Consider the following 248,932-nt stretch of genomic DNA (forward strand, 5'->3'; position numbering starts at 1 on the left):
TGACTCGAAATATTCTTAATAAATAGTTTTTTTAAGTGAAATAAAATGTTGGCGAGAAATAGTTAACGAGCTCGTGTATGCTGATAAGATAATAAAAATACATTCGAGCTTTACCATTTTGAGACAGTTGACGTTGAGATTAATCAATCCGGTGATCCATCAATCTGCCTGAAAATTAATCAAGTCGCGTTAAAGTTAATTAATCTTTTATATTTTTAACATATTCTGGCAGTGTGACGAAACTTCCTCATCAGAATTTCTCTCCCGTTCATTTTCGCTCCTTTTCAACGTCCGTTCCACCCGACGTTGTTGTTACTCTTGTTCCCCATTCATGTATTCGTCTCGAGTCTCCTGTTGGACTCCTAAATTCTTCCTGAAAGTTTCAGCGTTGGTTCGAGAGGGCAGAGGAGAGCGAGAGCGAGAGCAAGAGAGAGTCCCTTTTAATACGATTACAGGCCGATGCGAGTTCGCGTCGCGTTTTACTCGGTGTTTCAGACGAAATTCATTTGGTTATGGAGCAGTTCAACGAATCGCCAGCAATTTACGGAAACTTGCAAGACCCTTCGAGAGGGATCTGAGAAAAAACCGAGCGAAAACATTCGTACGAGCGCAAGCACTTCCTGCGAATTGCTTGCTGGCGCCTCATTTACATGCGTGCACAAAATTTAGAGGGTGTGCAAAGAAACGAGAATACTCCTTCGCTCCGACTATACGAAACTTGAAACTACTTATAGAGGACCAGTCGGAAAGGGAGTGAAATATTAGAATGATTCTTTTTACATATTTATTCCCCTGCTTATATATATATATATATATATAAGAACATCGGAAATTCTTTCATTTTTGACACGTGCTGAAACAATTAGATTCTACGAGATTCATTAAGATTTAAAAATCGAATGTTAGAACAAATATTCCTTCGATTCTCGATATCGACCCAGCATTATTCTTTCCACTCGACGATGATGCGTCGTTTCTCAAAGCGTTAAATTCCGTCGCATCGCATCGCGACTTTATTCTTCCGCGGATAAGTTTGATTGGCGCTAGTCGCAATTTGCGAGGAGCGTCACCGGCGCAACAAGCGGGACGCGTAAACGCATTGGACTGGCGTGGAAAGTTGACGGGAAACTTTTTATATCCCTCGACTGCTGCGAAGCTGGATGGAACGGAGTGAGTTTCTTCCCTCGCTCTTTTTCCCTCCTGTCTCTCGCCTTGGCCTTCGCGATGACGCGAACCTCGTAAAACAATGTTGACGCTCCCGAATCGCTCAAACGGATTGCCCATCCTGATACACGTGGCCAGCTGACTTCTTATCTGTTTACGACCCAATCCCATCTGATCTCTCCGCGAATTTTTACGTACACCACGCGCGCGCTAAACAACCATAACCTCTTGCGTAAGAGATACGAGAGACGTGCGAACAAACTTTTATATCACTCGTTTCTTACGTCGGCTAGAATTTCCAAGAAAAACCAGCGATAGATCGAGTCGATACAGGATGTTTTCTATAGAGGGGAAAAAATAAACGCGTTATTGTCGTAGAGATGAATGAACACAGCATTAAATATTCCACAATTGCCAGAATAGACTACGATGCTGGTGTACACGGTGTACGATATACATATACAAGTTGACTAATTTCTGCTCTTTACGACCTATTTAAGCCAATCTAATCGCATCCATATATTTAGCATCCTGCGCAAAAACGAGCGCGTGTAGAAACGCCGAAGAGTGCAGAAAACTTTTTTCAAAGAGACGCCGAAGTATTTTTTTCATAAATCTGTTTTAGATATGCATGACCCTTTGCATTCGACGATTTCGCCCGTGGGATCGATATACTTAATTTATTCACGGACTTATAAATACAGTTCCTGAAAAGGTGAATATTAATGTAACGTCCGAAATCTACTTTGCTTATGCATATTTCAGGCGAGAGCAGGTTGCATATTTTCAATTTCTGCAGAAACTGGTTTGCTCGGGTGAAAGTGGCGGGGAAGAGGAGATGCTTAATTAATTATAGATCTGTCGATACCTATTACAACTAGAAAATTTTGATGGATTGTAAAATAATCCGCAATTATACACCGCACAGTCAATTTTTATTTAAATCACCGTGTAAGGTTCACCAAAAATTTCACACATATACCCATATATATATATATATATATATATGGGTTTTACAGATGGGATAATTCGAGCAAATGGATAATTAGCACGGTTTCTGAAGAATAGCAGTGCGCTTGCGTAAGCATAATGCGTCATTCTAAACGCTTCGCATAATTCCTGCTAATATATCCTTCCGAATGAGAGAAAGGGGATATAGTCGCCTTTGGCCCACTATCTAGATCGAAGCTGTACTACTAGAAGCCAGAAGAGGATCCTCCTCGACGATTGCTACGTAGAACGGATTACCTCTGATCTCTGACATTAGCTCCCACCCTGTCTTGACGTACTTTGCACATTCTACCCAGCAGATACAGATATCATGATTTACTCTTTGCCCCCTTCCTACCCTTTTTTTTCTTCTTCTTTCGCAGAAATCCCTACGCGACTATCCAAGCGCACTAACGACGCCGAATAAATCCCAGCTACGTTTGATAATGAAATTTCGCCAGACTGTTGGACCATTTATACCCAGCGAGAGGCTACCGAACTTTAATTTAAACCTGTTAATTAGTCGATAATAAAAGTGGCGAAAAGAATTATTATTCGTTCACGATCGAGTTCGTTCCTTTGTCAGCGCTGCATGGCTTTTCTGAACTTCCTACGGCTCTTCGGTTAGTGTACGCGTGTGTGTTTGTGTGTGTAAGAGGGGACACGGGCCTCGTAGGTGTGATTTTATCGTGAGAATCCTGCTTGTATGGTTTGTCAGACACTATCGGCCATGGTTGTCGCGATGCGATGGAAAAAAGGAGAACGTCGATATCTCGATGTGATTTTGCAAGAGAGAGAGAGAGAGAGAGAGAGAGAGAGAGAGAGAAGCAGAGAGACAAAGGGATCACTGCAAAGTGGACTGGAACGGAATTACCCGTCTGAAAAGATCGGAAGCCCCTATGTTCCGACGCGAAATAAGGCTTTCAGTCCTCGTATATAGACGCAATATAGATATATTATATACCTTGCAGAGGGAATTTTCGACGGATTTATTCATCTTCATGCGTGGATCTTTATCGTTTCTAATTGGCCAATGTCGCACTCAAATAGCGAATCATGCTTCTAATTAAGGCATTTTCTCCATTCTTGTATTATTTACCTTAATACGAGTTTATGTAACGTACTTCTCGTCCTCGGTGTAACGTGTGATGTAACTATTCGTACGAAATGAAGTATTAAGATCAAGATACCCATCGGGAGGTATAGAGGTAGTTTATGGTAGTAAAGGACGTAAAGTTATGTGATAAGATGTAAGCATTTATGATGACTAAAGCTAAAAGGCCTCCTAACTAACTTTTAAGTAAGGCACAGCTTCTACGGTAGAGCATAATGTATGGCCGAGTACTTTGGGAATTTTTCTCTTTACATCAGCGCCAGAAAATTACTCTAATTGGCAAAAACCCTCTAAGACCGTCTGGCATGACTTTACGAGAAAATATAACGCAACGAAAGACATTATCCTTCAACTTTAAGCTACCTTGTACTCGAGGTTAGACCATATCGGAGTCAGAAACCTCATTAAACCTCGTACCATAAATCTCGCTCTGCAAGTATTTTATAAAGTTATAAATAAATGACAAAAAAAATCTGGGATTCGATAAGATTCTCATTGTAGACGATCGATCGAATCGTATTACGAGGTATTATTCATTTACAGTCACTGTGTTAAATATCTCACTGTTATAAACGTATAAATTTGATCCTGAAGAATTATTAAATTATAAAATTGTAATTAAACATTTTCTCACGTAGATCGGCTCGATTGCTCCTCGTGCCTATTCGCATCGTCCGCCCATTTACGTAATTGTAGAATTTTGGGGATTTAGAATGGATTCGTGCAGATCAGAGGGCGTTCGGTATCAAGCTTACAGTGAAAGTAGTCGTAGCCCGGTCAGTTTGTATAAAAACGCTGAGAAGTCAGCTATCAGCCACATTCAGGAGTCACCACTCACACTAAGCACACCATGAAGACATTCATCGTGAGTAGACGATCCTCAAACTCATTCCAATCTTTCTTTCACCAAACTGTTAATTATACTCGCACAAGCTTCTGCTTCTTACAAAAATAATAGCATCAAAGATCCACAAGATCATTATTATAATCCAATTAGATAGAAGTTGCTCCATAAGGTTAAAAATTCTATATCATCATCAGGTTGCCTTGTTGGTCATCTCGGCTGTAGCTGCAGACGTAGCCAAGAAACACGAGAAACGAGGCTTGGCATCGTACGGTCCACCAGCAGTACCCAGCTATGCAGGTGGATTCAGCCACGGAGGATTCGCCGGAGTGGCACCAGTGAAAACCGGAGGATTCGGAGGTTACGTTTATGGACCACCAGCGGTGAATCGAGTACCCGTGCACGTGGAACAGCCAACACCTTTCGCTCTTCCTCACCCGGGACCAGCTTTGGAGTTCAGGCGTCCAGTGATATCTCACGTGCAGCCATCAGCTCCCGTATTCCTGAGTCAACGTTACGGAGTGCCGGTGCACCGTGCACCATTGCCCGCAGTCTTCCCATCGGTACACACTCACCAATCCTACGCAGTGCCACACTCGGTTCCATTCCAGCCGGTGCCTCAAACCACCTTCCACGTGTCCCAACCCGTGCCAGCGACTCAGGTAGCCGAGCACCACTCGGTCCAAGTTGCCCAACCTCTGCCAGTTACTCACTCTTACAGCCAATCTTTGCCAGTAGCCCACTCTTACCCTCAACATTTCCCAGTCGCTCACTCCTTCCCCCAATCTTTCCCAGTTTCCCACCCCGTTCATGTTCCGGAGCCCCTGCCAATTGCTCAATCCTACCCCGAACCTTTGCCAGTGGAGCACCACCACTCGGTTCCCCTCTCCCTTCCGGTCCATCAGACCTTCAACGTTGCACCGGTGCACCACCAGCACTCCGCTCCAGTTCACGTGGCTCATCACGAGGTAGCTCAACCAGCTCTTCCTGCTCCGAGCTTCAGCGTACCATCCTCGAGCTACGGTACCCCGATAGTCAGCAACACGGTCTCATCCGGTCCCGAAGTTTCCATCAGCTCCTTGCCCAGCAATTCCTACGGACCACCTCCGAGCACCGTTGTACACACAAGTGCTCCCGTAGAAGTCAACGAAGGATACTCCTATCCCGTTCCCACGAAGAAGCTCCTCGTCTGAGTTTAATTACAAATTCGCGCTGCTCCGCTGCAAACTTTTCTAGCCATTTGCAGAGATAGCTTTATTTACCTCGAGTACTACCAAGTATTTTTATTTGTCGAATATCATTGTAGCCCTGGACAGTGCACTGTGTGTTTAACTCTGCGAGTTTGCTCTCGAGCCTGATGGTTACTTCCGTTGGGAAATGACTTTAGCCGTGTCCGAGTTGCGAAATTGCAACAACTACCACCACTGAGATATCGTAGGAAATCATATATTTTTATCACTCTTTTAGCATAATCCTGGGAGAGAAATCGCCAGAGTTTTGGTACGGTGTGAAAGCAACGAAATACCACATTATATATATAGTGTCTTACAACCTACGCTCCGCAAGATCGAATCATGACCCGAAGAAGACATAACGGTAACGAAACACATCAGATTCGTCTGCACTGTCATCACTCGTACATGTATTTACGAATAAGAACCGCCGCTCACGAGAGACTGTTAATATGTTAATCAAAACCGATTCGCACAGCGGAAGAAATATGCGAAAACCTATATATATATATATATATATATATATACGCGCAGCGTTCGCATTTCTACAAAAAATACCTGAATGTCAAAACCTGATGTATTTTTAACGACAATAATATATCCGAAGTTTTTGTATAAATGCCAAGTTGTTTAATTACCAATTTTGTTTCGCCAACCCAAATCTCGATAATGGGAGCTAGCCTATATATATACCCGAGGCATTAATTCGTGAAAGATCGAACGCCTTTGGCTATATGCAGGGCTCCGTATGGAAGAATAGAATTTGGACATTTCAGAGAAAATTTCTATCCTCGGATGATCGCAGCGTGATATCTATACTTTGGATAGACGGTGTCTCGAAATTACCCAAAGTTTCGAACTGCGTTTAGCAGACTCGACAGCCTCATAACCATTTCGCAGCGCCTTAGGCAATGAACCTGCTTGTACACTGGCGTGTTTGATCCCGTCCTTGTTTTATGCCATTATCTTTAAGTAGGTATACGCTCGAAAAATGTCACGAAAAAGTTTAATAATTGGCGTAAAATATTGCCCACGTAGGCATTTCACTTTCTCGCTTCTTCGTCTCCTCGTGCACCGACTATTATCGTCTCGCGTCGTATTCCATATAGACGAGCGTAAAGTTTTAATTTGATTTCGGCTTTAGGCATATCGGCTCTTATATGCATACACTCACCTACAGTACTATATATATATGTATACATATATGTATAGAAAATAGAGGACCGAGATACGACAGACGTTACGTACGTATACGTATAGCTCATCGACCCTCATCCCGAGGATAACCCGGAGCTTGTGTACTTTTTCAGTTGGGAAGCGCCATCCTCTTAATGGTATCTGTACTCGTAGAAGACGTACGTGCTTCCCAGCGAGCTCGTAGGTAGCCCCGGGTTCGATGCTACATCCCCTTACTCTTTTAGCGAGAGAAACTCGCGTGTACCTGGGGAGTCACGTGTAGTACACACACCCTGGCCAAAACTTGCACGTTCTCCACTCCGTGCAGTTAAATCGTGTTGGTTCCCACCGACACAAGAGCGCGTTCCGTGTGCGACTGGCTGAGCGGCTACGCCGCAAAACCGGCAGTCACGCACTATTTTACGACTTTCACCGGGGCCTGGAAATTAACCCGAGCTTTTCCAGCTACAAGGACCGTCCCTTATGCAACCCTTCAGAAATGAAGTGCATTCCTCGTATCCGCCGTGCCCGGAAGATTATGGTGTCGTTAAAACGACGTTGGGCCCTTGATATCACTCGGTGCCTCTGTACTTCCCCGGACAAGAAGGTTCGCGACGGCAAAATGAAGAAACTGTCGGTGGAAGAGGCGAAAGTTTATCCATAAAAGCCTCGGAGCTTCTCTCAGCCATGCACGCTCCCTCCCCTAAGTGCAGCCAAGTTATTCATAGCTAAGACGTTTGTCTTTACGCGTTAATAATGCACGCGTGTACGTTAATAATTTGCGGGCCTCGCTAAATGTACGCGTTTGTACGTTAGTGGGGGATAAACGAATAGCCCCCCACTACCTCGTTTCGCGTAATTATACCGGCGCCAATGCGCTATTTAATTTCGAAAGAGAGCAAAAGCTTTTCAAATTCAGAAGCAAGAACAACAGCGCGGCCTGGCCCTGGCTAATTGTGCGCATTTATCTAACGTGAAGGATTTACAGACGATGTAAATTTATTCGTTCAGCCCTCCGCTTAATTACGCGGATTCCAAGGCGTCCTACATCGACTTTCTCGAGGATCCCCGTTTAGCCAAGACGAAACTAACGTTTAATATGAAATTATATATACAGGATATAGTACTGCTTTGCAAGTGGTTATTTCACACGAATGCATTCATGCCCACTTTTTCCCCAAGATTTATCAATGGTCCTGATAAAAACGCCTCGGGATAATCCTGCAGGATCGTCTTTTTGCTCAAAAATAAATTAGCATTAGTTATTTCTTGCCTCTCTATATAAAGAAACTTTAAAAAAGTGTAGGATTGCAACGGTAAATGCTGCAACGATTAATTTCTTTCTCATGCTGAAAATATCGATCCGGGAAAAATTAGTGGCTTATTTGTGGTTGGTACCACCGACAACAAAGGCTCCCGACATTATGGAAGCGCTGCTTGCTTCACCATTAGCATTGATAATTCTAAATCACTCGTGTGCTTGCACGGTACACACATAATGGTAAATTGTATGTGTTTTAATGCACGGCCTACGGTGCATAATTTTCGAGAAAAACATTTACCTATGATGACGGGGCATACGCAGAAGGCCCCGTGGGTAAACCGTAGCGTAAAATTTGCTTGATGACGAAAATGGGAGAAACTGTTTAACGCAGGAGCTTTCAGCTAGTAACATAAATTTCGTAATTGGAGCAAAGTGTTTTCCGCTGGTTTATAGTGCGTAATATATATCTGATGAACAGAGGAGAAGAATATTTTTGCCATGTTACCATTGACAGGGGTCTCTCGTATCCTGGTCGCATCCGCTGTTCCAGAGCAAATTACTCGAGCGAGGCGAGAAAATAGCGAGGGTAGCATTGAAGTGGTCCTTCGTGTCGTCAACACACGCGATGTTATATCGTGTTATTGAGAGCCACTTGTCACTCTCCGCAATTCGGCGATATGATGGAACAGCAACCTACGTCCATCTGGATCGCTGGATTAAATTTTACCTTTCCGAATTTCATCTGAACGAAAATCGAGAAACTCGCACACACGTACAACCGCAATTTTACAAGTACTTTATTGATCCTGATATACACCCTATTGTACGTATATATAACTGTCAAGCGAATTTCCAGCTGGAGAACAGAATTTAATTTGCTCGTAGATTATATTGTAAATATTGTATGATTTTTAAGTTATAAATTTAAGAAAAAACTGCGAAACGTTATAGTATTATAGTTGAGTGTACAAGTTGTTTAAATCAATAACAGTTTTCGCATCCATTTGTATCCGTAATTAATTGGTATTTCAAGATTCTGTTTATGTGGTGAACACACGCCGACAGTTTTCCCACAAAAAAAGTTACCTTGCAAGGACGAGGCAATTTTTGCCCTCCTTGTTTACGTTACTTACGCTCGAGTCTCGCTTGTTTTGATCCGCGATCGCTTTTCCACCGGCGTAAATATTTTGAGAAATCACGTTACGCTGCAGAAAATTAGAAGCCATTGACCCTTACGTGCAAGGAGTGAATTAGCGCTTTTATCGATTTATCTCTGCAATATCGTACACGTGGCTCAATTTCATTGAGCGTGATACAATATAATTTACGCTGGAGTGCGGATAATTTGAGTGACACCGCGTTACAGATTATTACTCTGGTGGCTCATACAATTTACGCTAATCGAGTTTCACGTTCGTTTATGAATACAGCAAATTGTTGATTGCCATCAATTCAGGCTCGACTAAAATAAATAGACTTAATGCTTCGAAAAAAATGAAAATACTTTCCAGTGGTATCGCATCGACCGCTCCTGCGCCAAATTCAACCATCTCAAAAATAAAACCATCGCTCTGCTTGAACTTTACTACAATAGCGACAAAGGATTCGACTAAGAGCGACTAATTGGTATTTCGTGGAAAATGGCGAGAAAAGAAGGTCCATCGGAGCGATAGGAATTGGATGGTTCAGTGAGGAGCGCAATGTAGCACTCGGCCACCGAATTTGGCTCGAGTGCGAGACAGAATCGGACAAAAAGGAGTCATTGAGGGGGGGGGGGGGAGGAGGAGGGTCAGGATACCCTTTGGGAGATCGGGTTGTTGCGTCCCGTGCACCAACGATGCATTTTTTTCTTCCTTCTTCCAACGGAATCCTTCGCAGGAGGACTGTGCGGCGTATAGGTCCGTGGTGGTGGGGGTGTCGCCGCCAAGAGTGGGGGAGAGCCGGGGCGCCTGGAGGGGGAAGGCAGGAAGACGGGGGGCGCGAGGCGAGGGGCTCCCTCTGGCGAGTGTCTCGTGTCAGTCGAGCCGTGCGCCGCGCTCCGTTTGTGTCGTGCGTGTCGTGTCTCGTGCTTCTCTCGCTGTGTGCCGGTACTCGTGTCCTTCCTGCGATGCCTTCGTCCTGGTGATTATGATAGGTGCTATACTTCCCCTAGCCCCTACCTACGTCGACCGACTCAAGGACGAGCTGGTTCAAACCTGTCCGCGAAAAAAAGACCTCGATCCTATCCCTCGCTCTTCCGTTTCGTCGTCCTTTCGCCTTCCCTCGTGAGCCGCTGTCCCGAGGCTCGCGGAGAAAAAACTGAGAGAGCCGAACGAAGGAGAGTCCGAGAGGAATAAAATTGTCGCTGGCACTGGGAATTTTCGGGCCAGGACTCGTGGGAGCCGGCGAACCAGTTCCAGTCTCCCGAGTCCTTTAAATCGACAATCACCTGATATTATAGGCTGCTTTGTAAGGTCCTCCGGTAATAAGACCCGCGGCGGCCTTTTTTCCTCCCGAGGATAACACTTTGTGCAATAGCGACGACGATCCTCGTGGGACCGGCGTTAGTCATATCAATAACAATCTTCGGAGGAGTATCTTTGGCGCGAGGAAACGAGAGTTTGGAGAAGAGTGGTCGTTCAGTGGATTTCCGCGTGACAAACGGAATGAAATCTGTGCGTGGTGTACGCGTCGCGGTCAAGGTCCTCTCGGTTTAAATCGATGGGAAAATATTGAAAGTGGAAGAAGAAGAAGAAGAAGAGGAGGAGGAGGAGGAAGAGGAAGATATACAGAGCGCGTGGATAGAGAGGATCTTCAAGGTTGCGAGGAAATAAACAAAACTCGAGTACCTGCGAAATCGAAGCCGGCTCGAGAGCGCGGCGTTGCCAAGTTTAGCGAAAGATGCGAAGGATTTTCGAGTCCTTCGGAAGTGCTGTCGAAACGTGCCGATGTGTTTTCTCCTCTACTCCCCCCTCCCCGTCGCTTCTTCCCCTTGGCAAGAAAGAGAGCGTCGAGTCGCCGTAATCTTCGCGTAATTCCAATCTCTACGCAGCGTTCGGAGGGAAGAAATGGAATAGCGGAGGAGGTCCGAGGGAAAAGGAGAAGATTCGCCTTCGGGGATCTCCTTCCATCAGTCCTTTGGCGCGTTAAATACAAGGATACGTCACTCTCCCCCTCTCTTTATAATTCCCTATATATATATATATATGTCCAACTATCTGTCTCTCTCTCTCCCGTGCTTGTTTACCTTTTATTCCCCTCCATTTTCGAGCGTGGTTAAAGCTACTCGCTTGATCCTCGCATGCACGCGTATTTTTTCATCCATAAAATATACGCAACTATCCTCGCGCGTAAAGCCAGTGCCACGAGAGGTGAAAGATTAATTTCAGCGCGGCTACAGTCGCGTCAATCTCACGCGAAACAACGACAAAAATTGCGCGTCTACCCCCGCCCAAAAGTGAAGTCAGCGTTAAAATTTGTCTATTCGGGATTTACATAGGGGAAACGTGGTAGGATTTAGGATCCTACGTGTACCGAGGTGGATCCAATGAATTTCTAACGAGGTTTTCACCGTTGGATTCTCTATATATACGCACATATATATATATATATATATATATATATATGTACGTTATAGCAGGGAATATCGAACAAGTCGGAAAAGAGTGCGCGACAGCTGTGTGTGCCAGTGTGTGTGGTTCAGTGCGGAAGGGTGGCTGTTGGACACCTAGAAAAGGGAAGAAATAAATATATAAATCGCGGTGGAGAGAGCGATCGTATCCGAGGCGAGATCTGGCCGATCCGGAGAGGCGAGCAGCGAGTTCGGTAATGAGCCGGAACAGCACATGGGAGTACGTGGCTCGAACGTGACTGGTATAAGATACTCCGCATGGTTCAGCGGCAGGAGGACAAAGGCTCGGTATCAAGGTGACGACGCTCGGTAGGGGATCCAACGACGCGACAAGTTTATTCGCCCTCCACCTCCACTCCTCCACCCTTCGACCCCACCCTACCTCCTCCCCCCTCCCCCCCCCCCCTAAACCAACCGCAAAAACCGTCGCAACTATGCTGATCGCCGTCCTTGCTTCGGAACCAATCGTGCGACAGGACTCCTGGACGCTGCGTTTCGGCTAGTCGACGGCGCCAGTACCCCGAGGTCAAGGTCGTTGGAGGAGGTTCAAGGACGCGCGGAAGTCCCCGCGGCGAAGAAGCCGCGACTCCAGTGAAGAGAGAGGAAGCCAGGATGACCATAGCCAGCAATATCGTGGTCGAGTGGCTGAGGTCCCTCCACCTGGGCCAGTACTCCGAGTCCTTCATCGACAATGGCTACGACGACCTTGAGATCTGCAAGCAGATCGGCGATCCGGACCTCGACGCCATCGGAGTCTTCAATCAGAGTCACCGAGGTCGTTTGCTGCAATCGGTGAAGACACTCAGGGAGGAGGGGGCGGCGAGCGTTTATTTCACGCTCGAGGAGACCAACGATTGTCTCTGCGACAACGTCAGCTCCAAGTCCTCGAGAACGTCCTCCGACAGACCGTCCAGCGACAAGGAGGCTCAGAGAGCGTCCCCCACCGCCAGTTCCTCCAGCGGTGGCCAGGAATTGAGCAAGTTTGCCGATGAGTACGAGGAGGGCAAGGCGGAGCTCGTGAGGATCCCCAGGATGCAGCTCAGGATGCTTATTCAGGAGAAACTCAGGCACGATGGCATCAGGCTCGCTTGCCAACCTTACACAACACCGGTAAGTTTTGTCATCTCTTGCATTCGTCATTTTTTTTTTTAGCATGCGAATGAGATTGCTTTTAATCAAATCACACGACTATGTGTATACCTATATATTTTTCTGACGATTCGTATCTCGTCCCCTCGAAAAGCATCCTGTGTACACACGCTAAATTTACGCGTGCGTGCTATCGAGGATGCGATAATTGGGATATAGTTGGATGGCTGTGGCAAAGAAACACCCTCCATAGGCGTTATTCCACTGCGGGAAAAATGAGGATAATGCAAAATACGAGCGAACCACTCCCTGTGACTTCGGATGATAGCCGCCTTGATTCATTATTTCGTTACATTAATTCCTGCTAAAGATAAGATACGCGTATAGAGCCGACTCCTTCGTGTCCCACAGCTTTACCAACGAAGCTGGTGTTTGCGAAAAAAGTTTACACTTTTCCGCATCACGACAGTCCGGTTATAACGTTCGCGTGTTGTTCTTTTAATCGCGTCGATTCGTAACCAAGTCTTTTAATTAAGCTTTATTCGAAAAATATCACTGGTTGATTAACAGTAAGATCGTAAAGCGGATAAAAGCTTTATCTAGTTTTATCCGCGTTATCCGACATCGCGAGATACCGGGACGTGATTTTTAAACAAATGACTCTTTCGTGTTAGGCTGGCGTTAATCGATGGTACTTCTGGCATGGAAAAATCCACAACTCGAGAAATTCAGCTAATGATAATTAATTTCAAAGCGGATTAGTCACGAGCTTTTGTTATCGGAGCCATAAGTCTGTACGCTTTTTCGCTCCCCCGAGCTTAAAAGTCCATTTTATCACTAATGACTCAGAAAAGCTCGCGATGTCCCCGACTGTCCACGAGCGATAATTAAGCACCACGCGACGATGTGAACGCGGATGGAAAGATGAACGCTTGATATTGAAAACGTGGGTGGTTTTTATCGCGCTAGTCAACTTGGCTTTATGCGCCCTTATGTCTATATATAGCACATATATGTAGCGTGCCGAGGTATAGCGCACGACGTACGTACATACACACGGATATAATACGTGCATGTACTCGTAGACTCGTCGCGACGTTATAACTTGACGTTTACGTCGCATATACCCCGAGAAGCTGCCTCTTATTTCACGACTTTATTACTCCGCGACGTCAGCCTCTTCCAGGCCGAGGTGTCACGTAAACAAATCGTACTGCACCGAATTTCAATGATAAAAATCTCTCGCGATTTTTATTCTCTGCAGTCGCGAGCGACATTACTGATCCAAATCTTTGTCAATTTTCGCGCCGTTTCCTCGCACGATTCTTTTATTTCTGAAAAAAATGAGAGAGAGAGAGAGAGAGAGAGAGAGAGGAGAGATCTCCAAAGTCTGCAGATATTCCTGCATCCATGTTGATATTCGAATATTTAATACGCGTTGGAAACAGAGAGGGTTGGAATTAAATTGCAGAGTGTATGCAGATGTTACGTCGCGACGAGCGGAAAACAGAGTGGAAAGTAATTGTGTACTATGCACGAACGTCAATTAATTTATGAGTTTTCGCGTAGGCACACAATCAGATCAATGAGGATACATTCGAGTGGAGAGCGAGGCTAATCAGGCATTACCAGAGGAATCCACTCTCTCTCTCTCTCTCTCTCTCTCTTTCTCGCATTTCGAGAGTCTAAATTTTTCACAAATATAGCGAATTTCGCAACTGCTTAATTTTTTATCAAAAATACCAATTTTTTTTTCGAAATTTCCCCGAATTTCGTCACTCTCTGATACTTTTTAATTTCAACCTATAGTATAACCATGCAGGAATAAGCGTTCGGCTTTATTTTAAAGCTTGGTGTATTCGAACCGTAATCCCAACCACTGGCAAATCAAACATGACAGATGTTTCCTAATTCATGTTTCGCCGGGCTTTCCACGCCCGTAAATAGTGCTTTTAGCGAAACGAGCTCAAGAGCGATGCTCGACTATATAGTTGCGATAACTCAGGAAAATTTCCATGTTTCGGCTTCCGGTTTGGTACCGGGCTAACTCGAAATACGTAATCGATACGATGGTGCCGAGGGTATATATAGAGGGGAGGGGGGGGGGGGGGGTGTTGAAAGATGGAAATATCGAAAGACCACGAGTGTGTGTATTCGTGTGAACGAGAGAGAGAGAAGCATCATGGTTGGATTTATTTTTCGACGATTCGTAAGAGCATATTTGGTTGACTTTTTGCAGCTAGAGGGATATGCGTACAGCCGCGCAAATAAAAGTCGAGTTTCTCTCACAGCCCGGTGGTCCGGTCGTCACCTGTTCTTTCCTCACGGGGTATTCGGCTCGACTCTCCGCATCCACCACGCACCTCGTGCACTCCGCAACTCCGTGTTCTCGCGCGTGTATACAGATATATACACTCCGAGGCTTTTCTTGGTGTGCGTGCGTGTGTGTGCGGAGGAGGAGGAAGGAGCTGGCGCATCGGCCGTGATCCAAACAGACGTACCAAGTATTTGCCACCTCCGGTGGGCGTATAATGCTTCGGTATTTATTGGTTCAATCCCAGCATGTGCGCGGAAGATCCGATTTGTTCGGCGCCTCGACTCCAGCGTAACTCGCCAATCAACATTCCAAGCATCGGCCTATACGTAGCCAATTATCGTTCGTCAGATACAATCGCCACCAATGCTCGCCTATTTATTTGCACTCGCGCCTCGTGCTGGTGACGCAACCAGGCCGTTCCAACTATATTTCGCCGGCGTTCGACAAACCCTGAAAATTCGTTGGACAAAAATGCATTGGAACATTTTTATCCAGCCACCTACACCGTTACAGCCTAGAAATAAAACCCTCCTGGAGAATCCAACGCGATGATGGCAAATGGACTCGTCGTTATCGACATCCGCAGGATATTCGGTTACATCGTGCTTTCGACCTTTATCCAAGAAAATTTTAATCGTCTTCGATCAATATGGATATATTGTAACGAACCAGACAGTTTAGAATTAGATATATATAGAAGGGATTTTTCATTGTTTCACGTTATTTTGAGTTAAGGACGGGTGTACTCGAAGACCTTTTGATATCATTGCTATATATAACGTAGAATTATACTTTGCATTGGGATTATCGGAGGTACGCGAGATATCGTGTACTAATGGATTAACATATTTATTATTCTTCATTGTCGATGTTGCCAGGTTTTTATTCCCAGTAGAGGGAGCGGATAGGTAATGCGTATACGCAGGAATAAAGGAGAGCGCAGGTCGGGGTGGCTGGTATTTCAAGACAGACGGGAGCAAATCGTGCTCTCGCGATCCCTATACGATATAACTATATACGAGAGGCAGAGGTAATAGCGTTTAAATATTTGAGCAAATGTTCAATCGATATACCTATTCCCCACCGATCCCTTTTCCAGACTTTTCCAAGCACTCCTTTCCTAACCCGTTCAACCCCATCGTGTCTACCACCCCAACGTATATATCCATGAAATATCAAACGCATCGAATGAGATTTTCGTATTCCAAACCACGCAAACACGTACACGGCTAAACTGCCCGCAAAATGTCCAACTAATTTACGAGCGTCCCTTTTATTATTATTATTATATATATATATATATATATATATCTTTTCCCAAATATCCCACGTTCAATCGCCAAGGAAAAATCATTAATTAGACACAAATCTGTCTGGAGTCTGACGAAACTCTTAACAACGTGTTTTTTCAAGAGCCCGTGTGACGTGTGCCTGTTCACCGACGAATTTCGTGCAAATTAAACCTCGAAGGTGAAGGGTTTTACTCGCGCGAAACATCGAGGCTTTCCCAGGATCCTCCGAGGTGTCCCGACAATAAGACGACCTTGGGAAAGAGGATACGGTATTGCGATCGGCACGAAGGAAAAACCGGAGCATCTTGTGGCCCAAGCATCGACCGTACAAAGGCTCCAGAAGAGAAAATTTATGACTCCGACTAGAGGACTCCATTAATAATCCCCCATCAGCGTCCCTTTTTCGCGACTCCGTGATAAGATTTCTTCCAACGCGTACGTGCGCGGCTCCTCTTCCGTTTTCGAGTCCCTCGTACGGGCCAACCGTGTAGAGCCATCGCTATCTCGGCTAGCAAGTTGGCCGAAACATTAATGAAGCGGTTCCATCACGAAGCGTAGCGATAAAGCGATGAGTCGTTAGAGTCACTTTTAATTAACCCGCTCGACCGACCGTGTTAATTAGCTTCGAGAGAGAAATAATTTATATACATTGTGTCCAGATACCCGGCCTTATCAGACTTTCCCGAAGAAACTAATACACCGGGCTGATTTAACACCTTGCAGCACCGATTCCCCGCGTGTATGACACGAGAACCTCTTTATCTTTCCTACGATATTACTTATTCCCGTATTCTCTCCCCTCTTTTATCTCCCGTGCATGTGTTTATCCTCGCGAAATATATATATATATAGCTGAAGAATATTTAACGATGTCCCGTCGCTTATACGAATATTACCATGCAAAGCGGTGCATGTACCATGCAGGTACAAGGTATATGTATATACACAACGCTGGTGGCAGGAGAAGTCTTACAGGCAGTGTTGAATTACAACAAGTTCATGTAGGTACTCGGGATACGGGCAAAACGTTCATGACAGCCGTCCGAAGGTGGTCTTCCTTCGTTCCACCTCCCCCCCCCCCCCCCCCCCCCCCATTCCTCCTCGCCTCATCCCAATGATTACTGGGAGCACCTACACTGTTCGCTCTCCTTCAATTCAATTTGTGTTTACGCCTTTCGCCACCTACATCGATTCCAACACGCACGCAAGCGCGCCTCTTACCGGATATATACAACACACACACACACACAGCTATTGCTACTCATCGGTCCATGCGAAATTCGTGTCTCGTGAGCGGACCGTGCTTCTATTAACGAGAAGGAACGAGCCTCGCCGATTCAAATTGGATCGGTGTTGACCTTCGGCAAGATAAATTGAAGACACTTGAGCTGCCGGGCTCTCGCTCCACTCGTGTTTGAAGTTATAAGAGCGTGAGAGGGTATAATGAATTTCAATCCTCTCTTCTTTATCTTATGCACACGCACGTGTAAACACTAGCTTCCTCTCTCTCGCGCACACACGTGCAAGAGCGTCGCGCTGTGTCAAATTTATAGCGTTATCCAGCGAGCGATTATAAATCTAGAAACTTTGCTTTCTCCGTACGAGCTTGTCGGGTCCTCAAGCAGTGTCTATTTGGTGGAAAATTGTGAAAAGACATAACCGTACGAAGGTGTGTGTGTGTGTCGTAAACGGAGCTCCAATTTTCTTAAGAGGCTGTTTATCGAGCCCTGCTGCTATTAATTAGCAAGCCTTATCATTATATGTCGTAATCCGTTGCAAGCAAATTACACGCTAGCTCGTACGCAACGATGGCATTAATAACAGTGCAGTTGATTCGAGAACGCCATTAGTCCTCGTGGCGGACCACTAAGCCAGCAGATTCGAGCACCGATACACGCTAAAGGATTTTCCTTTTCCAAGAATCTCAGGATAATGTCCCTGGATGAGCAACAACGTTTCTCCTCTGCAGTCCCTCCCCAACTTTTCACCTTCCTGTTCCCATTAATGTCACGTCCAAAGACGTTATCCTCCTACCAAACCATCCCTTCCCTCGAACTTCCCCAAGGATCCTTTTGGATAAATTATATATATATATATATATATACAGGGTGTTTTTCTAATGGCGGCATATAGGAGATTCGTGTTAGTTGACTATAGCGCTCAGGATGATGGTTTCTGAGAGCGCTGATTGGTCAATATCATGTAGTGCCAACGGTCCGTTATCAATAGATGAATAAGAAAAATGAGACCCTACCGTCATTTTGGAGTGGAGAAGTGTTTACATGCTAGTTGTAGCAGAAAGAGGTGTGAAATGGAAAAATGTCAAATAGCGAGGTTACTAAAGTAAAAATGGAAAGTTCGAACATTTTTCCATTTCACACCTCTTTCTGCTACAACTAGCATGTAAACACTTCTCCACTCCAAAATGGCGGTAGGGTCTCATATTTCTTATTCATCTATTGATAACGGACCATTGGCACTACATGATATTGACCAATCAGCGCTCTCAGAAACCATCATCCTGAGCGCTATAGTCAATTAACACGAATCTCCTATATGCCGCCGTTAGAAAAACACCCTGTATATAACATTGACCCCTTACACACGAATATTTCCATGAATATATAACGCGAAACCTGTGCGATACTCGTCTAATATTCTCCATATAATATTATCAGAGTTTCGAACAAGACATCTGCAGGAATTTAGGGAATAAAATAAAGAGACGGATAATACGTTTTATATTTCCGAGTAAATTTGCAAGAATTTGTATAATCTCTGCCATTGTTTGGAGAAAGTGCGTAGGATATAGCTTATATATCGCGGTCGGAGCAGAGCAAGCTCGAAAGGGATAGGCAGGAAGCTGGCAGAGGTAGGCCGATGGAGCGTTTATTTACCAGACACTATCTACCCAGTACTTAAGGCGAGTTATTCGCGTTGCTTGCGTTTCCATTCGCGTGGGTGTAAATGACTAATGAAGTGGAGTTCATTGTTCCTTTCGGAGATCCTCGCTGTTCGCACGCGTCGAGAGGTTATTTTGTATTTTTAACGCGAGAGCAACGGGTGACGCACACCTCGTCGCCAAGCAGGCAAATTTCAACACTGGCTAAATCTCGATTGGTGCATGCGAGTGCACTAGTCGGTGCGTGGTTAAATAGACGCGTTACAGGAGCACTTTGGCTAGACCGAGTTTGCCACGCGACGCTATCCGAGCAGCATTAAGGAGTCGCCGGGGCCGTATTACGCCTACCGAGCAATAAACATGTTTAATTGCAACGCTAATGGTGCACGAGAGCTGCGCGGACCTCGATTCTACCTTGGAGAACAGTGCGTCCTTCTTTGGTGCACGTCTCTCTCCTGCGTTTGCTCGCATTATTGAGGATTATCCCGGACCACGCGCACCACCTCTCTCCATTCCTGACACAGGAACGTCTAACCCTACCATAATCGTCCTGCGCGAGTCCTTTCTGGGATTACCCAATCCCTCCCGAACGATTTTCCTGCTCGCTCAGCCAAATTCGAAACTCTACTCTGGATCTTTTGGCCCTCCGACTATTTATATATATATATTGCACCGTTCCTCACCACGCACTCCTTTTTTTACCGGTGAAACACGAAACACAAAAGTGTCATTCGCTTTTTACTTCTGAATATTACGAGCGGTATCACTTTTCAAATGTTTGTCCCTTTCAAATATTAATCTCCTCGCGACTGAATATGATGCTGCTGTTGTAGAATTTGACAATGTATACTCTCCTGGTACATGTGGACGGAATACAGGATTTATTATATTCTGTTTTATTTTTGTTTCCTCCACTTTCAATGGGCAAATATTGAATAATCTTGCGCAATATCGACTAATAAATTTACACTATGTGCAATTTTTTTCGCGATTCACCGTTAAGCCCCGCAAACTCCGTATAGTGTGTACTAGTCTTTACAGATTTTAATAGGATAGGAAAAAAAGAGGTAAATAAAAAATTGACGGGATGCAAAATCGATTGGCTACAGCTGAGGGTGAATGAGAATGCTATCGACGTGATTGTGGGAGGTAAAAAGCGTAAGTTGCGAATTGGTAGAAGAAAGGTTAGGGTGTGGAGGGGAGGAGAGGGGGAGGGGGGGATCGTTAATCTTCATATCTGTATAGCAGCTTAGGAGTGTGGGGGGGGGGGGGGGGAGAAAAGGAGAGAATAGCCCTGCTGGATATTCAGGTGGCTTAAACTCGACCAGTCGGTGGGAGTTTACGTATTACAAGAGCGATTGCTGTATCGGTCGAGTGCAACTACAATAAATGCGAGCTACGCTTGTTGGTTTTGCTCGGCACCGGTCGTGCACGTTATCAAGCGGAGTATATCGGTCGGTGCTGTCACACGGAGGAGATAGATAAAATCGTCGACTGGTCCGACGGTCTTATCGGTCCCGGCGATCGATCGTCCGAGGGTGGCGAGAGCCACTCGAAAGCTCGGACTCGACGTGAAACAAAAGCGTAGTCTTGTTGGCGGGGATTAAGCGAGTCGGCAAAAAGCTTCGTGTACCATTGCGAGATTGGATAATGGAAGGGGGTGGGGGGGGGGGGGGGGGGGAGCGTCACGCAGCGAGGGGTGCAATTCTTTGGAGCAACGAGGAATCGCGCGCGCGATTCTAGTTGGGGTGAGATCGCTCGTCGGCCAACTTTAACGGCAAGATGAGAAGGGACCCTCGAACCCTTCTCCCTTTTAATCACAACTTACGCGAGAAGGGCTCGGTTTGATGGGCTAAAATTAAGAAAGGATCAACTGGAAGTTATACAGGACTCTCCGTCCGTAACACTACCTCGTCTTGTCATCGGATTTTAAAGTTTTACAATTTAACAAAGCCGCAGTGTCCCTTTGGTCCAGAATCTTCCGTAGGACCACGAGAACGTTTCGTAATTTTCCAACGTTCTAATCGTTCCAACTAATATTAATAGCCGTATTAGAATTAATGGTGTGCTACGCCAACGCAGTTGATGAATAATGAAACAGCGTCACGTGATCATTTAACAGCTGTAAGTTGGACGGGGAATGATGTAAATATCATTTGGCCGGTGTCTGGAGCGAGTGTGTAGACGAGTCTTGGTGAATAGTTGCGGAAATTCTAGCAGGTCGAATGATATAACCGGCATATTATACGCTGAAAGCGAGTTGGCAGGTGCCCGGTTGAGAGCGCGGGCCGCGGGGATGCAGTAAGTCAGGAATCTTTAATGCCGTCCCGTTAACCGTACGAGTACCTACCATGAGTTATCACCGTTTCCGGGTTACCGAGTAAGAGCAGTGCTATATATCAAGCGTTTGTAACTCCGCTTTACCGCGAATCCAGCAAAGAATCGTCGAAAAACTCGCTTGCTACCAAACACCTTGGTCCGGTCCGGTCCACTCTGGTCCCAGCCCTGTGCCTCGATCCGTACTCCGAGCTTAAACCTAACCGACCAGATTTCAACCGGCTCTGCTCGCGAACCAGCCAGTTTTACCCTCGACCAAAGAAATTCCACGGATTTCCTGTAAAAATCGCTGCTGCCACGACAAATTCCCACTCGTTTCGTCTTATCATATATATATATATATATATATATATATATATGGACAGTAAGAAGTTCTACGGGAAAGAAGAATCAATATTTTCACTTTTTTAAAAACTCACACTACTGTCACACTAACACTTGCATCAGAGTCTTCGTTTTTATGGATCCTGAGAAATGTCCTCTTGTTCCTTCCATCGATAATAATCTCCCATCTAAATTTTACAAGCTCCAGCTTGTATATATAGTGTATAAAGTCATCCGTCATGGCTAAACATGTTTGATAAAGTGGTGGTGTGGTAATGAAACATCAATGAGGTGGAATATTATTAATAAATCAGGGTATATCCTACCGGGTATCTTTATTACCTTCGATATCCTTTCGAAGGGGTGAGGGAGAGATTATTGACCAAACACGAGAAGCACAGGAAACATCGATTATATATACTTGCTACGTACAAAACGAGGCGACAAATTGATGGCTGAGTCGCGTGATGTAGGTGGCTTGGACTGTTGCTAAAATAGTACGCTGTATATATATAGGTATATGTATATAATAGTTGGGGGGGGGGGGGGGGGGTAATGCACAAGATACGAAATAGTTGATGCAGCTTTAACCTAGCAGTCGAATCCCGAATGTCATTTTCCGAACGCAACAAGCCTTCCAGACATTATCCAACCTGCGTGCCTATTCTTCGAGGCTACGAAGCAGAGAGAGGGAGCACATCGAAAATCACAATTATTTCTCTCACAATGCTCCTGCATTTCCTGCCCCGGATTGGAAAGGACTGCGCGCGAGGCGCTTAGCTACTGCAGCGTCGCTCTGTAACGGGAATAAGCAATTATCTGGCAAAGGGTCGATAGGTCAATTTCGGGCTTGGAAAGCTGCTGGTTGAAAATAGAGGACTCTTTTTCCAGGTGGTTTTCTCCTCGCGGCAGAGTCGGTGCGAGAGAGCAAGAAACCGCATAAAGCAATAATAACGAGACATCGAGTGAAGAAAAAGGTATAGTTTTATATCAGGATTGCTCGTAAATATAGCACACTCTCATTAGCTATAATCTATAGTTGAAAAATAGTTACTTGACCTAATTAATCTTGGCTAATCCGAAAGCTCGAGTGGGAAGCGATGTAGCGGAGTATAATCGTAAGGAGGGATAAGCTTTGGACTAAGCAATTATGGCAGATTCGATGGATCAATTGGGTGTATCGAGGAAGGACTTTTCCGGGAAAGTTGGCGTTGCTCGAGGTGGGTGGAGGGGCAGTGCGGGTGGTGGTGTGTAGCTGTAGCGAGAGAGAGAGAGAGAGAGAGAGGGAGTTAAGCGAGGACGGCAGGTGTTGATTGCGAACGGCACAATGCGCCGTCGACAGTGCCGCAAGGAGACGGTAATGGCCCTTTAACCTGTAACCCCAAGTAATTACGGAGTTAACCGATGCAAATTACAATAATTTGCAGCGAGGAAGCACCGCACACCCCCACCTCACCCCACCACACCCCATCTTACCACTCTTCTCATTTTCCCATTTGTTTGGGCGCTAGTCGTTAGCCGGTCCGCTTCCGCCAAGTCTGAAACGTTATCTGCATTTTTTATGCTACCTAAGCCGCTTATGTCCATCGCCACCAGCATCGAAACATTAGTTGGGCTTAAACCACACACCGCTTCCCACGCTTCGACTCTTACTTTCCCTCGCGCTGTAATTCTCCCAAGATTATTCCATCAGCATACGTCAGAAATCCTCAAAGGAAATATTTCGATCTCGGCTTAATCACCGCTTTCCAGCGAATACACAGCCCGTCGTCTCTCTCCGTTCTTATATACTTCCTCCGGACTCGCGTTTTCGCCGGATCATTTGCACCGGACGCGAAGCTGCGAGCACCGCGTCAGAGACCACGAAGCGATATACCTCGGTACTCGACGAAAATCTTGATAAAGAGCCCGCGAACTGCCACTTATCCCTTTCAACCCGTTGGATTTATCGTCTCTATCCTCCATTTATTTTTCCTCCACAGTTTTTTCCACTTTATTCCAACGACAGGGGCGAATCGCGTCTCGTCATTGGCGAGTGCGAATCGCACAGATGCTATCGGGGCCGATAAGGCGCTTTATGACCGATAACTTGTCAACGAGACTCTTAGAATCGACAATGAAATCATAGCGTGCTGACGATATCCGCTGGAGGGAACAATGGACTCGCACGTAGCACCAGTCACTTTTCTACCTTTTGCACAACAATGCTCTCTCGGATTCAACGTGTATCGTGGCACATTTTGTTGTCCATGCAACGTAATAAATTCAACTTGATAGCCTCGAGCGACCAGCCACGTGTATACAGGAGAAACGTTAGCTGGCACACTGAGAATCCTATCAATTATAATGTTTCACCGTGATAACTCACTCGAGATTGCGTAACCCTTAAACACACGGTTATGCACACTTATGCATTCACATGCTTATCCTTGAGATTCAGCAATTTTTCATTTTTATCCAGTCAACGCGATATACGAGCGAGAGTGTTGATTAGTTTCTCGTGACTAAATGCAAAGATGAAAATTGTGCGATCAGGGTGCTTTCTCGATGATCCTCCATCATTTTTCATTCTTCTTGGTTAACGATCCTCCGGTGTACTCGCTGTAGCGTGGAGCTGATATTGGTCTTAATGCAGGTTGGCTCGGAGTGCTTTCGGGTCGTAAAACGAATGCGTCGGGAAATATATGCGTCTCGTAGTGGAGTTTTCGAGCGAGGAGGCTATATAGTCAACCCCAGGAGCTTAGGCGGAAGGGTCGCCGAGGGCGAAGGGACCCGGCGTGGCGCGTTCCCCGCTCGTGACTGATGACAAATGACAAACCTGTCACGAGTAGTGGTAGGAGGAGGACGAGGGGAGGGGGGAGGAGGGGAAAAGTTTAAAAATCGGCGTACTTATCACCCGAACTTGCCATTATACCCATCAGCTGACGGAAATAGAAAAACTCGCCCCGAAAATTCCAGGAAATCCTATATCCACGGGATATAACTTCCAACGACACATACACACTTTTTTCATAGGACTTTATAAGAAACTTCGCTACTGCAATTTCGATGCAAATTTAATTAGAGATTCTTGGTAATACTTAGTGTGAACGTAGCCGCAGCAAGTTCAAGGAAAGCGAAAGTTTGCGGATGGATTTTTGGGAGTCGTGGATATCTCTGGTAGTGTGGGTACGAAGACAGGGGGGGGGGGGGGCTTGTAAATAAAAGAAAATTGGACGAATCTCCTTAACCGCGTGTAATAACGTCTGGTCCGAGAAGCTGCGCTTGGTAGTTCGAACTGAGTGACGAAGTTTGCGGGTTTCGCAGTTGCTCTGCAGGAGAAGAGGATGTGCTCGGCGGACCGGCATTGGCAATTAGAGCAGACGAGACGTATATAAATCATCCACGGGGGGTAACAAGGCTCCCGCAAACCGTTCATTAATTTGTAATTGCGAGCTCGATGTAGTTTCCGAAAATTGCCGGCCTGTCGAGACTCATTGCTACTATGGAGATTTAGTGCTAACTAGCTACTTTCTTCCGGTCAGTCGACCAATCCGCGCCCGCTTCTGTACTATGTATAGGTACATACTACCGGGGTGAATAAATATATATCCATACTCGGCAACCTGCTTCGTTCGTGCTTTCGCACGACTGGCCTTTGTGTGTACAAATATATATATATATATATATATATGTATACCTGTCGATCCAGTTTCCTGCTGCAAGCGTGCGCATCAACAATCCGCGGCTACCTACATCACGCGGTCCGTTGTGATTAACCGAGGCATCGAAACGGGAAGACTTTTACATTTCCTAATTGTTAAACCTCAGGATCGATCCTGAAAGAACTAAGGCTAACTCTCACAACTTTTATTTCCAAGCATCGAAACATTATGACCAACGCCGAGCCATAAATATATCCTGCTGCTTAAACAGGATATCACGACCAGTATTTACCCACCATTCCATATCCCATTTTCAAGCTCGCCTCGATTGCACCACTATATTTGTATATATACACAAACGCACGTACACGTATATCGATTTAATCACCCAGCGCCCATTCGCGTAATCCCATTTTTCACGAATTTCACACAAAGGAATTCCTGGAATTCCTTTGATCACAGCCGACAGACTCGCGCGAGATTGTTAAGTGAACATTTTGATAAGATCCTATCAGGCTGACAAGACGACAGTTACAAGCTTATTGCTTTTAGCATCGATATAGAAATTTGCGAAAGAATCCGTCTTTACTGTCATTTTTAATGCAACTGCCATTTGCGTTGGCAAAGGGGAAAGAATTGAATTTTCATAAAAAGTCCTAGATATATATATATATATATAGAGATGTAAGTTGAAACGAGTTTTAGATGAATCGAAAGGTTTGAGGGGAATGCCTTAAAGATAGATATTAATTTTCTTGGTATTGGCGAATGGTGGGAAGGAGATTCAAGAGAGAGAGAGAGAGAGAGAGCTATAGATGGTCTTTATCATTCCTTTATCGTGGCGAACCATTCGGTGAAACGAGGGTCCGCAATGAGTTTTGGAAAGGAGGTCGAGTCGGAGGGAACGCCATTAGCCCATCTGTCTTTCTCGCTAATGATTACACGACCACGTGACGCTGCCAGGTTCGAAGGAGGCGATCGTGCGAGCAGCGAATTTGGCATCGACCTTCCGCGAGATCGCTTCCATGGACTCCAATCGGTTAAGTTTGATAGTTAAACTCGACTGGCAGTTCCTCCAGCGCTGCATAATTTATTCGCTCGCGAAATAAGCCTAACCTATATATATATATATAGCTATCCCGCGGACCGAGTCGATGGAATAAAAAAGCTCGATTCCTTGGCCTCCCCGAAGAATTTATCGGTTCGCACGACCGACGTGCCACCATCCTCCCGCAAAATCCATCCGTTACCATACAAGGGAGACCTGGAGCGCGCGGTGCAGCACACTCCGCTACCTTATCAGTTTTATCAAGATATAAGAGAAATCTCTTATACCTTCTTTTTTCAAATTCTCTTCCCCCATTGGCCTCGCTGCACGAGAAAGTTGCCGCTATCAATCTAGACCGACTAGCTCCTCGCGCCAAGCGTTTTCAGCGCAAGTTTTACGCCGATGGTTCCTAATAATAAGTTGCTCGCTCGTCGAGTAATACATAGTTTTTCCATTCGATTCATCCCTCTTCTCCGCGAAATCCGCTCGAATCATTTTATATCGAGGGATAAAAGTCGGCAGGCCTTGGTAACAGATGCCCTCGAACATTCGTTATTAACTTATCGCATGTTCGCAGATATCTCTCTATTAAATCGAGGGCTCGCCGTATAAGCCCCAATTATTACCGTTATTAAAATTATTAAGCCGGGTTCATGGGCGAAGGAGCGATAAATAATGCTGCGTGGAGCGGCGGGGGGGGGGGGGGGGGAAGGCGAATAAAAAAAGTGCAGTTGTCCATCTTCTTTAATATACGTGGAGGAGAGCGTGGGTACACTATATATATACCTACATGGATATCTCGCTTTCAACGTTTCGTCATCGAGAAGCCACGTGGACGTCATTATTCGGACGCCAGCTATTAAAATCACACTTTGACATTGTAATTTTAGGCTGGTCGCGCGCGCAGTGGTTATATATATCCTTACTGGCGTCAATACGCAGTAATTATCGAGGGTACTCGTGACGATGGTAAACGACGGTGATTGCCGAGTGCCCTGACCAACATTTATGCCTTTAACGACAGTTTGAGCGCTGTAGCACCTCCCAATAGTGGATATAATACCGTGAAATCGAGAAATTTAATCGACGAAATGCTTAATTCCCTCGTGAATCATCTCGTTTAATGACTTTCCCCACTTTCATCCTTCGTCCGATGAAAATTAGCAGCTCTCTCTCTCTCTCTCTTGTAAATTGTTTTTTATCATCAGTTTCGTCGCTACCTTCCTTCCAACGACGAGAGAATGGTCCAGGATTATCAAGGGTCAGCCGAGATTAATGAATTCGTGCGAAGAAATGGCTTATCGCGCTACTCGCTTCCAGACAACAAAACAGTTGGAATGGAAACTAGATACAAGCGAGAGGAAACTGATATCGTTTCATTCATGCTGTTATTCTTGGTAATAATGAACTCGTAATTTATTCCTGCGATTCCCCACTTTGCAATCAATGCCTGATAATTGAGATATCGAGTTTCGTGTAATTACCTCTTTTTAATATATATACGTTGATAATATTTTTTCCGTACAACTAATATATAGTTTACAGCGTGGATGAAAAGACATTTTTTTTTGGTAGCATTCGTAAAATTGTTCAGGAAGCATCAACGTTGAATAAATGATAGAATAAGGCCACGTGTATAGATGTACTGCACCGAGAACAATAGGATTCATAATGAATCACATTGCTTTGATTTCGTGGTATCGCAAATGCGATATTGCGATAATACCGAACTTGGAAATATTTCTCGTTATCCTGCAGGTTCAATTAAGATAGGTAAATGAAACAAATGCGGTATATATATAACCATTGAAATCTCTCATCGCGTTCCTCCTAATTTTTCAAAAAAACAAACTCAATCACTCTCCCCTTTTGATCACGATACTATACACGATATAATCCAAATCACAATAGAAAATTAAACGAGACAAAAATTGTCAAAGAAAATACAACCAACACAAATCCACGTACCCCAATAAAACAAAGACGAAACATGAAAAATATGCCAGAAAATTGTCCAGCAAAAGCAATAAAAGCTCCAAGGAAGATTCCAAGACACACTTTGGACGAAAATAACTTTCAACAGTCGTTAAAAAAGCAATTGCATTTTATCTGCTACGAGGAGTTTAGCAGACAAGCCAATTACTCCCATGAAAACAGCGAAACCTAGGATAGGTCATCTGGAGGGTTCTCAAGCTTCGAATAAGACTTTCAATTTCAATTTGCTCGTGACGCGGATGATTGAGTGATCGCTAAAGGTTACTTAGAGTCCAGTCCGGGATCTCGCAGTGTTCTGGAAGAAGAATCCTTCGCGCGGGAGGCAGCAGTTGATTTACGATCACGCGCGCGACCTTTAAGGCGTGACGCGGCGCGGTTAGAAGAAAGTTGTTTCGTTCCGTGATCGAAGGTGCAGCGCGCGTACCGCGAACGTACAGTGTGCAACGTGGCAGCTAGGCACCAGGCAGCCAACAGCCAGCAACATTGTGCCCACTGTGGCAGCAGGGGCAACGCGCGGGTATGGCAATGCAGGTGCGCAGGATAACAGCTTGCTCCTTGGCTGCAGCAGACAGATGCTGCGGGCGCCTCGCCGCCGCTGTCTCGTCAAAGCCGTCCGAGTACATCGATGCACGAGCCTCGAGAGCTCGTCTTACGAGGGCCGCAAACCAGCAACACGCGAGACTCGCCTCGTCCTCCGCTGCTAAGCTCTTCAACGTCGCAATTCCCTCGGACTGAAAAATCCATGGCTCATCGTACATACGCGAGAATATTTCCACGATCAATCCCTGGATTATACACACACATATGCGAGTTTGAGGAACGTCATTCCGGAGGAATTCGATCTTCTCGAGAATCGACGGTGAGTTCTTCGTCGTCATTAGCGAAGGACGACGCAAGAGGACTTTAACGAAGGGAGGATCGTGGGTTGATGTACAGGAAGAGGTATTGGTGTGCATTGTCCCGAAGCTTGGTGGCTTTTTCTCCAGTTGGAAGGGTGAGGGGGGGGGGGGGGTCCTATATATACGCGTGTGCTCGTTACGTACGGCGTGCGCGGCTTGTCAATGCTGTGGCTACGCGCACATCCGCCGTTCTTCGTGATGTCGCGACATGGCGAACCCTGAGGAGAGCGTGGCCTTGCTCCTACGCAGTGCGGCTACAGCGTCACCTCCGGCGGTCCGTCATTAGCGCCTGACCTATTCACGTGCCGAGCACTTTTTATCAAGCAACATTTTATTGTAAAGTATATATATATATATAGAATAACATAAACAGAGTCTATATTGCTAATAATTACTTCGTCTCGTATTTCCGCTGATGCGGTTGGGATCCCGAAGCTTAATGGCAAAGTTCTGGACGTTGTTTCGATGATAAATCAACGGTTTAATTCCTCTTTTCCTTAAAACACATACTTTCTCAATTTCATTCCCTTTCGAAGCAAACTCGCTCGAATATTCCGTTATAATTATTAATAGCTTCGCAACCTTTATACCCGTGAAATCACTGGGCGATATTCGACCCTTCGTAATATCTCATTGTTCCGTTCATATTTTTCTCTTCCTTCCTCATTATTGCTGCACTGTATACTTCTATATTGCACCAACTTATAACTCGATTGATCTGGCTTTGATTAAAGTATCTGGAAAATGATCGCGTTGCTGCAAGTTGTTTGCCAATGAGTCTCGAAAACATTTTCCTTTCATTAAATCGTAACGATCATGGTAATAGTTTGTAAATGTTTGCCAAATATGTTAATTAGTATAGACAGAGATCGAGATGAGCAGTGGAATAAGATTAATTTGAAATCCTTTACAAGGTATAGCTTCGGGCTCTATATACAGTAAACAGCTAATTTAATCAATATTCGGTGTGAATGGTTTCATTAGACTCTCAACCTTACCAAAAAGTATTAATTAACGTTTTCTTTTTTAACAGCGAATTACATAAATTCGTGTGTTTCGGTGTATTCCACGATTCGACGTGATAAAGCGAGAGCAATCTACTCAGCGATTGAACGCACACTTTTGCGTAATTTACGGCTTAATTAGACCATTTTACAATGGCCATTAACTATATCGATTACTATTATATCGACAAATGTCGAATTCTTGTATAGAAATGTTTCTATTATTGTGGTATGTCGAGGATTATGTCATTAGCGATAGTGAAAGGTAAATCCCGTTGTCAGCGCGTACGACAAATGCTATATAGGAGCGAAGGCTGATGGTAGCAGCAGGCTTCGCTTTGGCTGGTCTCGTCGGACGGGTCGACGCGAGAGAGACGGGACAGGACAGAAATTAGTTCTGTCCTTGTTCAGCTTCGGCGCGCAGGGCCAAGTCCTGTAGTCTGCTGTATACACGGTCAGTCGTTCGATGCCACAGTCGAGACTCACTTCCAGAACGTGCGTGCTGGGACCTTGTTTCGAAAGCGCGTCGACCTTCCGTAGAGTCGTTCAAGGTCGCGTGTGAAAATAGCTTCGAGCCGGTCGAAGACCGTGGCCTCCAGCCACCGATAGCAGTCTGCTTCTTCACCTACCAGGCTACTGCGGAAAAAGAAATCATAATAATACTTTGATAAACATTATCGCACATCATATAGTGCAGTTGGTAATTACAGGCACAAAGTACGAAAAATAATTTAACCTTTGTAAATTGGAAGGGAAGCCTGTGGAAAATTGCCATAATTCAATATTAATTCGACTCGTGTGTCGAGAACTATTTCTCGTTGCGTTAAGATTTAATTAAATTCATTTGATGTTGCTAGAATGTACTATATATATATATAGCGTTAGATTTGTATTATTAATAATAGATTTTCGAAGCCAATTAAACGAAATTATTATACATACAATTGTTTAGCAATAAACCGTTGCAAAGGCCTTTGAAGATTTCTGATATTCGAACACGACAGTTCTAATTCTCCATTGTATTAATTCAGAAATGCCTGAAATTAGGGAAATCCGATATCGGAGCACGACGGGATTATCTCTAAAGCGGTCACGTGATACTCGAATTCGAACTAATCTCGATCGGTATTGATGGAGCGATTTGTGTTCAGGGAATTAAAATGGACGTTTTGGTATATAAATATTGCTAAGATAACCGTGGGATGTTTCGTGGAATGGGAGATTTCAGTTAGGAATATGGGTGGAGTACAATATGAGCACGGTTAAAGTAAAGCGAAATGGAGTCGGGTGTGTGGGTACGGGTATGCAAGAAGGTTGAAACCGGTGCATCCCGAATCGTTGGAGCTCTCGTATCGGCTTGTCGAGGCATTTGCAGTTGTGGGATTACGCGCCACTACCAGCTGGCGGACGATCAAAACCGCGGGAGATGTAAAGGGATGGTATTAAGTGGGAAAGAGATAGATGGATAGATGAAGGTGGGAGAGAGAGAGAGAGAGAGAAAGAATTAACCGTGCAAGAGAGCAGGTGGATGAGGGCTGGAGGATAGCCGCACGTGCGTAAATGGACAGCATGCACCATGCTACACCACACCATGCTATGGGATGCCAACGTAGCATTTCACCGCACGCTACTTGGAAACACCTGAAACGTCAGCCGTGGCCCATTATTTACGCTCGGAGGAACTGAGAACCACTGCGGCCCGAACGTTTCCTTTGTCTCCTGCCGTCTATGCACGCTTTGTCTGGAATTATCAAAGTGGCATGATTTCGACACAATATGCGCTACGAGCATCTGATTTTCTTCGCGCGAATTCCACTCCCCCCCCCCCCCCCTCTTATCCCTTCTCCCTTGCATCTCTCTCTTTCTTGGTTTAACTCAGCATAAAAAGGTTACAACAATTTTAGTCGATCCTCGCGATATTACGGTATATATATATATACATTGTGTGTCTTGTCGATATTAAAATATTCTCTCTACGGTAGCTATGTATATGTTTGAATAGCTAATTAAAAGCGAAATATATATATACGTATAGTATTATAGACATAGCACAGGAAGCTTAATGGATATTACGCGAGTACTTTTTTCGAAATAGGAAATAGCAAAGTTTTCGGAGCAATAGACAGTGGGAGTCTAATTAAAAAGAAAATGGGAAATGTGGAGTTTTTGCTTTGGCAAAATGTTGTGCCAAAAGTCCTGTTAAACTCTGCGCTGGAAAATAGAAAAACAGACAGGTCGTGGTACTACACGGTGGGAGCGAATCATCCGAGCATAGGAAGTTCCGGTTAAGAGCGCAGTTCTTTAATAAAGAATTTTCGACGCGATAGTGCTCTCAGAAGGAAAGTGTTCACGCGTTTCCTCGGAACTCGACTCTGCCTCGCGCAAACTTTTTTCCTACTCCATTTTCTTTCCTGCCTTCCAACCCCCCCCCCCCCCCCCTATCCTCTCTTTACCCCGCGCGGGCGTCTCTGCAAAAACCAGAAAGACCGAACATTTCCCACTTTTTCACAGAGACTTTATCAAGATAAAGGGCTATATATACACTCGTGCAAGATGCAATGTTTTTAAGGTGTGCAATAAATATTTTCCGCTCGAGGAAATATTTTTCCGTTTTGAAAATCTCGGAATTTGCAGGGAGCAAATATACTCGGGCGGAATGAATTCTTGCGCGTGCATCCGCTTCTTCTTTTTTCACTGTGAAACGCGTAGTTAGAAGCTTGTAGTGACACATCCGAGCGTTATTGTGTATTCTACTGCGCTTAAAATCTTTTATACATGGGAGGAGCACCGGTGCGGCGTGCGGAATGCGTTTTTGCTATATGGGCTAAGCATGATTTATTTTCGCGAAGTACACGGAGAGAGGAGAGCATAGATACCAGTGGGAAGGGCGGGGGGGGGGGGGGGGGGTTGCAGGCATCTTGAGTAACCGGTATTCACCGACGGTTAATTAAATCATACTCCTTTAGCACGTTGATCCATTAAATAATTTCACTTCATCCAGTAAAGTCGCAAACAACTATTTATTTGCCTCGAGAAAATGTTCAAAATTAAATTCTACTTTTTTGTAATACACTCGAGATCATTTTAATAGAACTACGGCGTGAAAAGGACACGACACTTTTTCATTCGCCATAAATCATTATCTATGTACGACATTGGGGAGAAAATTATTAGAAGAGGGGGGAGAATTGGAGTTATCGATAAAACGAGCTATAGGTGGCTCGCGCACATAGACCTACGCATATGCTATAGTTGTACACGCGAACTCCGACTTTTTTAATTAAAACGTCGGTATGGATAACGCTGCAGCTAGCATACAGAGAGAGAGAGAGAGAGAGAGAGAGAGAGGAAAAGAGAGAGGAAAAGAGAGCTCGTATCACCTTTTTTCGACTCTGTTCGAGTAAAGTCGAATAAGCTGAATTGATTAGTTTTAATAATTCATGAATGGGTTTGAATCGAAAGGCAACTGCCGTGCTGCTGACGAAATAAAAGTGGAGGGTGTGGTTGAGCTAGAAGACGATAACGTTGGTTATCGTCGAGTAAATTCATTTCTGTGATAATTGCTCATTCGCTTACGACGGAGCCAACCGTTTCTCAAAAGCCTCGTTTGGAAAGAATGGACCACGCGTGGACCGATCGAGAATTTTTAATGGATGAAATATCTGTCGCGTATAGCTCTGACAGTGCTGGGAAAACTAATCCTCGCATATCCGTTGATGATTGGTCCGTACCGCGCACGAAAATTACTGGACTAGCCTGGCTCTATTCAAGGCCGGTGCAGCAAAATTGCTGAAAAAAATTGCTCGTGACAAATAGCAGGACTTGGAAAAATCCGCGAACGCTGGTAAAATAACGACTCGTTGAATTTGCTCACTCTCTCTCTTGCACACTTTTTCCCACTGGTGCATACGTGTCAAAAACACACTGGATTCTTTTGGTCCGTGAGTGAACCGCAATTTCATCTCATGGATATGCATCGCACGTGCTGACCAGAATTAAACTTTTTATAGTTGCAATACAAGAGCCATTTTTTTCTCTTTCTCCCTCTTTTTTCGAGAAGCACCCAAAAATACACTCTCGCGTAAATATCAACTTATCCTGCGATTGGAAAACAGTTGCTGTATACAGAAATTCGATAGAATGAATCCTTCAGGAAGTTCCTAGGAGAATTCATACCAAAAAAATCGCAATAAATTCCTCGTCGATTCTATAATTAATTCACAAAACTACACAGAAACCTATATATATATATATATATATATATATACCAAATCCACTAAACTTTATCACAAAGCACTGTGATACCATCGAGGTTTGCTCAAAGAAACACGAAGAAAATCGAGCACAGACGAGTGTCTATACATACAGCATTAGCTGGTTTGGGGAAAAGTATGAACGAGTTGTGCACGAGGTTTGGACGTGTCAGGAATCAGGACGGGAGAGTGTGTGTGCGTGCACGTGAGCGAAGAATGTCGAAGGGAGGAGAAGGTGGGTAGCGGTAGCGGGTGCGGAGACTCGGTGGCCTGGTGAAATGTCTGCCGTCAGCGACGTGCGCACGGAATGTGCGACAAAACACAACGGCATGGCAGCATCAGCATCAGCAGCAGCGGTAAAAGGATGGACGGAGGGTGCGGAACCTCGTAGCGGGAGGGTGGCGAGCGCGAGGGATACTGAGAAGCCGAAAGAAGAAGGGAGTCGCGGTGTATCTCGTATATATGTATATATATATATATATATATCCCGTAGCTAGCCTAGTCCCTCCACCATCGACCCAGACTCATCTTTAATCTTCCAATACCTCGCCGTCCTCCTTCCGCACTGGAATGCACGTCTAATCGGCCGATTAAGGCACAATCATGCTTCTTTCCACACGTTAATTTCTTGCATGATGAAGCAACGCCTGATTCATTCCAATAGGCAAAATATATTTCTAGTACTCGGTCTCTCTTTATATGTATATGTGTATTCTATATATATTTTTCATCAGAGCTTTTGTCATTGATAACAGGTATCGATAAAGTTAAACAGTCGTGAAATTTTCTTCTCGTGTATTAGACTCTTCGTGTAGTGGCAAATGGCATTTGCACGGACTTTACTTTGATCACCGCAAATTTTCCTATTTTTCTTCTCATACTTATACACCCTTAAACCCTCTCCATTTCTCTTTTAATCCTCCATCATACTTCTTAGATTTTATCTCCTATACTTTTACCACACAAAAGCCATTCGATCCATCCTCTTTAAGGCACGGTAAATATTTCCAATTCCAATCTGATTTGCATTGCTCGCTTCAAATGCGATGGAACTGCGCTAAAAAGATCTAATTCGCGATATTTTCTTACAGTAGCTATATATATATATATATATATATATATAGTTTCTAGAGAGCGGCTTGTGTCGAGATGGCAGATTAAACCTAATACCGCGAGTCGAACGTGAATTTCTTACGGTTCTTTTATTGCTAATCTCTGTTTTTTAAATTTTTTGCTCTTTCTTCATTTATGTAACCTGGTTTAGTTGCGTTGGAACGCGTGATTGATCATTTGCTTTGTGTTTCCTCCGAGTTGCTCCTCGCCAGGTGTCTTCAGTGTTGAATGGCTGGTTTAATTGGTTGGATGTGGATCTCATTGTCCTGTTACGCGGCGAGGAATACGCGCGAGATGCCTCGAAGAAAGAGCCGCTGGCTCGTTATTCCGCTTCTTTACGCCAGAGTCGAGCGTCCAGCTGTTTTGGCCCGCGCGGTTTTTCACTCGGAATCGTTCGAAGCCTCCGTATGCGCGAGGAGGCGACGTGAGAACGCGTTATTTCACGACAAGAACTGCGCAGATTTAACGAACGAACCAGGAAACCCACCAACTAACCTCGTGATGCCACATTATTGATCTTTAACGTCCCTTGACTCTCGACAACCTTCGCTGTACTCTGCTTCTATACATATATATATATATATATATATATTTCCTCTAAAAGAGATCTTGCTTCAGTTATATATATACACAAGTATATATTACCTTATCACGAATTTCCACCTTGCGATAAATTATTTAAAAAGTATGTTCTTCGATATATCAATTATTAATTGAATTAATTATCTTATCAGAATAGGTTACATAATGGAGTTCCCATGACAAATAGAATTTCTCGTGAAGTAGAGAGAGAGCTTATCTATACGCAAGGCAGTGTGGTATTTATGGTTCTCAAAAGAGGAATGAATTTAGTCTTTATAAATAAGTGAGTTGCTCGCAGATTGAATTTGGAATATCGCAAAGTATCGTGCAATATTTCCCGCAGGTGTCTCTCCTACTACGCTTCGGGACCAGGAAACTCTCATCGAAATAGGAAATTTGTTTGAGGGTATCGTATTTTCTCGGTGAGGCGAGTCCTATTAATTTACTATTATATGCTACCGGGCTGGCCTGACATTTCCGCTGATTCATCGCGCTCAGGGATACCGCGTTCTCCTCTAAAAGACGGTATATGGATATACATGTATACATATATCTCTTGGCCGTACCTATATATATATATATATATAGGAGGTACACGCTCGATTCACGAAAGCACCGAGCAGAGTCACGCACCGTGGCAAGGTGTCACGCCACGTTTCGCGTGCCTCCTGCTAAACCCGGCTCGTACGATTTTTTGTTCTCTCATTTCTTCTCTACGGATGAGTCGCGACCACGATTCCGAGCCCCCTGATTGGTCCTCCTCGCGCGGACGGCCATGTACAGTTTCCTGCAAGCCAAACTCCACCCCCCCCCCCCTTCAATAAATCACAAAATCCGCGAAATCTTGCTCGAACCATCTCCCAACGATGCGGTCTATATACTCGCTCAATTTCTCCCACCATTCTCCTCTCTGTACCTACTTCTCTCTCTCTCTCTCTCTCTTTCTCTCTGTCTCTCTGTCTCTCTGTCTCTATCCGCTACAATTCCAATTATTTCAATATAACTACCAGGGAAGGAAACGAGCACTAAAACGCTTACCAATTGTTCAAGAAGACTCGGTGTTTGATATATATATATATATAGTATAAAATGGAGTGGAACGTTTGAAACGTTTAGGAAGTTGAGCCAAGGTATATTTACCCACACAAACTGCATGAACCTGTCGCAATAATCGTATATATTCGTCCAATTGACATATAATCCTAACAGCGAAGAAGAGAATGCTGGATTTTTTTGTATAAAATATATCGGTACAATTTTCTCGTTAAAAGGGCTCCGGCGACTAGTTTCTCACGCTTACGATGCACTATCAGCATCGAAAGGCCAATTCCGTGGTCCGATCGTCGCCGAACCTACTCGTATTTCGATCTACTTTGCCAAGGGAGAGCCGGACTTAAGCCCGTTAAATGGAATTAATAAGCTTTACTATGCATGCACCGGCCCGTGAAATACGATACCGGCTGGTAGGCTCGTTAGGACGTCGGGGGAAGGCTTTGTCCCTTCAAGGCTAACCCTCTCTCTCGATATATGTATATATATATATATATACATATACAGGAGCCGCGACACACCGCCTAGCAATTTCGCTGATCGCCCTCGGGACCAGCCCAAGCACTTGACTTCCGCTTGCTAATCCCGCTTTTTCCACTGCTATATCAGCCCCGTATAATGCTCATGAACTATTAATACAGCAGATATCTTCGACGATGATGAGCATTGGGCAATTTGGATCAAGGGGATTACGACCACCAGCTGGAACTTGTAGAACCTTGCCTGAAAAACCTTCAACTTCTTCCTCGGGCTATAAACTATTTTCTGATTTCCATTCGTGGGAATACTCGCGGCTCTCGGTGTATATATATATATATATATATATATAAGCTATATAGTCTTATTTAAGATTGGATAAAGAAAGGTGCATCGAAAACTTGAATTATAAGAAGAGATTACGGTAAAAGCGACATACCGGAGGCTTTTAATACAACACACGTAGAAACTTTTCTCATTTCGTAGTACCGATGTATCCTCGCTTCTCCTATACATGTATATATGCATGCCAATCCCATTCACGATTCGCTTTGCGTTTTCGACTGTATTTTGACCGAGCTTACTGCTATATAGGACTAGCTGTTAGCTATTGCCACGCGAATCTCGGCTCGTCCGATACTACAAGCTTTATGAACTCGAATTTCAAAGGGTATGTATCTAGCGAATATAAACTATTTAATCTTAATAAACTAAAATTTATCAGTGTCGATAATAATTTAGAAATTTCTCTCGATATTCAGGGAATATTAAATGAGCCGTCTCTATCGAACTTTACAAAATTAGATAGATCTATAAAATATTATCTCGGTGTAGATATACTTTTTTTTTTATAGAGTGACTGTAATATATCGACTTTGCTAATGCAATGACGTGGCAATGCGGAAGCTAATATATCGCAGCGAACTATGTTTCCGTCCGGATCGATTTTCGATGAACGGTTAAATAGCCAGTTTTTTGCCCGCGCTAATTCAATGTAACTTATGATTCGTCTCGTTTCTCCGTAACACAATTTTCTAAGCCTCGCGGGCAGATGAAAAAGTCTTTCAACGATTGCGCGATAACGGAAGAGGATTAACGAAACGTCAAGCGGAATTAAAGGATAACAGCGGCGAATCCTGCAGGCTGGATAAACTTTTCTCATTGTAGAGATGTGGGAAGGGGGTATATAAAGAGGAAGAGGAAGAAGAAGAAGAAGAGCGTTGGCAGGATTCACCGTGCCAGGCGCCTCCCGTATATTTCGCGTACAGTCGAAGCTTCGGGGCGAAACAAGGCGGCGATTGGTGGACGAATAACGAATACAAGGACGCTGGGGGGTCTGGTACCGAGCTAGGAACTTGGTCCCCGTAGACCCGGGAGCCGCGAAGCGAAGGAAGCGGCTCAAGTTCATTCGATACAGCAGCGATTCCAAGTCACGTCGCGATTCTATCTCGCCGAGTCGGGAGATGAATCGTTTTCAAGGGTTTTTGCTGGTCCTGGGCCGGCCTCGGACGTCCATCCCCCTTTTCGTTAAACTCGTACCGCCGGATTCTCCAAGTTTTTCTGTGATCCCGCGATCCCCCGAGTCGACGCATCCGGACCCCAGACTCTATATACCACGCCTCGCCTCACTCAACGGGCGAAATATGAAAGTGCAAGGAATAAGGCGCTCGCTTCGGCTGGAAAAATACTTCCGGGATATACGAAAGAGGAAAAGCCGCAGGATAGCTCGCATATTTACCGAGAGATTTATCTGCCGGCGAGTGGCAAGAGCGTTTAATCTGATGGATTAAAACTTTTTTCGAGCGTGGAACGCACCAAGAGCCCGGGCAAGATCGAAAGAGAAACAAGAGTCGGGGGAATGAGGGGGGTGAGGGGAATGAGCTTGCGCTAACTCTGCAAAAATATCCCAAGAGATTCCTCCTTGCACCGCTACAACCTTACGCTCGGTGTAGCTATACCTGCTATCGATTCCGATTCTCATCTACCGCCCTCGCGTCAATTCTATATTTTACATTTCCAGACGCGCGAGCGCACAACTATACTACCCTCCCCCTTTACCGTAAGGGAGAATTATTTCTTTCGCTGCCTCGTGTATCGCGTATTGCTCGCACCGCGCATCAGGGATCGGAAATAATCGGAAACGTTCGCGAAAAACTTCTTCCGAATCTAAATTCACTCGGAATCCCCCCCCCCCCTCTCCCGCTCTATCACCCAATCCGTACAAAATTTCCTCTCTGATTTATGTCAGGAGCAAATCTTCACCTGACCGAATTAACTCGCCTGATATACATATATATATATACACATACGTGAATTATATTCATTTATTATAATTAAAGTATATCACTCGTTATATAAAACGCCATTTATCCACACCTATATGTATATAAGCTCTCATATAAAACTAGCCAATCGAACTATGCAAATGGAGCCTAGCACCACTCTGTTTATACTCGTTCGTTTATTTTTACCCGCGAAATTGCTGCAATTATTTTCGCAGCGGGTAAACATTTTCACGAACTTGCAGAAATTTTAATCCTCTCGTAATCCTTCCTTATAAAGCCGCGTTCTTTGTATATCGCGCGCGACACAAAGGAACGAATCAGACGCTTCAATATATCGCAAGGGTTTATCGTCCTCGACTTGTCACGAGTCGGACGAGAGTTTTCGGGGAGAGGAATCAAAGGCTCGATCACTCGTTTCGCCAGGTGACACGATGGATTACCAGAGTCTCCCGCGAGTCCAAAGTGTTTTGGCAAAACAAAGGGGACGGGGTGGCCCAGACGAGTGAAATATGCCGTTTGAACCGAATCGACTGCGTGTGGAGGGGAGCGAACAATAACCTGACACGAGCTTCGGTTATTTTGCATAGCCGAATAATCGTGTACCGGTTTCCCAAGCATAGCGATCATTCCCCCCCCCCCCCCCCTCCTCCTCCTCCATCGTATGCACGCCTGCAGTTACCTTCGCGTCGCCGTTCTACCGGGGCAACGTACGAGCCTGGCACGTTGCCAGAAATTTATTTGCTCGCCGGCGAGCTTCGCGTCCAAGTTCATTCATTCTTCTCCTCAACGAACGAACCCGAAGAGAAGTTTCGCGAAGCTCCTATCTAGCTCCTGTTAGTCACAGAAATTCGTCCCTCGCCTCTAGCCTATCGAATCGTCCGAACGATCCGCCGGGCCCGACAGAAAAAATCTTAGCGCCCACCTTTTAAACCGGTTCTCCAGCAGCGTGAAATTTAAACGACGGATTTTTAACGTCGATTCTTACCGTGAGTTATTTTAGAGAGTCGGATTCATGGAGCTGAAAATCGTTGTCGACGAGTCGTAAACGTATCGGGATGGCTCCTATAACACCGGGGATATACGGCGATGCTTAGCCAATAAAGTTATTGCCTTAGTCGCGCGCGAAGATCTTTATGAAAATTTTCAAATGAAATAATCCAGAGGTGTGCGACGTCGAGAGTATATATATATATATATATATATAGTGGCGCTCGCGCGCGACGAACCCTCGACACTGGGATGCAGGCGATGCCTGCCAGTGCCACCATGGCCCAGCTGTAAAATGATATTTGCCTCCCGTTTCTCCCGGCCTCCGCTCCTCAATAATCATTTCATTCGTCCGTAGAAGCTGAGATATACAGGGTTTACGATCTTACTACGTGATTTAATTATTAAGAGAATCTATCTTTGAAGGAAGATTGTTCCTCTGGCCTTTGCCAAAGGGATTGCAAGACGAATAATAAATTACGCCGCGCTGAACTGGAACGAGGTACTAAAAAAAGTACTATTTCGTTCTTCCAGGACACTCGCTGTCATAAAACCTTTCAATCTGGCCTAATAAAATTAGTTAATAACGTTCACAGTGCTTCTCGCACCGGCCTTGCTCCTCGTCAAGAACGCAGCTCCTTCCTTATCGACTATACGCTATTCCCAAGTAATTCCAATAAATAGTTCGATAAGAGTCGAGAGAGTCTATATAGTTTCAGCACCGGAGAGTTTAACACTGACAAGGACTATACTTCTTAATTGCAGGATTTTTCTGTATCGCTAGAAAATTGACGGAGAGGGGATCCATGGTGATGTTAAGCTCTCCCTATATCACTTTTGCTCGTCCCCTATGATCGGGGAGTACCTACGTGGAAGCGTGCTCATCCGTTTGCGATCATATTTCAATAAACCGCTTATTACGGCCCTCTGGCCAAGAATCGATGCTCAGCTCGACGACCTGCAAATTCTCTCTCCACGTTTTTTAACCCAGCGTGACTGCCGGCCGGCTATAAAGACGTCTCGTACTATGAACGTTACTCGACCACCATGCGAAACTATGCAATATCGACTTATACCTTCGGTGATGACGCTATAAACTCATTGCGGATCGATATATCGACTACGAGTGCTCTCTATACTGCACTGATTCAGCAGCTATAATACTATATAGTCATTTTTCGATACGTTTCTTCCGCATGCTTGACACGTAACTTGTATCATCGTACACAGCTATTACGCAAACTGCTATTTCAGGAAATTCCTGCCATGTGGAAAAGTGTATATATATATATGCGGAATGAACTCGTTTCGTCACTGTATAGCATTATTTCTGCAGAAATTGGTGAACGAGAGCTCGTTGTATTATTAAATGTTTGAATCTCTTGAGAGAGAAATGGGAAAGCTCTGAATAGTCGACCCTTGGAAAGTTTTTTAAGCAGATATTATAAGGAATAGAAAGCAGGGGGATGGGGAGGGGGTATTAGAACATCGAGGCATTGAAAATGTGTCAAAACACAAACTATCGCCTCGGAGTGGAGGCACTGCTCGTAATGAGATTAACGTTTCCGCACACGCAGGATTTGGCGCAGGAGCTTTTGAAAAGGAGCTGGGAGGGTGACCGGGTACTTTTTGACAACGATAAATAATCGGATTACGGGCGATCGGAGAGTTTCTGAGTCACTCCTTGCCGGCTGGCAAAGCGGGGACAATCAGTGCTGCAGGCTTTCATTGTGCGTCGTTGCTGCGTGTTGGTCTTTCTTCGCCATAGTTCCCTGTGCCCAATGTCCCATTCGATCCTGCGCCGCACCCCAAGAAACACAACGAATACCAGCCACGCGCCCGAAATATCTCACTTCTCTCCCAATTTCAAACCACCCAACGAAATTCACAATTCCTCGTGATCCTCCAAACGAGACTTTGTCCTTGAAGTCGAAAGGTTGCAATAAAAATCCAACGAAACACTTTTCCTACGAGACTACCTCGCGATAAAGAGGAAAGATTTTCGGAATACCGAACGAGGTCTGATTTACTCCGGTAGATTGAAGCGTTGTTGCGCAGTTGAATATTGCAGATAGTAGCTACCTTGCAAGAATTACAACCCTGCTGAGAGTGCAGTATAACAGAGTACAAGCATTCGTCTGGTAAAGCGCATTATCCGAAGGCTCGTTTGTTCACGGGCGCAGAGTTAGCGAGTAGGAATCTCGCGAAGAAATATTAACTGAATAAAGTGAATTAAGTGGCGAAGAAACGGCGTTATTAATTGGCGCGATATATCCGATCGGGAATTAATTAATCGACGCGGTTAAGAGTCTGGAATCGCGGAGGATTTTTAGCGGCTCGTATACACCGCGCAGCCATATTGGACTAGGTTATCCCGTGTGCCGCAGACTCGATATCGCTTCTTATCTCACCGGTAATTCTAGTATTAAGCACTTAACGGATGCTTTCCTTGCATCGTAACGATTTACGCCGTTATTGGCGAAAGCCATTCCGCGCGACCCGCTTCAATTAATCGCTGCGATCACGCAACCTGGTTTTACTGCTGCTGCTGCGCCAATAGTTGAGCCGGGGTGCACGCTGAATGCTCGTAAAGGACCCTACTTTCTTTATGGACAATAGTGGGGAGACCAACAAGCAAATTAATTAAATCCACTGCTGTATTCGACATCTTTCCCGTCCATAAACTCAAACGTCTTGCGTATCCCGCATACGCAGCATTTCTTCGCGTAATCCTGCGGTGCGTATAATGGCTGTCGTTATATACTCGATGAAAATCGAAGGGATAAAATTAAGCGAGACATACCGCAACGTTTCTCTCGGGCTAACGGTGCCTCGTGTAACCTCCAACTTTACATGGCACGAGCTAGAGGGCAGTTTCTTTTTTTTAGCTGATTTATCATAGCCTAACACTATACTACAGTGCCTCGAGGAAAAAATTGCACACGCTGACTCTGAAAATTTGCATATATTACACGTTGGAGTGACGCGGTAGGAGACGAATCTAGCCGTTTGCGGGTGGGAGATGGAAGAAGTGGCGGGGAATGGGGATGGTTGCGGGTTAAAGGAGGTTGGGGGGTTACACGGGGGTGTCGTCGAATCGTCGCGTGCTGCGTGTTTTAATTTGACGTCACTCAGCACGTCAGTTCCATCTGGTGTTGGGTGGTCTCTCCTCGCTCTCGTCTCGTCCCGGACACGCCAGTCACCAGGATTTAATATCAAACCACCCTGGCTATCCTCCCTCTCCTCCCCCCCCCCTCCATTTTCCTTTTTCACATGCCGAAACAGCTCGCCCCCCTCCCTCCGACTCGACCGATTTTTTCCACCACAGCGCGTCCCGATGCAATGCGTTATTCCCACTGGACCATTTCCTACCACTTTTGTCATTTGCTACTGCATAATCATTCACTTCCCCGTCGCATCCCCTTCTCACCGAATATCCAACTGCATTACCCAGCTTCCTACTTTTTTCCACCCCCCCCCCCCCCCCATTCCCTTCCCAACCCTGCTTTACTTTTCAACGAAAATACGTTATTACTCGGAGCTTGGCAAAGCTACCTTGCATTTTTCATCTTGGATTTTCTTCATCCGCGTAGAGTAGAATTTTCGTGGTAGCCTCGTTTATTTTTATCCCCTAATTCCACCTCAACGTTTATTCTATAATGTATATCCGCATTTTTTCATCATTCTCTTCAGCATCGTTCGACAAAAAGCGACTACATGGTCGACGTTTCTTGCGTTAAAATCGAGGTTGAAATTGTTGAACGAGCGTGGAGCAGCGCAGCTATGACGCGTTACGAAAAGGGACATTCACGGGGGATTTTGTTTCGCGTTAACAAATGAAACGTCGGTGGTCCGAAACGAGCGAAAAAGTCGCCTTCCTCTCGCTCGATGCAGCGCGCGATCATTATTCGCCTCGTGTACACTACCTACCGTGCTCCACCTCGCTTATATCGACCTTTCTATTTTTGTTGACACAGGAATGAACGTAGCCACGGAAGTTCGAGTCCTGGCCTTCCCTTTTTTCCCGGCCGTGCAGCCCCGCCAAAATTATAGCGCAACGGTTTTACCGGTGTAACGTGTCGGTGGTAAAACATAAACAAAGTGGAAGAAGCGGAATGGGGGTCGAGCGGTAAAAGATTATTACCGCTGACTCGTTGATGCCAAACTCGCTCCCTCGTTGAACCTCCGTGGCTAAATTTAGGCCACGCACGCCCCTATTTTTTCCTTTCGTCGGCTTGTCCAAATTCTTCCCTAAACACGTCCCCTTTGTCAAATAAAACTGTCGTAAGTCGTTAAATTAATCAGTAACCTATCGGACTGCACCGTCGTAAATTTTATTTTCGTCCATTGAAATTTAGCCCGAATGAGGGACCAGCGTTAATTTATTCAGCATGCAGTCTAGCCTTAAGTAACGAACTCGCTCTCGAACTACACGAACAAAATATTCTCGACTACTCCACTTTTGTGTCCGTAACGAGTGTAACTGTTTATTATTTATCATCTACTCGATATTAAATTAACACGCTTATTTTAAGAGTTTTTGGTCGTTGAATTTATACACTTGTACGAGTCTGAAACTTTATTCGTTTTTCACGAGCGAGGGCCGTACACAACCACGATGACCCGTAATGCGAACCTTCCGGTAAAATCGAGTGTCCTGCAGTAGGTTTATCCCCATCCCTCTTACCCCCTCCACACACTCGCTCATTTTTCGGCTACGAGGATGCACCGCGGCTGGTTCCACAGTCTCGAATATCACGCTGGCCAATTTTTTCTTTATCCTCCACCGTAAGTCAAGGTTCCTGCAAGCCCCAGTGTTATATATGTATATATATAGTCTGGATCGTGCAGCTCAGTTTTCTCGCTCCGATAGATCTTACAAACTCGCGTATAGACGCCAACGACCGTTACACGAATCACAGAGCCAGTGCACATCTCCCCTTACAAAGCGCCGAGAATCGAATAGTGCGCGTGGAGTTCCCTAGGATAACGCGAGATCTTACGGATACGCTTCGGGAACTTTCGAGTCCTCGAACAGTCCGGCCCCTGGCGCTTCCACCGATTACACCTGGCATAAACAGTTTACCGGGTAAAACGAGATGCAAATTCGATTCCCTATAGACTCGCGTTAATAATTTATCGATATAACTCGACTTGTTGCGTCACGCAACAATCTCCAGCTCATCGATTCGCTTCTTCCGAGTAAGCAACTTTGATATTCGAGAAAATGTTGCCGGATCGTCTATATATATATATATATATATATATATATGATTCCCTGCAACGATAATAATACCGATGGTTGGTATTTCGAGTGGAAACACTGTGGCGAGACAAATATTAGTGGAACGAGAGAGAGAGAGAGAGAGAGAGAGAAAGTATAGGAAGGACGAGAGTAAAGGAATCGAATGGCACCTTGGAATTCGCGGCTTAGCGTCTCTTGGAGAACGAACGAGGACCCATATGCAACGTGCAAGCGTCCATAAAACGTGGGTGGCGGCGGACCGGCCGTAACGATTGAAGTGCGCCGCTGTAAAAATGTGGTTTTATAGAAGCAACTTCACATAATGTCCGAGTAACCGAGACGATGGACCGTCCATGGGACGAGAAGATGGAGAGAAGGACCGGGACACTTTTGTGTGGGTTAGCCCGTAAAAAGGAACATCATGCACGCGTTTCGACGTAATATTTGACGATCCAGTTTCTGCTCCGTCCTTCTCTTCGACATTCGAGTGTCTCTGTCCTTATTTATTTCTTCTGCCTCCCCCCCCCCCCCCCCTCCTCTTCTTCAACCAACGAACCGACTCTCCCCCGCGCGTCCTCCTCCATACGTCTTTCCCACCATCCTCATCTTTTTGCTACATCTTGACTCCGTAAACCCACCATAAACCCTCGACGACAGCTCGGAATTCCCACCGTCACGATTTCTTCCGAATTTCTTCCTTTGCGGTATCGATCACGATCTTCCCTCCGCTGAGAGACTCCTGACAACCCTGGCTGCTCCCACTGACCCACAAACTTCGAGTCGACTTTGACTACATTTTTATCACTTTTTTTGCCTTCAACGCGTAAATCCTTCGCGCCACTCCCTGATTTTCTCTATTACCGTAATATCTTCCAACCAAGTCGAGCAACGCATATTCGGACGGTCGGTCATTTTTCTTTATTTTCAGAGACGCTCGCTCGAGCCCGATAGTAGTTCGAGACAGGAAATTATAAATATTTTTTGGAATCGCGGCTGCAGGCTGCGTTTTAGCAGACATGGGAAGAGCCTTGATTTACAAAGCAAAAAACTGTTAATGCGTCAAATACCATTAGAACCTTTCCAAGGAACGTTCAGACTCGTCGTTGGTGTGCATAGCAGTAAATGACTTTTTATTCAGTTATTAGTAGGTAATTGCGGTAAGGAATTCCTATAATTTTTTTTAATAAACAAACAGAAACAGTTTCGAGGCATAGGTTAATGGAGAATTTAATGGCTGAAGCTCGAATGGACAATCATAAATTTCCGCTTATCGTTATGGATTAGGGTATGAAATCTTGAGATTGCAGCATTAACGAGTGTTTATTATAACGATGATGCATTAATAAATATAGCGAAAGAATTCGCAGTATAAATTGAAGTTGGATCTCGATGAAAAAATGTGGAAAATATGTGAGAGAATAATTTTATCCCCCATATGCCTATCGAATGGTCGGTTCGTTGGGGTAAAATCGGAATTTCTTACGAGCAATGAGAAATTGATTATCGGATTTTACGATGAAGGTGGAATAGTACGAATGGTTGGTCATAATTTCGCACGCGTATTACAGGCAGGATATTGCTGTAGATAATCGCGTGTAAATAGAAAATCTTGGGATTGACCGAGTAAACGTTGGTAATTGCTTTGTATACTACTGTCCGCCTACGAGCTACAATGTTATTAACCCTTTAATCGCTATTGGAACGCTGAGCGCGTAACCCTGTAAAATAGCAAGCGCCGCGTGTATATCGTACGTGTTACGCGACGGCACACACGTGACGGACCGTAGTAATTGAGCGTGTAACGATAATGCGCCAGCGGGGCAGCAGAGTCGTCGAAACTCTCCATTTTATCCTGTTCAACGGCCCATATACTTTTCTTCCATGATCTATCATAAACTTTTTCATCCTCATTGAACGTTTTATCGTCTCGCTCGGAGGACGTTTTATCGCCATGGCCAAGATATTAATTACCCTCCATTATTCCTGCGCACGCTCTGCACAATTTACATCCATAAATTACGAGTAATTAGAAAGCTCAAAGGAATCGATGTATAATTAGCGAAAAATTAACTTCTCTCGGCTCACTTGTGCAATTACGTTTCTTTTTTCATTCCTTCTTCTTCGTGTATAAAGCTGATGCACTTTTGACGAGAATCCTTTAAGAGGGACTTCGATCCATCGTCACATTGGATATAGCGAGGAATTGGGCGAAATCTCACGGAACAGGGGATATCCTGCGGGTTATGCTGATCGAGGGATCGCAATAATGGTGAACCAGTGATGGCGCTGATCTGTACAGGCGTAACGATGTCGTTTCCATCTACGTGAAATGTGCACCCTCTCGTATTATTCGCCCGATACGCGCGGCTGATTATACCGGAATTCTCGTCGATCGGGGAAGAGCCGAAGGATCCCGGGAATGCGCCGAGGATAATGACATTTGCCCGATAAAGCGTCAGTATTCGCGACCAGACCGTGGCCACCCCCCACCCCCTTCCACCGAAACCACCAGCTTCTTCAAAATAGAGGAAAGATCGTCCGGGAAATTTTTATTGCGTTGATTCTTATTCGGGCTAAAGTCTCGTTGATCATCAACAGCCAGATATTTTAATTTACTTGGTTCGCCGCTCGCTCGATGAATCAATTAACAGAAAAAGGCGATGGCTCATCCGCGTTATCCTCATCCCTTTCGTCCTTTTGTTCCGCCTCTCCATCATCCGGTGCCGCGTCCCCTCGCCCCATTTATTTATTAAATTTTTCCAACTCTTCCCTCACACACCTCCCTTAACTTCGTCTGACCGAACGATATTCAACAATAACTCTTCGGCATTCCTAATATCCTGACGAAATTATATCGCCAAATCGCCAATGTATGATATTGAAATTTAATTACTGTAAATAACAACGATCGATTCGAGCCAAATAGATATATACCGCTATCGTTGATGATTTAATCCAGTAATCACTTGGTAATTTGGTCGAAGGATTATTCTTAATTATGGACAAATTTATTGCGTATTTTAATAGCTTGGAATATAATTAACGGAGAATATAATATAATTGCGGGTGCAGTATTGCCGGTGCACTTGCACTTGTATCAGTGCATGTGCATTTGTATCCACGAGCGCTCGTACGCAACTATATATATAGTTTTGAAATGCAGGGCCCAATATGCAGTCGCTATTAAACCGATCCAGGATTAACCTATATAAGCTGCTAAGCAAGTGTACTGTAAATGGATATAGCACAAGTTGGTGGAATTTCGAATTCTGCTTTCAAGTTCTCACCGAATTTTTTGTTTCTTTACCAATCTGTATAATTATATGTCCAAAAAATGGTGTACCAGAAAATTCGTAAAAAGTGTATCCGTACAAAGACTCGTGACAATTTACCGAGATGGAAAATCTCGGTGGGTAGTACTTTACACGAGGAACTAGGATTCTACATGTAACGTGTCTCGGTAGGAATTTTATATTTCATCCGAGCGATCATGGATGTGTTCGAGAGAAAGGTGGTTTACGACTCTTAAAATCCGCCCACTTTAACGAATAAATTTTCTCCAGTGAGATCGGTCGCATGTCTAGGAACGGAAAGCTGATTGGCTCTTTCCCCGCATCAGAAAGTGCAGAGGTTCACTCCAGTCGAGCTCGCTAAAACCCGAGCGTAATAGTAAAACCGACGTTAATGAAGTTGCACGACTCTCTTTATACGAACACGTGCACGCCGCACCTTTCAGCCTAGCTGAGAAAGGATCAGGCGTGCTTGTGCGGTTTTCTTCTGTCCAGCAGCCATCCCCCATACCCTTAACCAAAGACTACTTTTTCTCACTTTGCCTCGAAATACTATTTAAAAGAGGTCTCTGAACGTCCAAACACCTTTATTTACTCATTCATAACACTCCGAACAAATAATGTTCTTGCTAATTAAAAACTTATCTCTCTTTATTTCTGTTCCAGGTGAGTACGCCGAACTCCGGATTTCTAAAATTAAGCCATAAACGACGGTGAGTGAGTGTGTGGACGCGAGTTATACGCATTGCTCGAAACCAGAAAGAACAGTTTTCTTAGGCTAAAACAGGTTTTGTTGGCTAAACGAATGTGAAACGTGCTTGGCAAGAATCGATCCAGATTTCTTTGTCGTTCGACCGTGCATATTTGCGGATACTCTTTAAAATCGCCATTCTTCGGGGACAAAATAATGTCGACTGTTGCAATAGCGAAGCTGCTGTGCGATTTAAGGCTTCTTTCCCGTATTATTCTTTGATGCACGCGATCCTTTTTCGTCGAGGAGGACGGAAGCCTTATCGGTTATGGATCATTCATGACTCACTCTGGAAGGCCATTGCGGTTAAAGTTATATGTTTGATTGGGAGTACTCTTCAAGGCTGACCAGCTACGGTTTTTCCACAAGGATATGGGCGTATTACCGTAAGGATGTCTGCCCTCCTCGGAATATCGCATGAATTATGTATCTCTGGTGGATATACACTGGTGCTTACGGGACTGCGCGTGGTAACGTCTCTCGTACCGCGTTGAGCCACTTAACCTTTTTAAACGATATCGAACTCCATAGGCTCCAAGAAGAATGTACCGGGGAGTCGCGTTTCGATTGGTAAAAACTGACGAGTGCTCGAGGCTGATGACGAGGATGGAACGGGTGGACCAGCACCTCTTTAGCAGTAGGACCAATTAAAGGCACTAAAGCCGACTAACCGCACGAGAGTACTACGTCTTTTCTACGTGCCACAGGATTATCGCGGCTAATTCGATTAGTATACTCTCGCGGACACGCGATATTATCCTTCTCAGCCACTCTCGGTCCATATTCCGGAATCCTTTTGAGGCGGCCCATCGCAGCCATGCAGTCTCGCTCGTTATGCTTCAACTGCACAAACTAAATCGCCAACTACGTACACTCGTGTCTCCCGTCCCATTTGTAACTTCAAAACGATCTCTCCCGCTGAAATTCTAACGCGAACCATCCGTCCCCATTTTTCATTCGCGGATTAGTTCTGATGGAGCGCCACAATTAATCGGGAGAGCGAAATTGCGCGTGACTATTGAACGATCGTTTATCGGGTGTCGTGCAATTCGAGCATGTTGACGGGATAATTGCGGGATGCCGAGGCTCGCGAGCACGAGCACAGGGTCGTATAGAGTCGGGAAATAAGAGGAAGAAGGGTAATCTTTGGGAGAAATTTCTTCGGAGGTGTGGGATGAAAGGTCAACTTGCAGTATGAGAAGCGAACGGATACCGTCATCTCCGCCCACGACGTGTTTGACACGTGTCTTGGGTGAGATTATTCCCTGTACCGTGCTTCCCGCAGCTTCTGATCAACGCGAGCCGATATTATCCGGTTTTTATCCACCGATCGTTATACGTGTGATATATACGTATACATGCTTCGATACCCACCACATCGATCCGACCCACCATACAACCTCGCACGACCATACGTTACACTGCGCTGTATCTATGTAGCATCTACCAAATTAACGAAACCTTTTCCAGTCACATAAATTCTCAAGGCCAATAAACAAAAGTGACGTCACGTCCCGCTCGATAATCGAGATCCAAAATCTAAAAATGTGGAATTTCATATTTATACACATACTTTTCCTTCGAGAGAGATACTCGTGTCTGTACTTGGCGTGGGCTTTGGATTTTTCAACTCTCTCTCTCTCTCTCTCTCTCTCTCTCTCTCTCTCTCTCTCTAATATAGTTTCCTTTTTAACGGTACTTGACGGGACGATTATATTTGTCGTGCATTCGGTCAATGAAAGTAATACGCGTCTGACGAGCAGATAGCCGAGTTATAAAAATAATTATACTGGCCAACTTTGATCTGCCGCATGAATAACGTCCGGGTCATTAAGAACATCTGCTGCTTTTTGTAAGTGACGAAGTCACAAAGTTACGACAATGTCGACGGACAAAGAAGAGAGCAGTGTTCATTTATTGTGTAGCCCAAAGCAAGTTTCTTCGGGCATCCGACAAGCACATAATTGCATCCATAAAGTGCAACAGCCAATTACCTTTAACTATCCAGTCGCGTAAAAAATCTGAGAGAAAAAGAAAGCAAAGAGGGTTCCGGAAGATGAGAAGCACCGCCGCGTTCGCCAAGCGTGATTGTCCAGGCCAACTTTGGTATTACGACGGCGTTTGACGTACGCGTCGATTGCACGACCGAACGGAAGAAGAATCGACCAGATTCGGCTGCTCTTCGGCATCTCATTCCCACAATATAACGTCTGCCGGAAACTGCGGCCCGAATCTGTGCCACACGCTCCTTCCTCGTCCCGTCCCTGTGATTTGCGGAGGCGTTTAGGACCGTTCTTCCGCTGGATGATCTCGGACCAAACCGATTTCTTACGGACGTCCTTCGATACGCTCGATTTTACACGCCTCGATAGGAGACACAAAAGAGCCAAGGTGAAAGCCACGCAGAGCTTTCGAGGAGTATCGTGTCGCGACGCTCAATTTTCTCAACGCCGCAACTTTCCCACGCGATTTCCAACACGGCGGATCGTAATCTCCGGACAAAAAATATTCACCCTTTCGCGCGTGTTCGCGTCGCGAGGATATAGATTTCAGGAAGCTGGACTCGTATGTTTGTACGGGACAAAGTTCTCCAAGGAGATGCTATGTGTACAGTCGCTTTTTTTCCTCCGTCATTAGAGTAATCGCGGTCCGCCTATATCGAACCGGGGATTCTCCTCGAGATATATATATATATATAGGACATGCGTTTTATCAAATAGATCTTCCTGCCTTTCACGCAATCATCATTCGCTTTTTACCGAGCTTGATGGTCCACTGGAAATCCCATAAATCCAACATGCTTATCGAAATAGGAGGAAGCTGAGAGACGTCACTCCCATCAACGTGAAATTCTTCCAGGATAAAAACCTGTTTCTAGGATATATATATATATATATATATGTTCGATTTTTCCGAGGAGGAAACTGGCGGAAAAGCGAGACCGGTTAGGATTATTGCGAGGATGTATCACGATTGTTGGGTGTATCGTCGACGTAGCCTTTTGTAGGTTACACACAGGCAGTTCTTCCTTATTCCTTTAATTTGTACGTCATGCATCAATGTCAGCCAGTCATACCACCCAGCTGCTACCACCACGCGTTAGCCCCGTTAAGCAACTTCTCCAGCCTCGCCAAACCGGCATCCCGGCAAAACTGCGTTCCATTCTAATAACGGGATCCTCCTGGATCGCGTTACCGTATCCATCAAACCTACGTCCTCTTCTTCGTCTCGGAGAACGGATCATTATCAGCTTAACTTTCACCATCGATCCCGAATCAAGTTTACTCTACTCACCCTCGTCGTAAAACCGTCTTACCTCATCGTAAAATTTACGTTACCGCAGGTAATATCTGAATGAAGAGTCGAAAAATAGGGGTGAAAATAGTTTTTTTCAGCAACAGGAGATAAGGAGATCCGTCGGCTGGAGTTTTTAGTGTCTCAGGGTGTGGGAACTCTATCTCTACGATATTTCTCTCGTAACACCAGGCGACGGCTCTCGCGTTTCCTACGGGGGAAAGTTGACCGTAACAAAGTAGCCCTGATCGTACCGACCTTGAATCGAGCTTCTTATAAATTATCATCAAGTGTTGCTCCAATTTATTGTCACCATAATCCTATCGAAGACTTTTCAAATATTTCCACCAGTGTTTAATCTTTTACCTATTGTTGCGAAAGAAGAGTATGAGATTGTTTGGCCGGATCATTACATGCGCCGGCTCGTCAGCAGCCGGTGATGGTTCTCCAAGATGGCCTCCTTTTAGCGCTTCATCACCCGCGCACCGTATCCCCGTCCAATGCTTCCGACTCGAAAGCGAGATCAGTTGCAACGACTGGCGCGAGACTCATCTATCACGCATTGTTCGGAGTACAGATGGTGCTTTTCGGAGTTTCCGGAACGAACGGTTGTACCTTTTAATTAGCAGACTTTCCATCTCGATATTGCAATTAAAGGCGCGAATAATCGCGGACAGCGACTAATATAATTTCACGCTGGTACTTTGCTAGTTGTATAATTGGTTAATTAGAACGCGTGATTAGCTTTGAGTAAAGGAAGCGCGAACGTGCGAATGAAGTTAGAGGGGGTGGGGCGGAGCGGAATAAATCTCAGATAATACCCTTTCTGGGAAGTAGCTGCGTTATTGGCCATGAGGGAACTGTCGAGAAACTCATCAGACGTATCACGCTCCATGGATGCTGAAAATAATGACGTGGCACTACCGATGCTTTTTCTCCACTCTCCTCGCCGCTTAAATAATGGCAAATAAAACTACAATGCGGTTTGCGCACGGCACATAAAACACGCCGGTCGTCCAGGCCTTCCATCTTTTTTCTTCCCACCACCGACGAATACTTCTCTCTCTCTCTCTCTCTCTCTCTCCCTTTTTTGCATTTCGCGTATCGTATAGTATCACAATTGTCTTTCGAAATTGGAATTTTTCCACGATTCTTCTCCGATTCAAGTTTGAATTTGTGCACTTATAAATATAAGGTGATGAGTCTATATAGAAGGAAAATCATATATATATATATACATATACATTGTGGCAAATAACGTATCCGACATATGGCAATAACTCGTGTCAGAATGGATGAACTCGTTTTCCAAAGTGCTTAATTTCCTTCCCCGTGCTTTCTCCACGGTAATGCCCATTTTCTTGGAGCAGCGTGATTGTAGCCACGTAATGGGCGCCGGGTCCACTATATACATTCTCGAGCTCCTCGCTTCTCGCTGTCCGAGAGTCCGGACTCGCTCGCCCGTGTCAAATGGCGGTTGTTTATTCTCCTCCGGTAATTTAGCGCGAGCCCATAGAAGTATGAGAGCACGTCCGCTCGACTGACGCACGTTACCACCATAATGAGACGTTTTGCAAGGAAGCGAACGGACCACCGCGACTGCATCCTCCTGGAATTTCGATCCGAACGTGCTCGGCCATCATCGGCCATGGGGAACACGAGGAATCGACCCGAGAGCCAATAAACTTAAAACACGACCCTCCCTTTCACCTGTTACATATATATATATATATATATATAGCCAAACGCATCAATCCCCTGTTTTCTCCTACACACTGCATCTTTATATCGGACTATGAGAATTGTTTGCCAGGACGGAGAAGTGGGATCCGGTTTGCTCGATGATTAATCAAATATGAGTGCATGGAAATTCGTGAAATCGAGGGAGATGGCACAGGGTGTACATACCGTATCGCCGCAAGGGGTTTGCGTTTCGATAAAAGCAATAAACGACTGGTCGCCACTCGGACGCAAAATCCGTTCCACAGTGTGGACTTGTTCGCATGGAGTAATTACGACGCGAGAGTATACAATTCCTTATTGTGTATGATATACGTATGTGTGTTCCTTGGTGTTGCTCCCCTGTTTTTTTCTTTTTTTTAGTGCAAATGGCCTTTACACTCCTATAATCATAGCCGACGAGCCGATGGAGGCAAGGGACCCATAATAACAATAGCTTTGTCGCAAAGAGAGGGGGAACTAGGCGAAGACCCTTTCATTGAAGAACAAGCGGAACTCTTCTTTTTTTGACCTGCTATTTCGTTCACGCAAGAAGGTGCCCTGCTGTCGTTCCCCCTCCCCTTTCCTCTCGATCTCTTTCTCTCACCCTGACCATCGGTTTATCGCGGAAGAAATTGAAGCTTCTCCGCCTCATCGCCGGCAGCCTGCTGAAAAGGACCCACTTGGATCCTGCCGGGTCCGGCCGCCTCCTCCTCCTCCTCTCATTCCTATACCAATGCGATCAGGAACCGGATATGCCGCTGCGAAGAAAGTAAAGTAATTAGTAGCGGATGCTAGAGGAAATAGCGTAATGAGAACCATCATCGAAAGCCTGTAATTATTTTAAGCGTCTACACAGGAAATTACGCGAATTCGTGTATGACCCCAACGTCAAGTTTTTCTCACAGGAAACTCTAATGGCCTTTTAGCACGTACACTTTGTCTTCGTAATTTTAGATTCGTCATTATACACGTATATTTCAATGTTTTCTTCCTTCCCAAAGCTGTTTTCCTACACTAATTATACGTTTTGTCGATTGAAATATCATTGTGAGAAACGATATTCCATTTTGGTTGTTATGGATATCGTTCGGGTGTCGGAAGTTGGAGAGAAAAATATTGCTTACAAATCTTATTTGGCGCGATTACTTTTGCCTTTTATCAATGCTCATTCATTGATTCTTGTGGTCAGCAGTTCTCCCGGGAGCGAAGGGATTCGTGAAAAAGCCCTTTTTCCGATAACTATTCCAATCGAAGTGCTACGTCGGATTCCCGTGGGATAAGGTTCGTGAAGTATTGGAGCGAAACTGCGCGAGGTAAGCCAGCGGGTCCCGGAGGTTTTAAGGGAGACTCCGTGGTTGCGTTGGGGAATCGAGTCGGCGCCTGCCCTCGGAGATCTAAACATCCGCAGAGCGTAGTCCAACGAGAGTAATCGTTCGTACGGAACATGTTTATTTTAAGGGTGGGTTTACGAGTGCCACGTAATGGCGTGGCCGACCATTTTTTTTTTTATAGTTTTCTTCATGGCGCCGAGGTCAACGTATTATTCGCGACTCGACTAAAATTCGCTGATTCCAATTTTGTCATCGTGCAGCGCGCGCAGACTGAACCAATTTTACTGATAGCTTCCAGTTGTATCTATAAACTTATCGATACGAGGACCGATAGATTTTACTTTTTTACATTTTCCACACGTGTCTCGAAGCGGACGAAAAAGTCTTCGTTAAACGCTGGTATTTCCACTGCCACTTTAAACCTCTTCCCTCAATAATATCATTCGATTTACCAACAATAACTTGCGAATCTCCAATCACCGACTGCTATACAATTACCACGATTAATCTTGAGTCAGACCGTACAAAAATACTCGGCAATTGTTGTCCGGAGGTTTCGAGGCGAGGTAAAAAAATAACATTTGTAAAGTGTAGAGGAAATGGTTTGTTAGTTTGATTTTCCATCCAAGGATACGTCGGAGTTGCATAATTTATCGGTGGTGGAGCGTGACGTAGCTTCTGGATAGGCATAAAGAAATTTGTCTAGCTGTTACACCGATACTCGAGGAGGTTTCTCTCAGGGACGAGGGCCACCTGCCTACACAAGGAGGGCATCCAGAGTCGTTTGGCACAGCCGAGCCTCTATTATGTATAATAGGGATACTCGAGCTCCTCGCAGACACTGTTTGTCGTTTACCTGTCTGTCGTTTTGGAATTTGTCCTTGCACTTGCCCCTCCACCCCCTGGCCTCCCCACATCCTTCAGCGAAGGACGCACCCTCGCGTTCCCGAGGTGTGGCGTAGTGTGTAGCGCGAATACGTCAAGCGAGCGTTTTATTGTCCGCCCTGTTTGCTCTCCCCCTCCTCCTCCTCCTCCTCCTCATCCTCATCCTCTTCTCGCCGCTTTAGTCGCGTTTGCTACTCGCCGAAACGCGATCGAGTCCGGATCCTCCTACTTTGCTCCTTCTTCCTCTTGTACCACCACTACTATTGCAACGTCGCTACCTCTTCCGTCTCCCTTCCACCTCGACCTCCTCGCCTCGCTCGCTCATTCTCCCACCTCCTTCCTATATCTCTGCTCTACCTGCAATGCGACCTCATCCATTTTTTAAAATCTCGGATTCTTAACCCCGAGCTGTCTTATCCGACCGGACGAGCAACTCTCGACTACCCAGCCAAGGGCTTCTTCCTTCTTACAAACAGATTTCCTGTTTTCCTAATAACGCTTTTAAAAATCCTCATTCTCTCGGTATATACTTCCTCCAAAATTGTCTCGGTGATTCTTGAGACGAGAATTCTCATATATATATATATATATATATATATATCCTCCACACAGAATTTTAATATATAGAATTTGACTATGAATTTACCAGACTCAACGCGATTCGTCTTTCATTTCGGAGATTGGTCCTACGTTATTCGTGTGTTACCGGGCAAGATTAATGACCACTGTGATGTTAGCACCCCAATTTTGAAAACTGGGAAAAACCCAAAGAGTTCTGGTAGCACCCGGAAAAGTTCTACAGTTCCTTGCTATTTTCAAAAAAATTCCGCAGATTTTGGGGTGCCAACTTCACATCCTCTAATATTCAAACGCTTATATCCTTTCGACTAAAAGTCCTATCGATAAAAACTAATAGACATAATTATAGAACTCTTTGGGATACCATCAGAACTCTAGTTAAAAATCAAAAATTTTTTTTTTAATTTTCAATTTTTAACTAGAGTTCTGATGGCACCCCAGAGAGTTCTACAATTACGTCTATTAGTTTTTATCGATAGAACTTTTAGTTTAAAAGATAGATATAAGCGTTGGAATATTAGTGAAAGTGACGTTGGCACCCCAAATCATCTTTTCACAGTTTTTCGAGTTCAGTCTACAAAACTTTTTTGAAAAATAGCAAGGAACTGTAGAACTTTTCCAAGTGCTACTAGAACTCTTTGATTTTTTCCCAGTTTTAAAAATTGGGGTGCTAACTTCGCACTGTAAGATTAATGCTCGCTGCGAGAAATACGACCGGGACGCTCGAAGACTTTCATTCTGTTGTGGCAATATTTGTCGGTGGAGTGGTTCGAGAGGACGACGCCGACGACGACACCGAGGCTCGTCGGCGTGCAGTCACGCGACTCGCATAAGCTGCGCCAATAAGCGTGCGCGTTCACGTATCACGCCCGGCACGTTATAGCACGGATATCAAGCCGATTAGAGCATCGCACCCGGCGCTATTGTACGAAACAGCTGATTCTCCCGGGTCGATTTTCCCTTCGGATTCCACGCAGCCCCACCACTATTATCACCGCAGCACCAACGCCCCTCTCTCTCTCTCTCTCTCTCTCTCTCTTGCTCGCTGTCTCGTCTCTCGTCCCCGAGTTCACTCGCACTAGCGTATAGACTACGCTATAGTTTCTTTCTACCCTAACTCCGACGACTCCGCTCCCTCGAAACGGAATGATTCGCACCAGCGGAGAGAAGCCCCGTAGTATACGTAGAACCTTCCACAGAAATCAATAGTTACTGTACTACACAAGGACGAGCTTGGTCGAATGGTCCTTGCCTGATGCGCTATATATAACACGATGCCTGCGCTTCCTTGGACCATGCACCGATAGAATAACGGCCATACGGAAAATCCATTGGAATTCCGGAAACTTTTCCTTTCTCCACACAACGAACGAATGTATTATAGGGATCCATCGATTTCCCGTAAAATCCTCCAAATTTCAGGTACAAAGCCCGTGGTAAAGAAGCCGTTTGCCTGCCAATTATTCAAAAGGCTAAACTAGTATATCATTTTTCTTTTTTTTCATATTCCTTGTGGCTCCTACATTCGGATATTTTCCAAGGCTAATCGTTCTTTGAGTAATCCATCCGGTAGGTGGAAAATAGTAATAAGATGTACATGGGAAAAGTGGGAAAGAAAAATCTGCAGCCAGTATCTTAAATTAAAAATAAAGTAGTTCCTAAGAGCGTACCTGACGTACAGAATTTACAGAAAGATTTATTCCGTTAAGAGATTAGTGTACTTTCTCGTTTCGGCGCTGATCCCTTTTGGATAAGATACAGTTAATGATGTTTAAACTTTTCTAACTGCCGTAGAAACTTTATCTGTAAGAAAAAACCCTGATGGAACTTTAATTAAAGTTCCACAAACGACGAAACACTTTCAATTAAAATGTGTTAAAGTATAGAGAAGTCAGTTAACTAATTAAATATCGTTTGATTTGTTAAAGCAACATGGTTTATGGTCGCTACCGTCTCGGTGTTGCGCGTTAGCCTCGCTCTTGGAAAGAAATCAAACGTTCCATCTTTCCGTCCGTCCAGCCGGACATCCGGTTATGGTCTATCGTCCCGGCGTTATTAGTATCCACACGCGAGACATCACAATGGCTCCTGCAAACACACATTCGTGCGCGCGATTCAGAAGAAACCAAACCGCAAAATCTTCCTCTTTTCATCGGATAGACCAAGGAATTGCGTGGTAAGCCCAACGTGCATCTCTACACGTTCCCTTGGACATCTGAATACAATATCGCAGACTCATAAATTTATAAGTTTCTCATTTTTTTCTCCCTCATTATGGTACTTTATCAGAATGACTATAGAGCTATATATTTCCTCTCCTCTGCGAGAGTGCTTTTCCCTCGTATAATAATGCAGTTTTTTTTTCTTTTAAATGACGCAGAGTGCGTCAAAGTGAATTTTTATCGCAGTTGTTCTAAATTTCGATTCCTTTGTTGCACAAAGCAGCTTCCTGCAGAGTCGACGCCACGTGCCTTGAATCCAAAGTGCATTGTTGCTTAGACAGTCAAAGAGTGGCGTGCACTAGGCTGGGTGCTTCCAAGAATTTTACGCCAAATTTAAGAAAGACAGGCCCAAGGGAGGGAGGGAGAGAGAGAGAGAGAGAGAGAGAGAGAGAGAGAGGAATTTGCATTCTTTGACGTGTCGTCGAAATACTCCGTGAAATTCCAGAAAGGCTTGAAGAGTTTTTTCGCTTTTCTCTGCCCGGCGACCGCGAGAACGCTCCACTTTACCGAATTCTGCGTTTCCATGCAGCTGTCGCTGTGCATGCAACGCGCGCGATATCATGCTTCGCGCGCGATAAAACTTACCAGCATCGTTGCGGTAATAACCGGAACGAAAATTTAAAACGTAAAGAACTACCTGTGCATACACAGAAGGAACGAAATTCCCCGCGTAAAAATCCAGCAATATCCGCTTATTGCCAAAAGTTTATGCAGCTTTATAAATTATTAGCCGACAACACGTGACGCCAAGCCTTTTCTCTGGATTTTTCCGAAATTCCTTGAGAACACACCCCTCAATTCCAGTCTCCGGCATTCCCTGCCTCCATCGCTGAAACAAACAACAGCAGAATCGCACGTTGAATCGCACAATTGTTTACGCAACTCACTTCGCACTGAACGCAACTTCCCGACCACTGTATTATAGCCGATAATTTTACAATCGTCCGAAATATATGTCGCCACTTCTTCTCTCGAGTATATATATAAAAAAATAAGCCAAGCAGGTATTTGGGGTAAAATTGAATCTTGGTGAAATTTATTATTGAATCGAATCGGCATGATAAACACGCGGCTTTTCGTTCGGGTTTTGATACAACGGTGAAAAGCTTTTATTTATCCTTTCGTCTGTTGTTTGGCTAGGAGAGTACAGTGTGGAGGGAAAACATCGGCAAGTATAAAGTTTACACAGCGAAGCGTGGGACAAAGTGGTACGGCTGGAAATCGGGACAGTTGTTCCCGTGCGAAAGCATGTTTTGCGGAGCCTTTGGTAGGATTTCAATAAACGTTTCATAAACAGCTCGCGGGATTTTGGGGTCCCGTAAACTCGCACGCTGCTCCTTCGTCCTTCAGAATTCTCCTCCATCGTGTCGTGCATTTTCCTGCACGTTCCATTTTGGCAGTGCGCCCATGTAAATGAAAACAAATACTTTCCCTCGCGCGCCCACCGCTTTTATTGCCTCCTTGACGCATGCCTTTATAAGCGGAACGAATGGTTATTACTCAGCCAACTAAATCCATACATACACGTGTCTATATATATATATACAGAGGAGTATATAGGTGGTAACTCGATTCTCCATCCACGCGAACTCGCCTCCTATATTCCAAATATTTACGCTTCAGCGTTCCTGTCCCTCCCTCGGGACTTTGATTTGGGGGATCCGCGAATAAAATTTTATTGGAAAGTGGCCGCGGAATGACAAGAAATATGAGAACGCGCAGAGCTACTTTCCACTCTCCCTATACGCGTCTCCACCCTCAGTCAGTCAGCCCTTTAAGGCCTTTTCGCTACATTAGACCTGATGACTTTCCTGAATCCGAGTACACAGATTAGATTTACTATCCGCAATTAGGTAAAACACGAGCAACTTTTATAATAAATTTGCCTTTATTGCTCGCCTTAATGTTTTTTCATTTCCTCCAGCAAATCGGAACACGTAGTATAAGGATCTTTGAGAATCCATTGTTTTTACTCAATGTTTTATGCTAATGTCAGGGAAGCCGAGCACCTTTAACTGCCTCGCTTCGTTTTTATGCCCAAGGCAGAATTTTTCATAAGATTTTATCCCCTTTAACCGTTAATTATTGTATCGTTTGATTATAAATACGTGTACCTCGTTCAATCATTATTCCAATCTTTGATTCGATCGTTGGAGCAATCGGATTTTCCGCAGAGTGTCTTTTCCATTCTTTTCGTCGAACATTCTTCGCAAAGATTTGCTTATGTCGGTGCCACGTGCTAATGTCATGTGGAAAATTTCCCTTTTTACTTCCCTGTAGAGCCGGTGTCGAGACAGATCTGTCAATAGTCGCGTTTGCTTTGCTTCTTCTCCGGAATAAACGTCCCTCCTCGACAGAGACGCCTCTCATAAAATTTTCTATCGTAGAAACGTCGATGAAAGCTTTCTATATCTATATCCAAGATAAGCAAATGGTGTTCTCTATTTTTAATCTTCGATTTCGCATGGATAAATATTTCTGACACACCTAACTATATATATATATAATCTTGCCTTTATACACATAGTCTTCTCATTAAGACGTCGAAGCTCTCATCGTACGAGAGCATTCTTTCAAGTATTCCTCGCAAATACGATATTGGGAAATCATATTGAATCATTTCCTTGTAGCCCGCGGCGGTCGGCATCTAGGAGATCAAAGAGGGTAATAGAACGTAAGAGGAGCTACGCGGTAGAACTCGCATTTTCATTACATTTCACCCTATATACTTTACATCAATCGCGTTACATTTCACATGCGAGCTTGACTTTTGATGATCCCGATAATAAATAAGCCGAGGGACCGGGGCCGAGGAGCAGGAAAATTCTGCGGGATTCGCGCAAAAGGCCAATTAAAAAATACTAAAAAAAATTGCTTTTTACAGGATTGGAGAATTTACGAATGATAAGCGCACTCGGTGCAACGAGTGAATTTTTCGTGGTTTCCGGTATGTCGTTGAGTCAGACGAGCTCGGCATACACGCGTTATTTGTATCCAGCGAGGAAAACGAAGGTCGAGCATATTTAGTGCACTGTCCTATTTCACAAAGCCCCCTCCGTCGTAATGTAATGTTATAGGGAGCGTTGCGGGGGGCTCCCGTAACTTACGACCATGTACATTATATCTTCTCCAGCGTGGTTTCGAGCAGCAAAGATGCCGGGGGTCTATCAGAGTTACTACATACCATTGCATTGCTCGGGGTCGCGCTCGAGGAGATGCACCTTGTTAACTGCTTACTCCAGAAACTATACACTCGCCCGTTTCTATGTTCCGTTTTAAGATCGAACCAACGAAATCGTTCCTTATGGAACATTCGTCCGATACACAGAATCTTATCCATCGGTTTTCAGGGTGCACGTGTACTTGCTTTGATCGATTACTCATCGTACGTACGTCAAATATGGTTGCAAAATATATAGAGAAATTATATATGGTTGCCTATTTTCATGTTCCGTTTTAAGATTAATTCAACCAAATTTTTCCTTCGGACATTCGTCCGATACGCAGGATTTTATTGATCAGTTTTCAGCGTGTGCGTGTACTTGCTTTAATCGATTGCTTCTTGTTTCTCATTGTACGCCAAATATCGTTACAAACTATTCGAAAATGCAGCGAGGAATAAAACTGATCCGTATACGAAGTTAGTTTCTTTAACAGCTGAGTTTTAATGGAGTTTAAGCTTTAATGGAACTCAGTAGTTTCGTAGAGGGTTTCTGTAGGGCAACTGAGATGCTAGGTTAAGTCTAGACTAGGGATTGCTAGCATTGCGGTTGTTGCGGTTTAGGAACTGTACATTGGTTGACCCCGAAAGAGAAGCAAGTGGACCAATCGTACGTCTCGTCGTTGGATCGAATCAGCTCATGCAAATTAACGTTTATTTATTTAGGAGCGAGTGCGACGTACATTTATAACACATCTATATATGTCAATTTACCCATTCTCCCTTGGATATTCCACAAAAAACTAAACTCGATCTAACAAATTGAAGGAGACTCAAAAATTACGATCTATCCTCTCATTTACTTTTCTATATAAAAAAAAAAAAAAAAACTGCACTCGAGATTGCATTTGGAAAATAAAATGTATGAGAGTCAATTTTGAGGTTGGGAGAGGCAAAGTTTAAAAAGAAAAGCAACTCGCGAAAAGATTCGATTATGGTCAATAGCCAATCAAGCGAAGAACTGTCGAGGAGGTATATATATTCTAAGGTCTGGAGTGGAATGAAAAGAGAATCGAGAGATATAAAGTGACGGTAAATTGAAAGTAACAACTGTTACGCTTTGTTGGCCGCGGGATGCAATAAGGAGGGTCGTCTCTCTTCTTCAAAGCCTTCGAGGTTTCCCTCTTTGCGTCGATCGTGTGGATTCATCAATATTAATAACGCGAGGGTGCGACTAAACAGTTTCATCTTTGCATCGAGGATCCAATCCGCAGAAGCCACAACTGCTGCTAGCCTAAGGTCTTCTTTTCGTTTTACTTTCCTTCGACTCGTTTTTAATATTGCCTCTTCCGAACTTGCTTTATACATATGCATGAAGAGATTTTAATGTACCTCCGGTGGAGACACGCCGGTATTATTACACCTAGTCTACCACGGTTCGACGCACGTGGTGTTCGCGTCTGTTCCCTCGCTCGAACTTTGCTCTCCTCGCCGATAGCAGCATTAAAAATTAATCCAACTTTTGAATATCAAAATCAAAAGCAGCTTAAGCTCTGCCCTAACGACAAACGACTTCTTTGCAATGCTCGTTGCGCTAAACAAATACAAGGCGTGAGACAGAAAAGTGGGTAAGTATCGCACACTCTTTTGTTACTTGTACCAAATTCACATTTTATTCTGAATATAAATCGTATAATGTCGATCGTTATTGAAATACAGATTAAAATCAATTCTACGCTGAATATGATATCGTTGATAAGAGCAGAAATTTGGCAATTCGTTTAATGTTCGTTTGGAACAGTTATATATAGGAGATACTGGTATATCTTTATTAAATAAACTACCTATAGTCTGTATAGTAATAATAAGCTTTGGGGCAAAGGAGGCTGCAATAGTTTCGCTAATTAGCGTAACGTTAGTCAATTCTGCTGTAGGAATATATCTAACATATATATATATATATATATATATATATATATAAGACGTATATTGTGTTCTCCTGCACCCTCGTCCACATCAGCTTCACCCTTATACCCTCTAAATTCCTGTATACCTTGTTCCAAGCTATAAAGGTTTTTATGTTCCACGTTCCACTGAGTTCATTAATATTATTTCTCCCGATGAAATTAGACGTTTGCTAATTTTCCTACCTCTTCAAGGCTTACGCGAACGAGTTATCAGATTCTCATTGATCAAACGTGGTTCCCTTGGACGAAAATTCATTGGACTAATCGAATTTGATTAATAACACTAGAAGATTGTTTTCTCTCCCTTAGATTTTCAAACGAAAAGAATTTTGACTGTATATACACATGTAACATAGTGCTCTGCTATTCATGAATATGGGAGTAAGGGCTCAGTAGGCCAGACCTGTGAGATTTCACAGATATAATAGAAGTAGTAACAAGTCACCTTAGTCACCTCTCGTCTCATCCTAATGATATAGGACTTAATTGGTGCAGCACTCAACGCTCTCGAATTAACACAGACCCCGTTGGCAGTATCGTCATTAATATGATGCATTACCCAGTCTGCTCCGGCTCAGACTTCTCCACTTCACTCGGCTCGACTCCACTTCGTTCCACTCCACGTTGTACGCGCTACACGCCAAGACCACCCTGCTGCTTTGCTGCTCGCCATCGACCCTTGTCTACGGGATGTATGGCTGCCTCTTCCGAAAGGTGTCTCCCCCCCCTCTCTCTTTCTCTCTCTCTGTTTTTCTACCAATGTCCGTTCACCTCTCCCCCTGTCGTCACTCACTCTTTCTTCCCTCTCCTCACCATCATCCTTCTCAAGCTACTCCTCTCTCTCTCTCTCTCTCTCTCCCACCCACCGTTTTATCAATGCTACCCGAATCATCTTTTCCCAGGCAGCTCGTAATCTCGCGTTTCACGATGAGTCGGCCAACGCCACGCATGAATGAACTTTTCAATGGACCAAGCAAAGTCCGCTCACATGACATCCCACTTTGGACTGGGAATCAAGACCTCTGACGAAAAGACTTCTTTTCATTACGACCAAAACTTTTACCATATATATACCTACACGCTTCACCGACGTCACACTATCCCCCTATATTTCAGTAGATTCGACATTTTATTCCGACCAGTGCCCAGCGTAAAATCGAGTTCGTCATTCCGGGACATGCGATATTGCTCTTCATCGATTCAAGCGAGGTGTGCAGCGGTACCAGATTTGCGGTGCACCGCGAAGACCACAGTTCTATCAGTATTTTTACCCTGACAATTGCCACGGTCCACGGTGTTTAATTACGCATGCTTTAAAGCGAGCTTTAATCGCAGCTCTGCGGTGTGATGGACTATCTCGATTCACAGCACCGCAGTGCCATGCCCGAAAATGCTGCAGAGTTCCTTCGGATTGCGATATTAATTAATTTACGCAACGCGTAACATTATTCTCGCGTTTATTCAGAAGAGAGATAACTTGATTCCTCCATTGTAGATTTTTAGAAAGAGCGCAATTAACGATAATAAGATTAGGCCGCGAGATGGTTGTTAAAAAGTGGAGGGACTCTCGTTAATAATCCGTACCCCGCAGCGAACGCGACTTCGCCCAACGTGGTAACTTTGATGAGGGACAGTTTCAGTGGAATTGAATTTAGACAAATTACGAGTGTGCGTTACACCTTTAATAATATCACAGCGAGCAGCGTCGGATTGGATTAAAGCGTTGGAATTGCGGAGTGTTTATCTGACGCGTAACAGCGTAATTCGATAATGCAAATTTGCTCGTCGAACCGTCCGAGTTTTCGTCGACTGTAGTATCGCGCGCCACAGCTCAGATTTTAACGAGTTGCAGTCGCACGAAGAATCACTTTTGCAACGAGCCCCGGCTTAACGACCAGCCAATTTCCGCATACTTGAGCTACATTGCGATTGAACGTTATTCGTATCAGCTAAAACTTTGCGATGCGCGCTTGAACGAGCCTCGAAGGTGGATGCTGTGTATACATATATATATATATATATATGTAGGTGTTGCAGGTGGATGGAGTGGGAGAATTACGCGTGTCCCAAAACCACAGAACGCTCGGTTGAGTATCAGATCGAAAGTTCGCGTCTCTCCTATTTTCTGCGAGAATTTTCGGCATCCCCCCCCCCCCCCCCCCCAACCAAACAGCCACGACGAAATCCTCCGAGACTGCTAAGGGCCACAGAGTCGGATTCCTCGAGCGGAAAATTCGACACGGTTGCTCGATCAAGCGCGCCATTGGCGGCCCGATTAGGAAAAGCCTCTCCAGACGAACTCCGTGGCAATTAAGTACAGTGCAAAGTGCCCATAAGCCATCCAGACTTTGCGGAAAACTCGAAATTATCGAATGAATCGACTTTGCCGAATTTCTCATCGATCTTGTATATGTATATATATATGTTGGTTGGAAAATTTTCGTGCTAATATTTTTTGTATAACTTTCCAAGGTCGGGCATCCTGCAGAACTTTGTAGCTCGCGATATTGGTATCTCGTCAATTTACACTGGACTGTAAAAAGAATACTTTGAAAATTATTATATACGAGAAAAATAGTCGTTGCGAAATTAAAACTGAAAATTCCCAGTGCAATCCTGCAGATTTCGCAAAGTTTACCACGATTGTCGGAATTTTAGAAAAATATCTGCAGCATGGATCCGCGAAAGAAGACTTTTCCTCGAGCAAAGCACTGGTCGTGCCGTTTATATTATTTGGCCATTGGCAGCGAGACTCGCGAAGGACTGGGCAAGGGATTTCTAGCGGAAGATTTCTCGAGAAAATGGAGCAGGAATCAACGAAGTAAGAAATGACCGTGCCCGAGGCGCCGTTGCTCGGTTCTCGACTGTGGCCGAGAATTAGGCGAGTTTATTACCAGGAAGGAAACTTGTGCCGAGATAGCAGTAGCGAGTTTCGTTATCGCGGATTTGTGCAACGAGGCGACACATCCCCCCTACGAATACACAGAGAAAGCCTGCAACAATTGCCGAGAGACTTTGCTCGGCGAGTCTCTCTCTCTCTCGCACTCTCTCCGTACGCTGCGAATATTTTTGTTTCCCCTCGACTCGAGTCGAGAGTGTCCGCGCGGCTCGAAATAAGTAGGGTGGGCGTCGGACGGCAAAGGATGGCCGAGCCATGCAGCAGGAGGAGTCAAGGTGGATAACGTTACGAGCGGCACCGGCCATAAAACTATTCAAGACTCATTGCTGTCGAGTTCCTGTCTCCGAACTCTGGAACTGCGCCTCGGCTGCCTCCTCGCGCTCCACCTACTGGAAGGAAACATTTACGCACGCACTTTCGAGATACCTCAACCTGATGGATTAACGCACACCCGAGTTTGCCCGAGTCCATTCGAGCAACTCCCGCCTTTTTTCTTCTCCCCCCCCCCCCTTCACCCCCAGTCCAACGCAATTTCTCTTCTCTCCCAACCGTTTCGTTTCGCCCGAAATAGGAATTCTGCCTGAGTACGTTAAATTTATTACTGCCGATTTGTATAATGTATTATAATAGGTCCCTCTTCGTACTTTATTACATTGTTACGCCCTACATCGACACGCGAGGATAATTTTTGCAGACTCCGCACTTTTTATGCACAATTTGCCATTTTCGCGAGAAGCCTTATTTTGCAAATTTCCATTCCTTCTTTTTCTTTTACATAAGTCCACCGTGAGCGGATATTTCGTACCACGTGCTGACGCTGGACGAGTGATAATTGTTCTCCCTCTTCAACGAGTGTAACCTAATCTTCGTTATTTTCCTCGATCATTTCCCAAACACTATAAATATATAGCCAAGCGCGATAAACATCTCTCGGAAGAGAAGCAAATATATTTAAACGAATTGGCCAAAGATGTTTTGTCAAGTTCGGAGAGCAGAGAGCGATGGTCGGTCGCAGCGAATCAGAATTAGGTATTCGCAGGTCGAGGACTCGATAAGGGGTTGAAGGGTGGAGAACAATGCTTATGAAGTAAATCGTGCCTGACGCGAATGTCCTGACCTCTCGAGTGTGGAGCGCCTCCAACTAATTAGCGTGGCGAGGGGATGAACGGGGGGGGGGGGGGGTGCAGACCCTTCTGGGATCGGATAGGGGCCAAGGGGTTCGTTCGACGATGATCGAGAGGCGGACAAACTGCAACGGACAGCAGCGTCCAGGCGACCCTTCATGCATACGTATATATATATATATATATATAGGTGTATGCGCGCGCGATCAGCCACCTATTTCCCATGTGATCGCTGAATGCATTCCGTTGGCCAACGGCGAATCTCGCGCAGATATTGCGAATCGCGCAAACCACGAAATTCCCAGTCACGAGCATTATCTTTGATCGCCATTGTCGAATACCGCAGCTTCCCAATCTTCGCTCTTCTGCCTCCACACCCCCATTATCCATACACCCTGCAGTCTCACCGCACCTTTCGTTTATCCATTTCCGCGTTTAATAAACACCGCGGTGATCCTCGTCACGTTTAGCCACATATCCAAACAAGCGATTCGATCAGCGATCAAATTATATATGTATTATAGGAAAATATTTGTGCGAATCAGGGACGCAGCAGTGGAAGGGGATTCTCGTGTACCGTTTTATCGCTAATTCGTAGAAAACAAGCTTTTGGCGAAAATTACGAAGGGATTAGCTCTGGGTGTAATGAATACCCGGCAAATTGACAGGGGAAGGAGCCAGCTCTACGTGTACATCCATGCAGGCCCTGACAGCCACTATAATTCCTGATCGATAATTATTATCAGCTGCCTCCTCTCTCCAACACTACTCTCGCCTTCTTGCTTTCCATTATATTTTGCTGTCGCGACTCTATGCAAGTTTAACGATAGCAAATTACTCCCCCCCCCCCTCTCTCTCTCTCTCTTGCTCTAGCAAGCTGTGTTAACTTTGAAGCTCCAGGCATTTTTTTATCCATGAAAATGAGTAATTGGAGCATTGAAAAAGTGCGAACGAACGGTTTTCGTTTCGATGATTTTCACCCCATCCATCACTCTCGTTTCCTTTTTCCTTTGACCCCCTTTGAACGGTGGACCCTGCAGCCCGTTGCTCGCCAAACGATTCGGCAAACATCGACGAAAATCAATTACGGTTCCTCTGATAAGTTTCCTACGCTTAGATACACGCGCTATAATTTTTACCATTCGTCTTCAAAGTTTCCATTTTGCGTCACAGGGTTTAATCGAGAAACCGCGCCGTCTTTCATTTATCGAGAGGCAAAGAGAAAAATGGTGGAGATCGAATCGAAGCTCGCATGTAAATAAAGTTTATTTTCCTTGATCTAACGTGTGGGAGTAAAGTTTCGTCGAGTTTCCTATTGTTGAGTTTTTCTAATAAATGGTAGTTTTGGATCGTGACTGCATCGATCGAAAAATTTAATCTAAAACTTTGAAGAAGCTATATATATATATATATATATATATAAGGGCTCGTTTTTCGGGGACGAAACGTAAAGCTCGACCTTATTATTTCAACGCTACTATCGCATTGTTGAAAATTTGATAGGAATAGCGAGAGCTTGATCGGTTTTATGATATACTATATCTCGTCGAGCCATTTCACATGCGGCTGGCAGACAGCTAATTGTTCGCATGCGAATCCTGTTATTACAACGCTCGTTGGAAACGGCAGGTTCGAATTTGGCCGAAACATGTCGCTAGTATCGAGCGCAAATTTGCATTTTGTCGAGCTGGCCCTGATCAATATTGCGCTAAATGTGGGTCACTTTTGCGCTTCAAGCGTCCACCGGTATGGGAATTTCGCGGTATCCCCTCAGCATCCCCAATGTCGTTAAATAACTAGCGCATTTTGCGTTTGAGCGATCCGTTTCCGATCCTACCTACCGTTTGGCCGGAGCCCTGAAAAGTCACAACAATTTACACGTACATGAATTTCCATTTAGCGAGTGTTCAAGACTGTTAAGGATTTTCCGGAGCCAAATGGCCTTGCTCTCTTCAAACTCTTTATAAATTGTTTTGTACTTTTTTTTTTGAAGATCCAGTCAGTGAAGTTATTAACACCGGAAGTAACAAAAATTGTGGGGAAATATCGCTTGTACACACGTGGCTTACCATAGAAGGGGACCATTCGACATCGTTTTTGTTTCGAGCAGCACGTGGATTCACCCAGCTGCGATCTATAGATATAGCAAAATGATAGAGTCATCAGTCTATCCAACAACTCCTATCACGCTGCACAGGTGCATTTACTCACGGTTGCGTTTAATTGAATAAACAAGAAAATTTCCTTCTTATCTTATGCAAATATTGATACTCGATCAGGAAACTTTGATTTATCATCCTGTTTCGTGGGTTTTTTTCGGTATGGGAAAAGCCTCGATATAACGGAGTTTCTCGTCACGTTTTCCCTGCGGCAATAACTAATCTTTATTTAGCGAGGTGCTTCCGCTTGATTTGAAATAAGTTTCATTGCGCACACTCTTCGGTGAAGATGAGCAGAGAGGAGGATAATCTGGTTGAGCCAAGTTCTCATTCGGAACGGTGCTGACAAATGACTCGTCGACCTGATTACTGTTGGGATTTTAACGCGGGCTTAATTAGACGCTGTAGCCCCATGACTGATCGACCGAGGCTCCAATTGTGCGCACTTTCCCTCCTCTCCTTCTGGCTCCTGGTGCTTGCTGCCAATGTATCTACATTAGTCCGTAACGATTCGCTCGAAACTGCAAAGCTTCTCTGCTAGTAAAATTTCTTTTGCAGATTCGAGGCATTTTTTGTGTAACAGATTTTTTAGAGAAGATGACAGAAGGATTGCGAGTAAAATGGTTATAGTTGAGACCGGTGTTTCTATGTGTGTGTGTGTGTCTGTGTATGTGTGTATGGGGTTTAAATTAACTAATTTGAATAGCTTATTAATTACTTTAGAGTTGGATTTGAGATAAATCTATCTTAATTGGTTCTCGACATATTTAAAACTTTGATCGAGAATGTTTAAAAAAGTTTAAAAATTATTATTGAAACATTTTTGCAGGTATGCAACGGATTGAAAGTTTAGCATGGAATTTAATAGTTACCGTTATTAAATTTTCGACGGCTTGTGTCAAGAATTTCTTTCCTTAGGGGGGCAACTTAATATTAAACTTTTATCCTTCGTACAGATTTACTAGCCACTCAACAATTCAACAGTTTGGGTGAATTTTTCCGAGCTCAACGCCCAAGTGAAATTTTTTCACAACAATTTCAGTTTCGTTGCCCGATGAATTTACCTCCGTCGATACTTTCACTTACTTTACGAGTTTCCCAACTGCATTCGATTCCAGCATTCCAATTATTCCAGGTGGAGCTTTTGCAAGAAATTTTCATACCCGGTTGTAAGAAAGTTAATTTCTGCTGCTCGTTGAACCGCAGTGATTTAATTATTTAATAAACCGCAGTGGTTTTACGTTACACTACCCAGACTCGCGTCGAAATAAAATATATATCGAGAGTGAAACATCCTGGAAAGCGAAATAAAGAGGAAGACACGACAGAGTCCGAGTGTGAAAATCTTTATTTTAATTGCAGGAAGTTTAAAAGAAACCCTGTTAGTCGAGAAGTTACATCTTCTGTTTTATTTGAAACATTAACAACTATAGATTTTATTGTAGATATCGAGGGGGTAAGGAGTTGTGAGTAATTTCACCATTTGTCCCGTCTCACGGGATCTTATTTTACAAGGTTTGCGAGGAAAGGCCAACTTTCATCCTTAACTCGTTAATTAAGGGCGAAGACGAGCGTTGAACGAAGTTCTAATAACATTAGCGTAATAATACCGTCGTCCATAGCTCGCAGCAACGTGGTCCAAATTATATCAAAGAGTCTACCGTGTCTGGTTGCCCCTTTTTGTATCCTCTTCCCGTCTCTTCCGGTCCCTTTCTCGCGCAACGTGCGGCGATCCCCTTCGCAAAGCCGCTCTTTATTCCTTTCTTCCACCCTTCCATCGATTTCACGAAACGCTAACTACGGCCGCGCAGGTATAATATTAACCACACCCTGTAACAGACTCACGCACACGGCGATGACCGAAAGCCGTCGGAAAACTTGGAAATTTCATCAATTGCTCCAAAACTCAAGATATTTGACTTACAGAGAAATACCAGTATTGCTCTTATAGCGTCCACTTATCCTCTGCGAGCTATATCTACTGATTGAAATATTTCTCAGCACAGCGACACTGTTATGCGACCAGATTTTAGAGATAAAAAACAAGTATATAATTGCTGGAATAATATGTCAATTATTGTAATCAGTGCAAAACACAATTTGCTGCGATATTAACAAAAACATAGTGAAAGTAAGTGCATAGTTACGTTTCAATAGCCTCGTAGTTGTGAGTTTTGGAGCAACATAAATACAACCAGTCTTTAATTAGTCAAAGTCGAGTATTAGGTTGTATCAACAGGTTAGTATACTACAGCGTAGCCTGTTGCTATAATAAAATAAATACATGACATTGCAATATTTATCCCGTTTGAGTAAGACAAAACTTCCATACGACAGCTTGGCGTAAGAGAGATGTTTGCTCTTGTTTTATGCGAAACTGATAAAAATTATGCAGCAAGATGACAGAGAGTGTTATTCTTATCCTTTGGTAATCATCCTGCAGCTCCATTTGGCGAGAAATCTTCTTAAAACTACGACGTCTCGAATTTCGACACAAGTTTGTTTCCCTAAGACTGTTTTATAGGCAGAGGAGCAATGACTGTTTCCTGGCCTTATTAGCGTCTGGTGTGCAGCGTGTGTTTGCGTACCTTTTCACGCGCAAGACAGAAAAGCCCGCAATAATCGTAAAAAGACACATCGCGAAACGGTCCTTGGCTTCAGTTTCATTTTACTTGACCCGAATGCCTCTGGGTTTATTTTTAATTTTACCCGGGATATTAAGTTTGATGGCTGGCCAGTAAACCGTGTGACATAAAGCAGAGCTTATTGAAGAGAATAATCCTGAAAAAAACTCTACAGATGAGACTTTGCTGTTTTATAAATCGTCCAAATTTCTCGGTCAACGAGATTAAGTTTATCAAACAATACTCTCGTCTCGACTTAAATTGTAATGTAATTTACGTTAGGTGCACTCGAGCTTGGCAATCGTAGGTGGGGAAGATGTATAATGGAATTTTTTATCATTTTCCGGAATAAATGCTCGTGTGTGCAAAACACAGCTCCGTTCGCCATATTCGCCACGAGTCACCGACGTATAAGAACTGGACTGGCACATGGTCGAGGATTTAGATAAGTCGATAGGTGCACGTTCGTTGATAGCTGAGTGTGATGAACTGATGGAACGAGATCTAGAGGGAGCTTTTCGTATCAGAAAGTTTTTATACAGATGCTTGCAGCGCTATCTGGGAGCTGAACGATAATCGTAAAGGGTATCTGGAGGAGATTGTCGCGGAGTGCAGCTGCGAGACAGCTGCAATTGGACAGGTGACACGAAGCCTTCCAGCAGAGACCTCATTGTTCTACCTTCGTAATTAGCAATAACTCGCTGTACACGATTACACGGGACTATTAACCGAAACATTTTCATTTTTATCGCTAAAATATTCCTCGAGACGCATTCCTCGCATCTCTTTCCACATAGCAATGTTATTGCGAATTGTGCGAGTGACGCTTTTGCTGCACAAAGAGATAGTGGCAAGCTGTGCAAAAGTCTAACAAAGTTTTCGCAAATGAAGAACCGGTAACATTCCTGTTTGCTGGGAACGCACCTGCAACGTGTGTATACTTCCAAGCCGCTTAAGCTTTTAGTTCGGCGTTGTCGCGTCGTTTATCAAGTCCAACGAAGCTCGAGCGAATTGTACTGCATAAACTCCAAATCAACGCTTAGAAATTGATTCAAAGACTTTCCAACGGACGAAAATTAATTTATTTCGCAATACACGTAAATCGTATTAATTTGTTCAACAATTGCAAATTGTTTAATTGATTAAATTTCCGCCCAGCGAATTATTCTTCGATAAAACTCAAATGAAATCACTGGAATTAATTAAAACGTAATTTAAATGGATCAAAGTAGATTTGATTGTGTAATTTAATCAATAATACACATTTATTCGAGGCTCGATGAGTAATTTTCCGTGAACTGATTCCGGCTGGAAAAAAGTCCTTTTTATTGCAGTAATTCCTTTCATAGTTATGGTCATTGCTAATGTAGGATGTCAAGTGCAGATTTGGCTCGCAGCCCTTACGAACCCTACTAATTTGTTGGAATATCTGTCAGAGGGAGCCATTCTTGCCAGATTACACGAAGCTTTAGCCGCGCGAATGCAAATTGTTCAAAAGTAACCCTTTATGGTTCCGTTAATACAGCAATAACAGATTTGTTTGATTTTCCACTGGGATGCTTATCGAAGAAAAATCATTCTTCCTGATCAATGCATCGGAGAAATTATTAGAGGAAATTTGCGCGTAGAGAGAGCGAAATATTAAACCCACATATTTCAAAGGAAGCACGAGCAAAACGAATCGAGTAGATCTTTTCGGACCAAGTACGAATAATTTTGCTTGTTAATTCGATTTTGTTACTATTTTCTCTCTCTCAAGAAAATAGGAATACGAAGAAATTGTATTATATAGCTGTTAATGGATTATTCGAGACTCGGCCAATGTATTCCTTTGCTTTATGAACGATAATGAAGCCTCTTGGATATTCTAAGAGATAAGAATGTGGCGTAGTGCTAAATGGAGCTATACGGTGGATCTAGACAGTGACCGACCGTTTCTCTTTTAGTAGGAGGCAACGCAGCAGCGGAATTGAATTCAAATTTTCAAGTGGGTCGTGTTTACTCTGTAAACGCTGTCGAGCCGCGTAACAGTCGGTATGTCGCAGGACAGGGGCCGTGCTAGAATGGAGTTGATAATTGTCTGATGATTCGAGAGACTTTTTCAAGATTTTTCCACTGACAAGCCCAACATAATAAAGATAAATAACCCTATGGCAGCGCAGTTTGGTAACATCAATATTTCATTACTTAAAAATCCTCCTCTTTCTATACAAATAAACTCCGTTTGCATCATTTTTCAATCACGATTAATTACTCCAAACTAGCAGACCTCGAAATGCAGTTGACTGTACTCGCGCGATCGTCGTACCTCAATTTTTCCTTTTTACTTTTTTCAATATTTATTCTAGAATCTCGCATCTCAAAGATCAGCTTCGAGAATGTGTGGTACATTTCGATACACGGTCACATTGCAAACTATTACGAAACACACGGTTTCCCGCAATTTTATCATAGTTTTCATCGCGATACTTCTTAGATATTTTCTGATGAAAACCGCCTTTAAGCCGGTGCTCGGTTGAAAAAAGAGGGACGCGCTAGAATGGAGTTGATAATTGTGGGACGATATAGGAAGGGCTACCCCAAGTATTTGGCTGCCGGCAATTCGGGTATAATAAAGATAAACAGGATCGTGCGAGGCCAGTAATGGCCACTCTCCGTTCTGAAAGATACCGCTGCAGAAAGAAATCCTTTCCGCAAGAAGAATTATGCCACTCGAGCGAATGTTTTCTCAAAGCAGATTACATTTACACTTCCATCATAGCTTCATTTATTGCTCCTAATGCAATCTCTCGCCACGTTCTATATTTTAATAATTCGAATAAAGCAACGAGGTACAGCTGCTGTAATTCTTTTACCCTCAACAGCTTCATTCTCCAATCGTCGTAAATAAATCTGGCGAGTAAATAGGAGACCGGGGGAGAAAAGTTTACGTAAAACCAAATTGAATTGGACGGGATTAAGCAATGACCGCGAGGTGAGGGGGAAAAATTTAAAGTACAAGGGAGGGGGGGGGGGATGATAGAAGCAAGAATGACGGGACGAGTCGCTTTCGACGGACTCCCAGGAGTATCGCAGACACTTTATCGCTTCTCGGTGAAATCAAGAGGATCGACTGGTATAGAGTGGTTCGCGATACTCGCTCGATAACGTCGCTTTACGATGTTCACTCCCTTCGATCGCACGAGCTACCTCGCTCGACGAGCTCCTACCGATGCTCCACGAACTTATCGTACGCTCTACCGGTACCTAATCGTCGAATTATTAACGAGGATTTATCTTAGCATCGAGCTGGAAACCACTCTGATTTCTAATGGATCATCCGATCCTCCGCCTTTCCAAATTTTCCGCATTGACACAGTCCAACCGCAAGTTTTTATGATATCCGGAAGAAAAATAGCCACGGGGGCTTCGTCGAAATCTCTGCTCAATTGCTTTCAGTCTCCCTGTCAAGGCAAATCACTTTCCAGTGCTTTATATCGAGTCTCTCTTCTTCTTCGATCTTCATCTATATATATATATATATATAGTAATAGCCTTCGTCGGTTGTTCCCTTCCTGATAGGCCAATATTTATTCGAGTGTCTTGTCCAATTTTGATAATCGAGAATCGCATCCATCCTTTGGAGCTGCGACTTTATCCGAAGGGTCTTTAATTGAAAAATTGCAAAGAATCCGTTATTAGGAGTACGGAGATGCGTCCGGATGAAATAGAAAGGACTGCAAAGCACTTGTAAGCTAATGAAGTTTGCTTTTAATTAGGTTGAGAAATTGATGGGGTCTTATCGCTATCTACTTTTTGCACCAATATAGATTTCAGTGCTTGCTTAATTTTAATTATACCAAATTTCTCCACTGGCAAAACTAGCACAAATCTGGTCTCCCCCGCCGCGCGCGTCTTTTAATTAGAGACCAGATAGCGCTCGATGGTTGTCGGGGGACTCGTATAATAAATGTTAAGATTATTGCCAAAGCGCATAATTTTCCTACTGAATAATCAGCTGGATGATTCGCGCAATATCAACGAGCCGATAAACTATCATTCGTAACTAGGCGTATCGCGATTAAGCTGATCCTTCGCGAGACTGTTTGCGATATCGCTTTTAGTTATATTGATATTAATTTAAACTTCCAAACCGTTAATTTCGGTGTATGTAACGAGGCGAGGCGTATGTATGAAGTTGGCTGAAATTTAAATCAGAAGCAATTAGTTTACTAATAATAAGCCTCGAGCAATGTTTGCGGTGAAAAGTGCGCGGAGGGCCTTTGGAAATGCACGCATGCCACGCTGCACGCTCAAGGGGATATACCTGCAGCAAATTTGCGTTATTCTTGGCGATGACCACGGTTAGCTGACCAGGAGCTGGTGATTTATTACGGAGCGCGCAACGGTCCAGGGTGTGAGAACGGAAGGAAGCGTCAGCTCTGTTTATCTTCTCCGATAAAAGTGATTAACGCCGGTACAACATTAAATTTAACTCGATACACGTTTGCCATTATTGGTGATAAATTGCCATCGACCTCGTTTGGAAAGGTCCTCTCTACCATGGTAGTCCGAAACCTATCACACCTACCTCTCTTGGTCTCCCTCGTGCGCTTAAAATTAATCTCCTATTATTATTACGTGCAAAGTTATTCTTTTCGTTATTAAATCGAGCTCCACTTTTCACAGCATTACCGATAAATTGCCAAAGATCCTGTTTAATATATATATATATAGTGTTCGCCATATATAAACCATTGTCAAGAGTCAACTGGTAGCGTGTGTATATCTATATATCGATATAAGGGCAGAGACCTGACCCTGCCTCTATCAGCTTCAATCTGGCTCCCTTTTCCGAAGCCATAGAAAACGAGGCTCATCCTCGTCCTTCTTTTTAGCCATTGGCTCGAAACGGGGAATAAATGAGGTGGAGCTTGCGACAGGACAAGCCGCATACCTCTTTGAGGTTATAAAACACTTTGTTGCGTGTTAACACCTAACCTCCGTGCCATTAATCGTTCCTTCGCCGGCAACGTTCCATGTAAAGCCAGTCAGCCTGTCTCTTCTTCGGATATAATAGAAGCCACGCTATCTAGAAACACCGTTATGTACGCTGCTGGACCATTCGATTTTCAAGCGAAACTCTACTTTCCCAGCTCCTTATACTTGCTCGCCTCTTTACACCCTTTAACCAATATCCATCCAGTTAACCTTTGCACCACGAGATAACTTTAAATTAATTTCTCATTTTTCCTATAACTAAACAATTTAACCAGCATCGGTCTGTCTCAACTTTCGACTTTCCACAATTATTTTGGTGTATTCAAATGTGGAGAATATATATATATAAGCGTCGTCGTGCTAATACTGAAATCTGTTTAATGCAAACGCGAATGACGTAGCTCGTTACTGCATTTTTTGTTTTTGTGTAGCCTAGAATTTCTCCAGATTGAAAATAAAGTACCTACGAGCCATGGAATTTATTCGGACTTTTGGTAGGTCTTATCGGTGCTTATATATACGTATATATATATATATATATATATATACAGCGAGTGCCTTTTTTCCCCTACTCTCCGCTTTAACCGCACGAGCCACGGGACGTTAACGAAAGTAAAAACCTGCCGCTCGTATAGAAATTAACGCAAGGGTAAATTTGCCGTAAAAGGAAAACTTCTTAGAAAATTGAAATACTATGATTCTCGTAAAAAGTGTCACGAGCACAAAAGCAACCTCTTGATCGCTGTCAGATATTTTTCGACTCTCTCGCGAAATTTTCCATCAAAACGTGTAACGCCAAGAAAATAATATTTATCGAACAACCAGAGCATTTTTTTACTAGTTCTCTCTCGGTGAATACTCAATAGTTTGTCCAAACAGTGAAAGCATCCCGAAAGAATCTCGACTCTGCCAATATTTTTCTGCCCGTTGAAGCCACGTCTTCCAAAAAATACAGCTCCGCTCATTTACATTCCTTCCTAACGAATTATGGCGTCTATAAAAATTCTTTGTCGTAAAAAAGGTTTCGAATATTCGCGACAACAAGCTGAATCACCAATTAGCCAATGATATATTTCATTAGAGAGAGCTGTGTTTTAAAGAGCATATATATATATATATATTTATTCGAGACTCATGGGTGAAACTTTACGAAGCAAGCGAGCAATTCAGTCTTTACTCCTTACAGATTTTCTTTACGCCAATGGTATTACGAGATTTTTGTCCGAGTCCTCGGACATTCGGTTGGCGGAAATTAATCACCGTGAAGTTTGATCCAGATAACGACTGATCTTGGGGCGATGCACTCCGGATGATTATGCGCATAATTATCGAATGCATTTGCGGAGGCGAATCGACTATCCGGCTGGGCCACGAGCTGTAATCCCGCATCAGAAACGCATTAACAAATGTCAAGCTGGTGAATTTCGAGTGGTAATCCTGGCAAAGCACGCGCTTTCCAAGCAACAAATCAAGTTCCCAGCTTGCCCATGGGCGATCCGCCTTTTTCGCGCCACGTTGGCTATCCCCTAGTTTACGAACCCTCAGGACTCCGCCAAATCGCTGCGAGTGCTCGCATTTCGTTTTTTTCCCCCATCAAACTGTACAATCGAATCCTCTACACTCTCGCTTCATATATATATATATATATTTTTTTTTCTTCTACTAATTTACCGCTCTAGATTTATTTCAGATTACACATTCAAAGGTACTGAGAGGATTTAATAAAAAGTATCGAATGTACTTTTGTAATTTTTACTTTATCCAATCTGCATATATTTGCCTGCCGTTTTCCCTCTCTCTTTGAATATATATATATATATATACATTGTATATCCTTGCTGGGGGTCCGCACACGTGACACAGGATCCTCCGGTTCAGCTTCTCTTTGAAAAGTCAACCTTTTCCGGGAAGCATTATTCGGATTTAAGGTGACTCCTAGAATTCTCGACGAATTTACGTGCTCGCCTATCCCTTGGTTACTCGGCGTGTCCGAAAGAGGAACATCCTGCAGTCTCGGTTACTCGCGTCTTGTGCGACCTCTCATCGAAATTCAGAAAATAAACAAACGCTCTTGTTACTCCGTTAAATTGCGAAACTGCATTATCAAGCAACAGTTTTGCTCGGTTTACAAATTAATAATAACGATGCACAGTTTCTGCCTCGAATCGATATCAGTCACGGCATCAATTTCATAGATTTAGTGGTCCGAGCTTATAACTAAGGGCTGTAACAAACTAATGATATGCTTGTTCTAAAATATTCATGAACATGTGCACGGGAGACCAATCGCGAGGTTGAAGCTGCACGAACGTATTCTCCGATCCACGTGTATTATCTAGTACGCTTTTCCGTCAAAATTGCATTAATTATGCATGGATTAATACGAACCCTCGGCTCGAGTTTCACTATTTATGTAATTGCGGACGAAAAATGACCAAGTTATTTGGTTTCGGCTTAGAGGAGCGAATGACCCTGCAGACTGTACAGAGAGAAAGGGCAGCGAGTAGGGGCAAAGCAGAGAAGAGGGAGGGCTCTGGAAATAAATCATAATGAAAAGTATAGTAATAAGAAGGGAAAAGGGAGAAACTAATGAAGAGAATTGATTATTGCATATATTAGTATCGATGGGTAACCATCCGTGTTTAGAGATCCCATCAAAGTATAGCCTGTGTATATAATCCATGTATACGAATCATAGACTATCTTGGGTGAAGAGATTACCATAATAACCAAATTGGTAATTACCGCGGGGCCCCGAGTTCCTCTTGGAACTTTCCTCCCGCACCCACCTCCCCCTCCCCCTCTCTTTCGCCCTTCGGCTTCACTGGTCTCGTTCCGCGCTTGGCCCGAGGTACCCCGGAAGATTATATAGCGTTATAAGACGAATACCGTGCAGCTTCGAACTTGCTCATCCTGGCTAAATGCCAGCAGTTATATCTATATGTTCGCGTACACTTATTTAGATAGACGCTTAAATCAATCCCATCGACCAACTACGATGCGCCCTTGATCCATCCACACCTGCAAACTCTCCCCGAGAATAATTGTCCTGTACCGATGACGCTCGCGCTCGGATTCCTATGTGAAATTTTACGCTCTCGTAAACCGTACGTACATACCACGCATCACTCGCTCTTACACTCGCTCCCCTTTGTCAATTTAAATCCCAACCATCCAACGATCTCTACTCGCTCGCGTCTCCCAATGAACGTGCCAAGGTCGTAAAAAGTCAGCAAGAAGACGCATCAGCAGCTTATGATCAGTACTCGGACGCTCGCTCGACGCCTGCTCAATTTAGCTTCTTTTATTGTACCACCGCTAGTTTTCAGCCACGTTACTACAGGTTACATTTAAATGACCATTACGCACGTGAAATATGACCCTGTTGTTTTAAGGTAGCCAATGGATATGAAAAATATAGCGTTTTAATCGTAAAACATTTTAGTAGCGAGCAACACGGAGACGTTTAACAATTTTATTAACACGAGAGCGTAAAAGGTATGGGAGTTTCGAGCGACCCAACGACGTGAAAAATATTTTCTGCCAATTTTCAGCAATGTTGCACGGGCAGCGAAGGTGGATCGGGATGAAGACGAGCGCAGGACGCGTTTCGATCAATTTCAAAGTTTCGCGCGTTCTCGCTTTACGTGAGGCGTAGGGTCCAGTAGTGTCATTATGGGGAGGGTGAGGGAAAGAAAAACGGCCAATGAGGGAAGACGGAGGTAAAATCGGAGAAGAAAGCGACTCTTTATTTCCACCCTCTGGCTGCGGTCCCTCGCGCGCGGACGCATAATGGAAACAAATCGTTCGAGTCGCAAACTGTTACTTTCTATTTGATCTCGCCTGAATTGGAGAAACAGAGGAATGCGGGCGGGCACTTTCAGAAGCTACCACCATCATCTCCCGGAATATCCCTGAAAGATCCTGCGAACGCTTTATGAAGATGCTATCTCGCAGAGCTCTCTCCATCTCTCTCTCTCTCTCTCTATCTGTACTAATAGTTATTGAATTAGTGCCAAGTTTCGTTTGATCTCACCCACTCACTTAGTCACGTAGAAGATGATGGTAACGCAAACCCGCTTTCCTCAAATTTTCTAGCTTAATGAAATTTTACACCCAGCCTACGTTTATTATAGAAAATCAACCCGGGGAAAAGCTCCGCTACCTCAGTTGTAAATTTTCGATTCGAAAAGTTTAATCTATTAAGGAAGAGGAGAGGCTCGTAGTAAAAGATTTTAGCGAGAAAATCAAAAGAGGTGGATGGGTGGGAAAGTTTTGACGAGCGTAGCTCTTTAGTCCACTGAATTCGTGTAGTTGCATGGTCCGTCTTCGAGTGGGACATTTACGAGCTACACTGGCAGGTCCATCGTAACTACGATAGTTACTCCTAAGTCGCTAGCCGCTTTTCGTTACCGAGCCTGACACTCTCCAGCTCGGACTCCCTCGTCAAGTCGTTGTTAGTTTTCTAATCCTCTAATGTACTTTTCAGTGATAAGGCTCAATGCCTATATATATATATATATATATATATACACGTTTAAAAGCATAGAATTACGATCGAAGGGAAATCACTCGTTCGCGATAGATTTTTACCTATATATATATATATATATATATATCGAGAGAAAGACTTTGCACAATTAAATTCACTCCACGCTGAAGAATTCCTCGAGATAAGATTGAAAGTTGGCAAAAAATAACGATTCTCAGATTTCTAAGGCAATTTGGTAGATATTTATGAAAACCGGAGTCCCCCATAAGTCTCCATGGGGAAATTTGTGCTCCCAGACATACTTAGCGTTTTATCCCAGACCTACACCCTTCCTTGATGCTCACCATTTATCACGTACCAATGTCTCCCTGGACCAGAAGGATTCTCCTCGTATTTTATGATCTTTCCCGAGCATTCGCCTCACTCCATCAACTCCTCTTCCATTTCAATGTATCACCAGCGAAATTTTCCCACTAACGAATCATTCGAGAGAATTAGCAAACTCTTGAAACAATTCGACTATTCGGTGAAATATAGCGGAACCGAGATTCAATGACATCCTTGTTCATCGAGATGAATTCATTATTCCACGAGATCAAAAATTTTGCATAATTCAAAAATGGCGTATATATAGATATATTCTTCGTATATTTACCCACAGCAACGAATCCAATTTATAGTTATAAAATATTTACAGCGATGTTTTTCGAAGGGTATAATCATTAAGGCTATAGATATCGGAATGAGATTTGCCTCGGTAATTCCGGTGGAGTCTATTTGTGCTAATTGTTTGAAAAGCATGCCGATAATGCACATTCGTGTGGTTAACACACAGAGAGTCAGCCATTCGTAAGTGCCCAGCGTCGGTACACACCTGACGAAGAGAAATCACCAAACACACCAAGCCATAAATCCCGCGTGGCGGATTAATCGAGCCAACGATGGCCTTCCCCGCCAACGCCGTAGCGCAGCGTTTCCCAGGGAAACTTGTTGCAAACTAAACTAAACTAATCTAAACTCGTCCAGAAGTGGCGCTAAGATGTGCGGCAAATCTAAAGCTGCGCACGTTTCGATATGCATGGCCTTCGCATTCAACCTTAAACTGCCAACAATTCGCGTAATTCTCGAACAATCCCCTTCTGGTTTTGCCCAGTCTCACATTTCCGATAAACGACGCAACTCTTCAGGATTCTGTACAGTTAAATTCTGGAAGAGACCTTGAAGAATTCTAGCTCGGATCCGGACAAATAGACCGAGCAACCGTAAAAAGAGAGGATATAGGCATTAAAGTTGAGAAACTGAATAACAGAGATAGTCATTTCGCGACTCTTGTAATATGGATGACGTGCAAACTCCCTCGGGACTTTATTACACTCCACTTATATGATGAATACATTTTCTATGCTAATATATACAACGTTAATGTAATGCGCTACAGAGCTTCATTTGTATCCAAAAGCTTGCAAATTCTATCAGCGTAATCATTATTTTTATGGGAAGAAACGAGCTCTTGCACCACACACACACACACACACACTCATTCATTTCTATAATTAGGTGCATACAACTTGATTATATTCAATATTCGCTGTCTTTTGTATCATTAAGCTTTTATTCCCATTAATCTAAATACGTATAGCAGTGATATTGTCGAGTGTCCAGAGATTTTACAGTGAATCATGGCTATTGTACTCGCTTTGTTTGTTAGAGTTACATGTACTGGAAGTGTCTTTGCTGTTAGTAATCATAGAGGGGTCCGGCGAACTGTAATCATTTGGCTTTTATGGAACTTTTTTTCCCCGCATGATGTACTTGTTTTTTCTTTGAGCCGCTAAATGGGTGCTGCGAATATACCAATCGTTTATCAGGGAACACTCTGCACGTTGCTTCATGGAAAGCTTTTAGCCATTACATCCAAACCTGTGTATGAGAGAAGGCACGAGGGTAGAGTTTGCCGCAGGCCCTTCGGAATTGCTAAAACCATTTAATACCGAAATACGCGTTGACCATTCTTACTTGAACGCCTCGTATGAAAACACAACGCGCGCCGAGATCGGTTAAAATTGTACAATTTTTATAAAAAAAAAAAAAACTAATTTCGTCTTAACGCCATTGGAGAGAATATTCTTAGTTCCTCCCCCAATGACGTTAAACATTCGTTCGAAACGAATTTCAGCAAAGTTGGGAGAAGGAATTTTGAGGAAAAAGAGATTAAAAGCAAGCGAATGGGCAAGCTTGCAATCCGGTGGACTGGGACACACCCTCGAAAACCGAAGGGCGGAAGGGTCGCTTCTATTTACTTCAATGTTGCACGAATGCTTTAATTGAATTCCAGAACTAACCCTGCTTGCAGTAGACCCAACTGTGAAACTGATTTCTTCGCGCGATACTGTACAATTCGTGGACGCCGAAGAAATTATCCTGCACGTGCTGTAATTTTTCAAAAATTTTCTTTTATCGCGAAGCAACTATTGTTGCAAATTTGGCCTGTGGAAGAAATGATAAAAGGAGCTGCTGGGAAAGCTAATAAAGGCACATTATCCCAGCTCTTCGTGGAATCTCCATCATTAAAAGAGGAAGGAAGAAGAAAGGGCAATATCATAGTGTATATAAGCGAGCCAAAGTCGAATGGAGTCGAGTCGAGAGTCGTGAATGAGGCAGTCGTTGTTAAGGTCAGAGTAGAATCGGATAGCTGGTGAAAATAGTTGTGCCGAGCCACGGAAGCGAGTAACAAGTCCTGGCCGTTAACTTTATTCCCAACACGTGAGATTAACCGAGCTACGGGCTCGCTGCTGCCTTGCACTTACTTCCAGCCCTTAACCTTATTAAGCCTCGAACTGAACTGAGCTATCCTTTGGAAAACCGCTGGAGAAATTGGGACGGCGGTGGTGAGTCCGCTTCCGGGGGTTCGTTAAGCTGAAACCATTGGGAGAGCAGCATCAGCTACGAGCTAGCACACGCGAGATATAATCTGGTCCGGGGCCCCTTCTGCCTCGAATTTTCCCTCTCTTTATCACCCCTCTAGCTCCTCTTCATGGCTACATATAGCACACTCTTCATCCGACCCCTTCGATCGCCAGCAGACACCTAGACCAACTTATCTATCCGGAAACAACCAAATCCACGTGGCTCTCCAACAATCAATTTCCTATAAACGAGGACAAGTAGATTAAGCCAGCCAGCCAGCCAGCCAGCCAGCCAGGAACCGGCGTCCGACAATCAAGCCTCCTCGATCTAAGCGGGATCGAGCTAGCTTTTCGTTTAACGAGGAATGCTCGCATTATTAGAATCGTTCTCCGGCAGAATTGCCTCGTCCGATTCTTCCCTCGATTTTCAGCTGCAGTTCCCCCCTCCTTTCTCCTCGCGAGTACTCGTTACGAACCACAGTCGAGGATTTACACACTTCCGCTGGTACCGCTACGTGGGTGGTTTAGCTCTTCCTCCTCTTTCCTTGTTGGCGAGATCTCGGCAGGAAGTAGCAAATGCAGGTCGTTAGTCCTCGTCGGAGGAGCTGCCAGATCCACATCCCATCCATCGACAATCGCGCCTCTCCTAATCGTTATCATTAAAGATTCGCGATAACGCAATTAAGTGGCCGGTCCCAGTGGAAGGTGATTCTCGTTCCAGTCGTTCCTCGGATTTAAATAAAATCAATTTACGCGAGCGTAGGCAAATGTTGACTCAAGGCATTTCAATGTGGCTGGCTGCACCAGAGAGGGCGAGTGCTCTCCTGCCGCGAAATGGAGGGAAATTGTAGGTAGAAACGGCTCTGCCTGGCGTTTCGAGCCATTTGCAAACCAAATTGCCATTATTGATGGTAATAACCATACAGTCGAGACCACCCCCTCCCACCACTCCCCTCTCCAACCAACCAACGATTCCCTCGGTCCATGACCAATCCCACGTGCACTCGACTCATCGGATATATCGACAACTCCAATGTTAACAATATTCTTTTCTGTCAACACAGCCTTTTTACCAAGCCCCCCTCCCCCCTCCTATACCCAGTTTCAATAATACCCTCGCTCTTCCCATTTCCCTAAACATTTTTTCCAAACTCCATCAGATACCATTGCAATGTGAAATTTTCCTAATGTAAATTTGCCTAATGGAATATCTTCCCAAACGACCAGTCCCCATTTTATTTCAAAATGCCTTTATGAAACTTGTCGCTCTCCAGAAGCAGGATAAATCTCGCGAGGGCTTCTTCCATATATATATATATACATATATATATATATATATATATACATATATATATATATATATATATATATAATTCTGTCAGATTCAACCGTGATCCTAATTTTTCACTCTTCGTTTAAACGCCTTTCCAATAAGGGAGGCTTTCCCTTGCAAGAATTTTTCGAGTATCCAGGAACATGGCAGATAGGTTCAGGGGGAAGAGGTGGATGTCACAGGTACAGAAGTAGGAGGAAAGAACAATCTGTCGAGCAAATTGGACAATTATTTAGGCTTCTACTTGGATATCGGAGGTACGCATGGTCCCCGAAGCAGCCTCGGAGTGCCGAGCCTGACGAATCGATGGAAGCTCTAATGGCAACGATTTGCTCAAATGGCATAATAAAACCTATTCGATTGGAGGATGAGCTCGCAGTATACCAGTTTAAGCCGGACCTACCGGCGCCCTGGGTCTACAGCGGGGAATATAAGTCTTTGCCTGTCGCTCGCAACGCTTATTCCACTACCTGAATCGCACCGATATATTGGTGAACGCAGGAACCTGCGCAAACATCGCGTCATGGATCCCCCTGCTGCATAAAGCTGAAATCGAGTTTGCACGGGGGAGATCCGATCCATATTTTACGAGCGCAAATAGGCAGCGTTCAGTCGGCGCGCGCGCGTACTGGAAAGTTGATCCGAAACTCGAGATCTCGAGATATTTTCACATACACCCCCCCACCCTCTCTTCAACATTCCGCATTTGCATGATCGAACCAACCAAGAATCCCCATAGCGCATAACGTCATATTCCATAGTACAGTGCGATATTTAATTCCAGTCTCATCAGCATCTACCTCGATTACCAGCAAAGCCCCTATATCCGATTCTTATCGAGTTTACAGTCGAATCGCTAGGCTCCAGAAATCTCTTACTTAATACGAATCACTTTATATACTATATATGTACGTATATCCTCTTCGTGATTTGGTTTTGGCGATCTTCGAGTTGGAAAGAGAATCGTCGCAAAAGTTGAAGAATCGGACCGGTATCGCACAATCACTATCGGATTGTCTCGCGTTGCGTTCATCGTCGATAGGCTTTTCAAGCGACGCGATAGCTTTGTCAAGCTTCATCGGGCGTGCTTGTATTCGGATATCAGCCGCGATAATACGGATAATCTATACTTTCGCGGAAGATCGCACGGGACGGAGATATCAAAACCTCGGAGATACATCTTGATCTTCGATTTGTATACTTTGGGAAGGATCAGTTTCCTGACACTGAAGAACCGCTTCACTCTCGAATGCGCAGCAACCGAAGCCTTCCGACCGACGATCGGCTAGAAAATAACCCAGTCGATTCCTCTTACTGATCTTCCATCTTCCCCCTTGCCAGCTCGTCCCTTCAGGGCCGAGCCTTGGAAAAGCTTCCATCTTCTTAACTTTCGCAGACTCCCCTGCTTTCCGGGGCAGTGAGCCTCGGTGAAAGTGACTGAATGCCAAAAACGTGCCCTGCCTCGTATATTGTAATCGTCCAATCGAAATCCATCGGAACTAAGTTCACGCTCTGCTTTCACCCTCTTCAGACCTTCGTAGCTCGTTCGCTCGCTCCTGGCCCCCGCACACACACACACACACACACACACAGCACAGTTCGCTGTTTTGTTCTAATTAAACTCTCCTCGCTGCCTCCACTCGATCCAGTAATTTGTTTACCATCGGTGGATACCCTGTTTTTTATGGCCTTTGTACTCTTCTTTATTTTTCGCCATAAATTTCTCCCTGTTATATCCACCGTAAATTTTCACCAATTATGTCCACCATAAATTTCTCCTCCTCCCCTCCTTTTTTTCGCTCATTCTCAAACGCGAAAACAACTTTAGTGATTTATATATTAGCGAATTAACAGTTAAACAACTCGGACCAGTTATCCTCATCAATCAGGTATCCTCGTGGCCAGTTTTTAAAGGCCCAGGAAATTCTTTGCTGATGTTCTCCAACGCATTGGGAAGGGAACGAGTATATTACCCGAATTCTCTGCTCATAATGCTCTTCCGATGGATTCAGTCGTGTGGTGCATGGATCAGGAATTTTATTTGACGAAAGTTATGGGTGGTGTGCGGTGGGGTTAAGCGATAAAATATTCGCTGGGAGTTGCAAGGCGGGAGAACAAGTATGGTCGCAATCCGAAAGGTAAGTTATTATGGAGATGTAGCAAAGCGAGTGGCGAGGCAGGAACATGGCTGGCATGTAGTAGACGCGCGACGAGAGCACAAAGTGGACCATACGTTGGCTCGACGATCCGACTCTCTGATTGCGAAAACGGAATCGATTGGCCAGCTGGCTATACGATTGGCTCATTCGTTGTAACGTCCGATGGAAATCGTTTCCTCTGTAGGGCGGAAACTTCGCTTGCCAATCTTCGACGCTCCGCAGATCCCGTTGAATCCACTGAGAGATTTGTCCCGCGTTTGCGATCCCAAACGGACCTTCGTTTTCAGCGTAATGAGTAGCGTTCCCACCCTTTGCCAACTCCATCCCACTAGCATCACGCTATTTCCAGCTCAGATGCAACCTCATCCAATCGCAATTCGATTCTCCTCCTGGCAAATGGTTAAAGAACCACTTTCTCGCTAATCCATTTGTATTATACTTCTAATCACGGATAGAAGCCCTGCTAAATAATTCAACATCATTTTCGACTCGATAGAAATAACACTGATGAAATTTCATATAATCGACGTTAAATTTACTACATATTTTATAATTATAAACAATAGCTCATTGGTCTGATAATAATGTGTTTGAATAGAAACATGATATGTTTCATTGATTACTTCTCGTTGCTCGTCTTGCTTATTATGTAAATTTTGTTACACGTAGCATTGTTCGAAAATTGTTACGAAACAAATGTCAATGAAAAAAGCATATTAATTATAGAATTCGATATACAAGGTTGTGTACTTTGGTAAAGCAACAGAGATATTTTCCAGAAGCATGTACAATTTGTTAAACACCATTTTGCTTGTATTGCAGCCAAAGTTCCATTTTTTTAGCATTCGATCATTACAGATTTAAATTAGAAAAAAATAATCTACTTTTTAGTTTTAGGGGTGGTGGTGGAAAGAAATTTTATTTCCAACTTAATTACTCGACCAATCAGATGAATTTTGTCAAAACTATTTGTGTGCTTCATCTTCAGAATTCGCCTATTACCTTTTCGGTGGTCACACCCTGCACGTTACAAATACAGTGAATAAATCATCCACTTGGCTCGGGGAGGGATTCTAGTGGGACGCGAGCAACGTTGTAAAGGTGTACGAATGAAAAATTCCATTTACCGGTTAGAAATTTCAGAAATGTTCCGGTTTACAGTCGAAAAGACGTTACATCAGAGACAATGGGGCAAACTGAATTTCCTCCTGAGCTCTTTCGCCACCTGCGCCGCACACAACTCTACCTACATGAGCGGTCACACACACACACACACACACACACACACACACACTCCTCTTCCCCAAATACGAACGTGACATAATACAATCTCCAACAAAGATTCTCCCCCTTTTCTCAAATTCATAACAGTGGCTGGAAAAATCTCTCCTGCAATCTGTATCAACACATGTGCCTTTTTTGATTTTCCTTTTTAATAACGACCAATCGCGAAAGATTCTCGTTTTACGAGAAGCTTTAAAACGCATAACGTTCGAGTTTAGTGGAACGCATAATTATATATGCGTATAATATTAATTTTATCCGGCGGAGACCTATAATAATGAGAATAAAGGAAACGACATTAGTACAATGAAAAAGGAGGGAAAATGGGGAAAAAGTAGATTTCCGCAAAATCGCTCGTTAGATACATCTACGCGTTTAACGTTTCCTTTTATTTACGCTTGACGTAATAACGTTGACCGTGCATCGTAAACCAAAGCTGTATAAAACATGAAATATAGATGTTTCCTAGCTCCGCACGGCTTTTTAATGCGATGCCCGCCTCGTTTCGCAAATTGCTACTATCCTACTATAATTATACTGTAATTCCAAAAGAATTGGTAATTGGATTAAGCCTATCCAAAACTCATAATCCATGCATGCTTCAAATAATTACCTTTAATTACTCAGCTGGTTCTTACAAAAAAGGGAATCGAGTCTCTCGGTCTACGGTATACATAATACACTACGTATTATAGAAACTGACACATACACAGCAATGCAAATCCGTAATTTACCGGTCGTTCATCCGCCAGTAATTCTCTCACTAGCTTCTTTTTGAGAGTGGAGGAAAAATGGTGAGTCGAAATCAATGGCAAATTGGTTTCTCTTGTAGCAAATAGAAATTAAGTTGTCGGCTTGTCGAGGATGCTTCGAAGAAGTACACGTTGTGAATCTTAACTGACAGCCAATTGAATCGATTTACTTTACTTTAAAGTGTAGGACGTAGTGAAACATAAGTTGCACATATTCAAATACTCCTATATATACGTATCTGTGTGCTTCGATGTACTCGCGCGTGTGTTATCGTTGCGACGCAGCTTGCTCTATTCCACGACATACGAATGCCTAGTATCTGCTATGCAAATTTATCGCCGAAGCTGCATAAATTTAGCATACATTTCTTGTTTTCGGCTGAGGGACGAGTGGCCTAGTATATAGGAAACTCGACCGAGTGACAAAGAGAGATAGCGAGGGAGTAACTTAAAGCGAAGACGGAACAACTATTGGCATTACAGAGGAAAAACGATAGTTGCGTTGGAGAAAAGACCAAGGTGACATTGTTATTCAAAAACGTTTGGTCCACGTCGATGCAACATTGATACCTGAGGAGGAGGAAGGAACTCGCGGGAATTCCAAGACATGGTATATGCTTGAAGTAAATAGAGGGGGGAAAATGGTAAATAAGAGGAGCAAGGAGGAAAGAGCCAAGGTCGTGAGAGGAAAGGACAGCAGGGTGGTAGATTGGGTGGTCCAGTGGAAACAAAGGGCAAGATGAGGAAGAGGAACGGAGAGGAAAAGGGGAAGAATCGGTAAAATTAAAGACAGAAGTATCGAAGGAGGCTGAAGAGGAAGGAGGCGAGACGGACGGGGGTGAGAGAAGACGCATTGGTTCATGTAGTACGTACAAGTGTCTCGAAGTTTCTCCCTTAGGAACGAGGAGAGGGAGAGACGAGCAGAGCGAGTAACAGGCGGAAGGAAAAGGTTTTAGCGGAGAGTCTCATTTGCAGTTTTGTATATTGTGCGGTCTACACCGGGGTGGTCCACTTGAACCAAGACATTCCAGGCACACAAAGCTACCGCCCCATCTTCTCCCTTTTTACCAACGAAACGTCTCTAAAACTTTCCGCATGTGATCTTTCTTAACCTCTGCAAATTCCTATTGTAAATATAATAATAATCGAGCATTATATTCATTGGCTTATGCTATTTTGTACAACAGATGTTAGACGACATTTTCCGGATATAATAATTGATTGCCCGGAATCGATAGGGGTGCAGATTGGAGGAGAGTAGCTATAGAGGGTTAAAGTGTGCGTATATATATATATGTATATGGCAGTAGTGCGACTTGAATGTTTAATTATTATTAGCGTAGCTGCTTTCTCTGGGAATGCGATGCATCATTGGCAGTAATACCAACGTCACAGCACGCGGCATGTGTTCATCGGACCGCGCTCGTCCGCGATTTGTTGCATGCTCGCTGATCGTAAATCTCATGGGCGATTAAAGCCCGGCGCGTACCAAATGATAATCGGCCGATTAAAACGGCCGGTGGAATTTTTATAACCATGGAGAAATTCGCCATCCTCTTTTCCGTCTGAATCCGCATATCCGTGCTCGTACAAGTATCAAAGTATAAATAAACCCCGAAAACCTGGCACCACTCGCGTCTGCCAGGATCTTCCTTCGTTGAAATTTATGACGCTTGATTTTCGAGTTATCGCGCTAGCTCCCAGCTAATTATTCCTCCAGCCTACCTGATTGGACGACTCGAATAAACTCATCGATCATCGACAATCCCAGGGATTTTCCCGGAAAAATACATTGCACGCTTTCCGCGACACGCTACAATTTTCCCGATGCGCAATTCTCGGCCGAAAACAAAGTGAAACGAATGCTTGTTGACATGTTTGATACTGGCGACTCGGCGCGAATTTAGTTTTGATCAATTTTATCCGATACAAAGCTCCCCGTAATTCGAACAACAAACTATTGCTGAAATAACTCGCTGTAGGCTCTATATCGATGCTGATGAAGAAGAAGTTGCTACGAACCAATAAATCATCGACGAACGCGATATTGCGACTTTGTATCTTTCGCTGCAGTATAAATTGTTCCAAATCAAAGATACATTTTTTTCACAGAGGCTATATGATAAGCCTAGATCCGTTTTTCATCGTGGAGCTATAGGGGAAAACGAGGCTGATCGATGCAATAAGATAAGAAAGCAAAACGATCGCCATCAATTAATGTTTTCTCGGGATGATTTGTACGGTGTCCGAGGTACATACGCAATAATTTCAAGAGAGAGCATTCCGAGGTGGTTTTTAGTGCTGGAAACATGACACCGCAAAACGGTGAGTTTATATACACCTGCTGCCTGGACATACAAACAGGAGTTGATTATTTTCGTCCACCCTCGGTCGTTGCATCTGTCTGGCTGTCCTTACCTCCCCTCTTCCATCCCACACATTCGTCCCTATCCCTTTTTCTTCTTTATTATATCTACCAGCTCGTTTCGCACACAGCCAACGCTCCTCTCTTTTCCCGCTACGGTTGCGCGCGCCCACGCATAGGCTTTTGGAAAATATGAATAATTGTAAGTAGCAAGCTCGCCTACCACATACGAACCCGCACGTGAAATACATTTGCTTTTGTATAATTTAAATTAAGCCTCCTCTGGCAACTGCACTATCCTCCTAATTATATTAGTTCTGTCGTCTCTTTTGTTTAAAGTTATACTACTTCTTGCATGAAATAATTTATAATGAAAAAAGTTGGAATTAATCATTCTTGCATGATTAACGATGGGACCATTCACAGGAGGCTATAAATTTATATTAAGAGTTTCGTTCCTTTGTCACACATTTTTCTTTTTCATAAGTTCGAAGCTCGGCTCTTGTTCATTTTTTTCACCAAAGCTTCGGCGATAAGTTTCTTAAATATTTGCTTATAAACTGGCACTCGTGGAATAGGGCACACGTGTAGTGGATGGTGGCAAGTTGGAAAGTTGGAAGAAAATGTGGGCTGTGCGATCAAAGCGGTATCGGAGTTGCGCCTTGGTGAATAGAGGTGTGTAGTCGGGCTACACGGTGTGCTCTCCTTCAGGAAAAGCCCTTCCGGTGTAACGATGAAGCACGGTAATATTTATAGCTTTTCGGATATGCGGCGTCTGTAAACAAAACGAGACACACTGGCCAAACTTTACCAAACACAAATTAAAACCGTATATGCTGCAGTAATGAGCAGTAGCAGAGGAGCTTTTTGCATCGTTCAAAGAATATGTTAAAGCAGTTTCGTAAAAGGTCAAAGGGCGAGTGCAGATTTTTTCAGTCGTTGGTGCACGATGGATTTCTAGAGCACGATCAAAGGGGCTGAGGAAACGTCGAGTGTCACACGCGGCTAGCTGTATCGAAGCTGACGCGGCGCGGTGAGACACACATGCACATATTGTATATATACATATGACAACAGTACTCGTGCAGGAAAGCACTTCCGGTATTGTCGTAAGGTACGACTGGTCGCATAAAGCTGGAGATTTAGATTGACGCGTGGTTGTTGTACGTGCATTAAAACAAATGTCGGTATAGCGTCGTCGTCGCGCGCGCGAGCTGACAAAACGACGCGTGGCGACACTATGCAGGAACGTTCCTGAAACGGAATCGACGATCGACGCCGGAGAGTAGAGACGCAAATGCAACTGGCGAATATGCGTCGATATTTCATTCGATAAACGTGCTCCGGGGATAAAGCGGCTCGAGTACCAAGGGGCTGGGTACGTCAGCAGATCGGATTCGCCTGTTAGTGCTACTTTCAATCGAAATGTCTCAACATTCTTCCTCTCCTCTCTTTCTCGGGAAATTTCCTCTTTTCTCACCTCTCGTCTCGCTCCTTTTACTTTCTCACACAACAATATTTAATTTTTCTCTCCATTCACCTCTATAGTCGGAAGCACTTGATTTTTTTTTCTCCAGCCTCTCCCACGCGCATTAAAAATTCCTCCATAGTCTCGCATTTCGCTCGTCTTTTTCACTCTTCTCGTTTTTCTGCCTAGCTTCATAAATTCTGTATTTTCGTCCCTTATTGCCATTGCAGTGGCTGCAAAAAAAAAAAAAAAAGAGAGAAAAAGAGGAGAAAAGGGGGAAAAATTGTATCCTTCTACCTCTCCTTCATTATAATATCACTCTCATAATGTTTGAAATGTTCAAGCAGTGTCTTTCATCGAATCTCGTATTTTAGTACTTTCCTTTAATGGATTTCTTCATTCACTTACGCTTCCTTTATTATTCACCGCTCTCCTCCTCTTTGATCTGCTCGCTCGCTGAGATTCGTCGTTCCATTCTACGCGGCTCCTCGTTTCGAAAGTAGCGTTTCTCACTTCTTTTCTGTTCTCGAGTGGCACCGCGCTCTTCCACATGGTTGGCCGCGGAGGAAACTGAAGCGATGCCTGTAAATCTAGAAGCGAATGCGTCTCTGTCCGGATTACAAATCGAAAGCGGTTTAGCCACTTGCCTTTTATAAAGAAGAGCCACCACGTACACATTGCGACGCACACGACTCTCTTTTCCCTCCCTCCCTCCCGTCCTTTTCTCTCTACAACCTCATCCTTCCTCGTCTCTGCTTTTCATGCCCTCCGCGAGAGCAAAGCTCGATTATATGCGAGAAATAACTCGACTTCTACGTGAACCGCGTTGAAAATCCTCGGGAAAATTCTTTCCTTTCCTCCCTGGAAAATCATATAACAGACTCTGTACGTTTCGCTGCCTTGAAAAATATTACTCCTGATTTGTCCGGGAGTTAAATAATTTATTAAAAAAAGAAATAACGGCCGGTGGAGAAATAATAATAATAATTCTCCCTCGTCTTCCACTCGCAAAGTTTAAAAGGCTGGAGATTCGAATAAGTAGCCGAAGAGGAAGTGTGTCCGGAGTAAAAATCTGTATATATACGCTCGGGATTATTACAGCATTCGTAAGGAATTTATACGATTGGATAGTTAAAAATATAACGAGGAAATCGAATATCTTTGGCAGAGGCTAGCTTTAACGAACTGATTATGCTCTCCGTCAGCAGCGGCTAACGCATAAAACAGGTATTCGGACGTGATATAGCGGCAATTTATGAGCACGCCATATATCCCCAGCGGAGAAAAACTCTCATTTAATATCGCTACTTGGCGTTGTCATTGGTCCGCGGCTAGCTCGGCTGTAGAATAAAAGAAAGTATTCCCCTTAAAGCATATCTCGGATCACGTTTTGCCGATAACGGCCGGGACAGGGAGGACAAATGAAATATCTCGGCCCGATAGACCGCGGTATAAAAGAGCCAAGAATCTTGACCAGCTTCGTGGTTACGCGTGTAAGGTCCCTTCTCCCTCTGTAATCAAAAGACAGATAGAAACTGTATAGAAAATAAATCAATCAAAGTTTAATTCGATCTCTCGAAAATTGGATGAAAATGCGAAAGAAAAGCATAGGAAAAATGTAAGAGGGATGAGAAACGGTGATGCTGTAGGACGTAACGGGCGGGAAAGGGGAGGGAAAAAATGCACAGTGATTCGAGAAATTGTCGGAGGAGGAAAACGGATTCTATTTAGGAAGACAAGATGCGTTTCCGCAGAAGAGATGCGGCAGTTGAACCGGATAAGTCCTTCGGGGCACGAGCCGTCCGGCCGGTGGAACAAAGCCGCGCGTTTCCGGAAGCACCTGCTAACGCGACTCGGATGCTCCGGAGAAACCATAATATTATCCAATGCTCTTCATCTTCTCATTTGCAACCTGGTAGTTACCTTCCACAGAAGAAGCAAAACGCTGTCAAATATGTGGTACCGGGGAAACAGAATATTCTCTCATGCAGGAAGCTTATAACTTGGATAATAACCAGACTAAGTGGATACATAAACGATATTATACAGCTTTGCTTTATCCATCAAACATTTTTCCCTAATCCGCTTGAATCGGTTTACCTATCCAAAACCTGTGCACTTTTCTATTCGTCAGTCGCGAGGAGCGTTTTATTCGTTGATTTATCTTCTTAAAAATATCTAATATGGTATACGTATATATATATATATTATTATATAGACAAGCAATAGACGTAAAGACCATACCAAACGAGCCATTTTTCCTCTATTGGTCAATTTTCTCGGACCGTTCTTCCAAGAAGGATTCGAACGATCATTGCAACGGACAAAACACGTGCTTGGCACGAAGAGGTGTAAAGATAGGAAATTGTAACTCCAGAAAGGTATAGAGAGAGAGAGAGAGAGAGAGAGAGAGAGAGGGAATCGGATCGCGGATAAATCCTTGAGGGTGCAATCTGGCCAAGTGGTGGAACAAAGCGGCGCGCACCTGCGGACTAGGAAGCACCTAGTAACGTGACTCGGGTACTTCAATGAAACCATAATATTATCCAGCGCTCTTCATCTTACCGCTAGCAGCACCGCCATCAGCCTAGTCACTTCCATCCTCCTCCACGCGAATGCTACCCGACACAGCTAGTAAATATCCAGTCCCACCACTTATACAACAAATTACCCCCTGCCAAATAAATTATCCATCGCAACGATCAAATTTCCACTTTTCACGCAAACTCTGCATCAACGCAACGTTCTCCAAAATCCAGATTCCTCCTAACCCATCTAATCCCACATCGTTATCCTCCTGCGATGAGATGTAATGACTATATATAAATCTTCGACAGAAACATCGAAGATATCGTAACTTTCAAACTCGAATATCCAATGGCAGGAAAAGATGAGCGTCGAAAGGGAAATGGTAGATATAGGAAGATCGGAAAACCGTATCGGGAAAGGATAAGCTGGTAGGAGTACAATCCGTTTGACATTATGGTGACAGCGAGTGGTGATTTCCGGGCTTACTAACACTTGCTGGCATTGGTCGATGGCTCGATAAAATCGCTACGTAATACCTGCGCTGCGGCTCCTCCTACGTCGAGGACTCTATCGGTTAACTTTGCGAACAATGCATCGGGAATCACAAATCAAGACGATGAATAAAATATAACGCATTGTTACGAGATAAACGCGAAAAATATGCAAGGTCCACGGGAACGACTTACGTATACATATATATATATCCAATCGTAACGAGATTAAACTCTTCTTTTCTTGTTTTGGAGAATTTACTCGAAATCTTGTTACCGAGGCTGATGCGACCGATGATCAAGATTTATGTCGTTCGATCGATCGTAAAGGATAGTTCCTTTTGTAAAAGAAGAGAATAAATAAAAAATAGTACATTGTGTTTGGTCCTCTGGACTCTCCATAAGGACGATACAGACTGGTTTTATTCTAGCGAGAGTAAACGCGTATTAGATACTCCGGGCACGTGGAAAGGTAGAAGTAAGAGGGCATAGCGAGTATAAGGAATACGGAATTATAGTTGACTGGGTAAATCTGAAATAGAGATCTCTGATTCCGAGTAGGTAGATATAGGAGGGGGGGGGGGGGGGGGAGAGAAAGGGAAAGGGTCGGGGGAGAATGTTGAGTTGGTAGCAGCGCAAAGTATAACGTGACTCAGGTGCTTCGATAGCACCATAACATTATCCCACGCTCTTCATCTTGGCTCGCTGTGGGCGAGGGCGCACGCGCACGCGCACTGGCCCGGCGAAAAGAGTTACGGACCGGTCCGCAAAGTGGCACGTTCAACGCTCCTAAAGCAGAAACTGATCCGGATCGAGACACGGATGCGGAATTTCCGGGCCGAGGACTCTGAACAGCTGTCTGCAATATTGCCACCGACTAAAGCCTCGGAAAATTGGCTCGTTTATCTCGCTCGCGGGGAAAGCAAGTTGGTATCACGCTCGGAAAAACATTTGCCCCGAAAGAAACCCTATAGTCTCGAAAGGAACAACAGCCCTTTTTTTCTATCCCGAGACCCCCACCCCTTTAGTCTCTTCTTCTTCTTCTCCTACTACCCCCCCCCCCCCTCCCCCCTCCTCCCTTATCTCGTCTGTCCCTGGCATTCTCTTCCTCTTCTATTTTTTTTATCCTCCCCCTCACGCTCGAGGCACCTCGAAATCATCTTAGCTGGAATTGACGATTACGGTTATTCCAAAGGATAGAGGGTTCGATTACCCGGCAGGTTCCCCCTCGCAAGGACCAACCTCGATGCAGCTCTCTTTATCTTTGCGTTGGATATATCGAGATCGGAGGGACTCGCAGGAGGGTCCAAATCGTGAAATTATTCTTAATAACCGTTTTTCCTCCGCTGCTGCATGCATTTTAACTGCTCTCTTTCTGATATTCCACTTGGACCCGGATTATGCAGAATCTCGATAGGAACCGGTAAACGTAAAGCATCTAGATTGAAGATCGCGAGTGACGATCAATTACCAGCCGCTGAATCAGGAAAATCTTTCTGGAAATTGTCGAGGAGTCCGGGGAAAATTGATAGAACGAGCGAATAGAGCTGGATCATGATGCGAGAAAGAAGTTTTCTCACCAAGTTTTTTTATGCTCCCGAGGATAAAGTGTAAAGATAGCGTTTGTTGGGAAACTAGAAAAGACTGGTAGTTTGACAGTTGAATGAAATCTTGGGGTGTAGCATTTTGAAGTACGTGTCAAGTTCGGAAGGAATGGTTAAGAACAGAGACGAATGAGGAGGGGGAGGGGGAGGGAAAAGACGAAATGAGATGACTTGGTCTCATCCTCCGCCTGCACCTACCCTTCCTTAAACCGCCCCTTCGCTCGGGCCTCCCCGCAATTTTCTTTCCACGATGTAAAACTTTTTACAAGGTTTTCATTTCGACCCTTTCCTCCAAAGTTAGATACCAAACGTATTTTACCTTCCGGCAGTCTGTCTGCACTCCGAGTCTCGGGACCCTTGAAAATTTCGTGTTTCTTCCACGTATACTATACGTCGAGGGCTTAGCCAGTGAATGTATGCACATAGAATTCAAATAATCGAGAGAACCTATGTTATACAGTCGAAGAGCCAAAATTCTATCGAATATGCTTGCTGGAGAAAATAAAACGAGAGCTATATACACTACTTTGGTAATACAGTGAGATATCGCTACAGGGTATATAATCGTAAAATGTATATATACTGACTAACGCATAATTGAAAAATTATTTTTTTTTTCAATCCAACATCGAGGGAGACATCTGGAAATCATATAAGCCCACCCAATATCTTACTTATCCTTTCTCTTGCAGGTTCAACACTCTTAAAATAGCATTCTCTCACTAATCACTATAATTCAGTGCGAAAAACAAGATTCGAAGAATGCAGCGGAGCTTTTTGGTGGTAATTTTTGGCTGCATCCGGTTGGTTCCTGTCGTTTCAGCAAATTTTCGCGGCTGAGCGATCCATTTTAATTAAAATTCTTGGAAAAGGAGGGAGACAAAATTGAAGTCCGACCAGAGGAAAAAGAGGCAAACAGAGAGAGAGAGAGAGAGAGAGAGAGAGAGAGAGAGAGGTGGTTGGTAGATCGGTTAGACCGATTATTCGTTTCCGATTGTGTTGCTGACCGTAGGTATAGGAGCCAGCAATAAAGTAATTCCGGTCGAAGGTAATCCTCGCCAAGGGCTCCTTCCGTAGCCACTATCGCTCGAAACGTTATTAGTGGCCAACGGGTTAGTTGCTTGCTTCACAGAAATCCAGATATTTTCAATTTTTAAAGCTGCCTACAAAATCCATTATTATTATTATTCCCATCCACTATAATATTTTTCTCCCTCGTTTATTTATACCGTTCACCCTACATTACAGTCCGAGCAATAACCAACAAGCTCCTCAAATTTGATCTTCATGAAATTCAATCGACCCTGTTTCACACTATTCTTGATGATCAATTAACCCACCTTCGATGCTGTACAACGCTCGGCCAATTGAATAATTCTGCATTTACAGTATCATTGGTGCAATCAAGTCGCGTTTTATTTAATTACACGTGACATCTGATCGGAATAAATAGACTTAACGTCGCCAGTTTTATAGGCAATTAATTTAAAGCCAGTACGCTTAATTCGCGGCTATTAATAAACATTACACACACGCCAAACGAAGAGTCAGAGGGAAATATTTCGTGCTTTAAATCGGGATATTTTCTGCTGGATGAAAAAGATCAAAGATTTTGCTGGAGAAGTCACGATGATATACGAGGAGAAAAAGAAGGAGTGGTTCTATTTTCGGCATAGTCGGTATCGGTGAAAAGGGTTCGGAGAGTGGGGGGGGGGGGGGGGGTAGAGGGTTACACGTCGAGATTCCCGAGGGAGTCGCACGAGAGCAGATTTATCAGCGATCCGTCAAACGTTGCGCCGGCCAGATATTCGAGCCGATAGCTTTGCGCTCGGCGACTCAAATATTTTAATTAACCGAAACTGCAGCTTAATTAGCGAATAGCCACTTTGTACCTTTTCGCAGGAAGCGCGCATAATCGCAACTGCGACACTCGAAATATCTTCCAAACGACTCGAATTTTACCGGGCTATATATTTTTCAAGACTTTTGTATAAATCGGAGGATCGTGAACTCTTGCCCCGTGCCAGTGGCAATTAACGTTGATTACCATCGGTTCCAAATGCGTTTATAATATGCCCATCACGCCCGGCTCTCGCGTGGACCGCGCGAAATTATACAGGCCAGCGACCCTTTTTTTCCCCCGCGTTTCTAATACTTTAATTTTTGCTCCTTCTTCCCTTTTCTCCGTCCCTCTTTTTTCCCTTTCATCCATGCATTTTCCTCCCACTCTGTCCCACCATCAATACCCCCGGCTCTCGTCACTCTCTCATCGATCCGTTCGCAAAAAGACTCGCAAACATTGCTGCGTCACGATAAATTTATCAAATTGTCGGCCATGGAAACAAATTGCAATAATCAACTCATTAAATTTTACATAACTGCTTTGACGGGATTAGATTGAATAATCGATTTAACTTGTATGCACAAGGATGGCGTAATATGAATATTCCAATTATTCGATACTGGTTTACATATTAATTCACTCGCAGCTCCTATTGACGTTTTGATTGTATCTAAGGCTAACGAAATGCTCGTGGACGCTGAATTTTTACTCGTCAGGCTCGTTCACCGAGCAGAGGGGTAGGATGATGAAAAGCTTTATCGAGGGAAGAAGAAGAAAGGGGGCGTACGTGTGGGTACAGGGGGAGAAAAAATTGCACGTGTTGCATTTTGCAAGATGTCATACGATTTTGCGTGTAATTGCGTGCTCGAATGCGGATTTTCGGCGAATCTCGCGTATCGGGATGGCTCTCTCTGTTGTTTTATAATGACGCTCCTCGTGCCATATACCACTCAACGACTGAAATGCTCAGTTCTGCCGGTGCATATTCCATCTTGCATCCTCCTCCATTCTTCCTCCTTCATCCCCCACTTCCACACCCCTGGACACATTAATCCTTCGACATTTGTTACGCAAACATTTACTCGCAATTGTACCATTGACCGTACCAACTGCACTCCTCTTTTATTTTAGCACTGCGAATGTTTTAATTTGCACGTTCGGATTAATATGGGTGTCCGCCAGATCTTTTAATAGCGTTTTTATTTTTCAGGACGCTTCTCGTTTATTTTCCATGAACGTAAACTTTTCAATAATTGAAACCGTAAATCCTTGTTGGTAGCATAGTTTTATCGCTTGACGATCGGTAAAGTATAAAATCGGTGCAACGCTTTATTCGGCCATATTGCGCAACGTATCCGTCTATCGTCGGAGAAAATTAACAGGTGCGACTCGGCGAAAAACTTTCCAAACAAGACATTCGCTAAAATAACTTGTCATTGCCTTGCTTTAAAAATTACAGCAAATTTTTCAATGAAAATAAAAACTAAATGCTTCTCAAAGTTGCATTCAGAATGTTAAACTTTCGGTTTATTAATAAAGCATAATTTCTTCGACTCTGCTCTTCGAGGGGTATATCTGAGATTATTCAGGAAAATACGTGCAAGTATAAAAGGGGTGGGAAAATTCGCTATATATATATATATATATATAGGAATCGACGAGACTTCTCACGAGGTCGCATTGTAGCTGAAATTGATTTGGGAATAGGTTGTCGACTACATTTGCACTAGTGATACCACCACGATGCGCGGAGCTTGGAAGTCTTGCGATGCTCCTGTTAAACCTTGTGCTTTTCAGTTCTAGCTCCCAAACCTTTTCTCTTCGATACTCGAGGAATTTATTAAAAGCCACATCTGTGACTGCGATAGATACTCATCCAAGCAAGCCTGACAATATTGCAGGCGATAAATCTTCATTACAAACATTTTTCTCGCGATGCTTTTGTATTAACACAGCTCGAACAATAGAGATAAAGATCCGGGTATTTCATGTACTGATTAATGCGTGCTTGTAGTATTCGCGCCATGACGCGCGATAAATCCACGTCCTACGCCAGATACGAAACAAAAGAATACGTAATAGTGAATTAAATGCGATCCTGCAGATTATCTTCTCGCTCCATTATCGCTCGTCCGGCTCCTTATCAATTTTATATAAGACAGCGCTCGATCCTGCGCTGGTTTACTACGCTCGAAACACAATAGTTGTCCATTCGAGATATTTTTATCTTGCGTCTCTAGATTTCGAGCTTGTCAGACCGTAACGCGTTAATTGTATACGCTTTTCAAAATTATTTTCGAAAGCCTGGCTTGTTTCAGCGATTTATTTACTCCGGAGGTTTTTCAATAAAAAAGAAAAAGGAGCCCGTCGATTTCTTCCACAAAGCCATTCTTAACCTCGCATCGTAAAACGAGATAGGGAAAACGCCAGGGACGGAATTAATTTCAAACGACATATCAAATGTCTACTAGCGTATATGGAATAAATTTGAATTTCAACCGCGCCTTGCACAAGTTGCGTTTTTGAGCTCATAACATGCAGCGGGGATTATACAAAAAATTCACTGATCAAAATTTATCGCTTCCTGCGTTAGCCAATTCTTACGGAGAGTAACGCGTACACCGATATAACAAATAGCTTTTATTACGAGTGTAACTCGCTTTATTTTCGGTGAATTATTGGTATCGATGGAAAAAGATACGTTAAAGGATATTTTTAGCGAATGAGCCGCATGTATTATTAATATTATATCGTTTGCTTTTAGTCCAAGTGGCTTGTGACTGGAATGTTTAATTTGATCGATCGAGTAATTCTGACTTTGCAGTAACATCGTACGATCTCCATCTTCAGTCCTACCCAACCTAATTTTTATCATTTCTTACAACGAGCAAGTACAGTTTTTTCCTCTGTGTGCAAAGAAACAATAAATAAATTTAAAGCGACGAAAAATTTGCAGGGACAAAAATCAGTTTTCATGATGGATGATCGAGACAATTTTCTACACATGCAACGTATAGAGACAGCTGTCATACGTTGTTCGTTAAAGCCGAACAGCGTTTGGACAGGATCACGGAGTATTTTGTGGAATGAAACCAACAGCTAGCTGCAGTTTAGATAACCAGAAAGGGAGGGGTGAGAGCGAAATGTGTATATGTCTTTTAGCTTTTATCGCGAGTACTTTTCACGTACGAAATAACGTTTTGTACGAAAGACGTGCCAGAAAGTCGGCTGTACAGTATCAACGACCCAATTCTCCCTTGGATAGAAGATTGGTGTCCTCGTACGATAGTAATCTTTCAGCTATTTCAACCCTGACACGTTCATCTAACCTATACACTGGGGTTTCATCGAATATATTTTTCCTCTCGCAAAACACTTGGTTCCCAGGAACTCGTACTCACTCTCCTCTTCACCCCCCCCCCTCTCTCTCTCTCACTCTCTCACTCTTACTCCTATCACCAGAACCTAGCACACTTATTCGCCCTCTCACCACAAATAATTTAATCACCATCAACGCAGCGACCGTCCAAAGGACTGTCTCTTTGTAGGAGGAAAAAATAAATAAATTACAGCGAGGTGTGTCCGGCAGATAAATTCAAGCCGCACCTTTGATCGCGTTCCTTATTTTCTTCGAACGATTCTAAACTATCCAAACTACATAGCTGTGATAAAAAATAGAGGGGAGAGATTCAAGGTAAAAGTGTCATTGGATATTTTCATTGGCTCAGCTCCTGACTCATAGCTTGACAGTAATTTCCATTGGAATAAATCAATGGGGGGGATTCATTCGGACAGTTTTGGCTCTTCCGACGAAATTTCCAAGTGAAATATGAAAATCGCGGCAGTCGCAATATCTCGGTGAGATCGATGGAAGATCGGGCGGACCGGGCTCTGCAGGGTATCGATGAATAACGAAGAGCAACGAACGGCGAGAGGCGCGTTCGATGAAAGGGAGAGACAGAGATCGATATATATATATATAAAGTATGTGTATGTGTGTGTGAGGCAGGGGGTGTAGAGCCAATCGTCGATACGATACGCCTACCTTCGGATACGTTCCAGCATCCATCGATGCTGCCTGCGATATTAGGCCATATTTCCTCGATCCAGGTGGCGTTTGGCCAGAGTCAATTTAACCGGAGCGCCATGCGTGCTGCTTCGTTCGTGTGCGTGTGTGATTCCTACAGTCGGCACATCACCCCTATCGCCGGAATGGACCAGACTCCGCCAAATTTCACCAGCAAACTCGAGCGAGCAACAATCGATTAGCGCCTGACAATCGTTACCCTTCGCACTTACCCTCGCAAAACTGTATTTACAGACTCGGTCCTCGTTGCTCCGACGGTTCTTCTTCCAGCACCCAACGCGTGGCAATTTTTAACGCGTTTCCGCGAGAATCGAGATCCGCAAAAATTGACGCTGTTCATCGATCTCCTCGTTAAGGGAAGATTTGCGCGCTGTTGGGTGGAGCAGACGAGACTCGGGGTATATATATATCTCTCTCTGGAGGTATCTAAATAGGCACGATATGTTTGAGCAAATGTATTTTTGCTCGACTCGCGTGAGATTTCGCGAGATCGCATTGTCGACACGCGAGCGAATCTGGCTGGCAATGCGATCGTAAACGCGATTACTGGAGTATCTGCGAGCAGCTGATAGCGCGATTAGATGGTAATTACCTCGTTATAATCGTGTTATTACTCGATGAAGTCCCTGCCATCCCGTCGCTCGACCTACCAGCCGTCGCAATTAGAAATTTTCGCTAATTAGAAATTTGCATTTTACATTTCTCATCCAGCGCCTTTCGTCTGTCGCGATATTCACGGTTAAGCTTGAATTATGAATGATTAAAGCGTGACTGAGGTTGAAAATATAAAGTGATACCGAGGTAATATATTTGGTAGGAAGATATATATTGAAATTAATTTAATGGAGCTCCTGAAGGACGTGCTTCGGTGTGTAATACATATACATATACACAGCGTAGATTCGACAATAAAGGAGGAGCTGCTTATATTCAGTGGTACGTATAATTTCTCCGGTGGGTCTCTGACATGGTTTGGAATTCAACGATGTCGCCGCAGCCTCGTTACATATTGGCGCGTTGGAGTTGGAGCGGGAGTAGCAGTGTGGTTTCCGGCCTTGCCTGTGTGGGACTTGTACACGAGAGAGCCCAGGACACACACGCGGCGCGCGCCCTGTACGCCATTGTGGGTAATCGCGGCTCATTAAGCCGAGTATCAGCTCATTAAGCAATAAACCTACCTAGTCGGCTAATTGGCGACAGTCCCACTTGCTTCCGGTTTGCTCGTTGCGAGAGTCAAGAGGGCTGGTTGTGGTGGGAGAGGAACGAAGCGAGGATGAGGAAACATGGGGCCCCTGGGCCCGGATCTCTGGACCGTATCGAGTCCGGCCCAGCGGGCTCCTCGTTAAATTTTCTCCTCTTTCTTTTCTCCTCTCGTCGCTTGCTGCATCTTCACCCCCTCCCCCATTTATTCCAAATTTTTTCTCGCCACTCGCGCAATCTCTGCTGTCGACTATAGCTGGTACAACGTCCTGGCGAGTCCCAAGGATGCAAATTGGACGCACCTAACGTGCTTATCCGCTCCCATTGCTATAATCCTTCGCTTCTTACCAGCAATTACGTTCCAGCGAGATATCGCATGGCTCGTGACGCGAAATCGCCAAGATCCTTTCAAACAATCCCGAACAATCCCTTTCTTGCAGTCTAAGTTTCAAGCGGAGCTTCAACTTTTTCCTCGGGTGGACGATCGGATTAATTCTTTACCAAACCCACTGTTAGATTCGTTCTCCAAACAAGAAAAGGTTTGCAATGTAATAGGTCGAAACGAATGGTATTTTATGAATTTATTTGTTAGTTTAGTTGCACATTGTCAGTTGAATATTTAAGGAAAGTTTCTTTTCTCTGGGTAAATCCTACTTGGGTAAAAGTAATGCTTGTCGTGATGTATCGGTACTCGTTAACAACATTCGTGTTTTTCTTTGAGACTTATAGATTTAAAGGAGGGAGAGAGAGAGAGAGTCGGAAGACACGAAAACAGAGTTAGATATCGCGTGTTTCGTTCGTTAGTATATCAGCTGTGCTCACGTCTAGTGGAGATTGTATTGAAGATTGATCATTCAGCTTTGAGGAATGGAATGTTTTATTTATCTTTCGGGCAGACCTATAAACTCCCTATAGAGATCCTTGATTATGATAGGTCTCGAATTCGTGCGGTTGTTCGTGAGTTTTGTTTGACGAGTGGCCGCGGAAAGATTCGAGTCACGCGTAAAACGATAGGTCAAACTGGCGTTTTTAAGCGAACCATGAGGAAGAGCACGAAAGTTTAAGAAGAGAAGGATTTATAAGTAGAAAAAGGTGGAAAAGAGGGAAAAAGGAGTGAAACAGCTTTCGAAGGAAATCACTCAGCTTTATACATGCCATTTATTGAAGCTGATATTTCTCTTACCCCTGGCCTCCCTCCCATGTCGAATTGTTCCTGATAAAAGTAACATTTTTCACTCGCGCAGTTATTAAAATAGTTAAGAACTATGTAACGCATTGGACGCAGACTGCAGTCCATAAACATGGCCACACGAGCATAAAAGCAACGTTCGAATGTTTTTAACATGTTGCATACACGGTGCACGTATCGCAGGTGTCTCTATACTCGTCTCATACTTCATTTATACTTCCTGCAATATGCCCCTGTCCTCATTTTTTACCCTCCAAAAGTTGTCTCGACAGTTCGAGATATATTACCTTTCACGCTGATAAAAGCGAATGTGGTGAGGCGACCGAATTGGCAAAAACTTTTATTACTTTTGACCGAAAAAGGACCGTAACAAATTTTTAACGCTACGCTGCGAAACTTTTAATTATTCCAACTTCTGAAATATCTACCATTAACAGGTCTCTGGTATTAAGTTTTTATACTATCCATAATCCCACAAATTAACGCGCTAATTTAAAATGTATATAACAAAACCAGCGAAGCTTATTATTTTTCCAGTTGATTAAAATATTATTTCAAGCCCCACCCCCTCCCTCGCTCTCCACATAACAATTTATCCAAGATTCGTTAAGTATTACAAATGCGTTTGATTAAATTTTGATACGATATTTCCTTATGAAATTGAGTTCGGAAGGGTTCGCTCTTAATCGAAAGTCACTTCGATAAGGCACGCGTCTCGTGTGGTTAAATTATCTCGCCTTGCCAAGAAATCGATAAAAACAAATAGTTTTCCCTTGTCGAAAGGAAGTAGCCTCATCGAAATACTCTCCACGATGATGAATTATTTGCTATGGATATATTCTTAAACTTTGGTAGAATCGATAAATACAAAAAGTTCTATATATATATATATATATATATATATATAGGAGAAGAAATATTTGGTTATGAATTAGTAAATGTCTTTTTTATTCGTTGGCCGAGAACAGTGACACGTATATACACACGCTTGATTTAGCGCGGCGGAAAGAGGAGGTCGAGATCCATCGTAAAAACTGGATTAATTAGCCCGAGAAGTCTGCCACCTTTCTTCTTCCTTCGCTTACTTAGCACGATCCTCATCTCGCCTCACGCTCTCAGTTCCTTCGCTTTCTTATACCGTCATACCAACCGCTTTTTACGCCAAACTCTTTATCTTCTGGAAAAGTAAGCTTTAGCCGCGTTCTCACGACCGATCAAGGGTCATAATTTTACCAGGATGAAATATAAAGACTTCCTTCCTGCACCAATTATCCCCTTCTTGTCAAATCGAAATAGACGATTATCTCCTAAATTAATTTTTCCACGTAAACATTCCCTAATTAATAACGTCGTCAATTATCCAACTTTATTATTCATCGGCTAAAATAACAAGCTTATTATAAAGATATACCTTCGCAGCCAGTAATTATAACCAGTGGTACATAATTGGAAGGTAATTTATTTGATAATAAAACTTCATCCCGTTTTCGTTGCTCAATAGACGATTTCTGGTAAATTTATGTCGAAATTCTGCCATCGCTTGATATTAATTTTCATGTGGTAAAGGGATATGCACACGAGTGCCTTTAAATTTACTATACACCGATCATCTGTAATTTGAGCTTTGTCCAGATGCGCACAGTCTAGTATGCTAATTTTATCGATAAGCAGTCGGCTCATTATTTTTGATTAACAGTAATGACAGACGAGAAAAATCGGATTGCCTTTAAAATATCGACTTTCAAAGCAATTTGCATTATAACATTGTCATCGGGTGAAATCACGTGCTTCGTTGCACTCTGATTAAATCCATTGAATAATCCAGAAACTTTCCTTTCAAATTTCTGCCAGTTTCATTAAATTTCACACCTATTAAAATTTCTTTAAATATAACTCTGCACGATTTCTCGAGAGATAGAACCGTGCACGTGCACGTGTGTGTGTGTTTTATTAAGGATCGCAGAGGTAACGAAAGTTGAAGTAGAGAAAGAGAGAGGGAGGGAGGGAGGGGGGGGGGGGGGAGGGTGAAAATAAGATAAAACTTGGTTCCTGTTTGGCGAAATCTGGCTACGGAACAATGGCAGTATCGGACGAGCACGTGGAGAAGTTGAAAACAAACGAGGACCATCCGGGATGTTTACAGTTGTTGGGGGCAAAAGCTCGGTGCACGGAGGCGTTCCGCAAGCTCCGATGTCGACCCGCGGAAGCTCTCGGGAGGCTCGCGATGGACGGACGGAGAAGCGGGCGCGCGAGTCATCGGGCAAAAGTATTTCCATGGTCTGCACACAGCCAAGACGTATACCTTGCCTGCCTGGAAAGATATCTGCAAACTTTTTGATTTCGTCGCGCCACCGCGGCGCGGGATTAACTCTCGTAAAACTGCAATTTGTATTCCCCCTGAGAAATACCTCTGGCCCCCTCTCTCCAACCCTTTCGACCCTCGTAGATCGCTACATTTCGCGTCCCGAGCACGTTTTTCAAAGCGAAGGAAGCAAACAGTTTCCAACTCCAGTCGACTTTACTACTGACTTTCCCAAGTGCTATTACACTTTTCCAAAAACGACAGCGGATAAATCCGTCGATGCCTATATATTTGTTTATCTTTATCGAATGAATAAACAAAATAGAACTCTTTGATTATCCAAAAACACAGTAAACTGTCTCTTCGTTATTTAATTCTTTCCCTTACGAATATAAACTTGGATTTTTTTTTTCAAAATCTGGCGATTTTTTCTTGACGTTTCGCGTTGAATACATTCGAACAGCGAGCGATGAAGAGTGTGTACGTTCGAAGGGGGTTAAATAGGAGAAGCGAAAGTGATTTGACAGTTGACCATATATATATATATATATATATATATATATATAGTTCGGGTGCAGTTGTCGCATTGGTTTATCGGGAAAGAGCTGCTCGCATGACGGTAATGGTTGTCAAACGTGCGCGGAATGAAATTTTACCGCGCTTATGGATGTCGGGCCGAGCGATGAGGAATAAAAAAGCGCAACAACAAATTTTCAAATGTTATCGCCACCGTTTCCCCTGGGCTTTCGCTTACCAACACCATCCAGCAGAGCCGTCGCTTGACAGAATCCTCCGCAAATGGAGCTTTCACCATTTAATTAAGACCTCCGTGCAATAATTCATTCAAATCGAAAATAAACTTCGCTGTAACAGCTTTTGCCAATTAATTACACGAGGAATCATTATCGATGCCTGTCCGATAAGTTAAATTCGATAGAATTCAGGGCGAATCTGTTAATATTTTAGTTATCGAAATGCTTTGTTCAGACTGCGCAAAATCACATGCATAAAACCTCGAAATTTTGCTTCGCATCATAAAATTAAAAGATTCGCCAGGCTAATTTTCGTCAGACGCTTCTTTCAACGAAGCGCTTAATTTTATCGTTGTTTTAAATATTAAAACTCGCACTGGTACGCGACGAAGAATTTCTGGTGTTCTTGAAAATTCAGTAGGATAAAATGGAACGAATTCAATCGTTATAAGCCCTCACGTGTGTTATCGAAATCTGGCATAATATGGTGTACACGAGTTAAATGGAACTTTCCATTTAATCTGCCAATAAATTCTCGCTTATCGCGAAACGGGAGTCGGTCCGCGAATTAGATTGTACAGTATTGACACAGCTATGCATAACGCTTATGCCATACGCCGGATAATAATTGAAATGCAGCGTCGATTTCTTTCAGTACAGCATGGTTATAAATTAATAGCATGCGCTATGGCAAATAACGTCGGAAAAACAGAGAGTCTTTCCTCTTCCCAGTCAAGCCATTAATGTATCGAGCTGTTACACAGCCACACGCTTCGATTTACAGTGAATAATTGAATCAATAAACTACGTAGAAATTTAATGTCACAGCCAAGATTCGGTTTTACTGGTTCGGATTAACTCGCACATTGACTTAAAATTCAGAGTCTGAAGCAAAGAACCGACGAGTATTCCCTTCAAGGCTGAACCGTATACTCCTACAGCCCTCCTGAATATATTGGCCATGGTATTGCTGCTTTAATTAAATCGCGACCGATTACGTTTCATCTCTCGAGTATAGTATTGCGTGGCGACGCGTCTCGAGTGACAATTTTCTCTCGACGAGGCATCCCCCCCTCCCCTTTTTTTTCTTCCCGATCATTTTCTACCATTTTTTTTTTTGTTGGTTGCTGCACCCAGACGAAATTCCATCAATTTTTAGCCTATCGCAATTTTCCAAGCCAACAGACGGTTTACATAAATCCCCTTGCAGTCGACGCGCATTCGTAGGGTCGTGGCAGCACTCGATGAAAAAAGAATGTCTCGTTCGATAACTCCGCAATTTGCTCCCATCGTGTTATAAATATTCTGTAGTTTTAAAAGGCTGCTAAACGAACAGCAGCATCCCATATTTCTGCCGGGCAAATCCTCCTCCCCCCTCGCTATAAACTCTTCATTTATCTCGAACATTGATTCACACTCGGCTTGATAATTTGTTTTCATTAATTTATGAAAAAGCTCATTAACGAATAATCACGATAAAGTATTTTCGAGGTTTCGCAACAAGAGAGGCAATAAATTATCAATAAAAACGTATCATTATTTTTCCCAGCATTTTATTCCTATTACTTACACCAATCAGGTTTTGCTGCAGCTGGCAAATGATGAGAAATGCGTCTGCTCAGTCTCCGTGAGTGTATCCGTGTTCACGATGCCAATACATTCAGCGAATGCCCAATGGAAGTGCGTTATACGATCCGACATTCGATAAACAGTTCTTATTACCTCGATATCGTCAGTGGAATGTTTGATGCGGTCAGGTCGAGTGTGGGTAACGTGATAATAAAATAAATTCCCAACGTCAAACGCCTCGCACTCTTCTTATAGAGAGAGAGAGGGGGGGGGAGGAAAAAGAAACGTGTGTGTCTCGTTCGAAAAGAAAACTGTGCGAAATAAAAGCATATACAAGATTCTTGCACGAAGAGTCGATTATTATTTCAGGACTAAGGGAATAGTGAGGTGCCAACAGGATAAACTAAAATTTAGAGTTAGTCCTCCGAGCGATAAATGGCAAACGATCCGAATGCAAACAGCGCCTGATTTATAGGTCAGATCATAGTTGGTGCGAGAAGGAAAAGCAATTAAAGCTTTGGAGCGGAGAGAGGTGTTAGCGGAGCGGAGACTAATTAATTGCCAGGACGGAGGTGAAAAATGCACAATTTCTCTATCTCTCTTCACCTAGCTCTCTTTTCCCACTCCTAGACACGATTCTCTCCAACGCGAGCCACCATCGCGCTTGACTCTGAAAATTTAACTACCCGCATGAGAAACATACATATGTGCGTGTAATGGACATTTTTCGGGACGAGTAGAAACCGATTATTCGTTACGGTATCGCAATAGTGCGGGTTAAATCCAGGTGATAATAAAGTCGAGGTAAAAGGGCTGTTGAGCGACATGTTGAAATTGGGATCCTTCATGGTAAAAGTCGACGCGTGAAAGGCTCTCGTTGTTGGTAGTGCTGGTTAATTTTGCTACTTGGGTGTTTCAGTGGTACACATTAGATTATCAGTAACGTGATAATTACTCGAGAGAGAGAGAGAGAGAGAGAGAGAGAGAGAGAGAGAGAGAGAGAGAAGCAAAGGAAAAGGGCGGTGGCGAGCGAAAAGGTGCAGCTTGCATGCACGGGCCTCCCAAGTTGTTAAGAAATCGCGTGAGTCTCATTTGCATCGTGACTGCCTCGTATCTATCATCTGAAATTAACACTGTCAGCCGTGCTTTCCAGGATCGACTCGCTTTCGTGCGGCCCACAACTTACGATTAAGTCACTAGGCCTGATGTACTCACCTGCCGAGACCGAGCACCCTCTCTCTCTCTCTCTCTCTCACCCCTGAAAACATAACTATACTCTCATCAACGGCAGAAGACTGCAATAATTAACCGTAATAGGGAAATTCAATTATTTTCCTCTTGCTCCTCTTGAAATAATAAACAAATATTCCAACTGGCAATAACGACAAAGCACTGCGTATATAACATCAATTAGCAAAATGTCAGAGTCATCCCAATGGAAAATGGCGCATGGCTATTTTTGGATGACGAACCCTCGGTGATTATGATGATGACGACCTTGGCTGATGCCTCATCGTTTAGCGGCATTGTAGGGACTGGATAATTGCTTCCATACACGCCGCGTGCAAGAAACGCGTCCTTAAAGAAATGGCCGTGAATCCCCTCTTTCATACAAGTGCAATGGCTCGTGAATGCTGCCTTTATGTGTCTCTGAATCGTTTCTAACGAACGGGTGCCGTCTGTCAACGCGACGGTCACCGGTATTCCAGTCCATGCGTCAGGTTCAGCCACGTGTCAAGGAATTGGGTATGCACGATCGGAATCCGGAACGTCCCAGCCAAAAGTTACCCACACACCCCGATGCTCGCCACCACGGTATTTCGATCTAAATTTACACGAGCTCTCGCACTTGGAATGGAACAGCCTAACCTCTCTCTCTCTCTCTCTCTCTCTCTATATATATATATATATACCTAAATTGATTATTATTCTTAACGAATCATTCCTCGATTAATTATTACACTATTAATTAAAGAAATAATAAAAGTCTATATATTCCTTCAGCCTTTTATTATTTAATACAAAAAAAATTTAAACGATTATTAACTGGAGGAAAATATTGGAGTATCTGCGAGGAAGTTTCCGGTTCCTGAATCGAGCCACGGAGCATCGAAAGATACACGGTAATCGAAGTTCTCGCGACGACTCTGGTAGTTTAGGGAAGTCGTGTTAAGTAATCGTAGCGCGGTCCTCTCGGGAAAATAAGATTTCACCGCATTTTCAGCGAAATCGTATACTCGCGAGCTGCGCCAGACCACAACGGGCCCCTCCACCTCGTTCTCCACAAAATGAAGCCATAACGAGTTACGCTGTTACGGCCTTGCCAAGCCGGGGTACCCACTAACACGGGGCACGTACCTCGCGGAATCAAATCCCGTGAGGTAATAACCTTGGTAGAGCACGTTCGCCCTCCGGCTGGAACAAGATAGCGTTCTTAGTATATATATATATATGTACGTGTGCAAGCACGTGGAGGAAAGAGAGAAATAAGAATAGATATAAAGATAGGTGTGTGGGAGGAGAAAATAAGAAAAGAGAGCTCAAAGTTAAGCAAGTCTCTAATGGTCATCAAGCTACCTGTAATGCCAAGTATGTATACGTGTGAGTATTTAACATACGTTATCGATTTACGAGTTTCCTTTGATAAAATATATAGATAATATCATATTGCAATTGAATCGTATGGAGAGAGGTTTGAGGATAATAAAAAATGATAGAGTGTATAATTATCGTTACGTTTCACTGTGGGCACAATGTTCATAAACAATGATTAGAATCGTTAATAACTCGGTTAAACATTTCCACGAACATATTTCATGACTTTTTCTTTTTTTGGGAATTGAAACGACTGTGGATGCTGCAATCATCCAGCTCGTTACAGTGGCCAGGCATTTATACAGGAAATTGGTAACAGTCCTTCCGCCACTTTCCTTCGGTTTCTATTAAAGATCTGGGCATGTTCAGCAAGATTGGTTCGCAGCCCCCATCCACCTTTTTATAGGTATCCAAAAAATAAACCGCAAAAATGTTTATTTCCAATTTCGGGTTGCATTGGCTTAACCATGGGAATGCTATCCGATCAGCAGAATCTTCGTTCTCTCTCCTCGTTGGAGATATACTATATTTATACAGGAGAATGAGTTTAGACCACTCGATGCCGAGGATAATTTTATCTTGGATATAAAATGACCCAGCACCTTTTGCTTATTATTATTACTGGGCAGAGGACATAGCAGTACCTTTGCCTCAACCGTAAGGTTGTGGGTAATCGTTAAAGTTTCTAACACTTCAATGGAGTTCATTTATACAAAGTCATTCTGTACAGAGAGTAAATGCGATGGACGGTTTATGGATACGTTAATTTTAGCTTTAACGCCAACGGTTAACGTTGCATCGCATAGCATGGCTAATGCTTCCTATCCCATTAGGTAGACGCTGTAATATCCGCCATTTAATCACGTTTTCTCCAAAAATGCTCACGAGAATCTGTAGGATAAGGCGTTAAATTAGCTGGTCGTTAAAGCAACGCATCAACTGTATTCTGTTATTCATGGACAATTGATTTAACTTTGCGATATACCATTATAGATATTCCGCATCGTTCGTTAGCTCTTGCACACTTGAAATATTCACATTCGTGCAGCCAGTCGAAAAAGTTTGGAAATACCTGATCGTGATCGCATCGAACGAGATATTTTGGTTTTGTCGGTGCGAGCGAGACTCTGCACGACGCTTCGTTTTAAGGAATCACGAAGATACATATATAATCATTTTAAGAACGATTCTCAACTTGATTGTATGAATTATACGGTTGCTCAACGGTGTAATATAATTGAAAAGAATTATTTTCGTAATTATATAAACGTATATAGGCATAGGAGAAGATTATAGCTCTCTTCAGTGTTAGTATTGCTATTATATTGTAAATAAAAATGGAGGGCATTGAGAAGAAAATGGAAAAAGGATCCACTGATTTGAAAAGTTAAAAAGCTTTCGGGGACCGAGACTCTCAGGAGGGTTTTACTATTGCGATCGCTTTATCGGATATAGAGACTCCTGATTTTCACCGAAGTAGGTACTCCTTACAGCCCGTTAGGAGACTCGTTTACTTGACATAAGTCGATTTTCGATCGAACCTCGCTACTTCCGAACTTTTCTCGGTATACCGAACTTGACGCACTTAATTCACATGCGATAGTACAGATAACTTGTAAACTTTACTCGAGTTATTATTTATTATACTCTGTATACACACGCACACACACACGTATTACCCGAAACGCGATTTATAATGGATAAAATATCCTCGAGGAATTTATTCGCGGCACTAAAAATGTCAAAAAGCGTTATTGTGTCGACGTGTAACTCGCGGAATGTTCCAGGCAGCTGGGATACTCTTCCCTTATAATTCAATTAGATAGCGATGCGTGCATTATGTATGTCTTCCCAGAAGACGCGACTTCATTTAAAATTTAAATAAACAAGGGAGAATTCAGTCAAGATGTATCAGACGATTCGGCTTGCACGAAAAATTGATGGGAAATCGTGAAGAGGGGGGATTTTGATGCTGGAGGTCGAAGATGGAAAGTGCAGAAATATTCTCGCGGTGGTTGTCTTTGAGGAGAATATATAATTGGGGCAATTTCATAGGTTGACTGCTGGCTGGCTTGTTGAGCGTCGGATCTCTTTTCAAGATATAACGACTGAGCCTAGGCGGAGTAATCGATCTCTGTCAGTCCGTCTTCGCGTTGACGTCGCTCGTCGGTCTATTCCGAACCCCTTTGTCGAATACGTTAAAAGTATCACGACAGCTTTCCATTTTCAGCAACGCGTATCTCTAAATATGAAACAATTGGCGACTCGAATTCGCCAACTTTTCACTTTTTCTCACTGTTTTTAACCTTGCGAATACAGGGATCTTTTTTTTTTTTCATAATAATTGCTTTATGGTATTAAAATAAACATAGAAATTTATGGGATTTTTCGTGGGATATGCATCAGTGAACATTGCGGTTGGTACACGAGCTTTCTATCGGATATATAATAATCCTATTAATTGGTTTTGGTGGGGGGAACGTGGGAAGAACGTATACGATAAATCAAATTAATAAAGATGGTCCGATAACAAGTGGATATTTCCACTGGCTCGTTGGTAGCGGTCAAGGCGGTAACCATTGATAGGACAGAATGGAGGAATAAATAGGAACAGATCGATAGTGCATTTGGCCGAATAATTCCCGATAAATTTTAATTAAATGTACCATACGTCTGTACTTTGAACTAATGAAATTCGTCCGGAATGAGCGGATTCGATGGAATCCGCCTATAAAGCGAAAGAGATGTAGCCACGCTAATAAAATAATTCGTTTATTTTTCTTGCAATTTAGCGTTAAACGTTAAATTGGCTAAAGTTGGTTGATTTAAAAGCGAAATTTCGGCGGTTGACGTTGAGGCACGGCGTACACGCGTCTCGGCCGGATCCGGTTAGTGATTTCTGCGGATTCGAGTGGCTCGAAGGTAGCTTCTGCCGTTATTAATCTTGAGCCAGCCTCGACTGGGGCTTGGTGCGCCGGTGTTGGTGCGCCGCTACCACTGATGAATTGCATCGGCCGATTTACACGGTTCTGCACTTTGACTGGAAGTTCGCGACATCCACGCCATACGAGTGCACGCTACTCGCTGGCAAATCTTAACGGTCCGCGTATAGGCTCTTCGCGAAATTTACTCGCCGCGAACCTTGCGCATACTCGGCCATTACCCCACCCCTTCACCACCATTATCATCTTTCCCAATCAGCCTTATACGGTTTGCTAAACTTTCCAAGCTTTTCCCACCGAACGCTCTCGAGTCGAGCGAAGAAAATTCACTCGAACGTTTATCATTTTACTTATTGTATAAGTATAAGAAATGCCATTTTCACTTTGTCGTGAATTTATATAATATATAGTATATATATATATATATATATATATATATGATATTTTTCTCGTTTTACAGGTGAGTACGAGGAATCCATTTCCAAGCATTATTACCATAGGCAGTATTACACAGTTACACGGAGCAATCGGTAAGTACCGCAGATATTTTCATCGAAATCCTATTTCATACCTTCGGACTTTGTTCGAGCAGGGTTGTTCCAACGATATAAATCGGGAAAGATATTCTACTCCAATGGCGCATTATCCAGATTTTAATTGACATTTCCTGCCCGTGGCTCGTAAATGCATTGAAATAATTTAAACGAGCATACCGAAGCTCGTAAAATTGACAGACGATCGGTATATCCCATTTAGTCGCGGGCGTTCAAGTTCAGCGACCCCGATTGTCCTTCCGCGCGAAGCAAACGTCGAACGAGCATCTTTATGCCAATATCCAGACTGAAAAACAACACAGGCTGTCTGCTGGTCTTGGCAACAGCGATTGACGTCGTTCCTCGTCGTAATAAGGCGGAAGTGCGGGCTCGGCGACATCTGTGCCAGAATAGGAAGAGGAGGAGGAGTAGGCTTAAGGAGGAGGGTGGGGGGGGGGGGGGTGGCGGAGAAGAGCAAAAGAAATAAGAATCGTGCGAGCATTGGGAGAGATAAAGCCGAAAGGAAACATAGATTCTAGAAAGAATGATTCAGACTGTACCATCCACTAGTGCAGCACTATAGAACGGATGGATGATAAAGGCCAGTGGTGAAAGATAGGCTTAATGCGGAAGAGAAAATAACGTACACTGGAAGGGGGACACAATGCGGGATACGACCTTCGTTGCGTCGGTATATAAGAAGAAGAGGACCGCGTCTCGAAAGTTGCAGGGAGTATAGGCGCAGTTGGCTTCGAGCAAGGAACTATTAATCCTTTCTGGCTGGTATCAGCGCTGTACCAGCTGCTGCCAAGTACGGAAATAATCCAGCCGGTATTATCATTGTCGCTTTCGCTGTGTTATTGTTTTTAGCGTGCGCACCCACGCAAACACGCGTGCGTCCCATTATCGAGGAACGAATTTCGCCGTGCAGTCGCGTCCCGTAAAACTGGACTAACTGTTATTTCAATTATTACGTTTGCTTTAATTAGACCTTAACGGCGGAAGTCCCTTCTCTCACCCCCCCTCCCTCGTTTTCCGCACTGTGTACCATCCCCCAGCCCTCCCTCCCCACGTCGATAACGCGCAGCTCTAAACCTGCGAGCGCGCCTACGCCATTGGCTGGAAATTCAATAGCCCGGAAACTTTCGGAGTAACGTAAACTTTGAGCATTTCTTTCGAGCCCGCTTTCCATGCTTATCGCGGCTTAGCCGAGCAAGCAATCATATTCGCCAGCTCGCATTTCATACATGCGCGCAAATCGAGGTGAACTGTTTCCGGGGAAACAATAGGTAATCTCGCGTTTCGATATCGTTGCACGTGTCGATAAAGCAAAGATGCCTCGCGCTTCGCAGGGTTTTCTACTCGTAAAAATAGTATTAGTGTATTCGTATCGGTTTGTGTGCGTGAGTATAGGTATTTACCTCGAATTACACGCGAAAGATATATTTTAATGACTTTTGTATATCGTTCGCGTGAATGTCAACTATATATATGTATATATAGGTACGATATGGTATATGTGGGTAATATATAGAGTTGTACGAAGATCGTACCGAGTGTTGTTCTAATGGAAATTATTATTTTTCGCATTGCATATTCTTTCAGCTCGTTTCAAGAGTTTTCCAAATCGCCAGACGAATGTATCATATTCTTTCTCCAAGTGAATGAATTAAATATTTAGGTATGAAATCGGAGATTTGCGAACGAATACACGTGAGAAGTGACGAGCAACGATCCTATAAAAAATACTTTAGCCAAGCTCAAGCCCAAATGCAATTTTTTTCCATGAAAGATAATTCTCAGCAAATATTTTAAGTCGTTATTTAAAATGGGACACCCTGTATATATAGTACGTATAAGAGTTTGGACTATCTGTCTCAAGCAGCCACTCCGCCTCTTTCGCTTTTCCGAGAAGCGGCAACAGAGTGCAGAGAAGAAAGTGGTGGGTTGGAGAAGGTTGGGAGAGGTGGTGGAGGTGGCGGAGGTGGCGGCATCTCTCGAGGAAGGGCATTGTTTTATTCCGACCGCGTAGCAGACACTCCTCAATCACCCCACTACCCCGTAGCCTTCGTTCCCTGACTGCTACTCTCGACAATTTAGCCTCGTCTCGACCCCCTCGTCCTAAACCCTGTCACGGCCTCCTTCCATCTCTCTCTCTCTCTCTCTCTCTCTCTCTCTCTCTCTCTCTCTCTCTCTCTCTCTCTCTCTCTCTCTCTCTCTCGCATCAACCCTGGACCTCCTACACCCCCGATAACGCCATGGCTTAATGACGCTGCACACCGCCGCCTCGATATCGTATTGCGCATACGTCTGTGCAGTCCGAACTCACTTCCATTCGATTCCTTCATTTTTGTTCCGACTCTACCTATCCTTTCCCCTCCACCCACACCATACCATTCCCCAGGCTTTTTCTCCATTCTATCCTGCTCGCTGAAGTCCCTCGTTAATGCATTGCCGTACAAAAAGCCTTCTCTTCCGTATATCACCACCGAGCTCGGCCTTTTTTCCCGATAGACCGAAAATAAATTATTTTTTGACTTGATCGCATCCGTCGCTACTATTTTTATACGTAAAACACACGGAACATTGGATATTTAACGAAACGCGGTCGCGTCCCTTCGACGGTGAGAGAAAAGGGATGAAAATATTAATAAAATTCTCCGAGTGGCGGTGAACGGTGGAAAATGGAGAAAGTATAGAAATTCATTTTTTTCCTCGTGCTTGGGTAGTATCGAGGGAGGAAATTCTTTTGTTTCGTTCGTTTTTATTATTCAATCGTACGAGACGCAGCGTTTCGCAATTCCACGATACGAAATGGCGCGCCCTCTTTCGCGAATCGACTCCTTCGCTCGGCTTCTCCCTTTCATTATTCCTATCTCCGTTTCATCCCGCGAGTCAACCTACGCCTCCCCGTAAACCTTACGCGTGTACGCTCGATCGTTTTTTGTTTCCTCGACCCCGGCGAACATATTTCGGCTTATACACTCCCGGGCTCGATGCGTGGAAAAAAGCCTGTAGCCTACCATCGGCTTATTGCCGCTTGTTATTTTCGGGATACGGTCGCGTCCCGAATGGATGGACGGACACGAATATAGTGGCAAATGAATAAAGCGAGAGAGGAGAAAAGAGCTAACCGCGATAACGCTATTAGTAGATTTTATTTCGTCACTGTACCAGCCGAAGCTTCGAAGCAATATTTTGCGTTTGCAAAAAAGGGAGGAAAAACTGTTGAAACGCTGGGAAAGCAGAGATTTGCCGAGCTGCCGCGTGTTCCTGGATATTATTTTTCAAAGGCAGCCACGTGGAACGCGTGACTCGAGGTCGGCTAGATGCAACACGGGACTTCGTGGAAGCGCGATAAACCGATTTTGATGCTAACTGATTGAATTCTCCGTGGCATTTCAGAGGTAGTCACAGCGTGTAACCACCAGCCTTATATAACTGCCGGTCCATTGAAAATAGAAGGTGGATAAAAGGTTGCGAATTAAAGTCATTCTTTCTTTCAACGCGCGAGAGTGTAAAATATTTGGCGAGAGGGGATGAAGGTTAAAGAGGTGCAGGGTAGGGATTAATTGGCGAATGCTTTTCACGCGAGTAGATCTCCTAGCGCGCGGAGCGGGTGTTAAATCGGAGAGGATGAAAACATCGGTGCTCGTTTGTTTTAACGCTGGGATACAAATACCCGTTTTGTTAATTCCTGCATGCCTCGGCGGCGGCGCGGGCCTCCCAGCTCGAAGACTCGCAAACCCTAGCGCGATGCCGCGAGTATAACGAATACGATTGGATTGGCCCCCACTCGCAAATTAAGCACGTACCGGGGAGACGTCTCTCGACCGGGCTATGGAGAAAAAGAGTAGATGCCGGCTGTAGAAGCAAAAACTTGCAGCTTCCAGCCAATCCGAACGTGCTTTTCCCCGTATAACGAATAGCCCGGCTCGTTCGATCTCTCCGGTGCCCGTATATTACTCGGATAAACTCCCACGATGCCCTCTCTCACCCTTCCTTCCTCCACAACCCCGAAGAAACGCCATTTAACACACTCGAATTACGATCATTTCACGCTGCACTCCGCACGAGGACTCCTGCTTCTCTCCTAAACCATAAGATTCTATTACCAGCGTGGAGTGGAGAAAGATGGTTTCAATTGTCCTTGGGAGATAAGGGACGGTGAATATCGCGAAGAGCAACGGAATCAGCATATTATCGGATAGAGTATAGTATATTTTTAATTTTTTGTCCAAGACCGGATTCCTAGTGGGAGAAGCGCAAGGAGGGCTCTTGCTAATTAAAATACAAAAGATAAGAAATTCGTTCAGCGAAAGATTCGGAATTTGCATATCAGCGTCGAGCAATATTCCCGCTGCTTCGCGATACATAATACGAGTGATTTCGCGAAGCAGAGAGAAAGGAGTATCAATTATATCTTATGAAACGGTTGGACGGTGCACTTTACATACTTGTACGTTTTAATTGAAAATTTATCAGATCCTTGGAAGAAAACGTCCGACGATTCGAATGTATACGAGGCAGAGAGAACTTTGTTTCGGTCAGAGTCCACCATTGTTCCTGATTAATTTTCTATTTTTTAATGGCCCCCTCGATTCGCAGTTCGAGTGCTCCTCGATGAGCCTTTCAAAGGTTGCTGATAGCGTAGGCTGCACTTGAGAATTTCGCCTGGAAATCCGGCGTATCGCGCGTTCGTGTACGTTCGACCGCAGACATTCGATATGGATGGAAGGAATGCATACGCTACTGCTGCTAAATATGAGAGAAAAAAGTTGAAGGAGAGTTTGTTGCATCAAACGTTCGATAACCGTTCGGAGTAACAAATCGTTCGTTTCCATTATCGAGAACGCAACAATTTCCCTGGAAATTTTCAACCCTCCATAATGAATTCTCATGACGAGCGCTTTAAACACCTTGCGTAAATGCATTACCCCCATGAAACGATTCGTGTTCCTGGCATCTGCGATAAACGGACAAACCGTTACGAGGAATAATCGCCGATAATCGCCAATGGCGAAAAACTCGCTCGAAAGGAAGCGTGCGAAACTGCCTTGCCTGTGTAATGGACTTTTTGTAATTGCAACGGAAAACGCGAAGAAGATCGTAAAAAACATTCGATTCGTTCTGGGGAGCACAGCTGACCTTTGCCTTATATTAATTAGTGGAAACAATCGTTGAAATTTCTTCTTCGATTGGTAAGAGGGGGGAATTAAATCTTGACGTGCCAAATCGGGGGATGTGTCTCTATATCTTGCAGCTGAAGGATGTAATTGGAAGAAGGGTTGATTATCCCCCTTCACTCGAATAATCACAACCGATTTCTTTACCGTAAAGCATAGGGCAAACAGGTTGACTGAGAAAGAAGCTTTAAAATCTTCCTGACTGTGGAGGCTGTAATTAATCTTTTAATTAGAACCCGATGGCTCCGCTATCCAAAGAACATGAAGAAATCAAGAATGCACTGTGTATATCTTTTAGATTTTCCGAGAGCGCTGTTTTTAAGCCCCTTGAACTTTCCAGGGAAATAAGTCTTGTAAATTATTATTGACCAAACTTTCTAAGACCAACGTTGTACGATATAAATACTTGCCATATATTGTCCTTTGTCGCCTATGGGTCGAGAATTTTTGCTAAAGGAATATTATTAATATTGTATCTGACCGGAAACTGTTTCCAACGTGTTTCCTTTAATGTATATATATACATACGGTTCCAGCAACATTAACGTAGCTTTTACCAAACCATCGTAGCATAGAAAAATTCATTTCTTCGTAAATTATTCGTTGGTCATACACGTTTAGGAAATGGACGCATTAGTTCGATATATTGGTGTGTGAAATTTTCCACAAATATTCCATAAATATTAACGTTTGCATAACTGAAATTTGCTGCTACATGAATTAACGTTGGTTCGCGACCCATTTCGCGCGATCAACAGTTTCGTATGGCATCCAACAATAGCTTTCAGCTTTTTCCACCCATACGCGACATTAAATTGATTTTGCTCGTAAAGAGATGCATTTCCGGTGGATATAATAAATGATAAATTTTTACGAGAGAAGCACAGCTTTTTGGGTTTCTCGCATTCTTATCGCGTTCCAATTCCCGACGTGGCTAAGATCTACCTTGCCTTTTCCCATCGTTGTGTGTACACTTGGTCCAGGCGATGGACTGAAATGAGCCTCATTCGAAATCTCGGCAGAGAGTTAAGTGAGTACATACACCCCTGCTGCCGGCAAAAACCTTTTACTCCACGATGCTGCTCGACCACCACCGCGATTTTCCTCCCCCGACAGCTCTCTCATCCCGTTCAGAGAGTTGCTATTATTGTTGCTAATAACAAGCCTGGCCAATGGACCGTAAGAAAACGACCTACCTCGAGATTTTAACCTAAGAGACTCCAACATTAGCACCCTAGGGATATGTACTTTTAATTATTCTTATAAAAACAATTGTACCGTTCGCTTATAATTCGTCACTCTGACTACTCGCAAAAATTCCTCCCTATATATATATTTACTCTGCGCAGTTTCTCTCCGAGCAACGTGCCACTGGTAAAAATTGTTCAATTCATACAGCTCGAAATGATCGATGGACTTTTCCATTTTAAAGTCGAGAATTAAATATATGGAAAATTGTGTTTGGTGCGAAAAGTTCGATGAGCGTGCGAGCGAGAGGCGACGATATAATCATGTTCTAAGCAGGTTTACAGGGATACAAAAAGTAGAGAGAATGGAGTGCAGTTGGGCATTCTATTTACTACGTGCTATGGTCTATATATATACATATATAGTACTACTATATGTATATATATCTATATATGGTACAAAGCTGCTGGCCAGCTAGCTGCAGCGAAAAGTTAGCTGGCTCTCGCCATTTTTCCATGCCATTAACGACCGACTCGAACGACCTCTATCAATGGCTTTATGACGGTTGGCTTTTATTCCCTGTTCTCTTCATGCCGTAGCCAAGCTGCCGACGTGTGTACAGCATCCCTGTCCCTGTCCCTCTCCCTTTTTCCCTATACTCGAATGCTTCTTTCCCCCCTCCCACCACACTCTGCTCCACTAACACTTTCGACGAATAATCAACTCAGATACCAAGCGGAAATTGAATTACTAGCTTTCAAGAGGTATCAATTAAGCAACCCAATTCGGAAATAAACTGCTGTACACGCTACAAACATAAATATACCAAGTCTCTATTACCCATCATCGAAATGTAATATCGCTGTTCTGCTTAAATCCATTTCGTACGATCAATCGAAATAGCCTCGAGCACCATGAAATATTTACATTTACAAGAGGATGTGGGTTTTAATGCGATATCCTATTTGGCCCGATCGTGGCGTGCAACGAAACGAATTGGTTTACGACATTTTCGCTAATTAAGCCTGGGGAAGGTGGGAGGTCTCCGGTGGGTCATCGATGCGGAGGAAGGAGGAGGTGTGGACTCTCGCGAAGACCAAAGATTTATTTGCGTAGTAATGATAGGTGGCCGGCTAATAACGGGGGAGCTTGAAGAGCAGTAACTGCGCAGGGATATGAAGGAAAGTAAGGCGGTCCACTTTCGTTGGGAGAGAACGAGCGAGCACTTATCGGTCCTGGGGAAAGGAACGGTCCTTTAACGAGCGTCGGTGGCTCGATTTACGAGCAGTCGCGTTTCAGTCACGACATCCGCGCATAATACGTGCGCCAGCCGCGAAAAAAAATGGCGCCACGGGATAGAGCAGCATGCGTTCCAGCGATTATTCCATTCCGGGAGCGAGTCATTCGGCCTCGCGACGATCGTATCTTCGGCGACTCCTGCAGCAGGTATCGACGTTGCAGGCTCGCGAGCTTTCGTCTTGGACGTGATTCCAGGCACGCCTGCAGCTTTTCCCCTCCAAAGCCGCGATAAAATTCGTATAATTTACCTCGAACCGGAAACCACGCCGATTAGATGTATATATGACGCGTCACGTTAACCCACTACACCTATAAGCATCGATCTCGAATATATTTTCATATAGAAACAAAACTTTGGCTCGAATTCTTTCATCGCACATTCTTAAATGTTTACAATTACGATGGAGAGTAATATTTATAGAGAGAATTCTCCGATAAATATTATCGAAGACGAGGGTTTTTCTATATACCGTAAATGCCTGATTTCCCTCGAAATTACTCCTTTCATTATTATTGGTGTAACGCAAGGAGCAATAGAGTTTCGTAATTGGTGGTAGTGATTTGCGATAGAAATTTCGAGGCAGCGAAGCACAACGAGCGGAGTGAATATTGACGGGTCTCCGATCTGTGCATATATAGTGCATGGTATACAACCGATGCTAACAGCAGGGGTTTGGGTGCCGGGCTACTGAATCGGTTCGTCGTACAGACACCTACGTCACGCTCCACGGAATCTTGCGAGGTTGCACCTGTGTTCTCTCGAACTGTGACCACCGACACGTGTTGGTTCACGTACGACCAATCTCCCTTTACGATCGATTAGACTCGATAGATACGCGCAAATGCGATTGATATAAGAGTCCTCCGAATATAAGTTTGCAACGTTCAATATCTGCTGTTTCGTCGATACAAATAAAACTGCTTCTTTTTACTGATAGAGAGAGAGAGAGAGAGAGAGAGAGAGATTGAAAGACAAGGAATTAGAGACAGAGTGGGTGAGATTGTACGAACGCGTGTGGGTGAGGAGGGGGGAGGAAACGTAATCTGTTTTCAGAGCTGAAACAGCTGCGTCGACCTTCGGAAGGTCCAAGTTTCTAATCCCAGACGGGCCTGGCAAAAGTGTATGCATAATGCGGCACGAGCGAGGCAAACTCGTTGGACCTCATCACATATTCCCTTTACGTTTGCCTCTACTTGATCGCGTTCGCGCGACCCTTTCTCTGCCATTGCGATTTCTCTGAGAAATGCCCGGGCCAACAGGCGCTACTGCCTGCCATTTCCGCGCTCGTAATCCCATCTGCCCGTTGGATCACACGGCTTCGGGCTTACGACTTCATCCTGGAGTTACCGTCTCCGATTCCACCTTGAATCATCTCTCGCAACATGCTACCCCAAGGTCCCGAAGACCACCTTGTTATAGCCAAGTGCCAAGGTCGTATCTTGCAAAAATCTTGTATAAATAATTTTCGTCCTTTTCTCCTGGATATGACGATAAAGTGTATTGTTTCGTCAGGGTGATCTGCGTAGTTTTGATAAGAAGGGATGTACGGTGGGGGTATAGTTTTATCGGAACGCGTCGGAGGAAAGTTGGTCGGGGGCGTGGTGCACGCTACCGGGGCGAGGGGGGAGGGGGGTGTAACGAGGCTCGAATCGGTCTTAATTTCGGAAAGGATGGCTGGCAAAGGCGAGGTGACGTCAATAATCATGGTCGGGACGTGAGAAGTCGGCCGCACATCTCGTGGAGACGTAGACGAGGTAACAAATGTAGTAATTTAGCAGGTTGAACGCGTCCGCGCAGGGTCGTTAAAGGGGAACCACGCTAAGGGACGCTCATGCAAACGAGCAGTCGCGTTTTCTCCCTCGCGTATATTCGCGAATGTCCTACGGGAGAGACTCGACGCTACCTTCCGGTCCAACCCGCACCTCCCACACTTACTTACCTCCATTTACATTTTTTTCTCCTTGTTTAATCCGTCTCTTTACCGTCCACTTGCCTCCTCTCCTACATTTATAACTCGGTCCATTAACCTCCCGCTACTCGCGTAATTATAAATATGTCCCTTTTTGCACTGATTTACTCCTTAATGCGGATGCATCCATTACTCGCGCGAGTATTTTCTTCGTCTATATTTTTACAAATCTCCCCGACGCCAGGAGAATTATTTATCGCGAGATCCCCGTAACAGTAATCGTCCTTGAAGCAAAAATTCTTTGATTTATCGAGCCTAGGTTTTGCCTCCATTTTCCTCCCACGATATAGCGAATTATTGCGCGCGGATATTACACGCCACGCGTACGTACAAAGGTAGCCACGATTCTCTCCGGCGAAGAAACGATAGGGATTTGCAAAATTACCATGGGAATGCCACTTTTCGCAATGTTTGATTCGGCTTTTCTCCTTGCGGTTGCATTCGATAAATTCTCGTGCAAGGTGTATATAAGGCCACTTTGAGTCTGGTCTCGGTGGCTGGGACTCCGGAGATGATGCGCTAAATAAGAAAGAAATTGGTTCTCAGTCTCGATGGTGGCGTCCACTTTGTCTGGACGGCCGGCAGCAGACCCTTCCGGTCTTGCGCGTAATATAGTTTGATTTATTTCAGCTTTTTCCTTAGCGTCAGATAGCGAATTTTTTTTTGCCCGCTTGAGCAAGGGGGTAGCATTTTATCGTGGACATTGCCGCTCCAGCAATATTTCACAATTACGCGGTTTTATGGGCCACCATAAAGATACGCGGTGCGTGTCGGTCGCATGATGGCCGACCAGCCTGAATTTTTATAGGCGCGAGAGCCGTCGCGCTATATCCACGTGTAAGACTTATCCTTTCTCCACGTTGCCTCAGCCACCAACGAGTCTTTGCTCTTCCTCTCCACACACTCTCCACCTGCAGTGTGCAATCAACGTGTAGCAATCCTCTTGCCCACTCTCCAAACTTAGTAGTGCTACGCGATCGTCTCTCTCTCTCTCTCTCTCTCTCTCTCTCTCTCTCTGAATTTACAAGCAAAAAACTCATCTCAATTAAGATGGCTCCAAGCAAATCTCGCTAAATTATCATGTTCTTAATTAAAGAGATTGCGGTAGAAATAAAACCACGTGCAACTATTGAAAATTGTAGCTGAAATAGCTTGATTATTATGGATGATTATCGTTGGTCGAATATATAAGCTTTGTGAAATTAATTTAAAATTTGTCTTTTAGAGGATAAACTTCATTTTTCACGTATACGAACGTCTTTTATCATTTTTCTTGCTTTTTTTTCCTTGTTGTGAATCACCCAGTAGATTGCTTTCTCTCTCTCTCTCTCTCTCCCTCTCCCTCTCTCTCTCCCTCCCTCTCCCTCTCCCTCTCCCTCTCCGAGTATGTATTATACGTGTGTTGGAGCTTAGAGTATACACGGAGACTGGTGGCTGGCGCTGTACATCTCAACATGAGAAATTTAGATTACCAGCTCGGCCCACTCCATTACCTTCATTCAGAGCCTGCTGAGCTTAACGAACTAGCGGGTATCTACCGACCCATGCTGAGAAAGAACGGGTTCGACTCTCTTTTGCCTTCAAAGAGCCCCGCACGAACGAAAAATCCTCAGAAAAGTCCTACTTTCCCCTTTGGAAAGATAAAACTCGAACGCCTAAACGCAGCTCTTTCCAGTTCGTCTCATAGTTGAATTTGCACGTTAGAACTTATTTCCCCTACGGATAATCCCACCAAGTCACTGCCTCGCTCCATCCTCATCGCTACTTTGACATTCTACGAGGCGTCGTGGGTGTAATGGTTAACGACGTGCTTTATTATTCCGCGGATGCAACCACTTTCTTAAATTCGCAATAACCAGACGTATCGATATACATGTACCTAGACAAGCCTCTGCTTTCTATTTACACCAACAATTTCTTACACAACGATCAGAGAATAATTTATATCGATCGAATTCTGCCCAAGTTTATCCTTAAACTGTGACATTCCCGTTTGTTTTCTTTTTTACAAAGCTAGCTATAATTTTCAAGTTAAAGGCTAGGAAAGTTTGTAGAGTGCAGTGGGGAACAAGAATACAGAGAGCGTATAGGAACGATATTTTTCGATCATTATTGCAGGGTCGCACTTCTCGCGGTCTTTATCGCTTAAATATTGCCCTCCCGATAACGCGTGTCGACGAAATCCAAAAGTGTCGTAGCGCTCGAGCATTGAATTGCTCGGTGGTTGCAGTCGCTATGCTATGAAACGATACTCGTTATAAAAATGTATAGTAGCGCAACGCCGAAGTCTCAGATAAACTTTGTACAATACACAGCACCCTCCTTTAAAAGAGAATTTCAAAGCTAAAATGAAAACCTTACATTTCGCACTTCTCCAATCCACTGTGACGTTACGTAGCACGTATCAGTCCACCAAATGTCACACATCCAACTATTATCTATAACCCATTAGACAGAAATGAACCTTTCATTCCGTGAATTGGACTTGATTTTTATCTAAAAAAAATACTTTAATTTCACACGAGAAACTTGGTCAGACTAATTTAAGTTGGAAATTATATAACGTTTCACAGAACAGCCATAAGTTTATGCACAGGTGAGATAAAAGAATTATAATTAATCTCTTCGTGGCACGTATTTAAAAAGTTGGAAAAGAGCTGGTCGATTACAATTTTAGGTTAGATGTATCGGCCTCTCCATTGACCAAGCGATTGAATAAAAGTAGCCCTCGATGTTTGATAACGCTTACGCTAATGCACAGTGTTAAAGGACGCATCGCACCCTTTTTCGGATTAATTAATCGAGTTTGCAGTTAATTTCCAGCCGAGCCATCGTCGCGCATAAACGCCGCAAAGCCACATATTCCCCGGGCTTGTAGATATACGTATACTCTCCCTCTCTCTCTCTCTCTCTTTCCCCATTTTCCTTTTCCTTTTATTCCCAATCTCTTTTTCAACGCAACCATCTAGCTCCATCGTGCCGTTCACACACGATATAGCCGAGACTATGCACGTTGCCACATTAAGCGTTAATTGTGTCATTATGCGACGAAAATTTCATTGCACGCTCGCCAGCGCGATAGAATCGGTCGTGCTCCCTTAAAATTTATGGCAACTTCCAACGACGTCCAAAGTTTTACTTCGCTCCATCCATCTGACAGCTCGTGAAAATCTCCTAAAATTATTAAGCAACTTTCTTCCAGCGTTTTCATGCTAAATTGTTGTTTATTATTCATACACATATATACTAATCCGGTTCATCGAATACATGCCCTTCGCCAGACGTCGAGACAATTTTCCTGATTCACATACAGATCACATAGGCGAATTGTCACTGATAGTAATAAGCCTCGTTGGTAGGAGGAATCAAGTGCAGTGTGACGCTTGTTATGGGAACAGTGGAGCGTGAAATCAAAGCAGGTCGTCAAATGCGTTTGACGTTTGCGAGCCGGTAATGTGTAGCTGGCTTAAAGGGGGGGAGGGGGTCGAGAGGAAGGAGTTTATTTATCGCCTTGTCTTATCGTCTCCGGTGAAAGTGACGTCACAAACGGATGGGAATTCTGTAATCGGACAGTGGAGAACCTCCATCGAGGTGCCTCTTCCCCTCGTTCCCCTCCCCCTCCTTCAACTTCCCGTTAGTCTTCGCACCCTTGGCCGTCCATTCCGCCGTATAATCCTCGCCTCTCCCTCCGTACCACACCCTCTTCCCACCACTCTGTTTTCTCACCGGCCGCGATCTTTTAGGGGTTCTTGTCAGAGCGAACACTCGTTACGGCGCCCGATAGTAGCTGCCGCTTGAAAAGCTCCGACTAAGCCCATATTTATAGAATGGCATATTCCCGCTCTTGTACCGCTTCTCATTACTATATCCAACATTCATTTTTCTCTCCTCTCTCCCATAACCCAAGTTTTACACTACCTCTCGTCCCTCTGCACTGTGGCAATAGCCTCTCCGGTGCTGCTGAACAAACAATACTTGTTTCATGACCCGACTTCTCCCGTATCCCCGGTCTCAACCCAGCATCGTCAAAAGGAAATTTTCCTGCTTCGATATCACCGGTGAATTATCAAAATACTCGGTTATTTCCATCAGGTACAGTGTCTATTTTTTAAAATGATATTTCTATAAAAAGTTGGCAAAAAAGTGCAAATTCACGGATTTGCCCATCTCGTCCCATGCATTCGAGTAGGTTTATCCAGTGACCACTGGTGCAGGGGGGGGGGGGGGGTGGGAAGTCGTATTCGTCGTAACATCGGTTTGCGCGTCACTGGTGTGAATTATCACCGAGGAAGCAGGCGAGCATCGGTGTACGGTGTGCGTGCTGGCTTTGTAAAATCCAGAGAGAGGATGCAGAAGAAGAACGGAAGCTCGGTCGAATGAAAAGGCGGGTGGAAGTCGCTGATCCGTGGTGGTACTGGTCTCTTCCTTCCATTCTCGTCGAGACGCGACGAAAAACGCAATTATCAACGGACCGTGCACGCAACTGTCGGTTCAACAACGGCGTATTTTCTCGCCACTTCTTCGCTCGTTCCTCAGCCTCGTTTCCCCAAACAGGTGCAAAGATAAAAGTTTAACCGAAAGTTTGGCGCGAAGAGAGTGGCGAACGCGTCGGGCTAGAATAATTATTATTCATCTAGGAGTGAAGAGGGAAAATATGGGACAAGTGTCGTAATAGCTCGCAGAATTTTAATTAAGACCGTAAAGATTTATAGCGGCCCGAAACGTTCTTGTTGCCTCTGGTGTAAGATTTAACGCCGGCGCATTACTTTAAATGTACAACGCGAAACAAAATTATTTCACGGGACATTCATTTATTTCGCAAAGCCCAAGAACAGCATTTTAATTTCGCATTTTCCCCCGCTGTTAAATTTATTAAAAAGCAACCGAGTAATTTTCTTGCCCACTCGAAACCGATTGTTCCTCGTGTCGAATTTGGATTGTGACGAATCACCGAACGATCTCGAGAGAGAGAGAGAGGAATGGATTTATCACACGAGGGAAGGAATAATAAATGCCGACTGTAATCCGAGGAGGACTCGAGTCCTTGGACGCATTATACATCGGTAAATTCATAGGATCGTAAAATGGCGGTTGGATGGTGCAGTCGCGTGCTTATAAATCCGAGTTACCCGTCGATGAAGCTGGAGACGTCGGCGTGGTTGAAAATATCACGTTTGGCAAGGTTCGGAGGTTCACCGAGTCGATGGAGAGGGATGGCAAGTGTGTAGGATCAGAATGATTCGGTGCGGTGGAGAGTATATCCTCTCGAATTCGGTCACTGCTCTCTTTTTGGTGCAAAAGGAGGAAGGAAGGAAGGAAAGAGCAGGCCACTCGTAAACCTAATAATCTTGCAGACCACTCTTGACAAACGATGCCGTCAAAATGTAATTCCGACGTCTTCTCTCTCTCTCTCTCTCTCTCTCTCTCTCTCTCCTGGACCACCGATCCCAAACCCCTTGCACCTTTTGGTCGCACCGAGACTCGATCGTCGTCTTAAACCTTCTTAGACCTTTCGAGTAGTGGCAATTCGCGGGCGACGAGCCGCCTATATATATATATATATAAAGAGAAAGAGGCGGAACGCGAGACGGTGCTGGAGGAGGCTCGTATTTTCTCACCGTTTGCAGTTTTCGATCCACTCGACATCTCGCAGGGCCACCCGCCATTCCCGTCCGAGATTTGACAAGAGAACGTGACTCTGCTTACGAAGGCCGGAAAATCAATAGCAATTTTCCCGTACGTCTCACCAGTCGATTCGACCACCGAGGCGAAAGCCTCTCGAAAGACGTGTGTTTGTTCCTGATAAATCCGTCGGAGAGCCAATATACCGATATAGAGGTGCTAAACCCTATTCAATTATTTTCTACCTTCTATTTTCTATTATATCGCTCGATTCTCTGCTTTCGTAAAACATCGCTCGGCTCTCGCTCCGATCCAATCTTTATCACTCATTAATATATATACGACGCGTGTAAATTTCGTAGCACGCGATACACCCGCGGAAGCACAATTATATCCTCGATACTTCTGAAAATTGGCCGGAGAAAGAATGAAATATTCAACGCGTTCGTATCGAGTTTCGGGAGGAAGGTGGCAATTGAAAAGAGGACACTGGATGCTAAATGAAAAATTCTGCGATGTTTCACTGTTTAAAGGGAGATTCGTAATTTTTCTCCCGGGGAGACGCGGTGCTGGAAAAATCTGTATGACACGCATTAAAGGGGGAGAGACAGGAATAAATCTGGCCGAAACACGAAAGCGGCAAACGTGAGGTGGCGTGTCGGGCTCGGGCGAAAAGTCGTCGAGGCAGTCACGTCGCTACGGGGCGGAAGAAGAAGGTGGAGGAGGAAGAAGGATTCCGTTGGCGTACGAATGCCAACCACCGAAATTATAATGATTCTCCGCTTTTCTCTGTTCCACCGCGACGCTACCCGGATTCTTCCCTGAATAATGCAGAGTCGGTCTCTTTATGAATTTTTATGTATTCCGCGGAATGGAATACATTCACGAGTTTGTAGCGTGGTTGCACCTACGCGGGCCACACGCTTTCCCTAGGCACCAGACTCTCTCCGCACGGCAACTGCAATATACAACGCTCTCCCATGCAGAGAGTCCTACATCCCTCACGGAGCAGACTATATATATATATATATATATAGCTAAATAAATAAATGGAGCAACAGTCTGCGAGTCGTGGACTAAAATTCGATAATTTCGTGCTTCTTGAATATTATGAGAAAAAATATATGTAATTGATAAAAAGTGCTGGTGCTGCTTTAATCGTTCGAAATTGCCTCCTCCTCTTTTATCGTTAATTAGCAACGACTGGGATGAGAATAAATAAAAGAGAGACTCGGCGCGTTTCTCGAGGCAATGAATCCCAGATATTTCTGCTTGACCCGCCACTGAAATATCTGCCCTTTTTTTCGCCGAGTAGTATTAGCCAGCGAGCACGACCAGCGTTACACAATGCTGCGCGGCATTCTTGCGTTAATTACAAGCACAATTCCTTGAGCTCGAATAATTAACGCGGCGTCTTAAAGACCGTGAGACGGCCGACTTTAAACTTTCCGTGAAATCGATTTTTCTACCCTGCCAGATGCGCTACTATAGTCCAAAAGTACCGTTATACTTAAAATTATCCTGGTGTCTTTCTCACAAAGCCATAACCTTTTCCTACTATATATATGTGTATACTATAGCAATAGCGTCGGTTAACAGATTATATTCTTAAATCGTGGAATAAAAAATACGATTAAATTCCGAGAATAACAAATCGATGCTTATAGGAGAATTAGAATAACTTAATAACGTTGATTAAAATAATCCTACGACCACTGGATAAACACCGCGACAAAGTGGTAAAGGATCGCGTGACAAAACAACGTTTCTCTTGCAAATTGCATTTTCTCCGGTGTGAAAATAACAAAAGACGACCGTAAATTTATATAAATTGGATGCAGCAGCGAGCACTTTATTTAATCATAGAAACCGAAGACAATTATACCGTCGACACTGTTATCCAATCCAAAAGCTGAAATCACTCGAATTATCCAGCATAAGCATAAAAATTAAATGTTTATAATCTTTCGTGTTTTTTCTTTTTTGTTTTTCAAGTACAATGTTATACGAAACTTTACGACTCCTACAACGTTATACAGATTTCCAGAAAATACTACGACACACGATATAGGATTGTCAGAAACGCGCGAGCTTGTATATATAGTTGAAAGGCTGGATATAGCTCAGCCCAGGGTGTCGCCGATAGGTGACAATTCTTTTTCGCTGCGTCGTATCGCAGGATTGCGTTTCTACCGGGGCATATCGCCAGGAAAGTTTAACAGCGTCCTTTGCACGAAGTTGGCGATAGCAGGTTCGCTGCAGAGTTCTCATGGCGAAACGGACGACTTGGAAAATGTTGGCCGAGCGAGTGCTTATCAGTGGGAATAAGACGTGGTCCTCCACATACACCATCTTGCCTATCTATGGGCTCCTCTCGCGCGGCACTCGCCTTCCTCGGCTATCCTGATAACCATTTGCATAAGGGATCCCGAATTCGCGAGCGGCGCTCACCGCGCTAGACGACATAAGCCGTGGAACACTGAAGGAGCAGCACAACCGGCGCTTTCCAACGGATGAGCTGCAGAATCCGAGAGCGTAAAGGCAAAGAGAACGAAGACGTTTCGCTGCACGAGTATCACCTCGAGCGGTTTCGCTCCCAGAGTCCCGGATCCCAAAGGAATCTCCTTAGACGGCACGGTGTACAAGTCGGGATCCCTTTTAGCCGGGACAAAATCCTCTTAGCGCGATCTTAATGAGGTCGTGACCCGGATTTAAGCTAATTGAATCATTTCAGTTTTGAGCCGTACCGACCGAGGCGTGTATTGTGCTATGATTGAGTCCGGGACCAGCCGTTCTGTTATGGCATGTAAATGCGATTGCCGCAGGAATGATAAGAGAACCGCTGGCCTGGAAGCGACGAGATCCACCTAAACTGTATAAGCACCACGTCGCACGAGGATCATAGTTCAGGCTAATCGAGTCCGAGATATACCAATTTCTCCAGTCTACCTGCACCATTCTGAAAAGATTTATACACGCGTTAAAAGTTATAGTTTTATTACTTCCAAGGTCTATGCATTTTTGAGGAGATTAGATGTGATACGAGGGAAGATTGCGTTCGCGGATGATCATAATAGTACGGAGTAAGATGTATACATTTTTTCTATAACACGAGGAGTCCTTTCGGTTTAATTCTAGTAGCTTCGATAGTGGTGGGGTTCGACGCTGGTTGACAGCGTGCAAAGGGAAGGTGCGTGCGAGAACAGCAGCGGAAGAGGGGAGAGGGGAGCGAGGAGAAATATGGGGAAGCCTTGGGGTGCGTTTACTTCGCAACAGGATAAGAATCTTCGAGTACTTAGCATATTGGCGTTTAGAGCAAGAGGTAATAATAGCGTATTATATGTACACCGCCGCGGTACTTGAGAGAAAACCGATAGTTTTCTTAGATTACGCGAGTTTTTTGGGACGCGAAAAAGTAGCCGAGCAGCACGCGGATAGGAATTAAGTTATTACCATGGATCCGCGTCGAGGGCCGGTGGAGAACCGTCGAGGATCGGCCGTTATCCTCCTGCGCGAGGGATTCCGGCGGTGTTCGATGGCCAAAACGGTTCGCGTTGTCAGAAGCCGCGCCGATCGTTAAAAACGCCCCGCACACACCTGCCTCGTATAAATAATCGAGATAAGCATCATCCTCCACCGAGGCTGCCGAGCGCGAAAGCATCCTGCGTGGAAATTCCCGTTCGCGGTTCGTAATAGTTGGAACGAATAACGAAAAACGAGAAAGGTGTGCATGGGCTATCGAAGATGTTTATTAGGTAGCCGTATCCACTGATGGAATGAGAAATACGACGGGCTCCCGGGCGGCACGGTTTTATTTCTACCAAACACGCGAATCGACATCCCGATCTTACACGGAGACTCGTATTAAAAATCCAAACGAGTTTCATCCCTGCGACAAAAACTCGCGCTTTGCGAAATAAACTTCTCCCTTTGGCTGATTATTTATCGCACTCTCTTGACAAAAATTCTGCCTCTCGTATCGTGTGTGTATATATATAGTATAGCTTGGAAGGGAATTTTGAAAAATAGAGATTTTAGTCGCGAGAGAGTTGCAGAGTTCGTTAACCGGTCTTATTGAACGTGATGAAAGAGACGAGAGTGTCAAAGGAGGATGGTGCGTGAGCGAATGGAAAGCGCGTTGGGTTGAATTAGATATGCGTTGGACGTGGGAATAAGGGGGGGGGGGGTGTGGAGGGATGAAGAGGAAAAGCTGACGAATTCGTTGGTCCTTTCCCGTAGCATAAGCATCGGAAACACTTTCCAACAACGTCCCGTGCCAGGACTCATCCGCAGTGATTGCGTTCTCTTCCTCCGCTGTGCATCCCCCCTCCTCATCCTCGAACCTGTCAGTTTAGTCAATGTTTATTTAGCTACCCCTGTTTACGAGCCGAGGGCTACAAATTAGAAGCAACGCCGCTGATGATTCAGACGAGTCTCCCTAATATATAGCACAGCAGAGACCCTCTCTCGTTCTCTCATTGCCTTCTACCCCCCCCCCCCCCCCCGCCACTCCCCACTTCTCCACCCTCGCACACACTCAATCTTTCTATCCCTGACCACGCGTTCCCATATCCATCCAATCGCTCGCAGTCCCCGCATTTTACGGATTCCATTGTTTCCCATAATAATACCAATCGTGTCACCAATCCCAGTGGACCAGTTTGATCCGAGCCTTAATATGAATTACAATATACTCACGCACATATATACAAACGTGCGTATGCTTTATTCATCGCCCACACTCTGTTATTCTCGCGCGATAACAGCAATCGTTTAACAAATCTCCTCGGATGTTCCTCGACTAATTGTTATTAACGTTTTATCGTATTTCGCTATTCAGCAACGATTTTCGATAAACTTTCAAGCTACAACCACAAAAAGTATATGTATAGTCGATATAGCGGACGGTCGGCAATTTACTTTAATTTGCACGACTTGTTTATTGGATCCGGCTTAATGCTTTGCACGCGTCGAGTGGCCGTTGGTTTATAGACTTTCCTCGTTCAATTCCAGTGCGGAGCGCGTCCCGATGCGACGCGCAACGATTCGATCTGCATTTTCCCCGTCGGCCTGCTGGCTCTCGACGCTGTGGTGTGCATATATATGCGTAGGCGATCGAGAAATAAGAGGAACACCGTGCACCAATCCGGTTCCGTACATGCGATACACGTGACGTCGCTTTGCTGCAAGAACTCGACTCTGGCGAACCTGACTTTAGATTAGATTATCTTTGTCGGTGCAGTCAGCCATTCGCTGCCAGATTACTACTTTCAATTAATATATCGCTTATGCACCCCGTCTTCGTACCGATTACAGTCCCGTGCACTGTGTAATAACGTACGTTTCGCATCCTCCTCAATTTTATTCTTTTCATATACATATATATATATATATTCCTGGAACTCGCGATTACGACCACGAGCGAATCAGCTGCTCGACAACGTGTCATTTATCAGCTAGGGGAGGCCGGGGTAAAATAGGGTACCGGGGTAAAACAAGGACCCATTAATATAACATAAACTACATTTCTAATTCAGTCATTAATGAAGGTATGTAATGGTGCCACTTGAAGATATTTGTCAGCAAAAATTTGTAAACATTGGCGCTTGATTACTTTCCAAACGCTTTATTTTTCATTTTTGCACATAATTCTTAAAAGTTTCCGATAATTTCGAAGTGTTCAGTACAAAATCTGGCCTAATAGAGTAAATTTTCACTTAAGTCACTTAATTTGTAATATTTTTAACTATAATTTCGTTAGTCGTATTTTTAATTTACATACGACATATGTCTGTATAATATTTAAATACACTTTGTATGGTTAAGGGGCAAAACCGTACGGGGTAAAATCGGACTTCATACCTTCATTAATGACTGAATCAGGAATATAATTTTTGTTATATTAATGGGTTTTTGTTTTACCCTGGTACCCTATTTTACCTGGGTTTCCCCTAATAAATGTATTTATTGTAAAGAAATATGCGCATTAACAAAATTACAAGAAGGATGAGTACAATGCATAAAAAATTTAAAATGGGCTTATGAAGGATGAACTGACTAGAAAATTGAAGATTTACATAATTTCTCATGTAATACATGCTAAGTTTGTATCAATTTTTTGTATCCAATTTCAATCCGTGGAGTACCCTTTTACCCATGGGTCGGGGTAAAATCATAAATTGTTATGTTTTGTTTAAATTAAGATTTGATTGATCAAAAATAAAAATAATTATTTAATTTTGTGTCACCACTTTAAAGAAGGTTTATATTAAATCAAAGTGGTTTTATTTTCAATGTTTTAAAAATAATAACCTAAATATAAGCCTTTATCCTTAAGGGTACCGTTTTACCCCGATCTCCCCTATATATAATTCTGTTTATCTTTATTATTAAGAAAAGTTTTTATCGAGATCCTCTGGATATTAGGGAACGCTTGGCTGGAACAAGTGTTCAAGGTGTGTGTAGTTACGCTATCATAACTCGTCGGATGACGTCGTATCCGTTTGCTTGTCGGGGTTCGGAAGTGCAAGCTCGCAAGCCGGTGGTGGTCTTGGTGGGTGGGTGGTCCCCGGTTACGATGAAGTTTCCGCTTTCCGTATAAACAGACTGTGGTGCGTCCTCGCAGCATCCACGATCCTGCAGTAACATGGGAACGGTGAAGGCGTTAAAGCGGTATCAGTAATTACCAGCATGTTGGTAAACATAGACCCAACGTGCTGGAGAACGGACCTCTGCCCCGTGCTTACCTCGCTCTTTCACTTCTACCTGTCTCTTTGGCCCAAAATTACGTCGAGCTACTGTAGCTACTCCACACACTTCGCTAACCTACCAACCTCTCGTATACCAGCTCCACTCCGGAGCCCAAGATGTCCAATCAACTTGAACCTCTGCTACAAGATCGATTTACCCTCCACCCTTTTAACGATAGTCAACGCAAACTCTCGCTGTCCTAATATAGACGGCGAAACTTTTTAACCTTGTGTATATAGATCATTTAGGTAGATTTGTGTATTTAGAGATGCAGCATATTTTTTGGATCTACTTATTCTTTAGCAACTGTTATAAATCTCCATTGAATCATGTAGTTGTTACTGGTAATTTATATTTTTCAAGAATTTTTCTTTAATAGCTCTCGTTGAAATATAATTTTCGTTCATCTTATAACGACACTTGGACTTGACCAGTTTCCATTCTTTCGTTTGTACATGCATATCCGTCGGAGATCGCAACCTGAAGTTACTTGCTTTTAGAGGGTAGACGTGTAAATTGAGAAACAAACGATTCAAACTGGGAAAACGTTTCGATCGTATATGTGTATAGGAAATAGAGTCGCGTGTTTCTCTCTCTCATCACTGCGAAGAATATTTAATTGGCTCTTGAAGCGTGCAACAAAGACTCGAGTATTGAAACGCCAACGGATTTAATGATGGATGAAAGTTGATGGCGCCCTTGATCAGCTTTCGGATTCGTTGTGAATTCTTAAAGAGCGTAGCGCGAAGCTTACAGTATTTTCTAAATTGCGTGCAAGAAGATGACGCGAGGACACAATAAGCTACGTGCATCGGGAGGGACCATATAGGGTGGCTTAGTCTTTGTGTCCTTGAAAAGCCCGCCGGAGGCTTTTTCCAGGAGGAGCCGTGATCCCCATATCGTATTCATCGCTACGGCGACCTCTGCTCCTTCCGCAGTAAAGAATGAAAGGGCCGAGAGGACCTTCGACCCTTGCAAAAAAGATGACTCGACAGCAAATACGATCGATCGTCAAGTTTTCAATCATGAAAAACCGCACTGCTCCACTTTTATGGATTCACTGATCCTACATGCTCTAAAGTTTTCTTATTTAAACCACGTCATCCGTGACGAAAATACTTTCACTATATCAGAGCTAATTAACGAGAAATTATCCTTACGCTCGTCGAACAATCTAACATTAATTATAATACATAGAAAGTCAGTTATTTTTAGGACTAGAAACGTTCGACGAATCCAGGATAAAAATATCCTAGCTCGCGAGTAGTAACGCACATGTTCAGGAGAGTGGCGAGGTATATTCAGCAAGGTTCGAAAAACAAGAATACCGTTATCGGACTTTTCGAATTGAAATCGCTTCGCGTCAAACGCAAACTATCATGTTCTCGTTATCGAAGCGTTTCAACCAGCTTCTGTTTCTACATTTTGGTCGAATATTTCACGACGAATTTTCCCCTAGTGGACATATCAATCTGGATAGAGCAGGAATCGAGAATTAATCGCGTTTCGCCAGATGCCTGCAGGAGAGCCGCGACCACTCCTCCTCGCCTCTTCATTCACCTTTTCACTCAATTTACCGCAAACTGTATATATATACATATATATAATAGACGGGTGACTCGTAGACGAAAAGTAGAGCGCTCATTTCGGACACGGACACTCTCTCACAGCTGCAATCTCACAGACGAGTTTTCTCGACGAGCCAGACGAAAGACTAATCGCCGTGAGTCGAGTTTAATTCAATTCGGAAGATTTGCACGTTCAATTAAAAATTTCTCACAGCATCGGTGCGCAACAATTAAAATTAATTACCGCGATAATTATCAGCGAGCTTCGTTTCCCTTATCGCGCGGGGTCTCCGGCAATGATCTGCATCGAATAGAATTTTTATGGTCAGTGAAATTCTTCGATTCGAACGTTAGAAATATTTCCTGCCTTCACGACTGCGCGCTCCCCAGCAATTCGCCGAAACAATTCGTGCGTTAGCCCCTCGTTCCCTCAAGAAAATGGAAGAAGCATCGTGACCCGGTGATCCGTGAAAATCTTTCTCCGACCAGAGTGTGTATACACGTACATATATGCACCGTGGAACTTCCCTATATCTCGGAGATTACGCTCGATTCGAAGTCGAGAGTTCCGAAACCCTGCGGTCATCGAAGTTGACGAAGCGTGGCCAGCGAGCTTCGAGCGGATTCCGAGGAGGAATGATCGATTATGGAATTAATTGCGTTTCGATCGAATTAGCCTGTGTTGGTCCATTAAGAAATGAATCTCGAAGAGGAGGGTCTCGGCCGTGGTGGAGGAATATAAGGGACCGAGACGAAGAATCGTTGGCAGAGGTACAGGAGATACGAATAGGTGGGGGGGGGGGGGGGGGGGTAAAAGAGGGAGGAAGAGAGAGAGTTCGCTAGTGGCATGCTGCCAGCTAGCAAACCAGGCATCTAGCAGACCCAATCTTTTTTAAACGGCCCGCTCATTCATCGCTACCAGACAGTCTCACGATTATAAAGCGCAAATCCTTTTATTCCGCCATTCCGTTCCGCCTTCGCTTTTATTTTTTGCCACCGCTTTCGCCACCTCCCCCTCCCCCTCCCATCTCGCTCACCTCCTTTGCTCGTTCCACCCCTCTTTCTCCAACTTGGCCCGATATTGTTCCCAGCCTCGCCGGCTATTTTATTATCCAATTACTCTCGTTCGCTTGGCAAAGCTGCCGTCGTCTGCGAGCATGCCTGGAAACGTTACCTACTTAATTAGTAGTCCGTCGACGGATTCCCCGGCCGAGGCCTCCTGCAACGGAAGCCGCCAATGACCAAAGACGAGTCGCTGGAAAAAAACCAATAAGCTTCGTGCAACCTTGCAACAGACTTTGCTATGATGCACCATGGAGAGATCGAGACAAAATCTCTCGTGCCGAGGCTGAAAAATTTAACGAAAATAACGCTCGGCACGATTCTACTCGTGTTGGTGAAAGTATATATATATATATATATATATATATATATATAGAAGGGTGGGACGGAGCGATAGAAAGTGATAAGCCAATGAATAAAGTTGATTGCGAAGAATCGTAATTATTTTCCGCATTGGGACGAAGGAGAGTGGCGTAAAACGTCTGTTGATACTCATTTGGTTTTTGCGATTCTTGCGGAGGAGGAAAAGGAGGATCGAAACTGGGAGGGTTGTCTAAACACAGTCGGAGACTCAGCATATTTCGTCTATCCATTATTCATTGTGGGTAGCCTTCCCTTGTTCTTTTGTCGCATACTTCCTGTACCGAAATATGCAGGGCACCGACTGCTTTTTGCGCAACTCCGAAGCCTATATAATACCTACATATGTATACATGCTCCGTGCCAAGAGGGTATCGTTTATTGAATTAAGCCCGTACGTCTGCGACTTTTTCCTCCGACAAAAAATCCCCTCCTGTGTCCCTTTCGCAATCCAAGCAGAAGCCACGAATATTCCCGTTCGGTGATTAGGGATATCCGGTAATGCTCCGCTGATTTATCTCTCCAAAATAATTATCAATATTTCATTTCACCTGCGGTCATTATTCTTGATTTATTAGCATCCCAGTGTTATAATATTTCTTTCATTCTTTTTTATTCACTGCTTTAATTAATTTTTTTCCCTGTATCAATCTTTTAATGTAACTGTTCTCTTTTCGTTTCCTGCAATATGTGTGTGTGTGTGTGTGTGTGTGATTAATCACTGGCAGTTAACCGGTTTGGTTTCGGAATAAGAATATATTCGTTTCCGGATTTCATGGAAGAATTTCTCGAGAAATTATCTCGTCTCGGATCGCAACAAGCCGCAAATATTTAAAGCGAGTCCTTCGGGGCGCATCCCTATGGGGTAGCGGAGAGTCAAAGACACACAGATTGATTTTTCAATAATCGAGGAAACGAAAAGAAATCTCTTTTCTCTCGTCCTTTGATTTCCGATTCCGCTGCTTCTCACCGTCTGTTTCGTACGATTCCGCACAGCTCGCGGATCGCGAACTATATATACGTGGGTTCCTCTACCGCCCCTCCCCCCCCCCCCCCCCAACCTTCAACTCTTTTCAACCGCCCTCAGATTGCGGCGAAAATTTAAAGTCGAGCACTCAAAGAAGATTCGAGGACTATTTTCCCTCGCCGGTGAAATTGGTTTGAATCAGATTCGTCGATGTATATATATATACCATAATACGAGCACGTATGTGTGCGTTTCTCCTCTGTCGGTATGTACACTCCGAATCTGCGTGCGTACGCGAGTCTCACCCGAAATAGCGAAAGAACGAAATGAGTTTCTCGCGGATCTAAAAGATTTTCACCCTTTGCTTACTTTCCGATCCCATGAATTTTGCGGATCGTATTAATCGAGCATCGAGTGTATATAGGTTTCATTCGAGGTTTTATCCGATAAAATTACAGTCGGGACTGATTTATTCGCTTTTTCATTGTTTCGCGTGGTAATTGCCCGGACCGAGGTAAATAATTGTACAACGAGAAGTTTATTAGCTTCGCTATGATTCTTTATAGATTATATCCCTGCATAGGACCTTGGAAAAATAGATCGAGCAAAAGGGGACTTGCGGACCCCTTGGCAATCAATACTCGATGAAGCAGACGTTAATCCTCCGTACCCCCATTTCCAATCCATTTATATACCAACAGATTTATGGCTTCCATTGCATACCATTCTTCTCTTTCCTCATTAATTCTCTATTAGTGCTAAAAATTCCATTATTTATATTAAAATCGTCTTACAATATTATCATTTTTCCAAAGCATCCACTTGCGTCAAGTTTGCATCGTTCGAAGATTCTCCGTAAAGTTTGAATGAATTTACGTAAAACTACTATATATATATTATATAGTATACTAAATTCGCATTTGCCTATATACATACCTATAGATACACAGCTGGCCGTTCCGCTGCTGAAACGGACTGTGGACGCGCGAGTTCATTTACTCGATTTCAAATGGCAGCCAGCGCACCAACGCAGTTTATACGTGGTATTATCGTTACTCGCACCTCGCATCGACTTCCATGGATCATGGTTACACGCTAGACATAGCTCGTTTGTTATTCGCCAGCCGTGGATTCGCGGCGAATCGCACCGCTGTGACTAACATGATCCACGCGGAACAATGCCGGAGCTGGACGCGACCATCGACTGCAATCCTCTGTAATTACCGCTCTTCCTCTCCAACTATCCGATAAATGTCGCCAGAAGTTGCTCCTTTCATGCTGCTGGTACTCCTAAAAAATTCATTTCCTTCGGTATTCGATGCACCCCCTTAAAAATGCGCGCAGCAGTCACGTTTGCTCCTACAGATTTCTCAAAACAAAACAAATAAAACCTCGTGCAAATTAAATTTCATGTTAGAGACCGTGCTTCATTTGTTTCGATGCAATGTTCCTATACCAAATACCACGATGAATCTTCGTGTATTATTTCCAAGGTGCACGAGCGAAATCCTGCAGAGAAAATGAGCATCGAGCACGTGGCGTAAATTTGGCGAGTCGACGAGTTAATGTATTGAACCAATATATATACGCGAAGGAGAAGGCGTATATATGGGGCAAAAGCGAGGCAGCACACACGGATAATAATAATGGTGGGTGGAGATTAGCGGCTGGTTCATCGAGTATTAATTGCATGGGGTTATTGACCCCCTAGGGGGGTGCAAGGGTCGACGAGTAGGACGCCCGAAATGTGCGGGATGCGAGCAGTTGTCGTGGGGTGGTTTTCTTTGAAGCTCGATTTTGCCACGGGGTGGACTGCACCCCCGCGAGATGGACGCGACTGAAAAAGGGGCGCCAAATTCAGCGCCTGCGGTTGCTACGCCGTTAATGACCGGATGCCTCAAAGGGTATTCCTGGATAAATTCAGACAGCCGTGTAACGAGGGTGTCGCCTACGCTCCTCCTAGTCTCAGTCACACTATGTATTATTAATGCATTCCTCGCAAGCCGAAACTTTTCGACTTTTCCTTCTTCCTCTCCACTCTCATAATTTGTATCTTCTCCCTTTCAAACTTCAGCTTCCTCATCCTCATCCACTTTCTCGACCCATTCGCATCTTCGCTCAAATACCTTTCTATGCTCGTCTCAACTTTCCTCTCGCCAGTTTAAGAAACTCGCAAATTGCTTTCTTCGTAATGACGATACTCCGTCGATGGATCTTCGAGTTTCCCTGACGAAACTCAAAGCTCGCTAAAATTCCAACGCGATCCTGTCATTTCACGGACGAGCCAAGCTCTGATTAAGCTAAGTGTCGATAGGAAGATACTGCTGGAATATTCTTGCAGCAGTTGATTGAATATTAGCTGGATCTTTCGAGCGGATCATCTTTGGAATTGATGAGTGTAATATATAAATAATATGGAGGAATAAATTGCGTAGATCGTACACGTGTGCACAGACCCGAAGATCGTTCGTAATGATCGGATTCTGACGAGGATGTCAATGGGTAGGGATCTCTGAGCAAATTTATAAGGTCCGACAAAGGTTTTTGGGAGAAAGGGAGAGAAATGCCTATACAACGAGTCGATCGAGGCGCCTCTCGTCGACAGGTGAATGTCAAAGGAATGAAATGTAGCGTGCAACGTGGGATAAAATACGCCATACACTGGTGAAAAGATCGTTAACACGACCGGACATTTTATTAGCACTTGGCGCACTTGGCGCTCGCATTAAATCCGTTAATGGATGCCCATCGATTTAGTGGTCTCTGGCGTCGATCGACCGGAAGCAAGCGCGACGTTGAAAAGCGCGTTAAATTGCAGTTGATAAAGCGGGAACAAAATGATTACTTTCTATTCATCGAGAGAGGGAGGGTGGGGGAGGTCGTTCACGGTGTCCCAAACAAATATTTATTTGTTTGCAAATAGACCACATCTCGCCACTCTTCGCTGGACGATATAATGGAAAAAGAAAACATTGCGCCAATGGAAAGAGCCACCGATCGGTAATCGCAAAGCAATTAAACAAAATCATCATGCAAGACTCGTACAAAAATTACCCACTTCTCTTTTACTTAAAAAAAAAAAGACACGTGTGCCATAAAAATAAACGATCAGACTTTTTATCTTACCATAGTTTGACTCGATAATCGTCTTTGAAAGAAATTTTAGCAAGGTATTATTGGCAGCGGGACGCGAGAGGATAGAAAAGTTGGGGCGCGACGAGAGTCTCGGGAGATAAAGGCTGGTGTTAGAGCTTTCTCGAGGCAGGGATTGGCCGGACGCGTAATGGAGCTCGGGTATTTTTGGTCCGGGATCCATAAGCAACCTTGGACCGGTTATTTACGACGGTGCGTATAAGCACAATGGGCCCGATGATTTCTGACGCTTTATCAGCCGCCGACACTCCGTCCCAGCTCTCCCATTCTCTCAGCGTTCGCCAAGACGCTTTTTTACTCGTGATAAATAGCTGTAGCGACTCCTCGCGCAGAGATTCGAACACACCGAGAGAGCCAGAGATTTTTCATTTTCAAATTGACGAGTTCATTTCGCCCGGATTTTTACACCGGGTCCGATGGTCGTCCGAATGGCAAAGTGCGCCAAATCACAATTAGGCGTTACAAGGGGGGGGGGGGGGGTTGCAAGCTGTGGGACATTTTGGCGTATGGAAGGGAGATCGGGTGAATAAAGATAACCGGGGGCCAAGTCCGTGGAGCTCGAAGCGGCGGGGCCATAATTCTACATTAAGATAATTAAATGAATTAGGAGGCCCTATATGGTTGCAACCCTAGAGTCTCTCCGAAGCAGCGCGCCATTTCGTGCCGTTACGTGCCAGGACGAGCTTCCTCCTGCCGACTGTTCGCGTGTATGTGTATGCGTGTGCGCGCACGAGCCTAAATTCGCAGCCCTATAACACGCAGTACCACCGCAACTCCGCTTCTCGAAAGCTCGAGCGAGTGACGCGAACCAAACCTCCGCGATTAAAAGCTGCAACAACGACAAGTGCCACGCTGTGCAAAATCCAATGTAACAAGCAATGAACAACGCTTTAAATTTAAATCAATATATTATATAGCGGTGTGGAGAGATGAGAGCTTTCGCACCTCTCTCTCCTCGTCAGAATTGCTCGACTAATTAGCAGCAATAGCGATAAATTTGTATGAAGCAGACTTGGCCCTAATTGATGCTAACTTTCCGCGCGAGAAATTACTCCGCCGCGAAAAGTGCATTATTCAGTTGCATTACGGAGCAACAATTAGGAAGGATAATTAATCGCAAAGTTATTTAGTCGTCGGAAGTCGCGAAAGTAACAAGATTGACGTCTATCGATTTATAATAATGTGATTGGATATAACTCAACCGCGACGGGCCGAACGGTTTTTCGTCTACCAATCACCGCAAACGTATACGTTTTTATATCCATGACGGACGATATACTCGAAGAGAAACTTTGACAACCCTTCCGAAAGCTTTCTATAATAATAACAATCGCACTCTTTGGCTCGAGAATCCCTTAAAAATTCATGCAGGACGAGGCGAGGTTGTTGAAGGATGATTAGAGAGGATCGTACGGATGAACCGTAACGAGATTATAGTTTTTTGCAACGAAGCCTCGTTGAAAATTGCACATAGCATATATTACACGCGAAACGAGTTTGGAGTAATGGGAATAGGAAATTCTCAGACTGATTCGGTTCGGATGGGTGTATAGATGTGTGCGATTCGGATTGGACGATGATTGGAAGTTTTTAATGATCGCACGTGCGAGGATATCATCGATCATGCGAGATTAATCGAGGTGTCCTATGAAGTTTGCCGGGCAAACAACAGACGGCAAACAACGGAGACAGATGTAAACGGAGCGGCGAGAGGGCGAACATTATTCATCGTCCGTTGAACACGTCCAAGCGTATCCCGTTGGTTCGCTCGCTCGCTCGCTCGCTCGTAAATTCGTCCTGCAGGATGGATTTAACCCGAACGCGCCTCGCCCGCACCGCGCAGATTTCCTAGACTTCGCAGCTCGTAATTGAAGCTCTACGGAAATCTAATCGGCTCCACGAACCGTGCGGGATCTCGCCCAGAAACGCGACTGGACGAAAGCTCGGCTTAGCGCTTTTCTCGCAAATGGCAAACAAGACCATGCACTTTCCGCCAAAAGGTACAAACCCGCAAAGCTCCAAAACAGAAGCTTAACGTTTAACGCCATCGTCTCTCTCGTTAGATTTTTTTTTTTTTTTTTTCAAAGCCCAATCGGCTTATAGTTTTACCATTAACGGGTTTTGTATTATGTTTTCCTTATCGAAATATTTTTGTTAACATCGATACGAGGTAATGTGAGGTACTTCCGGTTACGTGACACGTTTTCTTTCCTGCAGCGATTCTTATGATTTTGTCGAAGGTTATTCGCATTGTTTCTCGTGTGATCGTTAAATTTGCGTAATTTTTTTCCAGCGTTTCTAGAGAATCGAGCAGTGCTCGTGTATTAATCGCGTCATTGGGAAACATATACACTGCCGGTCAAAAGTTTAAGACCACTTGAGAAATTTGGCTGCAAAACAGTTGCTTCTTTAAACGCGCATAGCTTGATAATGAAGAAAGATAAAAGAAAATTCGAAACACCATTGGAAAGGTGATGAAATTCTGCATACGATGGAATTAGATTCATTTCCTAGAAGCTGATAATTACAGAATTGCAATTAAATAAAAATGCTGCTAAATTAAAAAATTTTAATTTTTCGTTATGTCAATTCAACCTGCTGCAGCACTTGTAATAATTATGGTAACTATGTGAAACTTTGGTGAGATAAAGCTCAAAGTTTTAGCTTTAATTGGAGCCATCAAACGTAACGATATTCATCGTATTTCCTTATTTTCATAACGTTTTTCTGAGTAATGTCGAGAAAAATATTAGACCGAAAAACAACTGCCCAAGCATTTAAGACAATTTCAGATCGAAGAATCCGTCGGTATATTAACGACTTATTCTACTTATTCCATATTGCACTTTTATTCAATTAAAAGAAATATGATAATTGTAAAGCTTCGAATTAATAAAATAGATTTGGTTAATTATTACTCTACATTTTTTGATTTAATTTAAAATTGAATAGTGCTTTGTGTTATTTGAATAAAAGTGCAATATGGAATAAGCAGAATAAGTCGTTAATATATACCGACGGATTATTCGATCTGAAATTGTCTTAAATGCTTGGGCAGTTGTTTTTCGGTCTAAAATTTTTCTCGACATTACTCAGAAAAACGTTATGAAAATAAGGAAATACGATGAATATCGTTACGTTTGATGGCTCAAATTAAAGCTAAAACTTTGAGCTTTATCTCACCAAAGTTTCGCATAGTTACCATAATTATTACAAGTGCTGCAGCAGGTTGAATTGACATAACGAAAAATTAAAATTTTTTAATTTAGCAGCATTTTTATTTAATTGCAATTCTGTAATTATCAGCTTGTAGGAAATGAATCTAATTCCATCGTATGCAGAATTTCATCACCTTTCCAATGGTGTTTCGAATTTTCTTTTATCTTTCTTCATTATCAAGCTATGCGCGTTTAAAGAAGCAACTGTTTTGCAGCCAAATTTCTCAAGTGGTCTTAAACTTTTGACCGGCAGTGTATATATATATAAATGTTTGAAAATCCGAACAAGAATTCGAATAGTAAAATTGTTCCATCGAGCTTTTCTATTCGCAAGCGAAATGCGTTTTGGTGATGCGCGGGTGATTTTGCAAAAATGTCGACGAGCATGGTGGAAGGGTCAGGATGAAATCGGAGCGGTGCAAGAGTTCATGCAGATGCAGTTAGCGATGCAGAAAGGCTCATGCCGCGAAAATAGGGTGGCTCACCCCGAATTACAACAGTTATTTTTTCCAGTGACGAGGCGATTTGCATTTAAACTAGCCGAGGGAGTTTCCCTCGGGAGAGAGGTGGCCGTCTGTCGACATCTCCAACCCGAAGCAGGCGCATCAATTTGCCAACTATCGGTTTTATTATCCTGTTATTATCCCGCGATTACCACCACCCCTCCCCCCTCCTCGCGAGCTCCTTACACCTCTCCGAATCCACGATTTTCCAGCAGCAACGAGCCTCAAACCAGATTCAACCACTCGCGCATTTTTATCGAGACTGCGAGACAACCAATAAATTAACCGATCCTCCGAAATATTCCACGCTCTAATTGGACCAAATCAGATGCGATCCGTCGTTGGATCAAGCAACGAGTGATTTTTAAATCAATGCGAGAATTGTCTCGTTAAACTTTCACGAATTTCTCCATTTCCTCTCGATTTGGGAAAGTGACTAGCGAACTGCCTTATCGACCGAGCGACAAAAGGGATTTAAGCTACTTTATTAGCTTATTCGCAAAGTGATTTTTATATGCCAGATGCGGAGCCGGAGCTCGCTCGCTACGGGGATGAAAATAAAGTGGCACTGTTCGAGTATTAATTGGGAAAAATTTTAATTGACGCGACCAATTGGGGAAACACTTGCTCGTTTGGCGAATCAATGGGAAATGTAGCTATATATGTAGCGAGTAAATTAGTATCGGCCACCTTCCGGTGTTCGCGTTTAATGAATGGTCTACCAACTTCTGAGGTGGTTATGCAAATCAGTAGCGAGAAGTTGCAAAGCTGCGGGGGAGTCTGGCGACCACGAGTCCTCTTCTCGCACATCCGTTAATTGTTACCAATGACGGATACATCGTTTTTCCTGCTTGGCTCATCCGATCTCCGTGTTTTTATTTTAATCATTCGCAAATTGCTTCGAACCATTGCTGCACCATTAGCAAAACATTGCACCGAATTCATCACAAATATATCAAATTGAAAACCCATGCCTCATTTGTTCTCTTTACTTTCAATCCCAGCAATTATTTATACGTTTCGTTGCAATAATCGCAATAATTAACGATCCAATTAATATTTCCTAATTACCACAAAACTTATTAACAAACCATCGATAAAGGATGCTCGAATAAATCGGTGGAAAATATTCGAGAACGGAGAGAGAACAGCGTTTTTAAGAAACGTTAAAAATCACGAAGATAATGAAAATGAGGTAAAGGTATTGAATGAAATCCTTATCCAATAACAATAATGAAATTGAAATGGAGATCCCGAGCCGGGAAATGGGGTTTATTTAACCAAGTCCTTCGCGAATCGGTAAATCGATTTCGGTCTGAGACGAGTTGTGGGGGAAACGATCAGGTTAACCGCTCTCGCGTTTACAGTAACGTTTCGCCATTTGCATTATCGCATTAAGTCTTATGCGTGTTTGCTTTTTCTACAGGGAATCGTTGAATAAATTATTGGTCCGAATCTCCAAGGTACATAACTACTCGACTCGCTTGCGATACTCGTCGAATTTTCCCAAGGCCAGCCATTCGCTAATTAAATGCTTTGTTACGTGGTGTGGCTGGCTATTAAAGTTCACGCAGGCTTTAATGAATAATCTAACGAGTGGCCTCTTGCGGGGGGGGGGGGGGGGGGTGAAGAGCATCCCGTCCGGCATGCCAGACGCTAGAAGTCGCCTAGATAATCTCCTTTGCATATTTCGAGGTGACCAACGCGTTAGACTCGCGTACCCCACAGCCCCATGTAAATGTATCCGCTCCTAGAGCCGTCAAACGTTACAAGATCCCTCGAAATTCACGGGCCGAGCGTTAATTAAGGCGAAATACTCCGCTGTTTCGATGCAGCTGCGCGACTGACCGGCTCAATTTAATGACGATGCTGCGCCATGCAAACGAGACCAGCGCATGAGAAATGTAAGTGGTAGAAAACCAGAGAAAGCTGCTTGCAAATCAGCCCCGTGCTTATATACCACTCAAATATATATATATATATATATATATATATATAGTATAGTGCAATCTAACAACGAACGTCTGGCATTCCGACGAGGAACTCGCCGAACCTTTAACGGGAATTATATCGCTTCGCACCTGTTTTTCTCGAATTTTTCTGAAATTTCATCGCGAGCTATATATATATAACCCGTGCACTAAATATATGCGCAATATTAATAGACAAATGTATGCGCGACGTAGCGCACCGAATAATTAATGAATTCCACAGCAGACACAGGAGAGTGCTCGATGAGATACGAGAGTAACGAGGTCTAATTAAAGTCGGAAGCTTTTTCGCTACGAGGATTTTTCAGGAATTTTCGAAAAACGAGCAACGGGAAATTGTTGCGAGGTTTTTTACGGTCACTCGTGAAACGTCGAGGAGTCGCGAGGTTAAATCGGAAGAAGAAGAAGAAGAGGAAGAAGGTTTTGAGTTTTTAGTGCATGGGTGAGAAGCACAGGGTCTTTTTTCACGGGGACCAAATCGATCGTGCCGGAGCGCCCTCCGGTTTCCGTCTTTGACGGCGGGTTTGCACTCCCCTTTGAAAAGCTGGTCGATCTAGAATGTCTAAAAAGCGGCGTGTCATCGAGTTCGCCACGACCATACAGCCACAGGCAATTTATGCCGCTCCGCGAGACAACGAGAGCACTCGAGTTAGGATGCGATCTTGCCAAAGGAGCACCTTTCGCTTTTCTTCATTTATTTCTACATAAATACACCAGAGTCCTTTAATTTTTCTACAATCCTTCGACTACCGTCGAAGTTTCTCGAAAATAGTTTTTGTGCCAAACTCCACACGTTATATCGTACACCAATAAATAGTCCTCGTGGATGAGATTGCAGCTGCTGTTATTTAATACTGCATCTATATATATATAGTTCTCTCCATTATTTTGCATCAAGCAGGTGTAACGGTGGTGCACGCCTATAGTAAAAGGCAAATAATAGGCAGACGAGAAACTTTGGCAAAATGCAATGAAATTTATCGACGATTAGAAATTTTATACCACGGCTCTGGTTGGTTTATACGTTCTCGGTTGTTACACTGTGCTTACTGCCAGTTATTTACGTATTTGAGTACCCAGGCGTGCTTGTCCCGTAACAATTACTACTATATATGATGTAATATATATTTTAGATATCTATGAAGTATATATATATATATAGTTGCAGGCGAAAGTCAGCGTTCCGAAACTACTCGCTAAGTAGCATCGACTTCAAAGAATGGATAAATTGCTCGTTCCGACAAGGAAATTTGCATCTTGATAGTGAATTAAAAAGTTTCACTTCAGGTGGTTGCGAGTGTAAGAGGAGCGGCGTGCCTGGCTATATCTACGGCGAGGAATCGGCCCAAGAACTGCTCGAGATCCTTTAGCCGGTGCGACGTCGCATTTATCAACGGACCTTCCTCGAATATCGCTTCTCCCTTTCGCAAAGTCCACGATGAATTTCCTGCCAGAATATTTCCTCGCGGACTCGCCCCTTCCGAAAGCCCGGCTTAATCACGACAGCAAATTCTGCACTCGGGCTCCTTCGGAGAATATAGTTGGCACATCCCACGGGAAGGCCTCGCAATGAATTCAAGGAATTGCGCGTAATACTATTTGACCCCCTGGAAATGAACCTTTTCCTCTTGACTAATAACAGTTTTTCCCATTATGGCTGTACGAGTACGCGATTTAAAAAAAAAACACAGACACTGTTCTGCCTTATATTATATGTAATTTTGGCGAACCTGTACCGCGTATATCCTTATTGCTATCATCCGTGCGCGAAGCGGGACGAATTCAGAGGAGAAAAAACAATGTCGTGATTGCACGAGAGTGGCACGTGCTGAAAATGGAATGTGTCGAGGAAGAGGAAGGTATCGAGGTGGAGCACGCAAATTCTTTATTTGGCCGGTGTGTTTTTTTTTTATATCCGATCTACAAGAGGGTCCTCTTTTACCCATAATTTCCTTTCGAGTATAACACCTCCGAGTGAATATCGGATTTCCTTTTTCGCAGTCGCAGAAAGGAAGTTTGGTTGGAAAGTTCCTTCATCGAAACGACTGCTCCCACTTCTTTAGGCAGATTTCGTTGTACGGCATCGATGGCGTTCCTTTGTGGAAACCTCTTTGGCTCTTAAAAAGAGGGAGGAGTACCCCGAGAAGGGGCGGAGGTTGTTTCGTTTTGCTTATAGCAATGGGATCCAAATGGCTGCTTCTTCCACCCACCCTCGGAAAATCAAAAGAAATAACGAGACCCTTCAGACCCCATTATTCCACTGAATTTTTACTGTCTCATTGAATTATTTATTGTCTGGAAAGTTTTAATCTCTCTGGTCAGTTACTATCCCCATGTAAAACATCCGGTCTCTCGAAAGATTCCAAGCTGCGAAAAACTTTTGACCCCGTTGTGTTCACCGGGTCACCAGAAACACCGGTTTATACGTAGCAATTTTAATTCTTAATATAGATAGAAATATACTCGAATGGCAGGAAACTCGAAGGATAAAGAGTTTTACCGGAAGTCGGTAACGCTGCTAGGAAAATGATTGGACTGCTCTCGAGGAGGAGATCCTTACTACACTCGAGCGTCTCCATGGATTTTTCTCTCCTCCACTCTACTGAACTTGTTCAGCCAAAGGATCTCACTTTTTGCTCCAGAGAGTTATCGTTTCGCTAAATAGCTCTATTTCTCGTTCAGCTACGCGCAGACCGTTAAAGCCACCTTTTTTCTCGCTTTATAAATAATTGCAAACCTCTTTTTATCGAGCTTTTCGTTATTTCGATAAAAGAATTCCTGTCTCTTTGGTCAATCAAGGGAATTTATAAAACACCAGTGAGCTGTACCACCGTGTTTAAGGAAAGGAGAAAATAAAACCCACACACACACACACACACACACACACACAGAACCAACAATGATACACTGTATATACACGAATCCTACCGTAACCATCCATTGTACTATTATTCTTCGAGTTTTTTAAGCATCTCGTTTGGGAAAAACCATACAGCTATCTTTTCCAACGAAAGAAACTTTCTTTCGAGTTTAATATCTTGACGGAAAATCTAGCCCGAGGATGTGTACTCGATTGACAGCGGGTTGTTACATCGTTCTGGAAGCTCATCCCTCCGCAGTTCTCATGCCACTTTTACAAACAGATTTGATACGAGTCGAATCAGTGTGTTTGACGCTTCGGCCGTACCTCGTGGGAGTCGACATAGTTATACACCTACATCACTACGTATCCACTGGGGAAATTCTGCCGCCCATCCCAGCGGAATGGGGTACGTAAACTTTTGCGAAGGTAGCCCCCATTCGACGAGCCAACAGCCTACGGAGGGTGGAAGAGCTTCCGAGAGAGCGTGCACGATACCAGCTAAGAGATAGGGGTGGAAAAAGCTATAACTTTCGAATAAATTCTCGGCTGGTGGTCCTCGTCAAATCCAAAGTAACGCGAACTATTCCGGATGTCCGATCTTTCAGAGTTCTCTTCATTTTCACCCTAAACTCCATTCTCCTCATCACGCCTCGTACAGCTTCTTCTTTTATACTTATTCCTTCGACTCTAATCGAGTCACACTCGTTCGCTGTTTTCTCTCTTCGCTCGATTCGAGGTTTTCCATTCTCTTGCTTGTCCACACTTTTTTTCCCATACTTTCAATTTTCCACGATACAGGCGGACAAACTGTATTTCGTTTCAAAGAGAAGGAGGAATGCTATATACGCGAGAGTAAGTATATTGGGAAAGGCAGATAAAACGGAGCATCTGCGTTTTGAGAATAAATCAACATGCAACAGTGGGAAAGGATATTTTTACGTATCGATAAATCCCTTGTGGATACAGGGCGGAAAGGCTGGGGTATCGTAGCTTAATAAAAGCTGGTTTTTTGCCTGGTGAATTGAACTTTCGTTGAAATCAGCATAGTTACACACCTACGTCCCTTCTCGAATTCGCTAGGGAAATTTCAGCGTCCATCTCGTTGCAAGGGCTGCGTAAACTTTCACGAAGGAGCCTTAAACGAGTGGAATGTTAAAATTGGGTCTGATAGGCCTCCGCAGCCCGGTGAAACGGGGAACGATGGAGGTTTTTCGGAGTATAAATATATCTTTCGAGGGAAATGTGTAATTTGTTAAACAAAAATAAAAGTTCGCGGAGGGAAAGGGGTGGGGATTAAAATTGAGATATTAAGATTTTATGACAATCAGTGCGAACGTTGCACAACAACTGACTTTATGAGGGGATGCGCTTAATGCTGCTCTGCGAAAAATAGGGAACAGCTGGTGAGCGAAATATCAGTCTGGGCGAATAAAAGGAGGGGGGGGGGGGGGGGGAGCATGGAAGAGAGTCTCCAGTGGCATGGCATCAAGCCAATGTTCGCGCTTTCGAATGTTCGAGTGCGCGATGAGCGGCGAACAGCTCGCTTGCATACGCCAGTAAATTTCGTTAAATTCGTTTGCCTTTTCTCCGCGTTAATGCTAAGCAAAGCGAATTCTTGAAATCTGCTACGGCAATACGAACTCCCCGTAGCTTCGCTCAGATTTAATTAGCGAGGGGAGAAATGTTTTGTCAGCGAAATTGAGTTTAGCAAAAAATATAAATTCAATCGAGTGTCTATAAAAATCAATGTTCATCACGCTCGTAAAATATTCGATTTGAAATTGTAAATATTTCCTGTTGTACGAAATATAATCTACGCTGCTCGAGTAATCCTTGATCGAATACCAAATGAAACGTTTAACGGAAATGGCAGTGTAATTATTAATCAAGTTGTATCAGCAGATTAATGTATCGTCGATCGCAAGTTCCTCGAAGCTCTTATATATATAGAACAATTAATTATAATAACACAAGGAAAGCTCCTGCACTCCGCATCAGTTTGCCGAAGAGAGGTTAGGGATACTTTGCATGCTCCACCTTCCTTCTTCCACATAGCATCATTGTATTTGAGAAATTTGCTTTTCTATGGTGCTTAGTTAGCCTGAAACATTTTGGGAATTCGACGGGTATGAGATACTCGGGAGAGAGCGGAGCTCATGATCCTCGCTGGAGACGAGGGTCCCTATTGGTGTCTGCTAACCAAATTTACTATATAGAGCAAACTCTGCGACGATTTCCCTAGAAAAGTAACGTCGGGACGCGCGCCATAGGATTCACCCAGCCACGATTCCTGCCCCAACACTAGGCAAAGCCCGAGCATCTTTGTCTCTCCGCCGCACTCGGCTTATTTTTTCGATTTGAAGGAGTCTGTGTTTGGAAAAGAAGGCATCGATCTATGTACGCTGGCGGATTAGGGAACACGTCGAGTGGAACAACGCTAAAGTTAACTCGCCTCTATCCCACCTTGCAACTGCGACAGCTGTCCGTAATCTCGTTAATCTCTTCGGTGATATTTGACAGATTAGAAATCTGCTACTTTCCACCTATGTATATGTGTATGTGTGTGTGTGTGTGTGTGTGTAAGAGTTCCAAAGTGTCCTTGCACACTTCTCCAGCAGCCTCTTTGCCCGATCGGCTCTGCTATTTATAATCCGGACCCACGAATCGCGAGAATCCTCTTCTTCGTCGAGAGAGAGAGAGAGAGAGAGAGAGAGAGCAGTTCAAAAGGGTGTAGAAGAAATTGAAAGAGGAAAATTCCAGCCATTCGACGATCAAACGAAATTGGTAAATAATTCCACTGGTTTTCTCAGTGCTAATTTCATTGGAAGCAGACTTTACACGCGTATTATACACTTCGAGTTGAACGTTAGGAGGAGGAATTACACTCGTACCTAAAAGTAGATAGAATTACACTTTTCTTGCTCGCGAGATTAAAGACAATCTGGCAGTCGGCGATTAAACAGCGCCATTAGCAGATTCGTATTAGTCGCGAGAATAAAGGGATGAAATGAAAGCAGCCGGTGGTATAATTCAAATGATATTACGCCAGCCGGGGAAATATTAAGGGGAGTCATTATACGGTGTTTTATCGCGTTGGGCTCTCGCCGCTTGTATTGGAATAAAAGGGGGGGGGGGGGGGGGGAGGAGGATGAAAAATATTGCGAGCGAACGCGAAACTCGAGCGATTCCATTCGAGGGCCATTAATCGATCGCGCGCGCGACTTGGCGGAGTCGCTTAAAGTCATCAAAACTCGTCGCGCAGTTAGTCCTCGGAGAGGTACGAGTCGGGTATCGCGAGATGTCCAGGAGGACTCTCACCGATCGCTCTTAATTACTTTCAAAGAAAAAAGGCACGGTAGCTCGTTAAAATAAAGTCCGAGTCTTGAAGAAAATCGCAGCCGGGGGGGGGGGGGGGGGGAGCAACGTGAGAAACGTGAAACGTGGCTGGGGTGGCTGGAGGGTGTGTGACCCGAGCTTATTGGGGATGATTAAATACCGCGATAACTCACTGTGCCACGCTGGCTGGCCGCGGGGTGATATTTTAAGATTGTTGCCTTCGGAATACTTCTTGTCGGGACTGTGCAGGGTAAAGGGGGTGGGTGCTACGGAGTCAGCTAAAAGAGAGAGAGAGAGAGAGAGAGAAGAGAGAAGCCAGACAGTATAACAGAGAGAAAAAAGGCGAGAGTTAAAATAGAAAAAGCTGGGGTGAGAGACGGAGGAACGATGAAAAGGAATAAGAGAAAGAGGAAAAAGCGGGGGGAAGGTAAAGGGTGTGGAAAAAGAAGGAAGAGAGGGGGGGGGAGTGCGCGTTTAGCCAGGGAGTCGAATCTCCGAGGAGCTGAAAATTCTAAAGCTATTCCACGCACGTATCATCGCTCCCTGTGAGTTGGCTGCTTGCAGGGAGGGGGGGGGGGGGTGAGTCGCCCTTGGCAATTCGACTTTCCAACCCCTTCTCTCGAGCAACGCGTGCATGATGGTCCTCCTCTCCGGCAGCTCTCGTATTCCGATCTATTGCTCCCGATTCCTACCTTGCCCCCTCCCCACCCTCCATCGAGGAACCCTCGTCGCGTCTCAGACGCGAAAACGGTCCGGGGCGCGTTGAACCTGCCTGGGCTCCTCGCTGGCTTCCTAAAAAATGCACTTGCCGACGCCTCTCCAGGGAAAGTGTTTCAGACCTTGAAACGCGAGATATATCCGCCGCAGCCGCAAGAACAAATCGATATCCGCAGCCACCGAGCCATGCCAAGCGAAATCCACGCAGCCACAACTCTCTACGGCCTCGAGTACCACAGGCGTAGTGCTGGCGTAGTGGCTCGCGACTGGGCGGCGTGACTCAACCGATATATATATATATATATATATATGCCCCGTCAAATCTTATTCTCATCACGCTCTCCGCCACTCGTTAATTTTCTTTTGATCGCCTTTCACTCACTTTCTTACCAGAGATTGATGGAACACCCACCTCTGTCTCTCTGAAAAATATCCACAGACTCTCGTACTGGATAATTCACTCCCTTCTGTCTGTTTCTCTCTCTCTCTCTCTCTCGTCCTATACACTCCTCTAATTAATTTTTAACTCCCCTGCTAATTACTCCTCGCTCCCTCTTAATTGTATCACCCCACGCACGTTACATCTGCATTTTACAATTTCGAATGCGATCGCTATCTTGTAAAGCAATTATCAAAATTGTTTTTTGTTCCATTTGTCGTGAACGTATATATATGGCGTGGAACTCGAGTGAAAATTCGAAATTATACATCGAGCTCATGCAGCTGACGGATAATTTTTGTTTTCCTAGTCTATTTGCGATAGGTTTTAATTAAAATACGCCTGGCGCTTTAGAAATCAGAACGTTTGCTCGGTTCGAGTAATTTAGTTTTACAACTGTCCATCTTGAATATGCGGGTGAGGCGAGTTTTGCATCGGTGCGGCGGGGATGACGCTCGAGTTGTTTTACTGCAGCGTTGCATCCTACTGGCGCGGGGGTGGCATTCACCGGCTGCAGATATATAGGATTACCAGCAGCGAATTGTGATTTAGTTTATGGTTGCCTCCAGTATTTTTACGAGCTTTCGAGGCGCCTGGACGAATGACGAAGTGAGTTCAAGGATGGCTCTAGGAGGAACTAGCCGGATATGATTCCAGCTCCCAGCACCGCGCGATATCCAACAATACCCTGCAGCTTCGCCTCCTCTCTCTACCGACCTAACCTAACCAAATCTAGTCGCTGTTTCATATAGAATTCGCCCGATAGTAAAATTCTATGGACAAACCTTCCGTGCTCCAGCGTGCGCGTAGAATTCATCCCCAACAGTGTCCAACATCCCAATGTTACGTTGCTGCCACGTTCCGAAGCGAATATGGACGAAGAATCGAGAATCTCTCGATTAGTCAGACCCCCTCACGCTGGGAATAGCCCATCATTAACTTGAAAATCGTCGAGATTCTACGCGGGGTCAATGTCGTCGAGCCGGTCATATATGTTCTTACAAATTCGATGGAGAAGATTCTCCAACGTTTCATTCTTTTCGAGCGTTTCGTTCGGTGATGTTCATTTTTTTTTTAATGCGTTGTTACGTAATTGTTTGTTTTTTCTTCGTTTTTGAGGAAACAATTGTTCGCTCTGACGCAAGTAAAAAGAAAGAGGAAATGTTCTTGCGAATTGAAAACTTACATAACGAACCTATCTTGAAATGGTTAAGCAACGTCGTCGACCTTAGTTCTTGGAAATAAATGAAAAGTATATTACTCTGTTCAGTTTTTAAAGATTTCAGATTTTTTATTTTGTCACTCGAACGGAATTGTATGGAAACTTTGACTTTCACAGGTTATAACCATGTAAGTTTATCATCCAGTCAGACAAGGGACCATTACTTCGAATTTCGAACTATACCTATCACGGTTGCGTAAGTATATATCTATCTTTACGGTCGGGCTGTAACCACAAATAATGACAAATGAAGCTGGGAGATACGAGATGATTTATTACCGAATCCTGAGTTTGGGTTAATTTCCAACTCGAAAATTCAGCACGTGGATGACAATTCTATGGCTCTTAACGTTTCAATAATATTTCAGTACAATAATTAAAGCACGATCATCGTAATTTGGACAAAAGTTTCGATTCACCGATGAGCGGGAGATATTATTAAAAGATTCGATAAAGCTGGAATTCGGTTGATAAGACAAAGGAATACTTTTCCATTTTATTTCATTTCGAATAAAAGGAACTTGGAAGATTGAAAAGTTATTTCTTTTATATAAAATCCGTAATTCACGACGAGTACATAAAACAAACAGACCTTTACCTTTTCATTTACGATAAAACTCAAATAATTGAGATCTGCTCTATAGATTTATCGAAGATACCGATGGTCATTGAAAACTTTCATCTGGAAACAATGGAAACTAACCATGACGCAGAAAAATGTTTTGTTTTTAACAAGGAGAACAACGAGGATCAGAGTGATTGAAATAATAATCGTTTATCGACAAACAAATTTGGCACTGGAAATCCTACACAAAATTTCACGCAGAGTCAATTATCTTCATCGAATATTACACACCACATTTATTACTGCAGCTTCGAGTTTATCAAAGAATGCAATATCAGAAGTGACTATTGGTAGAAACCGGCGAAATACGGTATCCCTGATACAAAAAAAAAAGAGAAAAAAAACTTGAGACACTCGCTGGTCAAAAACGAGCGTTCTAGAGGCTTCGAGCTTTCGTCTTAAGTCTCAAAGGGTGCTGCGTCACTTTTTCGGCGTTTCTCAACCGCACGGTTGGACCCGAGGAGCAATAACGATTCCTATATCGATCCAGACGCGTTTGACAGGTAGATTAATTCGCGAGGAAAGTTTCGGGGAGCATTGCGAGAAAAGCTGAAAGAAAACTCGAACGCTAATTGGCGAGGATCGGTAAATCTTGGAAAATCTCTGAGCTCCCCCAGGGCCGCGTGTCCGTGAGGATTGGAGAACTGCTGGAGGGGTGGTAGGAGAGGGGGTAGTAACCCTTAAGGTGATTCGACCGTTAGTTGGCGCGGAAGGCCAGCATCGGCTTTTACCCGAACAAAGTTGGCCAAAAATTAGTGTCGCATAATTAACTCCGGGGAATAAATTCGCATTAAAGTGGCTGCGCAGGGTGGGGGCGGTGGTACGGGGGAAGAAGAAGAGGGGGGGGGGGGAGCGAAGTACCGAAAAGAGACTGAGAATCGTGGGCGCAAAAATTAACCATTTAAACGTCCCAGCGAGTAACGAATGAACCTTCAGGCGCACTCGTTCCTCTCCGAAAGTAGCGGAAAGTGCTTGCTTGCTAACTCACCCCTACCCCCACCCCTTGACTCGTCTCAGTATATATATATATATAAGCGCCATTCGTCTGGCCGCTTCAGCTCTGCTCGTGTTTAGTTCGGAGAATGGCGTTTCAAGGAGAGAATCGCGAGTACTTTGCGAACAAAATTGCTAAACAGATTCCATGCTCAATGGCTTCTCACCCACCCCCATCCGCCACCCCCGTGTCTGTGGTTACCGGTCGTCGCCATTCCGGCCTTCAAATCACATCGCGCAACGTCATTATGCGAGCTCGTGGAAAGGAAATTCTCTGTTCCAACTATATATACTACCTAACACCCCCCCCCCTCCCTCCTACAACCCTCCCTCTCTTAGTCAGGAAAATCGAGAAATTAATGCTTCGATAAACTCGCTCCGCTCTTCTCCACATCTACAGAAATCGCGTCTCCCAGTTTGACGTTGCGATAACGATCCCGCAGCTCGATCCACGAACGAAACTCGTAGCTAATAATTTATAATGCTGCGGTCTGTGCGTTCAACCTACTCCACCCCCGCACAGTCGCATGCCAAATTTCTCGAGGATTCCTCCGGCGCTCTGATGATTGCTTTAGCCTCGGTCAATGTTTGCGAATGAAGCACGGGGTTGGATCCTCGCGTGTACTTGACCACAGGCTACCTGCGTAACGTTTCTATCGACGGTGTTTTTATTACCGACGCGACAGCTTGCATTTTAGAACTAGTCGTAAAGATAAGGCTTTTTTATAGCTGGCATGGAGGAGGCTATTTTCCAATATCGAATGCCTCATTGCATAATGCACGGTTCAAAAGGGCCGCTTTCACTTAGCAGTCGGTTTCCAAGTATCGAGGGAAGATTGATGGAGAAGCTGATGTTAATTAATCGATTCATCAACTTTTCAGCTTACCGTCGACTCGATGTTTTCAAAGCTCCGAGAAAATGCCCTGCTTTTTGTTTTAATAACACACCAGGAGTCGTTCCTCACGGTGAGCTGGCTCTCGAACGGCAATTTAAACTCGAGCAGTAAAGAAGAGAAGAAGAGAGATAGGAATCTTTTCGCGTTATACAGTTTATTCCTGTATGATTGCATATATATACGTAAGGAAGTTTGCGGTTGCAAGGTGTGATTATAAGATAATAATTGAATTTTCCTGAGGAAATTACGACAAGGTGTTCCCGTGGCAAGGATCGAAGTAAAACTTACGCTACTATTGGTCATTAGTATTCCATTCCGTAATTCACGTCCTTAGCACGTAGGAGACAAGGATCTTGACGTTACATCGGCACTGTTGTCGGTTTGCCTCAATCACGTTCGCGCAAGAGCCACTGTAAATTCCCCCTCCGGCAACGGAGCTTCCGATTGGCGTGAGTGTAAATACATTGTCTCGAAGACTCCGGTGCTTCCTGGGAGAACGGATTCCTGGCGGAGCTAGGTGGCGGTTCCGTGGTAATGGCATTAGGTGCACAATCAACAGGACCCACCTGCAAATTGAATAACGGCGTTGGCCTGATATGTATCGCGTCTACGGCCGAGCCCCAAATCTCACCCCTGGCTCTTTGCAACCCCAACTCTTCCCCTCCGACAACCATTCGCCTCGTCCCGGCTGACATCGGCGGCCACGACCCGAAGAGAGGAGCTCCTTCGCCTTGTTCCCATTCCTCCACCCCCCCCCCCTCTCCTATACGAGAATCCTGCCGAGACGTGGCGCGGAATACCTATATACGTGGCAACAAAACTGATTCGCTGCAACTTTACCGCAGCACTCCTCCACAGCTCGCTAATCGGATTGCCCGGATTTCCTCCCAGCTATATCCCTTTTTCATCCCTCGTTCGCTCTTTTCGCGAAAAAAAACTCGATTAGCATCATTGGCATCAAGTGGGTCGACCCTCTAATTGCCATTCCTCTCCCAATTCTTAATTCTCTTTCCTTCTCCGTAAACGACCTTTTCCCACGAGGGGGAAACCAAGATTTTCCTACTCGACGTATGTATCACGCGTCTTTGATCCAGGATGGACAGGCTACTCGCGAAGATCCAGTGTAGGTTTGTTTACTCGTTGCGAGGGAGGATATCCAGGGTGTACATTGTTCGAAAGAATTACAAACGAAATACGATATGGACGTTTGAATGGAAACACGTGGGAAGCGATAGCAGGATTCCCCACTGGGAGTGGAAAATGACGAGTGGAGGGAAGAAGAGAGTGGCGATCCGAAAGTCAAGGTAATTAAAGCGTTTCGAAGCTTTCGAGAGGTCGACTCTCGAGCCCCGGCTCGGTGCAAGCTGCGCTCTTGTCGAAAGGGAGGAAAAGCGGAGGCGTGAAAAGAGGTAGGGAGCCGCGACGCGGAATTGGTTTTTTTCTACTAATTAAAATTTCAAACTTGACAGCTGAATGTGTCGTCTTTAATGAGACGGCGTCTGGGCGCCGCCGGTTTCCCTCATTATTCCCACGGGAGATAGTTACAAAGGATCCCGGCTCAAGAAGACTTTACGCTCGCGCTCCGTGTTAAATCTTATTACCGAGTGCTTTTTTTCAATCCCGAAAGAAAGAATAGCGAATTACGCGCGAGGCTCTCGAGCTCTGATAAATGTGCCACTGAATGCCACGTCGACGAGTGTCACGCGCCAAAACGAATGCGTCTCACGACCCCTACCTTCCAATTTTTCCTTATCCTTGGATTATATACGTACGCGTGTGTGTGTGTGTGTGTGTTGTATGAATGGTTGAACGCTCGCACAATCCCCTCCCCCTATACACCCACCGTCGTGCTATTCCGTGAGTTAATTAATGTTTGCGTTAGTCACGTCCAAGGCTAATTATCTAACCGTGCACTCATCGTTAAGTTTTCCGTCTTATTAAGCTGATGGGTCTTTAGGTTTAAGCGCCTTCCTCGTCCTCGCCAATCCCCTCCTGATGACTCCGGAGTTTCCTTCCTTCCACGTTACCTCGTGCAGTTAAATATACGTTGCGGAACAGGCCGTTACTGATATACGACCAGATCCCTCGCAGTATTCGACAAATCCTCTCATATAGTACAGCTATTTGACTCTCAAATCAGTCGAACGTCTTGTCATTCCTGTAATCAACCTTTGATCTTTGGACGATCAAACTTTTGTAATATTTTAATCACTGCACGCAAGTTTAAATATATAATAAAAAGTAAAACTCTATCCACACTACACAGTCGCTCTGATATTTCAGGGACAATAGTTTTGTTTGCACTACGTTTCTTGCTTCGGACTTTTGGACGGACGATGAGCTCGTTTGAAAGAGTCGTTGAGAAAAGATAAAATTTATAAATGAAGCGATGAGAAGTTGGAGTGGAGGAGGAAAGCACGGAGAGCTCTCTGTATTTACCATGAGAAAAAGGAAGGTATAAGAAAGAGGGTGGGGGGGGGGGGGGTAATAGATAGATGTAGACAGATAGAGAAAGGAGGGTGCACTGTGGGTGGAGGAGCAAATCACTTTGACCAGTAGCGAAGTGTTTGTCGATACATTTAACGGTACGAAGCGAATCCGTTGGCGCTTGGCGGTGGCGAAAGGGTTGATGGAGCGAATAAAAGCGAGCGAGCCAGCGAGCAATGTAAGAGAGGTTAGGTAGCATATAGGATACACGCTGTCGTCCATTGCCGGTCGCATTGTGCGTAGGTCCGCCTTTGATGCTGCCGGCATCACCGGTTTCTCCATTGTGGTTGCTTTCGCCGCACAATTCGCAATGCCCTATACATACATATACTTACGGCAACCCTTTAATTCTTGTTTTATAATGCTCCACCCCCCACGATCCATTGTTTCAAATGCCTCGGCTCGCTCCAATTTTCACCGCTAATGAATAAACGTAATAACAAAAACGTAATGCAAACCATCCATGCGTGGCACAGTTTCATGTACTCTGTCCATTAAAAATGAAATACGAACCACTTGGCTCTCGATGGACCTCGTTTAAAAACGCCATTGACAATTGTTCCTAATTTTTAACCAGCTCTTTGTTATCTTTGGACGTTGCAATAACGATTCTTTGTTCGCTGCTGCGAATCGTAATCAATTATCTGTAAATTCGTTAAGCAAGCAATTCGTTTAGTCGTTCGGTATATATATAGGTGCTTTCAACAAGTTTTTACGACGAAGGTGAAAGTTATTATAAACTTTTCCAAGAGGGAAATCTCTCTCTGAATGGAGTTGCCATGAAAATAATTAATTAAAGGAATTCCTGGTTTTTAAGGATCGTGCGGTTAAAAATATGCCATTGACGGTATAAAAATTGTAATAAAGTATAGAAAACAGAAGGTACGGGGTACTCGCGCTGCAAAAAGACGACCTTTCGAAACGACGTATACGAGTAACCATGCATTTTGAATCTTGACAAGGGTCCGACGCTTACTTCGGTGATTTCAGGCAGAAATGAACGAGCTGACACGAGAATTTCTCTCGAATTTTCTTCTAAATATTAGCAAACGTATAGATATATGCAACATTCATTAATTGTTACCTGCAAAACCATACAACGAATATAATTAAAATAATTGCAAGAATTATAAGCGAATAAAACGCAAAATTGCCAAACAAGTGTTTTTCCGCAGTCTCGCTCAAGACATCGGAAACAAAGTACAATGTCTGTCACACTCCAGCTAGCTCCATCTTCGTTCCCCGCTCATCGTGATCGATGCGCGATTACGCCTTATGAATCTTTTAGCTGCCGCAGTAGCTAAAAAAAAGAAAACAAGAGGAAAAGGAGCTTTTTAATCCGAGAAAAGCGAGAGAAGTCCGGGTGTACCTGGAAATTTCGAAACTTTTCGGCAACGTGCCATTATGCCTCCGACGCGGGGGCTTTCAGTCGAAAGGACAGCGTGCAGCTTTCAATGAGAGCATCAGCGCTTGCCAGGACTGCGATCTTTGTGCGCGAGTAATATCGGTAAGTGTCTACGACGGTCAAGTATTCCCCGAACGCGAAAAAAGATTCCCCATTCGCTCTTCAACGTCCATCATTTTTCCCTGCGAAAGGGAGCCTCGCGATAAACAAACGCTCCATCGCACGTCTGCCACGGAATCTTTCGGCGCGAAAGCGAATCAAATCCCAGAGTTAAAATATAAAAGTCCGTGCGGAAAAAGTGTTCTCCTCCGTTGCAGTAGAAGAGTTTTTTCACCTATAACTGTCTGACTTTGTCGGCGCTTGTTCTTTGCGATTAAAAGGCTCGTCGGACTCGTTTGCGATCAAGGTATAAAGGGAGGAGAGGGGGGAGGGTGAGATTGAAGAAAAGGAGGAAGATGGTGGGACTGGAATAGACAAAGGAGAAAACGCCACTGCTTTCGGCTCGCTTTAATATTCCTGAACGCCGCGTAGGGTCCGGATAGCATTGGGTATTGTGCGAGGCGTCATAAACGTTCCGGAGGAGAGCTGACAATGCATATATAGAGTTCCGTGCTTTGTAAAAGAGCGAAAAGAAAGAGAAGGCTGAACGCGGGCTAAGAAAGTGATAGCGACCTGCTACAAGCTCTTTTCGGCCTGGATAGGAGAAATTTTCCACCTACGTATATGGTCCCGTCCATGCTCGGAACTGACGATAAAGCGACAATGTCACTTTTCTCAGCGTTGCATTCGCACACTTAACAAAGCTACCATTCGTTCCTCTGTCTTCAGCATCTCTCTCTATCTCTCTCTCTCTTGGTTCCTAGACCAGAAGCCTCTCACTCGCACACTAACTGCAACATCCAGCCACTGGCACAATGAGCAATGCATTTTTCTGATTAAAATTTAGCAACACCATGAACACTGCCACTCAGTGGTATATATAACATGATCATTTCTTTAATTTTCATCTTCAGGGTGTGTATCAAGGTGATCTAACAATCTCGTACGTGTGTATGATAAAACAGAGGTTGTATTGGTGCAGGACGACAAATGATCTAGCCAAGTCCAGCCAGGAGAAATTCACAGATAATTTTTCCTCGGTGGAAAGCTACATCGACGGTTTTACGACCCTACTCGATGCTTTCACGGAAAAGCCGCCTATTTCTTCAGAAAGCGAGTTGGTGTTTAGCCTCGAAACATGATTAAGCGTCTTTCTATATGCATTATCGTTAAACGAACAGCGATACCCTCACATTCTTCTGACTCACTCCTTAACGAGCTTGTCAATTCATCGATAACAGTTTCTATGTGAAAAAAGTGCTCTTCTCCACTTCGATAAGAGGCTTTATCTCGTGGCGTAATCGAAAGAGACGCGTAACCATTGAAATTTCAAATAAGGCGTTTCCGCGTTCAATAAAAGATCAAGAATTTGCGTATGATTTATTTGAATAGCAGCTGCGAGGGGGTGATAACGCGCTGAAACTCCAAGATTGTATGATAAATCGTTTGCCATGGCCAAGAGTGATGGCGTTGAATAAACATTCATTGGTCTGGTATAAGCATTTGGAAGAATAGACGGCCAAGCGAGGTTTTGGAGTTTGTCCTGGAAAAAAGGTTGTGAGGAATCATTCCATACTTCTATTTCTTCTTTTCCCTCTCGATCTTTTCGAAGGCTAAATGAAAACAAGAAGATTGATGAGGAGACGACGGATTAAGGCGACGACGATACGACTGTTTCCAGACCTGCCGAAATTCAGAGGAAAGCCTCGCAAGCTCCGAAACGGATGCTTATATACGTTAGTTTTTCTCTGGCTGAACAGTCCGCTGCACCTCACAGCGTGCTTTTCAATCTTTGTCCAGGAACGATCCAACAATCCTCTTCTCGCCCCTCTTTCGCTAAACATTACTTTCCACCTTGTGCCCCTCGCCACAATCACCCTCTTCGCGCAGCCTTCGATCCTCGGCCTGTTCCACGCAAATACCAACGTAATACAACTTCCTCTTCAAAGTTTCACCGGAATCCTCTTAATCCCAAGCCTGATAGCCCGAATCATGGAGGATTATCATATTATCGCTTCAAAAATCTCGAGCATCCTCTTCGAATACCCAACACTCTTCTCTCCACCTCTTCGTGTATTTAATGCATGAAATTTTAATAATCTTCATGGTCTTAACGCAGTGCGATATAACCTTCACGATGAAGTTCCTTGCGTTAGAGTGTAGAAAATAAGAGAGTGGCAGAGGCTACGTTCGTTAAATTCTCAGGGAGCGAGGATGGCAAAGAAGTTTCGTGGTTTCCGTAATGGTCAGACGGGGGGGGGGGGGGGTTCTTGCCACACACCGGACGATTGATCCTGAATAAGAGAGAATGAAAAGAAAGGAAAAGGTAATTAAGGGAAAGCCAAGGCAGATTTTCCGCAGGGTGGCTGCTGCCATTGAGGAATTACTTTTTGGTCATGGCAAACGGATCTGGAGTGGGGATGACGAGGAAATGAAGTATATGTAAATAATGAGGGTAGAAGAATGAATACGGTGGGGTTGAAGCCTTCATTACTGGTGGGTGCAACGCCCGTTGAAGGGCCCAGCCGAAAATAATCCCGTCTCCTGTGCGAAGGAAGAGAGTGCAAGCCGGCCAGACCAATTATTGCGAAACGCCTACCTCTGCCTCGCGCGAATTTTTGGCTCTGCCAAACAAAGACCGACGATAAATCCATCTACCCCTGACAATCGATGATTGTTCGTGCGAGTCTTTATACGTTTCTTCTGGTTTTTTTTTTCCGACGAAACACCAAAAGTCCGCTTCAAGTAGTCCGTTATGAGTGAATTTATATTATATATTTTTTTTTATATTTATTTTTTCGCGACGCTACATGTATGCTTCTTTGCAAATTATCTGCATTTGTAATATTATAATGGATACAAAACGATTGCATTGATCAATAATCGATAGTAAACGCAATTACGTGGACTAGTAATATGTAACGCTGCAATTTCTCGTTTAGTGGTGCGAATATGCAACCGGCCACGCAAAATTATGGAAAACGAAGCGAATTTGCGAATAATTTTAGATTTACGAATATTATATCAATGTTTATATTTGCACGCTTCTCGAAAATTGTTTTCCGTCATTTTATTTGCAATGGTATATACGAGTTTAAGTGATGGGGCAAGTTGTTTTTTGTTTTTTTTTTTTTTTATTAAACTTTGAAAAGTGGATCGACAGGCGATGGGTGTGCCAGTGACGGGCCATCGTGATCGTGAGGAACAAGAACCAATAAAAAGGCAAAAGTTTATAAAGACAGAAATCAGGAAGTTTCGTGGTTGAATTTGGCTGAGCTTCTCTGCACTTTTCCATTCTTCTTTTTCCTCTCTCCGATGCTCGTTTTTCCAAAGCCTCCACCGTCTCAGAGTCTGGCAAGGGAAATTATTTTCCAGGAAATTGTACTAGTCGCTTAATAGCTCAAACGCTTACAGATAGATACGAGAGGGAACTAGCTGTGTGTGTGTATATAGGGAACTTTTGATTTTCTAGTTAACCACTATTAATTATTTGATAAAGGAGGAAAATGCAAAGCTTTCAATAATGCCACAGCGAGACTTATTGTTTAAACAAATTAGTATTCAACGGAATACTTATGATTGGCACGAGGAGGAGACTCTCCTGTACAAACACAACTTTGATTAACTGTTTAATTAATATCAGAAACAGTTGGGAAGAAAGTTTCATCGCGCAGTTTTGAATTTACAATGAATAACCTCCGAATGGCTACAATCAGAGTTTTGTCGATAAACGAAGGATGGGACGAAGGTCCTCGGCTAAAATAATAGCGATATTCTTGGTGGAGGATCCTGGGAAAAGTCCGGATGCGTCAAAAGTTGCGCGAGTCCCGCGGCGCTGCATTAATATTAAACAGAAAAGGAACAGGTTTCCGGTGGATAGACAGGTTTTCGCGCTGCAGTCGTTAGCCCGGTAAGCTCGATAAATCGAAAGCTTTAATCACTCCTCGATTATTCGTTCATGGATGAAATTTTAATTTGTGACGCTGTAAGCTCCGGAGAGTCGCGTCCCTCGTAAAATCCACTTTCGCGGGGCCAAAACTTTTGGTTTGACCATTGAGACTTTTGAGAAAAGGAGAAAGGTCAGAGACAGGGTCTCTTCGTGTATTAAAGGGGATGGGATCGGAGCTCTAATTAATGCTGCGGGATTATCGACAATGGAAGTGCAAGAGAGAGAGAGAGAGAGAGAGAGATAACTAGTTTTACCATAGCTCATTTATCTGTCGTAAGAATAGATTAAATCGTAATGAGAATCTTGACGTTTAACAACGAACACACGGGTAATCGATGATTCCATTCCATTGGAGAGAGGTGTGTACCTACCCTTTTACTATCGGAATCCTTTCCCGAAAACGCGTACAGGCAATAAAGTTTCTCGATACTGTTACGATTTATCAAAGAGCTTATAATAACCAATGATATAGCAGAGGGGTGCTTTTTGCAAGGGGTGCAAGAAATGCAGGGAGACACATCTATCTCGGCTATAATTCCGATGTAATTCACTCAAGTAGGCGAGATGGAATATTTACAAATGGGATTTAAATCCGCGGGACATCCATGGTATTCGCGAAATATCGTTTGCCTGGCCGTAGCGATGCCGCGGATGGATGGAGGCGCTTAAAGTGTAAATGGGTGGCGAATCGTGCCAGACAAAACCACCCTCGCCGACCCCCTCCCCCGACCACCCCCGACCGCCACCGCCACGCCCTCCCCATGGAGTCATAAAGGAAAAGGACGCAGCCGTTTCACGAATACTACAGCGAGCACCACGAACGAATCGAGAAGCAACGGAAGTGGAATCGTGAAATATTAATGTTGCCTCTGCTACTGTGCCTCTCCGTACACACCGACCTGTACTTCCTCCTTTCTCTCTCTCTCTCTCTCTCTCTCCTTCTCATTTTAACTTTCTCCATCTGTCCACCCTCCATCCGCTCTCTGCCACCCTTGATTCCAGTCTTACTCCTTTTCCATACTAACGCAATCTCACCCTCCCCCCCCCCCCCCCCCTCCTCTACGACACCCCATCGAAATAATGATTACCTCGATATCTCTCGACTCATGCACCACTGCCAATAATGCTCGGCACGTGTCGTGGGAAATCCTTATTGAAATGAATTTTAACCAAGTCCCATAGGCTGGATTTTAAACTCGCTATTCCTCTATATAGCTTATTTAGTATATAAACAATTCTGCAACCGTTCTGGTAATTTTTTGCTCGAGGGAAGAAAGTCCACTTTGTCCCATAAAGGAGCAGAAATTTCTCGGCCGTCCTCTTCATTCCCGTTGGAAAAGTTAATTCGGATCACCGTATGGCTGGACGAGCAAGGTGCATTTATATGGTAATATCCAGTGGCACCTCTTTACGCATTATTCATCATAGGGCGATGAGGGAAGCTTACACTTACACTATGTTGAAACACTTGTAGTGGCAGTTTGCATGCGCGGAATACGCCGTGAGAAGTCTCTCTGACGTTTTGCCTTTTTCGTTTCAGGAAGGCGAGAGGGGTTACTTGGAGGGACTGGCTTCAAGGTATGCAGACCTCTTCAAAACGCATTACGGAGATGTCCTGGAGCCTCTGGAGGAGCTACGCCGCCGTGAAACAAATGCTTCCCCCAGAATGCCCAACACTCAGCTTACCACCAGTCATTCACAGCCCATTTACGTGCCCGGAAAATACTCGGTGAGCAAATCTCTCTCCCCCCCCCCCCCCCCCCACCCCCAACCTATTCTACCTCTCCAACTCTCACCTGCACTGCTCGCAAACCTTTCCCACTGTCACCGTCAAATTACGTCAAACTACCCACGTAGCTACCTTCGTTTGTCGGCCTGCCTAATATCCATCGCCTATATATATAGCTCTTGGATAATCTTCCATCTCGGACAGTCTTCTCTTTAGGAGGTAAAGAGGGGAGGGGGGCTTCTCTCCTGTTTTTCGCTCAAGATACCATTAATCAGTCACTTTTCAAACAATTCCTCGTGCTTAACGACGAGGCAATGAATATAATTATACAAATATTCTCCTACGGATTTGTGCCAATCGAGACGCTCGTCGAGATAACTCGAGTTCCATTTGAATATTATATTTTCCAACTTTCCAATCACTTCCAATTTCCTGCCTCACGTAGGCTCGGTTTGCCTGATTATTAAGGATCAAATTTCCTGAATTGTAAATCCGGGAGTCTTCGGAGAGCAACTTGGAGAAGTGGTTTAAGGCGATTAGTCGTGTAGACCCTTATCGGTCCTGCTTAAATCGCTTATTGTTCGGCCCCGGGAAGATCATCCACAGGACTAATCGATTGTGGATTAAGGTCAACAATACCGAAGATCCATCGAGCTTCCATTCGGAAAATTAATAAAACGTACCCCCCGCTTCTTCAACTTACTTATTCGTTTACTGGAAGATTTTCTTAGCTGATTAAATCCGAAAGAAAATTCCAAGCTCCATGTCGATATAAAGTCTTATTTTATTACTTTCTTCAATAACTTTGCGTAAATTTGGTTCGAGTCTTTTTCCTCCCATTGCCGCGGACAAAATTGCGAGAGGTAAAAATCGATTTATCGAGAATCTATGATTAAACGAATGGTTTGTTTGCATTTTGTCTTAGCCATCGAGTTGCCTCAGCGACAAGGAGGAAGATGAAATTTACGGCTTTGGCTACGGAGTCTTCAGCAGGCAAATGCTTCAACAGCGCCAACAAAAACTCGCTCTAGCTACGCAAAACACCGTCATGACTCCTGGTGCACACCAACAAACGTATCAAAGGTAAGAGCATTGTCGTGTTAACTATACTATTTATATTCTTAATATCTCCTAGCTGTGTGTGTGTGTGTGTGTGTGTGTGTGTGTACATCAGCACGACTACCTCGTCTCAATCTGAAACGTTTAAAAAGAAGAAACAAATTCATTGATAAAGATAACAATCAGTCGCTGTACATCGAGTTTATTTATCGAACGAACAAAACTCTAGGCCGAATTATTTTCCTCGTTGACGTGTGCTAACGGGCGAAAAGCCACGAGAGAATGGTGGAGGGGAGGGGGGGGGGGAGTTTATATTTGAGAAAGTTAGAGGGTAGCACCTGCTCGTGTTGCGGGAGTAAAGTGTCGGTAGTTGGATGAGATACGAGTCGCAGGTATATACCTAGTGGAAGCGTAGAAAGCTTCCAGGGTTTGGGATGCTCGGTTCAGTGGAAGATGGTCCACAGTCGGTTTATTATCCTTAATTAGCCATTGCTAACTACTCTAACCGATCTGAAATACCATCTGTGTTCTGCCCTTGCTGGCTGCTTAATATTTAATAGCTAATTAAGCGACGAATGTGCTTGCAACTCGCGAGTTGCCCGGTGCAGAAGGACCTGCATACGAGGAGGGAATCCTAAAATGAAAACAAAGAAAACTGCATCGTTATTATGCATATATACACGATTTTCATTACAACTCTGGTACCACTAACTGTTTTCGTGCACACATCTATAACCACTTTCAGACGTGTGTTATAATTCATAATAATAGAACAAACAATTTGTAATATAGATTGAACGTATACAAAGAGGCAAACTGATGTTTTCCTGAAGAAAGAACGAATCGCTCATTACGAAGAGAATATTCTTTGCTGATTTATCTCCAGTCGTGATGGTTTATGATCGAACAAGAAAGGATTCATCATCAGCCTACGATACATCGGAGCACCAACCTGAATACATAGACGATGCTTGCGAAATTCATTATCATGAAGATGAATATCGCCACTGACGATAGACGAATGTATCACGCGCATTAATTATATACAGCTATACACATGCGAGAATGCTGCTCGGTCATTTGTCACTGGTCCAGCGGTGCATTTACCTATTGACAGTCAATAATGCAATACCAGTCACATTCTTCAACTAAATTCGCCTTTCACTATTGTTGCACTCGAGCACGGAAAATATTTGCTCGTATCCGACAACCACCAGCAATTTTAACCACCCTGTACGTTCTCCATAAAAAACACACACACACACAAATGCAATTATTCCATTTTATAATATTTTATTATCGTTTATACTGTCCATTTTTCCATGGACAAAGCTGTGAATATAAATGTCCTTGGATATATATATATATAAATATATTTAATTCTCGAAAGAATGCATGACTGATGATTGCGCACGAGATGCGTTATCGACCAAAGATCCAGAAACTGTCCTTTCAACGCGAGAGGCATGGAAATTATTTATAATAGAATTAACTGGACGCTGAACGCAATATAGGCCGATCGGCTTAACGAGCAGCTTCGCCTACCCAGCCTGTCCACCAGGCGCCCCGGATTGTCATATTATTTCCTCGATAAACGATTCAAAGGCTCATCGTCGCTAATTATTAATAAACGCGTTGTAACTTTCGCTAGTTCAGACGTGTACTCGCATAACGCGACCATTTAATTATGTACATTATTTTCACTATGCGGAGTATCATCCATTTTCAGTTGCATCATTAATTTCCTATACAATTTTTTATCCACGAATTACCACCCCCTTCTTGCTACACTCATTCATATACATCTATTCTTCTCATCGATACACTCGCTATAAACGTGTAATTCTATCCAGCAGAGTTATTCTGTCATTTTCCCAATATCTGACCTACATTATTTATTCCATACCAGAGGAGAAATGGAACAGTTTCGTATGCTAATAAAAGAAAGTAGAGAAATGACGATTATTACAGGGCTACGACTTTTATTTTCTTTCATTATATATATATATATATATTATTAGGAATGCACCGAGCGTGATTATACCGGAATTGTAGTAATGTTACAAACCGAATACGTGCCGTTTCTTTACCATTCTAAAATGCTGCTCCCCTTATCACTAATGCTGATGTAGGTAACGTTCGTTTTAAACGCGTTATCGCCTAGAAAAACATGCACGTAGTTCGCTATGCGCTCCACTATCGTAACTTGATTTATAACGCGCGAATCTAAACTCAGACTTGAATAATCAAACTGCAGTGAAAGATCGAGTACCGTGCTAAATGGATTAGCAATATTTATATGCAGCCTAGACTAAATTTTTGCTGCATTAATATTCACACATTTTTAATTGGAAAAGTATATTTGCATTGAACAAACAAGCCTCTTTTTTCCAACGAAAAGAATTTTACAGCCATACTTTCGGTATATATTTAATTTTTAACTTTATATTTTACGTTCATTTGCGAAAACTCATTTTTAGTTTCGTTGAATCACAAGCACTTGCAGTAATATAAATTTGCAACAGGACGTCTAAATATTTTTTTAGAGAACACGACCAAGCTCAGCGTTATCCGCGTTGAGCTTTACGGTATAATTCTTGGTCATGTTAAAAAGGTCTTCAGAATTTTCGTTGGTAGTTGAAATTTGCAGAGGTAGAATTTTACGCGAGTTTAACAAATGTGACTTTGGCATTGCGATTCTTGGAGTCGAGGATTACTCGGGCCATAACAAAGGACACCGTTTGTTGAGCATTGCTGGCGGAACAATTACGAATCCATTGAAACAAGAGGTACTCCGAGCAATAGTCTCTTGGTATCGATGATGGAGCAAGAGAGGCTATACTGGAGAGGAGAGAAGATGCCGAGCGATAGCCAAGCGCATTTCAACTCCGTTTGCCCATCGCCAAAGAGCGGATTAGTATGCGGTTAGCATTACAGTCCAATGTGTATCAGACTACGTTATTATCTATTACTGATTTCCTGCTACTAACAGATTCAAACATCATTGACCATTACTACTTGTCCTACACAGCGCCCGTCAAATCAAATCAATCTTTTTATATTCTACTGATCACACGGAACACTCGCTTCAATGGTGTAAAATATTTTCAAGAAAAATAAATTACACTCGTTCTTTTATAAATCTTACACACCTCTATATATAGTTATAAACTTCAGTTATCCGTTGGTAACTCGGATAGTTTGTTTTAAATCGATTAATAGAAATTTCCGAACCTTGGATCAGCCAATAAGACGATTCGGTTCGAGCAGGTCTCAGCCCTTACGTTTAGCGTTGCAGTCCGATCTGTGTTAAACTGAGTTATTATCTGTTACTGATTTCCTGATACTAGTAGATTCAAACATCATTGACCTTTACTACTAGCTCTACAAGTCCAACAAAATCAATAATTGTTTATTCTACTAATCACAAATTACTCGCTTCAATGACGTAAAATATTTTCAAACAAAAAAAATTACACTCGTTTTTCTATATATCTTACACACTTCTATATATAGTTATAAATTTCAGATATTCGTCAGTGACTCGAATAGTTTGTTTTAAATCGATCAATAGAAATCCTCGACCCTCGGATCAGCCAATAAGACGACTCGGTTCGCGCTCTTAGCCCTTGCGTTAACCGGAAATGACTGGGAAATGCATACCAGCATGATCTATCGTACAAGTTCCGGTCTCTGGGATACTTGGGATAGTTGGTGAAATACTTGCGATAAACGAACACAATAGAACAGACTGAAATTGCCTCATTGAAATAACAATGTGACTGGCAAAATATTATCGATGGATTATGCACGTTTTGTTAAATCGTTCAATATTTTCGTATTTAACAGAGGAAAATTTCACATTGTGGATATTAATAGTTAAGTAGCGGGAAACAATTGTGGTTGGTTGATATCTGGTAAATTAGCTCTATATATATATATATATATATATATATATATATACGTACCCTTGGGCGAGTAATTTTTACTTTTGCAGAGAGAGACTGAGTTTTTCGACCGGTATGCAATATTCGCACGTATATGCACACGATTGAGCGCCTAGTGAACGTTATAGGTATAGTGGTTACACCCGCATAGTTGGAAGCAGCGGGGTAGTCGTGCTGGTAATTGCTGCTCAATTAAATACCATCAAGTTTCGTAAACCACTTTGATGTCGCGTTTCGCGCATGATTCGCACGCTCGTTTCAAAAGGACGGCGAAAAACTTTGCTCGATCGATGCCTACCAAAATGCGTTCTCATGCACGTAAACTGCGAGATTGAAAAAGGCCAGCAAACTCAATGTTTCCCAAATTCCTATTTGAAAAAACGATATACGGGCATAGTAATTCGGTTCAAAGTAAATTGGTTTACTATAAATTAGTTGTGCAACTTTCCTGCAACTGTAAGCATTTTTTTTTTTCAAAAGTTTTTCTCTTTACTATATATATAAAATCCTGAAATGAAATCAAACGTTTCGAAGACGTTTCTCGTAAAATGAAAATTTGTGTAGGAAATAAATTATAGGCACGCGGGGTACAGCGATGGAAGTTTTATGATTTTGTATTAAATTTGGGTAAATGCGTTGTTTGGGTGTCTCGGTGGAGCGAGGCGCTTTTGCCGGAACGGGGCCAGAATGTAATCTGGACGACGGGAAATTGTAAGGACAGCTTGCGGTAAAACTCGTGTTGCTCCATTACGTTTTACATCCGTCTGGTTAGTAGTGGTGGTGGCGAAAAGAGGGGGAGCGAACAGACAATTTTGCACAGTTCTGAAAAACGAAACTGTGTTCCGCCGAGCGTTCCGAGTTAGCCATTCAGTCGCTTTAATTGTTAGCATATTTTAACCGTAATTTTCCCTCTGTTCCAGTTGTCTGAGCCCGAGATGCGCCTTCTTCTACGAGTTCCCACCTAATGGTAAGTTGTCCAACTGTTGTATGGACTTTCTAGTTTCATTTGTCACTTAAGATTTAAGACTCGAGACAAACTCGAGGGTCCTCTGATGATCTCTTGGCAAAACCGAGCATCTCATCGCTCTTCATAGATATTAAATGCTGCAACAATTTTTTTATAGACCCTTTTTAATAAATTTAATGATAAATAGAAAGCTGTTGTCAAGAGATTTCAGTAAAAAGCACATTCTTGAAGGAACAACCTGGTTAACGTCAACTTCATGATTGATCGATTCATTTTATTGTACAACTTAAAATATTCTGTTTCACGAGGTACTACCTTGGAAAATTTCATAAAACTTACATGATCGATGTCCGGAGTAATACGATCCTTTATATACATATCGTTCAATCTAAATTGAAATTGCAAGTGATTCGAATAGAAATCTTATCGGGTTAATTGACAGTTTAGTCGTGAAAGGAATTGTATTATATGACGTAGCATTGTGGAAACGAGAGAGATGTATCGGCTGGTGGCACAGAGGAAAGTACACGAGATATGGACTACGGTACACAGTTTCATCGGAATTAAGGACTAGAGGTGTAGTAGTGAGAGAAAAATAAAAATAATATATATATATATATATATATATATAATTGGGTAAAATATTAATCATCGAACCGATCGAATCAACGTTCGATTGGACACCAGACGATATTGGGTATAAGTGTGGGGTTTAAAGGAGGATAGACGCAGCTTGAGTACGGCTAAATAAAATCAAGTTGGGAGTTTCGTGAAGCAGAGCTGGAATTTTTCAAGATATCGAAAAACACTTTGGATCCCATATTGGAAAGACGGTCTGGTCCGTGCGTTGGAACGGAGAATCGAGAGGATCGCCGAGGGTGGCGTTGATATTTCATTTCTATTGACTCGAGGCTGTACTTTTGTGCCTACTTCTCTCCGCACCCCATGTACTGCCAACTATGAATGCGTAATTGAGATCGGGATAGCTCCTTTCGCGAAAGTATGTATCTTTGACTGGTGCACTGCTTCTCTACCCCCTCCTCCTCCTCCCCCCCCCCCCCCTCCTTCTCATGGTAGGTTTTCCATAAAAAGTGGTAGCAAGGCTACTAGTAGCATTTTTGGCACTCGAACGACCCTAACCCACTTGGTCCTGGATGGTCCTATAGACTGCCGGCCACACCAGAAGCCTCTCTTCAAGAACTTGTTCTTCCTCGAGCTATTACCTTGACAAGTGTGTTCCTCTCGGAATCCTCCTTCCAGCGAAATGGACAGCAAGCGTTCGCTCGACTTACCATTCCAGACGATTGGCAAAATAAAAAGGCCACTGGAGCTGATATCTTTGCACGATCCTGCAGCGAGATATCGACTTTAAAAGAATTATATAGCAATTGGAATTAGCTGCAGAAAACAGCGAGTGGAGAGTTAGAGTGATAAAAACAAGTTAATCCGTTTAGTAATGATACTGAAAGAGCCAGCGCCCTACGATGCAGTATAGACTTTGCCAAAAGTACTTTGAGAGTGGATTTGCTCGGAGCGAGAGATTAACAGGATCGATGGAGAAGTGGAATCAAAGTAAATAAGGAAAGGGCGAAGGTGAGGGTGTTACGTTTCATAGAAAGTAAAGCGTTTACATAAAAAATGTATTAAATGGAAAGTTTGAGTGGTAGGCGGGGGGGGGGGGGGTGGCTTTGAAGTAGGATAATCTTCTCGTGAATCATCCACTAATCAGTTTAGGGTGAGAAGGTTGTTGGGAAAGAGCGGGCTGCAGGGATGGCGCGCGCGTTTAACAGTAATTTCGTGTAAGAGGCGTCGATTGCTAGATCCGCAGCAGCACTTAGCAGTTGTCGCATACAGTGGCTCGGTATGCGCAAACACACTTGGCCCGGTTGCTCCAGCAGTGCCACTGTCAGCCAGGGAGAATGCCTGTTTGTTTGAACTGGAATCCAACTAGGGAGATGCTGTGTGCTTATTCCTACGCGCAATTGCATTTCGCTCGATTCCTCTACCTAAGCTCCGCCATTCCTCTACGAATTCTAATTGCTCCGTCCCTGTACCCTTAGACTGATTCGACGACTTGTCGCATGTCGAGTTTCGCATAACCTTCCTCCATTCTCGGATAACACAATTGCGAATTCCTCTCTGGGATAATTCACATCTCTCTCTCTCTCTCTCTCTCTCTCTCTCACACACTCATACTCATTTTGCCTCTTTTTGCTAAATTTTTATGTAGCTTTGATACTTTTGAGCGAAGCTATAGAGAAATGTGACGAATTATATCTCTGAGAAACCATAATTTGTAGATTCGAGTCGTGGACTCGGTTAAACCGAGTGGTTCGCGACTGTTTGTCTAGACTAAAATCCCACTAACAGGGTCATCTACTTATAATAGCTTATACGACAGAGTACATTTTCCCGTCGTCACGGTCTGGTCATAACTACACTGCCATATTAAAGTTATAGCACCTTCGTAATAGACTGTATAAAGTGTAAACTGGCTTATGGGATATTAACGCTGGGTCTTCTTTAAGGAAAACAGTTAAGCGCGTGTACAAAAGGATCTTGCAAAAGTTGATTAATCAACGTTCCTTTTAACTATATTTATATAGACGATGATGGACAATTCGCTAGATTAATGAAATGTCACTCTGAATTGCGGGCAATAGAGGGACGCTAATGGGCCCAGGGAAATTTATTGATATTGAAGGGAATATTCGAGTCACCATCAGCTATATACCAAGACATTTAGGTACCTTCGGTATATAATGGCGTTATTTGTCTAGACCGAAAACCAAGCGGGATGATGCTCTTATAGGTGATGCAAGTGCATTTCGCTATCGTCACGTTGTGCTTACTATGGCAGTCGTGTCAGTACTCAGAGTCGATTATCGTATGTTTGCTCCTCGTACTACGAGCCTCTCAGCACAAAGTTTAACAGATGACCCCTGTCCAGCTGCTCAAATACCTCGTGATTGAGCACACCATTTAACTGTTCGTGTTGTTCTCACGGAATCTCTATAGTCTTTTCATGGGTTCGCCATTCTTCTCATTTTTATCAACATCCCCTCTCTCTACACACACACAAATATAAATTCATTTAACATTTGGACGATCGATGTAACATCTCGATCGTAGACCAATATTTTTGCAGACGCTTCAATCTCTCGTTAGAAATGTGCAAATGAACGAGAGAAATAAAATAACGCAAATTGCATCGCGGTAATGATCCAGACGAAAGGATTGCTTTGCAAATATAAGTGATTTTTCTCTCCAACAAAAATTTCGACGACTTTACGTAATTTCCGATTTGCAGCAGAGCATTGGGACGTGCGATTGAATCACTAACGGCAATCAAGCCGAGCTTCATCAGGTAAAAACGAGACAAGAGCTGTACAACAATTGTAGTAACGAGATTTGCTACGGGCAATCGCTTGCGGCTCGGTTATTGTGCTTTTAACGCCATTGCCTTTCTCAGACTGCTTTTCCTTCGTGTCTCTATATCGCGCAGCAATATTCCTCTCGCAATTTTACTTCCTCCGATAAATATTAATATTTCTCCCTGAGAAATTTCCACTATTTTATTTAATGACACCCATTCTTTTTTTTTTTTTTCACGACAAAATGAGAACTGACAGGCACAAAGCTTTGAGATTTAACAACATTGCCATAAATAAAAGTTGCGATATTCATTAAAGTCTTCTAATAATATCATTAAATATTGACACATCAGCTATATCCTATAGATTATATGATTATTATAACGCTACTGGGCACCAAAGTACTCGACAACTTCACCTATCGAATAAGGGATTGAGCTTCGTATATTAAGAGACCCTTAATGCGATAAAGACGATAAAATGGCATCAACTTTATTAATGGTACATCAATCGAATAATGGTGATAATAAAAAGATACGAGTATATGCTTTTAGCGTTATCGGCTTGCTTTATGCTATAAATCGACCAGTCCCAGCGTATTAAGATACTAAAGCATATTACGCTCCTCAAAGAACTTTATTAAAAAATAGCCAGATTGTGTTCAATAGGTCTGAAATTCACTGAAAATTTCATCTATTATTTACCGTTGATTAAAAATTAAAAGTCACGTAACGCGAAGTTGCCTCCTACATATATATATGGTAGCTGAAAAAAATAATTCTGAAAGCAGGTTCCAACGCGTTTGAAATGTTACATTGCACTGTGTCCGACACAGGTTCTTCTTGCAAGTGTAAACAGTCAGTTTATTTATCTCAGAGAACGCAGTTGCATATTTCAAAGCGTGCCCGACAGAATTCTCTTATAATCTGAGTACACGTGCACTTTTCGCTCGAGCGTGCATTCAATCCCTTAGAGAATTAAGGAAAATTAAAAAATGTTCAGTTTCCTTTGACCAAGAAAAAATAAATGCTTCGTGAGGGAAATAAATAGAAGCACAGTGTTCCGATACTCGCAACGATACAAGGATATTCGTCCATGTGTTTATTTTTCGATTACGCTTATCTTTTCTGCACTTTTTTGCCAGAGACACAAAGACTATCGTTCTGTGCAGTCGCTGCTCGTTATCGAACCACGAATGGACGGTTGGACACTTCCACTAAAACATCTCAATTTCGAATAGCACAAGGAGGCCTGTGTCGGTCTGACATAAATCTCTTTTCGATGCCAGATATGGCAAAAATAAATGCACGCTTTAATCCGAACGGGTCAACGGTGAACGTTCAAGAGGAACGTCAATCGAGCTACATATTGCCTCAATAAATTTCCTTATCTGCTACACAAACACGAGCATACCAATAATAACACACACGTAATCTAACTTTTGCAGTGAGAAAACAAAACTCGAGTTTGTTTCTTCATCGAAGCTAATCGAGTCTCGCTATTTCGTTGAGTAATCACTGAATCATTGCTCGAATATAATCAGCATAAAAGTCACCATGAGATTTCTGCAAGAAACCCTCGATGACCCTTCGTGTTTCTACAACGATTAGAGCTCCTATACAGAAATTAGTTTGTGTATTCTCGAAGCTCGCGAAGATCACTCGAAGACACTAATGGTTTTTTGAGCGATGCTGTCTGGTTTTGCAATGAACGTTATAGCTGTCATCGAAGGCACGAGGGTTTCGGAATGCAATCGAATTATAGCGGGCTCATCATTCTCGTTTCTCTCCCATCTGGAATTTCATCTCTCACCTCCCACTCTGCGGAGCCCGTTCACTTTGGCTGCCTGCTCATCCAGCGTCATTAAACAATACCTTTATGCAAATAGCCCAACCTTAATTGCTACTGTTTTGCATGTATGGAATATCCCCTAGCCATCGCCGTATCACGATCACCCAGTCACTCGGGAAACGCGTTTCAACGACACCCATGGCCCCTGTCCATGCACTTGCTGCTTTTCGCCTCTGTAAAACTGACGGGCGATAATTTGTTAAACAATCGCCGAGAATATTCATGAGTCCGGTGACTGTCCGATTGCCATTGAAGAGAAAAATGCTTTCTTCGCGAATTTAATGAATCATCAAGTTTTCTATACTCGCGCTGTGCGTAAAGCAAAGTTTTTTAATTCGTTATTTATTTTTAAACGAATTGGTAGGCGTAGAAAAAATACCATCGCCATACGTCTCTGTGCTACACATTGTGCTTCGGCGAATTTCTTTCGTAAGATTCGCGTGATATATTTTATTGGCAGATTTCGCGCAGGAAGGACGTGACGTTCAAAAGAATACTTGGTTTTATTCGACACGCATATCGTTTTATTCGTATTCCAGGCTGGTTACTCGAAGCGTGAACGCTGTCCCGTCATTTTCCCATTTCTTTCCATCCAGCTTAATGCAACTACAAAGCAAGGACATTTTCCCTCCATTATCTTCCTCCATTCGCAAAAAATCCTACCCTTTACAAGAATGAATTCCATGGGATTTCCACGAAGATTTACGAGAAAATTGAGAATAATTTTAGTATATCATCGTTTAACAGGCAAATTGGTGAAAATTTGGGATCCCGGCTAATTCTGGGATAATTTGAAATAGTTAAAATAGGAAGGAGAGAGAGAGAGAGAGAGAGAGAGAGAGAGTGAGGTAGGATTGTGCTGGGATTGGATGGAAATACGACACGTTAGGCTGAGAGGGAGGTTAGTTGGAATTGGATCAGTTCCAAGGTGTGCTGTAGGATGATCGAGTAGGGGAAGAGGGAATGTTGTGCGAGCGATCTCACTCTGGCAAGGGCACCTCGAGAGGACTAGTGGAGCATCGTCATTGTCTATTCTTCCCTATTTGTCACGCCTTCGCTTTTGCGGACGCGCCACGCGCTTCGGTTGCCATGGAGACGCCACGTGGTCTCACGATACGTGTGTATACACGCACCGCTCCTTTTCAGCTCGGAGCTCGGAATAGTCGCCCCGGAGGACCAGGCCCAACTACCACTTGTTCACGGCCCGAAGAGCCTATTGGCACCTTAGTGCGATGTCACGTGTCGAAGCTTCGCTGAAAAAACTGCCGAACCGATAGTCACTTACGATCAAGCCTTTTTAATGACTTCTCCCCCTCCCCCACTCCCTTTGATGTCACCCAACTTCTTCTCACCTCAGCCATCATCATCCACAAATCCCTCTACACACTTCACTCCACTCTAATTGGACTCATTCCTGCTGGAAAGTTGTACAACAACGCATGGTGTCGTTAATTTGTTATTTAACGAGGCTGAGGTACGCGGGAATAATTATTTATCAATTATGGGCCATTGTGACTCGAAAACGATGTGATAGCTCTTGGTTGGCTGAAAATTAAGGACTGCCTCGTTCTCGTTGAATAGAATTAATTTTATTACTCGTTGAGCCAATATGCTCTTTGCAAATTAACCCCTTTTCTTGCTCTCTGTAATCTCTGCTGTGGAAGAATCGATTTATATTTAACTCTCTGGTTTTAATCACCATTGTTTTCCCCAGTCTTTGTGCCACTTTTGTTTTCGGGTGTAACGATGCGAGAGGTGAAAATAAGTTTCAGCAAATTGCCAAGGAAAATGACAAGTATGCAGTATTGAATTGGAATTTGTGTTGTGCCAAATTTAATTTCTCCGTTGATGATTGGTTATCGCGTGGAATGAAATTTGCGAGAGACGATGGGAAGAAGAAAATAGAAGGGACTGAAATAAAGAAAATTGTTGGGGAGAATGGCTAGAAGGGACGATAAACGACATTATACTGATAAAGAGAATGGCTTGAGTTACCAAAGGAGGAAGAAAGTGGGTTTTAATGTTACAAGTTTATGCGTCGGTATTTGCAAAGCAAACCCTTGTCAAGGATTTTCCTAGATTCATTCTTACATCTTCCATCCTTCACCCCGTCCACCCTGCAACCTTCACCCTCTCTCATTTCACACCTATTAAGTACATTTATCACAATTACAAAAGTTTTAGAAAAACCTGACAAAATGAGAAATAAGATTTTCTATTGAAATTGATGGTACACAGGGGAGAGTATTATTGGCGAGGTATTTTTACGAAAGTTTTTTAACGTCGGAAGTAAATTTTCAAGAGTGTTTCTGACGAGGTACGGGAAAAACTTTTGGGATGATATTTTCGGCCGGCCATCCAGAGTAACTCTCGTGGTTCGTTCAAAATCGAGTGGGGTACTCAAGCTTCTTAGAGCAGACATATTACCCACTTGAAGAGCTCGACAGGTTTTTATTATGCGCGTCACACGCGGACCGCCTTCGAACCACTTCTCACGAAGGAGCTTCCGATTTTTGCCAGCCATAACTCGGTCGTGGAAGTCTGAGTTTGCGGAATACGTAAGGTCCCTCTTGACCTGCTCGCGCTTTCCACTTCCGCTTGCCACTCTCCGAGGAACGTAACTTCGTTTACCAACGACAACTTTCCTTCCTCCCCTGCTTACCAACCCTAGACCTTACCCTACCTCATTGTTTCAGAACAGTTCACCAAGAGCACAACTGAAACCTCTTTCGACGCACACATCGTCGAGGGTAATCGTACAGCTTCCCCAAGAAGAAAACACCATTAATTATCGGCATTTTTCGCTGGAAGATCCAATATACGTATAAGATAAGGTTGAAGAAATATAACTGCTGTTAAATGACCTATAGATAAATAATTATCTAGAATTAAAGATTTTCACACACACAACCAGTGTGGGATAAGGGGGTGTGATGGAGAAAAGCGAAAGTCCGCGGTTTTACCGAAGAGTAAAAGTGGAATAAGCTTTCGAAGCAATGCTGGGCAAACTGTGTGTACAGAAGGAAGGAGCAATGATGAGAGTAGAAATGTATAGATAAAGGTATATATGCAATAGCAGGAAGAGGAAGAATTGGGGGAAAGGGAGATAGGGGTCGAGAGTTGCAGGGTTGATGGTGAGAAAACGGGGGAATCGCAGGGTTTAATAACGCGTTTTCAGTGGCACCTCGGAGAAATTCTTCTCGCGTTGAGGCAGTGCGCGGAAAATCGAGTGTATAGGGTGCTACGAGGTTGGATGTATAGGGTTGGAAGACGGGAAGGGGCTGGAAGTAAACTTCGCCCCCTACTCGTAATTTACCAAGAGACGTGCTGGGAGTTGAAAACCAAGGAAATATCATTGTCCGCTCCTTTTTCCCAAGTGGTCCAGTTATAATCAAGCCACCTTCGCGGGGAGCCAATTGAATTTGTCGAGTAAGTATACCCACTTCCCATTTTTGCCCGGCGCTCATGAACTAATTAGCGGACCGTGGCCAAAATTAAGTTGGCCTTTGCAAAAACTCATTACTCCAGGCTGGCTGACCATTAATTGGAGCTTGGAACGCGATACATTTCAATTTCCGGTTGATCGGCGCGCGCTCATTTGCCTTATAATTAGATATAGCCAAGGACGCGTTGCAAAATATTGTTCATAGCGATGTTTACCATTCTCGATGCGGCCATAATTGAAAGAGGAAATTAGCTTCTGCGCAAACCCTCTCGGTTACTGCAATAAAAATATCTTGAGAACCTCTCCTCTCGAAATTAAAGAGATTCCACCGTGGTGAATCATTTTATTTCGATTAAAGGTCGATTTCAATTATACCACCGAGATATCCATCAAAGCTCGTGTTTAATTATGTTTACAGTCGCCTCTTAATCTCGTAATTAATGTTCCTATGTCCGGTAAACATTGCCTTGAGCTGCTTTTGATAACCGCTTGAATAATAGGCTGGAGAATTGTGATTGCGTTTAAGATTGAGGCGAAAGGTATACATGTGGAACCACTATATACTAATTAAAAAAAACTCCATACGCAGCGTTACTCATGTTCCAATGCAAACTTATGAATATGCATTCGTGTATTTATCCCTGATATCGTGTACTCGATTAGCTACTCGATGTTCAAAAATTCGTCACGATGAATCTTCAATCACCCTTGATTATTTGCACTCGTTCGTAATGAAAATAATAACGCACAAACGCATTCGGTTTAACGAGTCTTATCTCTTCTTCGTGTGGTTCGGTGAATAATTTACAGGCTTTTTTATATGATCCACACCATGGAATAAGGAACAGCAACGCTCCTTAGTTTTCATTATTTTAGTCGTCGAGTTTTGAAATGGGTATCTTGAATATTTTACGCTAGCGAAATTGGTAGTTGGCGTCATTTCTTATGGACCGAGACGATGAAATTGCAAGAATCTTCGAAGTTTCATTCGTGGGGAAGGACAAGGAGGGAGAGGGGAATGCGTGTTCGTGGAGGAAGCAAGGCAGGATTGGTAAATTGGATAATTTTTCGTGTCCACGGTAGCGCGATGCATCAGCTGCTCGAGGCGCGTGTGTAGTTGCAGCTCGAGTGCACTACAGGGAAAAGTAAGGGGTTTGGAGGGGTAGGTCGGGGACGCGAAAAGGGCGAAAGTCGAGTGAGGGTGTCAGAGATGCAACCGGCTGTAACATAATCAAGCCTAGCGCCGTATTTGTCTCACTGCAGCTCTGCTCTCCTCAAGCTCCCTTTTTCTTCTTCTTCTTCTTCTACTCTGCTATTCCTTTCACCTTCCCTTCTACCGTTTCCCGCGCCAAATACTCCTTTTTACCTTGCCTATTCGTGTGGCTTTCACCCTGAAAATACTCGCCCAGGAGAGCCAAGGAAATTGGAAAAAATTTAATGCCTGGAATGGAATGGAATGTAACAGCGAGTCGGTAAAATATTAGGCAAAAGTAGGAATTTGCTATACGATAAGTGGGAAAGGGACAAAAGGGGTAAAGTGGCAAGAAGTGGAGATAAATTTGAAGAGCAGTAAGAAAGGGAGAAAGAGAACTCGAGTGTCTCCATGATATAGTTACGATAGCCAAAATTCCTCGATACCTATACATATACATATATATATATATATATATAGTGTGGATCGAGGCAGCAGGGTCTACCCAGCTCGTCTCAATTTTTCGCATGGCGTATCACCCGTTACCTTCCTGACTAACTTTCACAAGAAGGAAGTCTGACAGTACGAAAAGATTGATGTTTCCTCCGTCCCGCGGATGATCACTTACCGGCATTTCAGTATCTGTCACGTTTCCACCGTTTCGTCGTTTGTCTGGCGCACCCCTGCCAATTTGAACAGCTTCCGTCTCGGTGAGTCCGGAGAAAAATCATTTCATTAATATCAACATTCCGGCTTATTAATCACACCCGACGAGTTACGCCTTAATTTCGTACGTTTCGTCATGCAGCCAGACAACACAATTTCCTCAGCAATAAGTCTCATATTCTCCTCCAACGTATTTCCTACGCTATATAGCTGCTCCGCGCAGCTCTTGCTGAAAAATCCTCTCTGCTTTTCCTGTATTATTTTATATCGCGCGGAGGAGCTCGCCGAGACGCGTGCTCGACTTTTTAAGAACTACATTATTTCTAGACTCAAACGCTGCTCCAGCATCTCTTACATGGCTACTTGTAAATGTACCTACGGAGCTGCTTCCGAGAAATTCGTGTAGGAATTTGGCTGGAGTACGCGCGAAGGATACGAAGAAGATATAAAACCTGGAAATCTTGAAGGGTTCGAAGGAACCATGCAAATATATATGAAAATACAACCCTCTCCCCCCACCCTTAACCAAGAAAAACTGGACGTTTCTAGACGAGCCACTCTTCACGCGCAAATTCAAACGTCACTCGAATACAAAATTTGCATTCGTCTCAACGTCCACAATTATACTCGTCTCCTTATTCCCCTCTTTACACTATACGATCATATAGGATCGCACCCATTCCAAATATTCCGTATTTTTCAGCTACTTTCTTGTCCTCGCTTTTTTCTTGTTTTTCATCTTTGCACTTCCTTTTCCTGTATCAGCCTTGCTAGTCACATTCGCACAGACGTTCCTTTACTCCATTGGACCCTCCATCTCCGGGGTAGGCAAGTTTATTTTTATTCCATGCGATTCATTCGATTGAACATGACTTGTGGTTAAGGCCTTGGCAATATATTTCCAATATTACGGGACGACATACCAGCTCGTGGTCCCCGGAGTCTCCTGTATTCTTTGCCCGTATCGCTCTAGCAGCTTCCGCCTGTGCCCGCGGTAAAATACGCACGGTCCTCCATGGAATAATAGTGACTGCGAGCTTTCAGAGACACGCATATGCCATGCTCGCTCTTGTTCTCCGTTCCATCCAAAACACTAACCCTAACTCTTCCACAGATGCGATTCAATGTTTTCGCAATTCTTCCATTAGCATACACGATCTACGACGTTTTTCCTCAATATCTCCCACGAAAAAACTTATCGACGCATCCCTTCCACGCTGGTGTAACTTTGCTCCGGATAAAAATGTAGGTAGAATCGTAGGAATGTTTTTAAAACTTCCCCACGAATGTTTTTAATTATAATTTTTATTCACGGTCGTTTGAGAGGCATTTGTTGTAATGATCAAGCCACGAATTCGCAATTTAAGTAAATTAAAGTCTCGTTTAATGCTTATCACTTAGCCAGTTTCTACGTAAACAGGCTGACTTGTCGTTATGGCTGCACGTCGCGCAAAACTCGCTCCATAATAATTACGCGGCAGTGTTAATTTAGGCACGACGCGAAAACCCAAATAATTTCCTAGGTAAATGCGCGCATGCATAATACCCTCGCTAATTAACACGTTACATTGTTCTAACGAAGCTTTTCGCCTAGAATCGTTATTGCCAGTTGTTAATTATTGCTTTACGATGGACTCGAAACGTATCAACCTATAGCGACTCGCCATTCATCCTTTCACTCTGTTCCCATAATCCTTTCATCGCTTCATTATACGTTGATTTCTCCAATGGATTTGAACCGGCGAACAATATTTTTAACAGTACTAATTTCTTTGCGTCAAAATGAAAAACTTCTTCCAGTTATTTGATTGACAAAAAAATAACAATTTTACTGACCAATGCCATTTTGCAGTGTTAATTATATTCAGTATTACTATTTGATTTCTGCAAATATATATATATATATATATATATATATAGGTATTGAGTAAAGATGAATAATTGAGTACAGCTACTGTTGATGTCAGGCTTAATAAACGGATGTGTGGACAGTAATACAATATAGGCATGTATGAAAGGACGGGGGTCCACTAACGCGTATGCCTGAATATAATGCGTTAATGGCCCAGCCTCGATTTATTCAATTATTTGAGAGTCCGGTAATTCTGGCAAGGCCGAAAATTTGGATTTCGGGAGAGCGCCCTCTCCAAATCGCTATCAGCGGAAATCCTCGGTTAATAAGGATTATTGTAAGACAGCATTGTGATACAATACCTCGTGTACACCTGGTTCGATTCATCGGGCTTTGTAAACCAATGTGCGAGGTGTGCCATCGATATTCACTACCTTGTCCCAAACCACGATTGTAATTAAATTCTCGTGCACGCCAATGTGTTCAGTGACTTCGATCCACCAAGAATTGTAGCCTGCATTAAGCTTCTGAGAGTCCTCGAACAATTAACCATGAACAAATACTACTTTTCGATTTAATTCATCTTGAAATGAAGTATTTATGAAAGTTTTTACTAATCTCGCAAAATGAGTCTTCATAAAATACTCTTTTATGCTAATGTTTTTCTAGAGCCACTAATTTCATGGAGAAATTAATTAAATATTCCACAGAACAAGGACAGAATACGAGTAAGAAGAAGACCACGTTTTCGAGGCTACTGAGAGGACTAAAAACTCACAGGAAGGAGAAACAAGGACAGACCCAAGGTTCCCCAAGGCACAGTCGTACGAGGATGGGCGTTCCACAAAGGGTACGTGAATTCCGATCAAAAACTTCCATCATTTTCAATATTTCACGTTTTTAAACTTCGATACACTATATGCTTGCACTAAACGCTGAAATAATCAAATAATCGTATTTCCGAAAAAGAAGGTAGGTCTCGAGGGAAAACAGCTGTTCGCGTTCCATAAATATCGGTTTTTTTGTCTATTTATTGCTACAAATTCTGAACATAAAAAAAAATAGCTGTTAGCATTAAAAGAGGCTTTTAATAGCGATACCAAATTGACGTTAATAAACGAACGTGCATCTGCGGCGTTCATTGGTCGGGTCGCATAAAAAATCACTCATTATTTTTATAAAGGGTGTATCTCGATAATCGCATGCGTATATATATTTTTAAAGGGATCAGAATTTCTATATCATCCCACGATTCTCCATCACCATTTTTGCAACGAATTTTGCTAAACCCCGTATATATACTGGACCTAAACAAAGCCACCAATCAAGCAGCTATTATTTAATTAATTCAGTATATCAACGATTATTTATAGTTTGACGGAAGCGAGTGAACGGTGCGGAAGAAAAGAGTCTGCATATAGGCAAGACTATACGAACATCCATTTGAGGTAATAGCGAGACGCGTAACATTTCGTGGCGAGAGTCTGGCTAAATAGGAAAGCCTCGGGAACGCACAAAATGACCAGACACTTTGCCGAGCGCTAGTCAGTAATTTTCACCGCCATCACTTCCGCTTGGCTTTTATTAACCCCATCCAGACGCTCCGAATTGGCGCAAACCCTCGACTCGCCATAATTCTGCATTTTTAGACCATCAGCCCCTCGAATCCCCCCCCCCCCCCTAGGTTTACCAACGAACCGAAGGAACGTGATATCTGTCATTTGTCCTGGCATATTGCAGCTTCCGGCTCGGCAAATTGCTCTGCGAACCTCGTGTCAATATATATGTTAATGCTTGAACTGTTCGTCATTCGCGCGCTCCGAAGGAGGATCTATTCCGCTAGAAATGACCGCTCTTACTATACGATCCGGTTCGGATGCTATATTCCTCTCCTCCTCGCACCTCCCAACATATCACGCTTAATTTACGACCCTGTACTGGCATACATTTTCCCAAAGCGTCAGGAATTGCAAATCCCATTTATGTCCGACCTGTCGACTACAAAAAATTCCTCGAATATGCATGATAATGAAACACGAATCTATATACTATACCTGGTTATAACCGTACGTTTGCGATCCTCGCTTTTATATTATACTTTATTACAGCTAGATTTCTGGCTTTTGCGATCGAAAGCTCGTTATTGTTTATAGGTGAATATCGAAGAGCTTTTGACGATTTTTTTTTTTTTTTTTTTACTTAAAAATGAGCTGTTTCATAATTATGGGATTGCCCGGGATTTGCACGCAACGTGGCATGATCCATGCAGGGTCTATCGATTAGCTCGACTCTGCCCCTTTGAAACGAGATACAGCGAATTCCTTTGGGACTCTCAGCCGTGCCAAGCGCAATATCTAACGCCGATAGAGTAATCTGCAATTAACCCGAGTATTCGTAAAAATTGGTAATTTTGTCGAAAGTCTGGTATCTTTATTAAATTTGGAATTGCTCTCCTGAAACATCGTTGCACTCGTCTACTTCATTCTCGTATATACGATTACTCTTATTTTGTTCTATTTCCAGTCGATATACGATAGTTGACTACTTTTTCTCCAGATTCAGTGGCAACGGTCAATTTTAGTCAGACGCCGAAAAAATACAGAATTCAACAGGTAAAGTCTAGACGAGATAACTGGGGGACTTGGAACTAACAATGATCACGACGATTACTGACTATCAGCATAATAAGACAATTGGGAGAAAATGAAGAAAAGCATTCCCCGATGGTTATCCACTTTCATTCCGTTACGGACAGAATTAATTTCGGACGCGGCACTTTCAAGCAGGATCGAAGTTAGAAACACTCTGCTTTGAATTCAAATCTCATTAAATCCAAGAATGGAATGCTGACAATTTAGCTTCATAATTCATTATGATTCAAGTTGGTGCATTCGTGTGTGAATAATTAATTATTTCCCTTAAACATTTTTACAAATGCTTCGAGTAAAATTATATAATTACCGACATTTTATGCCAATTAATACAACCACGTGCATCGGAGAGGTAACAGAGCGAATAGACTCGAACGAGCCACAAAAACTCTCAAGTATGTTCAATCATGAAAGTTTAATCTATATTTTTTTCATTACGCTATGCCACAAATGAGATTCAAAGCTGAAGCTCTCCAAGTTAGTCCTTCCAATTTGCATTTCACTGCGTTTAGAGATTGGCAAAAAATTCCTAACGATGTAAGGATAGTTTGGATAAAATAGTTATGAATCTGCGTGGGGCTGTGCATTTCGGTATAAATTAATGTGGAGCTGTAGGAAACGGGAGAGTTTCAGAGGTTGACTTTGGAGCACGAGTGGCGAGGGTTGGACGAGTGATGGTCGTAAAGAGGCATAATAGATCAGGAATGAAATTAGGTAGGAGGTAAAAGTGACAGGGTAGTGGTGCTGAGTGAGTGCAAGTAGAAGGAAAGCAGAGCGTGGTTGCCACACGAATGAGGCTGGAAGTAGAATGGGGTTGAACTGATCAGGCGTCGCTTCAACGTTGGCAACGTAGCTAGACATCCTGCAGAATATCCATTTGACATGCCGTCCAGCTTTGATCATCCTGCTGACCTGACCCCTATCCCTCCCCTATATATATGTATACGCCAAAGTCGACACGAGCCAGTGGTTTGGCGACTCTCTGGCCGTAGCCTATGAAACCTTCGCTATATATATATATTATATATATATAGTTATATATACGGGCAACCTCGATGCTGAAGCTGCTGCTGCTGCCTACTTCGCCACAGGCTTTAATAGAGGCTACCAGCTCTCGACAAACCTCCGAAGGTCGTCAACTAAATTTTCCTCCACTGTCAACGTCAGCTTCCTATACGAAGCACCTCGACCACACTACGTCACTCGTCTTCCCGCTGTTTATCACCCTTTCGAGCTTGTCCAGATCGACCACCGCGACTCAAACTTCAGCTTCGAGTTCCATCGGTTTTGCTTCTCATGAAAAAATCTTGTATTTCCTGCAGACACTTCGATAATTCGATTGAACACGACTTTTGGCAATGTTTAGCATAATACATTATACCGTAGCTGGACGCACGCTGATAGTTTGGAATAAAGTTAGGCAGGCAGAGTTAATCCTTTCTATGAACCTTTTGCCTGAAATGGACGAGTAACTGTGGAATATAGTCGTCGTAAGCTCGATCGTGTAACTATAAGCGGTAGTTTTGCGTTTGTAGAAGTTTCTCTTAAACCTTGCAGTAGCTCGACGCGAAAAAGAAACAGTTTGGTCCGCGCTTCATTAGTAATCTCCGAGTGGGCCACTCTCCATCCTGCAGCAGTCCCCCAACCCTGGCGTACAAAAATTTCAAAGACCTGCAATAATATATACACTTGGTTTGCTGCAGTTACACTCGCAGCGACTATTCTACGTAATTTGTAATAAAAGCAAATTGGATTTCCCGCTCACGGGCCAAATGCAATTTCTCAAAGCTCGCTAATCAAAACTGCATCTGGAGCTTATTAGCCATCTGGAAATTACAGTCATTTAAGGACTTTTTTATCACGCGAAAATTGCAGTTTCTTATACTATCCAATCAAGAAGCTTGTAATATTGTATATTTTCAGTGTAACGGCGATTGGCGTGGAAGAGAAATAATTAAGAGGATAATTGCGTCAATAAAGAGGCTAAACAGAATAATTATTCAGGGAGAAAATAAAAGGTTGGGAAAAAATTCTTTGAAAGAATAACGTTCCTGTACGTAAACAAGATGAACCACCTCGCTTTATATGCTAATACTAAGGACGGTGGAGGCGTGAAATACACTTAGCTGTTAACCCTCTGACCGTAGCTATTGCGTTTAGAAAGGCTTTGCTCTGTGGTGACCTTGTTTAAATAAGAATACGATTAATTTGGCCCCCAAGAGCAAATGTCACTTGTACCGAGCCAACTTTTGTCTCGCAAAAATGTTACTTGAGCTTTTAAAAGTTTTCATTGACTCTTTTCTACAAAACGCACCCCTATATATATATATATATATATATATATATTTATATAAATACACAGACTCCTGTTGAATAAATAGATGCACACTCTTTGCATCAAAAATAAATCAATTAAATCCAGACCAAAGCTATATTCGTTCCTGATAAGATATTCGACTAATTCAATTCTCTAATATCACAGATTTAAGTTCAAAGTAGCAATTGACCCAATTTCTCTAATTATCCGCTGATTGTTAATTACATAGCTGCAATCTCTAACGCGAAGTAAAGTTGTGGAACTCTGCACGCACATCTAATAATATGTAATTATAATTTGTGTGGGTGAACATCTGCCAAAGTATAATATAGTATACGATAACATACATAGAATAGAACTCTGTAAGTTATTAAAGTCCTATTTAGTTGCCTCCATCTCTCTCTCTCTCTCTCTCTCTATGAAGCAGGAGCTTATACTTTCAGTGGAGGATAGGATATAACTCATAAGCTGTACTTCTTCAGGTGGTAGTTGAATAAAAATCTACTGGTATTAATTTCTACTCTCTATTATTAGTTTATAACCTTATAACTTGTATTGTTATTGCGTCGAATTCAACTTTTCCTCGAGTTCCAAATATTGTTTTCAAGTTATGAGGAATTTCATTAAGAAAGTATAATCGGATTTTAATACTTTATGAGACGAGAAGCAGTTTCTTCGCTCGCAGCATAACATCTATGGTCTGCGGGCTCGGATTATTGATAGTTGTTAGGGGGTGTACTATATACATGCACGTATTAATGGACTATAATTGTACAGGCAGAATATAATCGTATCGTGTATTGCGGGGAAACGGTCTTTGTCAAGATATTTGCGATAGCAAGTTATGAATGATGCAGCAACCAAAGCTTTGTACATTTAGATCTCCCCGTCGATGAATCCTCTTAGGGGATACTGCATCTTCGCGGAATGGAATTTACTTTGCTTTGGATGGAAAAGCGGATTTAACAAAGACTATTCCTCTCGCAGTATCCCACAAGTATGTGCCTTTGCATTAGCATTCTTGCATACTCCTAACTCCATTAAATTTCTCAAGCTCAAAACTGTCTAATGTCGTATTTTCCCTCTTTTTTATTTTTATTTATGGAAAACCCTCTATACTGCGTATAATTGTCATCGAACACGTTTGAGCAAAAACTTATTTTTCCCTCACCATTAGAAGCGGATCTTCTCGCATTTGGCTATGAATTTGATATCACGATCTATTCTGGATTCTTTCCGGGTCGCATAAATCCTTTTAGTGGCCAGCCTCCATCTGGTTGCTCTGACTGGTATTGTGGAATCGAGAGCATTTTACGTAGAGACATTGTTGCTTTGGGGTGGTAGGAAAAACTTACGAGGGTAGTTTGGCAAATGTACGAGGGTCCAGGGCTAACCACTACTATATCACGTGGACCATTCCTCGTTGAAATTTCTTTCCTAGGAATATCCGGATCTTTGAGTGAATCTTTTCTGGAACGTGCAGTTGTTGAAGAGAGTTAAAAAATTAATATCTCTGTATATATATATATATATATATATATATATAGTTAAGGCCGCAAAATAGTCCTGGATAGGAATCCTGTAATTATATTTATGAAAGAAAATATAACAATTATACGAAGCAAGCTCTTTTCCCATTGGCTCTTCGTGTACTTCCTCTGCCTCGTCCAACGTTTATCTGATTTTTGCTAGATTTATGCTCCTGTTCAATCAAACGTATACGTAATAACCACACGCTCGTACCTGTTGCTACAAAATATATATATATCTCAAAACATATTGTAGGTTCGTGCGCTTTTACGCGAAGCAAATGAAAGCTTTTGCATATGAAAAACTGTGTATAGGTTTGAGTCGCAAAAATTCGAGAGTCGCGCGCGTCTTCGGCAAATTCGAACGTATTTTTCCATATCGTCATTTGGCCGATGTATATTTCGGTCGATTATTTTGTAAAATTTTATGATATATAAATTTGACGATATTTCTTTATGAGAGCCATACTTGCATGGTAGGATCAACTCGATTTACGTGCGGCGAATAACAACGGAACGGAACCTATTTCCCGAATCGATCATCCTCTCCAGGGTGACGTTTCTCGATCGTAAAGCGACAGTGTTTAACCAGTGGGCAGATATATCGTACACATTCTCGATCTTGTAAACGTCACTGTATCCTTCAACGTTGAAAATGGAAGCACCCGTCAGCCACCTAGCGTAGCTCACACATGAAATATATTAACGCGTGCATAATATTTCATGGCCATGCTCGTATTACACTATTTTTTTTTTTTTTTACGGTATTGCTACTTTTATAGCCGTGACAAAAAAAGCACCACCCATTACATAGCGATTTTACTGGCAATTTCTTTAATGCTTTACTCTCAGTTTTATGCCAGCATCATTTTTCCTTTGAATAATGCCCTATACATTCATACCTGTATCGCAGTAATTAATTTTCCAATTCCAAACTCCATTGCACGTTTTCCTCATTGGATAATTCTACGCGAATTACGAAAACAGTATTTTCCCGCCTTTTCTTGGAAAAGTCGCAGCTGGAAAATATAGATTACGTAAATTTATCGCGTCGTATTGTAAAATTGTTAAGAAATGAAGCCCGCGATGTCGTTGTTCGTCCCTGGGGTGGCACTCTTCGATCGTAAAATAAAATTGTTTGACTGGCAGAATACCCTCGCGACGCGGACATTTATTTTCCTTGGGAATAATACAAAAATAATAAGGAGCCTGCAATCCTCGCGAGTTCTTATCGTGCCGCATGGTCGGAATTTGTTGCAACTATCGGATTAAATCGAAACAAAAATGGTAATCGGTCAATACGCCATTTTCTTTCAAGCGGATTCATTTTTCGGCCAGCGCGATATTTTTGCTCGTAAAACAAAATTGTTTAACCGGGGAAGCACGTGGAGCGTTCCGCGCGGAATTTCCGCCTGGCGGAAGAGGTTTATGTCAGTGGGAGAGATGGAAGAGGAAATGGTGGGGAGGGGAATGGGGAGGGGGGGTGAGAATCGCGAAGGGCAATGTGACTTTATGATCGCAATACAATCTTGCGTTATCGGTGGTCCACAACCGGCCAATAAAGTCGACAAACGCGCGAACGTAGCGTAGATCTTATCCGTACGCGTGCACTTGGCGGTAGAAACGCTGGCTTTCCATTTCGTGCCTGTGTATATCCTCCTCTGCACTCTGCAGGATGCATGGCCAGCACGCGCGCTTCGATAGAATTTGCCCAGCTTCTCCCTTCACCCCCGCCAGCCAGAAACCAATCCTTCCTAGCAGCCCGAGGCCAATGCATTTCATTGCATCCTAGACATGGCCTAAGTGATTCCGGATTGGTGCACTAATGACTGTTTCATATTCATTGGACGAGTCACAAACTGAAACACCGACATATTCCCTCCACCCTCTCCTACCACTACTACTCCATTTAAACCATGTTCAGCTTTCAGCCATCCTTGAATTTATATTTCTCAAACATCTCAATTTTGTTACTCATCCTTATTTCTATATATATATGTGTGTGTGTGTTTCCCTCTAATATCTCATTTGTATTTTACACGTTGGATCACACAGCTCTTTTTCACCATTGCATTTCTATCCCTGCAAACCTATCTATCTTTGTCTCGTTAACCGTTCGTTCTCCTTCAAACGTACTAGCAAGCTCGTTTATCTCTCAGTCTCGTCTACTCTACTCCCTCATCGTTCCTGTCCATTTCTACTTCTTCCTTATTAGTACTTTCCTCCTCCCTGACCTCAGCGTCTCTCTCTCTCTCTCTCTCGACCCCGCGCTCCTTTCATCGCGTATCCACGGTCACACGTTCGCACACAGATGGATATTTTTAAATACGAGAATCCTGCTCGTGTAACATTCTCAAACTATTCGAGTCTATTTTTTGACGAAGCGGAAAAATAAATTCTCCGATTACTCGACTAACGAAGACTCAATTACCAGGAAAATACTCCGGTTAGAATTTATATCCAACGAACTTCGCCGATGGAAAATTATCCGTTCGATTCTCGCTTGGGTTTCCTTGATTATTTTCGGGCTTTCGAGGAACATTTTTGCAGCGAATGTATTCGATTATCGAGAAAGCGAGGAGGTTCGCTCGAAAAGCGCGTTGCCTGTGCGTGTACAGTCTGCGAGGATTACGCTTACGCAAATGCGTGTCGCATGTTGCATAGACGACAAGGGTGGAGGGTGCTAAGAGGATCCGTCGGTACTCCCCCACCCCGTTCAGTGTCAGACGGCAAGAGGCGGGGGTAAAAAAAGAGAATAGCGAGGGACCAGACAGCGAAAGGTGGATGTTTCAGGTGCGATCGATGTAGCTCGCCGCCCTTTTCCTACCTCCAGCTCTCTTCTTGCCACCCTTTCCAACTTCACCACCGTCTTCTCTCTCTCTCTCTCTCTCTCTCTCTCTCTGCCACTAACACACACACTGCAGACTCCCTCTCCCCCTCCCCGTCTATCCATCTATATCCACGCGTCTCTGTCCCCATTCTTTCTCTTATCTTTATGACTCTTTAGTCCACACCCCTTCTCCCTCATACCCTCGTGACTCCATTGTACAGACCCTAACACACATTCCCCGACTCAATGTCACGGTCCCCGCTGTTTCCACGGCTGATCATCTACAGGGCGACGCGAGCACAGCTGCGCCATCCACTCCAATCCTTTAAAGTCCTCGCGAACAAACCGAGAAACGTTCGTTGGTTCGATATTGCAGGATAGATCCTTCATTAATTTCTAGTGGCGAAGAACGAATCGTTGGTCGTTGGAATCGCGAGGCTGGAGGAATTTGTGGGAGTGGATTGGTGGGGGATAATCCGGAGTTTGGAGATCGTTGTTGCGTGGAGGAGAGGAAGGATACGCGGGTTAGGCGAGGAGTTGCAGGGGGGGGGGGATGTATGCGGTGCGTCGGGATCGTTAGTGTCCACGCCTTTCGTGGCTCGGGTGCCCTGGGGCGTTGTTGCTGCAACGGCGGCACGTAATTAGGACGAAACACGTCGCCCGACTTGTCCAGTAATGCTCATCGTACTTTATTTTTGCCGACCACCACATGTAACTCCCCCTTCGTATACGCAAACTTATGTTCTCCGTTTAGAGAATATTGGCCTCTGCAAAGCCACGTTTAAACGTCGGTGGCTCGCCGCAAACAAGAATGCAAGGAACGTCGGGACGGCGAGAACGAAGCGAGTAGCGGAACCAATCAAGATAAAAGGATTTAATGAAATTATTCAATGGCCAACTCGATAAGGTGACAGCCTCTTCGCAGGATGCACCGTGTTATTTATCGTTGGCTCGCCACTGTTGCACAGGCAGGAATAAGATGGTATCGATGAGATGTAATGAAAATGAAAAAGGGATGAGGGATAAATCATGAAAAACAGCTTGTGCAAACGGCGGAAGTAAATAGGTATAGTACAGTTGCAGGGTGGAGAAAAGGAAGAAAGAGAAAGTGATATAGGGTTGGTAAAAAAAATCGATTGCAACATAGGTGGACGATGAGTTTAAGGGGATAGAAGGAGTTGCTTCTCTTTCTTCCAGTTGGAAAACACAGTGACTGCTCGATGCTTTGAAAACCGACAATAGGCCGGCTTCTTTCTTAGCGGAAGGAGCCGCGCTTTGGACTTTGCTTAATTAAACAAGATATCAGCGAGCCTCGGGCTCTCCTTCGCCTCTTTCAGACCTTTCTTTCCCCTTTCCAGCCCCCTCTCCTCCTGCGCCATCTCAGCCTCTTGGCTGCAGACTTTTCACCTGCGTGTCTTCTCAACAGCCTCCCCCCCCCCCCGCCCCTCGCGACCTTCCTCTTTCTTTCTTTCCCCAACCCACTCCACTCCCTCTATAATTCTCCCATGTATCTCGACCTTATATATATAGTTTCTACCACCTTTCGCACATTACCACTTGCTTCCCCTTTTCATTCAACACCATATCCGAAATTCTGAAATTTCTATTATTCATGAGTGGTCCCCTACTACACTCTTCCAGCAGTACCAATTTTCTTAGATCTTTCTTGCCTGTCTCGAGCACAGATGGAATTAACCTGGAAACTCTCGAAGCTTATCAACTGTTAACTTTTGTTCTTAACGAAGCACGTACGCCCACTTAATCGTATCATCAGCCGAAACTAAACGTATCATTAGAGCAGCACCAGTCGCACCTGGTACCACCTAAGCTCAACTCGAAACCACGCCAATTCCCTTGTCCATTATTACATCACGGTTCAAAAAATAGATTCGCAAATTTTCGATGATTCACGAGTTCCCCAGGCCAATCGGAAAATTCTAATACTCGCGGTGCTTCGAATTGAAATCTCGTCGATTTTAATAGGTGTTACATTCGATGGTTCTTTATTCGCACGTAAAGGCACACAAAGTTAATTAATTCTATTTAACTGTGTACCTGAAGGGAATTTCGTAAGGATTTTGGGGGACAGAGGCAGCATTGCTACGCGACTTGCATTCTACTGGAAAGTTAAGTTTTATCATTGCTGGCTTTTATCTTCGTGTCAGCATTATATCGTGCAAACTTGTCCAAAGTCTTGCCATCTTGCAAAATTAATTGAAAGTAAGAAACATCGGAGTTCGAGAATGCGGATGAAGAACGAGATCCGAGAAATCTCGTTATGTTTCGCGCCGCTGGCACGGGCGAGCTTTTGTTTCCGCGTTATATACCGCATTACTCTTTAAGCTTCAATACAACCAGCCCTGTTCCATGATCATTCCATCTACCGCCATTTTACCACCGACTTGAAACTCTGCCATCCCCCCCCCCCCCTTACTCGAAAACCAACTCGTTAATTATATATTCAAACTCGAGGCGATATCATTGTTAAATTATATCGTCCAGTAATGATCCTGGAAGAAGAATAATTATTCTTATATAATTATGATTTAGAAAAACTCGATGTATAAAATAAAAACTCCTGAAAAGCAGTCAGAATAAAAAGTCGGTGGTCCAAAGATTACGTAATATCGACGTAACTCCTGATAAGATTTATTCGTTTTAATTACACTTTCTACACTTCCTCCACGGTGTAAATTCATACTTTGCGAGAGGAAAGAAGAAAGCCGTGGCAAAAAATGTTTAAAGTGCGGTAAAAAAAATGAGGAAACCAATAAGAATGTACGACCACGTGGAAGATTCGTATATAATCGGGAAAGAAGAGAGGGAGAGTGAAAGAATCGAGGGTTTGGAGAGGGAAAGTTGCGAGGTTTTACGAGTTTGAGTATTTCTAGATCATCGCTGCGGAAGGGGAGGCTCCTCCGGAGTCGAGGTTGCATTGCGGGAGAATATGTCAGTGCACGAGCGTGTGTGTGTGTGTGCATAGAGAGACGCATCGAAGCTACTCCATACAGGAGGACTACCGCCAGCAGCTGCAGAGGCGAAGAAGGGTTGGGGGCGTGTCCAAAGGGTAAATTTGCATGAAATATGATCTCTGTACGGCGCACCTATGACGAACACCTTCCACGGCGAGTAAAACATTTTGACGAGAGCCATAGCTCTTTTCTCGACTCGCACCGGCGATGCAGTTGCATTTGCATCGAACGATGCACTCCGCAACCCCTCCTAGCGTATATCACGTGTAATGATCTCCCTCGCTGGGTGTGCGCGATAATAATGTACATACGTCCCGAAACGCGACTCGAGCACTTTGCCGCTACAATGGTATGGCACGAGATACTCATTACACTTTCTAGAAGGAGCTCGCATCAAATTGTTACCGTAATTGAATCGAGCCTCGTATAATTTTACCCTCGCTGCTCCCCGCTCGCCACTCTCTATTTCCTACTGCCAATCGCAGTAACGACTTCTATATATATGTAGTTTTTTACAATCCATCCAGAGAATGCACGATACGAGAAGGACGAGCATGAATCAGACAGTTTCTTTGCTGGAAATTGTCGTTAGGAATTTTGGAAATTATTCAAGAATTTGCTGAATACAGGATCCATCGTTACTGGAAAAGCCAGCATGTTGAGTTTAATTACACATCCTGAAATAGCAAGATCCATTAGTCAGCACGTATTCAGGACGACGCTTCGCTATCTCAGCAAGTTGAACCTTTAGTCGCGTAGAAGTGGTTTCTCGCCCGACGGTGAACCACTCACCTGCATGCACGTGTAACTTATCCTACGTGGTTGTCACCTCCTTCCGCGCCAACCACGACTTTCTTCCTCCCAGCCTTTACTTAAGTACCGTGATTACGCTCGTGACTGGAATCCACAACGCCATTGCCACGGGATATAAACGTCCTTCGCGCCCACCTCGAATAAGATTTGTACGTTTCTTTCTCCTCTGCCCACATTTCTACGCCAGAACCCTCCCCCCCCCCCCCTCTTTCCATTATTCAAAGTCTTAAGCAAATAGCGCGAGGAGATCCCGACAGATTATCCATCCGGGATACTGGAGTGCGACGATACAGAATTGCCCGGGATGCACAGGGAAGAATAATAGCGAGAAAAATCCTGTCGAAATTCTCGGACAGATTTGGAGGAGCTAATTGAGTTTGTTAGGGAAGTCGAGGCTGAATCTTTCCATCCGAGGAGCGAGATGAGGAATGGGGGGGGGGGGGACGTAACAATGGCAGGATAAATTGACCAGTAGGCGGCTCCTGGGCCAGGAAGTCTGAGTAAGAGCGGTTATAAAGCGATCCTATAAGGAGAACCTGCCCCAGGTGGCCAGTTAACTGCTTAACCTTAAAAATATATATGCCTTTCCATCCAGCGCCAACCCCTCTCTTACCTCACTCGCAGCTTTTGCAGGCGCAACCACCTACCCTGCAGCAGCACCCTCAGGAATCCTCCTCCGCAGCAGCCCTCTGCTAGAAATCTACACTCCCATGCGTCCATTTATCCTAGGACCGACTAGCAGCTTTATTGTGATTTACGTAACATCGGCAAGGATCGCTCCCGATCGTTTGTTCTCCGCTGGGAGAGTCTCGCAAAATCGAACGTTACTCCCGGCGAAAACAAAAAGCCTGCGTTTGCTACGTCTTATATATATTTCCGCTGGAAAATTCTCTCAACGTCGCGGGTTTCGTTATACACTCTGTCGCTTTCCCGGGGAAAACGTACGTCATCGTCACCGTCAGCGTCACCTTCACCGTCACCGTCGAGAGTCGACGAGGGGCTTCCTGGTGGTGGCTTAACAAAAAATTTCTTTGTTATTACGTCTTACGATTTCGAGTAAAAAGTCAACATCGCGTCTGCAAACAGAGAGCGACGTAAATTCTCTGGCCTGTCTCCTAGTATTATTCAAGCTTAGCGGATGCTACCGGCGCACTTCCACCGCTGAAGCGAGAACGAGAATTCAGCCTGCGAACGCAAACAAACGCTTTTAATCCGTTTAACATAAATACCGCTTGGTTTAATTAAATCGCATCCGCGAGCTAATAGTCTCGGCTCGTCTGGTGCCAGAACATTTAGACTTTCCGGATTACCCATGACAAGCTTTTGCCCAGCTACTCCCTCGCTTTGCTAATTTCGACATTATATCCTGTCACTTTTCGATAACGAATTAGCATTTTCTGCAGAGTTTTCTTCTACATGTATAGTGCATTTTCGCAAGCTTCTCACGATTTCTTCAAACGTTCGCTCATTCGAGCTTCTCCTCTGGTCGTTTACAGGTGGATACACCGGATAGCGTATTGCAGAGTGGCTTGGGTCTTGCACCGGATATGGGCCACACCATTCTTCGTTCCATGGTCGATCCGAGGGATTACGATAGACTGCGATACTTCCAGATGAACGGTGGACAATCCAATAGCTTCGAAGAAACTATACACAGGGTAAGGAACATCCTCTTATACTCCGATCGCGCTTAAATTTTCCTCATTTAACCCAACTTTCCTCTTTAATTCTTTTTCAGCTCAAAGTTCAGGAAGCCCTCAGGAAGAAGGAAAGGTTTCACAAAGAACACGAGGAAGTAAGTTTTTTTCTCGTTTATATATATACAATATATATATAGTACACCTACACCGTTGATTGATTTCTAGAGTCGGTTACAGTTTTATCGTTTATACTTCTCGAATATTTCAAGAATGCTCGTTTTTATCGTTCAAAGAGGGGGGGGGGGGGGGGGGGGGGGTTGAAGGTTGATTAATCCAACGCACGGTTTCTCGCACACTTTTCCGCGACTCCCCGGTGTATACGCGGCATCATCAACGCGCTACCTCTTGCAAGCAGTCGACCAATATTGGCCCTGAGAGAGCCAATGATTTTATCCGATACAATCACCCCCGTACAGAATTCTCTCGCTACGGAGAAAATTTGCATGTGTGTACCAACACTCTACTCTCTCCCCATCCTTATCTCATCGGGATCCAGACCAGCATGGCCGGTGTTCCCATCCTCCTCTCTCCGCACTTTCACCAACTCGATACCTCTTATTATGCAAAGTAGTCAGATCAAGGTGATATCGTCATAATCGTCAATGTGTACCGCGCACCGATGCCTTGTAAATTTCGTATGCACGATCTCGCGATACGCGGAATGCCTCAACCCTTAACTGTTACTGCCACCCTCCCCCCCCCCCCCCCCCCCCATACTTGTTTCCAGGATATTTCGGCTTTCGCCACGTATACACGCGCCGCAAAGAGTGCAGCTCGCCTACCGAAATTCCCGATTCCTTAAACGTCGACTTATCCAGCGCAAACTTAAGAGTGAATAGTTTACGAGCACTCCTCGTAAAACGATCGCATTATGCATTATTCAGGAATACGGCGAAGGAGTATAGCGAGCGTGAAAAATTTTACGCAAAAAATCCAGGCCGCACTTGCACGGGGAGGTGCAGGCTACAGGGCTACCGAAGATTCCTCCAAGTGCAACGTGCGCCGAACCTGTGGATCAACCTGAATTATGTTAGAGTATTTTCCCATGGAAGAACGACGAGGATGTAGGAACAAATGGTGGCGTGATCCCGGCGCACGATGAACTTTTCACGGAAAATATTTGCCCGATTTCACCCTCTATCTATGTATATCCGCAGCCTAGCTCGCCCAGAGATTTTTGCGAAACTTTTAAATTTCTCCTCCAAGTCAATTTCAGCAAACAATACTTGAATATATCATTGAATTTTTCGCGTTTCGAAAGGAAAGTTTATCGCCGTAATTTATCTGCGATATAAAAGCTTAGGGGAAAGTATAAGGAAGGTAAAGTAACTGCTTGAAAAAGACACTTAGAAGCATGTTACGCGGGCAGCTTTATTAAAAAATTACTCCATTAAAAAGTTTCTACGGCTTATCGCACAAAAGTCGCCTATGTCTCATCGTTTCTGTCACGTTCATCCACAACTCGATATTATCCACTTTCCGCAAAGTATAATTATGTATAGACTTATAATTATATTCTCAAGTACTTTGTGCTCGTTTCGAATAACGAGATAGCCTTAATAAATTAAAACTTATTACAGTCTTTTTGTTAAATATACACTCTTTTTGCTACTACGGAGTATAGGTGTAATTTTTTAGTCGCATCGATGGACCGATTCTTTTCGACGGAGACGAACGAAGAGTCAGTGGGAGCTTCGCGAAACGAGATACAAATTTATACATATATATATATATATATATATATATATATATAAGGATGTAAAATAATTCGTAAGTCAAGAGCGATAAGGGAGTGGGAAATGACGAGGGGCAGGATTTGATATTGGATGATGCAAAAAGTGGAGAGTTTTAATTACGAGAAGCGACGATTGGCAGGAGGAAAAGTGAAAAGGCTCGGTGGTACCGCTTAGCTTTTAGCGAGTTTAAGGGGCGAGGCGGGATCGTTCCGACAGAATTGGCCGAAACTACCGACGCTAGCCGCAGGGATGGCTGTGGAGGAAAGGGGGACAGGGAAGGGGTTTAGGATGAGAGAAAGAAATAAAAGGAAAAAGTTTCCTTTGAGGCTGCGAGCAATATGGAAATAAAGGTCGGTATCCATGTAAAAGTTTTAGTGTCACCTCTACTCCACGGGTTTACGGCTCCCTGGAGGGTCCACTTTTTCTCCTTGTCTTTTCGTCTGTTTCGCTCCCAACCCCTATAACCCTCCCGTTCCTTGAGACTTGATCCTTCAACCACTTCGGCTGGCTGGCGGTCCCTGTACTTCGGCACACAACCTACGGTAACCTTCGAGGTCACCTCCACCCCTCCCCCTCCATCCACCTCACCATCTCATTCCGAAGACTCTCCACCTTCGCTCTCATCCTCCTCCCCTCCGACACTGTACACTGTTATTCTTGCGGTATCGGTAATCGATGCTCCATTTGTTCAATGCCATTTAACTATCGTCTTAAATCAAAAACCCCGACAGTACATCGAGCATTCGTTCTCCTCGAGCTGGAAGAAAAATGGACGAATCGCAAATCAAGCGAGCGAAGCATCGTCGTGTTTTTATCGCGATAAAAGTTCCAGTGTCATTTCTCGATGCTAGTATTTTTATAGTGCGGAATGTTGCGAGTTTGATTGTCTATTCATAACCGTAAATTATGATCCCTTTGTTACAGATATTACGAGACATCCGACAAGGTTTAATGCAACTTGGTCGAGACGGACGAAGCCAACTCCCTGGTGGTTAGTACAAGCTCTAATAGACTCTGGACTCTGTATAAGCTGATGACAGTTCATCTCCCTCTAGCCTGAAACTGTCCATTCTAATTGTTAATGTTCTCCATTCTCGCGAGCTTGTATAACATAACGTTTGGTCCCCGTCTACTTCTCTCCTTTTTGAATAAAATAAATCCCATCTCTAAAGATGACGAATCCCAGCTTATCGTTTCGGTATTTACCTTCCAGACGACACGTACATGTACGACGAGGACGCGAGATGCGGAGGTGTGGGTATGGGTCCAGGTCCCGGAGGTCATTGGTACGACGAGCCTCCTTACGAATCCGATCCTGAAGACTTTTTAATGGGCGCGAGTGGTGGTTCGATTCCAACCGCCACGATACAGAACGGAAGGTAACCATCAAACGCGTAGTTAATAAGGTACCAATTCCCACTGACCGACGTTACGCTTCTTCAGGGTGTGTTACACGCTAAACGTGAGGCCGGAGAACAGAGGGGAAGGCGTGATATCTCTGCGAACAGCGGGCGACATAAGCTTGCCTCGCGATCGTTCCAGAAAAGGGACGGCATCCACGATGCGTGGTCTCATCGTACCCGAAGGTCACAACAATCTACCCACCATCATCCCCTTGACTCACTCGAGGGCTTCCAGGGAGAGCGGGGACTACGCGAGCAGCGACGTCCAGGTAAACCGATCGCCTCCCAAAAGCTCCAAAAATGAAGAATATAAAACTTCCAAGGTTTTCCAGCTGTTTGGGACACTGCTCGTAGTTCCCTGAATCTTTCAACCCCCGTATCCGATCCAAATGGATTTTTAGTGCTAGCCGAAATATTTCCCAAACTGTACGTAGAGCCTTCGCGAACCGTCGCGTCGGCACAGCTGGGACATAAGGTAAAGCTATAAATTAACCGGAAGAATCCGAACGTAAAATTTTGCCTCCGCGTTCTCTTCCGGTACTCGCGCAGATTCCCCGTTACATTCCAGAATGATTCCCGGGGGTATCGGAGCATTCGCGAGGAAACGCGCCGCTGCGTGATTTATTTAATTCGGGGATGTGCGTATGAGAGCGCTCGGTTTGCACTGTCGACTATGTCGGTGGACTGCAGGATCCGAGTGTAGGAGCAGGCGAGTTCCGGTGAGTGCCACGGCGCTTCCAGGTCACTGTCATCGTAAACACTACTCCGATTCACCCCCGAACTAATCAACGCTGACCCGCAAACACAAGGATCTCCGCAACCAGCGTGTATACAGTGTCGTTCCATTCGTGCCAGAAATGCACGTATTTGTCCATAGATGTAGAAAGCAGATCCCCTATCTGTGTGCGCATATATATCCAACTTGCCCGAATCTTATGTAATAATAGATGCTCTTCATGTACAGATCCACACAAATTTACACAGAAAATATATATAACACGCTGCTACATGGACGAAGCAGCTATCAACCTCTTCGAGTGGGACACACGATTCCTTGGATTTTCCACACACACACACACACACACACACTCACACTTACTCATGAATATGGATTTTTCCAACTACCTGCTCCAGCGTTTTCGTATCAGCAACCTCGCAAATGCGATTCGTCCTGTGGTGGTGCTATCCTTGCACGCACACCTGTGCAGGCTAACCCAGTTAGGTATATACGTTTGTATCGCGCTGCGCTCGCCTCGGGAGACGCTCTTACCTCGGTTTCCGGTGTGTTGGCTTAACGAACCGGTTATCACTATATATACCATATATCTCCTACATCTTTCAACCACCGCGTTACGATCTTCTACAGGAGATTGAGAAACTCCCATAACTGCAACATCCTCACTTTTTACACTTGTCTCTCTCTCTCTCTCTCTCTCTCTCTCTCTCTCTCTCTCTCTCTCTCTCTCTCTCTCTCTATCCTTCTATATATGTATATACCCGTGACTTTTGTTGTCATTACGAACGACACACACAGCCACATGATACACGTGAATTTCGAGAATAGAAAATTCTGTACATTTTGTAAATAATTCGTTTGATTGTACTATATATATATATATATATATATATATATATATATATATAGTAAAGTAGCCTCAGTTATTTTGGAAACCATATTATACAGCACTGACAGTATTTTATATCACACTCATACAACGACACAGAGAATGAAGTATATTTCACCAACATATCTGGAACAACGCGCTGACTGCTGCGATTTATCGTTCACGTAACACGCAACTACTTTAAATCCTCGAGCAGCCATTATGTAACTTTAATTCTGCATACTCACCATCGCCATTTTTTGCACGTATGAATATTCTATGCATTAACATATGCGCGATTTTATTTTATTCACCTGAAAATCCCAGGAACGTACGACTAATTGATAATGGAATTGTCATATCCTATTAACCGCATTTCTTTCCGTTGTATAAACAAAGCTGATGAGGTACCACTGCATACACTGCGATACGATGTTGGCTGTATCCTTTAGCTGCGGAATATTTTACTCGTAGGTTTGGCATATACACTCGAGAGAGATTAGACAGTAATTTATAATGGAATTGAAAAAATGGTAATGGCGATTAAACGTAAACAGCGTACATATATATATATATATATATATATATACCATAGTACATAGAAGAATTAGAGCAGTTAGTTGGCACTGTTCGCGTGCTATACGGAGGAGAGCCGCTCCCATCAGTGGCAAAGAGAGAAATGCGTGATTAGAAGTGCGAGTGTCAACGTTTTAGAGCCGGAGTAGCGGTGAGGAGGGACTTTCGCCAAGCCAGAGCAGCGACTACGAGGATCAAGAAGAGCTTGAGAACCAACACTCCGCCGCCGTACACACAGTACGTGACATGAATCCTCACTTTCCTTTCTCTTTGTTACGTCACACTCACCTTTCTTTTTCCTTTCTGCATGTTGTCCAAGCCGCATGCCCACGCTTCTCTTACAGTGTTTGTGTGTATAGAGCATCAAATGAAAAAAGCAGAAAATAGTATATATGTGCAGTGTGTGTGTGTGTAGACCAGGCGAGAAAAGCAGGAAGCTTGCACGTTTCGAGACTCATTGGTTCCGGTCCTCTCCCGCTTGGCTCGTCTCGTATTAATTCCCCCCAGCATTTTCACAAACCCAGAGCCAACATATCCCCCCCCCCCTCCCCCTCGGATGTGTAAATGTGTATAAATATGTATAGATGTATGTATGTGCGTTTGTATGTGTATACATTCACAACACGTGCGTCTATTCCACCGACAAGTCGACGTTCTCCTCTTCGCGGAGACTCCATACTTGAGGAGCCCCGAAGACCTCTACAAAGTCCTTGCATGTCCTGATCAATCGTGGAGGGAGATACGACTCGCGTGAATTCAATCGTTTTGCAGAATTCCCAAATTACCCAGCCACGACAAAGCACATCGGATATTAAAAATTTGCAACTTTTCAACACCTATATATATATACACACACAATATATAATGTCCCACCTGAAAATTACCACGGAACAATGAGAGCCAGGACGCAAAGCATCTGATTGTTGAGAGTGATCGTTTTGTGAAATGTCTATTTCGTTCGTATATAACAAGAGTACCTACCATGTGTCTATCGTTGATATTCGGTATAACGGTCGAAAGAGGAGCATTTGTTTCTTTGCTATCGTCGCACTATATTTTATGCACTGCACACCAAAAGAGCAAAAAAGGGCTTCGCGAAATAATAGAGTCTCGCATCGAGACTGAGAAGATCGGGGAAGCACAGTGTCGTTATATATATATAGTGTCGTGATAAGATCGTGTGCCTGTGATAAATGGGTCTGACAAAAATGTAGTCTGGTTCGATTTCACAGGAGATTGAGCAGAGAGGTCGGTGGATGTTATAACGATTGCGTTTGAATTTTAGTCGGAAGCTAGCGCGTTATTGGAGGAGGATAGCAGGGCTGGGATCGCCGGGCGAGCGAGGAACCTCAGGCACGACGTCCAGAGAAAGATCACGAGGCTGCGTCAGGACAGAACGTCCTCGGAAGCCTTCCCGTGCAGCGCCAGTTCGGTGGAGAGCCTCCCTAGCGGAAGTGGCTCCAGCACGCAGGCCTTGGTCCGCGCAGGAAGCAATCACAGCTCGATATCCTGCGAGGACAGGGAACCAGTGAGTCCCACGAGCATCGGTCCCGTTCTCTGCAGGGCGAGAGCGCTCGTCGATTACATCCCCAGTCCCTACGACAAGGACGCCCTCAAGTTCAAGGTCAGTCTTCTGTTTGTATAAAGATTCATTTGTATGTGGTATTAATTCTCTGGCAGAGAAATCACTCTTTCCACACGAATACGATCCTGGAGGATTAAATGCATTCGTATATATATATATATATATATAGATTCGTCTTACTCCACTCGCAAAGAGTTTAGGACCATTTCAAATTTTAATTATCCCCTCTTTCTCGAGAGCCTCTGAGGGTTTTCAGCGCGAGACGATAGGAAGTGAATATTCGTTGAGAACGGTTAAAGCCCAGGATTGCTCTGATTGCAGAAAGGGGACGTGATAGACGTGGTGCAGATGAACAAGAGCGGACTGTGGAAAGGTGTGGTGCACAACAGGATAGGCCACTTCAAGTTCATAAACGTCGAGATACTGAACGACAGAGTGCCGAGACGGGGCGAGCCTGAGCGTAGCAAGTGGGGACAGAGGTACAGGCAGAAGCCAGGATCCGTTCAAGAGCTCTTGCAGAGAATGAATCTTCAGGTAGAGAGCAATATCTTGCCGCAGGCCGAACAAACTGATTCACATTTGCATCGCTTCGAATGTAAAGCAGGACTCGCTTTTATACGTTTCTTTACCCTCTCTCTCTCTCTCTCTCCTTCCCCAACGTCTCAGCTTTCTTTTGCTCTCGTTTCCTCAGCCTCGCTTCTTCCCACCTCGCACACACAAGTCGCGCGATGGTCGACCACCGTTCTTCTTCCATTCTCCCCCTCCCCCCTCCCCTCCTCAGCCCCATCCCTGTATCCTTTATCGTCGACTTCGACCTGATTCGCCGGCAGATTAGCCCCGCTCGTGATTCACTGTCGAAGCTTACAAAAAGGAAACGAGCAGCCGGAATAAACGCACAACCACCGTGGAAAAACGAAGAACGTTGCTCGGTTGCCATACCGGAAACGTTGCTTCGACGACCTCACTTAATTAAGCCGCTATGATCGATCGCTATACGTATATACTACCGCGCTCCACCCCCCCCCCCCCCTCCCAACCCTCGAATCCTTCGTAGATATTCTCAAGCGGAGTTTGGATAGCGGCCTTTGAAATTCCTACCTCGCCAGTCGTCAATTTTTTCCTCCCTAACTACTGAGTCATCCTCCACAGCCTGCAGCTTGATTTATGCATCGATGCAAATGCGAATCCTGCCATTTTTATGCCGCAGGATGCGCCAGAGAGAATTTATCGCGCAACACCGGGGACACTTTATGAATAAGATCAATTTTCCTCTTATCAATCTTCGATCGATGCATATATATATGTATTTCTTTATACACACGCAAGAAATTCTTTTTCCCGCACAGGAACACATTCCAGTTTTTGTGCTGAACGGTTACGAGGATTTGGAGTTGTTCAGGGAAATCGAGCCAGCCGATCTCGACTATCTGCGTATACATCAACCGGAACATCGTGCCAAGATACTTACGGCGGTGCAGTTGCTCCACGATCTTCAATGTAAGTTGACATTTTCCCTAGTGTACTTATATATATATATATATATATATTGTTAAAGGTCGATCGGTACTTTTCCACACGAATTTCCCCCTTTTAACGACGCCTCAACAATTCCTTGTTTTTGTCTTTCCCGGATTTATCGACAGCCGGGAGCGAAGGTGACTTAGCATCGAGCTCGGAGGGCGACGAGGTCAGTCGGCTGGTGTTGACCTCGGGTCAGACTTCCGGGCACTGCTCGCCGTTCAACCGCCGACAGTTCCCGCGGGACTCTGGCTGCTACGACGCCCACAAAAATCCAACCAGTCGGCGCAACGCCAGTCCCGAATCTCCGAGCGTGAAGCTGTCGAGGGAGAACAACCTGGACTCGACAACGCCAGCCAAGAGCAGCACCACGGGGCCCGGCATGGAGTCCACGACCCTCACCGATCCCAAAGACGACTTCCATCCGAACATTCCCATTAATTCGGTCGTGCAGAAGGAGCCGACCTTCGAGAAGTCTCCGCTGTTGCGCAGTGGCAACGTCAGGTTCATCGCGAGGAGGGGGAACTTCGGGGAGACGGTGGTCATAGAGGATGCCTGCGAGGCTGGCCAGAAGCTGGGGATGGTGAAGTACATGGTCGGTGGTAGCAGCGAGCTCGGATTGGAGACCGGAAGTGTGGCTTCTGGACTCGTGCAGCGCGGCGGGTGTCTCAGTGAAAAGTCCAGTGACTCCGGAGTCAGCTCCTCCAGCATCAGCTCGGCTCCCCCTCCGCGGGACAAGGTACTCGTGTCCGCTGGCGGAATCTCCGATTCGCCGACCAAGAACTTTGCCAACTTCAGCAGGGCCTCGCCCACTTCCCAAGCCAGTGGGAACAAGAACCAGAATACCGACGGTAGCTACCAGTAAAGTACGAGCAAACACTCCACCAGGATCGCCCCGGACCTACCTCGAGGCCACTACGGTGATGCAGTTTCGCGCTACCTGCTGCTGTAAACAATAAACACTCGCTCCTCCAATATTTAACACGGAATTTTTCGAGCGAGCCACGTACCGTAGCTCGAATCGCAAATACAGTCTCGGAGATGCTATTATTATTCGGATGAGGGAAGAAGGACCTCTACTCTCCTTGGACGACTAATAATTACTTTATATACTTTCTCCATTTCGCCTTGCTTTCTTCCCCATGCTGCACCAATGTCGATTTTTCTATCCGAAAGGGAGCAGGAATTGGAGGGAGGTAGCCCAGAGTGATTCTCGACTGAAATATACATAAGCAGAGAGAGAGAGAGAGAGAGAGAGAGAGAGAGAGAGAGAGGGGAATGCAAAATTCAGCTGAAATTTGCCCATGGTAGGCTAAAGACGTTGGGGAAAAACGTATCTCGTTATCTTTGCTTTGAATCCTGGAGAGTAGTACTGGGAGAGAAAGAAAGGATGAAAGAAACGCTGTGGTGGTTGTGTGGTATGAAAGGAAGAAAATTTAAGGAGTTCTAACAAGGATTCCCACGAGGACAGCCAAAGTTTCCCGACAGGTAAAATAGAACGAATTTGACGGAGGTAAAAGGAGAAAACGACAAAACACTGCCTGCCGGTCATCGGACGATTTCCTGCGACTCTTTCGATCCTCGACCAGCGACGACGCTTCGCCGAGGCACGAATTTTCGCCAACTGCGATAGTCGTTTAATTTTAGGAAAATACTATGTGATACGTTAGCAATATGCGATCGATTAACGATTAGGTATACATGTAATAGAGAGAGCAAGGACAGAAATCTGCGCGTACAATAAATACGATCGTGTCGCAGATCAATAGGTTAAAACTATTACGCGTAATCAAGTACATATGTATAATTTTATCTTTATAATGATTATCATTAATCACATTTAAATCTATATACTAAAACGAGCACTGCCAACGATAACTATTAACAACAATTACTAACGACGGATTGCCATTTGCATCTGACACTCTATTCACTGAAATATCGGTATACACATATACATTTATATATATATACCAGGGAAAATGAATATATAACACGGGATTTATCGATATATATATATATACAAAAGTTACGTTTGGGCGACACCTATTGATTTTTCCCCTGGTATTTTCAACATTAGCAATTATTTCTCTCAGGTTTTTTCAAAGGACACTCGACAAAAGGGATATCGATCGATTGTTCACACAGAGAGAATTATAACTAAATCAACAATAACGCTGCAGCGCTTGCGAAACATTATCAATATAGCGATTACTAACGATCGACAATCTCCATCATCGATGAAACTTATAGTTCTTCGAGGCGATGGTCATTATTTGTACATGTGTATATTACTCACGCACGAAAACGTTGAAAGTTACACAAAGCTTGTACATACGTATCTGTAGAGATCTAACTCTGTTTTTTATTGACCCTATACCTTTGCCAAAACTTAAGACTAAACGCTAATATTATATTAAATTAAATTAAATAACAAAAAGTATATATATATATATATATACACACATATAGATACGAAGACAAGAATCAATTTACATATAAATATAAATATATAAATATATACATATATACTATATAGAACGTTGGAGTTTGTGTACATCTTTTGTATAGTGTAATATCACGGAACACTTTGAGAGAATAAATAAGCGAGAGGGGGGGGGGGGGGGTAAGAGAGAGAAAATACGAAACTAAGTACGCGAGATTTAATATTAGCTGTTGCCATATATAAAGACAAAGTTGAAACATAGCGATGTAAATAGAGGAAGAAATTTTTGACAAGTTTCATTATCACTGGCGAACGTCGGATTTAACATTATATAAAAAATGAAACGATGCATGTTTTTCCATAATTATCTACACTAAGTAGATTTAGCATGGAGAAATGATTCCTATAGGTGATATTCGGGATAAATGGCTTTCCTATACGATTTATGCAAAACTTTGTAAAACTTTCATTAAAGAATATTGCTCCGGCTCTTTGTATTTGACGTTCGTAACAAGATTTTAAAGAGCATAAAACTTTTCCCGGATATTACCAGCTAGGAGACAAATCTCCCAGCTGTGCGTGCTTTTTACAAGAATTCAGTGGAGCATACAAGTGAGTGAATTTGGTCAATGCTTGAAAGGGGTGAGGGCTAAAGGTAAGCGAGTAGTGCGCCCAGTCGAACGAGACTGAAAATTCGTCGGCCGCGTTTACGACGGGCTTAACGAGTCACGAGTTGCTTCCACTGATTTTCAGATTGATTTAAATGCTCGGTCTGGCTGGACGCACGCGTTGCTGTTCCACTAGGCGCGCCAGCCGCAATGAATCATTTTCTACTCGCATCGACTATTCTCTGTAGCTAGGCGATAAGCTATCGGTCCTCGTTCGCATACGTGTCTACCGAGATTTTTTATAAATGTATGTATCTGCGTGCGTGCGTGCGTGCGTGTATGTGTGTGTGTGCGTACTACGAAAGGCTGGACCAGCTGCGACGATAATCCGTTTCCAAACCAGTGATCCAAGTGACACACCTTGAATTGCATTCACAAAAATCTGTTAACAATAGCCTGTACACAGTTTGGTGATATCGCTATTGATTATCCGTTCCATGGAGAGTAATATTTGTTTAGCGTGTGAGAGAGCGACGATAAAATAGGAAATGTGTAAAATTTAGCCGCAGGGACGAGAGAAGCGTGAATAAAATGTTAATTAGTATCAAGTTTATAAAAATATGAATAGACACGATAGTGATTTTATTAGCTCGGAAATTATGCAAAGCTCGATGTAAAAATTACTTGAATCTAAGCATAGAAATATTATAATCGAGTCGTATTCGATGAAACGAATCTTTTGCGTGGAGGCTACGTATATATATATATATATATATATATCTGTAATTCCGTTGGCGCGCGAAGTAATTAATCGATCGAGTAATCAAGCGACGCTAACCGAGAATAACTCTGGTCCTTCGTCCAGAAAAATATTGGCAATGAGAAGACTGAAAGCTGCTGCTGCCACGAGGGAGCCACAGAAACGAATTAAATATATATCTCATCGCTGTTCAGTCGCTCTTTGTCGCTCGTTTATAATTTTGACGTGCGTTGTAAATATATAACGAAAATTTAGACACGACGATTAGCCCGAGCGTTCGCGCGATTCGTCCACTCGAACTTTTTTCAAAACTCATTTTGTATTTATTCGTTAATTGCGCGCGATCTATATATATATATATATATATTTGTGTATATATATATATAGTTCAGAAAAATCGTATTTCGGTTTCTCGTATGATTTTCAACAATAAGTGTTAATTTATTGACTGTGAATAGAAATAAACGATGGAAGAATCAACGAGAAATTTTGTTAGTGATTTATTAGCCATCCCAACCCTCCTCCCCCCCTCCCCCCACTCATTCCTTTACAAATAAACAAACAAATATATCGAAGGGACGAAATGTGCCAGCCTAACGAGAGAAAAACGGTTTATTCTTCATTAATTAAGATTTGCTAATTTCGCGTAACGCTTCTGGCTATAAGGTTGTTGCGGCATCGCACGCGGAGTGGTAGGACAAACCGGGAATAATTAGACGTTTCTTGCCGTGCTCGATTAATGACTGCCGTCTCTACTGGCGCCACGAGCATTACGATGTCGTTTTCTCGCGAGACCGGAGGAAACTAAACCCCTTAGCGCAGCTTTTCCCAGGCATTAACGAGAAGAAGTTGCACAGTGACGAACGACTAGACGCCTTATACACGTTCGAAGCCAAAACTTCCCGCTCCGCTTATCTCCCATACCGGCTCTCTCCACCTCGACTATAATCTCCGACCGAATTCTCCAAAGTACCGAAAACGCAACAATTCCCACTAACAAACGTTACCATGAACCGTCTCGCCTGCTGATATTAGCACGGGCTATCGCTGCTCCCACGTATACGCTATTACTTTCTCTCTCTCTCTCTCTCTCTATATATATATATATAAATGCATATATACTTATACTCTAATCATATTCTCATCGGAGACACAGCGGAAATTAACTCGAGCCCGTTAATGAGCAAACTAATTATTTCATTCGAGGCAGCCTTTGGAAAATTGGATTTTTCCTCGGGCCAGTGGAGCTTTGATTAAAACAGATGCTGGCTACGATAAACTCGCTGGAAATTCAAGAAACGTGATGGGACGGTTAAAAAATACGAAGGTGCGTTAAAAAAGTAATGGTAGGAGCTGTAAAGGTGTAGGGAGGAGTTGGAGATGACTGGCCGTTACAGGAGTAAGTTTGTCGTAAAGGACCACTGGCAACTGCTCGTCAGTCGAACCAAGTTTCGAAGAAGGCGTGATAAAAAGCGTTTAACAGTGTATCTATATGCACCCTGGGAAAATTATTTCGAACATTATAGCGTGTACGTGTCCATTCGCAGACTCCACTTTGTCCCGCGGGACGGCAAGTTTTTAGTGGCTTCAGATTACTGCTGTAATAACTTGTCCGGTTCCTTCACCCCCCCCCCTCCCCCTCCCTCTCCAGATATGAAAAATTTCCGAGCTTCCCAGGAGAGGCGGAAAACACACTGGAAGAACGAAAACTGAGAGAGGAGCTGTATGCGCGAGGGTGGGGGGGGGGGGGGGGCTAGCTCTAATTTAACTTTCGAGGTCACGACGTGAAATCACAACGCCCATGCCTCCGGAATCCAATTAATCCGTTTCAATTTGCTCGAGTACACATTGTTCGTTCCGCTGCGATTATTTCACGCTAGACTAACGCCCGGAGCTATTTGCCAAGAAATTAGGCGACTGCTTTTGACAGTTCGACAAAATTCCAGCGTGCGCCAAATCACGCGCTCCTCCTCATCGCGATTTTACGTACAATGTCTTGTAACGAGGCATCGCTCCCATCAGCCGAGCTCGTTAATTAGTAGATTACACACCGTAATGATCATTGGTCCTCGATTATCCGTGCGAGAAGCGCAATGATTATGCTTCGACCGCGCGTGTCTCTCTCCTCGGCTCAGGTGAGAATGGCCGGTGGCTGATGATGACCATGAAGAGAGGTGCACGGACCATAATCCTCTGCTCCCTGTATACTCGCAGCATCCAACGGAAGGCCTCATCTAGATATTGCGCCAGCGGAGAGGCTCCATAAATCAAAGCTGCGTAAAAGCAACTGCGGTACGTCCTATATATATATATAAATATATATATATATATAGTACACCGCGCGGTTTCTCCATGTGTCGGTGAGCTGCGAGAGACTCCGGTAGATAGAAACTGTCAATGGCTAATGATAATAATTGCCGATCGCCTCTACGTCGGCGAGATAATACACCTGGCCCGACCGACTCGACTCCACGGGAGAAACATTGCCCATTGACTGTCGGCAATTATGCTCGTCCTTAATGATAATTAACTCGTTCTACTCGATATCTCATTGCGACCCCCCCCCCCCCCTTCCCTTTTAGATTGCAATATATCAAGATCCTACCACGTTCCTCCTGTATCTTCGATCTCTGATGCGTACAGCAATGATTTATGTGCCTCTAACAATGATTCCGCCTCGATCATCGACGCGTACAATGATGAAATTATCACGTACGAGAGTGTGCTCGATTATTCTTGCAGCATTATGAAATTATTGGAATTAATCTTCTTTTCTTAATCCAAACCAGGAGTTATTATATTGATTATTATGGCTGCTAATTTTCAGCTAATTAACATTCAGTAGTTATTCTAGGCTGGTAAATTCCATTCGTGCTCCATTTCTGGAGTTGATAACGCGCTCGCTATAATTTTATGAATCAACCGTGCGGAGGACTGGCTAAATTTGACAGGAAAGTCAAACTAACAAACACATATGGGACACGGTATTGCACGCTGCAACTGGTTCAATGTGCAATATGCATTTTCGGCTTATACCTCGCGCCATAAATACTCCCGTATCTATTCTCATCGATGTAAACGTTAATCGTGAATCTGTTTTCGATGAAGTAGCTCAAATCGAAAAGAGATACGTTAGTTTCTTGTTTTAGGTGAAAGAGTTCGTAATTTGAATCTATGACGTTTCCATGCAACAGTGGAGAGCGAGTTAACATTAAAAACAGATGTTAATTTGGTAGCAAGGTGAGTAACAAACAGAATTGCGAAATTGAAAAAGCTATAAGTATACTGGTTAAATTTTACTTCTAGCAGAGCTGTTGATTCTTCGTCGATACACATTGGATGTGAAAGGGAGGGTGAGGGGGGGGGGGGGCAATAAGATTACCTCGTATATATATTTAGAGAGAAAGAGAGGGAGCCTCCAAAGGTAGCATAGCCTGGCACTGCTAAGCCGTTTATAAGTACTGCGGTACTCCGAGATTAGTGACAAACTTCTCGCTCTATGGTTAAGAGTAAAGTTTTTTCTCTTGCCTCGCGAGAATGGGAACGCGATTGTTCCGAGGCCATCGCCATTGGGAGCTTGCCCAACTTCTCTGTCAAATCCACACAAAACTTTCACCCATATACGTCCAGGACCTTTCTTTCCTTATATATACGCTCCTTGAAATAGGAGTCTCGAAATTTCGGTTATTAATAATTTTCTCCAATAGCCTTATTACTCATTTTCTCGCTGGTACATCCCACCCTCTATATCATATATATATATATATATATATATACTTTGAAAATTCTATTTAACCGCACAAAGCAAACCTGTAATACATGCATTATAGAAGCTGCATCGATAGTACTATTATGTTCCCCAAACGTCATTGGGATGCAACTATTGCAAATGGCTTTTGATGAAGAAACAAGAGACCAATGCTGAACTTTCCGTTGATTACCGTACGAGAAACACCTTGCCATTGTTAAAACCGCAAACTGGTCTCCTATCGGAAATACAGGATGCAGGAATTGGCATAATGATTTATGGTTTTCCGAGCCATGGTTACAGGTACGCATTCTCTCTCCCCCCCCCCCCCCTCCCTCTCTCTCTCTCTCTCTCTCTCTCTCTCTCTCTCTCCGCGAAAGGTGCACCTGAAATCTGCATACCTGCCAAACTAATTGGGCGCTCAAAGGTGCGACGGACGAAGTTTAGTAACTAACCGCAGCTTGTTTAGCAACGATTGTTCTACTCAGTTTGCAAGCAACAAGTTCACTACTGATAATTAGTCAAGTTAATGTAACTTTGCTTACCGGCGGGTCCTGGCTACCGATAGTTCAGGACCCAGCGTGAGAATTTGCAAGAAAAAGACATTAAACTTTCATCTCCGGTTGGAAATGTACGATCCCAGCGAGGTGAATTATTCCCAGGAAAGGTGAAACATTGCCAGAAAATCGGCTAATTAGAAGCAATTCCATTTTATCCGACCGTATTAAAACACATACATATATATATTAATCGGTGCAGCGCGTTGATCACAAATCTTTAAACTTCCTCTTCAATAAATCTGCAGCAAGGAAAAGGTGGAGAAGTTATTTTCGACTAATAATGACGAAGCTTTGGTTTAGAATTTGCTCCGAGCGTTGACGTTGTAGAATAGCAGAATTGGCTAGGAATGTCAACGTTCTCGTGCGTCGAGAATTATATTTACTTACCGCAAGCTGTCTCATCGTTCCTCGTTACCAGCAGCACCAACATTCCCATTAACATTGTGATAAATACGGGCGTATAGCGCGAGGTTACGACAAAAGCCCTCTTCATCTTTACCCTCGCCTTCGAACACACGCGTCACTCCAGTCGAGTTACGCACTTTGCATGCAGTACGCTTATAAAAAGTTTTATGCAATTACAGCGAAAGGGCGAAGGTCGCGCGAGGATTTACGGGAGAAAAATGAAATTGAGATCCTGAGGAATGCGTCGAGTCTGTCCGACGAAATGGTCCTTTCAAAAGTGTCACCGCGCTTCATGCATCATCCGTCCATCGAATTTTTGCTCTCGGGATCTCTTATCGCTCTGGATTCCGGTCAATAAGGATCCGTTCGGTTTTAAACACGCCAGCCCATTAATAACGCAGGTCGTGGCAGCTCCAAGGCTTGCGACCATAAATTCCACGTGGAACGGAAACTGCAGTTTATCCATGGCGGCCTCGAAATCGAATTTATTCCAGGCCATTCGGCTGGATGCGCCTATGCGGAATTCCAATGTCATAAATGGTACGTCGATCGCGTCGATGATGGGGAAGGCCGAAAAACTTGCTCGTTGTTCGAATTCGTTCTCTCCATGTAGCTTTATTGTTATTTCTTTGAATTATTTCGAGACAAGTGTTAAGTACCCCATTGAAATCAGTCCTATTGAACAAAATCATATAGGTTATATTGGAACTCGAGACGAGTTGATTTCAGACGTGCAGACAATGTCTCGATACTCGCGCGATCCCCAAATAATAGCAGCACAGTTACTTCCGATGAAATTCCTCCTTTCTTTCAAACAGAAAATACATTCGTCTCGAGATCCACTCCTTCGCGTATATACGACCGCACCCTGTCGGAATATTGGAATTGCAAATAAAAATGGTACTCTGCAAACCAAGATTATCCGCATCCGTATTGTTCCTTGGAATTATTTGGAAGTCTCGTGTGCAATAAACTTTCGCGAAAGCTTTCTATAAAAATGATAATGTCTGCGCTTTATTTACCAGGGGAAGAATAAAATAGAGCGAGTGGTGTATTTAGCGGAGAGAACTCGAGACGAGAATATAACGATGGAGTATATATCAATTAATGTTTAAGGAAAAGAAAAGGAATAAAGGGAAAGTCACTTATCTTGGACAATTTTCGTTTATCCGATATATTCCAGCTTACTGAACTGATGCGTGTGGCTGAGGGGTACATCAAAGGGATCGTTACGACTAGAATACGAGACGGTATAAGGTTCTCTTACCATTTTGCTGGGCTAAATCGTCCAGGAAGGAAAAAACGATTAGGGAGAGGGGGTTGCTGGGACACGCAATATTCCATCTCATAAAATCCTGTAGACGCTTCTTTTCAACGTTACGAGATGATCGCGAAGCTCCGGCTGACCAATGGCGGACCCTCCGATAAAGATACGAAATACCTTATTTCGCGTATTCGAACTGACACGCACAACAAGAACTCTGCGTCATCGCGTGCATTTTTTATTGACTCGCTTCTCGAATTTCACGAAATTCCAAGGACTTTTCAGATTTTTGTACTAACGAGAGAAATAATTTGTTAAAATTATATGTTGTACTTCCTGTTCAAATGCATAAGATATTCTCTTCTTGATGGTCCAAGTGTTAGAAATATCATCGGTCGATTGGATTACCAACTTTTCAGGATTTATTAATAGAGAGTCACTGTGCTTATACATACTGCATGACAAAATCAAATCCTACGTATTTAGAGGCGAAATATCTTATTTAAAGCTTGCTTTATTACTTTAATTTGGACCAAATCTAGAACATCCAGTGCTTGGGTGAATTATAATCAATTTTGCATAAGGTAGGATGTTTCTTTTAATCGAATAGAGTGGTTTATTGGTATCGTCATAAAATTTGATTTTCTCGTCACAGCTTACATTGCTACGACCATTTCAATTATGGAGGAAAGTGAATTAACGTTGCTTCTCTCTCGTCGTCGAGGCAAATATATGTTTACTAGAAAAAGACAGATGCAATTCGAGAAACGATTGCATTTGCTTCGAATCTAGTTTGCTTACAGCGTAGTTGTATAACAAATAAGTGTTATTATTAGCCTAATTATTACTTGGGTGAGAATACTACCATGTGTGTGTGTGTATGAAAGAGAGAGAGAGAGAGAGAGAGAGAGACACGTAAGCAGATAGTGTAGCATAATTGCCAGCAACGAGAGTTGCTTAGCGAGGTTACTCATGACTCTGACGCTGGGGCGAGTATAATTGAACTACACGAGATTACCAACCATGACGTATTTTGACGAATTTCCCAAGTTAGCGAAGACAGTGATGTATAACACGAAGTAGACTAAAAATATCTAATTAAAATCTAGAAAATATCCTTTTCCTTCTCTTTCCTTCCATTCTCTAATCCATGCACTTTAACCTATATATATATACTAAACTAGATTGAACATCAAAACGTCTATTTCTCCAATGTTTATAACAACGATCGATTATTCATTAGATAAGAATGTAGCTAATGAACCACAGTATATATACTCAAACTATTTTATTTTAATTAACGAAACACCGAGAAGGAATTATTGGAAAGTTTTAGCGAATCTTGGAGGAGTCTAGTCTGGATGTAACTGTTAATATTAACAGCCACACAGCTCGAGTTTACCAATATCTTGGGATGAGAGTAATTTTTGTTTTATTTGGAAAATCCACTGACTGGGATAGACAGCTACGTATTTCTTGAGAAAGTTGGCCTTCGAAACGATCGCAGGGGTTATAGTAGAGGCTTGCCGGTACGTGCGTCCCTTCCCCCTGAAACTGCCAATATCGAGACGGGTTAAATCCTTAGGAAATTGGTTCATTTATCGCGCGGCATCACGCCTATTACGACCTATCAGTCATAAACCAATCCGAAACTACGAAATAAAAGAATTCATCAAGATTTTTCAATCCTCAAACAAACGCAAAGGCACTGGTCATTTTTTCTGGATGCCAGACAACTTTTTTCATTCGCAAAAATTCATAAACGATCGTTTAAGTACGATTTGGTTAATTTGTACGTGTCTTTGTACCCTGTAATAACTTTAACCAAAGCTGTCAGCATTGATCGATATCACACTAGACACATATATCTTTCGAATCACTAGCCATTAGTGTACGTCCAACGCCCTTCTGATGGCTCTATTAGCATGCCTGATTTACATGACTATTTATTAGAACGAACAAATCGTACTCTGATTACAAGCGAAATAGCTATGCGTTGCGGTTTCCCGCCAATTAACATCACGCGAATATAATTGTTATTTAAGATCCAAAACTCGCTATGACTGTTTCTTCCATTAACACTGGAATCGTGCATTTTCCACAAACTTCATTTTTAATATATAAATTTAGTATTAAACGATTAGAATTTTTTATAAAATTTCCAATAAATTCAATCATGCTTTAAATACAATTGCACGTTTAACGAATTCAATTTTTCGTTTAGCAAACTTTTATATTAATTTATATTAGAGTTGGAGCTTCGTTCATTCATTTCGATAATTATTAACTAGGACAAATAACATGGATCGAGTCAGACTGTCTATCTTCTCTCGTATATATATATATATAGAGAGAGAGAGAAACTTTGGATTTAGTGGTCAAACCGGACAAAACGTTTGACGTAATAACAGCAATTGAATCCTGGCCGATGAAGTGCGTCGATTTGTAACAGGATTTTCAGCCTCGAAACTCGTTCGGAAGGGGATTGGCCGCGTGGATTTTTCATGTTGACTGCAGTCCGGAGATTCTGAAAGGGGATTTTGAGAAAGGATCATATATACGATACATGTGTGAGAAACTGAGCGAGGTTAGGGGGGGGGGTGGTTCTCGCGAGAATACGATCGCAGACTCGAATCTACTAAAAAATGAAAGGCCACTCGCTTTCAGCCCCGAAAGGCGTTGGACGATATTCTTCTTCGGGCGGGAAATAAAGAAAAGCGAGAAAACTCTGTATTTTATGACAAAAGAGATTTTCACTCTGATTTATTAATCAACGATTTAGCTATTCCACTTTGCAGGAGACTCGCCGACGCGTGTGAATATAAATTTAAGGCGGAAATACCGTTGTTGTTGGAAAGGCGTCGAATGGCTTCGAAAGGGAATTCTTAATAATATAACGTGGAAGCTCGACAGCCACGACAATCGAAACAGAATAGCTAAGAGGGGCGGAATTTCTCGTTGTTGCCGAATCAAGTGTCTTATGCTCGTCAGATTTGGTTAATTAAAAGGGATTGCAGCTTTTTTATCTCGTGCTGCGAGTGAGCAGACGCTGTACTTAACACGGTATACATCAGATTGAATGAGTAGGTTGCAATTACTTATCAGGGATGACAAGCCAAACAAGCGAATCCTTATGCAGCAGGAGAGAAGTGCGTCTGAGAGGCCTGAACACGCTGCGTCATCCAGCCATCTAACTTCGTTACGTCCCTCCATTTTGTTCGCAAACAAAACTCTCCGGCCGTTTGTCAGCCGACAAGTTCGATCAACGCCAACCAGTCGAAACGAACTTCAAACTTTTATAAGCTTCCCTGCAGCTCCTTCATTTTCTTGAGAAAAAAAAACAGCAATCTCGCGTGAACCGAATTATTAATCCTACAATTAAAGTCTCGTGTGTATATATATATATATACGAAGGGATGAGGTGTTAATTAGACCGAGGCGATACGAGCCAAAGGCAGACAATTAATGTACAGTATATATATATAGCGAGTGGGTTTATTTTTGAATCAAGAAAAATACTGTAGGCAATAACGCGAATGGCAGAGACGAGGACTGATAAAGTTTCTGATGAAAGTTGGTCGGATATAAAAATAACAGAGCGCGGAGAGTGGCGTGGTGTAACTAAATTTTGCATGAAATTATATCAAGGGCTTATTTGAGGCGCTTCTGCCTTCTAACGTGATTAAGAGGGAGCCTAATTTTTGCTACGTACACATCCCGGGGCGAAGCTAATAAACGTGGAAACTCCTTTTCCTAGCTGTCAGTAGCAATTGCGCGTAATTTACAGAGCGGATAGCCGCTCGGTTTTTCCACGTTGCCTTTACGGGATAATAAAAAGCGTATTTACGAATAGAGAGGGAGGAACTCAAGTACTCTGTAGAGATGGATAGAGAACGCAGCAACGAGGCGCGAAACGACTCACGTGTCGCGAGCTCTGTACAGTGCACACATGGCACAGGACTCGACTTTTCAACAAAAACTCGAATGTGGCGTCGTCGGGACTCGAGCCAGTAGACTCGAGCCACTTTGTTATATTTGCTTATAAATTAATTTTCCTTTCTACGAACAAAGAACTATGCGAAATAAGAAAATTGTTTCCTCATATATATGTATATACTAAAGTGTCGAATGATTAATGCAACTTTGTGGCATTGTTAGTTTATTCAGGAGATTCGCAATGTTAATAGGTGTAACAGTGTATCCGGAAATAGAGCTGGCACCGTTCGCTGGCACTGGGACCTCGCGATAACCCCGAAAGCAGCTCGGAGACTCCTATTTGGCAATGGCTAGTCCGGTTTGGAACAGCCAAACTCATGCAGTGCACGATCCCTGGCCATCCCGAGAAATTACCGGTTGCAGCGGGTTAACCACGTGCAAAGATAATTCGAACGAGTGCTCCTCGATAATTATACGCCTCCAAAGCTCAATTTTCATCCCTCGATTCTTACGGATTGAAAAACTTGCGGCAACCTCGATGCAGAAAAATATCGAGATATCTTTGTTGGATAATCGAGTCTACTTGTTTTCATATATCGTGCAATGAATTTCGGACAATCGCTTTGCTGCCGAGCTTTTCCATCGAGAGGCATTTAAGACTGACTGAGACCTTGGATTTCGAAGAAGGAAAAGCATATATATATATATATATATATAGAAACATTGAGGAGGAGTACAGGAAGAGTGGGGCTGTGAAAGAGAAAAATAGAACTTTATGTTATATATATATATATATATAGAGGGCGTCCATGTGGGGAGCTGAAAAGAGTAAAGATCGCCAGCAACAACTCTGTACTTGCGATTCTTGTTCTTCCTCTCCTGCTTACATCTGGTCTTGAAGTTTTCGACCGCGAGGAAAAGACGCTTTTCAAGGTAACCACCACCTTTCTATCATCGAACAAGATGGCGTCGACCTCGAAGGGTGGAATCTCATTCATGTCAATGGAGTCCCTCGGAACTCTCAACTATTTCCTTTCATTTCCTTCGACTAACACTGAGAATCTCAATGGTCCCAGCTCTTTGCCTCGATATATTTATGCAAGAAAAAGCGTTAAGGCGAGTGTACTCGCGATCGATAACTTATTCCTACGAGATTCCTATCATTTTTACCGATCCAGCCTTTTTCCATTCACCCCTTCCACGCATTCGATACTTTTTTTACGTTATATATATATATACATGTTGCAGGGTTTGTGCCGGAGCTGCATCATTTAGCGCGATGTTTTGCATAGCGGGAATTTTTCTGGCGTGTCCAGTGTGGGTTAGTTTTTTTTCCAAGAGCAACACTGCAGTAAACTTACCATAATGCGCATTCCTCGAGTGTAGCATATCGACCGGTTCAACGCTCGCAGGAATTCACATTTTCGTTTCTGGTTTTGGCAGTCGACCCCCGGCCCCTCTGGTAGCCGTTACCCTCGGGACGCGTTGCAGAAACTCGGAAAAAGAAACAGCCGCTTGATGGCTGCTCCTGCTAATTTACGCTTCCATTAATCACATTGGCTTCCTTCGTTCCGTTCTGTCGCTAATTTCGCGCGCCTGGTAATTTTTCATCGCGAGGAACCTCACGGAGGATCGAGGAGAAACCGAGCGATTGGACAGAGGGTGAGTCCATGAAGAAAGGCCTTGTTTCCTAATTCCTCGCGGAACCTCGCTCTCGGAGTACACACACACACATATATATATATATATATATAGCTCCCATCGAGCTGGCGCGTGATCTTGGTCCTTTCTTTGTTCCGGGAGGATGCCAGGAATAAGGGATACGTGGTGGGAATTCGGGATAGCGCGAAAACAGTGGACGCAATTTGTCCAGAAAAGGTCGCTCCGGAGAGTCTTCCACCCCAAACTGACCGTTTCATAGTAGCTATATATATATATATACACGCTACTTGATACAGTATAGCTATGTAGTGGAGAATGATTTTTTCTAGTTGAAATCCTCGACGCACAAAGGACTCTTCTGCATTTTGAAATAATGACAAAAAATTGTCAGTTTTTAAGCTTTTATTTCCAAGATAACAACAGTGTAGTATATATATATATATATATATACTGATGCAGCGCAGGGGAGGGTGTGAGGCAAAATACAAAAAGAAAAATTTATGGTGCACAGTGCAGTCTGATTGGATTACGTACAACGGATGTTTCGATGCACCGAGTCAATTTATAACCGCGTTTACCCCCTTCTTGGGTTATGGCGTGCTCTATTATGCGCATAATATTTAGATCGGGATCGCTGGCCGTGAGAGCAAATTCATTTATGTCTGCCAAAACGCTATAAAAATGGTGATGCAGCTGTGCCTGCAAGCTTCAGCCTGGAAATGATTGAAAACTTCGATTTTAATGGACATCGAAAATATCTTTCGACAATCAGCGAACGCGCCCATTGTGATGGATATAACGATAACGATGTAATATCGACTCTGCAAGAAAATCGGCGTGAGCAAAATTGATATTCGATATCGGCCCCGCGAGCAGAGCGACGCGTGGGTTACCTATATATATATGCATGTATATAGAGCTCTGATGGCGAGCTCGCTAAATTCTTTACACTTATTAAATATAGAAATTAATATTTATGTACACATCTCTCTCAATTTATATATTCCTTTAATTTCCTTCCTACCTTGTTCCTCTCGCAAATCTCTACGAGTATAAAATTCGTATCGAGTATCGAGTTACGAGCGTTGAAACAAAGTCAGCTTATATGTACAGCAAGCAGTAAGATTATTAAATTTCAGCAGGTTATTTTCTGGCAACCATCGCATGAAAAGGAAACTTTCATAATTTCCAGCTTCATTTTTTTCCCGGCCTGAAAAGGCACCTCGTTATATACGTACAATGTAAAATAATGATCAGCGAAATTATAATAATGCGTGATTTAATTGCGATTCGTCAAATGGCGATATAATAACGTTGAATTTTATTTTGTTAAAAGCAGTTTCAATATTGGATTATGAAATTTCCGTGTTGCATACAAATAATTAAAAAGTCAAATTTGTCAAATTTCATAGCGTAGAAAAAGTTTTTCATCCATTTATAGAATTGGGTTTTTCCTGCGGTGCGCATTTCACGGTTCGAAACGCTGACGAGTTCGAAAGAGGCGTTCAGCGAGATGGTTGGAGAAAAAAAGAGCGAAACAGTTCGGTCCCGCACCGTTTCTCTCCGTGGAATATAAAGTAACAAAAAAATTGATGCTAATTAAGCCAGCGCGCACGCTTATGATTTCACTGAAATGCCAATTCCATTCAGTGATCGATGCTCATTCACCGTTCCCTAATTACTTACCTTCGCTTCTTCCCTCGTGTATACTCTTATTCCACCGTATAGCCAACGAAAAAATAAACCGTGAATAAAGAGCTTAACCTTACACGGTCCAATCTCGTTCACCCAACAAAATTTCATTTAAAGATACTGCAGTGTTCCTAAGTAAATTTTATCCACTAATTAAAAACTCTGCTTTTTTCAAATGTTTTACTTCAAGCCTCGAACATACGTCAGGGCAATGTGAAAAAAATCCTTGCAAACGAATCATCGTTAGTAATTAGAAGGACACAATGTTGCAAGCAGCAAAAATTTTCTCTTCCAAAACGCTTCAGCCACGTATACTTCTTCTCTACGAGAGCTGCGAGCCAAGCATTTTCCGCAGGAACAGCAGAAAAAGGATTTTCGTAGAATTTCATATTGAAATACCATTATTTGAGAATGTTAGCGCTGATAAAATTTAGAATTGCTAATGCACCAAGCATCGATAACGTACGATTACATTATTATATTAAAATGAGCGTATATCGTTATTTATGGATTCACCGAGAATATATACAAAGTTCAGAAAAAAGCTTGCTCGAAAAAGCGCAGAAAAATTGCAAGATTTAAAAGACGTTTTGTATATATATATATATATATATATATATATACAATGCTTCAAGGCTGTTGGCTTAAATAAACTAAGCGATCAATTCGACCTAAGTGACAATCTTAGATTCAATCAACTCTTTTATGCCGCCATTTTATCGTCGGACACTCCGTCGATTTATAACACGTATCCAATGGTCGCTTTATACGGTCGACCACAAAAATTCAGCATTACCAGCGAGCGTGGACAGCTGTCGAATCACGAAGCTTCGCTAAGACAATCCTCGAGGTCATAAAACTTTCACCGCTCGAGCGAGAGACCTTGAACGTAGAACCTGCAACAGTTACACGGGTACAAAGGTCATCCGTATACCCAAATTCAATGGTTTTGCCAAAACGTTGACCCTTCGACGCTAGAAAACCCCATCAGTCAGCTGTAATCATCCACAAGCTTGGTTGCAAGGTTCTTGCATAGATGTGGCGCCTCAAAGAGTCCACGAAGAAGCTCTTCGAGGTCTTCCACGGGTCGCCTCTGCGTTTTGCCACAATTAAGGGGAAGTTTTTAGAACAAAGGAAACTGCCTAGTCGTAAGTACCACATATCGCGTCACAAACAACGCAGACTCTGCTAAACCATCAAATCCCCAGGCTGGTTCCCGTTACTGGACACCTTCTTCGCTTCAAGATTAAACAAATTATTTTGTCTTTCGCACACAGGCACAAGTTAAAGACGTAGAACGAGAACCCTACACAGGCAGCGATAAAAACATTTGAGTCCCGTTTGTTCGAGGCAAAGAATCCAGGAAATATTCGCAGACAGAGGAAATAGGATTGGGCGTGGTACCGAAAACGATGAGGATGACGTTGGTTCTGCAGATATTGGATGAGATCCAATAACGTTTCAATCATCGGATGCATCCCTGAAAGGGCGAGCGTAACGCCCGAATCCCAACAAGGAAGATTCTGGAAGCGTTATACTCTAATTTAAGGTCGCCAGCTCTCTTACTATATTCGCACGCCTGGGATCCTTAATAAGATTAAAACTTTATCAGACACGCCGCGGTTCTCCAACTTGGACCACGCCGGAGCTGGAAATTTATACCTGTGTATATAGAGTGGAGATGTTGATGTTCATTTCCTTCGACTTTTACCAATAACGTTTCGTCAAGTTTAAAATCAACTTCTGCAGGCAGTTTTAGCCAACGCACGAATTTCGCGATGGCTCGTCGCGTATATACCGACCCTGCGCGAGTCCAAGTTCAACGAGCTTGTCTAATCTATTCGGAGCCAGGATTTTCGACGAATCGTCCGCTATAGAGGATAATGCTGGGAGCAAACGGCGCTTCGAGTACTTTAATATTGACTCGGACAAATAGAAAACAATGTCAGGAATTGCCTCGCTCCACGGATTCGTCCACTCCAGATTGACCTACTTTGCAAAGGTCGCGGACCCCTCGAACCGCATTCACTCGTTTTGTCCACACCTCTCCTTCTTCATCCCCCCCCCCTCCCTTTTCTCCAGTGACCTAACTAAACCTTCCTCTCCAACCCCTTCAGCTTTTGCCTAGCTCCATTTCGGCCCACGACAAACTTTCCAATCGCGGTTTACCTCAATACGCGTTATCCACGCTCTGTTATCAAATTTCCACCACCCTTGCCAAAAGCGCCTCGTGAGTTTGCGGACTTTCCAAACTCGATATAACCCAGTAGGAAATATATACGTATCGGACCGATCATCGCTCCTTTCTCCCGCATGCCGATTTACCGACATTTCAAGTTCCGAGTTGACCCAATAAACACCCGAATATCGTACGATAACCCTAAATCTATATAGCATTACAACACGTCAACGACGAACCATAAATATTTGTGCACGCGATGCTTATTATCTTCTCCGAGTTATACCTGAGTCAACTAGTACAATTTTCTTCGAACCAACTCGTTTTGCTTTGGAACGATTTTTGAATATTAAGAAACTCAGAACCGATCAATGATTTACGTATCAAATTTCCACGGGTAATACGTTTTATAAATATATTTTAATATATATAAACGATCATACATGAATCAGTCGCAAAGAGCATATGGTGCACGAAATAAGAAAATTTAATGAAATTTGACTTAAATTCGAGAAGTGCATCGAAGATAAATTGGATAAGGCGGAGGAAGTTTGACGATCACAGCTGGTACCTCGCGCAAGAAGCAGGAGAGTTCCTCGCGACACAGAGGTCATCCAGGGGTTAAAGCCGTTGTGTTGGCTGGTGCGTGAACGCGATTTGAGCCTCTAAAAATTCTACTTAGAGCTCCGTGCAGTTCCAATTAACCCACCACGTTGTACGCGATATTAGCTGGATGTTGACAGTGGCCTCGATAAGATCTCTCGACAGCTTTTGCACCGGCTCGCTCTTATTATTCATTACACTCTAAATTACCAGCTCAGCCACCGGACCGGTCGTAGATCATAGACACGCGAATATTTTTCGCGCGCTACGCTCAGCTCTCTCGATGGAGCAGACTCGTCCACGCGATTTCTTCATGCAAGGACGCCATTATGTGCGAAGAAGAAATTGTGCAAATGTGAAATATCTCTTCCAGTATTTTCCATTCTCTTTATAGATTTTAATTAGCGTCAGTCATCTTTTCAGACTGGTTCCTGTCGAGGAGCTATAACGCTTAGACTATTGTCCACAGGTTCTATATATATATTATACACACACGCGATAGGTTTGATCGAGTGGAGTGCATTTGATGGACGAGTGACCGGTGACAGGACTGTGGCGGAATTATCGAGTATGTGGAAGCACCATCCTGTTCCCACGTACCAACATCTGCCCCAATCCTCCTCTTTATTTTACTTTGCAAATTTTTCAATAATCCCATTTCGCGAAATGAAATAATTCCGTGCTATCGATCAATCTACGTTTCTTTTATCGCAGAGAGAAATTATATCCGCTCGGAAAACGAGTTCTCTCTCGGAGCATGGCTGCTTTTAGAGTAATTTCCCTAAAAGAGGGCACGAGTCGCGCGGGAGAGAAAGGAGAAAAACGTAAAGTTTGGCAGACGTCAGAAGTAGTATATTTCCGAACAAGTCTCGTTTTGCAAAACGGCGCCGGTGCATCTTAAATAAATACACCTGTGCCCGAGGCTCCGCTGTAACGCGATTAAAAAGTTTACGCGGGGCATTCGCGAAGGAGCCCGAGCCTCTCCCCCTCTGTGTACCTCCAACGAGATTGTAATTTCATCGGCTTTCCAGCGATTGTGCCGAGAGTGACGTGCAAATGTAGGTAAATAATTCGCGAAAACTTTAGCAATTTATGGTTTAGCGGGATTAAACTCCTTCCTTCCACTCCGATCGATTGGAAAATAAATTATAGACTTACATTAGTGTGTATATAAGAGATGTAGAGAACTCTCGTGTATATATATATATATATATAGTTTTTTTGACTTTAGCACGCGATCAGCCAAAGAAACTTATTTAATTTGGATAAAAATATATAAACGTTAAAGCTTCCGGAGACGAAGAATTTTTTTGTCTTTATTTTTCTCTTTTCGAGAGGTTTGAGCGTAGTGGTGGGAAAGGTGGGGGGAAATGGCAGCGAGCCTAATTAAATAGGCTGAAATTTTATAGCATTACACTAATGTATAAGAAACGTTAGAGAACTCTTATGTATACATATACATATATATATATATATATATATTTATTTTAGCTTTTTAACACGATCAACCGAATAAACTCATTTAATTTGTATAAAAATATACACGTTAAAGCTTCCGGAGCCGAAGAATTTCTCCTTTTTTATTTCTCTCGTTTCGAGAGGTTTAGGCGTAGTAGTGGTGGGAGGAAAAAAGATGGCAGCGAGGCTAATTAAGTAGGCTGAAATTTAGCGGAGGGGACCGCAACGCGCAAGCTTTGGCGAAAAGAGGGCTTATTGTCTCGATGCGGAGAGAAGTTGGCAACTACCAAAACTTTCATTATGAAATACCAAAGCTGGGGTCTCTGTGTGCATCATGTGATTAAAACTAAAGCCGCCTTTGATATTGGCCCAAGTTGCCGCGGTTTCTCTCCATTCTACGTCAAGATGGACCTCGTCGGCTAAACGGCGAAAGCCACGAAAGCTGCTTCGCGTAGCTTTCGTTTCCCGGCTCTGCTGCGGTTCGGCTGGGAAACGGGAAGTGGGAGCCCCTTTTCCCCAGCAATGCGCTCTCTACCCGCCCATATCATCCCTTACTTACCTTTTTCCCCTTTTCGCAACTTCATTCTTATCTTTACCGCGCGCCGTTATAATACACGAGCACGAGCCGTTTTCTTCTCCAACTAAATTTACTCTATCGTCTCTTATTAAAAAAATTCCAATGAAAATTTCCATCCATAAACATGGACGGTGTATATGGGCGTGAGACGCAAGGTACGTCATCAGTGTGCCACGTTATATATATATATATTTATATGTATATAATATTATATACATAATTGTATCGTTTGTTTCGCGTACGACACAGTTTTAGGTGTATTCCTCGTTTCGCTCAATTTATATATATATATATATATATATATAGCACTGTGCGGAAACCGGATGTGTCCCGTTGTTCCAGCAGGACGCTTCTGCCTCCGCTATTTTTCACGTGGTCACGAGAAAAAGTTTGATCGTTCCGAACGGACAAATAAATTGTGAAAGTGCCCTCTGCTCACTGGCCAAGCTTCTTTCTCCCTTGACCCTCCCCCCACCCATCCCTTCTTCCCTTTTCTCTTAAGGGACTTTCCAGCGCTTTTTTGTCTGCCCAGCAACAAATTAATACACGCGTCACTGCAAACGCTGCGCGCTGAGTCCATTAAAACTTTCCGACAGCAAAAGTCACCGGCTTTACCGTCAAAACTCTTGTGAAATATTGTAGCTAATAATGAGAGAAGACGATTCTTGTTCCCTCGCTAATCAGAAAATTACCATAATTCACCGCGATTCTCCCTTTTGCTCGTTTCTCAACGAAAATACCGTTTACATATATATACAGTCATATACAGCATTACGTTGATTATCGAATTGTATAACCTGTATATATATACGTACGTGGAGAAAATATTCGAATATACCAATACGCGAAACGACAGTCGAGTTTCTCGAAGCGCGATGGGATTTGGTCGACAGTTTTGCGTCGCCATAAATTTATTCTCTCTCACTTAAACGAATCAATCGTCCACCAAACGGCGAGGAAGCGCCGACAGCCGGCTTAAAATCTATGGGGAGAGAGAGCGTAGCAATTTTTGCGAGATACAGCTCGAGAGCGAGGATATCGGCATCAGCCGTGCACGACGAATATTTGAATAAATAAATATTAAATGCGAAATGGCGAGGAGGAGGGGGGAGAGTCGATCGATCCACACGATTTGTACCGTTAGTAACGGGCAATGGCGCGGTTCGACCCTAGGATGCGTGGAAAGTACCACCTGAGAAAATAAACGTTAGCTTTTCATTAATTCCATCGGGCATCGCTCGATTAATAACAGCAGTGAAAAAATACTCCGTTAATTTGCAACAAAATCATGCACCGAGCGGTGCTCGAATTTGTTTCGAAATTAAAATCCGTCACGCGTCGCTTATTTGTGCATCTGCAATTTCTGCGTGGGACTTTGTCGAACGTTGCAACGCTGCATCTCGCGCGATACGCTCCATGTAAAGATTCGCATAGAATATTTTCGATCGGCGATTTCTTTCGGCAACGATGAGCGATAATTTGACACTTTTATCGTGAGTTTTTGCGAGGAAAAAGAATGACGAGTTTTTAATTTACGAAAATAATTACGCGGGAAGTATGAATGTTTCGAAAATATTTTAACGACGCTTTTGAGACTTTACGGGGTTTTTTGGCACGGTGAGCTTTTTATCCAACGAGCTTAACGCGGCTAGTTCGTAGCGAGTATCGCTCGTGCTTTAACGCCCGAATCCAAATGCGACAGCTGCTATTTCACTTCCAGTGCATTAACCGTGCACTGTTCAGACTCAGAGACGAGCTGACGGTGAGCTTTTAAGCTCGACATTCTGCATGATTTTACGTGTCACGGACCACGTTGCATAATAACACACCGAGTTCGCGTAAATTTTAATTACATATTTGTCCTGAATTAAACCGTGTTAAAAAACAATGCGGGTGATGGGAAATTGCGTGGGACCATTATATACAATCGTACGCGCGCGCGCGATTAAAGGGGGAATAAAAATAATAAATTAAAGTATGCATGGAGTAGGCGAAATAAAAGCAGAGCTTTTCCCGTGGAGCGCGAGCTGTTGGGTAAAAATAAGTGGTGTGGATGGCGGTGAATATATTTGCACATCGAGAGAATTTTTGTTGCCACTATAGAAAGTTTACCGAGGCAGATGAAACGCGTGAAACAAAAAAGATGAACGGGAAAACGGCGTGAAACAGCATAGCTATAAAGACGATAAGGATCTGCGGAAGAAAAACGGACAGTTTGGTAAAAGTGGAAAAAGTTTCGTGGTTCTGGAGTACAGTGCTGAAAGTTGGGCTAGGCAGGATGCGTCGAAGAAGCCATTGACCCGCTGCTTTTACGTAGATAACATCACCGCTTATGAGGCATAGCTTATCTGCTGTCCTGCCATAGATCTTTTAGAAGCCTAAAGCTTCTATAGCCAGCAGCAGTACCGTTCCCCTTCAACATATATTATAGTTTCTAAACCACCGACCTATTGAGCCTTTGGCGAGAAACTGTTTACGAGAGACACACCTTGTAGCCTCCGAAATTTCTTTTATTTCAACATCTTACCAGCAGAGCTTTCACAGCTATTCAATTTTTTTTTTTACTCGGAGAACCGACTGGAGACTATGAAGTTCACGCATTGTAGTTAAAGTGAAAATGAATAGAAAGTCGGAAATATATTTATTGGACTGAATAAACAATTTAGCTTTGTCTTCCAATCGTAACTCATCAAAAATCGCTAATTTTACTGCAGGATCTTACAACGGAAATTGCACAGAGTGTTCGAGAAACTTGCGGGTGATTAACAATGATTTTGTTTTTAATATATATGTATCGCCTAGAGGACAGGTACAGATCTATTTGCAGATACAAGAAAGCGTTTACTTATCTAACTTAAACCACCTTCACGAGTTAAGAACACAAGTATTTCATATTAGATACATTATAAGTCACTTATAAGTACTACATGTTTTTATATTTCGTCATTAACGCATTGATTAGCATTTCTCGTATTGTAATAATGAATATAATGATATATATGTCAACGATTACAAAAATATCTCGACTTTGTAATCCGATAGAGAAAAAAAAACATTTCTTTTTTTTAGCTTTTCGTCGGGTTACTTTGTTCATAATCATTCTTATACCTACAACAATAGTTATTAAGTTAGGCACATGTCGCATTAAATGCGTTGTTCGGTTAAATAAATATCTTGTATAAAAAAACGCCAATTATATGTTCGTACTCTCATTTGAGTATTCTAAACGAACGTAAAAATACGTAATTTAAAATCTCACCATGTATACACTGGTTTTTGTGTTACTGAAAATATTGTTATTAAGATTGCATAACTCGAGACAAGATTGCTCAATGAATTATGGTAAGTATTCAGACATCGCAACATTCCTTCTTTTGCGACCTATTTTAAATAAAAAAAAATGTCATTTTAAACTTTGCTAATGTGTTATACTTCTTTAATATTTAAGTTCAAAAAAGAACCAAAGCGAATATTGCAACAAAACGTCTCGCAAAAATGTAAATTTTACATAAAAATAAAAAACAACAAATATCACAGCTTATATCTAGGATAAGAACAAAAAGTCACTGAAGAGCTTAAAAATAAAAGTCAGTACAGTTTCCAGAAATTTCATTGCTTGAATCACAATCAGCGCATGCAATATAAGAATAAGAATTTCTATTTTATACATATGCTGAAGTCTTTCTGTCAGAGCAAAATAAATTCGTCGGGAGGCGCGGCTGCTAAATTCGCTCAATCTTTCAACAGTGTGATGAAGCTTGCACTGTTCGCTGCACAAATGCTCTAAAAAGTCACAGTCTTTCAAAAACATACAATTTAGTTCTTAACAAGCTCCATCCATCTTTATATTGTGATTAAATAATTAGATATTTTACCTGTATCACTGAAGTCGTCATCTTGATCCAGAGGCAAGTATTTGTCCAGCATTAATTCTGCCAAGTCTGTAGTATTATCTACAGTCTTCAAAATATTAATACCTGTTTCGGTGGACATAACTTTATCAGCTTGCTGCCAGCTGTAAATTCTTAAGTAGTGCACCTTGTAGTAAGTCAGGAGTGTTATAATTCTTACTCTCTGTTTCGTTTCCTGTTTAAAGTCAATGAAGGTTTGCACTGCAGGTGCTAACCGTTTAGATACAATTGACTTAGTTCTATCAAATATCTGCAACAGATATAACATTGTAGATAGTACCGAGCTAAAAGCAAAAGTATAATGTTACAACTAACTTGCTTAGATTCCTCTTTTATAATAGGTAATTTTACATCTACAAAGTCAAGTCCCTGGCACAGAGTTTTGTCAAGCGTATAAATTGGTTTTTCCATTAATCTTGCAACCGGTAAAGATTTTTCAATCATTATATTTACAACATGTTCAACAGTATCGAAAGCCCAATTTACAAATGTGTTAGCTCCTTTCATACGGCAATAAACCTCTGTTGACTTGTCCCACAAATAGTTTACGCTTGGTATTTGAAGAGCACGATTTATAGACTGAATTCTGTAAAATTGCTCGGAATAATTATCTGCCTCCATTTTTCACAATTACGTATAAGCTTGTTGCTATAAACTATAGTTCCTCATTGATCGTCTGCAGCAAGACTATCTGAAAAGATAATAACAAACTCTTACCAGTTATAAGGGGGCAAATGCAAATAATAAATTTAATTTTAAAAACATGAATCTGTGGTCATTATTGGAAACAGATAATAAATAATAAATTTTACAATAATGAAAATATTGCTAAAACAAGTGTACAATCAATAATATTTATTAAACTTACGTTTGGAGATAAATAAGATCAAATAAGTTGACACGACAAGTGTCATTAGACATATCACAACAAAGAAAACCAGTTCAGTCACTTACTTACCCAATATGACAGTGCGTGATACAATACGCTTGTTTTCTGGCTTGTAGCTCTTGTACCTTGATCCCTGACTCACTCCAATACAGAATTTGTTTACCCCGATAATAAGGAACTACATCGAAGAAATATTTATATATTTATACTATTCCTTTTGTAAGATCAAATCACCCCTGTCATTTTTTGCAACTCAGGCGTAGTTCGCAGGGGCAGACGCAGACGTAATTGGCGTAAGCATTAAGGCGATACAAGAGAAACCCCGGCTATTATCACTGAAAAACCGGTAGTCTGTTGTCTGCACTTTCGTCAAAAACAGAATTCTACTTTACTGACAGAGGCATGCATTCCCAAAGTTTATGACATACGGTTTTTACAATTAGGAGTGTTCAGAAACTTAACCAATCAGTAAGCGCTCACTGAGCGCTCGCATCTGATTTTCTGATTGGCGAAACTGAAACTTATATACCAATCAGGTTGAGTCTGTATGTATGTACATACTACATACATACAATGACCAGCATATATGGCGTCCCCTGATGGATTTAGGAACCACGTTATAAAGTCCCTCACCATCAGCAACTCAAGACGGAAAGCACGAGTTTGCATACAATTTAGATTAAAAAATCTTTGAACAATAAAATTTAAAGTTTTTTTAATCTAAAATGTATGCTAGCTCGAGCTTTCCGTTTTGAGTTATCGATGGTGAGGGGCTTCATAACGCGGTTCCTAAATGCATCAAGGGACGTCATATAGCCTGTCACGACGCTTACTACAATACCATAGGTCACTTTTCAGCAGAAAGGTAACAAGTTTGTTAATTTTGACCGCCGCCATTTGCGGCTCTTCTATTATCCTGAATAGCTGATTGGTCGTACGTAAGTTAAGTGCTGCGTCAATCAAACGCGATTGCTTGTGAGATCGCTCGCTAATAGAGCAGAAGTTGAGATTAACTCAGCTGACCTTACAGACAGCGTTGCCAAGTGTAGTATAATTATACTACCGTAGTATAATTTTCCTATAGCGTAGTATCCTTAGGATACTACGCTACAGTTTCTGTTCCCTGCGGGATCCTACGCTATAGTTTCTGTTCACTGCGGGATCCTACGCTACAGTTTCTGTCCTTGCGGGATACAACCAATGCCAGGTATGGCTTTTTCTAATGTTTCGATGCATTTAGGAACTGCTTTAAAAAGACACCAGCGCTCTTACTATGTAGTACTAATACGCGCGCCTATGTATAACTCATCCTCGCTTATCTCGTATATACACAATGGGAAATTAAATCATATGTAGCTCAGGCATCAGATAGTGTAGTAATGAATTAAATAATATAATTCAACCCGGGAAAGAAAACTATAGTATAATTAACGGGAATCCGAATACCGACATTATATAGCGAAAACTATTTCGCATGCAACGTCGTCATTTATTGACGGATTGTAAAGTTATTACAGGTTTTTGGAAATGCCAGAAGCTTATCTACTAAGTTACGTTAGGAAAATTAACAAAAAATGAAAAAAATTTTTTGTTTAAATAAATATTTTAACATTATTGAGAAACAACAATTAAATCGCAAAATCCCCCAACGTACTTTACTAGATAATGTTCATACGTTTCCAAAAAGTCCACAAAAATGCAAATCTGTCAAGAAATGACGATGCTGCATGCAAAATAAATAATGGAAGAATTTCGTGTTCGGGAAGTCGCCAACACGAAATTCTTCCATTATTTATTTTGCATGCAGCATCGTCATTTCTTGACAGATTTGCATTTTTGTGGACTTTTTGGAAACGTATGAACATTATCTAGTAAAGTACGTTGGGGGATTTTGCGATTTAATTGTTGTTTCTCAATAATGTTAAAATATTTATTTAAACAAAAAATTTTTTTCTTTTTTTGTTAATTTTCCTAACGTAACTTAGTAGATAAGCTTCTGGCATTTCCAAAAACCTGTAATAACTTTACAATCCATCAACAAATGACGACGCTGCATGCGAAATAGTTTTCGCCCTGTAATGTCGGTATACGGATTCCCGTTAAGGTGTGGTGTGCTCTTGGCACTTCTACAAGATTCCCAAAGATCAGAAAATTAATTCGAATCATTTAAAAATCGGAAGGGATCTTGTAGAAGTGAGCCCCCCCACCACGACAAGGTGGCACACCGTCGGGGAGGGAGGCGGCGCCGCCTCACCTGAAACAAAAAGAAAACAAAAATATACTTGAAAAAACGAGTATTCAACCCGAAATGTGGAAGGATTTTCAAAGAAAATATTTCCACATTTCAGATTCTAATTAGGAATTTCAAAGACAGACAAAGATATAAATTAATAAAGCATGCTACAAAAAGTGAATGAATAGAGAAACTAACTAAATTGTTACTTCTTTCTAGCTGTTAATTGAAAAGCTTCCTCCTCTCGAGCGTGAATGTTAATTCACACAAAGGTCAACCAGATCATGACTGATACTCTCCTCAGTGACTAATTACCCTTACATTCTTTGTCCCTTGGTGTGGATCCGAGTTGTCACACGAAGAACTACTACGTCGAGGAAACGATTTACACATCAATAAAGATGGACCCCTATTAGGTGAACTTAATGAGCCAACGTCGAGAGTCCACAAGGACAAAGTAAGTAAGGGTTGATAGTCACTGAAGGAGGATCAGCCCGAGCCAGTTGACACTCGAGAGTCCACTTCTCAATAAACACCTGTACTTGAATTAACAATGAATGAAAATAATAAGATTAAATTTATCTATCCTTGAAATTATTTAAATAAATGTGGACTTAAGTAAACGGACTGGTAATTAAGCCCTACTCGTTGACAGCCTTGCCCTACAAGAGTCCTTCCTAAAACATAAAATAAATTAAACAAGTATGAGAAATAAAAAAATAAATTATTTGCCAGTACGTCCTCTCCCGATGATGTCCCGATTCCAAGTGAGGGTTTGACTTGGTCCAACCCAGGATGACAATGGCGCATGATTAGTGTTGGATTTATGTCGATATTGGGAAAATGCGGTCACAATCCATGGCTCTCTCCCGCTCCAACTGAAACAGAAAGAAAACAAAAATAAAATTGAAAAAACGAGTATTCAACCGGAAATGTGGAAGCATTTTCAAGGAAAATATTTCCACATTTCAGATTCTAATTGGGAATTTCAAGGACAGACAAAGATATAAATTAATAAAGCATGCTACAAAAAGTGAATGAATAGAGAAACTAACTAAATTGTTACTTCTTTCTAGCTGTTAATTGAAAAGCTTCCTCCTCTCGAGCGTGAATGTTAATTCACACAAAGGTCAACCAGATCATGACTGATACTCTCCTCAGTGACTAATTACCCTTACATTCTTTGTCCCTTGGTGTGGATCCGAGTTGTCACACGAAGAACTACTACGTCGAGGAAACGATTTACACATCAATAAAGATGGACCCCTATTAGGTGAACTTAATGAGCCAACGTCGAGAGTCCACAAGGACAAAGTAAGTAAGGGTTGATAGTCGCTGAAGGAGGATCAGCCCGAGCCAGTGGACACTCGAGAGTCCACTTCTCAATAAACACCTGTACTTGAATTAACAATGAATGAAAATAATAAGATTAAATTTATCTATCCTTGAAATTATTTAAATAAATGTGGACTTAAGTAAACGGACTGGTAATTAAGCCCTACTCGTTGACAGCCTTGTCCTACAAGAGTCCTTCCTAAAACATAAAATAAATTAAACAACTATGAGAAATAAGAAAATAAATTATTTGCCAGTACGTCCTCTCCCGATGATGTCCCGATTCCAAGTGAGGGTTTGACTTGGTCCAACCCAGGATGGCAATGGCGCATGATTAGTGTTGGATTTATGTCGATATTGGGAAAATGCGGTCACTATCCATGGCTCTCTCCTGCTCCAACTGAAACAGAAAGAAAACAAAAATATACTTGAAAAAACGAGTATTCAACCCGAAATGTGGAAGGATTTTCAAAGAAAATATTTCCACATTTCAGATTCTAATTAGGAATTTCAAAGACAGACAAAGATATAAATTAATAAAGCATGCTACAAAAAGTGAATGAATAGAGAAACTAACTAAATTGTTACTTCTTTCTAGCTGTTAATTGAAAAGCTTCCTCCTCTCGAGCGTGAATGTTAATTCACACAAAGGTCAACCAGATCATGACTGATACTCTCCTCAGTGACTAATTACCCTTACATTCTTTGTCCCTTGGTGTGGATCCGAGTTGTCACACGAAGAACTACTACGTCGAGGAAACGATTTACACATCAATAAAGATGGACCCCTATTAGGTGAACTTAATGAGCCAACGTCGAGAGTCCACAAGGACAAAGTAAGTAAGGGTTGATAGTCACTGAAGGAGGATCAGCCCGAGCCAGTTGACACTCGAGAGTCCACTTCTCAATAAACACCTGTACTTGAATTAACAATGAATGAAAGTAATAAAAGTAAATTTGCCTATCCTTGAAATTATTTAAATAAATGTGGACTTAAGTAAACGGAGAGTGTTTACTTCCTACTCCTTGGTAGCCTTGTCCTATAAGCGTCCTTCCTAAAACATAAAATAAATTAAACAAGTATGAGAAATAAGAAAAGAATGTATTTGCCTGTACGTCTTCCTCCAACGACGGCTCGATTCCGAATGATGGTTTGACTCACTCCAACCCAGGATGGCAATGGCGCATGATTGGTGTCGATTCGTTATGGGGTTTATATCGTTATTGGATACGGGGTCACTATCCATGGTCCTCTAGCGCTCGACCTGAAACAAACAAAAAAATTAGAATAAATTTGGAAAAAAACGAGAATTCAACCCGAAATGTGGAAGTATTTTCAAGGAAAATATTCCCACATTTCAGATTCTAATTAGGAATTTCAAAGACAGACAAAGATATAAATTAATAAAGCATGCTACAAAAAGTGAATGAAAACAGAAGCTAACGAAAATGTTACTTCTTTCCAGCGGTTAATTGAAAAGCTTCCTCCTCTCGAGCGTGAATGTTAATTCACACAAAGGTCAACCAGATCATGACTGATACTCTCCTCAGTGACTAATTACCCTTACTTTCTTTGTCCCTTGGTGTGAATCCGAGTTGTCACACGAAGAACTACTACGTCGAGGAAACGATTTACACATCAATAAAGATGGACCCCTATTAGGTGAACTTAATGAGCCAACGTCGAGAGTCCACAAGGACAAAGTAAGTAAGGGTTGATAGTCGCTGAAGGAGGATCAGCCCGAGCCAGTTGACACTCGAGAGTCCACTTCTCAATAAACACCTGTACTTGAATTAACAATGAATGAAAATAATAAGATTAAATTTATCTATCCTTGAAATTATTTAAATAAATGTGGACTT

At 43.4% G+C, this 248,932-nt stretch overlaps 3 protein-coding genes across 10 annotated transcripts; 2 read left to right on the forward strand and 1 right to left on the reverse strand.

Annotated features, from left to right (window-relative positions):
• Positions 1 to 3,995: 3,995 nt before the first annotated feature.
• Positions 3,996 to 5,305, forward strand: LOC136778700 (tyrosine-protein phosphatase non-receptor type 23-like). The gene is made up of 2 exons (XM_066735799.1): positions 3,996 to 4,133; positions 4,310 to 5,305. The coding sequence occupies exons 1-2, from the start codon at positions 4,119 to 4,121 to the stop codon at positions 5,303 to 5,305; spliced, it is 1,011 nt and encodes a 336-aa protein (XP_066591896.1). The 5' UTR covers positions 3,996 to 4,118.
• Positions 5,306 to 9,819: 4,514 nt separating this feature from the next.
• LOC136778399 (SAM and SH3 domain-containing protein 1-like) lies at positions 9,820 to 221,092 on the forward strand. 5 transcript variants are annotated; one of them, XM_066735210.1, is made up of 16 exons: positions 9,820 to 11,326; positions 11,401 to 12,504; positions 175,028 to 175,216; positions 176,142 to 176,299; positions 181,143 to 181,189; positions 194,280 to 194,419; positions 208,178 to 208,339; positions 208,420 to 208,476; positions 211,042 to 211,108; positions 211,331 to 211,496; positions 211,561 to 211,789; positions 213,839 to 213,937; positions 214,986 to 215,324; positions 215,607 to 215,819; positions 216,632 to 216,782; positions 216,929 to 221,092. In XM_066735210.1, the coding sequence occupies exons 2-16, from the start codon at positions 12,007 to 12,009 to the stop codon at positions 217,666 to 217,668; spliced, it is 3,255 nt and encodes a 1,084-aa protein (XP_066591307.1). In that variant the 5' UTR covers positions 9,820 to 11,326; positions 11,401 to 12,006; the 3' UTR covers positions 217,669 to 221,092. The 5 variants fall into 5 exon arrangements, with proteins under 5 accessions (XP_066591307.1, XP_066591306.1, XP_066591310.1 ...); XM_066735209.1 differs by having other exon boundaries at positions 9,820 to 12,504; XM_066735213.1 differs by having other exon boundaries at positions 9,820 to 12,504; positions 216,841 to 217,078.
• A 20,233-nt stretch (positions 221,093 to 241,325) lies between these two features.
• Positions 241,326 to 243,942, reverse strand: LOC136778363 (lipid storage droplets surface-binding protein 2-like). 4 transcript variants are annotated; one of them, XR_010823410.1, is made up of 5 exons: positions 243,571 to 243,893; positions 242,928 to 243,303; positions 242,577 to 242,862; positions 241,961 to 242,499; positions 241,326 to 241,809 (listed from the first exon to the last, which is right to left on the reverse strand). XR_010823410.1 is itself a non-coding variant. In XM_066735146.1 (4 exons), the coding sequence occupies exons 2-4, from the start codon at positions 243,231 to 243,233 to the stop codon at positions 242,246 to 242,248; spliced, it is 831 nt and encodes a 276-aa protein (XP_066591243.1). In that variant the 5' UTR covers positions 243,234 to 243,303; positions 243,571 to 243,942; the 3' UTR covers positions 241,326 to 242,245. The 4 variants fall into 4 exon arrangements, 3 of the variants coding, with proteins under 3 accessions (XP_066591243.1, XP_066591242.1, XP_066591241.1); XM_066735146.1 differs by having other exon boundaries at positions 241,326 to 242,484; positions 243,571 to 243,942; XM_066735145.1 differs by having other exon boundaries at positions 241,326 to 242,499; positions 243,481 to 243,897.
• Positions 243,943 to 248,932: the final 4,990 nt, after the last annotated feature.

The sequence above is a fragment of the Prorops nasuta genome, unplaced genomic scaffold (genome assembly GCF_024137725.1).
Source record: "Prorops nasuta isolate Cenicafe-Biocafe unplaced genomic scaffold, Cenicafe_Pnas_1.2 PNAS00014, whole genome shotgun sequence".
Lineage (NCBI taxonomy): Eukaryota > Metazoa > Arthropoda > Insecta > Hymenoptera > Bethylidae > Prorops > Prorops nasuta.

What these genes read in the sequence shown, in the direction of transcription:
- LOC136778399 (XM_066735209.1), top strand. Translation starts at nt 12,007, where the DNA reads ATGACCATAGCCAGCAATATCGTGGTCGAGTGGCTGAGGTCCCTCCAC. An exon ending in CTACGAGTTCCCACCTAATG is followed by an intron (nt 181,190 to 194,279) that starts GTAAGTTGTCCA and finishes AATATTCCACAG; the next exon opens with AACAAGGACAGAATACGAGT. An exon ending in TTCACAAAGAACACGAGGAA is followed by an intron (nt 208,477 to 211,041) that starts GTAAGTTTTTTT and finishes CCTTTGTTACAG; the next exon opens with ATATTACGAGACATCCGACA.
- LOC136778363 (XM_066735145.1), bottom strand. Translation starts at nt 243,233, where the DNA reads ATGGAGGCAGATAATTATTCCGAGCAATTTTACAGAATTCAGTCTATA. An exon ending in TAAAAGAGGAATCTAAGCAA is followed by an intron (nt 242,863 to 242,927) that starts GTTAGTTGTAAC and finishes TATCTGTTGCAG; the next exon opens with ATATTTGATAGAACTAAGTC. An exon ending in TGACGACTTCAGTGATACAG is followed by an intron (nt 242,500 to 242,576) that starts GTAAAATATCTA and finishes TGTTTTTGAAAG; the next exon opens with ACTGTGACTTTTTAGAGCAT.